Consider the following 229299-nt stretch of genomic DNA (forward strand, 5'->3'; position numbering starts at 1 on the left):
TAGCATACACTAACCAAGCCAAAGTCCATAAAGCTCTGCCAACTATTTTCAAGGCTCAAGCTCAAGCTGTCACTCTCAGTTTGCTTAGCTATTCGCCCAAGGGTATACAATAATCGTTGCTGTTGCGCCTGTGCTCTGTCTCATTTTGTATGTTTTTGGCAACTTAATCAGCAGGCGAAACAAACGTTAACGGATGCCTTTTAGAATTCACAAAGTCAGCGAATGGCCAAAGGCATGGAAACACGACGCTCAACGCTTGCGGTCCATGCACACGACCCAGCCACAAAAAACCAAAAACCAAAAAACAAAAAAAAAACAGAAAAGCAGAAAAGAACCAACAAGCAAGCCAGCAGGCTGGCAAGCAGGCCGGCTTAGTCAGCCTGTGCAACAGTTTGGGGCAACAATTCACAAGCTGAAGAGTCAAAGAGTTATTGGCAGCGTCAGTTTTGGGGTTACAGCTAAACGTTAATTGCAAGCGAACATAAGTATGCTCCACAATTAAAGCCATTTCGCACTAATTAATTTTGGTTTCAGGCGAAACAACAAAACAAAAGACTTAGGCAACAAACTAACATGAAAATTATTGCATTATTGCTGACATGCGCAGCTGCTAACGAAAGCAACGCAGCTTTTGACCGTTTCACCCGTGGTAGCTGAAACGAAAGTGGCCAACGATTCTTTTTTGGCAAGACAACAAGCTAATAACAAATATTCGTAATGCACCTGCGCTGGCAAATCGTTCGTCAGCTATGAAATCTTTTGTAGAGTCTCATCATCAGCAACAGCTACAGCAACAGCTGCCAGCTGGCAGCAACTGCCTTTTGTCATTGTCACCAGCAGACGCAAGCAGTGAAATGCAAATGGCCTTTCCCAAAATACACAACTGGACAGGCAAATACTTTTCGCACTTTAAATTTCCGTTTGGCATTTTTGGACGCTTGATTGAGACGCCATGGTTGCCATGTTGTAGAGATTAACATTAGCATAAGCATTAACAGTAACATTAACATTAACATTAACATTAAAGCATTAGCATTTAAGTTAAAAGCTAAAACATTGTTTGTTTGTTTAGCTAAGCGCGACAATTTCCACTTTGATTCGATTAAACAATTCTCGGTTAGGCCAATGCGCGCTGCTTTCTCCAGTTCATGCTGCGCCATGTTCATCTTGTGCTAAGCTCATCAGTATGCGGCGCTGATGTCGCGCTCATTCATTGAAAGCGAAAGGTCTTGGAATTTTGAGAGCGAGATCTCGCATCAAATGCAAATTGATTCACTTTAACATTATGGGCTTTTCTTTTATTTACACTCTGCTTTTTAGATTTGGTTTGTTTTCTTAATTGTCGATTTGATGCGCATGCGGCTGAGCTTGAAGTTTGTTTACATTTACGGAATTTACGGCTTTAGCCTGCGTAGATCATTAAACTTATGAGCTTCACATGCAAATGCCACTAAATTGAAATGTTGCCGAACGCGCTAATACAATTGAGTTTACTTTCGTTTTCCTTGGCAGCCGTATCAACTTTCTTTGGCATGCACGTATCGGCAAATAAATCTATGTATGAATTGAACTAATTTAGTTAAAATGCAAAGCTGGCTGGCTTGGCTACCTTTCTCTTGCAGGCTGCGTTTGACTTCGTTTTGGGCTCCTAATTCAGTTAAACACAGAATCTATTCTATACCATAATTATGTGGAGCATAAAACGCACGACAATGAGCGCTGACCACAGCACAAGAAATACCTATGTGCAAAAATTATGGAAAACACAAAAAAGCTCTAGACAGCAACAACAAACATAATTATAATTTTCATGTACCAATAACTCAACTAAGTATATCTGTTGGGAAATTGATTTCTTTCTAGGTTCTAGCAGCTTAAGCCAAGCATGCACTGATTTCAATTTAATTAATGATTTCGAACGTCGTGTGCCCGTTTTGAACTTTTCAAAGTGGATTTTGTAATCACTTTATGGCCAATAAAAATTATGAATGAAATCAGTCAGCCAAACGCGCATATGTTGCCAAGCGGCCCAGCAAGTGAGCGAGCTAGGCAGACTTGAGTGAAAAGCAGCGCAAAGTAAAAGCCTGTCCATCGCACTCAAGCGCAGCAAAGACAAAAGCAAACGCAAAAGACAAAAGCCAAAAGCCAAACACAAGGCACAAGCAAACAAAAACACGAGCAGAACTCACTCCAAGCACGCCAGCAACAGTTTGAGTGGCTTGCGTGTGCGCGCTCATTTCTTTGGCTTTCTTTGTTTGGTTTGCTTTGCGGCTTTCTTTCGCTGCGACCAAAAGCAGCGCTCGGCGCTCAGCAGCAGCTCACAACCATTGCCATTGTCAAGGCGAGCGCACGGTCAGACGGAGCAACCACTTTACAGCAGCAGCAGCAGCAACAACAACAACAACAGCAATCGTTGTCGTCGCAGCAGCAGCAGCACAGCAACTGCAACAAACTCTTCAAACTTATATAACGAGCGATTAGCTTGACGTCTACTTTAGTTATACGATCAGCTCTCGACGGTCAAGTTCGCAGCGCGACTCGACTGCAACACCACAAAATAAATAAATATACATTAGTTGAATATTAAGCGCGCTTAAAAAAATATAAAACAAAATAAAGGAAGTGCGTTCTTAACTCAAGTGGAATAAAGAGTGAGCTCAAGTGACGTATACGTAATAAACAAACAGTGTGCATATGAAACAAAATTAAAGTTGCAACAAGTGCAGTGCAACACCGAATTTTTTTAAACGAATATCTGTCAGGATATTCAACTCTTGTGACTTGGAAGCCAATTTGCTAGCATACAAGCTACAACAAAAATAAAGTGAGTGTTTTATTAAATTTACAAAAAATAAACATTTTGAATATCCTTTGCAATAGCAAATAGAATAAGCAAACTTCAGCTGAGTCTAGCTAAAAATAAAACCCTACTGACAGCCGCATTTAAAGGCAACTCGCATTAAAATGCCAGGCAGCTTGACTTGCAACTATTTTAATGCCAATTATCAGCTCAAGTTGAAGTTATCTTTTAATGGCGCACAGTTCCTTTTAGTGCCATTTGCTGCTGCACTACGCAGCGCGATAACCTTTGCGCAATTAAAAGTCAACAGCCACAGTCAACAATTTGAGTGCAATTAATATAATCAAGAGCCAGCCAGGCAGCCACTCTTGATGTAGTGTGAAATCCACAATGCAACGTGTCAAAATGCGTACCTTGGGCCCCAAGCACACCGCACACAGAACAGACGGAGCAGACAGAGACCACCAGCCGAAATGATGCATTGACTGTCAGTGCGGCAAGCAGCTACTGTGCTGGCTCTAGGGTTAGGCTAGCATTACCCATTGCCATTTGCTTGGTGCCATGAAGATGCCACCATAACACTGTGAGTTGGTATTTAAATTTGCTCACATAATTGCACTGTCCATGACTCGAGCTACAGCTGGAGCTGGAGCTAGAGCTGGGCAAGTGCAGTTGCAAGTGGCATCATCATGATGATGATGGTGATGATGATGACATGACAGTTACAACACAACAAAAAATACATGTGTAATCTTATCTGGCTTGGGCTGCTCGCTTGCTCGCCAGCTCATCTGCTCGCCTGCCTGGCAGCTATTAATTTACGCAACCTGCCAGTCGCTGTTGATTAGACGAAGCGTGCGCTTTAATTGCCGCCAAATGGGCAAATCTGCAACACGCTCTTCAAGGCCCTCTATGGCAATTTGTCATGTGCATTTAATATTTGCCTTAGCTGAAAGCTATCTACTGCTACTCTGCTCTGCTCTGCTCTGCTCTGTTGTTCTTGCTGTGGTAAAACAATTTGCGTTTGTTTGTCCAGCTTGTTTGTTGCAGTTAGCGTTGATTAGTGTGTAGAGAGGCTCAATCGCAGTGCAGGTTTTATTGCAATTACAGCAGCAGCAGCAGCAGTAGCAGCCGCAGCAGCAACAGTTGCAGCTGGGCGCTGGTGACGCCCACTTTGGGCAACGTTTAACGCAGCAGCTGCCAGTCAGCAAAACAATTTCAAATGTCCACACAGACAGACAAACAGACAAATAGACAGAGAGACAATGAGACAAACCAGCTGAGCAGACCCACCGCGCATTTGGGCGTTCTGCTGTGAAATTGAATTGATTTGACACTTGGTGCAAGACTGACTTGACTGAGTGACTCTCTCCTCCTCGCTCGCTCGCTCTTCCTCTGTGCTTTTAACCGCTTTTTAATAATAATTCTACAATTTGCAATTTACTGCCGCTGCCAACTAATAGTGCTCAGCCTAGCCTCTAATCGAAGCTGTCGTCAAAGAAATCGCCAGCCAGCGAATTCTCGCCGTAAAAGTTTGCGCAAATAGTCGAGCGTCGAGCGTGCGGTGTGCGGCAATTGTCATGATTGGTTGAATTATGTTGCAAAAACCGCTTCCGTTTTAGTTTATCAAAGAAAATTGATTGCCCAGCCGGCCAAGCTCAGCAACAAGCTTAGCTCAATCTCAAGCTGCCCCCGGCCTTAGGGCTAACTTTTCACCGCAAGTTGTAATAAATCTTCAGCTCATTTTATACATCTGAGTATTCTTCTTTTTTTTTTCGTAGAGTTTACAGTTTTGTGTTGCTTGCGGCGCTGCCAAATTTCCGTTTCGTTGCTTTTTTAAATACTTGCGTTAGCTTTTGGGTCAGTTGGCAATTAGCCAAGTTTTGTCAACAATAGCTTCAGATCGACGGCGAGGCAGGCACACGCAATCTGTCGTCAAATGGGTTAATGCTAATTTCACCCGCAAGGCAATGGCCTCTACCCAGTGGCAACATTTTTGCGACGATTTTCTTTTTGGCAGATGCTAATTTATGGCAGACAGTAGCTGGCACAAGCATTTGATAGAAAATTGACTGACAAAACCAAATTGTAGTTCATTTATATGCAAAACTTTCGTTTCGTGAAGGAAGCCGACAACAATTACACTTAGCCAGTGAGAGAGAAAGCCGAAAACAAAAAAGCAGAAATAGGAAAAGCAACACTATTGATCGAGTCGAACTACAAATATTTGCAAATCCACTTGCACATGACCTTTTGCACAGTGGTTCTAACACAGTTGGCTGGCAGTTCAAGCGAGTTCATTGGCGCCGCTGCAGGCTCCACTGCAAGTGGAGCTGAGTGCCAACCCACATTTCATCTGTCAATCAGCAGCGGAGCCTGCAGCAGAGCTGAGCTTCTCTGGTTTGCCAGTTGATTGGTTAGCTTCGCTTTCATTGCCCAAATGTCTGGCCTGAACGCTTGCACTTGCAACCGCTGGCCTGGCTGGCTGGCTGGCTTGACATGCAGTTTGGCTAATTCGTTCAGAAGTGCTGCCCGAAATAATTTGCAATGCTCTGTGTGAAAGTATTTTGCTTTGGCAAATTGGCTTTCGTTTGCAATTGCAATTGTGTGTGTGAGTGTGTGTTTTGATTTTAATTGCATATTAATTGAAAAATAAAAGTTTTGCAGCATGCACATCTGCACAGCTGGCGGCGCTGCTGGCCAAGATATAAAGTTTACATTGTCTTGGCGAATTTCACTTTTCAAAATATCAAATTTCAATGAACTCTCCAGCTGAACTTCTCACCGGGCACACACTCAGGCACACTACAATGGCAGGAGCTGTGCCCGCCCAGGACAGCAGAGGACAGACAGGCAGGCAGGCAGGCAGTCGGTTGTGGCAATGACACAAAATTTCCACACCAACATCACGACTGTGATGCAGCAGCAGCAGCACTCAATATAATCGCTGAAGAATTTAAACTTTCGCTTGCTTGGCGCTTCTGCGCACCACACTCAAGCCGCAGCCATAAATAAAAAGCTTTGGCCTGCGCTTGCTAAAAGATTTGTGATTGTCGGCATCACTATATACGCCATATGCGCCTTGGGTGCAACACGACCAACGCCAAGCCAATGCCAATGCCAGTGCCAATGATGCCCAGCCGTTTATATTTGCTTAAACTTTGACATTTGCCAGCTGCTGCAGCTGAAAGTAAAAGCATCAGCGATTGAGCTGCCAGATATTGTCAAGCGCAAGCCTGAAGTTAAAGTTAAATTCTATTGAACCTTATGCATTTTATTTGGAAAACAAGTAGCAGCTAATTTAGTTTAACCTCTGACTCATAACTGGCGCTTTCAATGGGTTTCACCTTTAGCTTGAGCGATATTCAATTTCGCTTTCAAAACGTTCGCTCGCTCGCCCGCTTTGCTTGTTACACTATAATGACAATAATCCAATAAGCCCGAAATCGTGACAAAAACCAACATTTTTGTGTGAAAGCAGCAAGAGTGAGTGAGCGAGCTAGACAGCAATAGCAATAGCAATGGAAAGCAATCAAAAGCAGAGCACAGGCAGCTGAAACGTCTCAGACCTTTTGTAGTCATAACTGCTAAGTGTAGACAGCGTCCAGCGTTGATTTTTTCTTCACAATTTTTTTATAGGCAGTAAACGCAGTTAACGTTCTCGGACGTCAGACACTGCAAGCGATTCTTGCGGCCCGCTTTGCCCGCCTGCGTTGTCGGCCCAGGCACTTTAATAAGCTCAATTTTGGCGCTGCAATTAAGGCAGCTGCCTTGGCTGCTTGCTGGCTAAGCCGGCTGCTTGGAATTCACCTGACGTTGCATGCTCGCTTGGGCAACAAGGTGTCTTGGCTTCACTATTTGTGGTCTCAGCCAGTCCCAGTCCCATGTGCATGTTGGCACTTGGCCGCCTTTGTAGCCGGCTAAGCCAAACGTAGACGTTGACGCAGGTTCCACACGCCCATTCAATGGCATTTTTAAGTATCTCTTGTCTTTTCCATTTTTTATTTTATTCTTTCGTTGTATTTCATTTTATTTATTTATTTTTGTGGCCTCATTAGAAAGTGTTACAGTTCAATGTCTGGCGGCTTCCGTTCTACGAAAATGAGCTCAAATCTCTTTGTAGTTTGTTATCAACTTTATGGCTTGGCTTGGCTTGGCTTGGGTGTCCGCGCATTAATAAACAACGAAAAACAACCAAAAGTTGCGACGTTTAGAATGCTTGACCATTTTTGCATGGGAAGCAGCACAAAAGAAAGTTGCCAAAAATACACAAAAATCATGGAAGTCAAGTGTCTGCAACTGCGCCAGCGACTGAGGCTTTAGGCAGGCGCGTGCATTGCATCTTTAATTGTATACATTGCTTGATAAGCTAGAGAGTTGCTGGCGATCCGAGTGAAAAGAAGTCAATGAGTCAACTGCAGCAAGAGCAGCGAGAGCAGTCCTCGCAAATGTGTTAAAATTGGCAGCCTTTTAAAGGCAAGTGCCTGCCACTGTCGCCGACGTCGTCGTCGTCGTCGTTGCTGCTTTGGCTTCAGCTGTTAGCTTGTTGGCTGTTGGCCATATTTAATTTCGTTATTTATAAGCAAATTTGCAGCGCTGAGAGTTATGCCCCCAACCAAGGCCTAGCGACACCGTCGACTAGGTCAACTTTCGCTAGCATGGAATGCGAAATGCAGCAACAGCAACAACAACCGAACAGCAACAGCACAGCGACTGCAACTGCAACATTGCAGCGACATTGCCAGCCAATAATAAAGCAGAAAGAAGTGCTCTCTGTGCTGACTGACATTGTCTGACTTGGGTTGACTTGGCTGACTTGCTTGACTTGGCTGCGAAGCTGCCACAGGGAGCTAATAATACTTTAGCCGGGCCTTTTTTGTCCGGCACGAAACTAAAAAGCCTGGCCTGGTAGTTACGGTTTGGTTTCGGATTTTTGGTTTTTGGTTTCTACTTCTGTTGCTGCTGCTGCTGCTGCTGCTGTTGCTGTTGCTTCGTTTAAATAGTTGCAAATAAATTGTGTGGGTAGCGATGAGTAAGAGCGAAGGGGAGAGAGAGAGATTTGCAGCATCAGCAACAGCAGTCAGCAGCAAGTAAATTACTTCAATGTCACCTGCTGATGATTCAAACTCGAGATAAGCGGCTCCAAAGCAGAACTTCAACATTGTCGTCGTCGACGACGTCGTCGTTGTTGTTATTGTTGTTGTTGCTGTGCCTTTTGCTGTTACTGTTGCTGTTGCTGTTGCAATTGCTGTTGTTGTCATGACGGATATTTCCAACATTGCTTATTGCCTTAAGTTTTCTCTTATAATGAAATTATCGCTGCATCTCATTGTTTGCCGTTGTTGCTGCTCTTGTAGCCTGGCGTTGCGCTATCTGAGATTTTTGTCTGCTGGCAAGCCGTGGTAAAATTATTTATTTAGTTCTCGTTTTCACGTTAAACGTTGTCACACTAAACTCAATTGCCAAGCTGCAGATGACTATCACCCAAGACCCAGAGCGAGGCCAACTGATAACAAAGTCGACACCAGTTAGAGCCAGCAAGCCAGCCAGCTAGCTGTATCTGTATCTGTAGTGTTGGCTTTCATTCAGCTGACTTTTCGTGCAGCTGAAGTGCACTCAAGTGGGTTTCTGGCTCAGGCAACGACGAATGCAGTTGCTGCTGCCTCAGGCCCAAGTCCATGCTGTAAGCTAATATTTACACAATTTTACATTTGTTTGCCGACAGATCATACACAGGCTGTACCTTAAGTAGGTACTATAAATGAATGCGCTGTGTGTAAACAGACAACAAACACTGTTTGTCCAACAACAACAACATCAATAGTTTAGCTATGCAACAAACAAACAAACAAACAGAGATACAGCCTATGTGATGATATAATGTCTGTCTATAAGCGTAGGCACAATCAATTACTGCAACAGGGCTGGTGTCAAAAGCTCTAAGCCCACATGCTGCAAAAAGTTGCAAGTTCCAAGCTGCCACACACACACACACACACACACACACACACACACACACACACCTTTGGCTCGTTAATGCCAACTGGCTAAAGATTGGAGACAAGCTGGTAATTCAAGCTCAGGCTTGGGCAATCTGCAGGCCATCGATAATGTTTATTAAATGCAAACAAAGTGAAATTCGTTTGCCCAACTTTGCGCGCTCTCTATCTCTTTCACTCTTGTTGCACTGACAGGAAATGTGGCGGCGTTGCCACTGTAGCTGCTGCAGCATTCCAAGCGTTTGTGCCCCATTGCCGTGCATATCATCGACCCAGTTTACTTTTGGCCAGATACAGCGCTGAGAGCGTGCTAACGCTAACTGGGCGCTCAGCACTGTGTTTAGCTAAATAGAAAATAATTTAGCGTGGGCTGCGCGTACGAGCAGAAAACCAGAACCAGGCTTTCTTTTAGTTTAGTTCTTTTCACACAATTCACACACAATGGTAACAACAACAACAACAACAAGAATAAGCACACTCGACACTGCATAAATTAGCGTGCTTTATAAACAATATGTATATTGTTTATGTATATATAAGGCCAGACGTAATTGTGCAATGGATATCAGTCCAAGCAGCTCTAAGCTTAGGCTCAGAGTCTCTCTCTCAGGCCATTGCATGCCGGCAAAAGCCCGTTGCCTGTCCCAGTTGCAAGCGGCCTTCAATGGTGCTGCTGCTGCGGCTGCTTCACGTCTCGTATGCCACAATAAACAGCACGCAGCACAGTGACTTTAATATTTATTGCGTTTTAAAGACGCAACGTTCACATTGCCCACAAATGGGCAAACCTGGCCTTTTGCCTGCCCATAAATCTGCAGCAATAGCGTTTTATGTGCAAATTATATAATGAGTGCCTGCACTTATCGGACGAAGCTACGATTGCTGCTGCTTCCAATTGGGCTACTGTCCATTTTTGGGGGCGCCTGATTTATGTGCGCAGCAAGTGTCGCCGCCGCAAGAAAACGCTGTGGAGCTCACCGTGGCTGTGGCAGCTTCCGTTGCTAAGCCGCGCGCTTAAAACGGAAGCGTAAAAATAGCTTAGCTAAGAGACGGAGCAAAACAATCAAAGCCTCAGCCTCAGCCTCAGCTGTGTGTATTGATTTTGATCGCTGTAATTCAGCAATAGTCGTCGTCGAGTGTGTGTAATGATGGCTAATAAATCAACAGAGATTGCCTGGCATCTACAAATATCTATGTCGGCTTCGTTTGTCTGAGCTTTAGCTGCCAGCGCCTGCATTTCCTGCCCAATGCCAATTGGTATTGGCCAATGCCAATGCCAACAAATTAGCGAAGCGGCGGCAAGGCAAAATCATAAGGCAATGCCTTACACACACACACATACACACACGTACAGTCTATCAATCAGACAGTCAGTCAGTCAGTCAGTCAGCCAACAAGCAAGCAAACAAACAAATGCAATTGGTTTTTATACACTTGGACATTTTTCATAAAAATTGGAAAAGGTATCACAAATTCGATTAGGCTATGTCTCTCTGTCCGTCTATCTGTCCAAGATCTGAAAGTCTTTAATAGCTAAATAAGCCAAATTTGATATCTTAGTACACCTGCAAATCGACTTTATTTTGAAGCTTTAATTTGCTCCCCCTCACCAGGAAATCAAAAATAAACGATTTACATTCATCATTTTGATTGGAATTCATTTTAATGTCATCTCATTAGCATTGATGCATTCCCGATCGAATAAATAACTTCAAGTATATTCAATTTTTAACTTTCGTAGTCAAAGTGTATGCCAAAGTTGACTGCACCGAAGTTTAATGCGTGCTTGTTTTTCTCTTTTTTTTTTGCTTTATGTTTGTGCAGCCAAGTGGACACAAGCCAAGGCATAAAAGAAAAAATACCTTAAATAAATAAATAAAAACTTGTTGCTTTGGTTGTTTGAGCTGCCGCAACAAGTTGCTTAACCCCACAGGTGCCCAACAGACATAAGCCGGCAATAAAATTTTACAAAAATCTCAAAAAAATACACACGAAAAAAGGCTCGTAAATTGCGCGGACTTTTATTAGTCAAAACTAAGTTGTTGTGCAAATAAAACGCGCCCGCTGTGGCCGCAGACGATGCTTGAAAGTTTTGTCGCCTGTTTCGGCGTTGCACAGACGCCGATACAGACACACAAGTGCAGCACGCAGAAATGGGTTAATGGCACATTCTAATGGCTCGGCCGCGAAAAGTAGGCAGGCCATCATTTGAGCCAACAAATTTATTAGTCAGCCCCAACGCTTTTTCGGCCGCTGCTGCTGCTGCCGCCGCTGCCTGCTGCATATTGTGTGCTGCAAATTGGCTTAAATGCCGCAGCAATGATGCACTTGGCAATTAGCTTGCTGCACTCGTTGGGTGGGTGTATGGTTTACAGTTAGGCTGCTGCTTTTGCAGCTGCTGTTGTTGACAGTTACGTGCCTGGTGCAACAGCAAGAGCAACAGCGCTGCATAAATTAGCCAACAATGTAGAGCAGTTAGGTAGTCTTTGTTGCTGCGACTGCTGCGGCTCTGCCTGTGCTGGTGGTTGCCACAATTCACAGGCTTTTGTACTTGCGTAATGCATTTTCACGCAATTTATAACAGTTTTGGCGCGCGAAAGAAAGCATAATGCATAAATGGGTCAGGCAGCAGGTGGGCCAGCGGCATGCCACAGCAACATTTGTATTTGCATTTGATTGAGTCGTAAATTGGCAACGCACTTGCAACTTGCAGCACACACACTCTCAACTCGACTCGACTCGACTCCAGTTGCTGGCAACAGTTAGACATAAATCTTTTTGACTGTGGGAGTTGCCAAGCGGCAGCTTTTGCCGCCGCGACCTGATTTTCAAGCGCAGCATAAACGGCGATGCCTGCAACTGTGGCAACAACTGTTGCTCTCGCTACGCTGATGATGATGCGGCTTTGGCGTGTGCTTTTCAATTTGTTGCCTCGACATTTCCTTCTTTTCTGTGTGTGTCTTAAAAATATTTGGATTTATGTGTGCTGCCAGCAATAACTGGCTTAGTTCTCGGCCTCTCAACTTTATGCATTTTACTTTTAGGCCAACTTTGCACAAGCCCGCCAGCCAGCCAGACAGACGTGGAGACGGACAGACGCAGAGCTAGCGCCAGCAACAGTTGTTAATGGCAAAACAATTAAAACACAAATGGCAAATCGAATACGCTCTAACAGTTTGCCATTTAGATTGCCGCCAGCGGACGCTTTCTAAGTCTAATTCTTCTTGAGTTGTGGCTGCGCCAGTTTTCTAGCAAATAGCGAGCGTTAAGCGTTTTTTTATTGGCTCGCATTAGAGCTCAACTAGAATTCGATGCCATGTGCTGTGCACAGAGTCCAAGTCCAACAAACGAAAGTGTCAACTCATGCTTTACATTAAATGCATATATCTAGGCCTGCAACTTTCCTTTGCGACGACCCTCACAGCGCGCAGCTCGTATGGCACATGCTCAAGCTTCAAAGCCAGCAGAGAATGCAGGCCAAAGAGCATAGAACCCAACAGCAACAACAACAACAACAACAATGACAGTTATCATAAAAGTTCTTCTTTGTCACGTATATCAAATAAAATGTGTTTTTATGACGCGATTAGTGCTGGGCTTTTATGGTGCCTAAAGCATATCATAAAGAACAGCAACAGCAACAACAAAAGCAGCAACAGCAACAGCAATGTTGGTTAAACAAAAAGTGAAAAGAATGTCAAGTGTTAATTGCCTTGCCATGGAGCGTGTGTCTCTCTGTCTAAGCATCTGGCTATGTGCATGACTTTCGTGGCATTGGCTGATGAAGATTAAGTTGTAGCTTGTGTCTTTTATGGATATATAAGTGTTATGCTTATGGTCATGCCACTTGCCACATAGCGCAGCATCAGCGCGACTGTCACAGCCTTACAAATGGGCACCATGATCTCCAACAATTGACAATTATAAAAGCATAAAGCTCAGCTCAACTCGGCTCGGCTCAGCTGTGCATGAATTTGCGTTAAGCGTTAAGCGTTTTCAATACCAAATTGCTTTTCAGCCTTGCAGTTAGCCATAAAGCGCCGAGTTCAGGTTCAGAGATGCAGGCAAATCAGTTTGCCCCAGGGCTGCTAATGCTCAACAAATTAATGCCAAATTGCGCATGCCAAGCAAATGTTAATTGAGTTTTGCTGATCCCTAAAAAGAAAACACTTTCTCATGGGCAACACTAACGGATCGGCCTGACGTGTTGCGCATGCATAATAAATATGCTGAGCATTGCAAGCTTTTGTGCCAGAGGAAGCAGCATATTAGAGACGTCCAGTCCAGTCCAGTCCAGTCCCGTTCAGTTCAGCAGTCTCATCGTCCAGTCAGTAAGGCGGCATTATCATAAACTAAATATAGCAGCAAATATCAATTTGATTGTGCGGCAGCAGCAGCAGCAGCAGCAGCAGCGGCGGCAGCCAGCAGCCAGCAGCAAATTGAGTGCAGCTTGGCTGCGGCTTAAGCATTGTTTCGCAAGTACCGTTGCGCATTGCGCGTTGCACGTTGCACGTTGCGGATTGCGCACGGCTGCATGCAGTTGAGTCTGAGATTCATGTCCGGCTGCTGGCCAGTGATAAATTATCACTGTTGGCTGGCCATTAGTTTTTGGCCAGAAATGTGTGCGAATTGCAACATTGTTCAGCCCCGACCGCGGACTCGCTGCCAGGGCCTATGTTACCATTTCACTTGCCGCCTTAACTTATTGCCGGCAATGAGCATGCGCTTTGGCCAGGCCATAAAAACCATGCCCCGAGTCGAGTGGAGTCGCGGCCGAGGCGTTGGCGTTTATTATGCAAATATTTTAGCTTTAACTTTGCGCTAGGGTAAATTAATATGCTGGGTCCGCTTGGCGTTTGTTTGGCTTCCCGCTTCTCGATTCTCGCCTGGGTTGGCTTGGCTTGAGTGCCTGCGCACAATGTCGCATTCATTTAACGGCACTTGGCTGATTGTTATTTAAAGTTCAGTTCATAACAATTGTGCAGTGCAGTGCAGTGTAGTGTAGTTATAGTTGCTGTTGTGCTGTTGCTGTTGCAATTTATTGCTTTGCATAGTTAACAACTTGATTGGTAGCGCTGGGCACTTGGCTGACATTGAAATGTAGGCCTGGCATTGATGCCCGCCAATGATTGTCCACAATGTAATGTCGTCGTTGTTGCGCTTGCTCTTGCTCTTGCTCTTGCTCTTGTTGTTGTTGTCTTCGGCGATGTTGCAGTTGTCATGCTGCATAAGTGGACTCCAGCTGTTCGCTGCTGTTGTTGCATAACTAACAATGTTTGTAGCGCATAAATACATAGCGCGACACAGCGACAAGCACAAGCTCAAACGCTATGCACAGAGTCTAACGGTAGCCCCACACAAATGCGCCTGACATGCAAAAGAATTCCAACAATGTGGCCAGCTTAGAAAGAGAGACGGAGACAGCGACTCGCCGACTCGCCGACTCGCCAACTGCAGCCATTTAGCAATGCAAATTGTGCTGTTTAGCTTATAGATAATGTCATTCACAATAGTAGAAACTATGGCAAAAATGGCCAAGTAACTCGAGACAGCGCAACATGCTGCCAATTTGGGATGCAGCAGCTATTGATAAAAGCAGGAAAAACTAAAGCAGGCGGACAGTTGACACACAAAAACAATTAGTTGCTTAACTGGCAACTAAAAGGCTTTGATTAAAACCAGTTGCACTCAATTGGAAATGGGTTAATGCTGGCGCCAACAGCAACAGCAAGTTCGCTGCCTAAGTCTTTTGTTTTTTTGCGCTGCCAATTGCCTACCCTTCACTAGCACTAGCTGAGTAGTCAGCACTCAACTCGCCTGGCTCAAGCCGCACCCCCCAAGCGCTTTAGACCAGTTTACATGATTGATAGATGCGTCGATCAGCGAACTCGCTTCGGCTCTCCCAAGGCGCTGCGGCTTGTTAACGTTCAATTAGTGAAATTGATAGACATATCTATGAAAATACATCAACGGAAACCATAAAAAAATAAGCAGCTACCAAGCAACCAAGAAGAAGAAGAAGCAGAGGCAGAAGAACAATATATTAAAACTAAACCGAAATTACTTACATGTTAATTAAAATCTTTCGGTTTTTTAAAACTTTGATATGCTCAGTCGCATGGAAATGCTAAATGCAACCGCAGTTCACCACATGCCACACACACACACGAATATAATTGTACCGTTAGCTTCGAACTTTTTTTTTTTGGTGGAATTGCCCGCTTTAGTGGCTTTCGGTCAATGCCTCATTATATTTATGGGTTAGCAGGTGAGCCTACGAAACAAAGAAACCTTTGGTAATGCTTTGAGTAGTCTGCTGTCCAAAATACAAGTACACACACACACACACACGCACACAGACACACACGAAGTATTGCCAGTGGCCTATTACAAGCGTGTCGGCTGCTGTTAGTAACAAACGCCTGAACTACTACACGCCCCCTTTGGACGTAGCCTATAATTAGCATAAATTCATTCATAGAACTAATTGCACATGGAAATTCGTGTGCTCGTGTGAGTGTGTGTGTGTGTGTGTCTCTGTGTGTGTGCGCGGTAATGAACCCAAGTGTCAGTTGAGTTTATCCGCATTATTTTTCAGCGTTTTTTGATTTTCCTTTCAGATTTTGTACTTGTTTCTGTCTTTTTTTTGTGTTTTTGGTGCAGCAGCGCTTTAAACATGTTATTAACTATAACGGCACATGCTGTTTTTTCCACTGTGTTGGTCTTTTCATAATTTATGTGTGAGCCGCGGCAGGCGGTGCACTTGTTTTGCATGCCGCTGCCGCCAGATGGCGCACCGAACGCACCCCCATAATTAATTATGTAACCAACAAGCGTCTTGGCTACATAATCGTGCCTCATCTCTGGGCAAAAATCTTTCACACGCCACCCCTTATTAGCAGCAGCAAAAAACAAAAAAAAAACAAAATAAAATACTTGTTGCCTGTTGCCGGCTGTTGCTGCTGCTGCTGCTGCCGCCGCGCTTGTCTATGCCGTTGTCTATTGTAAATAATGAGCAGAGATTATCTCACCGATACTGATGCCGTTGTAAATGCCTGCAAAAGAATGTTTACAGTCTGCGCCATTCATATGCACACAGGCCACAAAGCCAAGCACTTAAGATGGCATAGCAGCTTCAATAGTTGAAGCTGTCCACAGCTTATCCATCAGCTCAATGGATTGAAAGCAGCAGTTATATTTGTAATCGATATATTTATAATCAGCAAATAAAAGAGAGTTGGGTAAACAAGCTGCAGCTTGTTTTGAGTGAAATTTCGAGCCGGTCTTAGCGCTCGTAAGGAAGTGTGCCTCATTTGCTGGCGCTCAGCATGATATCACATTTCCTGACGCCTACTCCAAGTGGTGCCGTTGCTCTAGACAAGTTTGTTGCCCCAAAAACAACTCACCTTTCCCAGGCGTCAATGCTTTTCACACATTCCATGCCAGCCCCAGCCCCAGCTCCAGCTCCAGTCGCAGTCCATGCTCGGGACTTAACATGTTTAGGCATTTGCTTTTTATTGTTGTTCAGGCAAATGTACAGCAACAATAACAATAACAATAAGAAACAAAACATTGCCGGCTTAGCTTTAGCTGTTGCTTTAATTAAACTTTGAAAGACCTTACAAGCCAAGCAATTAAAGCCTGCACTTTCCAAGCTGCTGCTGCTGATGCTGGTGCTGGTGGGTGGTGTGTGAGTGATGGGGGGAGGCGCATGTTTGCGCAGCAGGAATTACATGCATACATAAATTATGCGTAACGTGAAATTAGTTGCCCTAATTAACATTTTATTAACTCGCTGCTCTCTTTCGCTTATTTTAATTCTAGGCAAGATGTTTCTACGCCGTTGCACTTTGCTGCTATTGCTCTGTCTAATTGCGAGTGACGCCAACGCCGCACGTAAAACAAAGCGTCCTGTCAAGCCGGCCAAGCAAACAATTTCACGCACCAACGTAACGCCAGCGCCTGCAGCAGCCGCGCCAGCTCTACCAGCAGCAGCAGCATCGGCCGCAGTTGTGGGCGCTACCAGCAGCAGCAGCAGCAGCAGCTCCACGTTAGCCACAACCACAAGCGGCAGTGAGCAAAGCGTGGAGGCCGCACCGCTGACCGCTGCGGTAAGCAACAGTGAACTGCCCAAGCCGCTGGCGGCACTAAACGATGCTCCAGCTGAGCCCAAGACAGACAAGTCGCCGGACATGGAAGAGGAGTGCGATCCAGATATGATTGGCTTCGAGATAATTACAGGGTGAGTGACACACAGCTTTCTGGGTCAGGGGGGAGAGGAGGTACAACTATTGCTTATGCAACGCCAGTCAAAATTTCTGTCTTCTTCATTTTCGTTTTCACTTTTACTTGAGTTTCTAAAAATGCTGTGCACATAAATTTGAAAGCCACACAATGCGAGTTCAGTTAATGAAATGCAGCAGCGACTCTCATTTTTGGCCAATTAAGAATCGACCAAGTGCTAACGGTAAACAGTTCGCATGCAAATGCGTGTGTGTGTGTGTGTGTGTGTGGGCTAACGGTGTGGGCGTGTCTAGTAGGCGGCACAAGGCTTGTCTAATTTTATGGTTTGTTTTGATACTCGCGCTAGCGCCAACAGCAGCTTCTTAAGAGCTTAACTCAAGTTTGGTGCCTAAGTCTTTTGTTTATTGAGCCAAGTTCGTTGCCGGAGTCTTTTGTTAGGCCGGCTTATAAGCAATGAGGGGGCGCTTACATTTGAGTGTTATTTATGTGTGCTGAGAAGCTTAAAGTAATCTCCATTATCTGTCCATAGAAATTGGGGCAATTATTTGAATGAGTAGAAGAAAGTAAAAACTGTAACTTGAGCTAATTTATTTACATTTTGTATTCTCCGCAGTTATGTATTGTCGGCACCCTCGAAAATGCTGGACACCCTGCCTGGCACCTTGATGCTCACAGACTGTTTGGAGGCATGTCAGAGCAATGAATCCTGCAGTGCTGTCAACTATGAAACCGGCTTATGTGTGCTTTTCAAGACGACTGCCGATAAATTGCCAGGTGAGTTAGAAAGTGTGAGAATCTTAAGACGCAGCTAGACAACTATTGCAGCTGCTGTTGCCGCCGCTTTTCTATGCCAAAGAAAGTTCAATAATTCAGCTGGCCGTTTTATACGTTCATTCAATTATTGAGTTCTAGTGCAGCCTCAGCCTCAGCCTCAGTATCAGCGTCAGCTGCGCTATGGCGCATAAATCACCAGGCCGACAGCCGGTCAGCCGGTGCGAAACACGCCTTTGATTTTACGCATGATTTGGCAGACAGACGGACAGACGGACGGACAGACAGCGCGACGACAACAGCGACAACGACAACGACAACGACATCGACAGTGTTTGGCTTGGGCCTAGGCAAACTAGATTTTGCCAATTCTGTAAACTGGCTTTTGGCATTGGCGCTGTTTGATTTTTTTTGCGTTTGGCGTAACGCATAATTTGAGCCTAACTTGTCGTTGTCGTTACCTGTTGCACTGGCTGCTGCAACTGCAACTGCTGCTGCGACTGCTGCTGCTGCGTTTCTTAACGCCTGTTACTTTGCAGTGAAGGGGCGTGTGCGTAAAACGCAATCCACGCACTTTACGCACCGTCCACACTTCTGTTACTCAGCTTGCAACATTTTTGTTAATGCGTTGTGTGTGCATTTGATTTGGCTCTCGTTGCAGGTTCACTTTCGCGCTCACAATTTCCGGTTTTCACCATTTACGCACAGAAATCGTGTTTGGGCGTACGGCCTTGCTCCAAGGCCTGGTGCATTGATCGCGTTCAAGGTTACCGCCTGCCCGAACATGTCAAATCTAGTCAGACCGTCCTCTCCCGTCGCGACTGCCTGGAACTCTGCCTGGGCGAAACCGAGTTTACATGCCGGTAAGTAAAAACACGCATCGCATCAACTTGGCCAAAACTGTCACCTGCCTTACATAATCGCCACGCAGTTGATCCAGTTAACGCTTCAATGAAAATTAAAAGTGTTGCATGAGTAGCTCAACTGGTTTAATTGAGTTTGTTTTTAAAGTGCATTAATACGATAACGAGGGTGTGATATCGACACCGCCTCGACGCAAAAAAAAATAAGTAGGATCAGCCTCAAGAAAAGGATAGGAAATAAATGAATCAAAAGACACGACAGACAACATTACACGCACTTAATGCTTACATTGCATTTTCTGCATAATTATTTTTGTAGATTTAGTCTTTATATAGAATCTTATATAATTAATGCAGCTGGCTCATTCTAGATCTCAAAGTGCTATTTTATGTTTGAACAGACACTTTTGTAATGGAAATTGTAACTAAATAATATGATTGTTAAATTATAAAATAATTGTGGAGCTATACTGAGCCACAACCATCGAAACATATGAATTTTTACCAGGGACCGTACTCTCTTATAATTTATACTTATCATTATTTATTTTGGATAACAACTATTGGTGCAAAAGTATCAAAGTTTGTATTAGATTAAAAGAAAAGTAAATATGAGTAGTTTTGACTTCTCCAAATAGAACAGTTACAATTTGTTTTAAAAGTCTTTTTAGTGTTTAGCAAATGCTATCAATTCTACTCTAACTACTTACAAATTCTGTTACTCTCAATTCTCTGATCTTCCCACTTTGCTTAATGTTATTATAACCTTTTCTCTCTCTTTTCACCTCTTGCTTGCTCTGCCTATGCTTCGATTCTCTCTCTCTCTTGCTGCTCATAACTCTCGCCTTGCGCAGATCGGCCAATTTCTATCGCCACTCCGGTCTCTGCGAGCTGTCGGACATGGATCGCATAACTCTATCGGCGGGCAACAGCGTCGAGGCCTATGAGGGCGCCGACTATTTGGAGAACAACTGCGCCGAGGAGCCCAGCAAGCTTTGCGAGTTCAAGCGCATCTCGGGCAAGATACTCAAGACAGTGGATTCAGTTTATCAGGATATTAACACCATTGATGAGTGTCGCGATCTGTGCCTCAACTCACCTTACAGGTAAGGTTCTCATAGTTTGTGGCATACTCTTGCTAACTTGCAATGTTGCAACTTTGACAGATGCCACTCGTATGACTATAATGATACTGGCGACATGGTCTGCCGACTGTCGCATCACAGTCGCGCCACACTGACGGACGTCATGGATCCCTATCTGGATGTGCCCGAGGCAGCCACCTACGAGTTGTCCGCCTGCTACAATGTGTCGATTGAATGCCGCGCCGGCGAGATGATCACCAAGATACGCACCTCTAAACTGTTCGACGGAAAGGTCTATGCCAAGGGAGCGCCCAAGTCCTGCGCTGTGAATGTGAACAACTCGCTGGAGTTTGACTTCCGCATGGGCTACAACGATCTCGAGTGCAATGTGCGCCAGAGCGCCTATGGACGCTATATGAACGACATTGTCATACAGCATCACGACATGATTGTGACCTCCTCTGACTTGGGTCTGGCTGTCAGCTGTCAGTATGATTTGACCAACAAGACGGTGCTGAACGATGTGGACTTGGGTGTTACAGGCGAAATTGAGTCTTCGCTGAGCGAGGAGATCACCATTGATTCGCCCAATGTGATAATGAAGATCACCTCACGCGATGGCAGCGACATGAAGCGCATTGCTGAGGTCGGTGATCCGCTGGCGCTGCGCTTCGAAATCGTGGAGCCCAACAGTCCGTATGAGATCTTTGTGCGCGAACTGGTTGCCATGGACGGCTCGGACAGCGCCGAGATAACACTGATCGATGCTAATGGCTGCCCCACCGATCAATACATCATGGGCACCATACAGAAGCTCTCGCACAATCGCAAGGTGCTGCTCTCGCAGTTCGATGCCTTCAAGTTCCCGTCCAGCGAGGTGGTGCAGTTCCGCGCCCTGGTCACGCCCTGCATTCCTCGCTGCGAGCCCGTCATCTGCGACAGCGAGGATGGCGCCAGCGGCGAGCTCAAGTCTTTGGTTTCCTATGGCCGCAAGAAGCGTTCGATTGCCAACGGTACCGACGCCGGTAAGTGTTGGGGGGGGCTAACTAACTAATTTGGGGGCGCTCATTACGGTTGCTAACTGCTTGCAAATTTACACACAGCCGAGTTCATGGTCAGCAGCACACGCCAGCGACGCGACGTAGCGTCAGCTCCAGTGGATGATAACATACTCCTCGTGCAGTCCATACAAATCACAGACAAGTTTGGCTTCCAGCCGGAGGATGGTAGCAACGGCAGCGATGGCAGCTCTGGCGCTGCTGGCGAGCCCCACGAGACGGCCTATGCGGGCGTGGCCCAGGACAAGCTCACTTGCCTTAATGGCTATGGTAAGTCAATGGTTCATACTCGAACATAGTCTGTGAAAATGCCCAATCAAGAGCGAATCAAATCGGCAGCGGCAACGGCAGCGGCAGCCGCTTGCTGATTTGCATAGACAAGTCGTAGAGCATCGTGCTGTGTCAGCGGGTGGCAGCAGCAGCAGGCAATGCAACAATGCAGCGCATTGAGGATGCGTTGGCAGCTGCTCGCTGCGGCAGCAATCGTGAGCCAGCGGCTTGTTCCAGCCTCCATTGTTGCTCTGCTCGCTAATTTTGATAATGAATCAATTTTTCATCATTGCCACTGCCACTGCAATAGCAAGAAGAACAGCCGCTTGCAACTGCAACATCAACTGTAGCGAGTGCAACCGCATGAGAAATAAATTGGCTGATTCTAGCAGTTGGCAGTTGGCAGTGCATGTTGTTGCAAGTTGCAAGTTATGATGCTGCCACGTTGCAATGTCTCCAGCTCACGACCAGGTCAGTGGTTCAATTTTTGCCAGCTGTGGCAGGATGATGCCGCACTGCCGCATTGCCGCATGCCCCAGCCTCATTTTCGTGCGCCGCAGAACAGTTTTGCACAGTTAGCGGCAGCAGCAAGAGGCGTGTGTCATTGCTTTGTGGAGCAATTGCTATGGCGCATTAAAAAGCGAATGCAGCGCTGAAGCGTTAAATTTACAGCTTGTTAGACGATCCACCTGTTGATGTCCATGCTGCAGTGGCAGCAGTGGCAGCAACAGCAGCGCACCACATCAATTTCAGTTGCAATTACGCGCGCGTACAAAGTGCGGCGCGTTGAGCTCATTGGTTGCAATTAGAGCAACGGTTTTTTCTTTCTTTCTACTCAGTTCAGTTAATGCTCATTTGCCACACACATTGTGGCAGCCGCAATGTTTCGGTGGCTCTTTAATATGCGAGTGTGTGTGGCAAGCTTAGCTATTATTTATAACAGCAACAAATATGCATAGCAGACTTGAACGCGCAGCTGCCACAAATACCATAATTTCAAAAAAAAAAAAAAAAAGAAGTCCATTAGACTTAAATGCGCAATTTATCAACGAAGAGCGAAGAAAAAAATTAAATTTTTGTAAATTTACAAATTTGATTTAACAGCAAGCAATTAATTTGATCGCTACCAGCTGTGCGGCAATGTAAATTGTTATTGATTTATGACAAAAGCTTCCTGCAATTTCCGTTTTGTGCTTTGGCTTTTTCCCACAAGCTACGCGAACAATTGTTCTGATTTGTTGTTGTTTTGACATGAATTTTCAAATTGTTTAACATGTGATTGGGTTTGCTGATGCCCCAAAAAAAAATAAAACAAGAGCCGTCTTAACGTTTATTGTAATTGTAATAATTTGATATACTCGTTGCTGTTGCTACGCACACAAAAAAAAAAAGAAAAGAAAAGAATAAAACCGAAAATAACGTCCAAGTGCGTCCGCTTTGTTATTGAAACTCGTTAAAGTCATTGCCAGCAGAGCACGACAGCAATGACGACAACAACAACAGCAGCAGCAGCAACAACAACACCAGCAATTGTTGCTGCTGTTGCAGCTTGCTTTACTCTTGTGATGTGAGTTTCGGTTTGTTGTGGCCGTCGGCGCTTACTTTTTATGGGCATTTGATGTACAACTGCAACAGCAACAACAACAACAACAACAGCAGCAGCAACAGCAACAGCAACAACAACAGCAGCAACATGCATATGTACGCTGTAATCTGTGATAGTCATCAGCAAGCGGGCAAACTCGTTGGCTTGTTGCTCTTAAATTCTGAATCTTTTCGTTGTTGCTGTGGCTGTTGCTTCTTTTTGTTGCTTTTGTTGTTTTCGTGCAACGACAACGCATGTGCACTTTTGGCGGCACTTTCACCCGATTTCTACCATTGGCATTGGCATTTCAAATTTCCTCTGACCATCTCCGGTTCTGCAGGCTTAGATGCTGCGGCTTATTTATGTGGCATGTTGCAGATACATAAAAACCAACAAAACAAAAAAAGTGAAGTTCCAGCTTTATTTTAGGTGCATTGGCATTGGCCGCACACAAATATGCAACTCATGCTTTAAATTGTCGCTCTTTTATATCTCATTGTTTCTTTATTGTTTTGCTTTGTTGTATTTTGTTTATCTACAACTTGTTGCTGTCAAAAGTTGGTCAGTTGGTGGCCTAACTAGGTCAAGTGCTGGACACTCTTGTTTTCTTTTATAGCTAAGCTTGACTACCTACTAAACTTGTTGTGTTTACGCTTTTGCATCTTTGCAGGTCTAATCTTTGCCGGCTCGCTGTTCCTGCTGGCCCAGCTGAGCATCTTCGGCATTTGGAAGACTGTGCAGCGTCGCACGCGCAAGGAGCGCTATCTCTATCAGCAGGAGCCCACACCCACCATTAGCTATGGAGCGCCCACTATGCTATACGGCCCACCACCCAGCTCAGCGTCCGCAGCCAGCGCTGCGCATATGAACAGCGGCAAGGATACGCTGAGCAAGCTCTACGACAGCGGCATCAATGGACGCTACGGGCCACAGTACTAGGCAGTAGCTTCTGACTGACTGGCCAGGCGCAGTGTGCTCCACTTTTAGCTGGGAACAAACGCAATATGCCTCGAAAGCTTCAAAAGATTCGATGAGACTTGAAACACGCAAGGCAGCGCTTGCCTGCAAAAACAAAAACAGAAACAATCAATGTTTTGCAAAATGTAGTTTAATTAAGCTTAAGTTAATTTATAACAAAATACACAGAACCCAAGCAAAACACTCAACACACACACACACACACACTAACAAATGCGCGCTTTTAAATGCTTTGGATTTGAGATTAATCCAGCATTCTAAAACTGCGCATTGCCAGCAGAAAATAATTCGCTACACATTTAGTTAATTGACTTTAGCAAAAGAGCCTTAGCATAATTTTTGTCTTTAGTTTTAAGCGCTTACTTAAATTAACTAAGTCTTGAACTGCCGTGCAAGTGAAGTGCATTTATAACTTTTATCTACTATATTCGATTCGATTTATTTATGTGCGTTTTATTTATTTTATGTACGAAGCGCAGCGTCTGCAGAATTTGCCAAATACTTTTGTATCAAAATGTTTGGCGACAAATATTTTGCGCTCTGCTGCACTTCCTATAACTCAAGCCAACTACAATTATATACTTATTTATTCTACTTGTACTTACTCCCCCCACTATTTATTGCTAATTTATTTATTCGCCAACCCAATTGCTAGAGTGAGAGAGGTGCTAAGTGTTAGGTGCTTAGAACCCACGGGCAACACATGCAAAAGCAATTCAGCATAAAAAGGCTAAAATTTAAGATATTCGTTAATAATAACTGACACTCGATCACAAACACACACACACAAAGGCATTGCATTAAACAATAATATTATTTTGCTAAACAAATTGTACTGATTAAGTAAAGCAATATAAACAACCCTACACTTAATAAACACTACAAATATATATACAAAAAAAAATACATTAAAATAAAGTGTTTTCATTTCGTTGGAATAGATTCAAATACCAAAAAAGTTTTAGGTTTTAATCTATGTGGGAAGTTGGATAATACGAATTATTTAAAATTCACATGAATGTTCTATATCCAAAAATATGAAGCACCCCGTTTCTGTAAATACAGAAGTGGCAAAGATTGATCCACAAAAACTATCAGTGCTGTCCGTTAGATTTCATCTGAAAATGAAATATAAAGTTAATTTAGTTGATTTTTTATCTGCTGCTGTGGAGTATAATAAAAGAAAATATTATACATACATATATACATATATATTATTGCATTATTTAAGCTCTATAAAAGCACTGTAAAATAAGAATTAAGATCTAAGAAGATCGTGAAACCTACTACTACCAAATTACTGCGAATATCTATTCAATGAATTTGGTGTAATACATTTTTGTCATTGTCAAAATTTGGAGTATTGTTAAATTGAATGAACGTAGTTCGAAATTCGAAGCTAAATCTCAAGTGCTCTTTAACATAAAATCGAAATTAAGTTAACGCTAATTACATTCACATATGTTGTTAACGCATTTTAATTTGACAATGACAACAAATTTGAGACTGAAGCTAAGCTCAACTTAGGCGCCATAGTCGCTACTCAAATAGTTATTTGCTGTATTTACTTTAAGCAGCGCTTAAGCTGACGTTAGCTTTAGCTACTGATTGATTGACATGGCAGACAGCACAAGCTACGAGCAAGTCTCTAGGGTGCCTAAGCTTAGCTTTAGCAGTCTGGTAAGCTGGTAAGTTGGTAAGTTGTTATGAGGTGCTGGAAATATTGTTTGTCAAAGCACTTAAGCCCTGATGTATGACAAAGTATGTGCGCAGTTTTAAGTGAATGGCTAAAATGGCAAGAAATTATAATAATTTCACGCTGCTATAAGCAGGGGCACACTTCGAGCTTGCCACACACACATACACACACACAGACATACACATGCTTACATATGTGTGAGGTAACAGGCTGGCAGACAAAAGTGTTAATCAAATTATGAGGCAGAGCAATAAGTTTACCCAGGCGTTTTATGATCTCTTTAACGCTTCAAGTACGCACGCCATTAGTCTCAGAGATCTGGAGTGATCAAAATTCATAAGGCGGCATCTATTAATCATGCCTTATATAAATAGCAGCTGAGCGCGAAAAAAAAAAATAAATAAAACACGCGTGCCGTCAAGCTAAATGAAGATGTTTTGCCAGCCAAACACCTCAGAGTGTCTCAGTCGGCGGCAGCTCAACAATGATGCTGTGGCAAGCGGCAACTGGCTGGTGGCAAGTGGCAAATGCGTCGTGCGTTGCCTTGAATAAAACGCCCCTATTAAAAAAGCATCAACGCGCCGCCGCGTGTTGACAATTTTTATGGCCAACTACAGTGCGTATTTGGTGTTGGCCTCAAACGCGCCACGCCGCGTCGCTTCGCTTCGCACCACATGGAGAGGCAGGCAGCGTCTTGGCCTGCACGATATTGTGGCCAAGTGTGGGCATTAGCGTTGACAGCTATGCAAATACCTGACCATTAAGTCTTTGTCATTTAGCAATGTCTTTTAATTAGCGGCAAGACACAGGACAACAGCTGGAGCTGGAGCTGGAGCTGGAGCTGGAGCTAGCTTTCTAAACAGACAATGCTTGGCATTGACATTGGCCTGGGCAACACCCACGCTCCTTTTGACACTCTGACCATTTGACAAAAGGCAAGAGAAGAAAATCTTGAAGCGTTTCTGCTCGCATTTGGGCCACAACGCTGCATAAAGTAAAGCTCACCCTCACGCTGGCTGCATGGCCATTTGCATTTGCATTTAAATGCTTTTGGCGGAGCTGATTTCGTTTGAGCGCTTCCTTAGCATTTGCCATGTTGGCTGCATCACGATTTTCAAAAAGGTTCCACCAACCAACCAACCATCGTCCGACTGTTCGTTTGTCCGTTTTGTTTGTTTACAGCTGCTCGCATTGATTGAAAAATTATGCACTTGCCATGACGCTGGGCAATGCCAAACGCCAAACGCCAAACGGCAAATGGTAAACTCTATAGAAGACCAAGGCGAGTGTGAGAGAAATCCTACACAAATAAAAATAGAGAAGAAAAAAATTAAATAAACAGCACACCGCACCTTATATGCCCAAACTGACATACATACTAACTATAAGTTCAAGCTAAAATATGGCTAACCTGAAAAATAGAAAATTCTTTAACCACTAATACAACTTAGTTCCAAGCAATTAAATTTAAACACAACTCAATAAAGATAACAAAACTACGACTAAAATATGGTTTAATAAATTAGTTATTTTTTTTTTTTATGAACAGTTTTTATATTAAATCAATTTAGTTTTTTTATAATATCTTGTACAATTAAATAAAGCAAAGCAATTGCAATTTTGTTTTTTTTTTTTTTTTAACCTATATATACATTTTTATATATTAAATTGTTTTTCAATTTATCGTTAAAATTTATTAGATTTCAAATTTAATTTTTAAGCTAAAAATTAAAATCTTTGATTTTTAGAAAATTTTTAAAATTAACATATTCTCATTTCTTATATTATTTAATTTTAGGAACTTTTTTTTTATTTTTAAAAGCTTAGTTTTTAAATAAAAATAAAAAGCAGCTTAATTAAGATGTAAATTCTGATAAAAAAAAAATTCCAAATACTTGACCATGTTAGCCAAAGTACTTCAAAGCTTTAGAGTATGCGGCTGGGGCCGTTAGCTGCTGGAATTTTTGGCACTTTAAATGTAAAATGCTTTTGCATTTTGTCAGCGCGATTACTTTTCTTTTCGCCAGCTTGTTCAGCTCATTAGCCAAAGCAGCTGTTTGGGCCGTTTTCACCTAATTAAGCAAACAAACGTGTGGGAAATCGAATACGTGGTCGCAAGTCTTCAATGGGTTCTGATAACTTTCGCCTGCCCACAAGCGAAGTACTCGGAGAGACGAGGGGACGAGGGGGTGACTGTGGCTGCCCAAACTAATTGCCTTGAACATGAAGCTTAAGACTGGGAATGCCAGCCCCAAAACATTTGTCTCTAATTGCAGCATTGCCCAATTGGGCAGGCCAAATTAAATTAAATGCAGCTACAGTGCAACAAACAAGGCAGCAGTAAGAACAAGAGGCAGCAACAACAATTTGTGCAAAAATACAAATTGGAACATTTGTAGATGCAGCAGGAGCAGCAGCAGTAACAGAGGCGCAATGGCAGCGGCAGCGGCAGCACGCTGTGAGAATTTATGGCCCTGCCGGGGTCACTGGCTAGTGGGATAACATCTGTTGACGCGTCGTGCGCGCAATAAGCCAACCGCCAACCGCCAAGCCGCATGCAAGTCCAAAGGACATTGACCAGGCCCAGACCCAGACTCAGACACAGACCAGTTAAGCAGGCTGGCTAGTAGACAGACAGACGGCAGACAACCGTTGTTTCAAGCCAAGTGCTTTGCTTTATAAGCACACACACACACACACACAGACAGACACACACCCCCAATAAACAATAAACAGTTAGCAATTGCAGGATATGCTTAATTAAAGCTAAGAGCCCTTGCCAGTAAACAGCTGAAGCTTTCCACTGCAAGCTCCTCTGCCTAGACCAGTTTATCATGCCCATTTCCTGCGTATTCAATTTTTGTTGCAGCTAGCGGCTTAAGCATCTTCTGCTGCTGTTGCCGCTGTTGAGGGCGTGCGTGAAAATTGTTTGGCTGCACAACGAAGGCCGCTGGGGCCTCTGGTGGGTCTCTCACGAACGGAGCGCAGTGCAGGCTTGGGCAGGACAACAATCGCAGTAAGTGATTATGTAACCCAGGCGCATTGTTCTGCTTCGGGTTTGGGTTTTGTTTTGTTTATTTCATTGAACAACGCAATGGAGGAGTATCGAGGCTTATCAGCATATCAATATTGTGGTGCGCGCCAAGGAAGCTGCTGCAGAACTTTTGAAAATAATTTATTCACAGCCATTATGCGCTGCGAATTTATGCCACTTCCTGGTGGAACCACTTCAAATAGCCATTTAAAATGCGATAAAAAATAGCGCCAAAGGGGCTTGAGAAGATGCAACCACAATGCACCTAGTGGGAAGGGGCGTGGCCACCACCACCAACAACAACAACAACAACGAGAGAAACAAAATAAAGACGGGCGGGTACTTGCCGCACAATGACTGCCAAGCATGAAACCGTAAAATGGTTTTTCAATAAACAGGCTGAGTTTGAAGCTGCTGCTGCTGCTGCTGCTAGTGCCACTGCCACTGCGGCTGCCACAAGTTGATACACGAGCAAAAACAATGCGACAAATATTTGAATATGTTAATTAGTTTGGCAATGCTGCAATGTTGCACAAACAGTTGCAGCGGCAGCACGATCAGTTCTATCGTTGTACGTGCATCGTACGTTGCAGTCTAATTTCATGTGTTGCCATCTTGTTAGGACAGTTAGGCGCAGTTTGAAGTCCAGCCCAAAATCGTTTTGCATCTTCGCACCAGCAAAAGCTAACGAGCTGCCCCGCCCGCCAGCCCACCAGCCCACCAGCCTGCCTGGCTGCGTTACATACATAACTAATAGATCTGTACGTATTTATGTATGTATAGGTATTTATGATTGGTATGCAATGCTTTGGCTAGTTTGTTGCCATGGCCAGCGGCCAGTTGGCCACACACATTCAAGAGAGCAACACTGCCAAGCAAAGCGGGCCAATAAAGCTGCCAATGAGCCGACTAAAAACAACTGACAACCTGACAGCAGCAGGCAGCCTTATAAAGTCACACAGGCCAGACCAAGACCATGAGCAAGGCGCAGCATTTTCGCCATTTGCACGCAAGCTAAACAGAGATGCAAGAGCATCCGAACTCACAACATTCACCTGCTAACGTTGGCATTCCTTGCGTGTGGCAACTTTAGCTAGCTGAAGGTGTTGCCCGGCACCAGCTGATGCCTTTGACAGCTACTAAATTCGACTTTACAATCGCGGCACAAGCGAAAACGCCAAGCGCGCGCACAACGCACGTTCCTTGTCCAATTTTGGGCAACGCCAACCACCACAACAAGAACAACAACCAACAACGATCGTTTGCTGCCGGCCGGCGCTTATCGTTAGCCCATAAATTCATGTTAGCCACTCGCTCTTGAGCTAGGCGTTTTTCGCTTCCAAATATTGCCAACTTGGAGGTCCTAGGCCAATAACTTCCCACATGACACGCAATGAAGTTGTTTGCCTTTGCTTGTTTCCACAAATTCCGAATTTGCCTGGCATAAAATGCAATTAACGGCACTTGTTGTAAACAAATACTTTTAAATTGGCATTGCCAAGAGCCATGTTCTCTTTTGTTAAATGTATAATGATTTAAAGAAACATAAATGCCTTAGTGAATTACTTTCTTGGGCAAATTCTAAGGACTTCATACCACGATTGTCACTCCAAAAAATATTTTTGTACCAAATTTTTAAAAACATGTACCATTTTCAAAAAAAAAAATGTACAAAAAATTGTTTTTGTATTTTTTTATATTAAATAATACTAAACTTAGCTAACGGTTTCTTAAAATTCATTTTTATTATTTCATATTTATATATTTGTTTTAAAACAATAAGAAAAAAAGCTTTTATTTAACCATTAAAAAAGAAAAGCTGACATTTGATTGATTTTTTTTCAATAAGATACGTTTCGTTTGACAATTTTCTTTCATCTCTATTTGTACATTGTCATTTATCTGCACTAACACTGGAATCGCATACAGTCGATTTGCGAAGATTCAAATAAAAAAATATGTATGGGCAACAAAACACTAAATTTTTAAAAATTAATTAAGCTGGACGAGTTTAAACTTTTCTTCGTTTATGCTAATTAATATACTTAAGATATAAAATAATAATAATTTATTTTAAAAAACTGTTTGCTTGCTGCCAAGTTTAGTAATATCTAATATTGAAAAATACCAACTAATTTTTGGTACATTTTTTTGAAGCAAAAATTTTTGGAGTGGCATCCGTGGCCACAATTCACTTAAGAAAAAATTATTTGAATAAATTTCTTCCATTATTCTGGAAAGTAGGCTTAGAAAGTGTTGCCAACCACATCAATTTTAGATAGTTAGCCAAGTTGATTGTTTACAGTTTTAGGGTCACAACAGTGTGAAATATTTACGTTTGAGAGTCACAACGGCAAAAAAACTATATTTCGTTCTGTTTACCCATAGGTGGTGCTAGTAGTAACAACAACAATCATTATCAGACATTAATAACAAACATATGCAAAAAGCAGCTAGATAATAAAACAAGTGACATTTTTCTATAAAATATGTATAATCATCTGTGTTCAGCTGCGTTTATTAAATTTATCAGACTAGTTCTCTATTGTTATTATTATTATAAAAATGAATTATTATCTTATGACCTGAAACGGAAAAAATGTGCAACGCCACAATATTTAAAATGTGGCGCGCACAGAATTCAGTAAGCCAGATAAAATTATCGCTTCAAAAAAGCAAGAACTAAATTGTGATAAATTGTCGATATATGATTATCGATTCAACGTGTTCGAGTTGGACTCAAACGGCGATAGCGCCTGACGATAACAATAGCAATACGAGACGATAGCAAAATCTTATCAGTAGGGCTGGAAAACATCGATGTTTACTCACATCGAATTTTTTTCTATGGGGAATTTTAAAATATGTATAAGTAACACTGAAAGTATTTCTAGTTTTCATAACTAATTTATTGACTACTATTAATTAACAAAAAATTGAAAAATCAAAAATAAAAAGGAATTCATAAAATTAAAACTATAAAAAACAAAAGATAAATTTATTAAACAAATAAAAAAAATTTGTAACATTTCTGTTCCAGCCAGAAGTTTAACTAAAAAAGTATTATATCCAGTAATTTTTGTTAATAAAAACAAGCATGTCAACATGCTTGTTTTTCAAGGCACTTCTTTTTTGTTCACCATGAAGCCTGCTTTGCTGAACATACGTTCGCTTTCAGTGGATGTTGCCGGAACGCAGAAATATTGCAGTATACATTTTTTTAATGATTTACCATTTGAGATCTATGAATATAATATATTATTATTGATATCAAAGTTCAGCAATGTTATGTTATAGTTACCTTCCAGTAATCTAAGCTAGACTCCAAGTTTTCTTCATTGAAGTATTGACGAAGAGTCAAAATGGAGTGAACTCGGCTGTTCCAAGTCCGTTGCGATATGTTTTTTTTAAGCGATATGTTTTTTTTTTAAATTTAAGTGATCACTTACCTACCTATTGCGCGGCTTTTTTCACAGTGATGGGAAAATTAAAAAACATCGAACATCGGAAAAACATCGATATTTAAAATCTATTTAAAAACATCGATGTATCGATATTACATCGATGTTTGTTCCAGCTCTATTAGGAAACAAAAACAAAAAACTGTTTGGCTTGGAACTTAATGTCAGACGAAAGAAGGTGCTATTGCAGATAGTACGTGCGCGGTCGTTGTTGTGAGAAAATTATGTGTTGAACAAAAACATTGGATTGTTGAAGATGCGCGAGCACCTATGCTTAGTTTAATTACAGTAAATTTAGTTGTGTAAAGTTGAGTGAGTGAGAGCACAACACAAGTAAATAAACGAATGACAACGCGACTATTTAATTCCAATTGTCAAATTTGTGACTAAAAACAAGCAACAAATAAACTACCCTGTGACTGTGAAATAATTATACACACCACCAGAATAGTACGCCCCCTCCCCCGCCCGCAGTGTATGGCGCCAATCCAAATAAATACGTGCATGTAAAAGAAAACAACAAAAACAATAATTATTGTAAGTACATTCTTATGCTGTTGTTTTTATCGTATGATAAAGTATTGATTTTATGCTAGTGTCGCTTGGCCATCAACTTTGAGTCTTTGCCTTTGTTATTCTTTTTTGTTTTTGTTTTGAGCTGCGTGCTCCACTTATGTTAGCTTGTGTGCAAGTGTGTGAGTGTAAGGCTGATTTTTTGTTGTTTTTGTCATTCCACTTGGTCGCTTTGTTTTTCTTTTTTTAGTATGTACTGCCTGCTGATTTCTTTCACGACTTTTGGGGGCCTCCAACTGATTCACCTGCTGCTTGAATCACGGGCAGCTGCAAAATCTCAGCTGCTGCTGCTATTAAAGCTAAAAAAAATACAACTTTTGTTTGCTTTTGTTGCAATAACCGGTTTGCATGTTTCGTTATGTGAAAAAGTATGTTAACTTTTGCCATTGTTTATGTGTATGTACAAATTGCGCTAAGTAATAGTAGCGCTAGTGTCAATTGGCGTTAATTTCATGACAAATGAAATTTATTTCCGTTACCTGGCGCCAACAAGCTGCCACAAGTAGCAAATATAAGCCAACGCAGACAGTTTTGCAATAAAAGAAAGAACAAACTTTTGACACTTGCACATTGCACAGAGCACAGAGCTCGCCCCCACCAAGGTTTTTGCCTAAATAAAAGTTTGCTGCAGTGCCCCGCCTCTGCACTCTGTCCGCCTCTACTGAAGTTATATTTCTGCTGCGCATTTGGCAATTTCCCAATGCAGGCATATTTTGCAACCACCAGAGCCAGTGCCAGAGCATAACCACCCAAATACCTGGGCGAAACGCCCCCCATTCGTATGTCTCCGGCACTTAGAGTTGTAAGCACACACGCGTCCTGGATAGAGGACACGAGCTGCGTCAACTTTCGAGTGGAAAATGTGTGGAAATGAATTGCGAATTAAATGACCTTACGAGCTGCCACAGCCTGTTTGACAATTTGTGGGCGTCGAGTCAAGGGTTAGGCTCGAAAAACAAATTAAAAGTATCAAATTTATGCAATTTAAACTTTAACTTGATAAAGAATTTCACTGGCGCCACATTGCTGCAGCTTGCCACAAAATTCAATCACTTTCCATTGCTAGCCAACAATGTTGGTAGCTCTTGTTGCTTTACAAAAATATTTCTTCGCTTTTGGTGGTTGCCCATACAAAAGCAAACAGACGCCAGCCAGTCAGCCAGCCAGCCAGCCAGCATGTGCCGTCATCTGTTCCAGACATTGAGGGGGTGGGGGTGGTTGGCTTTGGCTGCATATAAAGTTGTTTTCTCTGTCCAACTCAAACTACCAGCTGGCAAAGCTCTCATGCCAGTCATCCTGCCAGTCAGGCCGACATGGCATCCTTTCGTTCTCTTCTTTGTTGTCTCATTGGCATTTGGCGAGAGTATGTTGTAGTTTTTTCTGCACGCCGAACTCTCTGCGGGGTCTGAGTTTATTTGCTTTGGGCTATGAACTTCGTTCGCAAAGCATTAGCTGCGCTTTCAACGTTATTTTTATAGAGTTTTGCATTTAATTGTTTGCGTATTAAATTTCTTTATTTGCTCAAGTTCCAAGCAAACAGAATGCTTATTTATATAGCAACGTTTCTAGCTAGTAGTTGAGCTAATATTTCAGATTAGGTAAAAATAATAAATAAAAAGCGACTACTCTATTAAAGCTTTTAGTAATACAAGTATACATTTTTATAGAAATTGGAATTGTTTTTAAGAAGCTTGTTTTATATTCTATTAAAGCTTTAACGTTCAAGTTTTGATAATCTTCTTGATTACGCAAAGAATAATTTATTACTAATGTGCAAAAAGTATGAATCATTATTTCGTAGAGCTGCTTTGCATAAATATAATTTTTTTATCGAATTCTATTTAATCCCCATAATTATAACGCGAAAAGTTCTTTAGCTGTGCGCTTATTAAAAAATTCATTTACCCAAAATAAAGAAAGAAATTCATTTATGAAGTTTGGGTGTCCAATTCATGGTTTGCTGACCCTGTGGTCACAATAAAGATTTGCCAATTTAAAGTTGACTGAACGGCGAGCACAAGACTACGACAGAGTTGAGTTGAAACAAAAGCTCTGGCCTGGCGGTCAGCAAGAGTTCAATGCGCCTCTGGCAAGAATTAGCTTAGAGTGGAGTGGAGTTGGTGTGAGTTAGGGGAGGCGGGCAGCTGCCAGCACGCGCCGTCTCCAATGATTAGTCAGCCAAGTGACACCGATGACTAAGCTGGCCAATGAAGCTCAAATTAAAGCTAGACAAGCAAACAGCAAGAGAAGAGAGAGAGGGAGGGAGACAACATGCATTCGTCTGCTTGTCCATTTGTTTGTAGACCACAGCACCTGGCGTCAGTGGGCAGGCATTTGATACCAGCCGACTGGCCAGCTCAGTGCTGGAGCTAAAAGAAGGCGGTGGTGGGGTTAAGGGGAGACTTTATACAATTGCAGCAGCAGCTGCTTGGAGTCTTTGTTTGCTGGGCGAGGGCCTTGACTTGTTTGCATTTGATACGCCTGCTGCCATTAAAAAAATTATTTGCGTATTTATTTTCACATGGCAGTGCTCTTTTTATTTTGTATGCGCCCACTCTCTATAGTTCTGGCAAGTTATTAGACTTATTAGTATGCTTGACAAGCCCAGACATGTTGCCAAACCCAAGCCGCAACCATAAGCCTGCCTTGGCTAATGTATGCATGTGGGGATTGTCGCGCATATGTTTCTATATACATATGAATATAAAAATGACTCCTTAGACTTTAGCGACGAAGCCTACAAACTGCCTTGAATAAACTTAAAGCTTTTGATATGCCTAAATTGCGAAGTACTACTAATCGATACTAATGTTGTATACCAACTAAAATTCGTGACTCTGCCTATTATTTATAGTGGGCATATAGCGTGCTGCTAACCCTAATCCCCAATGCCGTGCTGCCCCATATACAATGGTGTAGTTATACAAGTATTTACAGCACTTGGCAAGTTCTATTATTTTTTTGGAGCTCTCTCGCTCTTAAGAAATGGGGGTTAAGAGGCGTGACCCCAAAGCGCACATATAATGTACATATATATGTGTGTAAACGGAAATGGGGCTGCAACTGCGATAAGAACACACACACACACACTCAGACATCAAAGGGGTGGCAAGCATATTGCTGCTTGGAACAAAAGCGCGACGAATTGACGTCTTCGTGGCGCGCATTGCATGTGAAAGTGCACTTTTGGCACAGTTAAGTCTCCAGTAGCCCAGTCCCCAGTCGTCAGTGTAGAGTGCGTCAATCCAAATCCATAACTCCCAGCTCGGCCCCCAAGTAAAACCGCCTCACAAATCAACAATGCTGCGCATTATATGTTGCTGCCAGTCAACTTTTGTTTTATGCACTTTCAGTTTCGGCACGTACAATTGATAGACTGCCAGAGCAAGTGCGACAAGTGTTGCATGTTTAGATAGGGAAGAAACACAAAATTGGAATTGCTGCATTGCATTGACTATGAGCTCTGCCTACTTTGCCATTAATGCAAATTGTTTTTACTGCGTGTAACAGGAAGTTGCACGCAGCTGAAACTGCAACTGCAACTGCAACAAGCATTGAAAAGTCAATTAGCTAGCAATTTAAGCAACGCCTCACACCACACTCACGCAGCAAACGAGAGACGCCCCCACTTAAGGAAGGTGAAGGAACTTTCAAATATACGCATGTGTTGGTGTTTGTTGTTGGTGTCGGTGTTCGTTGTTTGCATGTAGCCGGCAATTCAATGAAATTTTAATTAGTCAGATTTTAATGAGCCCCTAAGCAGTCTAGGCTTTAAGCAACAAACCAACAACAACAACAGTCTGACAAACGACAAATGTTGGTTTGTGGTCAGCTAACAGCTTTGCTCTCTGGACTCTACACCTGTTTACATATTTACTTTGTCGCTGTTCAAACCTCTGCTATAAATACTTGAAAGAGTTGGCTTTAAAAATAGATTAATAAGAACAAGTGTGTGTATTCATATTTATAAACTCAATACATACGTCGCTATATACATATACCTATGTGTGGGTACGTATACTTAATATATACATATGCATGCAGGAAATGTAACGCAAGCATACATACATTAATTTTGATTAAAAGTTGAGTAAGCAGCATTAAGGGATAAAAATAAGTTCTATAAAAAACTAGAAATGACATTTATGTGCTATCGATAGTATCGATATATATGTGCATTCTTTCTAATATGTGTATATATTGCTAAGTGAAATAATTAATTCTGCTACAATAATCAAAATGTGAATCCGACAACGTTACTTAATACCGATCACAAGCTCCAGCCACACTCAGCGCTCGCTTGAAAACACTCCACAGTTGGCCAAACACATAACTGAATGACTATCTATATTCACTTTTCTTCCAATCACAAATATCTAATAATTTGCGAATCAGAAACTGGCGGTGGGCAATGCAAATTACTAAAACTATCGTACCGCAGACTAAGCGATATCAATCGAATGACGTCCATTGACACAATTATTTACTGAAAATAGCTCTTGTATTTTTATGGTTTTTATTTAATATTTTTAAAAATATTTTTCTCTTGCCCTAAATACCAAAATTAACATTTTTATCTAAAATTAGTTTCTTTTTCGTAATATTGACACCAACTTTTGCTGCGTATTGCTGGTTTTATTTGTTGTCAACTTTAGCTGCATTTGTTGGCCTTCAACTTGCGTCTAGCTTAAGCGTAAAGTCTGACAATGATTCAAAGAAAATTTCAATTTCTTTCACTTTCTCAACTTTGTGTGTGTGTTTTACGGCTTTTGTGCTCGCAATGGCTTTGAGCTGCACTTGACTTGACTTGCCAGCCACCTTGAGATACAACTGCGCACGCAACGTCATAATCCGAGGCATACAGCAAGTGCAGAAATGTGCCACAACGCCAAACGCCAAGCGATTAACTGCCATATGTATGTGTCTGCCAGCACAGCCCCCGCCCCCCACTAAATGTGAGTTTTCTATGGCAGCTTGTTTGTTTACTTTGCTGCAGCACGTGAAAGAGATGGAGAGAGACTGACACTAAATCAACAGCTATTTAATATGCAGCAAAGCTAAAAGAACTTGTCTGCCACAAGGCTGACGAGTCTTTGGAATATGATATATGTCTATGGACCTGAGTTAGCCTCTGGCTGCTGTTAGTAAACACAGTGTGTACCATTGATGCAACTAGTTGCCCGTTGCAACATTTAATTGCAAATTTACTCACTGCTAATTAGCTTAAAGTCAAACAATTAACGAGGCTAAAGCGTAAAAATCTTTCAATGAGCAAACTTAATTAATTATTTATACGCTTTTAGCGATAAAAACCAAATAAATCTTTCAAACGCATTTGCAAATTAAATGCAAATTGAATACAACAACAAGCGTGTGGGGGCTCTTTCCGCCTTCATAGCATTTGTGCCACCGAGCAGCTATAAATAAGAATTGTAAACATTTATAGTTTGTGGATGAGTGCAAAGGGGAGGGAGAGGGAGAGCAAACCAATTTCCTTTCATTATTATACACTTTGAAATATAACAAGAGCGCATTGAAGTTGAGCGCAGCCAACTAAATCGATTAATTGTAATTAAACTCAAAATTTTAAAAATTCAAATAGTGTTCGGCTACTATTTATCAGAATTGGGAATCTGAAAAAAATCCTTCAAATAGGTTAAGTAGTTTCGACCGTTTGTGACAATAAAAATTCAATTATACAAATAATTTTTAGCGTAAACATGCTCTTTTATTTAAATGTGAGATACAATCAATAATATACTTAGTTATGTACAGTTTCGTTTGGCCATACGACTTTCTCAATCCAATCTAAATAATATGAAACATTTGTCAATAGAATAAAAAATCCATCCGCATTACAACTCACTCCCTCTGAAATAATCCCAGCTATATGAGAGAGGGAATTGATTGCTTTGGGATGTGTTTGAAATACAGCGTTACCAGCATTCCCACTACAAATCTTTGATTTTATTGGGAGCGCACAAATTTGCTTACGACGATTAAAATCGTCAGGACACGGGCTGCCGTCCGCCAGGTTTACCTGTATCGAATGCACTTGATTTATATCGGTACCATATTCCCTAATCCAAGAGGTTGCTAAATTCGTAAATCTCAAATTATTTTCAAAAGGGAGACAAGCCGGCCTAATGTTGTCAACAAAATCAATCTTCCGGTCAAGCTTTAATAATGCAAGGTCAGCGTAGTCATCGTCTGTACCATACCCAGGATGTATAATTACTTGTGTTGCATTAATTAGAGAAGCTTTTCTGTCAGTCTTGTCAAAAATTTCCAAAAGAAAAGAAGTATTGCTGTGAATAAATCGTGGAAATATTAAAAAAAAAAATTATAATCTTTTATAAGTTACTTACCGATTTAAAGCATCAAAGCAATGGCCTGCCGTTATTACATATTCATCACTAATAAGAGTTCCACCACAAATGTGCTGTCCTTTTTCATTTTTGAGAGAAACTATGGATGACATTTTGTTGTCAACATGTAATCCAACTCCAGTCGGTTTATGTAAATATGGCAAATGGCTATATTCGTTGCATTCTGTGAAATGAATACTCAAGATTTAAAAAGGATACATTTGATGATCAATACATACTTTTTTCGGCAATGGTTTTAGGTTTTGGGGATTCTTCACAACACACCAAAGTACCAATAGTATTGCAAAATTTCACGGGAGCACCCATTAATATTTGTTCACGTGCAGAAGGACAATTCCTAATTGTTCTACATTTGTACTGACAGTCTTTGTCCAGTTCGTCGCTTTGTGAACTTTGGGGAAAGGATATGAGAGCTATTAATGTCACAATTAATAAAACTCTGAGGATGTCACTTTGAGAACAAAACATTTTCAGACAACTAAATGTAAATTATTAATTTGCAAAGCATTGAAAGAAATTTAAACTGACTTAAGCCGTCGAACGTTCTTAGCTTTATATACTTTTATAATTCTCTGTTTTATGGCAGATGCCTGATGCTTATCGCAAATTTAAGCATTTCCAATGAATTTTTAGCATGATACACTTTGGGCATAGGGGCATAGCCACAAACACCCGCGCGACCTCACAATACATCCACACATAAAAACTTGTACTCACATTTTCGCTGTAGCGTCGGCAGCGACGTTTGCTTGGCGCATTAGCAAACGCACATAAGGAAAATGGGTATATTTCCGAAACTATTTTGATGTTTTTGACATCGCTTGAGAACATGATAAAGCTCGCTTGTGCCATTTGCCACGCCTCTTTCTGCTTGTTAAATACATTTTCTCAACTTCATGATACCCTTTTTCATTTATTATATAACTTATATACTGACCGACTGTCAATCAAAGTGTATATCAGAGTTGACTTTAGCTTAGTTTTTGTTTGAGATTTTGTACAAACAAATGTTCAATGTGCTCTGTTTTAAATGCTATTGCTATATTCAAGTAGAATAATATTTATGTACATTTGTTTCAACACGTTCCAAAGCACCACAGCTGGTTGCACCATTGTTGCTGGCATTTATCCCATTTTCACGCTTGATTAGACGAAAGTGTTGAAAATACTGATTACTCACAATATGAACCAAGTCCAAAAAGTGTCGATTGATTGGGGCGCACGCCTTGGAAATCCAATTGAAGCAATGTCTAGATTTCAAAAGAGGGGAGTGTCAACGATCTCATATATTATGTTTGTTTGTTATTTTAGTGGGGCACGTTGTCAAATTGTCAAATAAACTTCATTAGCTCTGGTTCTCCTATGATAATGCATCAACAATATCAGTGAGCATTCAGTTAATTTTCAATGCAATCAGTATCAATTGATCTTCAACGCGGAACTTGCTTTGAGCTCTCGGCTGCATTTACTCAATGACAGCAAACAGCATTGAAGGCAAACGTTAAAGTCTTCGATCACGCACAAATCAATGCCAGGAAAAGTAATTCAATTATATGTACTATAGTTCAAGAGAATGCTCTCTGACAAAGACCGCAATAGCAATACAATTATTCATGGCCACAATTGGAAGGTGAGCTGCGGTTAATAGCGTTCAACTTGCCTCCACTCCCACACAGGTCTAGCGTAAAGTTTCTTTATTAAAATCAAATTAACCTAAATTGTCCAGCACTTGAAGCAATCCCCTCACGTGCTCGAATGAAAATAAAAGAAAAACTGTGTCTGGTGCATTGGCGCGTAGCCAAAGCGAGTGCTTTTCATAGTTGCAATCAATCAGACTGATTGAATTGCAGCACTCTGGCTCTGCCTGTGGCGTCACACAATTCAATTCAATTTAGTTGGCAACAATCTGCGATCAAAAGAAGATTGCAACCACAAAAGGTTGACCCAAGCCCAGGCCCACCCACTATTTAATTTCTTGTGCCAGCTACACTGGCAAACAAAAAAACAATTCAACACAACAACATTGCCAACACTTGACATACAAACATTGATTGCAGTGCCACTCAAATGTTTATTCAAATTATTGTTCTGAGTTCAGGGCCGCCATTGTAGGTGTTAATCTCAGCTGAAGCGTGCGCTATTATATCACGAAACAACAATTGTGCTGCTGCGACACGTGCCGCTATAGTGACCCTGGAGAAATTTATAATATGTCAACTATCTTTGCATCGCTTGCACAACAATCGTAAACACTACAGAGACTTCTGTCATATCATATTAATACTTGATGCTTGTATAGCTGTGTTTACGTCACGAGTAGCAGCGCCAAGACAGAAAGCGAATGCAACTGACTCGGATACACACTTTGCAACAGAACAGAAAATCATATAATGAAGAATGCGCGGCTAAGTTAATGAGCTCCTTCAAGGCCTCTTCGTAGGTAGCGCCGGCTCAGTGACATTGCTTTTGTGCTGATCGCTGCTTTGGTTAAGCATGTCGAGAAACCAACCATGACCAGCTACTTCTTAATTCAAAACTGTTGCTCGTGATTTCTTCCTTCGGAACAACGTGTGCAATACTGATGGTTTTCTGTACAATCATATCCATCGATGTCCTGCACAGTGGAGCCAATGCTGATTCCATGCTAGGAAAACACTTCTCACACAAACATACGCAGACAGTCTTATTTTATTAGCAAAGATTATAATGCATATGATCCTAATCTTCAGCAACCGTCTTGGTCGGACAGAACACTTTCATCTGTTTAAGTAGACAGTAAATCAAAGAATCGATTTTTCGATTTGCGTAAAGTCATATAATTTTGATAAAACAAATGTTTTATTTCATTTAGTCTGCAGTTGGGTATATGTACATTTGTAAACAAATTAAAGTGTTTCGTTGGGCCATACTACTTTCTCAATCCAGTCCAAATAATATGAAATGTTTGTTAATAAACTGTGCATTTCAATACCAAAATAACAAGGCACTCCCTGTGAAATAATCCCAACTATTTGATAAGATCTGTCGATTGATTTAGAATGTGTTTGAAATACAGGATTTCCCGAATTCCCAGCACAAATCTTTGACTTAATTGGAATTGCACAAATTTGCGCACTACGATTAAAATCATCAGGACACGGCCTGCCGTCCGTCAGGTTTACCTGTATTGAATGAACTTGACTTAAATCGGAACCATTATTCCAAATCCAAGCGGTTGCTAAATTAGTAAATCTCAAATGATTTTCAAAAGGAAGACAAGCCGGTCTAATGTTGTGAACAAAATTAATCTTCTGGTCCAGCTTTAATAATGCGAGGTCAGCGTAAACATCTTCGTCACCATACTTAGGATGTCTAATTGGTGTTGCATTAATTAGAAATGCATTTTTATCAGCCTTGTCATAACTTTCCAAGAGTACAGATATATTACTGTGAATAAATCATGGCCACATTAAAAACAAAGTAATAGTTATTTATAAGCTACTAACCCATTGAAATTATCAAAGCAATGTTCTGCCGTCATTACATATTCATCACTTATAAGAGTTCCGCCACACATGTGTCGTCCTTTTTCATTTTGTACAGAAACAAGAAATGAAACTTCGTTGGCTACGTGTGTTCCGAGTTCAGTCGGTTTGTGTAAATATGCCAAATGGCTATATTCGTTACATTCTGTAAAATTCATACTTAAGGTTTGTAAAGAAAACACATGTAAATTTTATGATCTATTTATACTTTTTTCGGCAATGGTTTTAGGTTTTGGGGATTCTTCACAACACACCAAAGTATCAATAGTATTACATAATTTCACGGGAGCACCCAATAATGTTTTTTGACGTGCAGATGGACAATTTGCTATTGTTGTACATTTGTACTGACAGTTTTTGTCCAGCTCGTCAGCTTGAGAACTTTGGGGAAAAGATATGAGAGCTATTAACGACACAATTAATAATGTCCTAAGCAACATTTTCACACAGAAAAATAAATTTAAAACTGACCTAAGCCGTCTAACATTCACACCTTTATATACTTTTATAATTCAGATGGCTGATGCTTATCGCAAATTTTTAGCACGCCTTAAACTATAAATGGCAATTTATTGATACACTTTGACTAGGGCGTCAGCAGCGACGCTGCTTGCTACGTCGGCAGCGACGTTTGATTGGCGCGTCAGAAAGCGCACTCTGCTGTTTGTATAAAAAATATAGGTATATTTTCGAAATCATTAATCCGATCGTTTGACATAGGTCGAGAACATGAAAAGCCTTGTGGGAGCTCTATTGGAAAATTTAAATATGGTGAGAGTAAATCAGTATTTTTTGATTTTCAAACCAGTTTTTTTCGATTTACGGAATAGGGGCACAAAATTAATAATAAATAAAATAAATGCGTACTGCTTTCGGATTACGAGTACCAACATACCCAATTTGGTTGCTCTAGATCTTATAGTCTCTGAGTTCTTTTTGCTCATACAGACGGGCATGGCTCTATATTGTTTGTTGACTAGTTGGTATCTACCATTCCTCCGTCTTATATACATCTACCAACTTGTTCATACCCTTAACCATTTAAAATAAAAAAGTCAAAGTGTATAAAAAGAACAAGTACATACATACAGACTTGAGGTATTTGATCTTAAAAAGCTTTTTGAAACTCACACAAAGAGCCACTTGAGAATCGCATAGAAAGACGCACCCACGTTGCTCATTCGACTGTCATAAATGAAAGCAGTTGAATGCTGACAGGCAGCAGTAGCAAATAATTGCCATAATTGTCAACAATTGTTGTGGCTCTGCAGTTAATTATTATTATTTTTATTGTTTATTTGTGTAAATCGTTTTGTGCGCAGCGCTTTTATTGTCAGATAAGTTAAGATTAGCGCTATTTAATTGTTGTTTTAGTCAGACATTTGCGTTTATCTTAATTTAAGGAGTGAGATAAAAAGAGCGACTATAGAAATCAGAAATTTTACTTTAATAATGGAAAAGCTAAAATGTATTAAGCTATTATTGTTGTTAATAATTTTTATTAAGCTGAGCTATCTAAATTAGCTTCTTCCAAAGCGTGATATCATTTTTCAGCTGAAACTTACACTTTAAGCTGTCAAAACTTAACTGAGCTACAGCAGATGCCACTCACTTTGTTCTATATGTTAAGCCTGTATGTTTATACTTACTTTGTGTACATTTATCATAAAGAAACCCTCTCAGCTCAGAGGCTGCGTCATTTGAAACTTGAAACCCTGCTGGAGTTGCTCTTCTGCGCTTCTCTCCCAACCTTTGCATGCTTAATGAGCGCTCACTGAAAGCCCATTCACGATTTGCTTTTGCTTTACTTTTGCCTGGCGGCAAGCTAAATGCACATCCTGGCCATTAGCCGAGCCTCATTTAATTGCATAATTTATTGATAATTAAATGTGAAATTCTCTGCTGCAGATATAAAAGAAAAGACACAACTCCCTGGCGAGCTCCCACAACAATTGTTAGCGACTCCATGAGGTGAATGCACTACGAGCTCGAACTTAATTTTAGCGCTAATTGTAGAGTTCAAGCGGCAAGATGCCGTCGCTGCGCCAAAAGGTCACCACGTACTTTCGTCAATTGAGCTTTATAGCTGAACCACGCGATGGGCGACGTCGCGTCAATGGCAATGTGGAGGAGGATGATGGCAGCTTTATAACCAAATACTTAGAAGGGTAAGACATGTGCATTGACATAAACAGCAGCGTCCAAGCTTAACTTTCATAATCATTGCAGTCGCATGCAGCGCGAGTTCTTGGCTGGCGGGCCAGAGATCTACAGCGGGCAGCATCCGACAGACATGCCCGTGCTTAAGCTGGGGCAGTATGACACTGGTCCGGATAGCATTATAGCCGCCTGCACAGGCCCGGATGAGGGACTGACAGGCATTAAGCGCTCCAAGCTGCACTTAAGCGCCAGCTATGCGGATGATATAGATTTTATAGACACGCAGCAGGAGAACGAGGACGCCTACAATGTGCGCAAGAGCACTTGCACGCCAGCAGTGCCAGCCCTGAGCTCTGCGACACGTCTGAGCAACAAATTTGCGCGTCCCACTGGCTCCAGGCGACAAAGTAATGCAGATCAATCCACAACAGTCTCATCCACTGCAGGCACTGCTGGCATGCGCTCACGCAAGAACTCCAAGAGCAGTATAAGTGCCACCACAGCCACCACAGAAAAGAGCAGCAGTGGCAGTGGCGGAGACGGCAAGGCCACCACCATAGTGGTGAGCATGGTTAGCAGCAGCACTGCTCAAGATCAGAACAATAAGAATCTCTTGAATGGAAAGACTGAATCTGCCTCGGCAGCAGCTGGTGACGTCACCTCCGAGCGTGAGCGTCTGCTGCGCGAGGCTGTGAGCAATCAAAGCGGCAATCCCGTCAGCAGCAGCAGCGGCAATGATGCCACAACTCTCACATTGAGCACGCCCGTGGCTGGCGTGCAAAACTGGCAAATGGACTGCGACTTTGCTTATGGCATTTCCGTCTCGCTTTACGAGAACAACATGCTGACCAAGGAGCCCATGGGTAGTCCCATTGCCGATTGCTTTGGCTGTGTAGTGCGCGGCGATGCGTCCGCCATGGCCATGGCCGATGGCGTTAATTGGGGTGAGTGCCCAGTGTACAGTTGGACACAGAATGTTTAGCGAAGTTTATCTTATTAACACACACACACACAGGTGATGGTGCACGCTTGGCTGCTCGCTCCGCCGTACACGGGTGTTTGGACTATCTGGATCGGGCAGTGTTTGGTCAGGCGCACGAGTGTCGTGCCACCACCACGCAGGAGGTGTTTGTCAGCTTGCTGCGCAGTCTCTGGGAGGGACATGGCTGCATTTTGGAAGTGGGTGGTGCTTTATCGACGCTCACAATTGCTGTGGTGCTGCCGCTGGATGGTGCACCGGGCAAGTATGTGGTGTGCGCCTGCAATGTGGGTGATTCGCTGGGCTATGTGTACTCCAAGAAGCATGGCGTGCGTGAGTTGACGCAAGCATCGCATGACATTAGCTCCATGCGTGATATGCGCGATGCCTTGGGCGCCTTGGGTCCTGCGGATGGCAACAAACCCGAGCTGAGCAATCTTACCTTCTCCATGAGCTGCGTTGAACGCGGCGATATAGTTTTCCTCACCTCGGACGGCATCAGCGATAATTTCGATCCAGTTGTAGGCAAGTTTGCGGAAGCCTGGACGCCGGATGTTAAGCTGCAGCAGGCAACGAAGCTAGCGCCCAAGCGTCAAAACAAAAGTGCGTCTGCCATCTATGCACGCTTGCATCCAGCCTCGGCTACGCCGCCCACGCGCACACGTCAGCCCAAGGCTGGCAGTCCGCCCAGCAGCGTGCCCAGTCGTCCCAAATATATGCGCTCCCAGACTTTAATCGAAGCGCGACAAGGCTCTGTTGCATCACCAACTCCAACTCCAGCGCTGCAACGCATACCCAAGTCAGTCATGGGCTTGCCACTGGTCACCGGACCCCAGCGACATGCGCTCACACTCTATCGCTTGGAGGATCTGCTTAGTTACGGCATCAACGGCACCTTCTCGCCATGCGCATCTGCGCGTCGTCTCTGCCATTTGCTCATTGATTTTGTGCGCATGATTACCTCAGCTCGTCGCAAGACGCTCGAGCAGCGTGAACTCTTCTTTAAGCTCTCAACGGGACCGGATGGGGTGAAGCGTGAGGTGGAGCTGAATCGCATGCAGCATAGAGCTGCACGCAAGCGCATTGTAGACAGCAGCACCTTTAGCGCATTGCCCGGCAAACTGGATCATGCCACTGTGCTGGCTTATACAGTGGGTGGCATAGAGTCAGATGCCACTGAAGCTGACGGCGGTGGTGGCAATGGAAATGTAGCGCCTTTCTTGCAGTCCAAGGAGTTTAAGGAAACCAATTTCTAAACTGCCTACATACTTATAAACTTTTGCACCACATTTATACATCATATACCATATAGATTATCTACATATGTACGTAATTTTATCGAGAGCTGCTTATTTGTTTAATTTTAATATTATTGTTTTCGTTTAAGTTGTTGCTTGTTTACATTTAATTCTCATTGCATGTCAGCCATAGTCTTTAGCCATTTCAATATGCACATGCTGCAATTGCAACGTGACCAAATGCCTCAAATGTTTTAAACTACCAAATTGTAATTAATATTTTTACACCTTAAACTCGAACTAAGCATAAGCATAATATATGTATGTATGTATGTATGTACGTGTCGTAAACGCACAGTGTAAATGCCTTAAGATCTGTGCAAAAACGGGCCTCAAGCAATTACAAGTCTAAATAAAATGCATACAACAAAAGCGCTTTTACACTAAACAAATACGCTCTTTTACTTAAGGCCATGACTCAGTCAAAACTTAGCATTACTATAAATATCAAAAGTCTTAATTGAGTTTAAAAATTGCACAACAAATATAAATAATTTCAGTGGGCAAACAGCTTCAACTGTCGCGTAGGCGCAATAAGAGTTTGGCAATGGTTTGAGCGCGTGCCGGCGAATTATCCTTGACTAGGCGATAGAAATGCTCAACGCTGCAAAGTGTCTGCGGAATAGTTTCGCTATCTAACTGCGCTTGCGCCTTGTTAGCCAGCAACCATAGTTTAACTGCCAATTGGCACAGTGGCTCCTTCTCTAGATCTGCATAGCGTACTATGCGCATAAACAGTTCCATGGCCAGTTGAGCTTGATCGCGCGTTTGCTGACTAGCTCCAAGAGTTTTAAGCTGTACCAATATGGCCTCCACAACCTGAGCACACAAGCTATTCACCTCAACTAGGAACTTCGGATCATGACCATACAAGGCATCATTTGAAACCACTGCAAAATTACAATCAAAGTTAAAGTACAAATCGATTAATGCGACTACAATTATGTGCCACTTACCACCCGTTATATGATAGGGAAACTGTTTAAGACTTTGCACATAGAGCATATCCAAGGCATGCAAATAGATTATCGTGGGCGCAGTGCTGTTGGGCTTAAAGCTACGTCTACCCACCACATCAAGTAGCAGGCGAGGAAAGTATAAGACACCCTGTTCAGGACTATCAGGCACTATTATAAGCGTAGCCAGCATATTGCAAAAGTATGTAACCAAATAGCGTTCCAAGCTGCGTGATTTGCCCTCAAAATCCACAATAGCAACAGGCAGTTCTTCAACTATCTGCAGTGCAGCTTCAAAGCAAGCATCAGCTAAAGGAAATTAACAAATTATTGAATAATTTAAATATTTAAGCATATAAAGCGCATACCCTGCCCCAGACAAACATGTCGTAACGCCAACTGCCCACAAAGCAAATATAAATCCATTTGTTGCTGCACAGAGCTAATGCTGGGTATGGTTATATAACAATAAGCAATGCAGGCTTTTACAAAGCCCATAGATTTGGTTGCCTGCATGGCCAGCTTGCAGGTGGCATGTACTAGGGTCACGTAAACCGCATCCAGATTACTAAATGTGCCGCGCGCTTCCACGTAGAAGCTTAATTGCTGCTCCAAATCCTTTCCAAAGTGTACTTTACGTATAAAGCTATTGATGAGCTCTGATATCTGACGACGTTCGTCTTCAACAGTAAGTGCGCTGTATGCATAAAAAATGTAGTAAGACTTATAATAGTTTGTCTTTAAAACAGGCACTCACTTCACCGAATCGTTGAGTATTTTGCCGACAAACATGAGTGCGTTGGTGACCACTGCATCATAGGTGCGCTCCTCACTATTCTGCTTGTAGTAGTTTAAGATAATCTTGCATATCTCCACACGCGCCGTTTCTTTGTGAAACAAATCCAAATACGGCAGAAAATTCGGCTGTATGAGCAGCAGCTCAATGCTGCGATAATTTTGCATTACACGCGTTAAAATGCTTTGCAATTGAGCATAATGCTTCTCATAAGCCTTGCCCAGGCACATACGAGTGTTTAACTCGCCCAATAGTTGATTTACTTCGTGTATCTAAAGTGGCATTGTAAGTAATTTCAAGCCTAAACCATATTTCCAACACACTCACTGTAAAATATTGTGCCACAAATGGAGCCCAGGTCTCCACGCAATTGATGTATTCGTTGGGATCGGTCAACGTGTTGATAGTCTTGAAGGCAGCATGAAGAAAAGTCAGTCGTTGCTCATGCAGCGGTGCACAGCTGCTGACGCAACTGCCAAGTGGGCGTAGTAACTGTGTTTTGGTAACGCCCGGTGTATCGCAGTTGTTGATAAGCTCTAAAAATTCCATAGCGTTTGTAGCGATAAACTCGCGCTTGAATGAGTTAAGTATGGATAAGAGCACAGCACCACTGTAATTGAATGTAAATAATTATAGAACATTTAAGCTATAAGGTTATTTGCTCACTTATTCTTCAATTGCTTGCATTCCGATAGCATTTCCTGTGCGTACTGCTCACCTTTATACACCAGACACTCTAGCATATAGTCTAGGGCAGGCGCATACAGCTGCAAGTAGGCACTCGCGGTTATAATCTCTGGATGCAGATTAAATCGAGCCACTAAGCGAAAGATCTAAAAATAAAGCTCTTTAATAAAGTTTAATGTATGAGCCTATAACCGTTTACCTGCGGATACAATATAAACAAGTCGTTAAAATTAGCACGTATATATTGCTTGGTAGGAGTAACTGGAACCCCCACGCGCACCAAATAGCAACGAGCATAGCTAGACACCAGTGGATCTGCAATGCCACGCAGTTGACTTGTTAGGCGCAGCAACAATTGCTCAGTTTCATGTTGTGAATTTGCCAAGAACTCGTAGCTCTTAAATATGGCCATTTCCAGATAAACCCGCGGCAGTAGTTCACGTATTGATGCAATTTTGTAGAACCAATTTTGGCATGTATCACGAGCAGTCTCTCGCTCACGATGCAGTGCTGTGGCCGAAGCTCCAGGCACACCTGCTGCCTTACTACGCAGACGTTCATAGACCAGCTTGCCAAAGACATCTAGTATATCCGTAATAAGCACATATTGACTTGGGTAGAACTGCAGCACGCTGGCATCAGATAACATCTTGGCACACTGTATGGCTATTTTTAAAGCCTTGACGCGTTGATCGTTATGCCACGATTGTGTAAGCTCTTGCTTAAGCTGATCGAAACGTAGTATATACTCCTGTTGTGTGAGATTCATGTGTCGCATGCTGCCATCGTCAAAATGATCCAACTGCTCTAGTCTATACTTCACCTTGTCCGCCACTACAGTTTGTGCTTTAACTGCAAGTAGTTCATAATTGCATTAAATTTCTAGTTTTGAAACGCAATACTTACAATTTTCGCCACCGCCTTCTGCACTACCGGTGCATAGGAAACTGGTGGATAATGACAATTTCTCATTGGTGTTGAAGCGATTCAAAATTCCCAAACGGCGAGTACTCCAATTAAGCGTATTGTCATCTAATTCGCTTTTGTCACTTAGTTTGGATTTGTATGTCTGAATTTTGGGTATTATAAGCTTAATATTTCGATAACGCCTCTTTTGTTTACTCACAAACTGATTGGCCATTTGCGTTAGTGGGTCGTTCAGCTCCTCATCTTGACGTGCAAACTTTGACAACGGGTCCGTACCCTCTAGTGCCAATGCCAAGCTCAGTGGATTGCTTTCCGCCACCTACAAAATAATAAATAAAAGATTATAGAAAAATGCAAATTTTGTTTCGTACTTACGCTGACACTGGCGTTCAGCTGCTTAAGTGGGTGTTCATGCGTCACATGACTTTTGAGATAGTTTTTGCTGACTTGATAGCAGCGTGGCGCGCAAACCCTGAAATCGAATCAATTGAGTTTGTTATAAACAAACAATTTGTTTATTTTCGCAGTAACCTACCATTCTACTGTCGCCATTGCGTTGCTTTACAACTCTATTTTGTTATCGGAGGCCAAAGATTGTAGTGTGGCGGTCGCTCGATAAGTACATCCGCGCATCTTTTTTTAGTGAGAAATCAACAAAAATTGAGTTATCTTGGAAACAATGTCAAAAGTTGGTCATAAAGTGCAAAAAAACACTTGTAGGATATGCGGGAAATATGCAAGCTTCAAAAAATCATATAATATATTCCAAAAGGCCAATCAGAAGCTGCTTGACAATGTTCAAATGCTCACAGGCCTGCGTGTAAGTGTATTGTAAGCTGTGTTTGTGATTGGCCCATTGTTAATAAGTGCACTGATCTTTACAGCTGGAGAACTATGAGTGTATGCCGGAACTGATGTGCGAATGCTGCCACATTGAGTTGACAAGTGCAATCAGACTTCGCGAGAGATGCATCAACGCTCAGCGCGAACTCTTGGCTGCGCTGACAGGCAAACAATTAGAGGAAGTCTCCTCGGGTTATAAAGACCTTCTTATGGGCATTGAAGCGCCACTGGAAACAGTAGAAACAGACAATCAAGAGTACGTTACAGATGCTGAAACTGGAGCAGAAGCCGAACCCACAACTGAAGTTGATATATATCAGACGGAGGATGAGTTTGTCCAGAGCTTGGAGCCGCAAAGTAGTGGAAGCGTTGTAAAATTGAAATATACTGATGCCAATGAACTAGAGGAGTATATTGAGGAGGAGGAGGAAGATGAAGAAGAGGCTTCACTGGTTGAGGAAACCGAGTTTGAATGCCTTATGGCAGATGCTGATGGAAATATTGTGCAAGTAGAAGACGTATCCAATCAATTGGTAATCACCGATCCCAATGAAGTATACATGTATGATTCTGATGACGAAGTTGCCGTACTGGATAATGTGCTGGACGATGAATATGAGAGTGAAAATGTTGTAAAGAAATCTAGCTTGCAACCAAAACCGAAAAATAAAACAAATAATACCCAACGAAGAGGTACTGGCGGAACATTCATTTGTGATCAATGTGGGAATCATATAAAGGGCCGAATGGCCTTCGAATTACACTGCCGACGCCACCGTGGGGAAAAAGATTTCCAGTGCGAGTAAGTAATTTTTAATCGTACAAAAGATAATTTTATTTAATCTAATTTTTATTTCACTCCTCCATGTAGAATCTGTGACAAATGCTTCTGCACCACATCGGAGCTCAAACGTCATATGCGTAAGCACACCGGTGAACGTCCTTTTGCCTGCCAGTACTGTGGCCGTTGTTTCTCCGACTACACTACACGCGTTAAGCACGAGCGTACCCACACAAATGAGAGGCCCTATGCGTGCGGCACCTGCGGAAAAGCGTTTACCACAGGCTACATTCTTAAAAACCACATGCTTACTCATTCTGGGTTGCGGTCCTATCGGTAAGCAGAAGCACTTTTAATTTATATACTCCAAGCTAACAACATTTATATTTCAGCTGCGAGCTCTGCGACAAGTCCTTTATGCTCCCAACGCATCTTAGCACTCATATGCGTACTGGGATACATAAGCGCACCGCCGAAAAGTATCAGATGAAACAGCAAATGCAGAATGAACAAGATGTTCAGTTCAAAATAGAAATGGAAGAGGATAGTTTGCACATTCAGGATTAAATAAAACTTATTTTTATATTTATCTTTACCATAGGCGGCAGTTTACTGCTGTGCACTTGATATACTTGATAATTTTAATTTACACTAAAAATTTTAATTGCAAATAATGGTTTGAAATTCTGTGTTAGATTAAAAATAAAATATTTGATTGTTCGCACTCATCAAACACAACTGCATTTATACGATAAGTATATTAGTCTCGTAATTTAAAGCAACAATATCCGCATTACAAATTTCAGAGCGTCGCCGATAGATTGTGTTTCGATAAGCTCTATCGAAACAAAATTTGAGCAATTTTCAACACTAAATGATACCAGCACTGCGCACTTACATGTGAATGGCCAAATTATTTGTTTACAAAATATACAAGCTAGCAATTATTGACAAATTCTTGGAAGCAAAATTAAATTTGAAATGCTTAAAAACATGTGTAGAACTTGCGGCCGAGATGCCGTGTACAGAAAATCATTAAAAATATTTGATGATCTAACTATATTATGGAATCTTCAGCAATTGACAGGTCTTATGGTTAGTACATTGTTTTAACATGTCAACATACAATAAATTTGTTGATTTTTTCTACAGTTGGAAGAAGTGGACTGCCTACCGCATCTTATATGTATATGCTGTGAGACCGAGTTGCGGGAGGCCATTCGTTTTCGTGACAGAATCCTCGAAGCACAGCAAGAATTTCTCGCGGGATTAACTGAGCAACAAATACAGGAAATACCCGAGGAGTATAAAACAGCATTAACAGTGCTGATTGAAAATAAACACCAAATATTAGAAAATTCGAATACAAGTTGTATGAAAGCGGATTCAGGTGAAGCTGCTTTAATAGAGACCATCAGTGAAGATCTACCAGAAACAGAAGAGACTGCTCCAAATGCTGAAGAGCTTATGGAATATGATATTATTATAAATGAGGAGATACTTGACGAACATGACGAGGTAGAAAGCCAAGAGACTAAAGAATTTAGTACTGATCATCCATCAAGGGATGATGATGAGGAAGTCCAAACAGCGTTGATAGCTGCAATTGATACGGACGAAGATATAGAAACCCTAGACAAGGTGTTGAGTGATGAGTTGCCGATAAATAATAATACGAACAAAAAGAAATCTCAGAAGAAACGAGCTTCGAGTCTTATGTATATATGTGAAGAATGTGGTAATCATATATCTGGTCGATTGGCCTTTGAACTGCACTGTCGACGGCATCGTGGAGACAAGCAGTTTGAATGCGAGTAAGTTATTGATACTAAAATATAATGTAATACAAGATGATAATGGTCTTTTCGCTACATAGTATCTGCCAGGACCGATTTTGCACTAGCTCTGAACTCAAGCGCCATATGCGTCGTCATACAGGAGAGCGTCCGTTTGCATGCCAGTATTGTAATCGCTGCTTTACAGATTACAGTACAAGAGTAAAGCACGAGCGTACACATACTAATGAAAGACCTTATGTATGTAAGAATTGCGGCAAGGCCTTTACTACGGCATATATTCTTAAAAATCATATGCTTATACATTCTGGAGAGCGCGCCTTTAGGTAGACAACAGTAAGAGAATTATTGAGACAATACTTATGAGAAATATGTCTATTACAGATGCGAGCCTTGCGACAAATCCTTTATAAGGCAAACACATTTGGATACTCACTATCGGTCCAGCGCACATAAGCGTAACATTGGCCGACAAAGTCAGGAACAAAAAAGCTGAAATGAAACGTGTTTATTATTTGTATTACTTTCATTATATAAGTGCAACAAATTTTCGAAAATACCCAAGTTAAGCAATAGGATTACTTGTTTAAATAATTGTTTCTTACATTTAAATAATGTATGCTTATGACATTATGATTTGAATATTTTAATATAATTAACACCTATTATGATTTGTATAATTTTATTTGAATTATAATTAACCCCTACCAAATAAAGCGCACCAAACTTTCGCATCTTTTCAATCTATTTTAAAAATATGCTCTAACTTAAATTAATTAAATGAAACTGCATCTCAAAATTATTAATGTACTATTTAAATTTTAATTAATCCATTAATATTATATTATATAAATATATATTGTCACAATTTATTTTTGCATAATGTGTGATCTAAAGACAACTATTTATTAATCGATTGAATATTTTTCTGCACTTAAGCACAAATATGAAGAATAAAATATAAATTCACATTATTCAAATTCTAATTTTCAATATAGACAGCGGGGTGCGCTGGGGTATATAAAAGTTGGTTGCGCCCAACTTTAATTTGTGTACTTGTTTTATTTGAACTCCCGAACTCTGATGACGAGTAGATGCAAATGAAATTATACATACATGTAAATACATGTATCAGGTTTCAAATAAAAAAAGTTTCATAAAAGTCAATAATTTTGAATACCATATTTCAGAATGCATATAAACAATATCAAGCATCTACTAAAAAACAGAGCTATAAAATAAAAATATGAACGTTCGAAGGCTTAAGGCAGTTACACATTTGTTTGAAAACTTCAAATTAATAATTTAAATTTTTCTGTGTTTCAATGACAATATTTCGTCTTAAAAGTGATGTTTATGATTTAATAAATTAACGTTAACATTAATAGCTCTCCTATTATTTCACCAAATTCCCCAAAGCGACGCACTGGACAAAAATTGTTAGTACAAATGTACAAGATTAAAAGTTTTTCCTTCAGCACTTCCTTAGTTGGTGCTTCCGTGAAGTATTGCAATACTGATAAAACTTTGGTATGTTGAGGAGAAACCCTAATAACAAATCGGAAAGGAGCAAGTATTGATCATAAAACATACAAAACATGTGTGCCGCAACTCTTATAAGTGCTGAATATGTAATGACCAGATTGTCTTTCTTTTAGAAATGATTTGAGCTTTTTAAATTTAGATACCGATTGGCTTCAGGACTCGGGTGTCTTTTAAATATTCAACATTACTGGTAAGCCTGACGGATGTCTCCTGTACTTTTGATCTTATTAAGTAAATTTGTGCATCATGTCACAGATTCTTCAACAAATTCCAAAATAATCAATAGTTCCTCTCAAATAGTTGGGATTACTTCAGATGCAGAGGGTTGTGATTATAATCATGAATTATAATCTATTAACACATGTTTCATATTATTAAGATTGAATTGAGAAAGTAGTATGGCCAAAAGAAACGAGACAATTTCATCAAATCTTTAATACTCAATTCAAGTTTATGTATGTATGCATATACCCAACGGCCAAGTTAATTAATTAAAACTGTTAAAAGATATTTTTATGTTTAATGAAAGACTTTATCAAAAATATATGATTGTCCTAATTTACGTTGTTCTTAGCAGAATTTGTAAAGGAAATCTTTGTAAACTATAAAAAGTATTGTTTTGTCTCAATGTGCTGCTCTGCTGTGTCTAACGGGAAAACAAGCTATAGTTACCTACGAGGAGACCGTTAAAGAGCTCATATATATTATTTATATAAAAACTGTAGTATCTATGTCTATAAGCTGTTGCAGCTGCTGGCTTTCCAAAGGCACTTCAATACCACCTACAACTATGGATTGTGAATCAGTAATAGACGGTTGCATTGCAGATTCGGAGACTATTTGTAATTGCTGTTCCTGTTCTTGTAGGCACACATTTTGCTTGTGCGTTCTTGACCGGTAATGTGTCTGCAAGTGGGTTATACGCAAGAAGGATCGTTCACATGTTTCACATCTATCATTTAAACAAAAATTATTGAGTCTTTTGCAGCTTTTAAAGATACGATAGCTACTTACTTAAACATGCGTTTGCCAGTGTGGACCAGCATATGATTTTTTAGTATATACGAGTTGGTAAAAGCTTTGCCGCAGGTGTTACACGCATAGGGACGTTCGTTTGTATGCGTGCGTTCATGTCGACTACAACATATAAGCGTTATTAGTTATTTGTAAGTATGCACAAAAAGCTTTATGCATACTTACAGTCGTCCACTATAGTTAACGTAGGTGCGATCGCAATAGCGACATGGAAAATATAGACGATTGCTAGAGTGCATCTCCTGATGGCTCTTTAGCTCACCCGTAGATAGAAAGCGTGCCGGGCATTCGCTAAAGTAAAGAAATTTAAAAGGTTTTCCCATTGTCTTTGACCGTAAACTCACTTGCACACATAGGGCCTTATGCCGCTATGCTTGCGTAGATGACGCTCAAAGGCTGCACGGCCACAGAAATGTCTACCGCATTGGTCGCATATAAAAGTATTTCGCTTGGCACATTTTGGTTTTGTCCCTTTGGCACAGCGTCGTTTTCCCTCCGTATTTTTACTAGGCGGCTCGTAGAGCTCATCTTCAGTGTCTGAAAAGTCTAGCGCATCGCTATAAGTGGCCATATCCAAGTGATCAATGCCATCATCATCTTCTGATGCAGTATTTGGCTGCTCTACCTCGATAAGCACTTCTATGGGATGCCTTGCTTTGCTGGGAGACTGCTCGCGACTAATGCGTGCACTACGACGCACACAGAGCACATGTGTGCCCGTAGCATTTAACTTTGTCTTTGGCTGCGTCCATCTTTTGTGGTTGCGCAAGCAACGTCTGCGAAATTCCATGGCACAGTCTAGATCACTTTTGCATATGACACATATGACCTCAGGTAGCTGCTGCTTGGATTCTAACTGCAAAACAAAACGTCGGGAACAGTGCATAGCGTAAAAGTAATGGTTAACTTACGAGTAGGCCAGTTAATAATTGAATTTGTCGCAATAGTTTACGCGCACTCTTTTCAAAAAGGTATGTTGGCACTTCTTTAACAGCAATGGTATCCGCATCAATGCCACAAACGCGACAAATATTTGGTAACATAGTCTTATATTTACAAAACGTTAAGGTAACTAGCTTCGGTTTTATTTTTGAATTCGTGCTTATGTAACTGCTGGCGGAGCTATTTGCTGCTTCTCCACGTTTTGCTTGTGAGTGTTCGAGCGATAGTGAGTTTTCAGATGAGTCTTACGTAGAAACGAGCGCTTGCAGAGCTCACAGCTGCAAAGTTTGAATAGCATTAGTTAAAATAATTGACTAACAATGGCAGCCTTTACCTAAATGAACGCTCTCCCGTATGCACGAGCCTATGGTTCTTTAGTATATAGTTATTGGTGAAGGCCTTGCCGCATTCTTCGCATACAAAAGGCCGGACATTTGCATGCATTCGCTCGTGCTTGAGGCGACCCGTATAGTTGGTGTATCGATTGGAACAATAGCGACATGGAAATGGTCGCTGGCCTGTGTGTGTGACAGTATGAGCGCGCAGTTCAGAAGCGGACAGGAAACGTCCCGGGCACGCGCTACAAAAAGTTACATATTGTGTAATGTATATATTACAATGTAATTTACATATGTGCATAAATGCATAAAGTGTATGTTTTTAGCTTACTCGCATGCAAAGGGACGATCTCCTGTGTGCTTACGCATGTGCCGCTCAAATAACTGTTTAGTTTTTACATGTGCACCACACTGCTCGCAAATATAGACGGTCACTTCTTTTCGGATTTTGAGTTTCTTCTTATCCGTTTTAAGCGTCTGATTGGCGGGCTTGTAATCGTCATCATGTGGCATACTTTCCAAGCTGGCGCATGAGGTTGAGTCCATGTCAACAACAAGTTCCGCCTTCATAACAAAATCGGGATCCAAATGATCACGTTCCCTGGCATCCTCAATTGACGTTGCATTAAACTCTTCTTTAATCATAACTTCAACTGTTTGCTGTGGCTTCTCCTCCTCTGTATCGCTCTCTCTATATGTATTGACAACAGTACAGCTACGAGGCTCTCTTAGCTTCGGACTAGCATTTGGACTGGCACTGGCAGTATCGGCCTCGCTCTGCGAAGAATCATCTTTTTCTTCCACGTACGGCAACCACGTTCTTTGCGCCCTTAGACAAAGTCTGCGAAATGTCATTGCCATCTTGAGATCTGACTGACAACAGAAACATATAAGTACAGGTGCATCTTGCGAAAGGCGCAGCTAAAATGAATCAAAAAAATGTAATGCAAACTGTCGGTAAAGTTAACACTCGTTGGATTACCCGCAATCCTGTTAGCATTTGTATGTGTCGTACTAATTTCCGGTTGCCCGCCTCAAAGAGATTGAGGCTTCTCTCGCATATGTTGCTGCCGCCGCAGACTCTGCATCTTTTGGCATCCATAAGACAGCATTGACTTCGTTTCAGGTTAAATAAAAATGTAAATAAACACAAAATGCCATTCACGCGGAAACGTCGACATTACACAGCAAACGTCACACGAATAGAACTTCAGATGATAAAATTTATCATTCTATCAGATTCTATCAGATAAAGCTGTAAATGTTGTTACAATTTTAAATTGTCGTTGTAGTTGCTGTTGCTCTTGCATATTTATACATAGCTCGAAGCATTGAACTCTGAGAGGCCATTGAGAAAATTTCGAATGAAAATCGAATCGCTGGGAGTAGTAGATTTAGAATTTTTGAGCAAACTGCATATTGACAATAAAGATAAGAAACAAAATTGTACTTTGGTTATAAAAATATGAAATTTTATATTGATTCTATTGTGTAAGAGTACTGTTGTATTAATTTATTACTTAATGATTTTGTTTGTGCCCAGACTGTGACTCCGTAAACTAGGCCTGTGAGCTGTTGGCGTCCTCCAATGACTGAATTTGATTGTGCTTCAGCTGCAAGTCCTTATGGAAGAGCACATCTTGGCGCACTGCCTCAGCACGCTCGCGTGTTATCTTCAAATCGAGAAGCTCCAAACGGCGTTTCTCAATTAACAAGCGATAGCGATGTAGCTCCAACTGGCGTTGCCGTAAAGTGGGCAATGGGTTAACGGCAGAACTGGAGGTTGACTTCGCACCGCTGCCAGTGGCATCAGTGGGATTAGCTGGTTGCTTGGTGAAGCGACGTTTGCTCTTTGGGTTATCATTCTTAGCTGGTGGATTAATAACTGGCATAAGTGTGACCTTTGCTAGCTCAGCATGTAATGATTGCTTCAAGGGCATGCACAAGTCGCAAAACTCCGATCCGCAAGAGTCGGTATCATCTGGTATACGTCTACGCCTGGCAAACTTAGGTGGCATCTCGCGTATCACTACCGTCTGTAATGGCGGAAAGATGCACTGCTCCACTCTAAGATCAGCAGTGATCACCTTGGGCTTGGGCGTGGGCGTGGGCGTGGGCATGGGCGCATTTGTTACTTGCTCCTTGCTAGCCTGATGCTTAAGAGACTCATGCGATGGCTTATAGCGTGCACCCAGAGTGGCGGAAGTCTTATTACTGCGTATGAGCTCAAACAAATGCTGCCAATGCTCAATGCTGCGAGCTCTTTTGTTTGTGAACTGCGCTGGCGCTGGCGCTGGCACCGACTCATGTGAAGGCTTGTAGCGCAGGGCCAAATTGGGTGACTCTTCAACCGCTTGTGGCTTCAGGAGCAGTCGCCACTTGCTGCTGCTGGTACTGGCATCGGCAGCAGTAGCAGCAGCAGTGTCTGATGCACTGGAACTGGCTGAGTTTGCGGTCTTATCCGTCGTTGGTAGGCGTCGATAGTTAACAACAGAGTCGTAGACTTCTTCCTCCTCATTGTCTTGCAGCTGCCACAACACGCGCCGGCTGCTGCACGTGTGTAACTTGCCAATTTCCTCTATAAGAAGGCAGCAATTAGCTAAAAAGAAAATTAGAAATTCGAGTGGCTTACCAGAACTTTGAGCTTTATCCATGGTTTATGGAAGCGTACAGCACTTTTCAGTTAAAGATGGTTAAAAAACGTGAGTCACAGTAAATTTGAAACAACAAAATTGTGTGTATCTGTGTGGGATTGGAGTTTTTGGAAATTAACTGAAAAATCACGTGGGAGCTCAGGAGATGCTCAAATTTGCTTGGCCTACTTAAAAATGTTGAAACGCTTTAAGTTTTTGTTGACTTTCATTTTCTTTAATTGTATATTTTGTCATAAAATCTTTTTTTTTTTTCTTTTTAGACTAAATTAACTGTGTTACATTTTTTGGGTTTCTTAATTTCAATTAATGTTCGACTAGCGCATTTTAAAAATGTATGTTAACGTTATGCATTTGAACAGAAGTTTGTTTTTTATATACTACATATATAAATATTATACAGTTTAAATTTGCCAACAAAGGATTAGTAAATGTTTATATTTATATCTCTCTCTCTCTCATTAAGTGTTAATGTATTTATATATTAATGTTCATTCAATTGGTTGCACTAATTGTAGCTGGTTTAAGAAGCATGAGATTTTTGTATGTTGACTAGAGAGTGGGGATGAAATGCGTTAATTGGCTATGAAACCACAAAGGACATACATACTTCGGCAACCTTGAGAGTAACGTTCTGACTAGCATTCGGCTTAATGAGATGTGAAGAGTTCAAAAGTGTTGTGTTTCTTGTAGATTCTACTCGAAGGACGGGGTAGGGATAGCAAGTTTGCTTGTATAGTAAAGGCTTCTACTAGTTGTATTTGGTTTAAATATTGATTTAGAGGGCGTCTTGAAAGTCTTACATTTAACATACGTTTAGTAGAAGCTAAGTACATAGTTTTTGTTTAAAGTATTTCATGTAAAGTACACACATTGCCTGTTGAATTGTTTTTGTTTTAAGTTTACACGTGGGTCGGTTTTAAAGTGAAGTTTGCAACTATTGTTAACAATTACGGCTCGAAACGCTAAGTAGCTTACATGACATGTATTTGTTTAAAATTATGAAATTATAGTTGTGCTTGATACATGTTTTATAATTTATACACAAGAATATGCGCTTTGTTTATATATAATATACATATATAAAAAAAATTTGTCTTACAAATTGTTTTGTTCAAGTTCAAGTTTCTGGTTGTCTTGTCGTATTGGTTCCAATTGATGCTTAAATTTTAACAATAATTTCTTTATAAAACCGTTACAAGTGTATATATGTACATAAACGCTTGCTATATAACACTAGTTATATACTAGTGTGTATATATGTTTCAGGGACATTTAATATCTCATGTCTCATAATTCAATTCTTTCGGTTTCTTTATGTTAAATTTGTTTGTGTTTGTGTTTAATTAATGTTATAGCTATATTGCTAATCTCTGGTTTTTTTTGCTTTGGTTTTGATTTCTTTATATACTTGGCTTTTAAACTACAATATAAATGTCTCGACTTGCTGTAGTTATTATGTTACTAATCATAAGTTACTGGACGACACAGTGAGAATACAAAGACGATGGCGTACCACACCTCGGTGAAGTAGAGCGCTATCTGCAGCGTGCATAGACAATACTCCAGACGCAGCCTGTAGGTTTGCAGGAGCAGCAGATACGAGACGCCCACAAAGCAGGGTAGAGTCAGAAAGACAGACATTATGGCAGTCCAACCTGTGAATAGACAGAGAGCGTGAGAAATCAACGTGAGCAACAAAGAGAAATTGATAACGTGCTATAAATAGACGTAACATCGACTGTGCCAATTAATTCTGAACACTCAGTTCATGTCACTCTACCTCGCTCGGCCAGCGTTCCCTTGCGTCCCATTATCAGGCGCATCGTCTCTAGCACGATGAAGCTTATCATCACCGCCGAGTCCTGCGCGAGCGTGTGCCCTGTGTAGCTTAAATTGATCGCCTTTAGCAAGCCCATGGCCATTTCACAGCAGGCAAACATGCCAAAGTAAAAGCTATTCAAATAGATTAGCACCTCGTAGTTCATGCTAGGATTTGGCTTCTTGGGCACTAACGGTGGCGGTCGCTTTGGCGGCATTTTAACTGTTTAATGCAACTAACGCTACAGAAATTCACTATTTATTGGCCTAATCCCGGCACAGTTTGGCAATGCGCGCTGCGCTGTTGGCGCTGCTTACGTTGGGCGCTATATTTTTAGACTGACCATAATAATAATGCGAACCTGCTGTGTTGGCCATTGGCTCTGTCACTCTGGTTGTTGTTGTTGTTGTTGCTGCTGTTTGTGGTTGTCGCAGCGCATTCTGTTGTTTTTATTTATTTGAATTATATGTTGGTCGTTGTCGCCTTTCGCGTGTTCAAAATCTGTTGTGTCTCTTATTAAGGCCAGGTTAGCTAGGATTGGCGAATAACCTACCCTTACAATTGTTAAACTTAAAACAAAATATTTCCACATACTTTAGATATTGAGTTCTGCTTCGAATACTAAAATAGTTTCGAGTTTGTTGCTACTAAATCGAGATTCAAGACATGTTTTTAGTTATTAAAATACAATTGTCGTTTTAATTGCTTGATAGCAAACATTTTCCTCGTCTGTAGTTCCTTTCAGTCTAGCTGGCCTAAACCCACCCAAACAGCTAGAGCTCTCTGCTGTTGGCGTATATACTATTACACTTGAATTAGAAGTGTACGTTGCAGTTGTATCATGAGCAGCGACAACGATGCCAACTGCTGCGCTCTGATGCTAATGCACATAGACTACTTATGTGTGGTTTGTCTGTCTGTGCGAGTGTTTGTATATAATTATAGATCATTATAAGCGTATAAAAATACACCAACAAAGCAACAACGAGCGAGTCCGAGCCCCGAGCCAGGCGACAAAGGCCGGACAAAAGAATGCGCTCTGAATTTAAATCAAATGGCGCTTTTGATCGAAACGGACGCGACGCGGCGTATATCGTTATCCGTGCTACTGCGAGTGCGTTTTACACATAACACATAACACTACTATATCTTATATAAGAATGCAAAGTTTTAGTACGAACCTCTTTGCTTCCATTTTGGTGGCTGTTAACTGGTTTTTTAAAGTGGCGTGAGCAGACTACGGATAGCAACTTCTTTGTCTGGGGTTAGTATATCCTTAGAGGTTTGTGCGTGTGTGTGAGTTTATGGTTGCGGTTCGTGATTCGCTCTTTATACACCAATATCGCTCAACTTAAACGTAAAGAGTTTGATGTAATTATGCCAAAGGATGCGTTGTCGTCGTCGTATCAATGCAGCTTCATTTACTTGCATTGCTGCAGTTGTTTTTGCTGTTGCTGTTGTTTCTGTTGTTGTTGCTGTTGCTGACATCGGCATCGACGTGGCAACGTTAACCAACTGCTAGGTATATGTAACGGGTCGACACATTGTACAAATGAATATGCTGGCGTAGACTAGTTCAGCACCTTGTAGAATGATCATTAAGGCACTCAGAATAATTTCGAGCTTAAGAACAAAGGTTTGAAAACAACATAAATAAATAACAATAGCTAGACTGGGCAGTGTTAATATTACGGACGCGGTTGCTTGCCAGCCTGCAAAGAGAAAACAATATAGAATACTAGTTAGAACATATAGGCATTCAGTATAAAATAGTTTTCATTTTGGTGTGCGGTGTGCTGTTTCTTTTTTTAATTTTTCCTCATCGTCCCTTTTTTCATAGTATTTAGTTAAGTATGCATAATTTGTATATAATTAACTACCTGAATTGTTTACTGAACTTTGTAACTAGTAACCAAATTTAAAATATGGGTCATGGCATTTTGGGCATTAATTAAATATGCAGAGCTAAAAATTACGCATACGCCGTGTTGATTATGAAAACATTTACAAACCAAAGCTGATATGGAGTGTGTGTGTGTATTAGTGTGTGCGTACCAAACAATGATGACGCTTTTGTGGCATTGAGAACACAGCAAATTATTTGAGCATGTCATCATAGCAGAAACTCTTCATACCAACCCCAGCAGCTTCCTCCAACTCACTCCGAGACTGCCATAACTGTTGAGTTGAGTCCATGCGGCACAGCTCATTAAGTAAACAAATACGAGTATTAAACATAAAATGGGCGCACAGCATATGGAGTGGATAGCTGCGTGCGATTGTGTGCGTCTGTCTGCGTGCGTGTGTGTGTGTGTGTGTCTGTGTTTCGATACATGCTTGTAAGTGTGTAATAAATGGCACACTTAGTGCTTTTGTTATTTCTTTTGTTTGGAACTACTCACCACGATCACTGAGGCTGCTCTTGCGACCAAAGACGATGCGCAGCGTTTCGATGATGAACAACGAGAGCAAGATGGTCGCCTCACGTGACAAAATGTTTTCTCCATATTCTAGATTGATTGCCTTTAGAACGCCCACGCCCACCTCGAATGCGGCGTACATGCCAAAATAGAACGAATTTAGATACATGAGTATCTCGTATATTAGGCTGGCGTTCATGTTCTTATTGTAGCTGTTGTTGTTGCTGCTGCTGCCGCCGCAGCTTCTTTTGCTGCTCGCGCTACTTTCGTTGGAGTGTGGCGGGGACTGGGACTGGTGCTGCCGACGCTGGTCACTTTAGAGTTGTTGTACACTGGGACTGGCCCAGGGCAGCAGCAGCAGCAGGTGGCTCACACGCACACATACACGCACATTCATGCATATACATATACATATGTGTACATGTGCTTTGTCTGGGGCTGGGCGCGCTCGTTGGGGGACTCGGTGCGCGGAACACAAGCTGATTTGCCCTTCTTGGTGTATTTTTAATTGTGTCTGCCCATATGCATATTTACTTTATCGCACACTTGCCGTTGCTAGTGTTGTTGTTGTCGTTTATTATTCAGCGTTGTCATGGGAGTTTTTCCTTGTTGCGTTGGTAGCACAGTCACAAGCACAAGCACGAATGTGTGTGTATTTTCGAGTGTATAAAAATTGATAAATTTATTATGCGTGTGGTAATTGTTTAAAAGCATCCACGGCGCTTATATAAAAACCAATTTAGAATTTGCTTCTCCACTCACGCACACAAAAACAATACCGCAATGCTTTGGCACGCATCTGTCAGATACGGTATTTATTTAGATACGTAAAGCTCTGTTATTGCTCTGCTATATGCAAATCGAGAATGTTAGGGCGCTGTTGCTGGAAGTATCGATAAGTTTTTGTTATGTTGTACTTGTAAGCACAGAATTCTTGGCAAAACTTCCTAGCTTTTTAAAAGCCTTGCAACGGCTACGTAATCGACTTGTCTGTCTTACGAATAACAATCAGCATATATTTGTTTTTGTTTTGGCACAGACAGCCTTAAATACACGATTTCTCCACATAAGCTGTCGTTTTGTTGTCACTCTTGGTTTCGTTAAATGCAGTTTCGTTAAATATATAATATGTGTTAACCAACACTTAACTTCTATCATTGCAGTTATCGTTCCGCCGCCACTATATTATTTTGTAAATAAAGGAAAATAATTGTAAACATGCCGGCGGATCAGATTCAATACTCTGAGAAGTATTTTGACGACAAATTTGAATACAGGTGAGCTAGAGTTGCGAGAATCACTTTTCAATGTAAGCGACGCTGCTAAATTAATGTTGAAATCAAAGCAATTGAGTGTAATACAACATATATGTTGAAAGTCACAAATGGCGCACATTCTTGACGTTGACCTACATATTTACCTTTGCTTTCTCTCTCAATATGGCAGGCACGTCATATTGCCTCCCGATCTGGCCAAACATGTGCCCAAATCGCATCTTATGACTGAAACAGAGTGGCGAAATCTGGGCGTACAACAGAGTCCAGGTAAGTGCACACAATTGATTGACGCGCCTTATAGTTTATTATTTCTGATTACATTCCAGGTTGGGTGCACTACATGATGCACACGCCGGAGCCGCACGTTATACTGTTCCGACGCAAACGCGTTGAGGAGGATGCGCCTGCAACACAGCCTACTGCCGGCGCCACCAACAATGTTAATGTGTGCGCCTAAAATGGGAGGGAATCTTTCCCACTTTGTTACACAGTATTCTGAAGATTGAAGAGCTTTCATCAGTGTTTACGTTGATATAAAACCTAATTAAGCCTTAGTTTGATGCATTTGATACATTTGTAGAAACTGATTACGCTATAACCACTTTGGAAGACATTTAAATGATTTTTTGTTAATTTAATTTAGCTATAAATACAAAACGTACGCCATGTGTACAAATTACAATAACTTAGCCTAAAAACTCATTTATAACAGAATAAGTCTGCAACTAGTGATAGCAGCGCCACAGGGCCGGAGTTACATAGTCCGTCCAGTGCTTGTAGCTTAGCTCACAATTGCGTTTTGCATAGTATTCCATAGCATAAAGCGAGATGAGCATACCGTTGCCTAGGATAAGTGAGAACCACAAAAATATGTTCCCAAGTGTTTTGGGTGCTCTGCGCATGAGGAAGACCAGTGCTACGCCAACAACACCAAAGAACACAAACATGACGGGAAAGAACATTTGCAGCGCAAATCCCAAGACTTGCTCATGCACCAGCGCAGAGATCATGAAGACTAGCAGCGACGAAGCCGTTTTTGATCCCTTACATATATACTTGTAGCAATCCTTGTAGACATATTCGTATAGCCAATCATGCACCACCACATTCCAGTTACGATAGTAGGTGTCATAGGTATGCGATGTCCACCAATCTTTGTAGAACATCCGGTCGCCAAATCGCAACAGCTCCGAGGTAAAATTCAGCCAAGAGTGTAAAATCATATAGAAACCACACAAAAATATAATCGCACTAGGCAGCATCATGCCAAAGAGTTTGACTATCAGCTGTGAAGCGCCCATTGGCTCTTTTCCAAATAAGTGGAAATGCTCGTGTATATGCCGCTCATGAATGAAGGCGTACAGAAAGGCGACAGCCACCATTTCCAACAGTCTGCATAGTGCAAACTTCCAGCGTATGTGTGTAGTGCGAGGATAGCTATCCCGATAAATGAGCGTGGGAGCAAACAAAAAGTACACATAGCTCTGGAGTGAGGGCATGGGCGCAGGACACGGCTCATTATCGGTCTTCAATTTGCCGGCCAATACTCTCGCTGCATTGTATCTGACAAAGGCGTGCATTTTCATAAGTAGACGTGTACTTTCCAAGAGAAGTACACACGCGCTCACAAACGGTAAGTTGAGCTTAAGACACAACGAGGTGGATACATAACCAAATACGAGCTGCGCGCTAATGTACATGATAAGGCTGCTATGTGACCAGAAGCGCTGCAGTGAGTCTAAAACAGAAAAGAAAATCAGGAAATTGTATAGTTGTGCACATAATTTGCGTACTCACTGTGCGTTTGTAACTTAGCGCGCATAATTGCCCAGCCCCGAAAGGCGTAGAAGAGCAGTAGGACAAAGATATGCTCCAGCAGCCAGATGCCCATGACATAATGCAAGCGTTTGAGACCGCCATTAAATGTATCAAAAGCGAAATTGATGTGACCCTCGACAAAGTAGTCATAGCAAATGACGTTGAGGAAAAACAAGACCAGTATAGTATAGAATATGTTATAAATGGTGCGCATGTGCTCAACCTGGAGCAGAGCGGTCAGGTACGATTCGCGAAACGCAAACACTTTATCTGGCAGACCACGACGCTGTTGTTTTTGCTGCTGCTGTTGTTTCTCTTTCTCATTGTTGTGTTGCTTTGACGCTGGCGTCGTCTCATTTTGGGCAGCCGCATCCGACTGCAAATTTGGACTATCGCTGATGTCAGACTCAGCTGATTTGCCGTTTGCCGTTTGAGGCTGGCGATTGTGCCAAATGTTGCCATTGCCCGCACTAGTTCTGTCTGTGCTATTATCAAACTGCTGCCGTAGCTGCTGCTGCTGTATATCCAGCATAACGTCCTGTATGAGGCAGGACATGCGCTGCTCCACATCTCCAATCATTTTTTTCTGAAACGCCAGCAGCTTTTCGCGCACAAACTGAAGTTGTTGGCTTTCCTCCATCCTTTTCGCTTGCGACTCGGCAGCCATAGCTTAAACGAAGACCGTCTAGTAAGACGTTTAATTTAACAATGTACCGAGAGCTGCGCTGCCGACTTTGCTGTTTGTTTTTATTAAATGCCCGAGATGATAACGGCGCTTTTAGCCGAAAAGGGCAGCGGCGCAGTTGCTGGGGGCCATAGCATTCGTTTATCCCATTGCCTAGACGCTACGTCACTTGCTAAAGCTCTCTCTCGCGTGCGACTCTCTCTTAATTCTGTTATCAAGCTCTCGCTCGCACCGCGGGTTTGTTCAAAGTGCGTCTGCTACTGTTGTTTTTGTTGTTGCAATAGTTTAGCTGTTAAGTGCATTACAATTGAGACACAATTTAGATTACCCGCGCCTTAAGCGGACCGATTAGCTGTCAACGCCACTTGAAAGTTAATCAATAGCGTTTTACAAGGCAGACACGCAGTCAAACACATGTGGAAATCTCTTTATGGGTCTATGTTACTGATAACAACAGTTGTTCATTGGCCTCTGTGCAATTGAGTGCACTTGCACTCGGTTTTTTTACATGTGTGACACACATATGAATAATATGCATGAGTGTGCATTACAGAGCGCATTTAACATTATAATCTGTATCTTTACGTTGAAGTAACAGTCAACAGCCATGGTACATTAATCGAGTAAATTATTTGTTATATAATCATTTAACAGTGAAGTACTCAAGTGTATGTAAGTCTATCAAAGCTCTTCTTTAAATTTTTTACTATTACAATTAGTTATATATGTTTGAATTCACAACGTACCCTAATATGGTACATAACATAATAACAACAGAATCATGCACAACTTTTCATTATTTCCATTTCTATCAAAGCAAGGCCTTTAAGTTCTATCGACGGTGCCCAGAATTCTCAAAGAATCAGTAGAGCGACCTTAACCGCAATATGTTTACCAAAGGAACTTCTCATTATGAATCTAAAGCCTTAAGGGTAATTCATACACTTTGTAGGAAATAAATATTCTCAAAATTAAATTATAGCTTTAAACGAATTTAATCTGCAAACTGCATGATTTAGTTTTTATCTTAATACAAATTATTTCTAGCTGTGAGATAAAATTCTCTCTTTGAAAATTATTATAACTGTCATTTAAATTTCTCAATTGCATACGCATATCGCATTTTTAATTATTATTGAAAAAGAAAATACTAATTTGAATTTTTTAAGGCCAAAAATGTGCGCTAGAAATTCTAAGCAGAGTGCGTGCTGTTTGATTTTCATGAATGTGTGTGTGTGTATGTGTGTGTGTGTGCATGCATGCGATTGTGTATTTTGGCATATTTAATTGCAAATGCTTATGTCAGTGTGTGTGTGTGTGTGTGTGTGTGCGAGTAACAAAAACAAATACATGCACACAAACATAATGTTTTGATAACGAAAAATGAGCCGAAATTAAAGCTCACGGCCATACGTTGCTGCCTAACTGTGTGTGTGGAAAATAATATTAATGTTGTGCAGACGCAATAACCAAAATTATTTATTATTTATGCGGAATAAACAGCAGCGGCAGCACATACACAAAATATGAAATTAATGCAAAAATGACAAAAGCAGAGCATCGCCAAAAGCTAGAGAAAAATATATACGATATATATGTACGTACGTATGGTATACTTACTTATGTATATGCATATATAAGTACTATATAGAAATAATGAGTGCCACATGCCTAGTACCAGTGAAATATAAAAGTCAAACTCTGACCCAGCTAAATATTCATAAACAGCAGCAAAAACTAGCTAAGGCATTATGCAGGCAGATCTGCCAGATAGCAAGAACATATAAAAAGAAATTTTTATTATGCTCATAGACAACAGAAAAAAACGAAAAGAAAGTAAGAAACAAATGCATGGCCATAGCTGGAACAAGAAGTAAACAGAACAGCAAAGCAAAAAAAAGGAGCAAATAGCAACAAAAATAATATGCGACCGCATAAAAATCTATATAATTCATAAGCGCACACACAAACACACACAAGTTGAGATGAAAACAAACACGTACGAAGCGTTTGGCGGCCATATTGGGTCATAAAAAGTACACACACACACACATGGACAGCGCTAACATAAAAGCCTGACCACAAGAACAAAAGTGACAGCCACAGAGTGCAAAAAAAATTTTTACGACACAAAACTTTGTGAAGCAGAAACATATAAAAAATGTTGCATATTTTCGGGAGCGAGCGCATTGAAAATATTCTCCGTTGCCTTTCTGTCTGTCTGTCTGTCTGCCTCTCCGCTCAGTGTATTGTATATTTTTCGGTTTGTGTGTGTGTGCCAATTGCGTAGCGTTGTAATCTTATAGGCACACTGGGCAGAGTAGAAAAGCAACAACAAAATTGCAAATGGCGCAGTTTTGTAATTTGGTAAAAAGACCCATAAAAAGCAGTCAGAAAATCAACGAAATTTGAACTACAAATAATAAGAAGGTACACTTAAAAAAACTATGTTCCAAAAATTCCAGCTTAAGTTAGGGAGCTTGCACTGTAAATTTCTTACAAGGACTGTTTGAAAATAAATAATTTAAAGCTCAAACGCAAGGTTCCAGCTAATTAAAATACGTTTCCCAGTTTGATTTTTTCAATAAAATTGTGTAATAATATTTGTTTATTAATATACAAATTTTTAAAATAAAATGTACTTTCATCAAATGTAATTTTAGAACTTTAATTTCAAATACTATTACTGGTGAATTCTTATCTGAGAGTAACAACTTTAAAAAATTTGTTCAATTGAATATCAACACTAGTATTTATGGCATATAAGCCCAGCACTTACTTGAAGATATATTGGCCACGTTCTCAATTCCAATTTCAATTCGATATTATTGAAAAGAGTTAAGAAATTCTCACAGCGTAAACTACTCCACACTTTGCGCACTCGGCCAAACACATTCTAAGCAGATATTGAATGAGCAGCAGCAGGACCTGCCGCTTTTCCATTTTTGGCAAACGTTATTAGCTTCTAGCACATGGCCAACTGGCTGAATTGGAGGAGGGAAGTGCGTGGAGGCGTGGCCTGCTACACGTTTACAAAATAAAATAAAGCTGCTGTGCCTGCCAAGCAGCTTGGCTCACAATGCTCGCCGCACCGTCTTTCGACAAGTTCGCAATGCCACACAGTGGACTCGTAAAAATATGCTTGAAATTGGTTTGCCATGCGAAAGGAAAACAAAACGAATAAGCAACAACAAAAAATGCTGCCAAAAAATTAGCAAGGCTTGCTCAACGCAAAAGTTATCCTGGACTGCAACTAGCGATGGTTGCAAGTCGAGCTTTGGCTACTATATACCTGCTGTTCTCCTTCAGCATAGGGTAGAGCTAAACAAAAACTCTTAGCAACATTAAATGTCGCCAAAGATATCAACAACGGGAAATGTCGCGGCAGGCGCAGGCCATGTGCGCCATGGACCACGCTCCACCAAGCAGCCGTAAAGGAAAGAAACCAGCAAACATATGTGGGACTGGGACTGGGAGTGGGAGTGGGAGAGGGGTTGTGTGGGAGTCAGGGAAGACTCAGTTGGCGACAACTAAAGCAACGACTCGTTCGGTTTTTGATTGTTTTGCAAACAAAGCGAAAGCGAAACAACCCAACAACCACCCACACATACACACAAGCACACGCACACCCACACACACTGTCAGCGTAACAAAATGCTTTTTGCGTTTTTCTTTTTTGCCCAACCCTCCTCTCAAAAAGAGAGAGCGAAAAAATAGTAGAAAAAAACCGTAGCAACTTTTTTCGAGGGTGGATTTTCATTTTGTATGCTTCATGATTTGGAAGTTTATTCGCTGCCAGTTGCCTGGCCCATGCTTACATATGTATCTATATACATAGCGTATATATATGTATACACATACATGGGAGTTGTTTTTTTTTATTTAGCCCTGCATTATTTGCAAATTTATGCGGGGAGGTTGGCATTTTTTCAGACTCAATCGGCCACTCGCATTACGCTCATCGATTTTTTTTGCCTTTCTTGGCGGGCAATTTTTTTCTTTTTTATGTAGATTGGCCATTATGTGAAATTACTTTTTCTGCTGAGTTCTTTTTTCTCTTTCTCTCTCACTTTTTTATATACATATGCATGTGTGTGTGTGTGCGTGTTTAGAAATGGTGTTTGCCATAAAATGTTATTGGCTACCGCCAGCAAATGTGCGCTGTATTCTAAAATTCTGACTTTATAGCGTTTGTATATTTTTTATTTGTCTTGATTAAAAATTTTCCATATGCTGCTCTAAAATTTTCCATACTAAGAAATAAAGTACAATGACCGCTTGGCAAGCAAACTTTTCAATATTTTTATCAGTTCAAGCAAATATTTTTTAATAAATCTCAATCGGTTTCTATTTACTTGACTTAAACATTAGCAAATTCGAGCTGCGTTGAAATTTAAAAACAAGTGCTGATAAGCAAGTCAATAATGATCAAGCTACTTTCTTTGTTTAGACAAGAGATCAACGACATTTTCAGAAAAATGTACAAAATAGCAATAAATTAAAAACAGGCAACGCTCTAACGTTTATTTTATAAAGTATCCAAAAGTAACGTATCTAAACGAGAGCTGTCAGCTTATGTGTGTGTGTGTGTAGGTGAATATGTGTGGGTGGTGTTAGTTGGCTGCATAAATAGCAAGCAAAGACCCCAATAGAGGGTGCTTTTGGTCTTGGGTGATAATTTAACAACAAACGAATGCGAATGCGAACTGTTTTTGCAGTTTACTTTTATTTTTGCTGGCTTTCTTTTTACACACACACACACACTCGCGTGGGTGGTAGTGTGACACATATATGAGGCGTGGCAAGGGGCTTGCGTTTGCTTGAATGCTTTTGGTTGCAAAAAGCAAGAAATACACATAAAAATATACGAGTACTCATTATGATAATACGAAAATAAATGACAGTGGTGTTTATAGTGTAACGTGTAGCTGTCCAAGTATGTGTGAGTGTGTGTGTTGGAGAGCTTATGAGACTATCTATGTTATAAAAAGCGTGCTTGTCTTGAAAAAGAGAAAACTATTAAAACATTAATTAATTGCACACACTTATGCGCAGCTAAGTGCTGTTCGTCATTTGAGTGTAGCGTATGCAGCAGTCGTTGCTGCCTCGAGTTGCTCGTAAGCATCTTAAATCTGTCATTTCAGTGCGTACATTAGAAAATAAAATATGCCAGCGCTAACGTTTTATGCCTTTTGTTCTTGCTACAAACATCCTGAATACGAAATTACTTATAACTTAACTTTTGGCACACACTGCGTCTAATAGGCTCGCATATTTCTCCTAAGCAGTTCAATTTTTTATACGCTCTTCCGGGGCTTAGTAAGCGCCAGCGCCATTAGTGCCATATTGTCATGCAGCAAGCTTTCCATATTTAGTTAGTTCACTTAGCTCAGGTGGGCACAGTCAATGTCGGGCTGGAGAGCTGGAGTGACTTTAAGCTGGCGGCAAATGTAGCACATTTAACAGCAGCTGCAACTATTTAACAATTTTTATTATACGCCAGCGAATCCGTTACAGTTTCTGCTCATAAAATCTCAACTATTCAAATAGAGCGGGGTCAACAATTAAATGCAGCAGCCGTTGACCATTGTGGGCTATGAAAAATTATTTAAATGTTGTGTCAAGACGACGAAAAAAGGTCAAGCCTAGGGGTGGAGGGGTCAGGCTGGCCAAATGGTCGATCAATTAAAGTTGCAATTGTGAGATCCTGTGTGCCATGCAAAACAATACACAGCAGAAATCCTTTTTTAGATTTGCATTGTTTGCAAAATTGAAATCGTTACAATTTTCGAGCATTCGATCTGTTTGTGCAGCAATAAATTTTAAAAATTGCCAACTCCCAGCTACCCCTAACCCCTATTGTGGACTCCTTGAGGCTGCGTCTTATGCGTGACCCCGAATTCACGCAATTTCCGTGACATATTCACAGTTTTCGCATTAATTTTAACCTCGATCCCAAAATTGCTGACAAGGGGTCAGCGGCGCTCTTGATTTTGACCAATGGCAGTTGCCCAACCCCTGGCTATGGGTCAGCAAATGCCTCTAATGTGTTGGCGGCAGCGCACCGCAGGGGTCACGAAAGTGTGAAAATGTGTAACTGCCTGGCAGCAGGATTGCTGATTAGACTAGAGGACACACGCACTCGGGGTGGACATACATAGTTGTTGTATTCTTTCTTTTTTTGGCGCTTAATTCAAAATTACCAATTGCCTAAGCTTGGGATTTACTGCGACCATTGTACAACGGATACAGTTTGAGTCTGAGTTTCTACAATTGTCGTTGACCATTGTTAAAACGCATTTCGATATCAATGTAACGGCGTCGACTTAGTGGCGTTCATTTCAAGCGCATTACAAATGTAACTCAACGGTCAGCTGAAAGGGAAAGAGAACGAGGGTCTACTACATACAGTAAAAATGATTTGTGTTTCAAAAATGCATAGCGTTCAAGATTTTATATACCAGAGAGCTGCGCTAGCAGCCGCTGGTCATGCACATATGTATTGGCGGGATATGTTTTTAAAATTATAAATTTAATGCTATTTTTTTTTCAAACAGAAAAGAAACATTAAAATTGAAGCAAATTCATGTATGCCAACAAAACTTATTAAAATAATAATTTATTGAATTTCAAAAATATAAAATATTTGTTAGTAAGTTACTAAAAATTACTAAAATTAGTTTTAGTATATAAGCCATAGCTGTTAAATTATTGTAAATAATTATTAGATTAGAATTATTAACCAATTCAATTATTTTTGGAAAGTAATCATAGTGAATATACACAAAACTGTGCTGTGAAAAAATGTGTGATAATTTATAATGAGCGATTTTAGGATTATTCTCATTTTTGGAAACGTAATCATTAAAAAAAACCTTAAATTGATAGCAGCATAATCATTAGTTAACCTTTTAAATGAATAAGCTTATTAATAACGACTCTGGTTAATGATAAACATTACTTAGCATGTAAGCCCAATAAAAAAGCAGCATACAATTTTTTGATATAGAAAATAATAAAATATTATATAAATACAAATATGCAGATGTATATATAATAGATAAAACAATAAAAACTTAAATAAAGTAAGAAAGAAGTACTGTTTCTTTACTTAATAATTTTAATATATATAAAATAAAAAATAGAAAAAAATTAAAATTAGTATATGAATTGTTTTTCTTAAAAAAAATCCAACCAAATTTTAAAGTGTGTATACTTTGTCAAGCAACTGTCATAAATTCATATTTGCATCCTCCCTTTAACCCTTTCTCGTGTCCTTTTTACTGCTGACTGTCTAGAAATGCAAAACGCATTGAACTCAACCCTTTTGGCTGGGCTAATGACCAAAGTGCAGCTTTCTAGGAAACGAGCACAACAACATTTGCATCCATAAAAAGTGCACAGCATTTAACCCGTTCGCCCAAACGCAGCGCTCTGCAGCAACTTTCACCCAAAAGAGTTAAGGAAGTGCACCAAGTATCGCTCGTGTGTGCGTGTGTGTGTGTGCAACAATGGAGCAGCCATAAAAAACACAACCGATAGATCATAAAGTGTACAATGTGTGCAACAACATTATAGTTGGAAACACAAAAAAGGTAATTTCGCTAGAAATGCGCAAGGACAACAACGCGACAGCGAATATTTGTTTTTTCTTAATGGTGAAAGGGTTAAGGTGGTGTGGGTACAAAAAACAGCAGCCACAGTGCTGGAACTAACCCAGGCTACCTGCAGTGATGTGAGCTGTGTGACCATAAAAAATTAAATGTTTTATGATTTTTGCGCGGCTCTAAAAAAATAGTTTACGCGGAAGTGAGTTTTTTGCGCCTTGCCTTGCTCTACAGCGCGCAGTTTGAGTCCTTGGGTACAATCGTAACTAGAGCAGCCTAATGAGCAGAAAGCAGCGAGCACACGCATACGTCTGACCGCTGAGGAACTTTCTCGTGATTTTCCAGTGATTTTCATTGTTAAGGCCACCTCATTACCTGGTCCATGCAAATGTATACGGAGCTATGCACTGAGCTGCTACAGCGTGGTCGAGCCGACTCATAAACAGTTTCGGTACAGGCTAGAAAGCCACTGAGCCACCGAGACGTGCACGGCAATTGTGTTGCCGTAATGCGTGTTGGCCTTCACGCTTTTGTTGCTTTTCAGCTACTTTTACTGCGTAACCATTAAGGCAAACAATCAAAATTAGAGCAACTATTTCGCACAGATCCTAACTGTATCTCTATGCACATAACTTGTGTTTGTCCCAGTACTGTTTTTCGCTGCTCTAGTTTCCTTTTTTAATCCTTCGGTTTTTCGTGCTAAAAAAGGATTTACGGATGTGCGCGTCCAACATAATATTTCTGCGAAACTAGAAGCATACCTCACGCTCAAAGTGGGCGTAACCCCGCGACGACTTTGTCATTTGATTTATGTCACTGTTGTTTTTCTATACTAATCCCGTTGCTCTCTGCCGTAAACTGTCGCTGGCTATGTAAATTATTTTTTTTGCCTTGTTTAGCATACCAGACTTCTGTTTTATAAATACGCTCTATCATAACTCAATTAGGCTTTGCGGTAGCCCAAACATAGTTTTCAAAACTACTGGAAAATCAATTTGCTCTCGGAGTTTAAAGAACATACAAAAAGAAAAGAACCACAGCCTTGGAAAAAAAACAAGTAAAAAGCAAAGAAAATAGCAAATCATCCTTAGCATGAAATCAGCTTAAAAACTCAAGGTGATATCTTGGGTCAGAGGTCAGCGCAGCATTGCGCCAAATGCCAACAAAACTAATGAGGTCTCAAGTAAGCCTCTTGGCTCGAAGAGGGGGTATTCAAATAAAAATTCAGTCAACCACAAAATTCGCATTTGCATATATCTATGAAATCTTCAGTTCTATTGTTTAGACAGCTCTTGACATAAGGTCGCACATATACAGAGTTTAAAATTAAGAAGGACTTGGAATTTGGTCATATAAGGACTCGTGTCAATTAGACGCTCTTCATTATCGCGTTCATCAATTAAAAGGTCAAGCGTGACGAGGATTCTTCTGGGCCTGAACATGTGCAAACTTGTAGTTAGTCCGGGAATATCACACTGCAGGGATTAAGGAACATTTGGCTTGGCTTTGCGACAACTTTACATAACTTCTGTTGCGGATCAGCAGCTCCACACCCACACCCGCGCCTGTCTTAAGCTACGCTAATCACATGATCAGCACTAGGATCAACTGTTGATCCTGATCCGCATGCATGCCGCAGGCGACATACTGCGTAATGTTGGATTAGAGCAAAATCACTTTTAAATCTTAATCTAGCACCACTGCTCTAGTTTCAGCCGTAGCTGCTTTGGCTGATTTCTCCGCGAAACAGCGGGATTAATGAACCGCCGCGCGACTTCAGTCAGTGTACATATGTCCAGGTAGTCGGACCTTTAATCCTTTCTGCGGCGCACTCAAATCCGCTGCTAAGTCCGGTTGCATTTCTAATCCGGTTGACGACGTCAATGATGCCCGCCTGCCTGCCTGTCGCCCTCTCTACTAGATGCATAATTTTACAGCTACCTGTTCTATGCTTAACACAGCGTGTGTCCATGTCCTGTCAAGTCCTTGCTGCATATTTGCATTTTGTGCGGCGTTTTGTTTGCATTCTAAACCAAAGTTTGTTTTGTAAATATTACTTTAATATGCATGTTGGCCAAACCGCGCGTAAGCTCAACAACAAAATACTAAGCCTGCTAACTTTAATAGTTGCCAAATATAACCTCAAATGCTCTTGAGTGATTTAAGTTATTCAATTGCGCTCTTTCTCACATTACAGGCGAAAGTGAAAGCATTGTTGCAACTACGAGTAGTATAAATCAAGCAGAGCTTTGCAACTTTTGTCAATTTACTACACATGTTTCTTACTTAGCTAAATGCTGTTTGCCTCCTTCTATGTCCAGAGTTGCCGACGCCCCCCTACTAGTCAATGCTGACCAGCGAAGAGTTTGCAGACAGAGTCAGACGCACGCTGCCAAAAATCAATAATCAATATTAAAGTGAATTGCGCCTAAAAAGAGCTCTGCATGAACATTAGCAAGAGCAAGAGCAGATGCAATTGAAAAACGAAGGATTCAATGCACATTAGAAAGTCCATGCACACAGCCAACAGAACAGAGTGAGTGGACTTCTACGAGCGTAGGTGTATGTGTGAGGGGAGTCTGTCGGCCGAACTCTCTTCGTATTGGGGGATGGGATGCATTTATGCTCAATGCGCTCAAACTGTTTTGAGTTGAATTGCCCGCATGAGCAAGCGAGAGCAAACAGAGAGCGCCGCCTGCTGCTGTGAGTTGAGTTGCATTCTGTATAGTCCACGTCCATTACAACTACATACAGACAACCACCATGTAACTGCAAAGCATTTGCGCTCACTCACTCTGAGCAGAGCATCTTGTGAGAGAGAGAGCGAAAAATAGGCTAGCATGGCAGCACTGATTTTTTCAATTTTTGGCTATGACTACCGCTAGTTGAACCCGAGTTCGTGTCATTCGTACTCAGTGCCTCACATAAGTCAAACGTTGTTCAGCAGCCGCCAGCAAGTCACAGCAACAGGACGACGAATGTCTGTAGCGAAACTAACAAAACGATAACAAAACACACTATAAACAAAGCTTCGTACTAAAAAGCGATTACGACAAAAAAAAAAAAAATAACTCTAGCTTCGTAAAAAAGCAAGCTGACAGTGCATGTGTTTATAAAAAATTCTAAAAAAAATTTTATTTTGAAAAAGATTACAAAAAAAACACGACGAGCGAAGTTTTTTTTCGCACATGCGCGAACTCCGCACAAAAAAACTAAAAAGCACACGCCAAAAAATAGACAAAAAAGACTAAAAAGGAGCAACAACAACAACAACAACAACAGCATCAACACACACACAAATTCCCGCCCTACGCGTGTGTGTGCGTGTAGGTGCATGAGTGTGCAAGTGTAATACGCGTTTTTGTTTCGCACGCACATTTATCGCCGTTTTGTTTGATTTAACGGTGCCGCCGCCGCGGTCAAGTGTAGAGAGAACGCGAGAGCCGCCAACGCTGTCAATTCCAGATTACCGTCTCCCCACTAATTCGGTGCCAAATTTTTGGAGATTTGCTTAAATCGCCTAAGGTATGTACACACAAACACACACACACAGACATTTAGTATGTAAATAATAATTATAGTTTATGCAATTTGCGTGCAATGATAAACACAACTTTTGTGGCGCATTTAACCTTCACTGTGTGTGCGCTGCTCTTTTTTTTGCAAACAAACCAACAAAAAAGAAAGAATACTAAAATGCATTTGAATTTACGGTTAGTTTTGATTGGAAAGTACTATGCGGTACTTTGGCCAGCTGTGCTTGCTCTATAAACAAGTAAACAAAACAAAAACTATGGAAAGCTTTAGATTAGTGGATGGAGCGCAAATAATAAAATGTTGAGGCACAACGGCAACAATATAAATCCCTATGTAGTTTATTATAAACATTTATAAAATGAATTTATATATGTAGTCAAATTCTATAATAGATTTTGGGTTAACTTATCACTGAAGGATCTGCATCAGTTTAAAAGTTTGCTTGCATCTCTGTGACATTTGTTATTCATTTTTTGCTGTCTAACCTTAGAAACACACTCATGCACACACACTCACACACAAACAAACACACACCATTACACATTTGCTAAAAATGCAACAGCTAAAAGTCTAAAACAATATTTCAAATATCCGTCTGGCTTTATAGCCGATCTTGTGAAAAATCTTGTTTTTTGCAAACAAAAACTGACAAACTGTACCAACAACAACAACAGTCAGCAGTCCCCCCGTCCGTCCGACCACACTCCCTGCGCCCCACTCCTCCTCCTCCTGTGCCAACTGCTTTAGTTCGTTTCGTTGCCTGGCAGCTAATTTTATTTGTTTACATGTCCGACTGCATGTTGTAGTTTTGATTTTTTGCGCCTTGCTTTCGCCGCATCTCTTGTCTTTATAGCAAACATTTTTCTTTTGAATTGCATTCTATTTTTTTTCGCTTTTAATAATTTAATTTTAGACACTCTCCGACTATAATTCAAAGTCAACATGGCAATTTTTTAATGGCCATTTTGTTGGCGGCTGCCAAAAGTGCATTTCGAAAACAAAAAATCTAAATTATTATTAAAGACATGCATACAGCCATAGCCGAGACATATTTCAATTTCTTTTTAACAATTGCACACTTTTTTCTTTTCTTTGCTTTGCTTTGCTTTGGCAACTGACGTTGGCTAAATGCAAAAATGATTGTCAGCTGGCTATGACTATTTAATGCCTGTCGGCAAAAACAGAACACTATGGCATATAGTAGAGCACAAATCGGGCATATCCTATATGGCAAGTTGACCATGAAAGCTCCCTAATAAATTCCATGGCAATTTCTTTGCTATTTTGCTAATTTTGCATTTCTTTCTTCGTTGCTGTAAACAATAAATTGCATATAAATAAAAATGCATTTTTTTTACAATGCGCTGCAGTTGTACAACAAAAACATTACTTTTTTTTTTGTATGAGTGGCGCATTTTCTGCGTTTGAATTTTCCATTTTTGCCATTTTCATTATTTTGCGGCAAACTGGGGGCACAGTGGGGCGGCAGGGAACTGTGAGGTTGGTTGGCCAAACGACTAGCACATGTTTAGTTTACTTTGCAGTTTCGGTTGCGTTGCATTCACACTTGCCCCCCGGTGGCTGCCTCCTAGCTAGCTGCTCCTCTATACGCACACACACACGCATACTATAGTCTCCCCCAGATGTAGTATAGCCGGCGTAATATTAATTTTACACTTGGCCTTTAGTTTTTGCCTTTGTTGTTGTTGTGGTTGTTGTTGTTGTTGTTGTTGTTAGTGCAAAAAAGTAGACATGCTGCAAGTTTTGCGTTCTTTGTTTTTGCACTGACAAGCCAATTAATTTGGGGTTCTTAAAAATATCACTAGCTAAATTAAATAAATACGTATACTACTAAACGCAAACTGCACAATTTGTTATTATTATTGTTGTTGCTGTAACTCGGCGCAAATATTTCCTATACCATCAATTATGCTTATGTATTAAGTATAGCTGTATATATCTGTATTTAAGGTAGCAATTCCCCAATATATGGCTACAGTATATATTAGAACCGTTTTGCTGATGCTGACGTTTTTGCATTTTTAATAATATTTACTTAAATGCACAAACAATTGCACAAAAATGCGCCAATTGCACTGCAAATCAAATGGAAAATATATGAAAAAAAAACAGAAAAATGTAGAAAAATTAATAGCTAAAACTACGCAAATCAATGTGTGTGAGTGTGTGTGTGTGAGCTGGAAATAGCCTTTTAACAAATTTAAATGTAATTAAAGACATAATTGAATGAAGACGATTTAGAAACCAATTGTTTTTAGAAATAATTTCAAATCACTTATACTAATTTGCTTTATAATTATTTAGTTTACACACGCTGCAAGCATTTAAAAGTATATTTTTTGTTTTGTTTATAATATATGCTATTTGTTAACAATTTTTGGCACATCTATTTGCGTTCTATGAACGCTTTTGTGTGGCTTTTTATAGCTAAATGCAGCGCGGCTGCTGTTTCATTTGTATAACGAACAGCAGCAGCAACAACAATTTATTTACTATTAAATGTAAATTTATTTGCTATGAAAGATAACAATTTGCCAATTTGGCCTGCACACTTTACATAAGAAGTTCGACTCGTGCGCTCTCGCTCTAACAACGGCCTGTCTCTGTCTCTGTCTCTGTCTGTCTGTCCTTAAGTTAAATCCTTTTGCTTTTTATTATTAAACGCGAAATCTGCGCATGCGCAGTGCGATTAACTTTAATCCCGAAGAAAAACGGGAAAACTCGCTGCGTTTTGTGTTCTAATCTGCATAGCTTAAGCTTCTTGGCCCGGATCATCCAAATCCCGATGCAAATGCGCGTAATTTTTGTTCGCTGCCGCTGTTTTGTATTTTGTGCTCTAATCCAGTTTGAATGGATCAACTAAGTGCTCGCGACGCGCGAGTCGCGACTCCTGCGCTCATACCTGACTTCTAGTCACCTTTTCGTAATCCCTTGACGCGTCCAGGCGCTCTGTCTACCTGTGTGGCATATAAACCAAAAGCATTTGCATCTCCTCAGTCAGTCACACGCTTCAACGTACCGCGAGCAGTCGCAGCTTCTAACATTCAGCACTTCAGCAATTCATTTTGGAATACAACAAATCGAAAACAACGAACAATTAGAGCAAACAGAGCAGAAGGTGAGCAAGCATAGCCCGGATAGCCCACACCCAAACAGCCATTTTGTATAGAAACTCACTCAGCAGCAGCAGCAGCAGCAGCCCACACTCGCTTTTAAGGGTGGCGCACGCTTAGCGCTTAGGGGTGGCAAAAATAAAAATACAAAAAAGCAAAAGCAACATAAAAAAACGCAAAGCAAAAAAAAAAGAAACAAAACAAAAACCTGACGCAGGCGCACTTCCCACTTTAACTTATCAAGCGTATTTGTCTTTTTAGCCGCAGCCAGCAACAGCAGCAGCCGCCAACATGCAGAACTGGGAGACGAGCACAGCGTCCGCCAACTACGAGCAGCACAATGCCTGGTACAGCAGCATGTTTGCCGCCAACATTAAGCAGGAGCCGCTTTCATCGCACCATCATCAGCTGCAGCACGAGCACAGCAGCAACAGCAACAACAGCAACAGCAACGGCAGCAGTCCGCATCAGTCGCCGCTGCCTTCGCCCAATGCGCACACCACGCAGTTGGAGCAATATTTGAAGCAACAGCAGCAACAACAACAACAACAGCAGCAACAGCCCATGGATACGCTGTGTGCTGCCGCCATGACGCCTTCGCCCAGCAACAATGACCAAAACAGCCTGCAACATTTTGATGCCACGCTGCAACAGCAATTGTTGCAGCAGCAGCAATACCAGCAGCACTTTCAAGCCGCACAACACCAACAGCAGCAGCAGCAGCAGCAACATCATCACCTAGGACTGGGCGGCTTCAATCCACTAACGCCACCTGGTCTGCCCAATCCCATGCAACATTTTTACGCCGCCAACATGCGTCCCAGTCCACAGCCCACGCCCACTGCAACAGCAGTAACAGCAACAGCAGTTGCTGCCCTGCAAACCAGCGACAAGTTGCAGGCGCTGACGCCACCCATGGACGTGACGCCGCCCAAGTCGCCCGCCAAGTCGCAACAGTCCAGCGCCGAGCTGGAGAAGGAGCACGATCTCATCTCGAACTCCAGCGAGGATATGAAGTACATGGCCGAGTCCGAGGACGACGACAGCAACATACGCATGCCCATCTACAATTCGCATGGCAAAATGAAGAACTACAAGTGCAAGAGCTGCGGCGTCGTCTCCATCACCAAGTTGGACTTCTGGGCCCACTCGCGCAGCCACATGAAGCCCGACAAGATGCTGCAGTGCGCCAAGTGTCCGTTTGTCACCGAGTTCAAGCATCACCTCGAGTACCACATACGCAAGCACAAGAACCAGAAGCCCTTCCAGTGCGACAAGTGCAGCTACACCTGCGTCAACAAGTCCATGCTCAACTCGCATCGCAAGTCGCACAGCTCGGTGTATCAATATCGCTGCGCCGACTGCGATTACGCCACCAAATACTGCCACAGCTTCAAGCTGCATCTGCGTAAATATGGACACAAGCCCGGCATGGTGCTGGACGAGGATGGCACACCCAATCCTTCGTTGGTCATTGATGTCTATGGCACACGCCGTGGACCCAAGAGCAAGGGCGGCTCAGGCGGCGGCGGCGGCAGCAGCTGCGGCAGTAACAATAGACGCAGCAGCAGCAGCCACCACCACCACCAGCAACAACAACAACAGCAGACACAGTCCGTGGTAACCCCAGTGCCCACATCTCAGCTCTCTGCTGCGCTGCAAGGTTTTCCTGCTGCGCCTGCCAATGCGGCACCTGCTCCTGCTGCCGTCTCACCGCCCTCGCCAGCCAAGAGTGTGGCCAGCGCCGAGCAGGCCCCTTCACTGCCCAGCGCCTTGCTGCCACCTTTGGCCAGCTTGCTGCAGCAGAACCGCAACATGGCCTTCTTTCCCTACTGGAATCTCAATCTTCAAATGCTGGCCGCGCAGCAACAGGCCGCTGTCTTGGCTCAATTGTCGCCGGGCATGCGTGAACAGATGCAACAGCAACAACAACAACAGCAGCAGCAGCAGCAACAGCAACAGCTGCACAGCGACAACGAAGAAGAGGATCTGGAGGATGACTTTGATCGCAAGTCTGTGGACTCAGCCATGGATCTTTCGCAAGGCACCCCCATCAAGCAGGAGCCAGTGCAACAGCAGCAGCAGCAGCAGCAGTTGTCGCACAGCAGCAACATGGCTATGAATCTCAAGCTCAAGGATGAGGATACACCCATTATCAGCAGCAGCAGTGCATCGCGTCGTAAGGGACGCGTGCTCAAGTTGGACACGCTGCTGTCACTCAAATCCGCCGCCATGTCAACGCCAGAGCAAACACTCAAGCTGCCAGCCAGTGTGCTGCCCACCGCCTCGTCGCCCATTGCCGGCAGCAGCGCCAACAAGCAGCTGGCCGATGATGCCTGCTCTGGTGCCAGCTCCGCTGATGAGTCCATGGAAACGGCGCATGTGCCGCCAGTCAACACCAGCGCCAGCTCCACCGCCTCCAGCTCCGGCAACAGCTCCAATGCCAGCAACAGCAGCAGCAATGCTGCCGCCCCGCCTGTTGCCGCTGCCAACAACAGCATCAGCAGCAACAACAACAACTCTGCCTCTGTGTCCAGCTCCAGCTCGAGCACGGGCAGCGGCAACAACACGCCTGCCATTTACGAGTGCAAGTATTGTGATATCTACTTTAAGGACGCCGTGCTGTACACCATCCACATGGGCTACCACAGCTGCGACGATGTCTTCAAGTGCAACATGTGTGGCGAGAAGTGCGACGGTCCCGTCGGTCTCTTCGTGCACATGGCTCGCAATGCGCACTCCTAAACTCAACTGTTATCTTATCTATTATTATTAACATTTTATCGTTGTCCAGAATTGTAAATACTCGTAGCTTAAGTTTAAATTTCGTTGTCGACAATTGTACATAAGCCAAAAAACGCACAAACCCCCAATCCCCCAACTAACTCTTAGTTCTAAGCCAACACACAAACTATTTCTAACTCACTCGCTCTCTCTCTCTCTCTCACTCTCACTGTCACTCTTTTTTCTCTATAGCTATCGCTATGTTTGCCTAAGTCGTTAAATAAGTCTGCAAAGTAACGAACGAAGAAACCCTGAAAAAGGTTTAAAACCCTCTCAATTCTTAGTAAAGTAACTTAAGTAATTATAACAACTATCTATATATATTATTATTTTTAATACATAAGTCAAGTCAGCAAACAGTCCAAAGTCGCATTAGCATAACAATAATTAGTGTCATATTAATTTTTATTAAACAACAAAGCAAACAAAATAAATGTTTAGTCTTAAAGAATTTTATGCATAGTTTTTTCTTTGGCATCTCAGTATTTTGTTAGTCTTATATCTTTAAGTTGAACATTAAAACAAAAATAAATGCAATTTATCACAATATATGATTTGTTTTTAAATTAAAAAAAAAAAGAAGCTATTTGGCATAAACTAAAAACAGTACAAATCTAGAGATTTTAAATGAAATAATGCAATACATTTTTAAATCAAATTATTTATATAAAAATCGAACGCAATCTGAGCTAACTGATCAAAATTAATTAGTTAACTAAGTCGAAAGTCAAATAAATGTTTTTATGCAAGATATTTAATAAAGTATTACAAATTATATACTGAAATTGAAGAATGATATATGGCTTTTTAAAAACTGCTCCATCATCGCATTAAAAACTGTGTACAGCAAATTGCTTGAGGTTGGCTCGAAGAATTTCCATTGATGGATCGCTGACAGGCTGCGTGAAAACGCACAATTCGCATTGCTTACGAGGGGTACGCGGGGGGCAGAGCGACCTTAGGGGATGCAAAGAAATTGTATAATAATAAGCAATTCATGAGAGCGCACGCTTTGCGGGCAACGCCTTGTGAAAGGGACGCAGCAAGGGATCGGATCGGGTCGGATTGTTAAGAGGCTAAAGATCGTTTGGGGACTTCGATTTGCTGCGTTCGTTGCGCATGCGCCGCACACGCTTTGAATGTCGCGTGCGTTGTAGGAAAATTTGTTTTTCATTTTCGTGCGTTTTATAAATAGTTTGTTCCAGCTGCATTTTGATTGGTGCACCAGAGTGTGGGTGCATTTTTCAAAATTTTCATGCATTTTACAATTAGTATAGCTTCTTCAGCTTAAATGGCGTTTTTCCTTATTAAAATTATGCGCCCAGAAATATTAAATTGATATTTATGATCAGTGCTCCCCCATCCGCCACACATTTAAATGAACTGAACTGCAAATTGATTTACGACGAGCGTGTTTGATGGTGGTCTGACTTGTTAGATCTAATCTGAAATACGATTTTGCATATATCCCTTTAGGCGCCCGAGTTAAAAGATATATCTGTGCATTGAAACGCAACTAAATTGCTAATAGCCTCATAGACTTGCAACGTTTTGGCTTGTGGCAGACACAAGCGAGACACAAAAAGATATTTATCATAAGAACCTTTTTTGTTGTTTGCCGTTTCTTATCTCGGCTTGTGGTATTGTTACATCCTTGCAGTCCTTTGTTAACGCAAAAACAGAAAAGAAAAGCAAAGCATATACAAAAGATCTTTGTTAAGTGGAAGTGGAACTCGAACTAGTCGGGGTCATTTTAGGCTACCCAACTGACCATTTGAAAGGTGTAATTTTTGGTTTTTATAGGTTTTCCATTTGTTTTTCTTCTGTTTTTTTTTGTGCTTGTTGCGCTTGCGCATTTTTTCTGCTTAGTTTCTTTTTTTTTTTGCTGTTGCAGCTGTTGCTCATTTTGCACCTTTTCTTTCAATAGTATTTTTAGCAAAGTGTGTTCCCTGCTAATTAACTTAAGTAAAAAAGTATTTTATTCGATTTATTTATATGCTTTTGGTCTGTTAGCTGCCCTCTCTTATGCGAGCCACCATTTTGTAGTTACCCTTGCCATACTAAAACGTCTGGATTAATCTACAATCTACATAAGAACCGCAGCCCAAGCACACACAATGGTAAACATGAAAGTATTATTAATGCCACGGTAGAGGAAAAAAATCTCCCACAGGGCTGAACATAAAATAGGTATTTACAGCTCAAACCACCCCCAGTATCAACAACTACCATAAAGGCTAGAGAGAAAAAAATAAAACGATAAAGTGTTCGCCATATTGAATATATTGAGTTTGGCTCGACAGACTGGGCTCAGCATCCATTTTTAGCGCAGCTAAAAATAAGCTCAGCCACAATTCCAAAATAATTCAATGGGAGTTGTTGTTGCTGTAAGTGTTACAAGGTTTTTCACTAAAACCATGGGTTATATTTTTGGTCGCTGGCCATAGGGGAAAGCCTTAGAGCCATGGGGCGTTGTGTGGGTGTTTAGTTGATTAGCACACGCAAGGGTGCACACACACACACTCACTCACACACGTATACATAACTAAATAATTATTCTTGACCAGGAGCACGCTGCTCACCCTTCGCTTTAAGAGCCCTTATCAAACAGCCGTTGCCTCGTTGAGCTGTTGATTGCCATTTTTTTGTAAAGACGGCGCCCACATAGTGTCCAAAAAAATTGTTTTCAGTTTCCACTCACACACACACGCGAACTCACTTTCATTACCAGCATCTGTGGCCAATTATGAGCTCGCCTCTAAGCCTAAGCGTGACGTCATGTGCTGTCGGCAATCGGCACCTAACAATATCTCACACACACGTTGAAGGATTCTCTTTTTGCTGAATAGCCGATAATTTATGTCTGTAAACAATTTTCACTGGAATTGCGCACGCTTCGATTGCATTTCTTTATTTCAATCAGCCTCAGTCCAACAGCTGACCAAAGGTCCTTTAATGATTCCTTATGTGGTAAGTGAAACGAATTTTTAAGTGGCCGCTGCTAACAGCCAAACAAGAACAAGACAAACCGAGGGGTTAAGAAAAAGAGAAGCTTACCCAGGTGAGTGTTGGGGCTTTAAATTATGAGATAATTTGAATGATCAAAATATCCCAAACAATAAACAGTTTAACAAGAAAGCCTTTTCGTATGTACATTGTAATAATATAACGCTATATTTGTTTCATCAAGTAAAAAACTTACCTTAGGACTTTCTTATATACGAATATAGTGCAAGCTGTGAAATAGTTTGTTGTGTTTGAATTGAAAATGATACGAAACAAAATGTATTTAGGATTTGAATGTTCTTTGAAAGAAAGAGACTCAACATTGTTGCAAGGCCTGAGAAAAACTCAGTTAGATCTGGGTTAGTGTTAGTTATAAGTAGATATGTAAGTGAGTAAGTAAAAGACACTGCGTTTAAATTAATTAAATTAATTAATTAATTAATTAAATTATTAAATCAGAGACCTTAGAATACTCGGAGAGTGCAGGAAAAATTTGAAAATTTTATTTATTATTATAATAATTTAATTAATTATTTACCCATGCCGAGGGCTTATAATCAAAGCACTTATGGCTCTAAATAGAGTCAACTTTCTTTGAATTATATAGGAGTAATAAAGTCTATCACATCTAATATGAAAAGTTGTTTTGTTAAGTCTATTCGTATTTAATTAGATTATTCATCAACACGAAAACACTTTATTAATAGGAAAGTGTTGTGAGTTATTTGTATGCTATTTCTTTTTTGTTAATGCAATAAATGCTTAAAATTTAATAACTAATTTATCCATGCAGTTAAAATTTTAAGGCAACACAATTATGTTTTCAATTTTTAAAAGTGAAATTTTGATTTTTTCAAGTATAAACTTAATTCAGTATTACAAATCTAATTTTCAAAAACCTTAATGGAAGTAAAGAAATTGACAAACACACAATAACTAAAAATATAACAACAATTAAAATTTATATTTCTAGTTACGGATAATACTAATTCGCAACCATTATAAAACTGTTGTGAACTTTATCCATCCCGTATACCGAACCAACTCCCATTTCAAGTATTAATCAAAGTTCATGCGTAGTTTTATCCTAAACACCCTGCTATTCAAAATCTATGTATATTCAATTCAATTGCAGTGACCAAAGCAAATTGCGCTACATCGAATGATAAATATGCAAAAACTGTATAAAATTGACAGCGCAAGGACTAGCGACCCACTAATCCATAAAGCGGCTAAAAAAGAGAACAATCGATAGTTGCGAGTGCCAGCCAAGAGAATTTTTACAGTTCCAGCATGTCCAGGCGTATGTAAATAAAAATCATTTCAGAGAGAGGGAGTCAGTCAACTACAAAGCAGCGCCTACATAGCGAACATAGAAATAGACAAAAAAAATATATATATGCGGTACATATATATAAAAACATCTGCCCCTGATGGCACTTTAGTTAACGAAAAATAACAATGGTTAAAAATATATATATATGGTATGTATATACATGCGGCCTGAAAATAACGAAAAAAATCACATTGTTGTTGTTTTTGTTGCTGCTGACTGGCTGTGCCATCGATAATGTCCAGCATCCGTTATGGAGAAAAAGGAAGTCGAAACGACAGCAGCGTGTGCCTCAGTGTGGGGGTTGCACACGCGTTCTTCTTTTGCTGCCTCGACTCGACTATTTGCACTGGACAGACAGAAGGACATGCAGACAGACAGTGAGTGTCCTGCGTGAACTGGACAGCCGTTTATGCCTTTCGTTTGGACAGTTTGTTACATTTGCCGCTCGCAAACAATAAAAACTGTCGATGTGTTTGTGTCTATGTATGGGTTACTCGATTGAATTCCCAATTTTCCTACTTTTTGCGCTATGCTTGAATTTTTTTTATTTCTATATATATTTAGGCTGGACCACAGCTGTCCTTTGTGTAAATAGCGTAATCAAAGCTGCCTGGGAGTGCGTATCCTAACCAAATGAACCCTTTACCATTACCCACTCCTGAGCTCACAAAAACCAATCAAAATATATAAAAAGTCAAAGCCGCCCATTACACAATTAGCAAAAACCGAACAATTTAACGCCTTGCCACATAAAAAATTCATTTACAGCCAATGAAATTGGCAGTGGGAAAAAATTGTGCAAAAAACGCTCAAAAAACAACCCAAAAATGCAGGCAAAAAATTATTGATCAGCCATGGGGTGAGTTAGCGCAACCACCCCTCAGCGGAGGGTTGTAATTCTCATGTCAGTTTAACAATTGTTTGCCAAAAATTCTCAATGAATCGATATTATTTTTTGCGCTGTATTTTTTCTCTCTCTTATTTTTTTTTTGGCATGTGAATAAAAAACAGGTAGTTGGCATTGTTTTTTTTTATCTTTTGGGTAGTGATACTTTTTTAGAAAGCAACATGTGTGCTGCTTTGTTTGGATTTTGTTATTTGGTATCTGGTTCCAAGATCGACTTATTGGTCTTTGTTAGTTTCGAAGTGCAAATGTCAGCTGGAAAATGTCTGGTAATGTGAGCAATTAGAGCTGCTGCCATCATTATCGTTTACAGGTGTTAAATGATGCTAAAAAATATTTGAAATCCAAGCAAGTTGTCAATGCACATATCAAAACGTTAAGCGTACCATTTGATGAGCGGATGTGGGTTTCAAGTTGCCGTTAGCTATCGTATACTAGTACGAGTCCATACACAGCTGGTCACAAGCCTTTCGTTGTCAAGCAGGTGAGGCATCCATCAAAGTTGTCGTCTCATTTGTTCTGTTTTGAAGTGCATCCATTATGTTTTTGCATCTTTTTTTGGACACAATTGTTTAGCTCTAAGCGCATTTTTCCATTTCCAGCTGGTTACTGTTTCAATTGAATTTTCGCTGGTTGGGTTAACGCTCAGCTTGCCACATTTCCATGTGGCATTTACGTATACATATTTTGCCGTATCAGCAGCGCAACAAAACTACAATTTATTTTCGCTGCTTTTCATGCAGAAATTTTTCGTGCTGCTGAAATAAAAACCCTCAAAATAAAGGTGATTTTTAACCCCTTTCACTGATTTTATGTTTTGTTTAGATGTCATTATTGGTGGTGAGTTCGATAAATCGTGTAAATTGTAACAGCTGCAGTTGATAATGCATATGACAGCTTGCCTTTGGGCTAGAGATTAATTATTCACTTTATTAAAAATAATTTTTAGCAAAAACTCTTTGCTAAAACAAAACATATAGCTTCATTTTGTTTGGAAAAATTTCCGTTGCATTCAAAGTACGCAACGATCAATATATGCCGCCATTTTGTTTTGGCTCTTACTCAACCCTCGACTTCACCATTTTTTGGCCCACACATCATAAGCGTTTGTTATTTTTAAAAGTGCTGCACACTCCCCCTTTCATAGCCCCCTCTCAACACACATTGAGAGAAGGGTAAGAAAAACTCCGAATTAACAGCACACAATAAAACAAAATGAAATGAAATGAAACGAGCGCCCAAAAAGAGTTTAAATTATTTGATTTTATTTATAGACAGATCCCATTGTCTTGCTTAACACCACCTACGTAAGCAGGGGCCAATCAATGCCTCGGGCTGACATCTTAAGGCGCGTGGCACCACAAAATCCCAGGCATTGAACTTGAAAAGTGCTCAAGAACAACAACAACAACAAGAACAAGAGTATCTTAGCTACTTATAGCCTTCAACACATTGGGCAATCAACGAGAACAACCCTTTGCTTTGTTACGCGTCTTTATAAATAACACGAGCCTAGCGAGGAACCCTTCTTATTTTTTATTGTGTGTGTTTTACTTGTTGCGTCATCATCATTATCAACGACATCGGGTTACCCTCGTCATATCGAGTGCACACTCAAATTAACCACCAATAAAAAGGCCGCACTTCATAAAAAAAAAAACAACTTCCGTTTTTTTTTCGTTGCCCCTACCTTTTTGCTTTGTGCTCTGCCTGTTGCTCTCTTTGACTGTTTGTAGTTTTTTAAATTATGCCGTAATCGAAAAGTCATGTAAACACCCCTAATGTGATTTTTAGCGCCACTTATCGCGCATTTTTTTTTTTTTTGTAGGGTGTGTTTTTTATTCCGAGTTTTGGGGTAGCACACACAACGAAAAAAACTTGACATGGTAATTGCAGTCAATATCATGTTCCACATAAGGTATTTATTATGTGATTAACCTCTTGAATTGCCGAGGGGAATTTGCTTTTTAGCTGTCAAGGGTGTTGCATGCGGGGCGTGGTTTGGTATGATCACTTTTTTTACGTGCTTGAGTGTTTTTTATGGGGTGGTAGGCTTATGAAGTTAAGGGCAATTGAGTAATACAGATTATTATTTAACAAAATGGTGCGCATACGTATATGATTCAATTTTATTTTAACGTATTTTAGTTTTGTGCATTTAAGCCTCTAGTATTTTTTTCAATATTGTTCTTTTGTCTGCAATATCATCTGCTTGCGCATAATGAACTCATCATCATATGAAGAGTGCTGAGCTGGCAGCCTGCTCGATCGTTCCTCATAACAAATTGCCGCCCATGCATCTCATGAGCGAACAATGCTGGCTACGAATTTCGTTTTGCAGTTTCCACAAATTCAAATGTCATTCAAATAACGGTCGCGCCAGCAGCACCAGCAGTACAATGACAGTGCCAAATGGTCGAGCATGCGGCCACGGGACACAGGACACGGGACACGGCACTACCTTGAATGGTGGGGGGTAACCAACAACCAACAAGAACGCCTGCATTTTAATTTTCTTTTTGCAAATCTCTTGGTTGTTGTAGTCATGAAAATACGATTTCAATGTGCCAGCGCGCCAATATCCTGGCACAGGATACGCACACATATTGTTATTATTTTCGTGTTTCATCCGGTTTCGTTTTCATGTGCTGCGTCGGCGTCGGCAACAACAAGAACAACAGCAAACGCAAAGAGCTAGAACTGCAACTGAGTTCTGGGCGAGGCAGCAGCGGTCTCAACTTCCTTTTTGCTGTTAAACCACAACAGTTAGGCCAAAGGCAACTGTCGGCCTGCTGTCCGTTCTGAGTTTCTGCATCGATAAGCGTGACATTTCCATATTGTTGGCGATCTCAATTCAAGTCTTTTATATACATGGCGATTAAAATCTTGCATCTTACTTTGAGCTCACCTCGCAACACGCCAATCACACGCTGACGGGATTAGTTGAACGTAAAGTTTTTTATCCACAGACAATCTGTCAATTGTCCTGTGCTAATTGGACCGATCGTCATAAGCAGACAGCCGTGAAATCAAAATACCCTCTTGATGGGGCAGTGCTGATATGACGAAAAATATCAAAAACGCTCGGAATTTATGAATGAGCGTGCAATTGGCGTTAAATTTGAGCATTTTTTATATAGATTCTTGCATTGTGAATAGCTCTACAGTGGAATTAGAGTAGACCTAAGGAACATATGTTAAATAAGACTACAAAGAGGACGTACCTAGAAAAAAGTTACATAATATATATATTAAAATTAAAGTCTTATATTCTAGTTAACAGCACTTAACAGTTCGATTACATTGAATAATAGGTTTTTTATCTCTCAAGCCTACAACTCTCATAAGAAAAACCCACACACATAGCAAGTACATAGTAATTGTAACAGCTAGGAGCTCTGAAAAGTCAAGCATACAAATTCCCATGCTTGAAAAATTACAACAGAAAAATGAACTATCAAAAATTAGTGCATAACTCCATAACTTAGGTCTGGACAGATGGCAAGCTGTTAAGCAGCACGCTAAACATCCAGATCAAGGGTGAGACTTAACCTCGCGCTCATTTGAATGCCACTTCTCTTGAAATACACACACAAGAAAACAAAACAACAAAAAAATCCCAAAGGACCCGGCATAAGAAAATCATTTGTGCAGGAATTTTGTTATTCCAAGACAACCCCAAGTGCACGCGTATTGAACTTTAGCTTAGGTTTGGCGTCGAGTCGGGGTCAGGCTAGGGATCTTAAGGCACTGTGTGTGCCGCGTGTGCCAAGAGGGCAGCATACAGCAGCCAAATGTCATCAAGGGTCGCGACATTGGCGCGCTAGAATTGAGTATTTCCGTTAGAGAATCTCTCTACCTATTTGCTTGACTGCCTATTTGGGTCCTTTTTCCAAGCGTAATAGCGTAAACATTTAATGGGAGCGTGCGCTGCGCACGCGCAACATTGCCTCACCCTTAACCTCAGTTTTGAATCGCTGCTAAGTTCCTTGCGCATTGTTTAATTTCCTTAAGGATTTTCCCGTCTGCCTTTGAATCCTATGATTGATCGTTTGCTTTATATGTTTTGTATTTATTGTGTGCTGACGATTATTCATGTTGCTGATCATAATCTTGTGGCATTCTTTATGATCCATGCCAAGCTTGTGGGTCTAACGGTTTTGTGGCTGCAATTGGAAAGATGAAAAATTCACAAGTTTGCGATAAAGCAGGGATTTCATTTTCAACAGTATGCGACTCTAGAAAGATTTACATAAAATAACCCCAAGTTCCATCGCATAAATCTTGGCATAAGCTACACATATGTCGCACTTAACACCTCCAATTCATAATGAATGAGTTAAGAGCATCAACAAACTAAACATTTACATGTCGTGCGACTACTGGCGATGAGCTGAAGAATTACATGTACAAGGACACACCCGCATCTCTGTACGGCAAGTCGCCCATGCAGCAGGACATGTGTTAATCAAGTAGCAACCTCAGCAACGCATAACTCAACATAGGTCTGTGTGCCTGCAGATGTAAGAAGGAGTAAGAGTCAGCAGCTGCAGCTCCAATTCCCTGGCTAAAAATAGTTGCCGGCAAGGTGCAGTCTAGTGACTGCTCCTTTGGGATTTATGTGACAGAATTCTCATGTTTACGCTTAATTTTCGTTTAATTTTTATGGGCGCCAAGAAATGGCGGCAGCAGCTCATTGTTGTTTTTTTTTTTAGTGAGAGAAATAGTATTGTTCGTGTTAATGGCTGGCCAATTTGGACATTTGTCCTGATACTGAGAGATGACTCCTTGTTTGAGTTGGCCAAACAAAAACTGTAACATGAGCTAAAAAACCAATAGACATTGAAATAAATAACAAAAAATATAAAGAATAGGTGACAGGCAATCGGAGGAAACAAACAGCATGGCAAAAGCGCAATTGTTGCAATTGAACCGGAAATGTCCTGTGTGGACAAGATCGATCGCCCAAGTGGATATCCAAAGAACTCATCTCAACTGCACGTAAACTGCAATTGAGGAAAAGAGAGTTTGAGCTAAACTCAAAAAACTCCCTTAATTTGTGTTACTACTCAATAAAGTGACATATATTTTTGCTCAAGATCGAACCGTCCTTTTTTGCATCCCTTATACCGTCTTGACCTCTAAGACGACCTCAAATTCTCGGCGCGCGCGCGCCGTAACTGCCCTTTTGTGTATCCGACTATCAGTGTTTGACCTTTTTTCTTCTACTTCTTTTTTTTTTTTTCCTTGGCTCCCGCTGCCCTTTGTCTTGGGCGAAGTTGTCAATGCCAAAGGGCATTGCAATAAATGTGATAAAGATTGCTTATTGTTTTTTCTTCTTTGCTTTTGCTAGCAGTCTGCGCCATAAATTGCCCGTAGCCGGCTGATCGGTGACCGTTGTCCTTTCCAATGATGTCGCATAGCGCGGAAAAATACATTGAATGATGCCTTAATTGTGGCGCATATGAAGAAACAGCATCGGCAGCTGAAACAGGCAATTTCTATTGAACTCGCCAGCAATTGTGGGTGTTTAGTCTGTGTTTATACTTCTCGATTTTTATAGGGGAAATATTAATGGTATTACATATGTAATGCACGAAAATCAATTCAAATGCTTTGTGTAATATGCCTTTGCTTGAATATAAAAATACTAAAAATACCGAGGAAACTTGAAATTTATTCATGTCTACAAATTTAATTATTAAGATACATAAAGAATTTAAAATATTGAATTCAAGTTGATTTTACATTTAAGTGCATAGGCAAGACCAGGATGTAATTTACAAAGCAGTTTGAAAATCTGGTTATTATCACTTATTTTTGTATTCAAGAATTTTAATCCCATGGTTATACATAGCTTAATAAAGTCTAACAAATCGGCAGCAGTCTAACAATTATTTAGCTAAGTTATGAACAAAATAACAAACAAATAAGTAAATTTGAGAGGAAATTTCAAATTCTTAAAAGCTTTATGATAGCGAAATGACATCCGATAATAAACAGCCATTGGTTGTTGATGAAACACAACCTTTGGTTTTTGATGCAACACAACCTTTGGTTGTTGATGCAACATAGGCTGTGGTTAAGATATGAACCTTTTAAATCCAAACCGTCGTTTTGATTTATTTTTTGATGTTTGGTCACACTGATAACTTTTTCATCGATACCTTGATGAGTGAGTAGTGTACATCGATACTTTTTGACTCCACTCTAGATAACCTATAATCAGCTGTTTATGCAGACAAGAAAGATGCAAAAAGTTTACGTTTACAATATTTAGTTTTTAAATCCACGAAAATGAGTCAATATAGTCACGTCAAGTATTCGACATCGCCGACGCCCTCTGTGGTGTCAGGCTATTCGAGCGCATCGCGGATAAACTCCCCTTTGCCTCCTCCTGTGGGCTATCGCAAGGATTGTCTCTCGGCAACATCAAAAAGCTACAAATATCTGAGACGTCTGCTAAAATTCAACCAAATGGACTTTGAGTTTGCTCTCTGGCAAATGATCTACTTATTTATAGCGCCCCAGAAGGTATATAGAAACTTTAACTACAGGAAACAAACCAAATCTCAATTTGCGCGCGACGATCCCGCATTTCTAGTGCTCTTGGTCATTTGTCTATGTGGTAAGTCATGTTAAAATAGAGATCCATTCAAATCTTACAAATATCTGTGTTTCAGTAACCTCACTGGGCTTTGCATATGTGCTGGGTCTGACTTTCTGGCAAAGCATATCCTTCATATTTTACGTGGTTTTCGTTGATTGCATATTTGTTGGCATTATAATTGCATCATTCTTTTGGGCTGTGACAAACCGCTTCTTGCGCACCAACAGTCTGGAGCCAGACATTGAATGGGGATACGCTTTTGATGTGCATCTCAATGCCTTTTTTCCGCCTCTGATGCTGCTGCATTTTATTCAGCTATTCTTCTACAATTGGCTAATAAGTCAGACTTGGTTTATATCGCGGTTTCTGGGAAACTCTTTTTGGCTAATGGGCATGAGTTATTACGTGTACATCACGTTCCTGGGCTATAACTGTGAGTACAAACTATCATTTATACAGAAAACCAATAGATTATAACAAATTTTGTTCACTACAGGCATTCCACATCTGAAGAATACGCGCATCATACTCATCGCTTTGCCTATAATTTTTCTGCTGTACCTAGTCGTCACAATCATAGGCTGGAATGCAACAATTTCATTTATAAACTTTTATAAATATCGTGTATATTGATGAGCGTGTGACATAAATTGTAAATTATTTTTGCTTATAAGCTACTAGGCACACCCCCTACCATATGATTAACTTATAAAATATAGTAGCATTTTGAGTCTTAACATATATGCATAAGTTTGAATTTTCTCACGGCAAAAGATCAACAGTAAGTTGGTTTTATTAAACTACAAGTTGGTATAACAATTTTCGTACATGCGTAAATGATAAATCTACGCCAAATGCTTGGGTTTGACAAAAGAGCGTTTTCGTTTGTTGCGCTTCCGCTGGAGCTCCAGACTATGGAGCTCGGTATGCATCTCGGCAAATATCTCTTTCTGTTCCTCTTCGGGAATGGTAGCACGGTACTGCTTCATTAGATCGTACTTCTCCCATGGCTTTTGCACTTTCTCTGCCGACTTGCGATGCTTGTCTTTAAGATATTGATCCATATTTGCCACGCCAAGCAAATTTTGACGCTCCCATCGCTCTAGCCAGGGTCGTGGACGCAGTACTACTTTTATATCATTTACAGGCACAAGGGCTCCCTCCTCCAGATGCTCCGCTTCCATATTCTCATCAAATGTACTGTACTCTGGCAGTGCGTCACGTAGGTAGAAAAGGCTATCATCGAGACGCTTTTCCAGTCGAAGCACTTCCATTTTTTGTATGGTAGGATCATAAAGCTCATAAGCAACTTCAATTCCCTGGTGATCGATAACATTACGTAGTATGAATCTAGCACGCAGACCGCAGCGCTCGCGATGTATACAAATCCCTACAAACCGACTAGTTTTGCCAGCTGCATGAGGATCAGCACTTGTCACAGCTAGAATTGAGCCCACATAAAATTCGGGCAGATCTATTTGTCGCCTACGGTCAAGCATGTCTAGACGTTCTAGTTTCTCGCGCACAGCATTGCGCCACTCTATTTTGGGATCGGGTAGAAACTCCGGATACACAAAGCGATAATGTGCAGGCACTATGGGCTTACGGACAACAGGAGCGGCTACCTCATGCTGCTGCTGTTGTTGTTGGGGCACAGCTGCGGCTGCCTGTTGTGTCGGCTTTGTGGAAAATGTAACTGAAAATACACAATTGTGAGAGCTAGCTACATAAAATGTGGGAAATATTCACCTATCTGTTTGACAGCACACCGTTGGAGTAATCTATTAGTTAAAATTACACCGTTAATATTCATTTTCACAAATAAAATGTTTAGATAATCAACACCAAATGTGCCACACGAATATCGATACCTCTGTTGTATGGCATCGATACCATCGGTAACATTGTAATTAAGCGGTTTAATTTAAATCAAGATGCAAACATTCGTTAAGTTTCATAAAAATATTATGAGCTTATGCTTGGGTGTCTGTCAGTAACAGCAAAAGTTTTCTTTGTTATTATTTCAGTATTATTTTTGTTTAACGAAGTTTGTGAATAAAATTTTATGCTTTCGATTTGCATTGCCGATAGCCGACTTCGATATTACTGCGATTATAAATCAGCTGATTGACAACTTGGTTTACCTTTATAAAGCACGTATTTATTGAAATGTTAGCAGTTATGTGAGTAGACGAGATAATTACATACGAACTATTGGCTATGGTTAATTGACAGCTGTATCAGGAAATTGGCAAGCACAGTAACTGAAGGTAAAGTTATACCAAGAAATTCAATAGCCAGCAATTGCATTTCATTATTAAACCGCAAAGAGTCGAGTACAAAGTCCTACAAACAGAGCATTCATAATATGATCAACCAACTGCCCATATATGCCTGCGGCGAAATCGTTCGAGGATTCGGTCGAGGCTCCAAGGAGCTTGGGATTCCAACAGGTTCGCAGAGACGACTGCAGCTGCAGCAAATTTATCAGTAACATTTATTTGCATTGCTTTTCAGCCAACCTGTCCCGGGAAGTGGTGAAGACGTTGCCCGATTGCCTGCAAACTGGAATCTACTACGGCTGGGGAAATGTGGACAATGGCGATGTACACAAAATGGTCGTAAGTGTAGGCTGGAATCCATTCTATAGCAACAAGGAAAAGAGCGTTGAGACACATATGATGCATAATTTTGACTGCGATTTATATGGTAGAATTCTGAAAGTCTGTATTATTGGATATTTGCGCCCCGAGAAGGACTTTGTTTCCCTGGACGCTCTGATTACCACTATAAAATCTGATATAGAAACAGCAAAAGCGCTGTTGGATAGTCCAGAAAACCAAAAGTTGCAAAGCGCAGAATTTTTCAAGGGTGAAATTAAGAAATGCTGAAGCTTTAATGTATATTATCAAAATACGTTGAAGATTCACGTATGTATGATAATTACTCGAGTACTTAAGAAATATCTTGATCTAGCAATTAAATGTAATTACTTTCCTCACGTAAGCTGATCGATTGATTGCCACAAGAGCCCTGAAGTGGTTTCCCCACTGATATTGTATACCCTACAGTTAATGTACAAACATTTTATATTGATCTATTAATAAATTAGCAAACTTAACGTTGAAAGTGTAAAACAAATTACCTCACAATCATTAAAGGCGCTCGTTTATAGATTTTTACTGACAACATTTTAAGAATTTGATTTTATGAATTATTTTAAGCCATATTTTTGTCGTTACATGATCGTATGTATCGATAGATGTAAGCCTAATGGCATCGATACCTTTGCATCGATACTCTAATGATCGCGGAAAGATTTTTGCGCATATAAGATTTGTGTATATAAAACCGTTGCATAAATCAACAGGTAAATCAGATCAAATCGTTGCCTATAATAAGCTGGTTATTAACAACACCAATTAATTTAGCTATACAACTGTAGCAACATGTCGTGCAGCAGCAGCAACGAAACTTCGTCGCTAAACGCTCAGGCGGAACATGTGCGCACTGCAAGGCACGATCAACAGCAACAAGTGGAGGCCGAGGCGCCCACGTCAGTGTCACCGTCGCAATCTGGAACGCTGTCCATAAGTGAGAGCAAAGAGCTAACCGGTTTGACGCATGAATGTGGTGTCTTTGGTGCCATTGCCTGCGGCGATTGGCCTACTCAGATCGACATTGCACACGTGATTTGCTTGGGACTAGTTGCCCTTCAGCATCGTGGTCAGGAATCTGCGGGTATTGCTACCAGTGAGGGCAAGTGCTCCAAAAACTTTAATGTCCACAAGGGTATGGGCATGATCAGCACGCTCTTCAATGACGATTCTATGAAGAACCTTCGTGGAAATCTAGGAATTGGACATACGCGCTACTCAACGGCTGGTGGTTCGGGGGTAGTAAACTGTCAGCCATTTGTGGTGCACACAGCACACGGCGCGCTGGCACTGGCTCATAATGGCGAGCTGGTCAATAATGAATCTCTGCGTCGTGAGGTGCTGGGTCGAGGTGTCGGCCTGTCAACGCATAGCGATAGCGAACTTATAGCGCAATCTCTTTGCTGTGCTCCAGAGGACGTCTCGGAGCACGATGGTCCCAACTGGCCAGCGCGCATTAGACACTTTATGATGCTCGCACCGTTGTCATATTCGCTGGTCATTATGCTAAAGGACAAGATCTATGCCGTGCGTGATACTTACGGCAATCGGCCACTGTGCATCGGCAAAATTGTGCCTATCAACTCTGGTCCAGCAGCAAACAACAGCGAGACTCCCGCTGAAGGCTGGGTAGTATCTAGCGAAAGCTGCGGATTTCTTTCCATTGGCGCACGTTATGTGCGCGAGGTTGAGCCTGGCGAAATTGTGGAGCTAACGCGCCGAGGCTTTCGCACCGTGGACATCGTGGAGCGCCCAGATTTTAAGCGCATGGCTTTCTGTATTTTCGAGTACGTGTATTTTGCACGTGGCGACAGCATCTTCGAAGGTCAAATGGTGTACTCTGTGCGTCTAGAGTGTGGACGTCAATTATGGCGCGAGGCGCCCGTTGAGGCGGATATTGTAAGCTCGGTGCCGGAGTCGGGCACAGCTGCAGCTCATGGTTACGCCAGAGAATCAGGTTTGGAATTCGCCGAGGTCCTTTGCCGTAATCGCTATGTGGGTCGTACCTTCATTCAGCCTTCAACACGTTTGCGACAACTAGGCGTTGCAAAGAAGTTTGGCGCGTTGTCCGGAAATGTGGCTGGTAAGCGACTAGTGCTTATCGATGACTCCATTGTGCGTGGCAACACAATTGGCCCCATAATAAAGCTGCTGCGTGATGCTGGCGCTAGGGAGGTGCACATTCGCATTGCCAGCCCACCGCTGCAGTATCCCTGTTACATGGGCATCAATATACCCACGCGCGAGGAGCTTATCGCCAACAAGTTGAACCCCATGCAGTTGGCCCGCCATGTGGGCGCCGACAGTCTGGTTTATTTGAGTGTTGCCGGTTTGGTGCAAACAGTGCAGCGCAAGCAACTGGGAACTGCTAAGGCACCCGGTCACTGTACTGCTTGCCTCACAGGTGAATATCCCGGCGGACTGCCGGACGAATTAAGCTGGTGAGCAATTCCATTGCCCTCCGCAAAAATAACTACAGTATGAAGCCAATGAGTGCTCTGAATTACTGTCACAAATTATGTAGCTACTCTATTGCATTTATAATGGCTTTTAGCCATGCCCATTCCATTTTGTATACGCCTACCTATTAATTAATAAGAACAAACAATCGAGAACAAGTTACTTTTTAGAAAGAAGCTCTCTATTCCTCTGTATTTGGTACAAACAAAGCCTTGAAATATGCAAACGATCTTCCAATATTTTGCCATTGTTATCATATATCTGTTAGCCAATAAAAGCATGACGTTAGCAAATTATAGTGTCTCATATTTAATTCAAGGTATTCATCAATACACAAGCTTCAGCTAACATTGAGATCAGAACACTAGCATAACTAGTTATGTATGTAATTCAAACTTTTGACACAGAAAACATACATTTTAAGTACAATTCTCTTGAACGATACTACGCTTTTAGCGCCATTGTCAAGTTTTTTGAACCGATTAATTTTTACGATATATAAATTATCGGCACACGATTAATCGAACGAATTGGGGTTGCTGCCCTGCTCCCACAATATCATTGCAGATAATACTCGCTTATTTGTTACGTTATTTGCATCTCACTCGCATTTACTCAATTCTGTTGTTGTACTGCTCACACTTATGAATTGTAAAAAAGCGGAAAAAAAACTAAGTGTCACAAATTACTGACGTTTTCTTAATTTATAACATAAAAACGTGTCGGTTACTAAATAATTCGTGCCTAAGCTAGTTCAAAGGGTGACCAATAGTGAACTATACAAAATGCGCTGTCCACTGCCCACAGCCGGTGCGCTAATCTCGTTATCATTATCACTATTGCTAATAATTAACACCTGCTCAGCCCTTTACGAGGACCAGATTAAGAAATTTGACTGGCAAGTGACACAACACAATTTATCATGAACATTGAACATTGACTAAAAAAACCCTTTTGAAACAGGCGTAGTGTGCATGTCGGGGCTCTTAAGCAAGCGCACATCGATTTAAACAATTTTCAGCCTCGTGTACTAGTCAGTACACACGAGCAAGTGGTTGCCTCAATATGCCCCAAGAGCGGCGAGATTATCTGGCGACAAGTGCTGGAAGGTAATGAACGTGGAGACATAAAGCTGATGCAAGCAAGCGGTTTCTCTGATGATAGCAGCGATACTGCTGCGGCACCAATGGGCTCACATCTAGGATTCGACCTGCTGACTGTGCAGGGCAGTGCACCGGCTTTGGTACGCGGCTGGAACACTAACATCGGTGCCATTGAGTGGGAATGGTCTATTATGCCATTAAACGTGGAGCGGGCACAGGATGCACTTTGGTTCTATAGCAATTCCGCGCTGTACCATGTCTTGCCTGCTTGGGGCAGTCATCTTGAAGTAACCGCATACTTTGCCACTTCGGGACATACAACTGGCGGAACTAGTAAGATTATGGCTGCCTGGATCAAGCCCGATAGCTGCTTGCTCAGTGGTACATATTTCGTGTGCCAGGAGGGCAAACAACTTATCAGCATAGATTTGGTGGCAAAGAGTACTCAGGTTATTTCGACAACGCTCGAGTCAGAACCTACCACTAAAATCCAAGCATTGTCGGTAAGTTATTCTATGTGAATTTTTCATATGATATTATAATTTAGATTTATCATTACAGGGCTTAAAAGGCGTGCTTATAGTCAACAAGAAATTAATTAGCGTCAACAAAGCACAGTCTGTATGTCCGGACCTAAAGAGTGACACCTATGTGGTTGGCAGCTTTAACTATCGAAAAATTGTGGTCTATGCAGATCTTGTTAAAGACGTAAGTGACAATTTACTTGTGGTGCAACAAACTAATTACTATTATTATTATATTCTTATAGTTGCTTAAAATCAACGCTGTGTACCTGGACAACTGTTCGCCAGTACCTGAGCTGGAACAGAGCGTAAACTTTTCTGAAGACTATGGCACACCCACCTTCCGTGCCTTCGACTGCAAGCTAAAGCGCAATAATGATGGCAAGAGTTGTATGTTTTTGTTTGCTACCAGTGCAGAGTCTATAGTGGGGGTGCAGCAAGGACGCATACGTTGGACACGCGAGGAATCGTTGGCTAATGTTATTGATTCACAGTTTATTGATTTGCCACTCGCTGATACAGAAGGCACATTGGAGAACGAAATGAAGGGAAAATCAGGTAAGCAACTCTTATAAATAAACTTACAACATAAAACAATCTTTTGCCATACTTTAAAAATTGCTTACAAAAGAGGATTTCAGCAGTTTGCAGAGTAAGTTGTTTGTAAAATGAGATGAATTTCTTTATTTATTTGTATTGTTTTGCCTTTTGGATTAAGTACGTCTATTTTTTTATATTCTAAATTATTATTGAACTTTACAGGTGACATTGCTAGTGCCTTTTTGCGTCGTATTACCACGCAAGCTTTGCAGATTAAGAGCCTATTTCTGCATGTTATTGGCTTGGGACCACCACCAACGGATACGCAACGCGCTGGACTAGTCCGTGATTCCTTTGGCCTGCACAAGATGCTGGTGTTGTTGACACGCTCTGGCAAAATCTTTGGCGTCGATAACGTTGCTGGTAAACATCATTGGAAGCTCTATTTGCCCAATGTGGCTAGCTTCGAGAATTCCGAGCAAATGCGTCTGATTGTGCAACGCACCTCCAAACATTTTCCACTGCAACCACTGTGCACCATTGTAGCCAAGGCTGCGGTAAGCTCAAAACTGTTTGAAACACATATATATATATGTGCATGATCTAACTCTTTGCTACTATTAGTCCACTGGCAATGGCATTTTGTTCCGCTTCAATCCTATAACTGGACGTGCGGCTGAGGGTGGACTACTTGAATTGGATTACAAAATTAAGCAACTATCGCTGCTGCCGGAAACACCTCAGGACTATGTTAAAGCCATACTTATTCTAGATGCTGCAAATCAGGCGCATGTGCATCCCAAACATGCAACGCCCTTGGTAAATATTAAAAAGTTTTGCGTTCGTTCAAATATTTACTCAACCCGCATTTATAACTATTACAGGCCCATGGAATGTATTTATATACCGCTGATGTGAAGACTTCTGAACTGCAGGGCTACTTTGTGAAAAATGTGGGCAGTGTAAGTAACGCAGAGTTAATTTTAAATTGCAGCAGCTAACCCCATACTATTTGTTGTAGAGCTTAACATGCTTGCCCATTTGGAATGTGCGTTTGGGCGGTCACAATTCGGAGCAACAAATTATAGCTGTTGCTGGCAAAAATCCCATTGAGCATGTGCACTCGCAGGGTCGTGTTCTGGGCGATCGCTCAGTGCTGTACAAGTATATCAATCCAAACCTGGTTGCCTTTGTTACTCAAGCCCCAGATGCAACCCATAAATGTAAGATTGTGTTATATGTACATGTAGAACTTATATATCAAGTCCTCTATTATTGCAGCTGTGCTACATTTATACCTAATCGACGTGGTGTCCGGCTCCGTTATCTTTTCAATGACGCATCGCAAGGTGCGTGCTCCTCTGCACATTGTGCACTCTGAAAACTGGCTGGCCTACTCGTTTTTCAATGAAAAAGTGCGCCGCACTGAGATTAGTAAGTAGAATAAACTCGAGTCAAATATGTTTAGCTAAGTTTTGCTTATTTATTGCAGCAACTCTGGAATTATACGAGGGTAGTGCGCAGGGCAATAACAGCGTTTGGAGCTCTTTGCAGGCCCCGTTCATGCCACTCGTAGAGCGCCAATCTTATATCATACCCACTATTGTGGAAGCCATGCGTGAGACCATCACAGAACGTGGCATTACGAACAAGCACGTGTTGAGTATGTATAGCAATTGCTTATACTAATATATATGGCCATAGATCCTTAACATTGTTTAATTCTAGTTGGTACTGCCAGTGGCTCTATTGTTGAAATGCCGTGGCATTTGTTGGATCCACGTCGTCCCATTGCATCGACGACGCAAGGACGTGAAGAGGGTGCCATACCTTATATACCGGAGTTGCCTTTGCCCACAGAGAATCATATAAACTATAATCAAACTGTTGCACGCTTGCGTCATATTTATACCGCACCCAGCGGTCTAGAGAGTACCTGTCTAGTCGTCGCCACTGGCTTAGGCGAGTGCATATTGTTGTGCATATCGTTTTTCATAATTAATCTTTTATTTTATTGCAGATGTGTTTGTTACGCGTGTTGCGCCGTCTAAGACGTTCGATTTGTTAAAGGAGGACTTTGATTATATATTAATTTCCATAGTACTAGTCGTGCTCACTTCGGGCTCTTTGATTGTTAGGCATTTATCGTCGCGTAAATTGCTCAAGCAGGCGTGGAAGTAATTATTAAATATCTAACTGCTTTAAACTAATTGTACTACGACCAAAAAATGAACAGAGGAAGCGTAATAAGTGGAGTAGAAGTGAGAGAAAGATTTTTAGTAGCTGCATTAACACTAGTGATGCAATAGATGCCAATTTTTTTCTCATCGCTAAGCTTAGGCAATTATTTATAATTAAATATATAGCATAAAAAGGAGTAATTAGCTGTTGAACAAGTTTTCATTGCATTTTTTGTTTCGTTTACTTTGTGTTTACTTTCCATACTTGAAAATATCAGCATTCAAATTGTATGTTTCACATTTAGTCAATAAAAACAGTTGTAAAGAGGATTATGGTAAATAAACCAAGAGTTTTCATGAAATATATTAAAATTTATAAAAACAAAACTCAAGCATGTTGGTTTATTTCATTTTAATACAACTTACAATCCAACTTTAATTCAATAACTTGTAGCCATGTATCTTGAAAATTATGCATGCTACAGTTCTTCTTGCTTTAATTTAATAAGCGATGTGCATAGGATACGACCTAATCAAGAATATATATCCTTTATGAGGTCTCGTATGCCTTCTTCAGCCGGTTACGCACAAATCGTATACAACGAACTTATAAGAGCCTTCTCTACATTTTTATGTACATGGTCTGAAAGAATCTTATTTTAAATTTGTCTAATTGGCGCGCAGTTTAGTGGCGTTGCCACATGTTTCAAGCAACAGCTGTCTTTCGTCTTCCTCTTGCTCGTCGTGCTCCAACATACAAAAACGATGGCACTGCGTGTTTTTGGATTAAATATAATAAAAAATAACAGAAATATATTACAAAATGTAGGCAAAACCAATGGAGTGCCCACTAATCAAGGGGTAAGTAAATTGTATATTTTGAAACAGCTTCCATACTGTTTAATTACTATCAGCGGCTACTTACACATGCGTTTGCATAACATTTCAGGCGGCAGCGGCTTTATACGCTACCCAGGTGACCGTGGAGGCTGCACCGGCAGCGGTGCAAAAGCAGAAAGTAAGCAAAGCCATGAAGTCCTATCTAAAGCGAGCAAATGAGCACGACGAGTTCATGAAAACGCAACACTTGGAGTTTCAAATTGGCAAACGACACTTGGCCAACATGATGGGCGCCGACGCCGAGACCTTTACACAAGAAGATATTAATGTGAGTCTAATAAACATGTAAAGAATATTATATTAATTGACTTGAAAACATTGCAGGAAGCCATTTCGTATCTGTTCCCCTCCGGTTTGTATGATAAGAAAGCGCGTCCTACTATGAGAACACCCGATGAAGTATTTCCAGCACGCAAGGCAGCTGAGTTCGATGAAACGGGTCGTCCGTTTCACAGCATGTTCTATACGGCAAAGCCTAACTTCTTTCAACTGCTGCATGTATGTCTAAACGCGAAGCCTAATGCGGCAAATATTTCTATAACTCTTTGCTTTATAGGACATTGTAGAGGAAACCAACAAGCTGAATGATCTGGAAGAGCGTATGCTGCGGCGTGGCAACAAACCCGATGAGAACCAAAAGCTGTAAGACACGCATTGCTGATGTCATGCTTAGTTTATATATTTATTACTCACTTTACTTCCAGTGAGACAGCTGGCTTTCAGCTCTTGCCGAAGGAGCACCTGGAACGAGTGCTGGTGGAGCAAATTGCCGACATTGAGTATCAGAACTTTAGCAATAGCATGGAGCGTTTAATTGCCTCACCTTATGCCTATAAAAGCAAAGCGTTTATTGAACGCTTTTTAAAGCCACTCATCGATCAGTCCAAGCAATTGGAAGTACCCAAACCCAAGATTGATGAGCAGGGGCGTCAGTATATAACAACATACGAGTGTTTGCGCAAAACAGCGCGTGCCGATGTTACTGTGCGTCTGCCAGGTACTGGCAAGATAACCATCAATGGCCAGGACATCTCATACTTTAGTGTGGAGCAGAGTAAAGAGCAGGTAAGTGTCGAAAACTGTTCTTTACGATATTTAGCGGGATACAAACCATTTAGCCTTTGAAGGATTCAGTGCACCCGATTAATGAAACAATTGGTTAGTTTTTGGCATAGTAAAGTACTAGCTATATAGGTACATGAATAGTTTATTTTAAAACATAAAGCACTCGTAGGTAAATTATTATTTAAACGCTTCTCGATTGACAACGCCAAAAAAAGACACAGCCTAAAAAACCAAACACAGACGCAAAAACAAACCTATCAACTGTTGCTTACAAATTTAGTCTAACAGCTAGTTATGCATATAGTATAGTATAGTATAGTATATAGTATATATATATATATATATTGGTATAGATATGGTATGGCTATCGATAATTGCCTAACTAACAAATACATAATATCAACAATGTTTTCGGGGCTTTGGGGTCGCTATGCACAAACACCAGAAGCATAAGGGTTAAGGTCTAAGAAATTCGAACTAAGTGTGTAGCAAATGGTGTGTTCTATATATATGTATATGAATATGTATGTGTGTATAGTATATGTATGCATGTAGATAATAACTGACTGTAGAGGGCGCTATTTGCGCAGCTGCTGCTTCTGTTGATTGGAGATAACAATGAGCAGCTTGTCAATCACTTTGCTTGCCTGCTGCTGCTGCGATATGAGCGCCTGCTTCAGCTCTTGTATCTCCTGAGTGAGGAACTCAATGCGATCAGCATTGTCATCAATCTTACTGGTCAGCGTATTAAACTGTGTAGCTTCCGGATCGGGATCGGGCAATACATACGTGGCACTCACGCAGCCATTGTTGTGATTATATTTATTCTTGTACGACAAGTAGTTCTCGGCTGGATTCTTCGAGGAGATGGTGTGGCCAAATTGCTTGCGCATCTTGCCCACCTCATAGGCTTTCATTAGTATATCACGCGGCAGGCGTTTCTCGCTCGGATTCAGCGGCTTGACGCAGAGCACCACGCGATAGGCCTGCGGCGAAACTAACGCCGTATAATGCAGCAGATTACGCAGCCACGTGGGCAAGTAACCATTGAACAGCGCCGACTCAATGTAGCTGATTAGCTTGGTCTGGCGCACCAGCTTGGACAGCCCCGCCGTCTTCTTGAGTCCTTGTATATCGTGCACTGCTATGCCCACCAATAGATTCATCAAAATAATGGTGACGAAGAGCAGAAAGAGCACAAAGGTGATTTGTGCGCTCACTTCGAGCAGAAAGGGTGGATCCTTGCCGTCGGGATCGTTGATCAGCAGCGACAAATCCTGCTCGCCTATCATCATTACCAACACCGTGATGAAACCCATAAAGGGATTGGCAAACGACGACGAGGAGGGGAATATAACGCAAAAGCTGATGGTGAAGCCAATTAGCATGCAGGAATAGGCCATAAAGAGCTTTGCGAACTCGCCCTGCACGCGCGTATACATGGCCACATAGACATCGAAGACGGGCAGCTGGCCAATCATTAGCATCAGATTGGTCCAGCCCAGCAGCACGGCAAAGGCGCCTATGTGATTCTGGAACGTGTACGTCTGCTTCGTATAGATGTACGAGATGACAAACACGCTGGTGATGACAAACCATTCCATAATGTTCTCCACCTGCGTCACATAATGTCGAAACGAACTGTAGCCCGTGATGCCGTAGAGCTTGCGAAATATTTCCACTATGGTAATGGCCACCAGCACCCACCACTGCATCTCCATAACGAAGGGATTGTTGCGCAGCATATCGCCCAGTATGGACTGCTTCTGGCACAGCTCCTGCGCCTGAATGGTCGTGTTGTCGTCCTTGCTGCCATTGTAACAGTTGTGGGCCAACGCCGTGAGCACGTAGAGCGTGAGGAAGAGCACAAAGCTGAAGCAGAAGATCAGGCGTCCAATGTAGTATTTGCGTATCTTGCCCCACTTGATGTAGAGAAACGAGGAGCAGAGCGGATGCTCCAGTATCTCCTTCTGCCCTTCGTCCACAAACGTGTTCAGGTAGCTGATTTCGCGTGGATGGCAATGCTGCAACAGCTGACGAAAGTCCAGCTCCAGCTCCACCTCACGATTTACGGGATCCTGCAAAGAGAAGAAGAAACCAGCCACGCATTATTAGCAATCTCTGCGGAACTCGTATCCCTCTGACTCACCTGTGAGTGATGCAGCGTGATTGCTGCGTCCAGCTTCTGCCTGATCATGGCCACCGACGCTGGCGTCTTGCGAGTGATGACATTCAGCGCAGAGGTGCCCTTTTTGGACTTGGTGGTCACATCGGCGCCATGGAAAATAAGCATCTCCACGCACTGCACCAGTCCGTCCAGCGCGGCCAAGTGCAGCGCAGTAAAGCCATAGATATCCTTGTGGTTCACATTGGCGCCCCACTGAATGAGTGTCTCCATTATGTCGTAGGCATTCTCTGATTTGCCCACCGCCGCGTGCAGCGGCGTGCGATGATCAAAGTCCTCAGCATTGGCATCCGCATTGCCGTTCCGCAGCAGCGACTCCACCACCTCCAGGCTGGAGGTGCGCGCTGCCAGATGCAATGGCGTAAAGCCGCGATGATTCTTCAACTTGGCATCGGCGCCCTTGGCCAGCAACAAGTCCACGCACTCCACATTGCCCTCGTCGGCGGCCAAATGCAGCGCCGTGGACTCCTTTTCGCGTATGCAGATGCGCACATTGGCGTCCGCATTGGGCGCGTTCAGCAGCGCCTCCAGGCACTGCAGATGCCCCAAATCCGCCGCCAGGTGTATGGCATTGGTGCCATTGGGCTTCAGCGAGTTGACATCGACGCCCTCGCTGATGAACAGCTGCAGGCATTCCAGCGCATTGGCGCGCACGGCGCAGTGCAGCAGACTCTCCTCGCAATTGGGCTTGTTGGTGTCCTTGGTGACCAGCGCACCGCTGTTGATGAGAAACTTGGCCGCCTCGGCGGCATTGCCAAAGGCTGCGCAATGCAGCGGCGTATAGCACTTGGGCTGGAGATTGACGTTGATGCCCTTGGCCACCAGCAGGCCCAGCGTGGCCAGGCAGCCGCTGAAGGCGCCCAGATGCAAGGCCGAGATGCCGTTCTGATCGCAAAAGTGCAGATCGGCGCCCGCCTCGAGCAGCGCCTCGAGCAGATCCCAGCGCTTGAGGAAGGCTGCCCATAGGTAGCAGAGATTCTTCTCCAGCTTCGAGGCGCTCTCAAAGTGGGCGGCAATGCTCTCGACGACGACATTGCTATGCTCAATATCCTCCAGCAGTCGCACTCTGCCCGCTGCGCTCTTCATCTGATCGATCAGACTAATCCGCAGCGTGTCGTTGCAGATCTGCACGCTCAGCTCGCTGGTTGGCTCCTCAAAGCTGTCGTACATGCTCGGCGCGCTCTCCGCCGGCGGCGACGGTCCACACTCCATGTATTCGAATTCACCAGCTGTCGGGTACTGAGCTTCGACCATGGCATCAGTGTTGTTGCGCCATCGCACCATCAGATTGGGTGGAATCGATTTGAAGCTGTGGCAATTACACAATTCGAGTTACAAATGTCGGCTAAGATATTCGATTCGGGTTATTTGTTAAGCGTGTGATATGGTTCGATTTGTTGAAATTGTAATTTTAAACGCTGCAGCGAATGGAATTCTGAACACATTTTCGCTGCAGTTTGGATGAGATTTGATTTTATTCTTTAGCAGCTATTTAAAGGTTTTTTATAATATGCAAGAATTGTTTTTATTAGCACACAACTAACTAATTCGAATAACCAGTTTGCGTTGTCTGCTCTGCTCATATTGAAAACCGATACTTGAGAGTTGCGTTCGAAATTGATTGAAAGAACTTGTTGCACATTGCTTGAGTTAGCATTTAGTTTATGCATTTTATTAATTATTTATGTACATTTTATCAATGACACTGAGCACTCGCACTCAGCGTTTGCCGCTGACTTTGAAAACATGCATATGATTGAGCAGACAAAGCCAAAGACTTGGCGCAAGGGGTGGAGTTGAGTCTAAAGAATATAAAATTGCTATTTATCAGCATAAATCGTAGGTTGAGTTGTTAAGCCAACTTGTAACTGTTTTTCGGTCTTTGCATTAGTAGTGTGTGGTGTTGTGCTGTAGACTTTTACATTCGCCAGCTGAATATGCCAGCGTAGCTTTTATGCTTTTAGTACCTGCCGCTGATGAGATTCGATTGATATTGCTTAAATCAAGTGCAGTCTGAGACTTTGACTCTGACTCTGGCCTGGCTGAGTCTGTTTTCTAATCTTGGCTTTTGTTCTGCACTTAGTCAGTTCTTGATTTGTTTGTTTGTTTATTTACTTATGCATGTTTGTGTATTGTGTATTGTATCTTTGTTTGTATTTGTATTGTACGTACACCGTTTGCAGCCATATCCACGGATGATGCCAATTCGCTAATGAGACATTTTCAATTTCTAATTTCATTTCCAAAACACAACAATGCTCTCACACATTTACATAAACGTAGCTGAGCCAATCGCCGGCCGACCAACTGGCCAACTGACTGCCCGACTGACTGACTGACTGACTAACTGACTGACTGACTGACAGTTTGACCCAACTACATGTCTAATCCCGCGAGCTGAGATAGAGACAGCGGCAGAGACAGAGGCGCGCACCTTTTGTGGTGCTCAGACAATTGCGAGCCTAACGGACGGAAAATGCAAAAATGTTGTGTGAAAATTGCGAATTTTTTTCACTTCCGTTTCGTGTTTTTGTTGCTGTAATCTTTGTTGTCGAACTACGAACTGCGAGCGCGCTTTTAAACGTAGTTTTAGCTACCGACTAGCGACTAACGCGTCCGCCTGCATTGTTGTTTCAAAACCGACTGCTAGACAAAACCGTAAGCGCGGCTCGTTCAAGCTGCCAAGCCAGCTGCCAGCTAGCCGAAATTATAAAAGAGGCAGAGACAGAGAGAGAGAGAGAGAGAGCGAGATCGCTTGCCAAAATATGTCGACTGACTGGCTAGTGGGAGTTTATGAGTTTATGGAGTCTAGACCAAAGTGAGAGTCGCAGACTGCAGGCGAAAAACGCTTGGCGTGCAGCTTTACTATTCAGAGTCAGATTTAGTTATAGCTACACTTTTTACACACTACAATTATACAAATTATTTGCGCTCTAAAGCTGTTTGCTTAAATAATATTAAATATTGTTGTCGTTAGCGGTCCGTGCAGTTGTTAAAAAGCTGTTAAAATCTATACGAAGTATTGCCAAACGTGGGAATAATCATGCTCATCTATTTGTCTATTAGCCGCAGCTTCAGCTGTGGGCAGTTTATAGTTAAGCGACCTTTACACCTGCAAATCTGCAAAGCAGCAAACCAGTTCCCGCTCCCGTTCCCGTTCCCACCCGCTTACATTTCTCTTTTTTCGGCTATTTCGATGTGTTGTTGTTGCGCTTTTTGGGTGCATTGCATGCATGGCCGGCCTTAGGGGACAACTGGCACTTACCGGTTATTCGCACTATTCTCATTGAGTGGCTGCTCCACTTCGGTCTTGGTAACAACGCTGATGGAACGTGTCATGCGGCGCGGCTTTGTGCTGCCCTCCTTGTAGCCAAGATTCTCCATGGTGCTGTCTACCGTAGACCTTGCTTACTAACACTTGCTATACGTGTTGTTGTTGTTGTTGCTGTTGCTGTTGTTGTTGTTTGTTTGTTTGGAAAAACGCGCAAATATGCGCTTAAGCTCAAGCCCCAATTGAGTGCAGTTCAGCAAAAACTTTCCAATATCAGCAAATGCAAATTCCTAGGCCAGTTTTATTCACGACTTCTACTTTTACTAACTGGCTCGCATTTTTATCGCATTGATGGCCCCAGCCAGCTGAAAATATATATAGAGAGCAGTCTTAGTGCAAAGAAGTCTGGTACGCAACTGAATTGGTTTACTTTCCCTAAGATCTTGGATCTATTTTCCTGGACGCTACGCACGCCGTATGCGACAAACTGTGATAGGATAAGGCAAACTTATCTAAGCGAATTTGTTGACGCAGCCGCGATAAGACAAGATCATTTTATAAACAGTAGCAGCAGCAGCAACAGCAGCTTGTTGTTTGTTGCTGGATTTATATGATCAAATTTATATATGAACTTCAACTTGACAGTGGCATAGGCTGTGTGCCATAGGGGGCAAAAAATAGCTTTGAACTCAGTTCTCTAACTGAGCGTATACGTAATTTCTACACATAACTCTCAAGTTTAATGATTAGTTTGTATGCCACACGTCTAAAGCATTTGGCTACACTGATTATCACCCTGTTTGCACGCATTATTTACAATTTATGTCAACGTCAACATCAACAATAGCTAGACTACGCGATTCATTCATTTGTTGAGCAAATTCCATTTTTTTTTGGTAACAACTGGCACCAGGTGCGGTTATCACAGTTGGTCAACAACAAACTCCAGCCGCGAGTTTACAAGCTAAAACTCTGCTCAGCCTTTTCTTTTATCGCATTACACAATTATTATTGCACTTGTTTGCACATTTATTATAAATTTGTATTTTGATTAATTACCGTGTGCAAATCTCCATTGAACATTGTTGTCAATTACTCAACAGAATTTGATATCATTAAATATTTCAGCGCTTATATTTTAATGATCATCTTATTAATTTGGGAGGGTTTATGGGGAATTCTGAAACCAGTTTTTAGCGCATCGTTTATAAACAATTCATAAACAACAAACAGAGCTTGGAAACAAAGCGAAAACGGAAAAGAAAAAGAAACATGCATATTGTGAACTTTGTAGCCAATTTTAGTTTTCAAAGACAAAATCCCAGCGAGGCTTTTTAACTTATGCGCAAACATTAATCAAATTCTTCTTTCCAATCGCCAAAAACCAGTTTCAGTTTGCCAAGCGTTAGTTGCAAGTTTCTAACACAACAAACAAATATTTGCTTTCAACGCCCCCGTGGCCTTAAGCACTTCACTCAGAGCACTATCTATCTATCTCTTTCTCTTTCTGTCGCGCCTTTGGCATTACTTAAAATTACAAGATGTGCTTTTTATGCGATAAGCTGCGACTGAAAGCCGACAACTTATGGCAGCGCTCAGACTACAGAACTGGCAACTGCGACTGGGCGTAGAATGCGTTTATTAGAAATAAACCGAAGCGGAAGCGCCATTTGCAATTTACCGTTTGCGACGTCATTTTGAAAAAATACAACAGCAATAGCAAGAGCAATGTTGCCACCCACCTGCTGCCGCCACCCCCTCAAGAGCAACGTCAGTCAGCCAGCTGCAGTTTGCTTCGTTTCGTTTCGATCGCTGTCGCTATCGCTATCGTTGTCGTCGTTGTTTGTCGCCATTTCGGCTCGTTTCTTCGTTGATTTTTGTTGTTGTTACTTCGGCTTGCGTTGATTCAATTATAATTGAAACTAATTTGAACTTCTACAGACATCGCGCTGATGCTGAGCTGCTGCCTGCTGCCTGCAGAAAGGGGGAGGGCCTGGTATTATGCGAGTACTGTAAGGGGCAACGTTAAGTCGCATGCCCTTGAACCTGAGGCTGCCGCTGACCTACACACTTGTACGCCTACTGCTGTGCGTAACTGTGGTTACCAGAAACTCTAATCGAAATCAAAACAAACTGCATTCCAAGTATTGCTCACACTATATATGTGTCTATTATGTCTAGAAAGCCGATCCTAATTTCTTTGTATACTTTAGTTTTATTTGCAACATCTTTGTCGCTGCTGTTGTGATTTACGCGTCATTTTCCACGAAAAGCACAATAGTTATATAGTATAGTATATAGTGAAAAATTAAAACGTTATGGATTAGGCTGGGCGTTCATGTGCGGTGTGAATTTTAGCGCGACTTGAGGCACGACAACGATTGTGGAACGACTGATAAAAAGAACTGAAACTGCGCTGAAAATAATAATAATAATATACCATAAGATCCCAATGTGGATGCCAATGTCTGTGGGACAGACAGACACACACTTAGTATATATACTACATGACATCCACTTGCTAGCAACAATAGCAACAGTATCATCTACATCTACTATCGAGACTGTCGTTTGGCTTTGGGGATAAACGCGCAGAGTGTGTGTAGCTGCTTAGAGAATGCTCCAGAGCTTTGGCGATCAGCTATCAAATTCACTTAAATCATAATCAAATGTGACGCGTACACTTGCTAAGGCGCCGCCTCGACAATTTCCAGCATCATCAAGGTGCCGGCCATACAGTTTTATGAACCTGAGCCTGAGCTTGAGTCTGAGCCATGCCTTACATATCACACCTGCCATCAGCCCTTTATTGTTGATTTGTTGTTGTGGCTGTTTTGTTTATTTTTAGTCAGCTGCCTTAATTGCGTGTACATTAATTTGAAACTCTTGTTAGGCTAACGCTCGTTTGTTATTGTTATTGTTGCTGTTGCTGTTGTTGTTGCGTGAAGTCATCTGTCAATTTGTTTAAACAAATTGAACGTACAAACAAATCAAAATTATTTTGTCAAATCTCTGCCATGATTTATTGTTCTTGTCGATATTTGTTTAGTCATTCTACTATGTTGTTGTTGTTGTTGTTGTTTCATACCCCCAAATTTGCTGTTGTTGGCGCTTTGTGCTATTTTGGCTCTACTATGTATTTTTTATTGTTTATTGTTTTTTAATAATAACGTTTATTGTGTGTTTGCGCCGTAGACCATATAGCTTAGCCGTACGCTCCGTTTCCCACGCATTAGCCAAATTGTCAAATTCTCTGGCGCTTTTTTGGCAATACCCTACATAGCAATAAATCTATTTGCATATATTATTTGAATTTAAGTAATTTTTTTATAGCTTGTAAGCCACGTAACTTTAGCCTCAAGCGGCTACCAGTAATAACAAGTTGTAAGACAAATTCGCCTTCCTTGTCTGTAAATTATCACCGGTTTAAGCTAGTGCCAATGAATCGTACAACTTTTTTAGGTGAAAATATTTTATAATTATTTTTGTTGTTGGCCCGAAAATCAATTTCCCCGCCTGCAACTGTTTAGAACCAGTTTAACGCCGCGTATACTTAATATTTATATTATGCATTCGCCTGCAGCTTATAATTATCACACTGTAAAAGCTTAAATGTAAATTCTAAAATGCATTTTGTAATTGCATCACACCCAGAGACAGAGCGAGTATTGCGTGAATTTAATTAGGCGGTAGGCGCAGGGGTATGCAACAATTTGTTGCACTATCAGACATGCAGGCAATTTGCCTAACAATTTGCTTATTATCTATTTCAAAGCGCGCATTGTTGGTATTGTGGCTCAGGAAATGATCGCAGATACAATGCATTCTTTCTAAATATCTATGTTTGTGTGTGTGTGTGTGTGTATGTTATAAACAATAGGCCGCCTCGAGCGGTCTGAACTTGACTAACGGGCTAACGTATTCGTTTTGTAATTTATTTTGTTTGCAGCTGCTCTTCCCGCTGCACTTTTGCGACATGCTGGGCAAAGTCGATGTGGAGGCCAACGTGGAGGGCGGCGGTACATCCGGTCAGGCGGGCGCAATACGCTGGGGCATCGCCATGAGCTTGCGCAGCTTTGTTGATCAAGAGATGATTGAGTCAATGCGTTTGGGTAAGTGCCCATAGACCGGCTACACAATTTCGTTATTGTCGCTAATTGCTGTTTATGCATTTCTTTCTTTATGCAGCCGGCCTGCTGACACGTGACTATCGCCGGCGGGAGCGCAAGAAGTTTGGACAGGAGGGCGCACGTCGCAAATACACATGGAAGAAGCGTTAGAGGATACTGCATTCGTCAATTTGTTTGCATTTGTTTCTTAAATCCAATACAAAAACTAATTGTTTAAAACAACTTTTTTTTACTTTACAATCTACTACAAACTACATTTGGTTTAGTGGCTTAAGGCCCAGCAGCTGCATTCCTTGTTGCAATGTGCGCTTGGCTGCATGGAAAAGCAGCAGCCGTTGCATTTGCTTCGCTGCACTTGTCTCCTGCTTCACGGGCAGTCGCTTCAAGGCTCGACTTGTGGCATTGCTGTAAGCAAACATTATACATTAGGTTAAAGCTTACAATTAGATAATTTCAGAGAGCTACGCACCACAAGCCAAAGAGATAGTTGACAAGCACACAGGCCTCGAGCTGCTGTTGGGATTGCCAAACGCATTGCTCAAATCGCGCCAGTTCATAGAACACATCCAGCGCATCCGCTGGCTCTTGCGCTAATTGCTGCCAGCTAGGCTCTATATCCGCCAGCGACACGTGAGTAAAGTTTTCCAATAAACTGTGCAAACGGCAGTGTGTGTACTGCAGCTTGATGCCCGTATCGCCGTTGACCTGCAACGCCTGCTGCCAGCTAAACTCGTGATCTCGCTGTCGTCGTTGCTTCAGCACATTTACAATAACTGCAGACACGCCGAGAATATCGCAAACATGCTCGTCATCCAGGCAGCTATTGCTTCTCGTGGCTATAAAAATAAGATATAAAAATAAACTTGTTTGATAAAAACAACTACAGTGAAAGATCTCGAATTAGCTGTTCTAGGCTCCAAATGAAATTCTAATTCACGTATATTTCTAATCTTTGTGCACTTCGTCTACTCACTTGCGCTTTGACTGCGTTTCTCGCGCATTACGTCACGTGCCTCATCTAAAACATCGCGTAGAAAGATGGCTTTGCCGTGGCGTGTGCTCATTCCGTGTATGCGTCCAAACTTGACATGCTCCAATTTGTTACTCAGACTCTGATCGAGGCCCACTGCTGTATGAAACAGCGCATTAAAATGATCCGCTTGGCCATTGTCCACCACATATAGCATGCGCGAGAACTTTAAACGCCTTTGGCGTTCCAGAACTGCCGCAATGTCGCGTGCCAGATACAAAGTGGAACCATCGCTTTTAATCACGGGCACACGTCGCTCATTCATCACAACAATCTCGCGGCCATCCTGTTCGCGCTGTAGCAGACCAGCAGTACGCAGACTTTGTAGCACCTCACTGATATCACGCTGGGAATACTGTGACTCCCATTCGTAGCTATCGAAATGCACGCCCAAACGCTCATAGACATTAGTAAGTTCAGCTATGGTGTACTCGCGATACAACTGCCACTGTTTGGCCATAGTTGCATCAGAACCCGCTTCCAAGGCACTAAATAAATCACGTGCTTTCTGAGCAAGTTCCGCATTCTCAGCAGCTGCCTTGTTGGCGTCCACATAGGCCTTGTACAGTGTCTCAATGGGTGCATCTCGCATTTGACTGTCAGTCACATTGCCTAGCTGTACTCCCAAGGCCAGTAGGCCAAACTGTGTGCCCCAATCGCCCAAATAATTAAGACGCGTTGTGCGATATCCCAGATACTGATGCAAATTGGCCAGCACATTGCCTATGATAGTGGAGCGCAGGTGGCCCACGTGAAAGGGCTTGGCTATGTTAGGCGAGCTATACTCAACAACAATATGCTCAGCAGAGCTAACTGCTGTTGGCGTAGCTCTCAGCTCTTCGTGCAACACATGTTTAACAAACGCATCTGGCTGTAAATGAAATTCCACTTTGGCTGCGGTGCGACCAACACTGGGCAACACTTGAACCTTCTCTATGTATGTGGCATCAAACTGTTGATTTTTTACTAACTCCAGCAACTCGTTCTCATGTTGTGCAATCGTAGCCGGCAAAATCCATTGCAACATCGGTTGCTGCTGTTTCTTAGATGGCACCTCCAGCGCATGGTATATATTTTTCAATTGTGGCAGCTGCGGTAACTATTAATCAAGCCATTATTAAGAATATTAATTAGTACTTGTTTATATACTTGCTCACTAATCGCAAGCCGTATTCGGCTTAAAGGCAGTTTTAACATTTTAACTAACGTGCAGTGTTGTAAAGTATTAGAACATCTGGGGGAACACAAAACAGCTGATTTTGTTGTGATACGCTTGTTAAGCAGAATTTTTCATCGTAAATCAATTGAATGATTCAGTTCAGCCGTTTAGTTTTGGTGAATAAGCTCTCATTTGATCATTTAATTAGTAGTTACGTTGTTTTATTAAAAATCGAAAAAAAAAACAAGCTTGATAACTTATTATAAGATACACTAATTTTGTAATTTAGTGATTCTAAAAATTGACTTAGCAATTCTTAAAAATTACAATCTGTACTGTCCATCTTATATTTGCTATTATTAATTATTTTGTTAACCAAAAAGTAAACGACTGAGTTTATGCATTAATTGAACTCTGATAAGCATATCTAATTGAACTAAAGTTCAGTGCTGTAAAGTACCAATATTATTTGCATATAACGTGTGTGGGCCACTAAGCAGCTGATTTTGTTGTGATACGCTAGTTGCTAAATACATTGTTTTTAATATTGTTGCAGTTTCTGTGGTTAGTGATAACATTACCGGTGCTAATTTAAAGGCTCTCAAGATGCATCAAGCATACAGTGTGCAGTCTATATTAAAGCAAGGCGTCCAAATTGAAGCAATTGCTGCTTTTGGTGAGTTAATTAAAACAATTGTTGAAGTAAATAATATTTATCGTTTGTTACAGGTAATCATGTTATCTTGGGCACAAGAAGCGGTCAGCTTATCATGTATTCTGTGGATGAAGCCAAGGGAGTGGATATGCGCATGTTTAACAAAAACTTTAGCAAAAAGCCTATAACACAAATGGAGGTGGTGCCCGCAGAAAAATTACTGTTTGTGCTGACAGACAATATGATTCATGTTTGTGATATCAGCAGAATTGAAAGCAATTTCGAGTTTATGCATAGCTCTATAGAAACAAAGGGCTGCACCATGTTTACTATGGATGTGGATAGGCATAGGTCAACTACAGGGGAGGTGGCGACAGTTATACGCATTGGCTGTGTCATCAAGCGCAGATTATCTTTCTTTTTTTGGAAAAAGGATAAGCTAGCTTCGTTAGAGCTGGTCATTGAGCTAAATGATGTGCCGAAAGCCTTGTCCTGGGTAAAGCAAACTGTCTGCGTGGGCTACAAGGATGAATATGTTATTTACGACGTGAGTTAATCTCACACGTTCATTACACATGTCAATTTACTTAATTTTACTTTTATTACTTGACAGATATCATGTAATCCACCAAAGACTCATCCACTCATTTGGGCCACGCCCAGCGTTAGTCATGAGCCCAGCACTTGCCTTATTCGCGACAGCATGCTGGCCATTTGCAAAGAAAACTATCTTATGCTTATTGATCTTAATCAATTAAAATCGAAAGATGCCATTAACAATAAGCCAGAGCTGATGCAAACCTGGACAAGCCCACTCTTGGGGCTAGGTACGTTTCTAACTCTAAAAACATATCGTGAATATAAATTTTAACCTAAAACAGTTTGGGATGAACCTTTTGTTGTGGGACGCATAAAGAACAACATTGAGGTGCGTTGCTTGTCTGGCAAGGACACATTGGTGCAGTTTCTGCCAGAGCTGAAGAATACAAAATTTTTAGTGCGTTCAGATAAGGGCACAATCTTTGCTGCCGCCTCCTCTGAACTATGGTGTCTTCGCTTAGTCAACATTCCCACACAGCGTGAGCAATTGCAGCAAGACAAAAAGTTTCAGCTGGCAATTGAGCTAACGGTAAACCGATTACAATTAAAAGGCTTAACTGCTTAATATGATTTATATAAATTTAAGGAAATATCTGATGAGGATGCTGAACATAAAGCACAAATAATACGTTCGATTCACATGGCTTATGCCAAGGAGCTCTTCGTCAATAAAGAGTTCTCAGCGGCTATGAAAGAGTTTGAAAAAGCCGACATTGACCCATATGATGTAATACGCCTCTTTCCCAGTCTTGTACCAGAACCAAAGATCGGCGTGGATGCTCCAATACCCACAGCTAATGTACCACGACTGGAAGATCATGATCTTGAGAACGCCTATTTAGCGCTTATTGAATTTCTGGCGCAGGCACGTCAGCGCGAAGTTGTTAAACTGCTTGATACCAAGAGCAGCTCGAAATCTTTACTAGAGATTATTGATACTACACTGCTTAAGTGTTATCTACAGACAAATGACGCATTGGTTGGACCGCTGTTACGACTGAACAAATGTCATTTGGAAGAGTCTGAGAAAATGCTAAAGAAATACAACAAACTCTCAGAACTAATTATTCTTTACGATGGCAAAGGCAAGCACAAGAAGGCTCTAAACCTGCTGCAGGAGCAGGCCACCGTAGAGGGATCTGTGCTATATGGCATAAAGCGTACTATAAGCTACCTGCAATCGCTGGGCGCGGACAATTTGCCTCTGATATTTGAATTTGCCAGCTGGGTATTAACAGAGGATCCAATAGAAGGACTAAAGATTTTTACAGAGGAGTTGATTGCAGTGGAGGCGCTACCACGCGCAAAAGTTCTTGACTTTTTGGTAAGCAAACACAAAGGGTTGGTTATTCCCTATTTGGAGCACATAATTGAAGTCTGGGGCGACACCAATACATTGCTCCATAATGTGTTGATTAAACAGTATCGTGGTCAAGTGGAACGGCTATTGACCCAACAAAATAACGGGTAATGCAATGTAATAATATTTCTAAAATCATTATTAATATTTACACTACTCCGCAGAGAGGAAACTCCTGAGCTGCTGCCATTGCGCGCTAAGCTGTATAAAATGCTAGAGAATACGCAATACTATTCTCCAGATCGCGTATTGGAGGACTTTCCTACCACATTGCTGCTGGAAGAGCGTGCTCTTATTTTGGGACGACTCAAAAAGCATGAAAAAGTTCTAGCCATATACATACAAGTGTTGGGAGATGTGGCCAAGGCCAAGACCTATGCCGAAGCAAACTATGAGGAGGACAATGAGCTGTTTAATCTGCTACTCAAAACTGTACTGAAACCAAACCGACAGCCACCCTATGAGGGCGTTACGCTACATCCAGACTTTCTAAGGCCCAACACAGAGGTGGCACTTGAGCTGCTGAATACGTACACTGTAAAAATTGAGCCTACACTGGCACTAGAAGTGAGTTTAATGATTCTATAACTGAGCTACTTATTTATGTTTCTTGATTTCGCAGTATTTGCCAGATGATGTTCCTTTGTATGAGCTAAAGAACTACATGGAGACTGTGGCGCGCAAGCAGTTGGCCGACAGCCATCAACGCCAAATAATGCGTGGACTGTTGCAAGCTGAGGTGGCACATCAAGAAGAGCAAATTGAGAAACTCAAGAAGCAAAGCTTTGAGCTAAACGAATTCAGCGTTTGTCCGGAGTGTAAAAAGAGGTTTGCAAATCAAACCGCCTTTGTACGCTATCCCACTGGGAAAGTGGTGCATCTATCCTGCTACGACAGAGCATTGGAAGCATCACAGCATTAAACAGGATGTGATAAGAGTTTTAAAATAATCTTAATCTTATTTAGATTTACGCATTAAGCTTTCACTCTAATATTTAGTTTTAAACATACAGATTTAATTTTAAGTTCATTTAAATTGTATGTGGCTAAAAATTATAATTAATATATAACCACACAAGATACAATAATAATTGCAAGATTTCTGTAAGTTCAAATTTTAAAATCATTACGATATGTAAGGGGTACACATTTATTTGGCTATATTTACAGGTTTTTTTTTGTGGGTGGGAAAATTGCTTAAGCCTCTTCGCTGCCGTCCATAAGACTGTCACCGTCCATATCAAGCGAATCATTGCATATGGACAAATCAGATTCAGAGGCAACACGACTTAATGGCTGCAGTGCAACCGATAACGAATGCTTGCTATCCTCATTGTCATCCTCTAGCAAACTGGGCGAGCCCGTGCTGCAGTTCATGGTCAGCTGCAGCTCATTGTTGGTGCTGGTTGTGGTCGAACTAGTTGCAGTGGTTGTTGCTGCAGCGCCAGGCAGCTGCGTCTGTCTAATCATGGCCAGACGCTGTTGTGTTAACTCCAAATGATGTTTGCGCCATTTGATGCGTCGGTTTTGAAACCACACCTTTACCTGTGCCTCTGTCAGCTTAAGCGTATGCGCCAGATACAGACGTTCCGGTCCAACCATATACTGCTGTCGCTCAAACTCTGCCTCCAAGCACTCAAGCTGCTCCGGCGTGAAAATCGTACGCACACGTTTATTTTTCAACGCATTTTTCTTATGCGACTCTATAGAAGACTTAATTTAACATACGTCAATGGCTTTAAGGTTCATTAACTTACCCGATTTAAGCTTATCGCGCTGAAAGCTAAGCGTTGCCTGCTGTGCGTGATGTTGATGCAGTTGTTGCAGGCTCTGCAATGCGGAGGGTCCACCAGCAGCGGCGGCAGCAGCTACAGCAGCGGCAGCAGCGAAATTTGCACGCTGATGGGAATGACTTAAGACGTGCGAATGCGAATGCTGCACGGTGGACAGATAACGACTGCCGGTGCTATCACAATTGAAGTTATTTACACTTTGGCTGTTGCTGTTGCTATTGTTGTTGTTGCTGTAGCACTTGCTGCTGTTGTTGTTGTCCTGGTCAAGCAGGTCTGCTGCAGCGCCCCCGCCGCCGCCGCCACCATTGAGAGACAAATTAATGGCATTATTATACTCCTTACTCTGCTGCAGACCCAAAATGGCGGCTATTGTGAATGACTTGCCCACATCGAGGGAGGTATGCGCCGCGGCTGCCTCAATGAGCTGCGCGTGCGACGTCGCAGTCGCAAGTTGCTCCCTTTGCTGCTGCTGCTGTAGCTGCTGTTGGTGTTGGTGGTGGGTCTGTGTTTGTGTGGGTGGTGGGAGGCCAATAGAAAGCGACTGTTGCTGTTGTTGCTGTTGCTGCTGCTGCTGCTGACCTGCCGTGGGCAGTGTATGATGCGGTTGCAGCTGTCCATGTCCATGTCCGTGTCCATGTGCGTGTGCGTGTGCATGTGCATGCGCCACACTGTTGGCTTGTGTGTTATGCAACGCAAGGAAGTGTGACAGTGGGTTGGCGTGATATTTCGAAGGATTCTGCAACATGCTTAGTATTTGTCACTCCAAGACTGTGCCACCAGCTCTAACTATGTCCGTCCGCCTTGTTGGTCAGCTGCGAAATGTAAGAGAAATGCTTAATGTGAAAATGTCTCTGTTTGTCTTGGCACCTTGGCCATGCATAAGTGTCAATGTACTGCAATTGTCTTTAGCTCTCATTATTGCACGCAATTAACTAAGCTACCAGCAACAATAACAACAAAATGTAATCCGATCTATGGGAGGCCCAAACAGAGCTTAGAATCCCTACCAAACAATTGACCCTGCTATAAATGGTGGGGGGACAACAACAGGTTAAGGCTAGCAACTGCAACTGCAAATGACCGCAGCTTGCATTTACACACATACACACACACACACACATTCAGTCTCGCAGTGAGTGCACTTAATTGCATTGCTTTTCTCATTCTCTTCGCGCACTCTCATGTTCTCTCTCCCTTTCCCTCGCTTGTTGACGTTGTCTGCAATTTGATAGCCTAATTGAGACTTTGTCACAGATTGCTGCTTCATTGTTGCAAGCACAGGCTGCAGCAGCTTGTTTGCTTCTGTTGTTATTGTTGCTGCTTCAGGTGCGTAAAATATTCAGCTTGCAACCACACAATGCCGGATATTCATACGACTGTTTATATATACTAATTTAAGTGAATGTCGTTGGACAGCTGTGTGGTCTGCATTAAATAAATAAGGTTCATTAAATTTAGTTACTCCACAGCATAAAATTAATTACCAACTAATACACACTACAATATTTGTGGTGATTTATGCTTAAGCAATTGTTCCAAATTACACTAAATGTGTATTCAAGCGAAACGTACATTTCTTTCAATTGAAATTCATATCATATTTAGCCCTTCAATTATAAATCAAAGTCAAGTTCTCTGTCACAAATGAGCAATAAATTTAATTTATAGGGTAGTTAAACTAAAACGAATAAACAATTAAAATTAATAGCCATACCAAAGAAGTACGTATCAAAACTCAAGTTTATTTTTTTAGAAAATGTAATGGTTGCCTTTTTGATGGAATTTTTCATTTTTTTTAATTTTAGATGTTCATAGAAACATTTTTAAATGTATAGTATTATAAACTTCTCAAATATTATATTGCTTATTTTATTTCAGCATTTCAGTAGTAAGCTAAAAATAAAATAAAATAAATAAATACTCAAAAAGCTAAAAATTATAATGAATAAACATAATAACTTAAATAATGTGCTAAAATAAATAACATACGTATAAATGCAAGTTGCAGCCACAAAGCTTTTATTCTTGAAATTTATAAAAGTCATTTAAAAGAAAATAAAATAGTATAAAATACATCTGAAAACTTATACTTGAATTACTTTGGTACTTGGTATTTTTAAAATGCCATAAACATCGATGAATCAACAAAATGCATAATTTGCAATATAAAATATATTTATAAATGCAGGATGAAGAAACAAACCTTTTAATGTTGGAATTTATAAAATTCCTTTAAAAGTTGTTTATTGTAAACGCGTAATCCAAAAAAGTACGTGGAGTGGAATGTTAATTATGCACAGAGTTCATTCAAAGTTCATTTCTATAATATTCACTTTAATACACTAAATTTATAATTGAACATTGCCGTCGGCAAAAATGTGTTGCCTACATAAGAGCGCGTTTCGGCATTTTTCACTTGGTATAGGAAGAACGGAAAATTTGAAATTGCCTTGCCTTACTGCTTGCCACATGCGTACGCGAACTGGTTGCAGACTCAACTGAATTCAAAAGTTGAAAGCTATACAATTTTTACAATGTCTGCCGCAGTAGCAGCGGCAGCGACGCTGACGCCGACAGCAACTTCGACAGAGCCACTTGGTAATGTGTGCGAGTCGGCGTTTTGATTTTTCTCATCTCCGAGTGGAATGCGGTGTTCATCCTGCTCTCGCTTGCCTTTTTTCCCGGATTTACACAGCAGCAGAGGCCGCAGCAGCAGCAACAGCAGCAGCAGCGTAACATCATCATCATTCAGATTGTCAGTAAACAACCACCGGCAGTTACATAAAAACACAATCAACCAACCACCCAAGCCAAGCCACCCACATAACAATGCCACCGCCCGCCTAGTGCAACCAGCAGCCCACTGACGCTCATTTGTGCCGTACACGCGAGTGTATGAAAAGTTATTGAAATTATGAAATAAATGGATAATTGGCTGCTGGCTGGGTGGTGGGCGTTGCTGCGAGCTTAACGAGAAAAAACAATATGGCGTCACGGTAATAATAATATTTGATGCCTAAGCAGCAACTTGAGCAGGGTTTACTTAGGATCAGGAATGCAATACTTGCTCTGAAGAAGCGCGCGTATAAGTTCTGGGCTTAATCTGGTGTAATTTGAGTTTGACATTCACATAAATAATACATAATTTAATACAATTAATAAATATATAATTTTAACAGAAACTAAACAGATCATTGCAGTTAATTAATGTGAATCTTTTAGACATTTAATGATTTATGTGTAGTTCTAATCATATTTTAGTTATTTAATTGGTGCATTGTAATTATTTTTGCTAAGGTTATCCACCGAAAAAATGTCACCAAATTTTTAACTGCATACATATGTACATCAGCAGTAAGAATAACCTTCAATTCTTCGCTGCCAAGATAATTTAGAATTGTTAAATTGAGTACCAGATAAAAACAAGACAGCATTAGACTCTTTAATTATTATAAATCTTAAAGCTTATTCTGGTTTAATTGTAAGTCAAGTAAGTTCATTAGGTCCGTCAGACTGCAGACTTCAACTTTAAATTCAATTGTTGATTTTCACATGAACAATCCTCAAGTGTAATGTAAAGATATTAAGTAAATTCTTGGCTGGGAAAAAAATAGAATTTTGTAAGATAGTCTATTTTTTTCTTTACTCTCTACTCTACTCTTCTCTTAAATTTACCCCTTCATGGACTCGGATAAAATACCAACGATCATTACAGCCACAGAGCACGCAATTAACGTCCATCAAAGTGAATCAATGCCAAAAAGAGAAGAAAACGGTGAACATGAAATCTGAAGCGAACTTTCCGCCTTAAATCTCCGACAACGCAACAAATTTAAAATCAAAGCCAGGAATTCGGCGAGCTAAACGAACTCTCACCGCCATTTGCTACTGAAATTGCGGCGGGTATGTAGGTAGTGATGGGATCGGGTGCTGAGGCGCAAGCTGGCAGCGTCACGTTTGTCGTTTCAATCATCATTAGTGCTAATGTACCCACAAGAATTGGGCAGCCACTTTTGGGCAATAGGAACGAGTAAGAGTTGTAGCAGCAATGGCGCCCAGAGCAAGAGCGGAAAAGAGAGCGCACTCAACTTGGGTTAGCGTTAGCGCGAACGAGAGAGCGCACACTGACTCGAGAGCGTAACTACACATACGCTCAGCTGCAGAGCTTTTAGCTTATGCTCTGGCTATGTGTGTGTATGTGTATTTATAATATACAAAAATATCTATAAATGTATGTAAACGTGTTTTATATCAAAATTTGTTTATTTACCGCAATTTTTATATTCTTATTTTTACAATGCTGTTGCACCGACGTCAAACGAATTAAGGGTAAAAATTCCATACATACGAGCGCGTGTGTGTGTGTGTGTGTGTTGGCTTCTGCGCATGTGTCCGTGTGTCTGTGTAAGCGTGTGGGTGGAGGTATCGTCGCTGCCGCAGTCGCTGTCGTCGCCATTGTTGCTTGGCCTTTTGATAAACTTCGTCGTTTGCGGATGCTGCTCGCCATAATGATGATAATGATAATTATCATCATGTTGTTATTCTTGTTTGTTGCTTGTTGACTGCTCCGTTTTCATAGCCGTAATATTTATGTATTTATTTTTAAATAAAAATATGTAATAAAAAGCGCAAGAAAAACAGGCAAACAAATTTGCTGTTGCTGTTGCTGTTGGCTAGCAGAAAGTTTTTTCATTATGAATTATTATGCAAAGAAAGCGGAGCACGGGGGCCAAGCAATGTAGCTAAATGAAATTGCCGTTGGGTATAGTAAACAGAAACAGGACAAGCTTTCATTAGTAACAGCACATTAAGCAATAATTTCAAAAATGTTGCCTACTTTCTGGGGTCATGTTGAATATGAACTCTTTAAGGCTTTAAGTGAGACAAGTGACTAAGTTAAATAAAATAAAATGCGATTAGCTGCAATTTTAATTTTAAATACTTCCATTACGCCCGTTAACTTATTTGATATAAATATATGTTTTATTATTGTTAAGCATCAAGAGCTCACACACACTCTGACAGCAATTCACTCGTGTTTCATTTCATTTTACTTCCTTACTCTTGACAGCGCTTAATTTTATTAGCCAGACTTAAAGTGGAAGTGAGATAGCTATATTCATTTACTAACTGAACATCATGATGAGCTTACTGCAAGCAGCGCAGCTTTCGCCGCCTTAAGCACCCTGACAACAAAATGGACTCAAAAATTTGAGCGCAGTAAAACATTTGCGGCATGTTTTTAATAATGTTGTTTATAATGTTGATTTTTTTTATTTCCGACTGCTGCTGCTGCTCTTGCTTTAACTTTGTTGTTTTGCTGCCTTTTTGATGAAATTTTTTATAGAATGCCTTTTATGGCTTTTTGTAGCCCTTGCTACAAATAAATGCTGTTTAATCTGTTTTCTTTTTGGTATCCATTTTTGGTTTTCTATTGTTGCAGCACATTTTTATGGCCGTAAAAGCTTTATGTGCACATTTTTCAATAAATGCCTGGCCAATGAAATTAATTAGAAGCGTATCTGGCACTCAAAAATCAAAACCCATAATGAGCGCAATTTAGAAATTTTCCGATTTTCCAATGCAGACACACTCGCTCACACAAACAAACAAACACAAACAAGGTACAAAGCTGCACGCCCAATTTTCGTTTTTAATTAAATCGTGCTTTTGACCAAATGCAACTACTGTTATTGTAATTCATGTTGTTGCTTTTACTGCCACTCCAAAATTTGAACAAGAGCCGCGGCAATTGACGAAATGAGTTTTTGCTGCCTTGGCCACTTTACCAGTGATGCTGTTATCAGAGTACTAAAAATTAATTTCACCCAAATTACCAAAAATTTTCGTAATGTTTACTATTTGCCAGCAGCGTTTGTTGTGCAAGGTAATTAGAAATTTATTTGGCTTTGCAGGCCACTCATAACTGCATTTTTAATTGCATATTGCGTGGTGTATTTAATTACAATTTTGCAATGCTTTTTGTGGTTATATTTTTTCGTAGAAAAACAATGCAATCACTTAAACACACACATATAAATTAAAATGCATTAATAGCTACTTATAGTTTATATAATGGGACAATTTTATTCAAAAAAAGGTTTGTTAATAAGCTTACTGCAATCAATTAATTGGAAGCATATGTCTAGATTTCTGCTTTCTTTTTTAATTTTTATAATTTAAATGCATAAAAATATATTTCTTACGGTCTGATGCTGGCCCAATGCTTTTCAAAGTTTCTTTAGGCTTACACCTAATTTAATTTTCATACTTAACAGGTAGTCATCTCTCTCTTTCGCTCTCTTCTATGAAAACAATATACACAGCTAAGCTAGAGACATTAACATTTCCTAGCCGACAACAGCTCATTGTCGAGTCAACAAAGAGCAATAGCAAAAGCAGCAACAAAAATAAAACACCCTCGTAATCGCAGCGCGTTTGCTTCGCTTCTGTTCGTTCATAAAGCGTTGGAAATTATGGAAATTAATTGAAATTCCAAGGATGCCATTTGCTCTTTTGGCCAAACCAACAAATTACCATCATTATGCGTGTGCGGCAACGTCGAAACCCAAAGTGTACCCTCAAACCCCCCACAAGCACAAATGAGCCTGCTTTGAGTTGCCTAATTTTAGGCGCTGTGGTTTGCTGCCCCTCTGTGTGTGTGTGTAAGTTTGCCTGTGTGCCTGTGTGTATGTGTGTGTGTGTGTCTGTGTAAGCTTTTATGTTTGACTTGAGCTGCAGTAAACTACATTATGTGCAACGTTTTAATAAAGCTTATTAATTGCCTGATGCAATCAATACGTAAGATTTACTAAAGTAAGCTTAGGCTTGAGCTGATTGACTCCACATGCACTTGGCATATAAATTGCATTTACAAAATAAAAATATATACATATATATTTTCTAAATTCTTTATGATGTTACAGCCAGCAGCAGCAGCAGCATCGACAAAAAAGTCATATTAAAAATCATTCGCTTGTGAAGATCAAAAGCATTCTTTTTTACCGAAATGCCAGGAAGAGAATGATGTCGGCATGCCAGGCGGGCGAGGCGTAAAATGGGTGGGGAGGCTCGTTATGGCTGCTGGGGGATGGTAAAGTTAGCTGCCGCTGCCGATGCCGCTACCGCTGCCGCTGCCTCGCCTGCTTTCCTTACTTCAAGCATTCAACCAAAAAATGCATGGCACACACACACACATGTATGTAAGTATGTGTATGTGTATGTGAAAAGTCGTCTACCAAGCTACCTATACACAGGAGATGCCAACACGCTTTAATCTTTTCATGTATGTATATATGTTATTTATTTATGGTTTTTTCCCATTCAACCACCAAAAATATTATGCTCAGTCTCTTTCTCTCGCTTTGTAAGTGTGTGTGTATGTGTGTGTGTGGGGGTTTGCACATTTATTAAATATTATTGCTTTATTTTTTCTTGCTGTTATTGTTGTTGTTGTTGATGCTGCTGCGGTTGCTGGTGTATATAATTGGCAATCGTTTGTATTGTTGTTGCTTGTGCACTGGCAACGTTTATTAATTTTAATGCCGATGTCATGAATAACGGTTAATCAATAAGTCAAATGCGCCGCCATTTTACTTGCTGAAGGTAAAAATATAAATACAGCTTAAAGCTTCTTGCCAATATTAACACACTTTTTTAAAATGAAGCAAGCAAATCATATAACGTCAGTATCAAAACTCATTATGTTGCAATTGTTAATAAAATACAAACGAATTGGTGTTTATCGTCTTATCGTCTACTTAAATCTATGCACGAGCATAAGTTTACTGCCGACGTTATTAGATACGCGTAATTGCCGTTTTAGAGTCATTTTCAAGGCTTGTTACCGAGGGGTTGACAACAAACAATTTCAATAAGGCAAGTGGGTGACCCAATGCTAGCGACAATATTTGAGTTTGCAAGATTTTTTATTAGAAAACAAACACGTGTTCGTAGATCATCGAAAGTGCCAACGCTTGCCTGAGCAAAAACAAATTAAGTCACCCTTTTATTACGCTATTTAATTTCAGCGTAATATTGTCAACGTTCTTGACAAATGGTCACACGGCCTGTTTGTCAGCAACGCCGCCGCCACCACCACCACCCCAAACCAACAACAAGCTATCTACAGTGTTTGAACTGTAATTTGTGCCACTTGACGATGGCTTAAGCGCTAAATCCAACTCTAAACGTCGGGGTGGTTTATTTATGCATCAAGTTGTGACAATAGCAAATGCGATTACGCCGTGAATCGCTAAACACTTGCCACGTATCAAATGTGATTATGCAGGTGCAGTATCTTTGGCTCTGGCTGCAGCTAATTAAGCGTGATGAGCAACCGTAACGGAAAACTAACAATGCATGTGCAGCATTTAATTATTTGTTGATTTATGAAGTCTATGAATCTAAGAAGAATACATATTTAAGCTGATTTGCAGCTGTGTGGTTAACTGACAGACCTCAAATAAAAAGAACATTATATTTGTTGCTGAGTCTTAATCCATATCTTGAATTTTGTATTTCAAATTTTTCAGTTCACTGCTGTTGTAAGCGACTAGTTCCTGTTCATCTTGTTTGTTTTGGTTTTTTACGCCGCAACAATAACATTATTAATTGTTATAGTTTTTAAATACATATTTAACATTACCAAATATGTCTGATGACATCAACAAATATTTCAATGTACTGCTGCACATACAGATAACAGACCGAGATGGTAGCCCCTTGTTGCGAGTTTACCACAATCAGGAGAAGAATGTGGATTTTGCGCTTATGGATTCATTTATACCCACTTTTCGGCTGCCTGTGATCAGGCAAGCAAATTTTGGCTGGGACGCAATAATACAAATATGTCCATATATTCACAGTATCAGTTTGGGCAAATGAACAAACTGACGCTGATCTTAGCCTTTGTGGGCGCCGAGGATTGCAATACGGGACACATACTGGCTCTGGAGAGTCGCTACCTGGAGGATATAATTTTAGCACTGCAGGAGCCATAAAACAAGTCAACTTTTCTTGAATTCTATTTTTTTCCATATGAATATAGTCTAATAATATGTATATTTAAGGCTTTCGAAGTTCCTCAGTTTTCTATTGCCAGCGCGATAATTTATACAAAACCAAACAACCCTAAAAGACTTAAGGAAGCTATTTAGCTGCACTAATAAGTTAATCAAACTAATTAGACAGCCAGGTTGAAAAACTCCAAAGCTTGTTTTAACCAACTAATAGCAAATACTTTTGTAAGTCGGCAGAGCTATAAATTCCATGAATGTGCCCCCACTTCGTTTAAAGGTAGACTAAGTATGTTGTTGACAGCAAAAAGGGTTGTTGGCTTGATGCTGTTATCACGTCTACGTTGGAATTTACGGGTAGCTTTTGTGACGTGAACATGTTAATTGTCCGTACGGTTACCAGGCTTAGAGTTGTTTTTACCAAAAGTTCTTAAAAATTGACGCACGTTTTGTTTCGTTTACTTTTTAATTAAAAGTCGCAAAGCGAACAAATCGTTTGACCAGCGACTGAGAGAGAGAGAGAACGAATAGATGAATACAGGGATTAGTTATGACCACTAGCCCATTGGTCAGTGTCCCACCCACCGCACCGCACCGCACTGCAATGCACAAGCTGCAACAAACATTGTAAGCTGTCTAAATTGGATAAAGTACTTGAAGCTTTGCCGTGTTACTTGGCAACTTTTGTTCGTGGAAACGCAGCTAAATTTAACATAACATAAAGAGACAACTTTATTTCATTAGTCTAGTCTTTGATATCAAAGTGGTTACAGTGTGAACTTATGCTTAATCTTATGCTGAGAGCATAAATAAAATGCCAAAATAGTACATAATAATCAATTAGAAACTAGTTTCACCGTAAACATGAGTTAAGCAGTCCTTAATTTTACTTTTTTACAAAATGCATATGATACAAGCATAAAAAGAATGTAAAGCAACTAAGCAATTAGACTAGACTAAAAATAAGTAAAAGATACCTAATTGTGAAGGAGACCATAATAAATCGAGGTCTATTTCGTTTAAGAATCTGAATCTGCGGCTGTGGAATCTTGTTGTATCAAATATCCATAATATGATGTTATGGCAACCAAGCGCGTATCCAAATAATTGTACTCCACCTCGCATTGTTGTCCCACGCCAGCCAGCGCAATCACCTGGGGTGAAAGTGAGTTACGCGGCAGAAAAAATCCAATGTTATCTGTTAGGCGTCGCGCATGTTGCATAAGCTCTGAGGCGCCAACAGGCAATAGACTTGTCTCAATATTAAAATTGCTACGCTTTTTGTAATTTGGTCCACCCCACGGTGGACTAAGAAATACAACATCAGGACGTAAGTTTGTGCTGCTGGCAAATTGCAGAAAATCTGCATGTATAAATTCGATTTTGTGCGCTACTCCATAAATAGTAGCATTGTGCTTGGCCATTTCCAACTTATCGGCATCAATGTCAATGGCAATGACGCGGCTGCATGTCATGGCAAATTGTATGGCATTGCCGCCGCAGCCGCAAAAAGCATCGACAATTATATCGCAGGCTAAGCGACGTGCCGTCTGTACGGCAATTTTTTCGGGTGTCACTGAGAACCAGCTCTCGCGATCTAAGCGTACGCCTTCATCAAATCGTGAGAACAGTGAGAAGCGCTTAACCCAATATCTGTGCATCATGCCGTCGTCTCGCATAAACTCAGGTATAATATCTAAATTAGGGCGCTTCTTCTTTTTCTTAATGACACGGCTTTGCACTCCGTGCAGTGCGTCATCTGTGTGATTGGCCATGTTTTCGCTATCACTCTCAGATTCACTTATATGTTGAGCTTTTGACCGGCGTCGCCTTTTAGCTAGAGATCCAAACGATGTAGGCAAGCCAAGATCCATTAACTGCTGCCTCTCGTCCAATTTGTCCGAATTTTCGTTGGTAGTCAAGGAATTTTGGCTAATTTCTGCATTAATATTTAACTCAGCGAGCTGTTTATCCACATTCGATATATTTATATCTGCTCCTAGGCCTTGACGGAAATCATTTTCGTAGTTTTCAAAGGCGCATTTGAATATACGCCAGAAATGTGCGTTTATATCGAGTGAGTGCTGTTCCCATAGCTCTTGCCAGTACGTGGACTCTTCTGGTGTAGCTTTTCCAATTTGATCCTCATAGCTGGGGTGCAATTTATGCCACTTTTGTTCAAGTAATACGTAGCCCTCACGAGACCAAAACTCAACCCAAGCTGATATCTGCACTTTCTCCTGCCAATTCGGCTTCAATTCAAAAATATTATCAGTGCGCTCCACACACTCAAAAACCTGAGAAAATATAAAAAAACGTGGGTTGCTACGTGATGTAGTCATGTAATGAACGTTCATATCACTGTGTGACCAGCGCACGTATCTCGAGACGATGTTGAATTAATTCCTCAGGCTGATCGATGCGTCTTGAATGCCACACATTAATGGCTGGCTTGTATGTCTTTAGAACCTGTTGCAACAACTGAGCACGTGCCTCTTCTTTGTCACCAAATAGATTTAGCTTGTGATGCAGGTCCAATGAGGTTATAGGCAACTGATTTGGTTTCTGTACGTTGTAGAGTACCACCTCGCCACGAACAATGCAATAACAGCCGGGAGATAAGGCGTCGTCTGCTGAGTTCTCGTACGAGAAGTTTAATAGAAGCAACGACACGACTCCAATGGGAAGCTTGCACTCACTATGAAGCAAACACAAATGTATTTAATTTGTTACAGAAACAGGCAATGTATCATACCTAGGGAAATGTGGCACAGTGACGTTCTCTAGCTTGATGTAATCCGAAATCGCGCTCAGGCGTCCAATAACAGCGCACTTTCCGTAATGCAGGTGGGTATAATCCGGTTCGAGCGCAAGTTCTTCAACTAACAAATTCTTAAAATAGTTGCAGTATTTCGGCAAGTTTTCAGAAGAAACCGCGGTTTCTTCAACTTCTCCGTCGCACATTACAAATAAACTTCATTTCATTCAATAATTACACCAACTTGTTTGATCAAAAGTTCAGATTTAACACGCGGGAAATTCTTATATGGAATGCAAACAAAAATACAAATTTTAATCGCTGATATCGTATCAAATGTTACGAATCATTTTGTACTAAATGGTTATAAATTTAAGATGATTTGTGCCAAAAAAAAATAGGTATTTTAATTAATTGCAACTAGTTTAAGTCCCTTTTTAGCAAATAAAAAATATACAATGTTGCATAACGGCGAAATTGCTCCTGGCTATCAGCTGTTGATAGATTGTTTTTCAACACTACTTTAACAGTCCTAACAATTCGAAAATCACAATTCAATGAAATCCATTATTTTTATCAGTTTAAGCTGTATATAATATACAATAACTATACAATCAAGACGTTGCTTAAATTTTGCAACTTCGACTCGGCTTCGCTGGACAGCCAACCACACCTCCACTGCGCAAAAATTTAAATAAATGTAAATATGTAAATATCTTCGTCAGTTTTAAGCAATTCAAAATAAACTTTTACAAAATAAAATAATTATTTTCTAAATTAAATTTTATTAGTTCTTATTTACTTGGAAAGCAACTTTAAACAGTGGATTGAGGTTTAGATATAACATAAATACCAATATATTGCATCCCCGTTGCTCAAAGTATCGATACTAAACGTTGCATAGCCCATTCGCTCACTTTATTTAGTAGTTCAATCGAACTGATGCGGAACGATTACGACTCGGTACAAATCTATCGAAAACCACCGCAAGAAGAAAATATTGAAGCAGATACAAAGCCAATTCTTATATTTTTTAATTAAAGATTAGTTTAAAAAGAGGACAACATGTCTTTTATGAATCCAGTGGACATGGTTGATGAGGACGCAGCAGACTTGCAGTTTCCCAAAGGTAATAACGACATAAAAATATTTCAATTATAAACACTACTTGCAAGTCAAAAGTGAAGCATAAAGAACAACAAGAGCTGGCCTAGAGCGCCACATGTTTTCCATAACAAACTTTATTAACTATTTGCAGTAAAGCTGAAGCTTAGCCACGACCAACTGAAAGATCAGCAGCTTGCAGTGAAATTGTGTCGGGCACGCAGCGATGAACAGACCAAGCATCTAACAGTGCTTTACAATATTGAAGACTTTCACAAGCAGCTCGAGAAGTGTGAGCCATCTGTAAACGATTTTGTTAATGGAGATTCAGCAGAGAGTAGTTGTGCCACATGTCATTGCAACGTTACAGAGCCATATATCAAGTGCTCCGAGTGCCTGGAGGTACTGCTCTGCTTGCAGTGCTTTGCGAAAGGACGCGAGATTGGTTGTCATCGAAACAATCATGCGTATATTATAGTACGTGATGATATTCAGGTTTTCGCTAGCGAAACAGGCTGGACAGCGCGTGATGAAAGAGATTTGTTAAAGGCTCTGCGCATAAACGGCTACGGAAACTGGGATGATATTGCAAGTTCCATGTCACAACGCCATACGCCAGTTGAAATAAGGCGGCACTATCTAGATAATTACTTTGGTGGAATATTTGAGAGGTTATTGGGTCTGCAACATGCACGCAACTGTTATCTACCAGAACGAATGCCGTATGTGTTTAAAATGAGATCGCTGGAGCCACCGCGTCATGATGATATTGCGTCCATGCAATTTAAAATGAATGCGGGCTATCGCTGCGCCCGTGGCGACTTTGACACGCCCTATGACGCCTCCGCCGAGGGACTCTTGTCCATTATGTTGCATAAACAAGGTGATGATGTCGATGAAGAGTTGGACACGCTGGAAAAACCCATAACTGAAGATCTGCAGTGCGCTCTAGTGCGTGCGTACAACAATCGGCTGAGGTAATTGAATTATTTGATCTTAGCGAAATTTCGCATGCAATAATATTATTTATATTTTAAGAGAACGAAATCGTCGTTATGACATTATGCGTCGACATGGTCTTATTATGCCCAATCGTACAGTCAGCTGGATAACCAAGTATATAAATGCCTTCCGCAGCGATGCTAGCTGCATGCGTTTTCTAGCTCTAATGCAAATATGTAAGCCTCTACAATTTGACATGATTGTCGAGTCGTTGCACTACTATCATCAGCTACAAAATCGTTTACAATGGCTTTATGAGTTACGCCAAAATGGCGTGCGCACGTTCCATGGTGGAGCGCTGTATACTCGACTACATAAGCAAAGACAGAAGGCGCAACGAGAATACTTGCGGCAGCGTCAGAACAACTGTAACGACTGGCAACATATAGTGCATCATTATGAGCAGAATCCAAAAGCGGAGCAAGTGCCACAAGGCAGTAGCTCCAGAGTCTATATGGTGTATCCCAGACGTAAGGCCAGTCCAATGGAGATTACAGGTAACTGCATAGTATTTCATATTTATTTAAATCATTAGCTGATTAAAATTATTTACAGACATGCCTGGATTTTCCAAGCTTGATGCTGGCGAGCGCACGCTATGCAGCATTGTGCGTCTAATGCCACAAGCCTATTTAGAGTACAAAAACCAGCTGATTGCAGAGCAGGCCAAACTGGGACATTTAAGACTTAGTGATGCACGGCGACTCATCAAGATTGATGTGAACAAAACTCGTCAAATTTACGATTTTCTACTGGAAAATGGGCATATTCAAATGCCGTCTTACAGCTAAGATCTTATCTTTACTTTATGTTTCACTTGTAAATTGCAAAAAAAAAAAAACTACAAACTATTTAATGTTACTCTAAAGCTCTTCAACTGTTTAACTTCCAGAGTTTGAGAATGCCGAAACTCTGCTGATATCTGAAGTTCACATGCTGCTTGATCATCGCAAACGACAAAACGAATCCGCCGATGAAGAGCAGGAGTTTTCAGAGGTCTTTATGAAAACCTACGCTTACACAGACAGTTTTCGCAAATTTAAGAACAAGGAGACCATCATGTCTGTGCGCAGGTATATAAATTATAAATTATGTAACTTAATCAGCTTAGAAAATATTTATACTTTTAGTTTGCTCATGCAAAAGAAGTTGCACAAGTTTGAGCTAGCTGCCTTGGGTAATCTGTGCCCAGAGGCGCCAGAAGAAGCTAAGGCACTCATACCATCCCTGGAGGGTCGTTTTGAAGATGAGGAGCTGCGTCAAATTCTTGATGACATCGGCACAAAGCGTAGTTTGCAGTACTAGTATCTACATTTAGGTAAAATATAAGCATTAAGTACAAAACTTCTCTGAATAAATTTTATTGAAAATCGAACTGCCCGGCTTGAATATTAAATCTGTTCGATAAATTATCGAGCACATATCGATTTCAATGAGCGGTCACATTGTTTACCACGGGCCAGCTTTAAAAACAAATAAACGTTTAAAATGAATAAAGACAACTCCAGCATGCAAATGGACCCGGACTTGGCGTTGCGGCTCCTAGCCGATGGCGCCGTTCTAGCCATAGCTGGTGTGCCAGTGGGCACAGAGTTTGGCATAGATTTATGTGCCTATGTCATAGGTCCAGATTTTCGGGGCGTCAAGATGATACCGCCAGGCGTGCACTATGTGTGGTGCGCTTCACGTGGACCATATGGCGAGTCTGCCCCACGAGTTGGGTTTGTGCACTACTTCCATCCAAATGAGATTCTTGTACGTGAATGGGATAACGATCTGGAGGAGTTGCGTCCGCGGCAGACAGCAGAGCCAGAGCTGGAACGCGAGCGCATACGCAAGAATCTGGCGCAGTTAGAACGTGTGCTGGCAGCTTATGACTACCGTTATGTATGTAAATGGAAAGATTTGACAGGCAGCGTAACTGAAGCTTGTGTGGCACGCTGTCGACCAGAACTGGGCACCATACGCACCAACATAGAGCTGCAATCTTGCACAGATGCGGACCGACCACGTGGAGGAGCAAGTTCCAGCAATAGCAAACGCCAAACAGCCGTTAGACTGCTGTTGTCCGAAAGCGAGCTGCTGCCTGATTTGAAGCCAATAGACGGTACAGCGCCGCGTTTCTGTGTCGTGCCTCCTCGTGTGCCACAGAATGCGCAGCCTGCAGAGATATCTCTACATGCTTTGGACTGTATAGCAGCTGTGGACGAATTACACAACAGCTTTGAAAGTTCGGATGCACTCATTGAGGAGCTGCAGCTGGCGTTTATATTTTTTCTCGTTGGTCATTCCGTGGAGTCATTGGAGCACTGGCGCAAGCTTCTCGGGTTATTGGCGCACTCCGAAATGGCGGTCGCCAAGCACAATCTTACCTATATGAAATATAGCGAGGTACTAGCCCATCAGCTACCGCATTTGCCCGAGGAGTTAATGACACCCAGCGAACACAATACGGTCTACAAGGATGTGCGTCAGCTGCTGGTGAATCTGCATGGTGGCGGCAAAAGTGTTAGTGCAGAGCGGCTGAGCAAGCAACTACAGAAGAAGCTCAGCTGGTACTTTGACAATCTGCTCGATGAGGATCCCGAGGACCAACCAGTGGTTTTAGAGTTGCCAGAATAAAAGTATGCTTAACAATTTCTGATATTGTTGATTTATTTGATGTCTCAATTGTTTTACACCTGGCCTTAACGTAACGAGTGCTGAGTGCGCAAATAGTTCCAAAGATCTCGAGCTGTGCGTATGCTTACCATAAACTGGCAAAGCTTCGTCTCAATCAAACAGAGTATTAGAAACTTGGCACGCTTATCCTTCAGCAGCGACTGCAAGATGTAAACTGACAGTAACAAAATGCCAAAAATATAAAACATTTTCACAGCAGCTACCTCTTCGCTGTTCTCTGGTCCATTTTCCACCACGCTCCAGAGATCTTCAGACTCCAAATACGCGCGCACTGTCATTGACCAAGCCTTGTAATTATCCAAACCTTTTAGCTTCTCAATTTGCAGCTGCAGCGCCATGGCACAACGGTCGTCGGTCGTCTCTGGGCCAGCAATGTTACACAAATAAATCGTTAGGCCTTTTTGTCTCGTGCACTTTGTGCAACTGTCAATATGTGGCTAGATTTTCAAATATAGATATGAAGGCATTTGTATATAGCATACGACAGCCAGCCACTCTAGCAGGGGTGGGGTGGGGCACTTTCCAAACAATGGCCACTAGACCCAGTTCTCTCTGCTGCTGTAAAATGTATGTAAACTTTGGCATTGAACTTAAGTGACTGCAGCCACTATTGCACCTAAGATATTTAATAAAGCGCAATGCAATATTTTAATGAATGCAAGCTTATTCTCCATTGAAAAAAATATTTGGATTTTCGAAAAAACCTTAAGGGCTTCCCCCAGTTGCAAGCTGTACAACAGAAAATTCAAATAATTGACGCGCATTTTCTTGTTTTTATTAATTTTTATTTGAAATGAATACGAATGTCAGTTTGCTGCTGTTGTTGTTTCAATTTGAGAACGTTGTTTTCGTTATTTAATTACATATGTTTGTTTGTTTGTCTGTATGTAAGTGCTGCGGCCACTGGCCCAATGCCTTTAAATGCGCTTTCCGCTTGTTTTTCTCGTGCCAAGCGCTTCCATTACCACACTAGCCCCACAATTGCCGAACAACAAAAGAAATACAAGCTGAAAGTGTTGAAAAGCATGTGCGAAAAACTATTTGGATTTCCCGATTGATTGTTTCACAGCACGCAGCAATAACATACTAACAATACACACATGCATACTAATACTATAAAAAAAGAAAACAAACACTTGAAAACGCTTTAAAGTTTTTGCATTTGTTTTTCTTGATTTTTCCTTTAACTAAACTAAATGATATTTTTACTGCTTTCTGGTTTGTTGTTGTTGTTGAGGTTGAGTAATAAATGCAAACTTTGTCGCCGGTTTGTTATTACTTGGTTGGGGTTTGGTGGAAGGGGGCGGGGTGGTTAGGTTACGGGGTCTTAGGGAGAAGGATATTCAGTTGAAAAATTCGAAATTTCTACATATTACATAAGTGGTAGGCATAGAAAATATACAAGTATATACGTATTTATATATACTAAGAGATGTATACAATATATTTGTATATATGTATGTGTACCATTTGTTTTTAGCAACTACAAATACTTTTTCTTTAATATTTATATTTAAATATATATATTTATATATATGTATTGTATATATATGACGTGTCTATGGCAAAAAGGAATTTCAAGTATGTCGATACAATGTACTTGCATGCAAATACTGTTTTCAACATAAACAATGTAATTAGCGGTCGATTTTGATTTGCATGCGAGAGAGATTAAAATATAGAGCGGTTTATATGTGCGTCTGCATATGAGTCAAAGGAGAGTGAATGCGAGTGTGTGTGTGTGTGTGTGTGTGTGTGTTTGAGGGCGTGAACAATACACTTACATACAAATTTAAGCTTAAGAATTCGTTTACGTTTACTCATTGAATTATGCTATTACTAACACTCCTTCCTTTTTGTTATAGTTTCTATAGCTTGACTTGACTTTGTTTTTGTTTGCTCATTACATTCTTACTTCACAATTGCTCTTTTTAAATATTATTTTATGTGTTGTTTTTGTATTTTTTTCAAACTTTTTTTTATTAAATTTAAATTAATTTCTGTATTTTTGCTTCTTACATATTTTCGGGTTTGTTGCATTATTGTTTAATTTGCGCTTATTAAATGTTCATTTCTCTCTTGTAACCTTCCGTTTACGACTTGCTTAAAAATAAAGTTGAAGTTGTGTTCGTTTGTTTAAACTTAATGCGTGTTTTTCACTGCTGCTGATTTTTAAATTGTTGCGAAAAATGAATTTTCCAAGCCGCCAAATGCAGTGCCTGTGTGTGTTTGTTTGTATGTTTGCATGCATGTGTTTGTGAATAGTATGTGTTAGTTAGTTTGTTGTCGTTTCTTTGTTTGTTGTTATTGAAATGAAGTTTATTTTGTTTTTGCTTCTCAGAATTAAATATAATATTTATTTAAATATAATATAATGCTTTCTTGAATGCAAAAAATTTCAAATGTAGTATTTTTATTTGTTGTAGCTTTGTTTTGTTTCAAGGGTGCGACATTGACGGCGACAACGACAACCTTGCTGGCGGCGCGTCGGCGGCGCATTCGTGATCTTCTATGCCACAAAAACGCATCACACGATCAACACCCTTGGAGTTTGTGCCGCTTGTTCTGCTTTCTATCGTGTATCAATTTCATTTTTGTTGCAAGTGTTATTTTCTACTTCTTCTGTTTATATGCTTGCCTAAATTTGCTGCTAAGCTGTTGATGTTGTTGCCGCGCTCTGATCGTTGCTCTTGATTGATTGACTGACTGGTGCTGCTGTTGCTCCTGTTTGTTATTATTATTGGAGTTGGTGTTGTTGTTGCTGCTGCTGCTTACTACCCGGTTGCTTGATTTTGTTATTATTTTTATCTTTATCTTTTTCGTTTTTTGTTGTTGTATGCATATATATTATATGTATTATATTTACTTTAGAAGGTATATGTTTTTTTTTTGTTTTGTGTGTGGTTTTAAATGGAAGGGCGGGGGTTTACTTAAATTACGACACATCCTGATCCTCAACATCCTGAATCTCCTGTTTGGTCTCGCCATCACCTGTTGTGGAGTCTACAATTTAGAGAAAACAAATGCAAGATACATATATTTTTGATTATTATTGTGTTCTGGCTTTTGTCTTTCTGTGGAAAATGGATTTCGCTACTCACCGTCTGCCTGCATATCGGACGTCCATAATGTGAGGTTGTCTCGCAGCAGCTGCATGATGAGTGTAGAGTCTTTGTAGCTCTCTTCGCTAAGCGTATCCAGCTCAGCGATGGCATCATCGAAAGCAGCTTTCGCCAAGCGGCAAGCACGATCCGGCGAGTTAAGGATCTCATAGTAGAAGACCTGAAATGTACAAAGTTCGATTAATGACAAACAGTACTATTGAAAATGATTAATATATATATTACCGAGAAGTTCAATGCCAGACCCAAACGAATGGGATGTGTTGGTGGCAGATCGTTCATGGCAATATCACTTGCTGCCTTATAGGCAATCAATGAATTTTCTGCGGCATCCTTACGATCCGAACCGGTAGCGAATTCGGCCAAGTAGCGATGGTAATCGCCCTTCATCTTATAGTAGAATACTTTACTTTCGCCGGATGTGGCGCATGGAATGAGATGTTTCTCGAGCACATTCAATATATCCGAACAGATGTCGCGCAGCTCCTTTTCCACCTGACCACGATAGGTCTTGATCATATCCAATTTCTCCTCAGCACCCTTGTTCTCCTCCTTCTGTTCGATGGAAGTGATGATGCGCCATGAGGCACGACGGGCACCAATCACATTCTTGTAGGCAACCGACAGCAAGTTACGCTCCTCAACGGTCAGCTCAACGTCCATCGAGGCGACCTTCTTCATGGCCTCGACCATTTCTGCAAAATTACAAATTATACGAGAGAAATGTAAGCAAAACGTTTAAGGACTTGACCTAAGCATAAATTCTATGATAAGCTGAAATTACCCCACACATTTCATTACTGCATATGTAATATGACCATAAACAGTCATCGTAGTCATGGTTGTCATATCACTGATAATCATGTCATATTCCACAACGGAAGAGAACGAACAATGTGTTCTAGCTACACGTTACCGCTAGGCGACATCGTCACCAATATTTTAAACCGTGTCATGAATCACATGTATTTGCAATGACAGTACAGGCGGCGAGTTGCAGTAGCCGCCACTGAACTTTTTAGTTTGCTAGCTGCTAGCTGATAACACACGCACACATTGAGACATACACTGAGGCGAATCAGCGTCAAGTTATGTGTAGTGTAAGTGTAATTTTTGACATTGCTTGCATTTCAATTTGTGCTCTCACCATGAGCATGGCAGCTGACGTACGTGCTGTGTACCCCAGCAGCCACCCACCTCCCTCTCCTCCCTTCCTAACACTTGCACACAGTAGGAATTTTGTTGTTCATGTTTAGTGTGACTGTGAAAATTGGAATAAAGTTGTGTGTGCGTGATTCATGCAGCTCGATTTAGCAGCAACCTCTCATAGCTATTGCTGCTCCTCTCCACTGAACTTCAAATTGTTGTTTGGCAATGGCACACTAAACTTTAATGCTACATATATATACACATATATATGTATATTACATTTAACATTTAGTGTGTGAATGATTGAGCCTAGGCATAATTAAAGCAAATGACAAAACACTGCAAAATGATTAGGCACATGCCCAAAAATAAAACGTTAACCAAATAGAAATTACTAAGACACGACAAAGAAAAACGCCACCCACAAAATGCGACGCAAAGCCAAAGTCAACAGCGAACCCGGCACGACGCCCAATCAAATCAAATACTCAACCCCTACGACCACCCACCTACACACTCACAAACACTCATGCATAAGTACAGGCAAATTTATGTATGTATGTATGCCTCAATACTAATACTATATTTTCTAAGGCGCGCCACGCCAAAATACTCGAAAAAGAGGCGAATGTAAATGACAAAGGAATAACTGACACAAAAGGAGCGCAGCTTATGCTTTTTATGCGTGGGCTGTGGGTGTGTCTGCTCCCACACTCACAATACATACATACACCAACCAGCATATGAGTGTTTGTTTTTATGCTGAGCAATATAAAAGAAAAAAATCGTGCGTGATTACTGTTATAAAATTGTAATTAAACATAGGAAAAACTAAAACCGTCAAATGTACTTGTGCAAGTACTTTTACGACTCTACTAGTTTTTCTCTTTCTCTTTTTTGTTTTCATTGACGACATTGAGGTGAACGTCAACTGCGCGTCGGCGACCTCGAAAAAAAGCATCTAGAACATGCGGGAGCAGCAGCAGTTAGCACCTGAAATCTAGCAGCACACTTAAGGCTAGTAAAAAGTTCTGCTATTGTTGCTGCTGCCCCTGCTAACATTAACGTACTTTGAAGGGTGAAGAAGACGCTATAGAGTTGGTAATATGGGGGCAGCGTAAAATTATACTAGAAGTGAGCGGCAGAAAGAGGGGTGGTGCTTGGTGGGGCTAAACGAGCCAGGCAGGGCAGACCGTTGCCGGCTGCCGCCACCGTAATCGTTGCTGCCTGGAGAAATGCGTCTGTATTTGTGTGCCAAAGCAGTCGCAAGTGCGACAAGGCCAACGCCAAGTGCTTATTTCAGCGCCACACAGGCGAAAATAAGAAGAAAAACATGTGATACAGACACAATTGTTCACGTGTATGTGTGCGTGCGTGCATGTGTGTGTGTAGTAGTTGTTGCTAATAGTTGATTGACTTCTTTGTCTAGCTGAGGCGCTACAGCAATAGCATAACATTGCCATAAAGATAATGTTGCCGGCAGTTACAGTTGTAAGTTGTAATTATTTTACTCTTGTGTGCATGTGCAAACATAATGCAACAAACATTAGCAAACTCTTATGGCCGTCACTGTGTTGGGAATTGCGGCAGAGACACAGCGCTTCGCCCGTCATCGGCAACACGGCACACTACACTAGTTATCTCGTTTTAACGCACACGGCAACGCATTGCAAGGCAATTTTGCTGGATGCGCGCGCTTTTTTCTTTTTTGGTTGTGCCTGTTTCAAAACGCGTTGCTTTGCTGTGCTGTCTAGTGCTTTGCATTGCGAGCATTTTAATTAATTGAAGTATTTTTAATTAAATAAGCAGCAAGCAACAATAAAGGCGCCGACTGCGATGTGGGTAGAGCATGTAGATGTGTGCGTGCTGCGTGTGTCTTTCTCTTTGGACTCGCTCTCTCTTTTTCTCTCTCTCGCGCTCTCAGGCATAGACACACACATACACACATGCGCACACAGCACAGAAGCATGAGTAATGCTAATGCAAATCGTTTCATTTTTGTTTTTTTCGCACTAACAAAGTAGAGTTGCCAAATGACTGCGAATTATTTGCGCGATTTACAAATCAGTTACATATTTACATTGAGCTGGAGCATAAGATAAATGTATGCATTAAGGTTAAGGGACAGCAGCCGGTCTTGCCGCAAATGTACCACGACAGACACAATCGATTCATTCATTGATTTTTCGCATGATGACGAAGTCTCGTCGTCGCCTTGCTGCTGCGCAACAAAAGCACATTTTGAGCGGCGTTGAATGTGAGCGAAAAAGAGAAACCAAGAGAAAAGAGAATGACGAAAGTTCGGCCTCCCATCGATTTAGCTGCTTTTGGGGGAAACTCCAGCCGCAAGTTTATTATAATATGTAACAAAACTATGCTGCAACTAAATATACAGTCAGGTTACTAATTCCAAAATTTTCATGCATACAAAGTTTGCCTTGGCAACAAAAAATTAATACAAAAGCAGCCCTTAGCAACCAACTCAGTTTGACTGTCGCGCAGCCCTCGCGCGCGCCTATCAGCTCCCAACGCTAAATACACAAAATTTCAATTTGAAAATTGTCCCCACCCCTCTCCCTATACTATTGCCTTTCTTTTTTCAAGCAACTATCGCTCTAGCAGATTTAAAATGCAAAATAAAGTTGCTTAGCTATTGCAAAAAGCCAACGCAAAACGAAAACCACGCGAATTTTGCCGGTAAAAAATCAGGTTTGTTTTACATTTTTTCTTTTCCGCAGTCTTCTTTCATTTGCCGTTTTCTACAGCGCTGCGCTACCCTGCCTCCTTGTAATCTTCTTCTTCACTTTGCTATTCTGTCTTTTCGAAGAAGCACTACTCATCAACGACGCCGCGACGCTTCTCTGCTGTCGCATTTCACCTACACACAAGTCCACAAAATTATAAATTCCTAGTTTTTGTTTTTGTTAACTGTATAAAGTGCAGACTTTTTCAGCAAAAAATTTTCAACGTAGCGAACCACGCGACGTCGACGTTTGCTGGACCCGGGACCCCTCCCCAAAGTTGGCGCTCCGCTAACAAAAAATTTTTCTTGCTGCTTTTTCGACCATTAACTTTGTACTTACCATCGTAGCGCTCGGCCTGTTCGGCCAATTTTGCCTTGTAGACGTTGTTTTCACGTTCAGTCATTGTGTATAAATCCTTTTTAGTTAAATTAATCCACAGAAAAAATTATTTAAATGCTCCCGGTACGTGCGGCGTCGATTTCTGCTGCTGCTGTCTTCGTCGCCTTCTTTTTCTCTACTGCTTTTTGACTTGACAAGCGTTCGGTTTCGGTTGCCGTTTTCAATGTCGTCGTGGACGCTAACACGAATCTGCGAGTACAGTAAAGAACGTTTGGGGGATAAAATTAATAAATTTACGCACTGTGAGCGAGCGTGCGCTCTTTAAGTTTTTATTTCACTTTGTAAAATTATAGGTTTATTACAGTATTTTTCTAGCACTATAGCACTGGGCTTAGTTTTAAATGTTCGATTACAAATTTTATGATTTACAAATGCTTACTTTGCTTAAACTTCGCTCGAAATTCGGTCTCTCTGAGAATGAGAGAGCTAGAGGCGCGGCAAAAAAAAGATGGTGCTTACGTAGTTAATAGTTGCTTTACGTTATTTTTCTATCGGCTAGCCACCACACAGTCGAACATCGCAAGAGCAACACTTTATTTTCAGCAATTTGAGTGCGGCACAGTGTCATCTATGCGGTGCCTAAAAGAGGAAGACAAGTTAATATTTATTTTGAAAATTTTCGCTGGCTTTCATCCTAACAGCTGTTAGGATGAATCTGGGCGGCTGGATACATAGTTTTACGGTGACAGACACGCAACAACATAAAGGCGGCTATACAATTTATAAGATAACGTCAATTGTAAGTAAAATGTAGTCTTAACTGCCTAAAATTCACATGTGCTGACAACCAGAGCTTATAATAAGGCAGCTGTGTTAAAAACTAGCTATAAATAGCTAAAACGGTCATATGAATGCATTTACAAGGCTGTATTTAATTTCTGTTTATATTTCTAGGTTTTCCCTCGCTCTGTTCCACAAGCGTTAACCTGTCTGGTAGTATGGAAACGGTTTCATGAGATTAAGCGACTACATCGGGAGCTGAGTCGCCGGCACAGGAGCATGCAACTGCCGGGTAATCTCCCCGTGCCAACAGATAGCAGCTATTTCAAGCGTTTCGATGCAGAGGTGATACAGCGCCGCAAGGACTACATACTTCAGCTGCTAGACTTTGCCGCACAGCATCCGGCGCTGTATAAATGCAATTCATTCACACAATTCTTTAGCGAGGCGCAGTCACCAAATGCTTCACCACTGCGCAAATTGTATGTAGAGCGTACGTTGAAGCCGCCTGGCAGTGGGGCCATAGCTGAAATATGCGATAAACTCGACTTGCCCTACGATCCACACGACGCGGGAGGCATTACGCCCCTGGACCCACGATGCGACAAAAAAAGCGGCGATAACGAAGAGCAGCAGCAGCAGCAGCTAAACAATGATAAGCAAGCAGTTAAATTGGATGCAAATAAGTCTAAGCAACAATATGCTCGCCTGCTTACGCCAATGGCCTCTGTCGAGAGCGAGGACAGCGACTACATTTACGAGGCTGCCTTGGAGTTTAGTCATGCTGTGCAGGCGGAGGTCAATTTGGAGTATGAGCAGGCGCACAAGCTTTATAAGCATGGGGTCGAGCTGTTATTAAATGGTTCTAAGCATGACGGCAACGACGATCGCAAATTTATAGCCAAGGCCAAGATAGCTAAGTATCTGGCGCGCGCTGAGGAAATCCATTCCAACTTTTTGCGTAATGGCACAACGAATGGCTCGAGTACACGTAAGCTGCAGTTTCAGCTTTCACTGGATGAGGTGGACAATGTGGCGCAGCTGGAGTGCCCCTGGAATCAGCTGGCCAAGTACAAGGTGTTGCAGGTGCTAGGTCAGCGTGTTATGTTGGTGCAGTGCATCACACAGTCGCATACTATAGCGGTCATGAAGGGCATTGAAAAGCCCGCCAGTAATACTCCAACGCAAAGCATATTTCTGCCGCAGCATGTGCCATATATGACGCAATTGCTGGCATATTTTCAGTCGGAGCAAAAGATCTTTCTGTTGCTCAAATATGCGGAGGGCGGTCGTCTGTATGACTATATACAAAGCTATGAGCCACAGGTTAATAGAAGCAGTAATTATGCAGAGCTTTTCCCAGCGGAACAGCCACTTACAGCAGATAGTGATATAAGCGACTTGTTACGCAATTCGCAGCAGCTGCTCAAGTCAGTGACGCATACATTGAGCACCTTCCAAGCGGGTGCCCTAGCTCCCAAGCGAGAGCCTGCAATGGTGCAACATTTGCCAGAGGCTTGCCTACGTCAGTGGGCGTGTGCCCTGGCCATAGCTATACATAGTCTGCACGGCAAGGGCGTTATATTGCGGGATCTGCATATGGAGAATTTGCTGCTTGGCAGCAATGGTCAGCTATTGCTTACGTATTTCTATCAACATGAAGGACTCAACTCGGATGACAACTATGTGCACAAGGCGTTGAGCCTGGTGGCGCTTAATGCGCACTTTGTGGCACCAGAGCGACCGCTTACTTTTCGCTCCGACTGGTGGAGTTACGGCGTAGTGTTGTATGAGCTTCTTTTGGGTGTGGTAAGATACAATGATCCCAAATTCACTCTCAAGGCTTTTAATAATCTATCAATTTTGTTGGCAGTCCTTCAGCTCAACGCATCCTGGCCGCCTGGAGCTCTACGGCTGTGTGCAGTATCCTTCACATGCTATGGAGATATCGGATAATGCGCGCGATCTGCTGGAGCAGCTGCTGCAGTTGGCACCAGAGCAACGCTTGGATTATGAACAGCTACAGACGCATGCCTTTTTCGAGGGCATAGATTGGCAGCAAGTTTTTGCACAAGGCAAAGCGGGCTTTTAGCCCAAGAGCTGAAGAACAAACACATGGCTTCAATTATTTATAGCAACTAAAGTTCAATTAGTATTATAAGCTATTCCACTGTATTATTGTGCGGTTTTCTGTTATTGGTTTTTGTTTATTTTTTTTTTTTTGGTACAAAATAGTTTCTTTATTTATATATGTATGTATTTTTGTAACTGTACATTAAAAGATGGCATGTTTAGTACTAAGATTAGTGAAGCAGCTATAGATTTAGAATTTACAACATAACTAAGTATTAACATTTATACCAAATTATGAATATATATTAACATTTTATTGTCTACTTACACAACAGTTTTATTTGTAAGGCAAATATACAACAGTTAACTAGAACTGCTATACACCTGTCATTAAGGCACATTTGGAATGCAAACGGGTAGGGGAGACCCAAACTAAAAACTAACAATACGATAGAGACATTATGAACTTAAGTTTTGGCAAGACCTGTTGATTTTGTTGTTCGATCCTTAGCACTAAGACTACTTAATGTTTAAAGAAAAGGAACCTAAAGAGCAATTTGCTCAGCGCTCTATAATTTATGTACACATTAACAAAAATACTAAAGAAATACTAAGAAATGCTACACACTGAACAACAACAATCAAAATGGCCGCTTGAACTGCGCTGCAACTGCGCAGCTGGCGTTAATAGGGCGTCGACGCATTTGCTGTTGCTGTGGCTGATGCTGCTGATGTCGCCGGTGTGTGAGCATTTCTCTTAGTGCAAAAAAGGCGGCAGCACATAACTCTGCGCCTGCTGCTGCTGTTGCTGATGTGTAGCATCTTCGCTTTTGATTACAGCTTGCATGCCACTGTCGTTGTCATCGCTGTTGCCGCCCCCGGCAGCAACGGCTGCTGCGGCTGCAGCTGTTGCTGCGCTAACATAATGATGTGCGTCCATGTGGCAAGAGGCCGCATTGTTGTTGTCCAGGCCTGTGGGCGGCTGGCACTGCACTTGCACATACTTGGCCTCCTCGGCACTGAGATATTTGCCATTGAGCTGGGAATGCACTGTGACCAGTGTTCCATCGGCGAGTTGCTGTTGTGTGGTATTGTTGGCATCAAGTTGCTGCTGCTGTTGCTGGAGATCTGCCGTTTGATAGCCATTGGCTGACTCGCTAGCATCAACTTGGCCATTTACATTGCCTGTGCCATTGGCTGCACCATTGGCTCCACCATTCATCTCTAGACGTGGCGGACTGCCGTACTCAAAGTGTCGCATGGGAAAGAGCTGAGTGTCGTGCACATAAGTGCCATACTGGCCGGAGTAAGTGCCATACGGACTAGCCGCCGGCGAAAGCAAGCTAAACTGCGGACTCAGCTCGTACGGCGTCTGGTAGCTGGTCCAGCTATCCATGCTGCCGGGTGGCGTCACCGTCGTCGTCTGTGGGAATGTGGCAAACGGCGGAGCCAATGTGCTATTCAATGCTGCAGTTGGCGGAGTATTTGTCTTAATGTAACCCGTTTTACGTGGAGGCTCATGCTTGCGCCATTTGGCGCGACGATTCTGGAACCAGACCTGTACACGAGATTCGCTAAGATTCAGTTTAATAGCCAGTTCCTCACGCGCAAATACATCGGGATAAGGTGCACGCTCGAAGGCGCGTTCCAGCTCTTCCAGCTGATAGGCCGTAAAGGTAGTTCTGTAATAAATACAAAATTTAACGAATTAGTTAAGGTTAAGGTTGCAATGAATAATATTAAATGAACATATGTCTTAAAAAACATTTCTTCAAAAATTCATATTTGTTCTTGTTTGTTTTCAAAAAGGGTTTCGCAATTTAAGCTTAGACAATAAACATTTTCCAAATGTGATAAATATTATAATAGAATTTATTATTCATCGAAATAGTTTTTTTTTGTGCAAGTACAGTTATATTTTCTACTAATTTTATCCTTATTTCATGCGCTCTCCCGTGGCTTTAATATGCGCCCCCACAACAAATGTTACTCATACGCCCCGTAGCGCGGATATAAATTATCAAATAATTTCATTGATTTCCCGTCGTTAAGTTAATTACTCACCTCGTTTTCTTCTTTTTGATGCCATTCGGATCGCCTTTCTTCTTATTATTTCCGTCCTTCTTCACAGGCTGTCCAGCAGCATTGCCACCGACAGCAGTGGCGCCTCCCCCAGTAGCAGAAGCAGCAACACCCCCACCATTTGCTGCTGCAACAGCACCAGGAGTGGAACTGTTGTTGGCAGTATTGTTGTTGACACCATTCCCGTTGGGCAGGCCATTGCTGTTTGCCGTCGCATTATCCATTTGAGCGCACAGCTCATCCGGTTTTTTATGCTTGTTGTTTGCAACATTGCCGCCGCCATTGCTGAGCATAAGCGGCGATGGCTCGAGCAGGCCATTGCCATTGCTAACATCCTCATGGGAATGTCCATGGGAATGGGCATGCGCATGACTGTGATGTGGACTGCTGGCGTACATTTGCTGCAGCTGCTGCTGCTGTTCGTACTGATCCTTTGGCGAATATTCCAACTTTCCATTCAGTGGCTGATAGTGCTGCAGCATGCCGTTGTGGCCGTGAGGATGCGTATGCGAAGGCTGATGATGTTGCTGCTGCTGCTCCTGTTCGATCAATTTTTGGGGCGCGCTGATGTACTCGTATTTCTGACTGGGCGAGTAGCAGCCCATCTTGTTGCCAAAGTCTAGTTTTTGTGCATAGCCAGGCGATCCGCCCCCGTTGGGCAATATGGTGTTGCAGTCGGGTAAGCGCTGCAACTGTTGCTGGCTGCACAGCTCATGAACCACACTGCCCAACATGACAGGATGCAAGCTGCTGTGAGTAACTGTTGCCGTTGAGGTGGGCATTAAGGGCTTGTTGGCGCCCAAGGGACTCAGCGGTCCGCTGCCAAAGTCGCCAAAGATTTGATCATCGAAGTTGGCGTGCTCCATTTTTGAATTTATGCACTCACTGACTCACTCGCTGGCAAACAAACACACACAACTATTATTGTTTTGATTTTAATCCATTTAGTTGTTAATCAAAGTGCGCGCAAAATCACAATCAATTGGCACTGCACACTAATTGTTGTAAATGAATTAATTGCATTTACTTTTTGGCGCACGCGCTAAACATTTATAGCTCCTATTCAATACGATCTCTCAGTAACACTCTCACTCACACAGGCACATACACTAAATGCCGCTGCGATCACTCTGAACCGTTCTAGTCTGCGCCTGTGGCCTTAATTGAGCCCACAAGTCGCGATGATTGCCCTTTTATATCAATTCGCTGGCAGCGACGCCCGCATCAGTCAGCTGCAACCAATCAGAATCGAGCTAGTGAGTTGCTTCAGCACAACTCTGCATCAAAAAGTCGGTTTCGTACAGAATTTCCCATACTCATTGAATATGATGAATGGTACGTGAAAATTTCCCACTTGGACTTTGTTTGCGGACGTTTCATTGGCCCTCTATAGAGGCTGCGAGCGAGTCAACACTAGCAGGGCGGACCAACTGCTCTCGGTTGAAAAGAGAGAAGTTAAGAGCAAGAACAATTTGACAATCTCTGCAGTTGCTGTTGTTTCAGAGTTGAATTTCTGCATTATAATTTATTTTTTTAAAATGTGTTGCCAAACTTTTTTTTTGTTAACGGTCTATCACAATATTTAATTCTAAACAACGCTGATTTTGTTCTATTTTTGTAAAATATTACTACGTTTAACATCAAGAAATCAATAACACTGACAATGAGATAGAGATAAATAAATAAAAATGTCGACTAAGCCTAGACGAAAAAAGAAAATATATAATTATTTTAATTAATTACTCATTGCTCAGACTCAACATTTGTTGCAGGGATTATTATCCACCAAAAATCCCAATGAGGCATCGTTTTGGTTTTTGATCGTTAATTATGATAAAAAAATGGAAAATGTGCTATTCATATGTTCTAATACTTTTTTTTTTATCGAAGTTATTGCAACATTGATACAAATCCATTGAAAACCAATTAACTGCTTAAGAGAACATGTCAAAGGGAATATTTTAGCATTCAGCCGCCCCTGAGAATCTGCTCGCGTCCAGTTCTAGCGGGTTCAAGGAATTATAATAATACCAGCATGTTAGCAAACAGCAACACGTCCTGGGAAAGTTTTTACCCGAATTGTTTTATTTTTGTAATTTTTTCTCTATTTATTTATTAAATGGACTCTCGTAAAATAATAATTATTACCTAAAAAATTAATAAAATCTAAGTATGAATGTTTCATTAATGATTTATATAATAGAAATGTTACACACACAGGCTTTACATTTGATGCAAGGTTTGAGATTGTTGCACAACATTGAGATTGCTACCTAATTTGGTAAATTTCATGTTATTTAAGTATTATATTTGCTTATAATAGTTAAACTGATATGTAAGCAAACTGATACTGCACGAACTATTCTATAATCCTCGAATAATCATAATGTACCAACACCTGCCTGCATTTGCACAAATGTTTTGCTTTTGACTGCCTTTGCAACATAAAATTCCCACAGAACAATTCCTATTGGAATGTCCCGTTTGGCAGACGATCTCATGTGGGTCTCATTGAAAATTCCCACCACCAAGTTACAAGCATCACACGGCACGCTTTACCTTCTTTAAAAACGATATCGGTAAACTCTCTAGCTGCGCGTGTCACCCTTACTCAAGGCCTGAAGCGAGTCCTGAACCCTCGCAGAATTGGCGTGCGTTCAGTTTTTGTTTTTGGTTGCGCGTGTGACCTTTTGGTCAAATGCTGGTACCGATTGCTTAGGACACTTAGTCAATGCAAAGCTATGGGTCAGTTCGGTTGGATTTGAAGATTTTGCATAACGTATTTAAATAGTGAAAGTGGAAGAGGGTGGTGCATCGAATGCCACAATATGTGGGTAGAAAAACTTAAAAATAATTTCTAATCGGAATTGCATATTTTTTATATAGCTGACAAAATATAAATGTTTGTTAAATAATTTCCTTTTTGACTATTCTTATACGATCAACTTACAAAGCCACCACCCAGTTATGACTTTAGCCCGCATTGATATTGTAAGAAAAACTTTGCAACTAAACTTCCCAGGATACTTGCCCAATGCTAAAGGATCAATAAAATATTTCCCACCGCTTAAGCCTCAAAGAGCGCACATTAAATTCCACACAAACAGCGGAAAATCTCACAGCCAACAATTCGATACTTTTGGGCGCGCTATGTGGCAATGTCTATGGGATGTTGTCTTTGCAGGTTTCAACATGCGGGCAGCGGAAACATAGTCAATGTCGAATATGGGAACCGTATATGGAAAATGCGCACGCGATCGTCGTAGTATACTAGGCATGAACTCACCCCACATGCTTTTAAGGAGTTTACTGTGACTCCAGTGCGTGTGAATAATCTGACAATAATTTTGCATTGCGATTACGGCAATTATGTGGGCACTCTTAGCACTCGGAGTGCGGGAATATACCGTGGCAGATCCTGCGACCTCAAGGCTGCTGTGGGTTAAAGCGTAAGTCAATGAAGATAGCATCTGTGTAAGATCAGAAGTCAATTAAAGAGATGAGGAGACCTTAAGAGCTTCAAAGGTTAATGGGCAGAGGACTTGAAGTTTATTTCAAATGTATCTGCTACTTGATGAGCTCTAAGGGTTGCATTAGAGCTGTCTTCTTGCAGTAAACGTTCTCTTTATTCATCCTAATTTTGGTACAGTTAGCTCATGCAAAGCAAAGTACGCTTGCCTAAGCTTTTGTCAAGTGTCAGCATTTTTCATATTTTTTCCATAACCATTAACTTATATACTGACATATGTATATACGACAATAGAACCATCATCATCAACATCATCACACTTGCTCGCATTTGTTTTGAGCCCAGTGACAGTCACTCCTCACAAAAATTTCTGTATTCAGCATTCTCATCCTCTAGTTGAATATTATCACATTGTATTACGATATACACACAGACTATATATACATATATATATATATCTGACGACTTGTTGTTATGCATTTCTATATGTACGTATGCTCTTCTTAAGCGTATACAGTATTTTTTTATTTTTTTTGTTAAATACATATTTTTTTGAAGCCCGTTCGCCGCTCGGCGATTGTGATCTGTAGCAACAAAATTCCAATATGGCGTACTCACATATGTATGTATGTGTGGACACATGTACACATGACACGTATGCATGTTGTGCCAGAGTCCAGCGTTGGATGGAGAGCTCTTTACACATACAGTTGCATTCAATTAAGCTTCGTTAAGATCAATTTAAAATCCCGCATAAAATATCAAATAGTTTTTGTACTTTAGTTCCATTTCTGCTGTCTATTTGTTCTCCGACTCTGAGGCTGTACGCTTTGCTGAGCCCCGCCAGCAACAGCAACAGCAACAGCTATAGCAACAGCAATGGCAAACGGGGCAACAACAATGGCAACACATTTCGAAACTCACTGCCCACGGAATGAGACAAAGTCTCCAAGTCGCTCAGACAGTCGTTCGCTCGTACGGTCTGTCGATCGCTAGCTAGCAGACCCAGACCCCACCAGACCCCAGGCCCCGTTATGACAAAGATGTATAGTTTTCACATTTCGTTAATTCTCTATGGCACTTTGGGGTTCCAGGTTGCCCGTTGCCCACTTGTTGCCCACAGCTGTGCTTCTCCATCTTACCCCATTCAGCACTTTGTATGATGCGACACTTGTAGTGCTTGATAAACAGCGGATGTGCGGACATTTTTGACATCTGACCCAGACGATCACGAGCTGTACCAGTCACGACAGCTTGTCTCTTTTGGCCTTACTGTACTTATGTCTAATCATTTTGCAATTATTTTTCATTTCTTTTTAAAGTCAAGCACTTTTAAGTTAAAAGTTTTAACTAAATTTAAATATACAAAACTTAAAATTTAAACTTAAAAAACCATAGCTGAGCTGCAAAAGATGTTCATAAATGACATCCTATGCTCCTATACAAGATAAATCCTCTGTAACTTACATTTATAAGCCGAAGGAGGCGTAATAGACCCCACAATATATATATTTTTGATCAGAGAGACAAACTGAGTCGAAGTCTGTCCGTCTGTGTGAGCAACAAGAGCTCAGAGCCTAAAAGAGCTAGAGCAACAAAAATGAGTATGTAGTTGCGCTCCTATTTCCATGGAGATAGGCTTTCTTGTTAGTATTACTTTTGGTATCCGTTTTATACTTTTCGCTATATCCTATCTTAATAGCTTACAAATGTTAGTAATAAGTTTTTGAAGAAATCTCCAGTTCAAGCAACAAGATCTCAAAATCTATAATTACTTGAAAAACAAATGTATGCGCTTTCAATATCTGGTCAAGCTATATTGAGTATCCTTTTTTTTTTTTTTAACAATTATTATATTCTATTCTTATGTTGATATCTGTTAATTCATTTTCTAGACCTTACCATAGAACTTCCAACAAACTTTATTTATATTCTACTTCATTGTACTAAGTTTCACATCTTCATAATACTAAAGGCTTAAAATAAATTGTGAATTCTATTTTAATTCAAGCCCACGCATAAGTGGGAGCACTAACAAAAAGTAACCGAACAGCTAAAACTTAATGCAATCAAAGTGAAAGTGAGAACACGCCAATAAATTAAAGGCAATCAGAATCGCTTCCATTTAGCCTACACGGAGACAGAGAGAGAGAGAGAGAGAGAGAACCACATATGGAAGACGACGAGCGCTTGGATTCACTTTGGGGCTTGGCCCTTGTAATTGGCTCTGGGTCGGGAATTCTTGTCGATTTGCAACGTACAAAAAAAATCCGTACATAGCGCGTAATTCAAATTAATTGCCGACAATTGTGACTTATTTAAGGCAAAGGCGCCATTTAATGTGGCCTGGCCCAACGAGAGCACAGAGCTTGAGTAGTTTGCTGATGACTTAAACAGTCCGATCAGTGTCTCCCAGAGCCAACTGTGGTAGTTGCGATAATTGCAATCGATATACATATACGAAACTGTAAGCAAATGTAATTTTTGTATTAAGTAAAGATTTCAAGCAAGTGTGTCGCAAAGTGCTTGCTCTTAATTCTTAAATTAAATTTGTCAGCTTTTCAGTTAGGGTTTTTGACAGTGTGCATGTGTGTGAGTGGCGGCGTTAATTGTTTGTAATTAAATAAAATTGTACAAGGCCGGCACGTTTACAAAAACGCTCGCTGACATTGAGGCGCTTGGGCGCTGCGCTGGAAAATCCATGGATACCAATTTGTTTTAATATGCTCGTAGTAAGTTGTGAAAACGCCGGCCGGCCGGCAAATTTGTTATTTATTTTTTTTATAGCATGCGGTCTGAAAATTGATTCCTGCTTATTATTTCATTAAAAACGCTGCAAACAATTGGCCAACTGCTCACTAAATTGAAGATGGAGGCATGGCTCTTGTTGTCGCTCATCATATTGTCGTCTGTGATTTTGGCTTGCAGTTTGATTTGATTTTATGAATGAAATTGTATCAATTGATTGTTTTGGTTCTGTTATCGTTGCCTTTTGATCATCGATAATTAAGCGCGGCTTGTGGGTGGGTGTGCCACAACTGCCACTTGCCACTTGCTGCTTGTGTCTTTATGCTGCACTAAATAGAAACGAGTTATTGAGCGAGTTGGCGGATTGCGGCTTAATGAATAAATCAAATTGTCTAATAGTAATCTAATTGATTTCATTTGAGAAGACACCAAGCAATTTCATTCAAGTATTTAATGTAATATTATAGCGCCTTTGCCAGATTATGTTTTATCTAATAATTCGTCTTTTATCAAGTTGTTGGCGATTAAAAGCTTATTCTTAATAATCTTATCATAACGTATACGTAATATATTAACGTCTAGGTGTAAATGCTTACACTTGCTTAAAAATATCTATATACAAGCATAGAACTCAAATTTTTTAAGTGACTGCGAAAGGTTAAATTTTATATTTATATACTATTATATTTCTACTACTTTTACAACAAATGCATTCTACAGGATTTTTGTTGCTTTCTCCGAACTAGAAATACATTTCCGAACTAGAAATATGTACGCTCTAAGCACAGACGATGTAAACGTGTGTATTTATAATATACTATAGCTATGTAGACCAGAAGGAGCCGCAGCAGGGGTATAGAGACGACGACGACGACATGCATGACATGCGGGCAAGTTTTTCAATTGATCTTAATGAATCTTAATTGATTGCGCATGTATTAGTGTGTATGTGAACGTCAGATAAAAAACAACACACACATACACTAACAGAACGTAAGCGCAAGCCCCATGACTGTGTAGCGCCTGCAGAGCGAAAGTTTTTCAATCCCATTCTATTTTCTCTTTTTTTTAACTGAGCAAAAGAGCGTATTAAAATTGAGAGTGTCTCTCAACTATATACACTAAAAAGAACACGATATATATTGTTTTATAACAACCACTATAAAGTCGCTATTTATTTGAATTTTAAGTATCAATGGGCTGCGTATATGGCTTTGGGGGTACATGAATGGAAATTTGAATAGGTAAAATAATAGCGCCGAAAATTTTCTAGTAAAACAATATATATAGAATGTATGAACTGCTAATGGTAAATATGAGTAACGGGTTGACTGGTTTAGATCTGAACTGGTCCAGCTTAGGCTTTGGCAAAGTCAATGCCCTTTTGGATGTTCTTCTTCAGCTCGGGAATAGCGGCTTCCAGCAGCTTCTTCTCATAGTCGTTCAGCTTAGGCAGACCCATGTTCTCCTGAATACCGTTCTTGCCCAACAGCAATGGGGTGGCAAAGTATGTAGCTTCAGTAACAGTCGACTGCACGTAAGAGCACTCGACTACGTTCTTGTCGCCGTTCAGAGCCTTGAGCAGAGAACCAGCAAAGCGTGCACCTGCATATGCCATCGATAGTGTGGCAGATCCAGCACCAGCCTTTGCCTTGACGACCTCAGTACCGGCCTCTTGGATGCGCACGGTCAGCTTCTCAATGGCGTCCTGGTTTCCCTTATATTGAGGCTGAGTCTGGGACAGCACTGGCAAAATAGTGACACCAGAATGACCGCCAATCACGGGTATCTGAACGGTTTGAGGGTCAACACCGAGGGCGTGGCCAATAAAGGCACGTGCACGCACCACATCCAAAGTGGAGACGCCAAACAGACGCTTGGGATCATGCACTCCAGCCTATGTGTAAGAAGTACATCGTCCATTAGTGAATGTTTTATAAGCATTTGATTTGTAATTACCTTCTTGAGAATCTCAGCTGCAATGGGCACGCAGGTGTTGACTGGATTTGTAATGATGGCAATCATTGCCTTGGGGCAGTTCTTGGCAATTGAGTTGGCAATGTCCTTAATAATGCCAGCATTTACATTGAACAAATCATCACGAGTCATGCCAGGTTTACGAGGAACACCAGCGGGTATGACAACCACATCGGAACCTTAAAGATACATATGTACATATATGTTAACAATTACTTATGCAAACACATATTTTAAACTTTGTGCTACAAAGCAAATCAGTTTAAGCAATTTCAACTTTTATTTTTAGCTACTGGAAAAGCTGATAAGAACTTATTGCTTTGATTGCAAGTCGTTAACTACCTTCCTTATCTTGCGCACTGAGCCTATGCTTATCAACTGTTATACATATTACATATGTATGTACATCGGTATAACAGTTGTTTGTTGCCTTTGATCTGTTAAGCAAAGTCTCATGTTTTGCATATGTATGAAGCCTTTCATGTGTGGTAATTTTCCATTGGGAGTTGGAACATAACCTCACTTACTACCCTCACCCCCGTGACTTACATTTTAGAGCATCGCCCAGCTGGTCAGCTCCCATGTAACCAGTAGTCTTGCTCTTGGTATCAATGTGGGACAAATCAGCGGCCACGCCGGGCGTGTGGACAATGTCATACAAAGCCAGATCTGTAACCAGGGGATTTTGCTTGAGCAACAGCGACAACGGCTGGCCAATTCCTCCAGAGGCACCGCATACGGTAACCCTGTAGTTATTCTGCAAAATATAACATTTATATAAATTTAAATTGCAAAATGCATTCAAAAGTTATTTTTGTTTAATGGGTCAACTGCGAGCAGTCGTTTGTTTTTGTTTTTATATTCATTCTGTATTACGTAAACATTTGCAGTCACTATAAATGTCAGTATAAGGTAAAAGAATATAAAGTTTCCTTACCTGCTGGCTAACCGAGAAGCTGCGCACTCCTTGCAGCGCCAATTGTTTAGTTACTTGCTTCAACATTATGATTTAGTTAATTGTTTAAAAATTTTGAGTAGAAAACAATTAGCAGCCGCGTACTTTGCAAAATCCCAACAGATATTAGCAAAAAGCTCTGACAAGGCAAGGTTAAATGTATAACATAGTTGTTGTTGTGAAACAGATGTTTTTACAAGTTGTGGGACTGCCAACTCGTTTGCGGATGTCATATTTGAAAAGCGCGCTTGAGAGCTTTTGCTTTTATAACTTAGATTGTTGAATACAAATATGTTTGTGCTCGATTGCATTAGATTCTTTTAGTTTTAGTTAATTTCTTTAGTTTTTTGTTCGTTTGACAGACAATAAGTAAAAATACCATTATTTAAATTGATGCATACGCAGCTCCACCTGCAATGCAATACATGCGCGCCGTTCCTCTTTGAGGTCCATGGCAAGCATAAGCTTCTTATGCTCTAAGAGCTCATTTTCTCGCGCATAATGCTCTATAATACGTTCGTAATCTCCCTCGTTTGGAGTCTGGTCGCTATGGGACGCCTCTGCTTGCGGCTTTAGCATTTGTTGCTCATACAATTGTTTCAAGCGAAAGACTTCATTGCGTTCGGCTAGAATTCGCGTCTTTAGCTCAGTTTGCCAATTGTTGAGCTCATCAAATTCGAGTTGCAGACGTAGCAACTCGTCTCGATTTGGATTCGATTTCGGCAGCACCACAAAGCCAGTTTGCTTATCAATTGTGAATTCTGGGGAGGATGGCGCTGGAGCTGGCGATTTTGCGACATTCGGCTCTTCTGGGGCAACAACAGGTGCCGAGTCGGTGGTATCTTCTGCAATAATATCTGCACCTGTACCTGCTGGTAAATTTGTTTGGGCTGGTGGTGCTGTCAATGAGCTATTGCTTTCTAGTTCATCAACGGACTTTTCTTGTTTTTTCTCAAAGCTGCGCAATTTGCGTTTCAACTGCGTGATAATGCGCTGCACCTCCCACAATTGCTCCTCGCGCTTCTTGGTAATAAAGCCTGCATTCATTTCACTGTGTATTTGGGATAACAAACTGTCCTGTTTACGCAGCTCATTTTGTATGTCCTCCGGTTGCTCTGGTAGTCGCGGACTGGTGCTAGTCAGGGGCGGCACATATCTATAAGTAGAATAGCTTTGCTTTAGTATATACTTTATATTTTTAATACGTTTAAGGACAGTGCCTGAATAGTAGCCTAACAAAACGCTGGAAACGAGTGCTTTTACGCGGTGCTACACTCATGCTCGACCAAAGTGATCTAGAGATCTACGTGCGTGCTACCTGTGTCTAACATAATCTTATCTGTTAATATTAACTTACTTTATCAGCTTAACGTCCGGAAAGAGATTCGCGCAGTGGCACAATAGCGCAACCATCAGTCGATGCGACATTTGCAGTGTTGGACTGAGCAGCATTGCCAGCGATTGTGCGTTTAGTTTGTTGTAACGTTCTTGCTGTATGACCGAATCAAAATGTAGCAACACCCAGCCCAATAGAGTTCGATTACATTTGGGCAACTGCTCCACTAACTGTTGCAGTTCCTGCTGTTGCTCTGTCACCTTAGGATGAGAGGCTACCTCCTCGAAACATGCCATCAAATCTGTGGTCAACATTGGTTCGGGCAGCTCCCGTAGAAATAGCTTTAGCAAACTGCAGGCTGTGGGGATGTTGAGCTCGTCTATAGTTGCGTCATACTCGCGATTGTTGTACAGGCGCTTATAGTGCATTAGGCGTGTTTTTATGGGTTCCACTTTGTAAATTTGTTCGCACTTCAGCGACTGTTCCTGTTGCAGATAATCAATACAGTCGCGCACTACCAATGGCAGATCAATGCCATCATGGCAGCGCGAGCGTTCTGTAGCCAAGCTAATGGATACGCCAAAGATTGGATAGCCTAAGGCTAGGATTTCATCAACAGGGTTTACGCTATCTTGTTGAGCTTGTTTGCTCTTCTTATCCTTTTTATCTTTCTTATCTTTGTCCTTTTTATCCTTCTCTTTGCGTTCCTTGTCTTTCTTTTTATGTTCTTTTTCGTCATGGTGTCGCTCTTTCTCGGGCTCCTCCTCAGCTACCTTGTGCTCCTTATCCTTTTCCTTTGACTTGTCTTTTTCACGCTTCTCCTTACTCTTTGAGCTGACAAACTTGAATGCCTTTGACTTCTTCGACTTCGACGGGCTTTAAGTGATTTAATGAATAGTCAAGAATTTATCATTTCCAGTATTACTTACTTGCTATCAGGTTCTAGTTCTTCAGGAGAGCTTTCACCTTCTAGCGCTGCATAGCCCCGATCCTTGCTCTTATCTTTTTTATCTTTACGCCGGCCAATAAGATCCTTTTTGCTGTGTTTCTCCTCGCCTTCACTAACTATACGCAGAAAAAAGTCAATATTCCTGTTGCTTCGTTTGGCAGCAGCTACTTACAGTCGCTTTCCTCCTTGCTCTTCCTGGACTTGGCATCGGTAGCTTCAGACGCATACAGGCCTGGAAACTCTTTCTCCTCCGGACTATCAAAATCCATATTGGCCCGGCTTGGTTTATTAAATATCAATACACAAATTTGTTTACGCCCCGCAATCAATAAACAAAGCAATACAGATTAAAAAGAAAATCGGATATTATCGGATAGTCGATAGATAGCACGATACTTTTGTTGAGCAAAACAAAGTTGATGGGAAAAGATTGTTTACGTTCTAAATGGAAAGAATACTGTTAAAGTAATTGCTGCATTATTCAGATAATTTAAAATGTCATCGTTGCGCCTAAGCCAGCTGGAGCGTGACCATCTGACGCTACTGCAGCGTCCGGCTAACCAAGTCCTGGAATTATGTAAGGCTGCGTTTGATTACCTTCTTAATGGCCCGAGTCCGGAGTGCTATGAATTACTGGCCAAAAAATACGGTAATGATGTCAAAGGAGAAGCTGTGCAACGTGGCATCGAGGCCCTAATCTCACTGCTTATTCATGTGACGACCAAGGCGGGCGTAAATGGAGAGCGTGTCGATATGCAGCAAACATTCCCAAATCTTAATGAGGACGTACTGGAGGTGCTTCAACAGTTTGTGACCAGTAAGTGCAATTTTGTGGAGGGATCCATTAAGTCGGCCAACATACGCGCCTATCGGCTGGTTAATCTGGATTGGAGGCTGGAGGTGCGCACCGCAGCTCGCTCCTTGCTGAAACAGTCAAATATCGTGATAACAATGAAGCTGTACCTGCACACAGAGCCTAAAAATGAAAATCGCGAGCTGCTCGAAATCGACACAACGGGGCGCAGCGACCAGGAGCTATGCGCCTTGCATGCAGATGAGCGAAAGCATCGCAAGGATATGCTGGTACAGACAGATATCAGCAGCTTAGTGCACTTAATCAAATCGCTGGAGGATGCGTTGACAGAGTCGAAGACCCGTCGCATTAAAAATATTGTAAATGCCATACATTAGCTTCTAAGTCAAGTTAATAACTATATTTTAAGCTGGACCAATTTATTACACTATTACTATCTAGAATTCTAAAATGCCATGAAATCATTCCGCAGCTGCCAATGCCTCGGCTGCGGCGGCCTTGAGCGCCACCTTCTTTTTCTGACGGTCGGTGCGTTTCTCCTCTGGTGACTTTTTGAGCGCCTTGACGCGACGTGTTTGTATAGAGCCTGTTTGTTGCTTGCCCAAGTGAATGCGACCCTTCGTATTGCCCAGAATATCTGTGCTGATGTTCTTCTTTTTGGTCACCTTCAGCTGTTTGGGTTGCTTTCTGGCCAGCTTGTACAAATCCTCAGAGGCAATCTTGGTGCGACGAATGGAAAAATCAGCAGATGGTCCAATCTCTTCCAGTTCAATGCGTGGCGTTTTTTGGCCAGACTTTTTCAAGAGTATTTTATAAGAACGCATCAACACATTCATGTCATCTGTCACTGTAAAGCTGAGTACATGCTCAATGCCTTGCAGGCGTATGGATTCAACCTTTTCTCGTTGGAACATGTCAATAAACATGCTGCGCAGCCGACGCAACTCCTCCGATTGTGCCCACTTTGGGCCATTAAACACCAAACAGGGCTTAACGCAGGCACCAATCTTTTCATTTTTGAACTCGGCAATGGCCTGATACCGCCTAATGCCCAGCTCGAACATATCCAGCACTTCGTTTTCGAAAATACGTCCGATTATGATATTATCAGGACGCTTCTTTGATGTAGAACCAAATGAAAACATAGCTGTGTCATTTTTCATGGTTAAACTGTAAGGCACTTGGTCAATATTGTATAATGAGCAGTTTTAAAATAAGCACTTACAATTCCAAGGAGGAGGGATCATCAAACGGAGTTATATCATTTTTGCGATTAAGTACCTTCACCAGTGGTTTCTTTAGCTGATGCAGATCCTTCATGTACTGTTTCACATTGCCACCACACTTGCGTCCGTCCACAAACAACATGCTGCGTGCCGGCTCTATGAGCTGAGGCTCGCGAGCCATCAAAACCTTCTTACCCTTGCGGGTTTTGGGTTTCCTGTAACGCAAGATCATCATGATATAATTAAATAAGCTACCTTGAGCAATTCCTGGTACAAACCTTATGCGTAATAGCGACATATTCAACTATTTATTTATTCCGCAAAATAATAACTAAAAATGCACGTGTAGCGTCCGTCTTGGTGCTGCCAACTTGTTACAGCTGATAGTGTTGGTAAATTGTCTTAGCTGTTGATTACCGTCTATCGTTATCGTATTAGTACTGCGGTTTGTTTAATAACATTTGTGTAATAATGCATTAAATATGCTGCGAAGTAGCCAAATTCAAACGACATTGCTGGCTCGAAGCTTTGTCTACATTACACATCGGCATGCCGCAACAAAGAAGTCTAGTAACAAACAGGAGAAATTAAAAGCATCAAAGAATCCTTCCGGACAGTTTGAGTTGTCAACGGAGGAATCGTTGAATGCAGGTTACTTAGCCCGCACGTTAGGTAAGCAATGCATACCTAACCCCTGGCACTGCTAACGGTTAATTTCACAGGTAGCAATTATCGTTCTTGGGCAGCAGCCTTAGAGAAACACCCAGAGTTGAAAACCGTCAAGCGTAAGGATTTACTTAGCTCTTATGACACTCTGAAGTCGCTAAAATACAGTGTAGACGAGATTGTTACCAAACCTATGATTATTTACTATGGTGCATCTACCTTATCTAATCGGCATAGTGTGCTGGTCGAGTGTGGCTTCCAGAACATCACCATTCAAACATTGTCCAAGTTCGTTACAGTCATCAACAAGCCCATAAACTTGCTCAAGGCTTACAACTACATACCCTATGATGTGAATGTGCGTAACCGGCTTATAGAATGTTTCACGGACGTAATGCTGCAGGGCGTAACTCAATTGGCGGAAGATGAGAGTATTACCATGAAGGCGTTGCGTCAAGGAATGCTTAACCTATACTTGCGGCAACGTCTACGAATGGACGATGCCGATCTACAGAAGCTGTGGCGTGTGTATTCACGTGTGCGCCACAAAAGCTTTCGTTCCGTGCAGGATATTATAGAGCTATTGCTCACTGAATTCAAATTTACTGCTGAGCGGTTGCGTAAAAATAGTTTTCTGCTGTACGGCGATGCGGACAATGTGCGTCGCATTCTCAATGAAATACCCACTATCAATGGCATTAATATACGTGACATTGGCTATCGTAGACCTAAAATATTAATGTCCACATGCGACTCCTTGAAGCAAACACTGCAACATGTACGAACTTTTGGTATTAGTGAGGATGCAGTGCTGCGCTGTCTCGAAGTTCTAACTCTCGGGCCAGATACAGTGTTGGAGCGTCTCCGTGAACTTCATGAAATCGAGCAGCTACAGGTGCTAGGGAGCAATCCGCGCGTGCTACGTTTGGTGCATTATCAAAACAAAGCACGACTGAGGCTCGATTACCTAAATCAACTAAAGGTTCGCTGTGCCTCATTGCATATACTATCCTGTGGCTCTGAAGCTTTTGCGAAGTAAGTAACGCTAAGTTAATTTCTATCGCTTACTCGTACTTTCTTTTTGGCTCTATCTATCTGTCTAGATTTGCTCGTGATGGCTCAGATCGCACCAAGGGTCGCGACATTGTTGTTTATCTTAGCAATATTTTGGATAAGGATGAACAGCTGCTGCGGAATCGCCTCTTACGACATCCAAACTGGTGTCATATACCCGTCTTGCATATCAAACAATGTCTGGAATACTTGCAAAGCAAAAAATTCAAGCTCGAAGAAATCTTTGAAAACATACACCTGTTGTTATATCCAATGTAAGTTTATAAATCGTTATCTCCAGTGTAAGCGCTATAAACTTTGTCTTATAATTATTGCAGCAAACGTATTGAGGAGAAATTGCATTTGCTGCAGGTACCTGATGCCTTGGAAGAGCTACAACTTCCCTTAACTGATATTCACCAACTAAGCAACAATGAGACTCTTACAATTATTTTGTATCTTATCGAATCAGAGTTTCATTTCACTGGTGATGGCATTTGGACCGAGCAGCATACGCATCATGTAGAAAACTTCAATAATTTGTTGCCAGATTTTCCGGAGAGTCTCAACAAAGTGTATAAATATGGCGTGAAGCCGTCCGAGAAGATAATCATGCAACATTTATAGCCAACAATAGAGAAAGCTTTGTTTTGTAAATAAAAAAATTATTTTTCAAACAGTAAACATTTATTTACAGTATTTACAGATGGGGATGTCATGTCATTTTGTGGACTACAAGAAATTCATTTTACTACGTCCAGGCGCTCTACTCGTCGTCGTGTCTTACGGTTACTGCATCGTATTTGATGGACATTGTCTTTGTTTTCTCCAACACATCTTGGTAGGCGGCGGTTAAGGGCTGCTGAACGGCATCAATTTGGTTGTAATCGTCGCCCTAATAATAAACATGTATCTAAATTGCCTACAACCATTTTTCTGGCAACTTACCAAGTCATATGTCATATCGGCGTCATAAATACCATTGTGAGCCACAAAAGGCAGATGGACTACAGGATCGGGTTCAACGCCTCTTATGTCTCTTATCCACTCATTCGTTTGTGTGTGCCACTCAGTAGTAAGATTGCAAGGTACGTAATCTGTGGGCATGGTGAACTGTCGGGCTACGACAAATGCCTCGATGCTAGAGTTACGACAAGCGGATGGCTTAAATACACAGACATCCTTAAAGAAGCGTTGCAACTGCAGATATACACTGCTTGTATTATCTGCACGATATACTTTGCCCATAAAGGAGCCGCCTTCCTCTAGTATGTGGGTGGCAATACTCAGTGCGGATAAGAGCAACTGTGCTTGCATATAGACATCAAACTCGTGCTGGCCAGTGACATCGGGAGCACCATCGCTGACCACCAGTTGCGCCTTTTGGCCGCCAAAGAAGTCAATAATAGTTTGTGCTGTCGACTCCTTCGTAATGTCGGCCCGCAACTGTGTAACACCATCAATTGGCGCCATGCCTTGCATGTCTACCGCAATGATCTTAACATTTTTGCGCTCCTCTTCTGTTTTAGGCTCATACATATGCTTGGCCAGAACCTGCGACCAACTGCCTGGTGCCGCACATAAATCAACAGCTCGAGTAACACCTACAAATCCAAGTATTAGCTTGCTATGTATGATTTAATTGAAGCTTTGATAAATCAATAGCTCTCTATATGTGATTTAATAAAATCATAATAAATAATAATCGAACCGATAAATCAATAAGCTAACCTTCCATTAAATGAAATGTTTCCTCAGCTTGGAGCAGTTTAAAAGCACTACGTGCACGCCAACCTTGTTCCTTGGCCAAACGGTAAAAAATATCGCGCTTGTCCTTTGCTGTTTTACCCATAATCTATATTTATTGATTTGTTGTACTTGTAATTAGAACTAGAGATGTAACACAATCGATAGTTAGCGCCACCAATAGTTTCCTCAAATCATCGGTAGTGTTTTATAGTTTATTAGTGACGTACTTTAACGATGCCGCCAAGTATAAATTTTAAATACACATAGAGGGAAACATACCACTAGGTGGCGTTGTAACGAGAACGTACAAAGTTGCTATTGCCATTCACAGAGCTGCCATACTTGGCGATTTTTATTTCTTGGTGCTCTGGTGATTTATAAATTACCACTGTACGTCATGGATACTTTTAATGTAGATTGATAAATTTTCATGTATGTATATAGTACAACATAAAATAATAATTTCACTGAACATAATAATTCATCTATTTAGTTCTGATGATACTTCTATACTTGAGCGTTCTCGTTGTTATCAGTAAAAGCTAGAGTCTGCCACAAATTGAGAGGTCCTGCAGGCTGAGGTTGCAGCACAGTCTTATCAGTTGCCGTCTCAGCCTGTTCATCTTCGCAGCGGTATTTATGTCTACTTATATGCGTTATGAACTTGTCCAGCTCTTTTGCATCTACAGCCGCAAAGCAATCTGATTTAAGCTTACGGAGCAAGTCAGCGCTGTAATCATTTAAAATGCAGTAATAATTAAGAAATCAGAGAAAAACTTAAGGGACATACATATTCTTAAAGTGACACTCTTCTAGGCACAGCCTTTCTACTAATGGCATGAAGTGTACCAGGGGTCGTAAATTACGTTGACGCTGTGCGGCTGAATCCATGCGTCGCGCTTTTAGATTTCTGACCATGACTGAGAGAGATTTCTTAAAAATGAGAACGCGCAGCAGCCATGCATCCTTGAGGCTGGCATGCTGATCAATCGGCTGCAGATACCCTCGCAAAACAACAGCCACACGATTTGTGGGCGTGCTGTCATTGAAGACCTTTAGGTGGATAACGGCAAGACAGTGGACATAAAGCTCAACACGATGCTCGATAAGCACGCCAATAAAACGGCTCAGTTCACGTTGCATGGGTGGCTGTAAATAAATAGTCTCAGTATACAGATTGTTCACGGGATAGACCAGCTTACCATCTTAAACAGCAGAAGCATTCTCCATAGTCGTTTGTGAGGCAGAGGAATAAGGGAGGCATGCAACTGGCTAAAATGCACAAACATCTCTAGCATGCAGTTGCGTTGTAAATTGCCTATATGCGTACCAACAGACATTATGATTAGCTGATTTTGCAGTGCATCATAGGTTGGCTCATCCAGCTCAATGCAATGTGGCAGACCCATTAGCAAAATGGTTATGGCACAAAACAGGCTACTGGTCTGTGGCATGTCATCCACCGTATTGGACAGCTTGAGCACGCAGATGGGATACAATTCCTGAGACAAGTCCTTCAGCTTTGCGTTGTGCTCATTAACATTGGGCAGTTGCTGTCGTTCACGAAACAAAAGCGCTAGCATAAACGCCAAGCATTCGTACCCATATTGAACTGCAAGTACACTGTGTTTAGTTTGAGTCTGCAGTGGAGCTAGGACCTACCTGCAAACATATCTCGCATCAGCAGCTCTGCTAACGACTCGTACATATTGCATGCATGAAAAGCACTTAGCTTATTTTCTCGAAGCAATGCAAGCAGACGACACACACAGTGTGCATACGCCTCAAGTTTATGCTGTGGGCTTGGCTGCTCGAAATTGATTATCTCCATGGATATTTCAATGTATTCATATTGTAAACTCTGCGCAGTATCAAGCAGTATCTGCTCATTGCCTGTGACATCCACAGAGCGGCAAATGTTTGAAAAGAGTGCCAAATACTCTACGCCGCTGAGTGTCTTGTCATCAAGGAAGATGTGTACACAAAAGTTCTCCAGGTCGATGAGAAGCTGAAGCACAATTACATATTCAAAAAATTCATATGTACATATATTATAAGAGTCACCTGCAAGTCGTTTTCAGATACTGCATTAAAATCCACGGCGCTGTATAGGCTAAGAAGCACTGTTCTATTTCTAGGTTGATTGGCGGTCAGATCAACGAGCTTTGGCCAGTCCCGTAGTAGCTGGCGAATCTCACGCTTAGCAGCCTCTGAGGAGGCATACTCCATTGTGTAGTGTTGGAAAAGCGCACATATTGCTTGAATAATCACAATGCCCATCTCATCCCGAATGTTTTGCGATTGTAGGACTTGAGTATAGAATTTAAATTTACCCAATGGGCCAAATTGCGGCAACAATTTAGTTAGATAGCGACTTAAGTTGGACATGAGCAGTTCATAGGTAGAGCATTTGTTTGTGCCGTGCACCGACTTGTAAAAGGTCTCTAGAATATGCACAAATATTTCCGTCTCCTGATATTGACGTTGGGCCAGCGTAATATAGAGTTTTGCGGCCAGTTTGCAAACGGGATCGGAGGCACGCGGTGAAAATATCAGCACTTGTAATATTTGCATCAGAAAACGTCCTGGAAACACCTCGGCGCTGACAATATGACTAAAAGTATGATGTAATTAGTGCTGGGTTATGTCAGGGTAGAGTACGTCTTACCGCTGGAGCGTGTGCAAATAATGCAGTGTTGCCAACAACAGAGCATTGTGGTTGCGTATTTTGAGTGCATCAAATGGTATGGCCAGATATTTGGTAGTTATCAGATCGTTGGTGAACAGACGCAGATAAAGATGACCGTTGGAGTCGCGTTGCTGTTCCCTGGCAAACTTTTCCATCATAGTTTCCAAGAACTTATATACCTCGATATACCACATTTTGTGCGGCATCTAAGAAAGAAAATTAAAGTTAATTGCATATGGTAAATAAATTTAAAGTTTACCTCAACATTGCAGACATGGTAGATGAAGGACAAGGCGCAATCTACGCCACAGAACAGCTTATTGTGCTCTTTGAAAATTTCCAGGATGCATGGCAGCATAAACTTGCATGTGGCTTCATAGCTAAAAGTATATAATTAAATAATAGAAGCCAGGAGTTTAGGGCAGCGCTTACAAAATGCCATAGCGCGCGGCGACAGTCAGCGATAGGCAAATTCCCTTAAGCTGAGGGAACTGCTCGACATAATCAGGGAGTAGTTGCACTAAACCGCGCAGTATGCTGAATGAGAGACGTGCAACCGGCTCGCAGATATACTTTACAACAGCATCGGGCAATTTACTCGTAATGGCGTGCACCACTTCTATCCAAATGCTAACAACCCGAAAATAGCAGGGCAATGGTTGCGTCTTATCATACAGCTCCTTTAGAGAGTCAGAGCTTGGTTCATTAGCTGCTAAAGTGCGTCCATACTCCGCCAACACTGCAGGCAGCTCTCTTAGAAACGCCTCTACGCCCTCAAGCACAAAAGGATCAGCATCGAAGATATAGTTGACATTATCAATGTGGTACGGCTGATCTTGGGATTGGCTAAACGCTTCCAAGCTCACATTGAATGTCAAGCCCAATGCTGCAAAGCATTCGCCCACAAAATGATGCGCCTCTTGGTACAGCCAATTCTCTGGATCTGCCACAACTGCTTCTAGAAACTTTTCGGCATATTCCTCTGCAGTAAACTAATATAAACTCCTTACGTTAGTATATTAAGCACGACTACAGCAACTATTACTCACTCGCACAGAAGCTCCACCGAAAATTGCAGTAACAAAATTCATTTTTAATTTGTAATTGACCAAAGCGTGCTCTTTTACCGTTACATTTGAAAATTTTGTGTCATTATCAACTATTATCCACTACAATAATGTGCGAGCAGTACAGCCAGCACATTTTTTAGTTGGCGCAAGCGAGAGATCGATAAGACCGATGTCCCTGCTCAAAGTACTCTCAACATTTATCGTTAATCACTGATCAAAACGTGTTCTAATTGGAAATTAAATGAATATTAACGATATAAATACCCTCAATAAAATGCGCAAATATATTTGTATTGTGTTGATCTTCAAAAATATAAAACACAATAAAAAACCCGTATGTCTTTATTAGCTGGATTTTTGCAACTTAATTTAATTGTATAATATACATACATAAATATGCATAATAATTTAACTTAATAAAGAAATTTCATAAATTGCCAGACAATCAAAAATGAATTTTAGAAAAATAAATAAAAACAAGATTTGTTTCATTTGTATTTTTCAAATATTGTTCAGCTGTAATAAAAATTGTAATTTGGTGAATTGCATATAAAAGCATTTAATTTTTTTTTTAGTTTTTATAGATTTATTTACATTCACATTGTTATGCTTCGTGCGATAAATTTTTATGTTTCTAGCAATGGCTACAACAACCTAATTTAGAAGCAGCTAAAAATGTTTCAATATCCTAAGTACTGACCATTAAAACTATCCGACTTGGTCAAGTATTAAAGTTGACAGGCATTACTCAATGTTATGGCCGAAACTTATCAGGCGTGATAAATAAAACTAATGGCGCTTCCAGCATTTTGGTTTCTCTTTTCGCCGTGTGTGTGTGTGTATGTGTGTGTGTGTGTGTGTGGGTTTGTGTAAGGCAAAGTTACAACGGCCAATCAAGATGACAATTTTCGATGTGGAGCGAGTATTTTAATGCTTTGAATGGTCTCCATAAAAATGATTCAATTGCCGTTTCGACTGAAATAAAAGCCGTCAACGTTTGTTGTTGGTGGATGCTGGATGCTGAACACTGGGCGTATCCGAAAAAAGAAAACCAAAAACAAGTTTCAGCTTGCAGTTCTCTTTAAACGCCGACTTATAAGTTTAATGCGCCTTCGATAAAGACAGCGATGCGAAATGTTAAAATAAAACAAATTTATGTTGCAATTAATAGCTACGATAAAATCGAGCCTACGACATGTTGTGGTCCATAAAATACCTTACAGCTGACCCCGCCAGAGCCCCCTCTGTCGAGTTTTGAAACCGAGCGCCAATGAGATTAACACATAATCAAGCTAACATGCGCGACATTTGCATATGGAATTGAATTAAATTTAATTCGAACTGAATACTAAATAAGTCGACTCTTCTCTGCTCTGTTCTGGCAAGAACAGTTACAGACACGATTTAAAATTTTAATTAATACGAGTGACGTGTGCGCAGGAAAAGTTTTCAACAGAATTTCAAGTAAGAACATTTTCAACTTGGGCAAAGCCAAGACAAATTGTGGTTGCTTCCTTAGCCTGGCCCAGACCCGCATACTCAAACCGAAAAGGGGTAAATGCTAAAGTAATCTGAAACCGCAAAGCACGGCATGTTAGCAGCAGGACAGCGCCAGTGCGTGCAAGAGAGACCGAGAGAGACAGGGAGAAAGAGAGAGTATAAAGGCAAAAGTTTTTGTGGTAATAGCAGCCAGCACACACACACACACACACTTTTACATTTATACACGAACACCAAGCCCCTGAGCCAGACCTCAGACATCCAGACAACAGTGACACAAAGTTGAGTTCGAGTTTCAGCTGTGTTGCAAGTTTTTGGTTTGGTTTTGGGTTTTTGGTTTTGGTTTTGGGCTGTGTGGCCATAAATTATCACAGACAAAGTCATTCGTTCCATTTCGAGTGAAACGCGCTGTGCTCTGGAGCGAGGAGCTCCAAAGCCGCAGGCTGCCTGGGCTTAGTTGACGGTCTCGTATCTTTGGCATCACAATTCCATTTTAAATTAAAATCCAAAGGCAAATACGCATAACCAGAAACAGAAACAGAAAGAGAAACAGAAACAGAAACCGTAGTAGAAACAAAATGAGCGCAACAAGGAAATCGAATACCCGTCACTGATGATGACGATGCTCCAGCTAATGTTGTTGTTGTTGTTTTAGTTGTTTGTTGGCCATTAAATAATCGTACAAAGGGCCCAAAGCAGCTAATAAGCTGAACACAAAGCGCACGTTGGCCCACAAAAAAGATAAATTGCCTCTTGGTTGAGCAGGTAAGAAATTCCAGCTCCAGCTCCAAGTCAAACTGAAAGATACATAAAAATATGCACATAATGGCCGTTAAGGTAATGGCGGGTCCCACAGCTTCAGCTTCAAATTGCAATCGATCTCATTGCCAATAAAGTAATCTGAGCTATTCTAATTTTCAATTTTCTCTTGAAAAATATAATAATATATCGTTTATCTTTTAGGCTTAATTGCTTTGATAACTTTGGCTATTGTTTTTAGCTGGAAAGCTTTTCGTTGTTCACGCTTAATTGAGACATAGATTGTAAAACAGGTTGACGTTTTCAGATTTTCATAGACCACGGATGAAAACTAGAAAGTAAATTTACTAAATTATTTTCTCTCTGAATGTTGGGTCAACTTTTGTTACATCATGCATAAAATTAGTTTTTTTTTTTGGCGCAAAAGAATTTCAAGTTCCAACAGCTGTGAAAGTAATTTAGCAACTGCTTGAGTATGAGTTTGTGTGTGTGTGTTTTTCACATTTTCCCAATGAGTGAGAGACAACACGCGCTATGCGCATGTGGTTGCAACTTTTTTTTATATTTTTGTTTTATTTTATGAACTGTTTACTGCCGGTTAAAGTCATTTTTATGTGCAGTTCGCAGTCATAACTGTCATAGGCGCTGAGTCTAGCGGAAATTATCGAAGGTGCTGAGAGAGATCATTGCGCACAGAAGCTGCGACAGGATCAAATTTAAAGTGTTCGATGTAGTGTGCCCCGGAAAGGAGACAGTTTTATGTCTGTTTACAGTCGTAAATGTTTGTTCAATTGCAAAACCCAAAAAATAGACTCGAACTTCAACCCAAGCTGAAAACATAAGCAGTTATATTAATAGATATGGCTGAGCTATCTGCAGATCTCAACAAATGAAAAGTGCCCACAGTCAAACGATTAAAATTATAACCAGCACAGTAAGAGAGCATAAAAAAGAGAAAGGTAACAGCGGCGGCAAAGGGGGGAGAGCACAACTGCCATGTTTGCATGAGGCAGAGAAGAGAGGAGAGGAGAACAATGGCTGCGTGTATATCTCAACGTGTCATCCTTGCTCACCACATTTTACGACCTTTCCTTAATCTGACAGATACGTCACGGCTCTGCTTGCTCACTGGCATTCTCAGGCACACACACACACACACTCGCACACGCACACTGTTACAGCTCAAGAAGAAATACCTTATTAAATATGATTGTATTGAGCGAAAGTAAGAATTTGCGCCCAGCGTTGACATCTGTTCAAGTGCACCCGGCGGCTGTTCAAAGTTATGTTTAGTTGGCATAACAAGCCAATGGCTATCGCACATCTCGGCGATTAGAAGCGGCTCCTTGCCACTGCTCGCATTTCCTAAGAAATCCAATGCCACATCCCATAAATTGTTGCAGATCAAAACAATTGGCACTCGTAGTCGTAGTAGTCGCAGTCGGTGCCTGCAATCATGTTTATTGGCTGCCAAATATTGGTGACCCAACTAGCTCACATGGCGCTACTCTCACCTAGTCGCTCGTACGCTAAAATGGCGTTAGCATCGCAGTTGTGGCAATTTGCTGCTCGGCAATATTATGCAATATAAATCAGCAAATGGGCTTAGAGGCAGGCAGCTTCGGCAGGTTGGGGGTTGTTTGCCCTTTGGGTGGTAGCTGCCGTCGCCTTGAAGCGCCCCTGTTTGCAAAGGTAACTGTTTGTGCTTGCGTTACGAGTGTAGTTGCCAAAATTTAATTCGAAATGATAACAGAAGTTACACAGAACAAAAAAAAAAAAATGTAACTGCCAACCGTGAAAATGCCAGCAACAAGCAAAAATGTTTTTTACAAGCATTTGTTCTTGGGTTTCTCTGCTAGCAGGCACAGTGGTAAATTTATATTCAATATATTACTTATTTAAAAAATAAATGTATAAAATTCATACAAATATGAAATAGTAACAAAAAAAATATATACAAAAATGATATGTAATCTGAACTTAACTTTGCTCCACTGTGCATTAAGTATACCTGAAAACTGATACAAATACAGCGTCTTCTTCGACTACCAACATTCCATATAAATTAGTCTCATGGGTGCAATTTTATTAAATCAACAAAAAATTTGCAATGTTGGCAACGTATTACAGCCCCTTTTGGCTTCTTGACTGGTCGGACTGGCTGGGTGGGGGGGTGTGTGTGTGTAAGTCCTAAGTAGCCATGCTGAAGCGAATGCGAATGCCTTTTAGTATTCAAAAGGAGCCATAAGGGTGGTGCATATATATTATAAAGATTGTATAGCACGGCTGCTGGCGGATTATGTTAATATATTGAAGATCGCTTAGCTAAAATTTAGTGTTAATGTCAAAGGCAGTTGTAGCTGCTTATTGGGCTTATTCGCTTTAAAGTGGAAGCTACTTTTCAATTTCCATTATCAGCAGCATGTTTGCTGGTAAAAGGTAAAAAATGCTGTGCCATGGGCTTTAAATGAGCGCGACAAGTGTGCACATAAAACTAAAAAAAAAAAACCAAAAACACAAACAACAAAACAGAAAAGGAAAAACTCATTTCATGCTGTTAATAAATTATGATGTAGCAGCGTGGCATGTGCAATTTTTGCAAAAAATAACAACAACAACAGAGATAAAAGCCTATACACACTCACACATACAAACTGATACATACATATATGCGCCAATATATATGAGCATTTTGGATGAAACATGAAAAAGTGCCAGGGGGATAAAATCAACCTGTGCATTCGCAATGAGCTGTGAGCTACAGTTATACCCTGGACGCAGCATCAGCAGCAACAACAACAACAAGAATAACAACAAAAGCAAGAACAATGGGCACAGGTTGTCATTTGTTGCAAATGGGCAATGGCAATGGCAATGGCAAGGGCCATACCTTTATTCGCACATATTGGCTCGAACAAAAGGAGTGACAGAGCTGGCGCGAGAGTTTGCATTTTTTTTAATACACCCTCTGGGCATTAATGGCTGCCTAAAGCAGGGTTGGCGGGGTTGGGTTGACTGTTGGGAGGGGGAAGGTATAGCCATTGAACAGGGTGTTTTATGCCTTGTTTTATTTATGCAAAATTATGTTTCAATTAAACACAACGCGCGCTGTAATTGCTACGAATTACAATTTGTGCGCTGGCTGCGGCGGCCATTCTGCGTTATAACATTGAAAGCTGAAGGATGCACAGAGCTGAACGAAAAACGAAAAAAAGCTGGGAACAACAACATCTGCGACAACGTTGGTAATTAGGGCGCGCATATGCCGCATCAGTCGCCACGAGCTGAATTTAAAGTAGGATCAACTTTAGCGGCTTTTGTTTGCCATGTCACAATATTTAAGCATTCAAATGTCATAAATTCTTCAATTTTATGTGCACTGCAGCATTAGAATTACATGCTTGACTAGCTGAAAGGACGAAAGTCTATGCATAATTTGCGAGAAGAAATTATTTTTAGCATAAATTTAGTTAGAAGAGCATCAATTTATGAATGTGATTCACTCAAGTAAAGATTAAGAAATTGTTTTAATATATCTAAAGACTCCTAATACGCTTGCATATCACTTTACACATGCTCAAGTGAGGTCCTTAGGAGGTGCGCTGCATCCTTTTATTTTGTATTGCCATTGGCATTGCCATTGGAATAAAATATTTGGCCATGCTGCTGCTACTGCTGGCTTGATCGCCTATGGGGGCCAGTTTATCGTTGAAACTTTTCTAATAACAGCATCCAAATGTGAACTTATGCTGGGCTACGTGCCACGCATAGCGATGTCCGCACACGCCCAAAATCTAAGGCATGCCCCCGCCCTCCCCGTACCCTACGCTATACGCTCATCAATGGAGCAATCTTTGGAACGCCATTTTGACGTTTTCGAAAGTTTCTTTTATTGCATACATGAGACATTTGCGTGCTTGTGTTTCCGCTTCCGTTGCCGTTGCCATTGCCGCTTTGACTGCCAGTCCGGAGCTCGTTGACGCAGCCATTATGCTGTCAGTGCTCGAGGAATAAAGGGCAAGCCTTCATAGCCAGCAATTGCTAGTCCTTGGAGTGCGTCTTGGTGCACATGTGTGCGCCATAAAGGGCATCGTTATGTGTGGGTGCTCTTATTATCATAATCCGTTGAGTTGTTGCCGCATTAATTAAATTTAATTAAAGGCGTTTTGCAACATTTCTCGGCTACGTGGCAAGCACTGCAAATTGCAAATGCCCAAACGCTAACACACATGCTGTCACACAGACATGCCCCTTGTGTGTGTGTGTGTGTGTGGCATGAAATCAATTTTCGTTAGCCGCACTGCCTTAATTAATATTGCAACCGAGAATTTATGCTTCATTCTATTGAGGGTATTGAGGATTTGACGCGTTGCTTCATTTGAATAATGAATGAAACTCAGCTAAGTCAATGGCCAATAAATTCATAAAGATTAGCTGCTGAATTGGCTAATGGGATGCGCTAAGAACTAATTATAAGGCAGCTTATTAAAGTTGTGAAAATCACCCTAGAAAGAAGAAGAGCTTGCTTTGTTCTTTGTAATTTTTAATATATTTATTTATTCTTCACTGTTACTGTGGGCTTAAACTTTAGTTTTTCATACAGCGCCTTTTTGAGTATTTTTTTTTTTCATTTTCATTTTCATTTCCATTTCCACTTGCAAACTTGTTGCAGCGTGAAGCAAATTAGAATCGCATACTACATACATACACATACATATATAATTGGGTGTGTTTGCTATTATAATAGTTGCTTATATTTACATAATCTATATCTTTATGTGGCAAGACTCTGTGGCCTGCACTTGAACTAGGTATGCATTGCGTTCTGTATGTGTGTGTAAGTCCTTCATAAATTGTTGAATATCATTCAATTACGTATATGTCGGTGTTTAAACTTCGATTTGAAATTGTTTGATTCGTTGAGTTTTAATAAAATTAGTTTTTCGTTTACTTTAGTTATTACTTTACTTTAATTTGTTTGTCTTCTACGTATATATGTTGTTAGTTATATTTTGTGACGCTGGCTCGACCAGGTCAATAAATGTATATTGGATGGGCTTTTGTTATAGTTTCTTTTGTATCTTTCTTGTGTGTGTGTGTGTGTGTACAAATAAAACAATGAGTGTGTGTGTGTTTTTTGTTTTTTTTTTTAATTACGTTTGCATTCATTTGAAAATCGCATAAAATTATATAATACACAATTCGTCACAACTAAACTTAAACTAAGTAAAATTAACAGAATTTATTTGAAAACAATAAACTAATTAGCATAAGTATGTTAAACAAAAAAATGCGCAAAAATTTTGCTAGGCCATTAACAAATTCATTCACAATGGCAACCGAAAGAGTCGAAAGCAAAACACAACAAAATGTTATAAACACAATTCAAAACAATTAACGCAGCAGGCAAAGTATCACTTGAATAAAAACTGATGTTTAAAGATTGAGCTGCAAGGATTTCGCAGACACTACACAGATACAAGTTCATATATATATATACGATATATATTTGAAATATATGCATGCGTTTTGTATAATAAATAAATATATACTGGTATTTGTTTACTTGTTGCTTTTACTTGTAAGTTTATTCGGTGTTTTAATGCTAAGTGAATTTCGTTATCGTTATCGTTATTCATTTTGTTTAGTTAAAATTCTACGTATATGGGTTTCTTCTGGCCGCGTTCTTGCAACTTGGCCTGCTCTCAGTGTTATGCTTATTGTTGTTCTTGCTCTTCTTCTTATTTTTTGTTGTTGTTGTTGCAACCTTAGACTAATACGTATTTCTGTCGAGTTTACTATTTGTAATACTTTGCGCCTTAGTATATAACGCCTATTACAGTTAGCACACTGAATTGTGTTCTTTATCATTTTTCAATTATTTTAAAATTGTAGTCACTGGCAAAACGACACATTAAACTGTTAATATTATTATTATTATTACATATGGTTTTTGTTATTATTATTATATTACGTATTTGAAATCGTGATTATGCTTTTGGGTATGTTTCATACCGTTTTTGTAACTCATTACAAATATATATATATATACTTATTACTGTAGTTAGGGAAATGTTTTTGCGCTGTTTTTCATACATATATATTCTTTTTTTTTTTTTTGTTTTTTTTTTGTGTTCTTTTTCATAGTTTAGCTTATTAGGTTTTGTTTTATGCATAGTTAGCTATAGAATTAATAATAATATGGCATTTGACAAAATGTTTTTTGCATTTAAGCTTTTGTCTAAGCGAACAAAAATATTTAAGCATTGGCGTACAACAAATTACAAACACAATAAACAAAAAACTATTGGAAGATTTTGCTTTTCATACAATATCGAAAAATAAACATAAATAGTATGAGAACTACTTTTAACGTTTTACATATATAATTGTATAGTTATCATAATTGTATATGTATATATAAGTTTATGTTTATGTAAACATAGTTAAACGCGTACATATAGGTATAAGTATAAATCTACAGCAGTCGCAAATAATTTTACAGTTGAACTCGCCACTCGCTACTCGCTACACGTTACTTGTACTCAGACTAATTTCGTAACGAGTGCAGCATATTCGCTTATCTTTTGACTATCTGACTATTTGACTATCAAATATCGCTCATTTCACATTATCAATTCAAGCAGAGTACCCCTACTACTTAAGCATTTACCGCTAGACTGTATAGATCAAGTGTTTTCTCATTCTCGTTAACATTAGCATAGCGTGCACAGTGCTGCAGGCAAGTCTATGGCCAAGACGCCCCCTCAGCTAAAACGGAAGTAGCTTAGTTTTGAAAGAGTCGTCACTATGCTCGGCATAGCAAGTAAGTAAATCAGCATCAGTATTTCAGTAGCAATGTATGTGTGGGATTGAAATGATTGAAATGTTGTAAACATAATTAAAGCTTTTGCTAGTTTAGCGCTCAGCCAATTGCCTGCTAACCACTGTGCACAGTCGTTTGATCTGTTTGTTATATGGTAAATATATATGTATATATATATTTCTATTCTCTTCTTGTGTATATTGTTATAGTATTTTATGTATTCCGATTAGACATAGGCTTAAACTATTTACTATGTAAAAACGTTACGTATTTAAGTTATCAACTTTTGTTTTAATTTTCCTTTTCGCTCTACGCTCTACGCCGCTTCACGTAGTGCAAGCATGTCAAAACTCAATGATGCTGAGACGGTGTGTGGATGGTGGTATTCGTATTGCAGTGTGGAGTGCACGGCTTAGGAGTTGACCTTACTGACCGCCTTGAGCAGATCGTGATTGCTCTTGTCCAGGGCGCTCATCATGCCCAGATTGCCGCCGAGGCCGGCGCCCAGGCCGGGGCCAATGCCAGCGCCGAGGCCGGCGCCAACGCCCATGCCCAGGCCAAGCTTGAGATCGTTTTGGCCGACAACGGAGTGATGCAAGTGGCCCGGATTGTGTGCAATGATCGAGTGATGATCCTGCTGCTGCTGATGCTGTTGCTGCTGCTGCTGCTGTTGTTGCTGCTGCTGTTGCTGCTGCTGTTGTTGTTGTTGCTGTTGCTGCTGCTGCACTTGCTTGTTCTGCTGGGCGGATTTCATGGTCTCCTGTGCCTTCATTTTCTCCTGCTCCTCACGATCTCGACGCGCCTGAAGAATCAAGAGCCACATAGAAGGCACAATTAGTCAAGAAATCTTGTGTCGAGTTTTGTTTTTTGTATCGCACTCACCTGTTCATTTATTTCTTTGACTGCGCGCAGTTCCTTCTTCAATTTCATGCGACGATTTTGGAACCAAATCTTAATTTGACGCTCGGTCAGGCAGAGAGCGTGTGCAATCTCGATGCGTCGCCGCCGCGTCAAGTAGTGATTGAAATGGAACTCCTTCTCCAGCTCGAGCGTCTGGAAGCGGGTGTAGGTCTGGCGGCCGCGTCGACGCGGACAACCGTTGGGGCCTGCGATTGGAGAAAGAACAAAGCAGAGGGAAGAGCTTGCGTTAGTCACGTTCGGTTCATGTCGAGTGCTGTTTTTGGCAGCACTTAATGAGCTGCGAAGATGCTGTCAGACCCCAAATGGAATATCGCAACGAGTTGCGAGTGCTGCGGGTCGTTAAGGCGCTTGATTTGTGTCCAGCGCCATTAGCCGGAGAGACAACAGGCCACACAATTGTTTAATTGCGCCTTGCGCCAAAAAGGGCGTGGGGGTGGGGGCTAGCAGGCAAGTGAATGCACTGCAAATGTCTGCGGCAAATTACGAGCAACACATAGAGCTCTGACGTCAGCGCCGCGCAGCCAGCAACACGGCAGGACATCAGACGCCACGGGGCAGCTACGCTGTTTGCTTTGATTCGCACAAGGCACGGCATGTAAAGGGTGAAAGCGAAGAACAAACGAAAAGTGAAAAAAAAAGAAAAAAGTATAGACAGACAGCAAACAGCAGCGCATTTTACCCAGCGGCAGCTCTCGCTGCGCTGCGGGCAGAGCAGCAACAAATTCCAAGCATTTTTAGTCTGACTAGTTTTTTTCCACACTTTTCTGCTTTTTAGCAATTTTCCATGCTACCTGTGCGAATTTTTTGCGCGACGGTGCGTGCCTGATGATAGCAGCAGCTAGGACGGGAGTCAGACCGAGCAGTTGGTTGGCAAGTTGGTAATGGATATGGGCATGTACTTTGTGTTTATGTTTAGGAAATCAAAATTTCGCTATCTGCAAATTGCAGGCCTCAAGTCTTGCTTTTCCCGCTTGCTGTTTTATGACAACAGTTTTTTCTCTCTTTACTTTCTTTACATATTTGTAGTTGTTGCGAAAGGTAAAAGGTTTTCACGTCAGCGTTAATTTTTTATGGTTTGTAGAGTTTGCGTTTGGCCGAAGAAGACAAAGCGGAGGGACAAGTTTTGCGTAATATTTTGAAAGGTGCATTTGTGCCGGAATTCCAATGCAGTCGTAAATCATTTTTGTGCCCACACGTGAGTCAACAGTTTTTTAACTTTTTTTTTATTATTTATTTTGGGCTTGCTAATGAGTCAAAAAATGCAACTATTTGTAGTATCTATCAATTAAATAAATGCCACAAGCTATCGCTATAAAAAAAAGGCGACTCTAGCACGCCAATAAAGGGGACAGCTTCAACTTCAATTCTAATCAACCACCTTACCCCCCTGGCCCCAAGCAGCACAAGCTGCAGGATTCGGCGGGGGGGGAGCAATGCCAAACTAATCTAAATTATTTACACGCTACAATGAGCAGCTACAATTCGTCCCATAAATCACGACTCTCCCAGGACACACGCGCCCCTAAAAGAGATTTACGACTGCCAATGGCAGTTGCGCGCAGGTGCGAGCGAGACGGCTGCATTGTGCTAAGGAGTGCTGGAATCCAATATGGCTGCCGCAGCGTCTGTAACAGACAGGTAGACACACACACGCACGCACACACACACATACAGATATCAAACGGCAGCGTCGTCATGGCAACAGCATGGCTCTCATAGAGAGAGAGAGAGAGAGAGAGAGAGGGAGAGTTGAGTGAGTATGGCGAGTGGTGAGTCGGCGCAGAGCTCAAACCGGAATTTCAACGTGAGCGCATTTTGAGTTAAAATACCAAATGCGATGAGCCAGTATCAGAGCCAAAAAACAAAATAAAGTTGAGGGACTGAAAAGAAATCTATTCTGACTGCAAGCGAGACATATTGATTTTTCATTTCAAGTCGTTCGACCGACAGATTTTGATAATGGCCGGCAATCGACAATGGATGATGCTGTGGTGCTGCAATCGGCTCTGTCCCCAAGGAATGCACTCGCTGCAATTCCCCAACAAAAGCAGCGTTTAACTTTCAGTTGATAAAGCATAGTTTTCAATAAATTGAAAATAATCACACAGAGTTCAATAACCCCCAGGAGCTATTGATAGCATAGTGTAAACATTCAATTAAATATAAAATGCGTTTTGTTTACAGCTTGAGCTTAGCTCTGACTAGATTGTAATTCAAATTTATTTGATTTAATTTTTTGTGTTGAAAATATTCAAATAATTAATTTAAAATTCCGCGAATTGGTTGCTTAATTTCGTACCTAGGGCTGCCACTTCCGCTTCACATGCCGTTTACAAATCCGTTAGGATTACAACACTCAACAAAGCCATAAATAATTTACGTTCGATTCATTTAATTTTCCTATATGGCTTGGATGGGTCTTTAGCGCGACGACTGTTGTACAGATAAAATTCAATGAATTTATTGCGCATTGAAAACGTCGCTAAAACTAGGAATCAAACCGGTTCATTGCACAATGCTGTGCAAAATCAATTTTCAATTTTTTTCCAATTAAAAATCAATTAGCGCACCATAAACTGCGGCCGCAATTGACTGAAGCGATTGACTACTGCTGCTATTGCTAGTGGCATGTGATTCATGATTCAAATCATTTAGTATAAGTGGACTGCGTCCAATGAGCCCCAAGCAGCGAGCAGCAGCTCAAGTGATTAAACAAAGGCGGCCGGCCGGCCAGACGCCATGGCGTTGGCCAAAAAGGTAAGCAGAGCACCCAATGAAAATATTTATTTATATTTTCGTACTGCGGATGGGCTGGGATCCCAAGACGGCGCCTCCAATGGGTCGCTCGCTCTATAACAATGACATTAACAATTAAAAGTATTCATAATAATAAACGTAATTGTTCAATAAACAGCGGCAGACGAAAAAAGAGCTTACTGAAACTTATGATGACATTAAAATCATAAAAACAATTCAAAGCGTACAATAAAGCGCGCACACACACACACTAATACATATGCACAGTGGCACACACGTGCACAGTGGCTAGTCGAGCGGGTTGTGGAGGGCGTACACTTATAAAAAAAGCGCCATAGTTTACGTGTTAGTAAATGTATCTATAGCTCTATCTAGCTGTATCTATGCATACACTTGTGTTTGTATTCTGGGTGTGTGTGTTTGTGTGTGTGTGAGTTCGAATGATTCAAATGCCGTGGGGACGGCGACATCAACGGGTTCGTTTGTTTATCAAGCGACACAAAATTGTTGTACAATAAACAAACATTTAGCTTGTGTGTGTGTGTGTGTGTGTGTGTGTGTGTGTGTGTGCATTTATTTCAGCGCTTCGCTTTTTTCATCCATTCGTTTCGATAAATAATAAACAAATTTACATATCGTTTGACACAGACTTTGAAACATTGTAGCGAGTGTTTATTGTTAACGTTATTGTCGTCTCAATTGTTGTTGTTGTTGGTAATTAATTTGAAACGTTTGCATGTTTGTTGCCATATATAAAAATTTCTTGATTTGTTTTTCTTTTTTTTTTTGTGCGCTTTCTATGGTGCGTATGCGAGAATTGAAAAGTATTTGCCAGCAAATTTGAACTCTTGGCGGAATTCAAAAATTCTGTGGACTGTTGTCGAGTTGGCAAAAACTTGCTGAATATGAATAATGCAATTTAGCAATGGGAATTTTTGGCATTTGTTTAATGAGTTATATGCTATAGCTAATGGCGTTAAAAAAAATGCTCATAATCATAAACAGATCATTAACATAATATAGACACGAGTTGTGCTAAAATAAATGATTCTACTTTTAATAAAGTTTTTAAATAAACGCTGAAAAATTTTAAGTGTTTCTCATTTTATGCTTGATGCGCTCGCCGATTAAGAGACAAACATAAACTTAATTCAGTTCTTTGTATTCTGGAAAATAATCGGGCAACTTACTTAATATACGAGCGTTTTAATTGAAATATTTTATAAACTTTCTTTCACAAACACAAAGAAAAAAAACAAACTTAAGTTGAAACATATTTTAGCAGTTATCTGATCTGAAATGTGAGTTCAGCTAATGACTTTGTTTGGTAAATTTATGTTATCATTCAATTATTTTCTGGATTTAAATTAATTCATAAAATATTCTATAGAAAATGTTGTCTACGTTGGCTTCTAAGAATTGCCGGGCCGCTCTACCTGTCGTCGTTTCTTTTCCATGTTAACAGCGTTTAATTATTCACATTATCTTACATTTGTTGAAGGGTTTCTCAGCTCTCTCGCTCTCCCTCTCGCATTCCTGATTTGCTTGGGGAGCTTCGCTTCTTTTCCAAAAATGTATTTGAGGTTTTGTTTTATGCTGATTTGTTTATATGTACATTTCTTTTCGAAACGAACTTCCCCCGGATGGCATGTTGAAAGATATATAAACAAACGGCAGACATTTAACATGCCTCAACACACACACGCACACACACACACATACTTAGTTAGACAGACAGCCATAGAAAATACAAAATGAACATTGCTCTCCCCAAAAATTTGATGCTTCAACAATTTTGCTTTTTGGCTCCTACTTGGCTGCCTCTGGCTCTGGCTCTGGCTCTGGCTCTGCTCATTGCTTTCCAAAGTTCGTCGACGATCTGCAATGTTTCCTGCTCAATGCATGACACAAAATGGCATCCCCAGGGAGCAGCCCAGGCCCAAAGTATATGCAAATGCGCGCCAGGACTAATTAAACTTTCAAAGAAAAGCCGCTTAAAGGCTCCAGCTCCAGCTCCAGCTTCAGATACAGACGCTGCTGCTCGCGGGCAACATCTGGCGTCTTTGTGCTGCTTTTAGCAGGGGCAGGTAAACGCCGCCATTAACATAGAGGGTGGCACTAACAGCAAAAGCAACAACAGAGGGCGGAAAGTGGAGTCAGGTTGCTGTCTGTTGTTGTTGTTGTTGCTACTGCAAATAATTTATGTTTATTAAATTTATTTAAATTTAATCAGACGCACAATATTCTGTGCTCACTGCTTGGCTACAAATGCTAAATGTGCGCCCGAGGGGTGGCAAATCCTTAGACGGGGATGCTCAACGTGCCTCACCGTGCAATTTATGTGCAATGCGTTGCCAATGTGCCCCTTGCCTCTCTGTCTGTCTGGCTGGCTGCCTGCCACGCCCCCACCTACAACTTGAACATGCCAGAAACAGCAGCAGCAGTAGAATAAATTGCTAATTGTGTGCTTAATCTTGTCAAATATATGGCAGGGTGTCGCTATCTCTCTTCTGCCCTGGCATGGTCTGGCCTGGCCTGGCCACATTGCGAATATTCAACGCTGGCTCCTTGGGGATTAATATATTCTCATCAAATATTTCGCGCCATTATTGGAATCGCTGCTGCTGCTGCTGCTGCTCTTTTCAAATTTTGGGGGGGGTACGAGCACGAAGATTGAGCCAGCGGAAGCAGCGGCGGCTCATTGGATTATGTTTGTGCCTTGCGAATTGAAGCAAACACAAATTAAGCTCAAACTTTAGTCACGAACAATGGCGGCAAAATGAAAATGACGCTTTTCAATGGCAGCTAAGCGCTAAAACTTTAGTTGACAAACAAAGTAGACTTACGGTAATTCAAACTTAGTTAATGGCTCAACATTTCAAAAGCATACGCATGCAATCAAATTTAAGCAAACAGTTTAAAGAGCGACGAAACACTTAAAGTCACATTATTATCGATAAGCGATAGATAGCTATAGATCATACAGCATGTAGATCATGGAATAAAAATAAGTATAAAAAGTAGTTGTAACAAAAATACAAAATAAACTTTTTAAACACATAAAGTGAGAAAATAATTAATATAAAAATATAATTTGAATTGACTTTTTATGTGTATATTTTATTTTAGAATATTTAACTGAACGCGCTGGTGTCATAAATTGAACAGAGCAGTCAGCTTTTGTCAGTCTAGCTAATTTGCTTTAAATTAAATCAAAGCAGAGCAAATATGGCAATGAATTCATGATCTTAAACGCAATTTAACAAATATTTATTATAATTAATATATTTGCTATATTTTTAAAGCATATTTTGTTATATTTTTACAACTTATATTAAAGTGTTGTGTATGCTCATTAAAGTAATTATTGCAGCATTGGTTTGAGATATAGTCGGAATATGTTTTGGCGCATATATCTAAATGCATCTGCTACACGATATTAAAGATACGGCGATACCTTCGTACGCCTCGATTAACGGTAGCAGCTATTGCTGGCGAAAATAACTACGACTGAAAATGCCATTTCCATTTCCCGGGGACACAGACACAGACACATTCGCCGCTTCTATGTGTGTGTGTGTGTGTGTGAGCACACATGGCAACGAGACTAACGGCGCAGGGGTGAAAAAGAGACAACAACAACAAAAACAACGAAACGGCAGCCATTAGAGCCATTCACCCTTACTGTCTTTATGGCATTTTTAATCTTGTGGGTGGCTTGGGAGGCACCACGCCTCATGTTTTCAGCTTCAGCAATGAGCCACAGACGTTGCACGAGTAGCTTGGCATTTATTTTTTTTGTTCTGTTTTCTTTTTCGTTTTTTTTTTTTGCACGCACTGCAAACATTGGGGTGTGATAAGACAAAATACTCGCCATAAATGTGAAAAATATATGGCCAGAAGTTAAAAGGGAAAACGGAAGAGACGCACGCAAAAAATAGAAAGAGAGAGAGAGAGAGCAGAAGCGGAGAATGAAAAAATCTTTCTCGCTCGCGCTGCTAAAAGTTTCTATAAATTTGTTTGTCCTGGCCAAAAGTGCCGAAGCTGCTTTCATACGGTGCGAACTAATTTCGTGCAAGAGAGAGAGAGAGAAAGAGAGAGTGGGAGACAGGGCTGGGTAGCTGGGTAGCTAGAACATTTGTAACGATGGCCCATAAATGGCATTAGGCGTCTAGAATTGGTAATCCGCAAGATTTTTGGGCCAGCGTTGGGCCCTGAAGTACAAAACTGTATTTGACAGCTGTCGTTACGATTGTAGTTGCTTCCGCACACGCGTCGCCAACTGACCGCAACTTGACAACCCCCACCCCCCCACATAAGTCTGTGTTTGTCTGTCTGCCTGTGTGTTTGTTGGGGGGAGGGGGGCCTCAATTTAATTGCAAATGAAAGGCGTTTAATGCGCGCACAGTTGGCGATTAAAATCGCTGCGAAACGATGCGACAATCAACGGCCGTTCAATGATCACAATGAAGTGACGTTCAATATGCGACTGTATGAATACATATTAGAGTGACTGTGAGTACGTGTGTGTGTGTGTGTGTGCGAGTTTGTTGCTTAGCCGGGTCATCAACATTTTTTTGTTGCTGCCTTTGTCTGGCACAAGAACAAAAACAAAGTAAAATAAAAAAACAAAAATAAAGAAAAAGGTTCAACAACAAACTGCAATTGGCCTCGTCTTGCCCTTTAGACGCCTCATTGGCTTTTCGGGGTAAGAATTGGGCAAAGACAGCGACAAAGAGCAGAGAAATTGAAATTGATTGCCTTCATTGGGTCGATTGGGGCTCTCAGTTCTGTTCTATTCTCTTGCCGTTGGCGTTGCCATTGCCGTCAAGTTCATTTGTGCGTTCTATGAACCTTGGCAACATTATAACGACTTTTATTGAAAACAAACACACACACACACACACGCATAGAAATTGCGCGCAACCTCGAGTGGGGCAAGCGAGTGCGTTTACGGCCGAGTGCACAGCGTACTCCACTCCACTCCACTCCACGCCAGTTGTCGCCACAATTTTTTTTTTGGTAAAAACAAAAACGCGACACACAGAATTTCGGAATTTGTATTTGGTTTGGCGTTGGCGCAACTTAAACAGATGTCAGCCATAACTTAAGTTGCGTGGGTCGACACACAAGACGGCGGCTTGAAACGATGACGTATTAAAATGCTATTCACTTACTCCACCTCTCGCTCCCCCCCTGCTTCCCTCTCCTGCCATCATGTTAGCTTTGTGGCAACGTGACATTTAAATAGGTATAAAAAGCATCGATCGATCGACGCATTTGCTGCGGGTTCTATATTTACCTAGCCATGCACATAACTCATGCTTAGTGCTGTCGCTCCCCCCTCACTCCACTCGCCCCTCATACGCTTCCCCCTTGCATTGTATAAAGCGCGACGCGCTGTCCCGCAGCGCACAATGCTCGTAATTTCATTTTGGCTCAGTCTGCGTTCCTGTCTCCCATGCAAGGTGTGGTCCTGCTAGCTCCTGACACCCACACACATACACAGACACACATAGAGGCATACGCAAACAATTGATTGGCTGCAACGACCGCAGACTCGCTTTGACTTAACTATTTTCTCATTTTCTTAAGCATTCAATGTTAGTTGACAGCAAGTGATTAATGACTCACCAATACGCAGGCAATTCATTGTGCGTGCGTGTGTGTGTGAGTGCATTCATACCTTCGGTTAATGGCTGCCGCCTAAAATGGTGGCAAAACCTGAACTGAACTGAACTGAACCACTGAACCTTTTTGTTATTGATGTGCGCTTATTGTTTGTTTTCCTCCTCCCCCCCTACTCCAAACTAACCCCGCTCTGCCTTAAGCTCAGGTTACACTTAGAAGTTACCTGAATGACTTCATTAAAGTTGCACTACCACTTCTTGCTTCTTCTTCTACCTCCACTACTTCTTGGTATTTGCAGTGACAAAAGATGCTACAAAAGTTGAAAGACGAGTTTTTATGGCGTCGCCCAAGGGAGGATTACAACAGTGGAACTGGTTACAACTACAAACAAATGCATTTAAATGTGTTGTAATTGTAATGAAATGTGAAAGCAAATGAAATTATTACAATGGACATAATGAAGTAGGAAGAAATAAAAAAATATCAATATGGAATATGACGTTTTGGATTTCAATTGGAAGACATAATAAATCCGTTGAAAGTAGTCTACAAATTTAATCGAAATCATCAGTTTATATATAGAAGAGAAAACGGAAGATCTTTAAATAGTTTCAGTAAAATATGGACATCACACTAGAGATGAGAATGGGCATGGGAGTATTCGGAATTTGTGTTCCTCGGTCGCCTTTGTTGGATAAACATTGGAATCGGACTTATTTTCGTGTGGATTTAAGTTCAAGCAAAAAGACAATTCAAATCGATTAATAAATCGATGATAAAGTAGTAATCAATTCAAATAAGGATTTCATATAGTAGTAGGAACTTTTTGATTTGATACATTTATTTCGGGATCTGGCCGAGTCGTGCTTTACTTTCTTACACTTTTCTGGCTATGGGTCTTCCCTTCTTGCCTGTTGCAATCAATTACAATATAATTCGCATTATCCATTAGCCGAGTTGTTACAATTATTTATATGGCGCATATTCTTAACGATAATGGCAACAATTTGCGACGTCATAAAAGTATATCTTGCAACAGCAACTAAAAACAATTGCAGAAAGAGATGGAGAGAGCGAGAGAGCGAGAGAGGGGGGGAGAGCTTGAAGAGTTAAGAGTGTGTGGCAAGTGCATTAACCGACGTGTATAATTTCGCAATGAAATTAATATTAACGACGTTCTTGCACTAATTAATGTTGATGGCGGCCCAGCAAACAAACAAACCAACAAACAACAACAAATAATGTTGCCCGTCACGCACTGAACGCGCCACACGGCAAATGGAAAATCTGTCTGGGAAATGCAATGGAGCCACGCATGGCCTGGCAAGACGTACGGATCTCAGTGCTCTAAGCAGTGAATGGGAAATGGTAAATGGTTGGGCTAAATTAAAATTAAAACTAATATATAAATTGAAATTAATGAAAGCAACAAAAGTTGGCGACATAACGAGAGGAATAAACTCGCCGAGTTGAAAGATATGTGGAACGTGTGCGCTTTTAATTTGATTTTGTCTACAAAATTTACATGTCTGCTCTGGTGCTGCTGGTGATGGTGACAAAAGCAAATGTCGACGGGGGCGGGTAACGGGTAACGAACGATATTCTGGTTGCCTGTCTGGCTTCCATCTGACATCCATGCTGGTAACCCCGCAGTCAATGTCCTGACTACTCGTTCGTTGTGTGTGTGTGTGTGTAATTCAAACCCTTTCGCCAATTTGCGCCACTTGGGCATTAAAACCACAGATTAACAGCCACACGGGGTAGTTAAAATTGCCAAGGAGGTTAGTCGTAACGAGTGGTAAGGGGTAAGGGGTAAGGGGGTTACATATATTTTTTTGCCCGTCGCACTCGAAAACGTGTCATTTTGAATTTTCCGCTGGCGCGGAGTAGGAATACAAAAAAAAATGCTATGAAACGTGCCGATAACACGGTGTCGCACATTTACTCCGCTTACACCCGCCCCCTGCTCCACTGCCAGCAACGGACGCCTCACATTTAAAAATATGTATGTATAAAAAAAACGCAACAAGAGAGAAAATCGGAAATTAAACAAAACCGAAACGAAATGGAATTCGCTTATCGCGCCTCATAAATTAACCCTTTGCAGCGTCCGGACATTTGGACGGCCCAGTGACAGTGCCACAGCATATACACACACATGTGTGTGTGTATGTGTGTGTGAGTGAGTGAAAGATGGCCACATAGCGAGACTGAGACCGTAGATAGACTGCAGACCCAGACCCAGCTAGAGGCGTTAAGTGGTTGCCCGGGGGTTAGCTCGGCTGCCTTGGGGTCGCCACTGCAGACCCGGAGACGCGTTCAATGATCTCGCATTGTGCAATTGATTTGGCGCTCTTTGACAGTGACAGTCCACTGAGATTTCAATTGAATACGAAATGGAATCGCTTATCACGACTGTAAGTTATAGCATGTTAAATTAATAAAAAATAATGAATATGATTGTTTAGCGCGCGCTGCCTTATCGGCCCCAAGCTCAAAAGAAAATAAGGTAAACTAAAGTCGATTGTCGAGTGGAACTTTGTAGCAAGTGGAATGGAATGGAATGTTGCTAAATATAATTAGAGGCTTGTTTACGAAAATAGTTCGCGTAGTTTGATAAGCCGCCATAGCGCTCGTGATCATTTAATTGCTTGTCAAACGGCGTTGCTAAGTGTTGTTCTGCCTAAATAGTCAAGCGGCAAAAGCAAATAAACTGAACTGAGCAGCGCTTTAGGGGCAACTCCATAGTCATAGTCTGGTGTGTGTGCATATCAAACGATCTGTGACGTTGAAAGCAAAGCCGGAGCACGTACAAAGCAAAAAGTTGGCTCCCTAGGAGCTGACTACGATTTCAACAGAGTCCCAGTCCCAGTCCCAGTCCCAGTCGCAGACTGTTTGCAACGCCGAGATTTGTTTATGCAGCGCCAATTAAACGACTCACAATGTTTGTCTCTGTGTGTGTGTGTAACAGTGCGTATGCGCAATGTGGGCGTCAAGTGAAGCCGCCGTAAGCCGTCGCATGTGCTCAAGTCGCATTTAATGCCAATTAATGGCACCACTGAGCAAAACAGTTGACAGACAGACAGTCAGTCGCACAGTGGTGCAAATGCAATGAAAACGAGCAACAAAAGAATTTTTATTGATTTTTTACGTTCATCAAATTAGGTTTATGGCGCATTTAAATTATTGTTAAGCATTGTCATTCGGTCAATTAACATTTTTTAATGTCGTTAACTAACGACAAATTGTAACAATCGAAGCGCACAAAATTGTTACGTGTTGCACATAAAAACGAAACGTAACGTAACGAAAAGTCGTTAATCTTTTAATGACGCCCATTGTGAGCTCGATCGCAAGCCAGTAACTGCTACTCGTCTTCACACACACACACACAGATGCACTAATTAAGGCGAATTGCCAGCAGCTAGCCACATGCCACACCAAAAGTTGATGTGCTGGCATTTGGCTTAACAAACAATCGAAGCAACGCCATAAAAAGCAGCAGCAACCACGTTTTGGTCGCTCGATCACTGGTTAGAGTAGCAGTGATAGTCACAGTCACAGTCACAGTTCACAGTGTGTGTATCGTTATGCGTGCCGCAAGTTCATGCGTTAAATCGTAAATAGATCATAAAACGATCGTTAAAGCAATTTAACGACAACAACAATTGCCACACACTAAACTTTGTGGCCTTTAAGCAATACGCACTGTAGCGTTGGCGCCTTTTGGGCTTGGCTAGCAATTTTGTTATGTTTATCACACACACACACAGATGATCGTTGATCTTTTTAGACTATCAAAGTGATTTATGAGCTTGGCCAACACTTGACTTGCATGGCTTATGGCCGCATTATAAACTGATTTCGTTTCGTTTCGACTGCAACTTTCACATAACCAATTCCAGCCAGCTGAATGTTGTTGCTGTTACGTACAGTAAACACACGCTGACACTGCCAGAGACATTGAATGGCTAGAATTTATGACAGGACATTGGTGAAAGTCCGACTCGGCGCTGTGACGCGCTATGACGAATGCCCGAACCCTTCAGCTGCGTGCGCAGCAGGTAAAGGACATGCGGCAAGGACATCAAGGGCGTGCAAAATGAATTTATTGTAAAGGCTAAACGCTAATTCATATTTTCTGCGTATAACCCTATTGCTCAATGCCATGGGCCACATTAAGCTGAAGCGTTTTTTAAGGTACTTACCATTGAAATCGCCACAAACGACGCGCTCAAAGGGACTGCCCATCCAATCTGCAAAAAAAAAAAAATATGGAAAATTGTTATTAGTTTTATAGTTTTCATGTGTCGAGAAGCGAAGAGTTGGCCTTCAGCATTGGCAGCCACATGTGGCAGCCTTTCTAGCCAAGCAGCACACAAATTATGTGACATGGTCGGGCTACTGGCCACTCCGACTGGCATTCCAAAATACTCTAGTAAACCACTCAATCAGTTGTCAGCGACAGTAAAAAAGGCAGTTGAAGTCATTACGAATTCCAATACACAAGCCCCAAGCGCAGACCACCAGCGTGGTGGTCGGCCAAGTGGACACTTGGGTCCATTTGGGACCGGCTCTGGTCAGCCAGTCCAGACCACAGCGACAACGCGACGCCTAATTAATAAGCAGATGAAGCTGCTGCTCGGCTTCTAGAATGGCGCGCTTTTAATTAAAATACACAAATTTGTGTGCAAGTTGTTGGGCTTTGTCGTTTGTCGCTTGTCGCTGTTGCTGCCATTTTAATGGCGCAGACAGTCGGACAATCTCTAATATGCACAGCACAAATAGCACATCGCATATATATGTATATATATATATATAGTGTGTTTGTATGATTGCAGAATTTATATCTAGCGCTGGCTGGCTGGTTGGTTGCACGTGCTACGCTTGCAAATGCCTGCAACATTTGCTCGTTGCTCTTTCATTTCATCATGTTGCTTGCTTTTGCGCATAATTAAGAAAAGTTCAACTTTTTGCGCTGTTATCAGCATAATCAGGCAAGTGCAGCAGCAGCAGCAGCAGCAAGTTGCAACATTGTTGGTGCAACGATGTGAAAATGAAAATTCATTCAGACGCCTTGGCGTAAAATATTAAAATTCATTAGTTAAATTGCATTTGGCAAGCATTCAGCTGTGTAAAGCCAAAGCTGTGTGCCATGCCCATGCCGCCCATCCCGCCCCAAGTGCAACCAACTGCTGCTGCTGCTTGTGTCCGGGTTTGCCACAAAGAGGGAAAGCCGCAGCTAAAGCGACGGCAGTTTGGACTGCGGGGGCAGCAGCAAGCAGGCAAAAGCATTTGACGTTGACTTGCTGCAGTCGATTCTGGCGCGACGTTTAACTATGAGTAGCTCTCGCTCTTTCGCTGCAACTGCAACACATGCATGCATGTGTGTGTATCTGTGTGTGGCGACGTGCCGCGCGCACTTGGCTGCCGTAATGGCGTCATGCTCATATTTACTTTCATCGCAGCCAGTCGCCGTCGCCATCGCCATCGCCATCGCCGTCGCCGTCGCCGTCGCCGTCGCCGTCGCCGTCGCCGTCGCCGTCGCCGTTGTCGTCTATGATCTCGTTGACAATTTTATCGCATTGATGCTGTGCCATGCCATTCAAGCTGTAGATACTTTACTCGTATGCAAAATATTTCATTGTGCGAAATACCGTTTGTCTTGCTGCTGCTTGTCGAGCGACTTTTTACAAATAATTCTTATTTTGCTTTTAACATAATATTAACTAAAAACGTGGCATGCATATGGATGAGCATAGTCTATATATATTAGAAAGGCCATTGGCTAAGCCAAGCCAAATTATCATAATACGAAATAGATTATCCCTTTTTGCTATTTTTATAATAGAAATAACTTTTTTATAGAGCACAATTTTATAGCTCTATCGATTCTTTATCTTTTGTCGAGCGGCACTAAGCTATAACTTCGGCACGATATTTAAAATCCATTATAAGCAAATGCAAATATCTGTGTGTTCTATATGTGGCCATAAATTTTATTTCACCACAGTCTCTTTATGGAGAGTCCTAGAGTTCATAACTCATGCTAATTGGTGGTCCATTCAAATTATTCAAATCGCGCCATGGGTTGAATACCCATTGGAAAAGCCGCGTCTATGCAAAGAAAATCGTGATCCGCCATATACTTAATGTGTATATAGCGAATAAAATAAATAAATCAGCTGGCAACGAAATACAAAAAAAAAACTGAATGCGCTTCGCGTAAATTAAACTGACCCACATAAATTTGCGCTACTACGTTAAATGCATAAAGAGATCAACAGCAGCAGCAGCAACAGCAGCAACACCAACAACAGCAACAATGTTGTAGCTCAGAATACATAAGGCAAGCGCTCAAAATGTATCTGTATCTGTATCTTTGGACTTGTAGCTAAGCTGACTGATTGCCAGTTTTGTATGCACGCTGGCAAACATATCTATGTATAAGTACAGTAAGCATTCAATATAACAACAAGCTGCACGCTTTTATTAATAATATTATGCAGTATAAATTTTAAGATAAATCAGTTCTCATTTATGTGCAAGTTTTTGCTTCTGACTTCATTTTGTCTTCAATAAAATTGATACTCAACTTTAGCGGAAGTATAAAATATAGAAATTTTGGAATCAAAAGAATTGCTTATATGCAGTGTTTACTGTATATGCACAAGTCTGTGCATGTGTGTGGCAACCTTGAAGCTATTTAAATTACAAATCGACGCGCCACTTCAAGACAAAAATACAAAACATGAACAAAAAAATGAGCCAAACATATTTCAACTATTTTCATTTTTATTTACTGCCGCTACTTTTTCTTTTTAGCTGCTTCTTTCTTTGCTGTGTGTGTGTGTGTGTGTGTGTGTGTTGCTTGGCTGGCCAAAAGACTTATGCGAATCTAACGACTTGGAAATGCCCCGCAAAGTGTTCATTATGAATTTGAAATTGGCCCAGAACGAGCGCGTTTATCTATTGTTTATACGCCTCGAATGGCCATAAAGGTATAAATTTAATTGCCGGCAGCCCCCGCAGCGCTGATTGGCCCCAAACAGTTTTTTGGACTTTTGATTTATGCAAGCATTTAATAGAGTTTTTATGATCGCAGCACAATATTAAAATTAAAAAAAAAACAAAAAAATGCCAACTCACCGGTGAGCGTCATCCACGGATAGCGCGGCAGATCCGCAATACCTTGGCCGGCACCACCGGCTCCGGGCACGCCCGAAGTTGGCTGTGTGCAGGCATTGCCCAAAGAGTCGACTCCAATGGCGCCCGCGCTGGCGGCGGAGACGGCCGAGGCGGCCGCTGCATGTTGATAGAACTGTGCGAAGCTGGCGGACGCCGAGGCAGGTACGCTCATCGACTGGTAACTGTTCATCACGCTGTCTGTGTACCTGCTGATAGATCAAAAGATATAGATAGAGTCACGGTTAGAGCGAGATGGGGAGAGAGAGAGGGAGAGAGAGACCGAACTGTTGCACAATTTGCATAAAGTGAAAAGTGTGTGAGAAACTGTGCGCGCTCCGCCTTAACGACCACAAGTCAAATGCTAATGAGCCACACACGGTGTGCGTCTTGACCAGAGGTCCCGGTCCCGGTCTCGGTCTCGGTCCGGCTGTGGTTGCCACTAATTGCACACTAATTTTATACACGTTACGCCCGCTGCGTGGGCGCACTCACACTCACACCTATTGTGTGTGTGTGTGTATGCAAATGTGCTCGGGTGTAAGGTCAGAGTGCGTGCGAATCTTGTGGCCAGCGCTTAACTGCACCACCGGCAGCGCTCGCCCTAATTTGCTCACAATGCGACCCTTAATGGCCGCTCGATGAATGAATGGCCGAGAACTCGAGGCGAGGACCACAGTCAATAATTAGAGCAAATTCGAAATGGATTTGTGGTCGAGCAGTGGCCAATGCGGTGGCTCGGCTCGGCTCATTTGTGGCTTGACCTGCAAATTGCTATTGGACACTCACCTGCAGGATTTGTCCTCGAGGCCCGAGAAGCCCGGCATGCCGGAGAGGCCGCCATGACTGCTGGGATGATTTGACACATATGGATACATCTTGCTGGTGGGTATGGCAAACGAGGAGCTGGTCGCTGGCGATGGGGACGAGCTGCTGTCGCCGGTCTGTGAGTTTCCCGCCGAGGGCGGTGTTAGCAGCAACTGCTGATGGGCGTGCCCCAGCGACTGATGACCACCAAGGCCGGAAACAGATCCTTGCGAGCTGACGGCGGCTGCGGCGGCAGCGAGCTTGTTAATATGCTGCTGCTGCTGTAGCTGAAGCGCTGCCGAGAGCGAGGAGTACTGATGATGCTGTTGTTGCTGCTGCTGCTGGTGCTGCTGCTGGGCCGTCGAGGAGGGCGACGAGGAGGACACCGGCGAGTTGGAAGACTGACTGAGATGCTGCTGACTGAGCTGCAGGCCACTGGAGCTGGGCGAGAGCTGCGACGACTGCAGATGGCTGCTGCTGCTGTGATTGTTGCTGCTGCTGCTGCTGATGCCCGGATGGAGCACAGGCGAGTTGGCGCTGGTTGCGGAGGCGGCGGCTGCGGCAAGGGCGGCGGCAACTGCTGCTGATGACGAATTTGTGGGGGTTGTGGTTAAGTGCGAACTGATAAATGGCTGGAACTGTGGATACTTTGGCAGCATACTATCGAAAACAAATTTTGACATTGCACATATTTTTCTCTGGCCGAATAGCGTCGGGAGTTGATGCGAGATTTGACTTTTCTTGGTTATGAAAGTTATAATAAGTTTTTAGTTTGGTTTTAGTGGTGGAGATGCAGATGAACGATGATCAATCGAATCTTTGCTGTTGCTGTTCGCCTATCTGAATCAATAGATAAAAACTTTATGTTCTTATTTTTTGCGTACAAATATATTTTATTTTCTGTGGTGTGTGTGTTTTTATGAAGTGTGCGTGAATTTTGTATCAACTTGAACTTTAAATAAATTTGAGTGTCTGTTGTGGATTTGGATAATAAAATTTAGAATAAGTAGTTTGCCTAAACAAATCACTTCTCATTAGAAAACTAATTGAAATTCCAGTCTCAGTTAATTATATTCAAATTAATCAAATTAAAACACACTAAAACCAAACGATTTTAAACAAGTAAACAATCTCTGACAATATAAGCTCTATAGATATGTTGCAAAAGATTTATAATCTGGTAGCAAGAGCAACAGAAGGGAAGAAAGAAAGAATCGGCTGTATATACAGTGCGTATTTTGATAATAAAAAAAGCACATAAAAAACACATTAAATAAATTGAATATATGCGAAATGTACATAAATCTTATTTCAGCTTAAGCGAACATGTAGATATATTTTTATTTATATCTAGATTCATTACTCACGATCCAAAGCAATTTAATTCTGCACAATGCCAAATGGTTAGTAAGACTCTCTAGCTATCGATCGGCTGCCTGCTAACTAATGTTAGTAATAATTTATAATGTAAATTAATGAGGTAGAGCGTGTGTTAGTGTTAGTGAGAGATAGCATGCCAAGTGTGGAATTGAGAAAACATTGCTGTTGTTTTTACCTTTGTTTAGATTTTTAGTCAAACTTTGAATTCACAAATTTGTTGCACTTGCAATTGCAGCTGCTGTTATTGTTTATGTTTTTATTACTTTGCTCTGTACGCGTGTGTGTGTGTGTGTGTGTGGGCGTGTGTGTACGTGTGTGTGTGCGACGTTTATTTGTTGTAAAAGTAATTAAACAGCAACCATCAATTACACGGCAAGTGGACGAGTCGCGGCCTGTGTGGAGTCTGCCGTCGGCTTGATTTATAGGCCCGCAATTTTTAATGGCTGGTGCGACGGCACTTGGCACTTGTCGAATTTTGTTTTTGGTGGTAGTATCGGCCACGAGGGTATCGGGGTATTGGTTATGTTTTTATGGCTTTTTCACAGTCAGCGAGTCACAGTTCACTGTGTGGGCGTTCAGCTAGAAAGTCGCGTCGCGTTTTCAAAATTTTACGACCTTTCTCGAGAGAGAGAGAAAGAGAAGTGCGTGCGTGCGTGCGGCAAGTTGCGTGGAGTTGAAAAATTGTTTTTAATTACTTTGTTTTAAATGCCATAAAACGACACCGAAGAGAAACACACACACACTACTTATATTTTGTGAGGCACACAACAAACTATTGAACTTTATGACTTTTTAATTTGTTGTGATCGTAGACAGTTTTGTTTCGCTTTTTAACTGATTGGAGTTTTATTTGATTTGAGATTTGCTGGAGTAACAACAGTTGGAGTATCGGTGTGAAATACGCGTTTATGCTTTTTTGTATGTTTGTTGGTTTTATTTTTTATGATTTTTATGCACACTTCGTGGCACTATAAACCGCACTATAAAGCTCGTAATAAGCGGCAAACAGTTAAACGACAATAGGAATGGCCACAAAATAATAAACAGAGCGCCAAACGGCAAACGACAAACGGCAACGGCAAACGCGACGCTACGCAATGGATCGCCTCGTATTCAGAGATCGTCCAAGTCAGTTGGACCAAGTCGAGTTGAATTGAATTGAGCTTGAGAGCTGAGTTGAGCGAGCGCTTGTTCCGAAGACACTACTGCGCGCCACGATAATAAATATTATAATAAAACGAAATTTTTAAAAGAGTATAAAAATTTCGTGTAATTGGTAATTTCGCTGCTGGCGCTGGCCGCGACGCAACGGCGCTGCTACTGCTGCTGCTGCTGCTGTTGTTGGCGACTGCTGCTGCGACTGTGAGTGTTTGGAGAGTTTTCGGGTTTGAGTGCTTATCTGTCTGTTTGACTGTTGGGGAACGGCGGGCGGGCTGGGCTGTTGGCGGTCTGTCGTGTTGTCAGACTGGGGGAAAAGCGCGCGCTCGTTCGCGTTGCGTTCTGTTTTGGATCGCAGTCTCTTGGTATCGTTGCGGGTGCGGGTGCTGGTCTTTGGCGCTGGGCGTTGGTGTCCGCGTCGGCCGTTGTGGCGTTACGAGCAGCGAAACGTTTATGGCCGCAATACAAAAGCCATGCGAGGCTGAGGCTGCAGCTTTGGACACGCAGAGACAGTGAAACGACAGTCAGCCAGCCAGCAATTCATTTCAAGCGCTGCGTTTAGGTCTCTCATATACACGTTCATATGTTTGTTTGGCTGAGTGCTTGGCTGTGTATGTGCAGCCAATAGTCTTGCTTCACGACGTCGACGTCGACGGCGCAGCAATGGCAATAAGAACAGCTATTTGTCTCGCCTGCACACACTCAGTTGTCGTGTGCAGCGCTCTCGCTTGCACTCGCTCAGTCGGCGTGAGCAGCGCTCACTTGCGCTTGTGTGCGTGCAATGGCTGAGTGTGTGTGCGAGAGTTAAAGCAAGATGGCCGTTCGTTGGAGGTCGCATAGGCGTAGTCAAACATCAGAAACAGGGCTTCAGCAAATTATTTGCAAATTACAATTTAATCGTTATCACCATTAATAATATTTTTAATTCGCAACATCATATAATTGGATTGCTTTGTAGATCCCCGCTGTGCACGCCACTGATCGGAGAGCAACTTTTGAGTGCGAGAGCGTTTGAGTGCATTTCTCTGAGTCGTTTTGTGTGGCATTTCTTATACGATTTCTGGTTTTTAGTGCTCGCCCAATGGATGCTTAATTTTGATGTTTATAACGTGAGAATGTGAATGCGAATGCGTATGCGCCAAGCGCCCACACCGAGCACACAGACTGCAGCAACAACAACAAGCACATCAACTAATGAGCGAAACTATTGCTTTGAGTGTCTTTTCGGATTTCGTCTGTGAGCGCAAACGAGCGAGTGAAACGCCTTTTTAAGTGTTTTATGCTTTCTTTGGCAAAATGTTATTGTTGCTTAAATTATTTTGTATTATTCATGTTGTTTATACCATGTTATCCACCATACACAGGTCGTGCCATGTGTGTGTGTGTGTGTATTGCTCTCCAGAGAGACTTTGGAGACTTTTGAGCGACACATGCCTGCCACTACTTTGCATCTATGCATTTCCAATACGAATTAGTGCAAAATTTAGTCACAACTAATTTTTTTGCATGGCAGCATATTACATATATTTTTATTGCAACCATAAAAAATTGGCAAGTCCAAACAGCGCCGCTCTCTCTTTCTCTTCCATTTTTTATGCTCGCTCTCCCTTAACAATTGCGAATGTGTGTATGTGTGTGTTGTTTTTACCCTTAAGCGAAATTACAAAAAATCCATAAATTCGAGAGATGAAAAACGCCGACACAGTCAAAGTCACTTCATATGTATGTTGTTCTTGTTGTAGTTGTTGTTGTTGCTGCTATTGTTGTAGTCGTCTCTGTTGTTGTTGTTGTTGTTTGCCCCGTTGTCGCTGAAATTGCTGTTATGACATTTTTATGAAAAATTTGAAATTTACGATTGGACAACGAGAAGACATTTTTCCTTGAGAATTTCTTGTTTTCGCATGGAATTTATGCGGAAATGTAACGAATTCGCAAATTTCTTAACTTTGCGGCCCGTTGACTGCATGCAGCAGCATTTCTCAATTCTTCTTCCAATGGTTGTTGGCCCGACCAGCACGCTCAAGTGCCCAGGCCCAGGCCCAGGCCCTGGCCTTTGATTTTGATTATCTGCCACAAAATATGCTGACTTAAATAAATAAATTTTACTCGAAATAAATGCTATTTCATTTGAATTTATAAGAAGCTAAATTCGTTGCGTTAAAATCCATGGGAGCAGAATTCCATACTAGATATTCATTCATGAGAATTTTAAAAGTTTAAAAAAAAATACAGCATATTGCAATTATAATTTCTGCTTTATTTATTTTCTATATATTTACCTTTATAATATTTAAAATAATGTGTATACTATGACTTAAATTATAAAATATAACATAATTATGTATTAAAATCCTCACATTAAGTTTGCTATTAATCACACTCTAGTTAATTAATCTACAGCTTAATATGTACATATGTGTACCTAAGAAAGTTGTTAAATCATTGTTCGTGTGGCCTTAACAATTGAATAATTGAACAATCAGCAGGCAATAAACATTAAAGCTTGACGCCCTGGCGAGTCAAAGTTAATTTTATGTTTACGCACATCTTAACCAATGGATATGCCAGGAGGGGAGAGGAGAGAGGACGCTGGGTAGTGCGCTGGTGGGCGGGGGGTCAGCAAGTGTTTAAAATTAATTGGTCATAAATTTCAAATTAAGCATTCTGCCACACATTGGTTCACGTTTATGGGTCATACGAGAGCCGCCGTGAGCTGCAGTTGTATGAGTGGTGGCCAGTTTGCCACAGTTTGGAGCACTCCCGCCGCGGCGTGCTGTGATTTACGGCACCTGCTCGCAACGGTAGCTTGACGAGTGTCTTGGGGTTAGGGGGACGAGTGGGAGGTGCTCGTCCAACGAGCGGAAAATGCAAACCGGCCATTTTGATAATCAAAACAAATAATAAAACAACTTCACACGTTATTGCTGAACAACTGAGCGTGAGCCAACAACAGCAACAACAACAACAATAATAATAAACGCAACTACTCGAGTGTGATATAAAAACAACAAGCGTAACAGCAACAACAATGCGACGAACGCTCGCGAGCGTCATTAAAAGATAATAATCGTAATAAACTAATAAAATTGAAACTGGGTGAGCGCAGCCAGCAGCAAATGATAATAAAAGTGAACAAAATCACAATAAAACACTATTCGGTGCCTTCGGCATTGCCGTCGGTTGCCGTTGCCCGCTAGGAGTCTCCAGGATCGTAAACTCTGCCCGCCGCTTGTGCTGCTCATTCATAGATTGAGTGTGTATGAGTGTGTGAGTGAGTTTGAGTGAGTGGGTGCAGCATTGTAACCGCTTATCAGAAGCGGAACAAACCGTAAAACGACAGCTCCCCATGGCTTGTAAAGAATCCTCAGGTTGCAGCTAAAACGAAACAAGCATAAAAAAGAGAACATGCAATCAAAATGAGATTTGTACATAAAATAAAAATAGTAGCTCAGGCAAACCAAAGCAAACTGCCTAAAGATAAAACTGAAAATGAATGAATCGAATCGCTTTGGCAGTGCTTATAAAAATAAATTTCCAATTAAAATCATATACATATGAAAATGCATGTTTACGGCAATTGAACTTGTTTCTCCAGCATCCATTATCATCACCACACCAAAGTAACTCAAATTTTGAGTGCAGTACACTCAGTGAGCCATTGCAACCACTCGCGAAGCGAAGGCTGTTAAAAAAGTCTACAGCAAGGAGTGGCTTAGCAAGGACACTGCATACACATCCCCTCTTCAAATTCATTCCTTAATTTGATACACTTTTATTGCGTCAGTTTATGGCTTGTTTGGCCCTTGCGGTATGCCTAAGCCCAATTCGGATCACACCACGAGTGGAACAGGAACGGTGACGCAGTGACGCGGCGATGAATGTCTTTTTAAGTGATTCAGATGACGATTATAAAATGCCTTGTCACGCAATCATTTTTTAATCCTTCGACGTTGCTCTGCACATGGCCCGTGTTTTACGATTCGCGTTTTCTGTTCTCCGCTTTTTTTTATTTTTTCGGGCTTGAGTGTTTATATGGGTTTGTGTGTCGATGTGGCAGAGTCGAGCGCATTTCTTTTCAAAATGACTCAATAAAATTTATACGAGTAGTAGCGTTGCCAAGTGTCTTGTTCGCTGTTTTATTTAGCCACGTTTAATGCATTTTAATTGCACTAATGATGTAGACTCTTGTTAATTACGCAAATGAACATTATAAATCACAAATCTAATTAAAAATGTGTACAAACAGCAACATTATCTGCTGAGTACTTCAGTAATATAAATTGCTTGCACTTTGCGGCTTATTACGCAGAATTTTAAATATTAAATCATTTTTAATTAGTATATAACACTAAAGTGCTTTTTGGCTGCTTCTCCGAATTAGCAAATTAATAAATATCTACTGAATATATTTTTGACTGCCAAACCTCTGTATGTTTATAATTCAGCTCATAAATATTCTGAATATTAATAAATTTTAGCTTCAGCTAAAAATAAATTAATTTACATTGAAACTTGCGGCAGTTATTAACTTTTTACTAATTTTTGCAGCATTAGTTTCGCCTAAAAAAGAAGAAAAATACGTCAACCAAATTTAGATTCCATATATTTTATTTTCTGGATTCAGAACAAATGTATTCGAATAGCTACTGACAGTTTATATATATTTTACTACTGTTGGCTGGCAGATTCAAATGCCTGCCTGTATCTATTGATTGATCCAAAATTAAATTGTTGTAAAAATGGAAAATATTTGTCTAATTGGTGAATCGTAAAAGAATACCCCAGATAAGGTCACTAGCGCTACAACTGTTAAGCTCTTCCAAACAATTTCGTTAACAAAAGGTCGCCTGGGCGCTGGGCAGGCGGCAATTTGGGGACGGCTTTGACATCAACATCAGCAGAAGCAGCCACATCAGCATCATTTGGGCAACGCAGTGACGAGCTTGTTTTATTGGCCTCGACAAGACATTAAAATACGCACACGCCCCTTTTTTTGTTGTTGTTGTTGTTGGTGCTAACAACGGCGTGGGGACTGCGGCCATACCTGGAGCGGTTTTTCAGTCTAGCAGTGGCAGCTGGAAAACCAAATTTGAGCAAAGTGCAAGGCAACTTGGGCAAAAGCCCCAAAAGCTATTGGGGCCTCAGATGTTTGGCTGGCTGGCTGGCTGAGATGCGTTGCGTTGCTCAAGATGCTGATGGGCTGGCAGCGAAAGGAGATTTCAATATCATAAAAAATCGTATTAAGAGAATCTCATATTGAGAATCGTAAAGTTTTTACGAGCGTTTAATGGACTCTTGCAGTAAGCGTGAGTATTTACGCGCTGCTTAAAAGCGGTAAAATATGGCCAAGTGGTGTCGAGGGACACACACGCACACACAAGCACAAACACATGGACACAAGCAAACTGTTAGCTAACACGTTTCCTGCCAATACCAATGGCCAAACTGAGGCTGGGCCGCATAAGTGCAGTAGATAGCATTTTAAAATAAAACGCAAATTTTCTTTATATATCTAAATATTTTTTGTTGTGTGCTTCTTCTTCGGTGCTGACAGGCAACCCTTAGTTTCAATTACCAAGCGGTGTTAGTTTTCAAATGCACAAGTAGCGCCATCTAGCCACGATATGCAGAAGCTGCTAGCTAACCTGTTTGTGAAGTCGTTAAAGCAGTGTAGGCAAAGCAGTGCAAATGCGTCCTGTCTAGGGCTTGGAATTTATTTTAAATAAACTGAATTAATGCTTAAACTGTTTTGTCATAAATGTAAAATAAAATTAATAGTTTGCTCAAGCTTCTTGTTTTTTTTTCCCATAATTTACAGCAATTTTCAGGTTTCACTCGAATTTCGTAGCTGCTCTAGTAAGAAATTCTAACTCAACATTGGGCACACCTTTAAAAGAAGAATTATAGATGCAAGTCCAACTAGAATATATAAATGCTAATAAATAGAAATAGAATATTTTTAAATTAAATTAAACTTAATGTGAACAAAATAGTTGATGAAATTAGAATATATAAAAAAAGTATTCAAACAAATTAAAAGTCGCTTTGAAATAATTTAAATATTCTTTAAGTTATCGATGTTTGTATGCGAATCGATACTAAAATAAAAGATATGCAAACTGCCTATTTCTAAATAAGTATTTAAATACCACGCGCTAATATTGATTCTCAGAAGAAGAAAGCTTTAAAGTCTCATTAGAATAATAACAACAATTCCCAACGTAATAATTTTATTATCCACATGCGTATGTCTAGCGTTATAAGTAAGGCCCCGTTCAATTAACACCTTTCCCAAATTACAGTCCCAGCCCAAGGGACTTGCATTCACGTGGGGGCTGCATGGGGCCGGCCGTGCTCATTGGGTGCAATTCGTAGGTGTAGTCACGTAGAAAGACGATTCTCGGCCTGAACAAATGGCATATGTCTGGTGACAACGACCTGACGACTTCATTAGACGCGGGCATACATCAGCCCAAGTGTCCGACTAATGACAGACTAGAAATATGTGACTCGCTGAAAGGATTTCCTATAATTTCCAGCACTTCCCAATGGCCGGCCGTCCAAGCCGTCTAAATCATTGCTGCAACTGGTAACTGGCAACTGGTAGACGTGCCTTAGCCAGCTTGGAACCGCTCAGCTTAGCCGAGCTTAGCTAACATGCTGGCTGCCCATGGGCAAATAAATCAAAGTCAGTGTCGAGTGTTGAGCACGCTAACATGTCGTTAAACGAATTTCACCCGATTCGCCGAATAGTCGGTTAATTATGGTTTTGCGTAATATACTCGTGTGGCCAGAACCTGAATGTGGCAGCAGTATTTGAACTCGTTAAAGTGTCGAACAATTTAATGGGCAAAATGCCCACTCAGATAGTTATGCCCCCACACTGAAACTAAATGTATGGGCTGCCTACAAGATTTGTATCTTAGTTTCGGGTTAGCCCATTAGCTCAGCAGCGAGCGCGCGCGCATCTTCGACAAAAGCACGTTCGGCGAAAGCGCCTGGCAATCAAATACAATTTGCAACAATTTAAAGATTTGCTTATTTGTTGTTGTTGGCGTGTTCTGCCGCCCCATTGAAGCCAAACGCCAGCTCGGATAGCTGAGACTAGTGCGCCCAATCCGCGAGATTTGCACGAAATCGCTTTAGATGCAAACTTGAATTGTTGCTGTGCGCTATTTGATGGGCTCGTAAAGAATCGTGGCCACAACTATGCGGCATGACTGGCGTCTGCTCTCGCCCTACAATCTCCGGAAATGCTAGCTTAATGGGCTAAACGATATTCGCGTACGCCGGCGCTTGCAGCGGCATCAAATTCGCTTGGGGTGCGCATAAGAATTTCAGTTTTAGTTTACGATTTGATAACGTAGTCGCAGAACTTTACAAATTATTCAGATTTATAATTAATTGCAGCTCTGTTGCTACTTGTAGCTATGTAAATGCACTTGAGCAACAATTATTTGAATTAATTTGCAGCTAATGGGCCTACTCGATTGAGTTTGACAAATTAATGATATCAATTCGAGTCGAGTCGAGTCGAGTTGAGCTAACCGCGCATGCATAATCAACGGCCCGTCCAGCGGGACAATTCCAATCAATTTCATTTATTATGCAGTGAACGTTTGGGCTGTGGGCAAAACAGGTGTTAGGCTTGGAGTGGGGACAAGCACTGACCTTTCATGCTGGGAGTGCTCGAAGGAGCCCCAAATGCGCACTTTTCAAGTGGCAAGAGACTCGAGCAGCAGCCGCAGCAGCAGCAGCATGGTAAACAAGTTGGCGTACGGGAACGTAAACCGGATCAACCACTTTGAATGCGACGGCATGGCGGCAACAATGGCAGCACTGAACATTTAATGGCTGTGATAACAAAAACCACACACACACACACACACGCACATACAGATGGAGAGGTAGAGAGCTGACCGCCATGCTCTGGTTTTGGCACTTTGAATGCTCATAAATAGATTCCCAACTAGCGCTGGCTCAAAGACAATTTTCATCCCCTTTTGCATTTGCGCAACTCTCGGCGCAGATTCCTCGGCGCATTCTTTTGGGTCAGGGGTGAGCGGCGTGTGCAAGGTACACTCGAAGGCATGGCGTTAAACTCGTTTCGAGCCATTGACTCATCGTGTGGTCATTCCAGGGGCAAACTCTTTGAGCTGGCATTCAAACTTAATGCATTGTTATTATTGTTCTCAGTGCCATTTGGGGCCATCGGATACGGCGACTGCATGCAACGCTTGGCTTACCAGCAATCCATTTATTGATTGACCAACTTATTGTTTGTTGGTGCAACTTTAAGAAATTCAGTAATACAATAGCAAGATTAAAGCCAGATTAAGGCATTTCCTTTGGGTATGGAAGCTTTCATTTTCTCTTGAAATTCTTTCAAGATCTCGCAACGATATCAAGTCCGTGGTCAAGCTCACGCCCTGTTTTGGCCACTGCCCAGAGTCTGAGCCAAGGCAGAGAGTCTGAATTAACGAATTAACGTGACACTGACACTTGCTATCTGGAGCCATAAACTCGTTGGGCTTATCATTGGCGTAGGCTATTAAAAGTGAGTTTTAATGCTGCCATAGACGTTCCGCTCGCATTTGAGTCTCGAATGCGAACACACGCCAATTATGCGCACAGTCGGACATTGCGTATCCGTCCGTCCATTCGTCCGTCCGTTCGAAACTATGGTCGCGGCCATTGGCCATTGGCTCGCTCGGACTGGACCTGAGCGATATTTACGAGTTCTGCGAAGCCAACTGTGGGCAACAAACGTTGCACCAATTCTTTCTATGCAGCAGCAAATAATTATGCGGGGGATTTGCATTAACATAGCAAAATATATTTCTGCACAATGTTGGCGGAAAATTGCTGAGCCGCCTCTGTTGCGTGTTGGCGAGCGCGTCAGTCATGCAACAAAGATCTTTGGAGTGATTAGACCAAATAATGGAAGTGCTCATTAACTAAGTATATAGTCATAAAATTAACAAAGTGCGCTAAAGATGAAAAGAATTTCATTTGCAATTTAATTTCAAACATAATTCAGCTGCTTAACTGATTTTTCCGGTATTTTTGCATTGAATATTAAGCACATTTAATATTGAGCAATGCTAAATTAATTCACAATCAGATAAATGTTTAACTAACTAATCAGTTAAATGGTTAACTCATTCCCTTACTTTAAAAATGCTCAGCCGCAAAATATTTGAGATTTTTATAGTTTTATTTGCAGTTTATTATTTGCAGATAAATATTTAGCAGATCTGCAGATATTTTTGCATCAAGCTCTTAGATGAAAAAAGCTCAAAATAATTTATATATTTGTCATTGAATATTAAGCAAATTAAATATTGAACAAATGTCAAATCTTCATCAGATAAATGTTTAACTGATTTAGAGTTAAATGAATTTTCAAGGAATTTTTGCATTAATAAACAAATATGAACTGATATTTGTGCTTCAAACATCAAAGATAATTTGTTTTTTGAATTTTATATTGAGGGAAATTTATTGAGATAAATGTCTTAACAGTCATTTATGTATCAAAACATTATTGAAAAACTCATTTATGAAAATCGAAATAAAATTAATTTATCTACCAATATGAAATGAAATGAAATGAAATGTGACTGATTTTTATAGTTGAATGTTAAACGTACACACAGCTGATCAAGGAATTTTTTCATTAAATGTTTTGTTGAAAAATTCGTATATAAAACGCAAAAAAAATATAAATTTTTGTACTTGAGATTTTCTCACCATTTTATTTGTTGTACCGGTTAGACGTGTTCTCTTTGTTTTGGTATCATAAATCACAAACACACAAAACATAACAAAGCGAAAATAAAAAGAAAAATATGTTACGCCTTTAACTTTAACCGGTCAAATCAGCAGATGGACTCGAAGATGGGCAACACACGTTGCGTTGTTAGTTTCCCGCCTTGCAGCAGGAGGTGATGCGATGGCTGCTGTTAGTGCCATTGCCATTGAGGCAAGGGTTAAGCTGTCCAATTGCCAGGCGAGCCAAGAGCAGCAGGCCATAAAATACAGGATTCGCTGCTCTGCTCCGCTCTGGTCGCTTTTGAAATGTCGCTTTGGAAATCCTTTGGCGTAACAATAAAATGGCAAACAAAAGTTGCGACTGCGGCGCATAGTTTGAGTTCAGTTTGAGTTTGCTGTTCATGCTCGAGTCGCGACTCACACCCTTTGACCAACGACTGTTCAAAATATGGAAACGTGGGCTTCTTGTACGATATGTATGAGCGGCATGAATATCTGGAAAATGTCACACCATGTTGTCGCGTTTTACGACCGCCGCGCACCTTTTGTTTGGTGAGTTTATGGCCAAGCTGCTCTGTCGCTTCTGTGCGCCTTTTTTTATGTTCTTAACTGCTTCACTTTCGTTGACAAACTGGCAACGGGCAACAGGCAAGCTGGCTGGCAATGCCAAATGGCCAAATGGCCAACAGGGACGCTTAAAAATCGCTACGGCAAGTTAAGAGTTTTTTAATTTATCGATTTCAGCTGCGACAAGTTCACCTTGGCCGCCTGCTCCGCCTGCCATTAACTCCTTGCAACATTGCCTAATAGTTTGCTAGATTGGCCTCAAGGACACAAGGTGTGCCATGCTAAAAAAAGGATGTTCGGCGAAAGGCTAACAGGTAGTTGTAAAAAAACACATTTCGCTGTCTAATTGCGTAATTCAAGGACTCATAAACCACGCCACAGGACCTGACGCTAATGCCAAGCCAGTCAGTTAGGTTGCTTATAACCCTTGAGTAAATGCAGCACGTAAATGTCCTTCAAATGCTGCGCCTAGTTGCTCGAGCTGCTTCTGCGAATTTCGGATTTCATTATTAAGTTTACGCTTTAATAAATTAGCAGCGAATCAGTGCCAGACATGCCAATTTATTTATACAAAAAGAAATTATTAATTTGCTTGCTTTTTTCGGCTGCTCGCCGTTATAAACATTATAATAGTTTGTTGTACATTAGTGTGTATATTTTTTATTTATACAATTAATGTCAAGTGTCGTTTTTATGGTGCGCTACATACACATACATATGCATATATGTGTTTGTATATTCGTAGCGCGGTGGCAGGCCCGGTATAATAACAATAAAAACAACAATGTGGATTATGTGAAGCGTCTCTGGCTGAGCCCGCGCGTCTACTCATGCCAATTCATTCATAATTCATTTTGTATGTGGCATAAAACGCTTTTACTAGCACATAAAAAATACAATTAAATTAACATTAAATTTTTAGTATGCTTGACGCCGCTGCACTAGTTGGTTAAAATAAAATACAAGCAATTACTTAAAAATAAAGCGAATGCTTACAAATTAGGATTAGAATTTTAATTTAATTAAACGATCTGAATTTTGAATACTTAATTGCAATTATTGGCAATTAATGCGTTATTTATGTCAACTCGACCACAAGCTTTTCGAACTGAATAGCTCGAAATGGTTTAGAGATTAAAGATAAAGTTGTTTTTGAATTTACCAAATGAAATCAGATATGTTCAAACACAAAACTGTCTCTTGAACGAATGGCAGCCATAAATATTTTGTACTTTCGAAATGTATATAACAAATTAATGCCAATGAATGCTTCCGATATTTGCTGGACTGTTGTTAATTAATAATTGTGCATAAATAATAAATAGTTTCATTTTTATGCACGACACATCGCTGCCAAAGCTAATGAGCTTTGTTCAACGTACAAATAGCTTTACTTTAATTATAAATTTTTGAAATGTTTCACAATTCAATTTGGTAATGTTCTCTCGTGTTCACTCAATTTTCAATTAAAAGCAAATGAAAAACTGCATCTGCAGGTAATTGAATTAGAGAGCTATTACTACAATACATAGTATGTGGTTCGTTGCCGCTGGGGCATCTGCCGCTGGTGGAGGTAAGCAGCAACCACTTGATCCAGTTGCTCATTACACTCGCTTGAATAATTATTTCAATAAACAACAAGCGAGTTTGAGAAACTTGGCTGGCTCTCGATTATCGAACTGTATTGGAACGACGCGCACATAATACCATATTTCAAATTTCAATTAAGTCCAAGTGCTGAGAGAGCAACCCCAACCCCAACCCCAACCCTACCCTGTTTGCCCCACAAGGCAACCCTTTGCTTTGCTCCCACAGCCAATTGCAGCGCCGCCATTCGCTGTATGTGAGTGTGTTGTTGAACTTTAGCGTTGTGTATTTAACATTTTGACTTTTCGAAATGTACTACACAATGTGTATATACATTTTAGTTTTATGGCACTCGATGGTTTTTTACCTAAAAGTAACTCAAGTGCAGCTCTGGCAAATGTGCTGCAAAAGATTGAAGCGCCTGAACTCTTAGCCCGAGTTACAAAATGTTTGTATATATTCAATTTTAGTAGTTCGGCAACTGGACAGTTGCTTGTAGATTAACAATCTGGTTTGGTTTTTGAATTTTAAAGCAGCACTCAAAATACTGTTGAAGAACAATAAGAAATCAATAAATAAATGCGCAAGCAAGCAACAAAATCAAATTCAACGCTGCCCAGCGCATCGCATATTCGATTCATAAAGTATAGAAAACATTTTAAAGTGTCACAGTCTGAGTTTGGCTTGTCAAATAAATGTACATGGCCGCAACGAATGCCAGCGATTAAAATCTGTCAAGAAGCAGCCAGAAATTAAAGAGTCTCGTTCATTGGCTGGCTCATGGGTCTTTTGGCTGCTGAGTGCTTAGAGCGCTCGAAAGTATCTTTGAGATACGTTTAGATAGCTGGCCAGCGTTGGAAAAACAAAAGCCTTGCGACTTGTAGAATTTGTTTGGGCAAACAATGCAGACAAAGAAAAAGTTAACAACATATTAACATTTTAGCTACCAAAGAGTTTCCCTTGCCCTTTTTTTAGGGCTGACTGACTGGCTGTTGACTTAGGCTGTAACTGAAAATGTGACTAAGTCTATACCAAACAATATTTTGCATATTCCATCGAATATTTCTTTTTGTCGACTACAAAATGAGTTCGCGCATAATGAGGCAGAGCTCTGAGCTTCAGAGAGAGAGTGAGAGAGAGAGGGGGAGGCAGCGGGAGAAAGCGCTTGCTTCACTGGGTGTGTCTGCCACAGACACTGGCGGAGGAAATGTGTCGCCAAAGAGGCTAATTTATTATCGATTTGCTATCATGTTCAAGCGCTCCAATGTCACTGCTTACCAATTCGCCTCCTACGCTGGCGTTTACCAACCCACATAGTCGAGCATGGGCATGGCGCGTTTTTCTAGCGAATCTAAGCTCAGCCTGTCGCATAAATCTCGTTTATTTATGTAGGATGCGTGCAAAATGCTAACAAACAAAGTTGCCAGCGCCCTCGCCACAGCGACTCCTTGTACTCTATCTGCTGCCCCTGCCCCTCCCCCCCCGTCTGCTTCTTCTTCTGCTGCACGTTCGCGCTGGCTGGCTGGCTCCCATCCAAGCCAAATGCTCTGCATATCAACGCGAAATGGAAAATGCGAAACTTCAAATACGATATGCAAATTGCGAATGCATCTTCCAACTCTTTCAACAACATTTAAAGTTGCTGGCGTACCCACCAACAGTTGCTGTTGTCGTTGTCGTTGTCGTTGTCGTTGTCATTGTGACATCTTTCGATTTATTTAATTGTCAATTTGAGTCGCACTTTAACTAACAATTTTCTAGCCAAGTTTGTGTTTTGCGCGAAATTTATTAGACTTGCCTGCCATTCCACAGTAATCATCATCATCATCATCATCTTCATCGTCGTTGTCGGCGTCGTCGTTAGTTAACCCAGCGGATTGGTACGACTCCGGCTTATGGCGGGGAAATGTTAATTTTATGCCTTTTGTAATGGAAACGATGGCAATCGCCACTTGACGTTTATAATTGTCTATTGTGCAGCGTACTTAACGCTAACTAATTTATTTCGCATGGAATGGATCCTAACTGATTATTCAAGTGGGCATAAACACGAAGCAGCCCCAGGTTGACACTTGCCAGTTGATTTATAGCATATACAATTTTAATTAAATTAAAATTTTAATACATTTAACTCTTAAGGCATTTAATTACATTTTTAATGGCCTATCGACACATCAGTTTCAAAGTATGTCAAATCATAAAAAATTTAAATTTTTTTAAAAGCCTGCATTAAGCTTCAATTAGCAATTGATTGAAATTTAGGCTCCATGCACTTATCATTAAGGCAGCGTAATGAGCGATCGTATTGTAATTACTGAGTGCTGATAGCATATTAAAAACATTTCTTATATTTATGGGCCTCAGCATAGAGCGGGAGAGAGCGGGAGCGGGTCGGGTGCAAAAGCTAGAGCAAAGCTGTGCCCCATAGGTGCCCAGTCAAGCTGCCGTAGTCGCTGTTCCACAATAAATGAAGTCATAAAATTATTTAAATCTACATTTAAGTGACAATAAAGCACATTATATTGGACGATAAGCGGCCATTGCGAATACAGTCAGATTACTCGAGTTGAAAGATGTCAACAACAAAAGTTATTATTAGTACAACAACACTGGCTCACAATCAGCGCTCGATGCTCCTCCATGGGCATTCATATATGACAAGAGGCAGTTTACAATTGCTTGGATCGTTTGGAAAAATACATAAACATGAATTATCGCTGCTTGCTTGAACTGTTTTTCTTGCGAAATGTATTTTAATTGAATTTTGTATTAACAAGTGATCAAACGAGACTAGGGGTACTCAAGCTAAAAACATTCAGAGGTTTTCTCACTCAGATGTATATTTAACATTGGATTAAGAATAGGTTTCAACTTCTGCTTCAAATGACATTCAGCTTAACTTTTATTATAGATTTTATACCAAAATAACTCTTAGATTTTATTTTTATCGAAAGCTTTTAAGATAAGTGTTATTTTGTTACGAATTGAGACTCAAATGTTATTTTTGATTTTGTTTTTAGTATAAATAGAATTTGAGACTTCTTCCTTAAATAAAAATTGATAAGTAATGCTTTCATCGTAATTTATTATTCAAAAACTTATAAATTTCACTGTTTTTAATTTTTGTATTCTAAATTTCTGTTAATTTTTAACGTGTTACCCTAATGTTCGATCATTGTTTTTGGTGCGCAGCCATAATAAAAATACCTGCTTATGAGTACTTAATGCAATATTTTAATTACGCCTTCTCTGTTGCCCCGCCCCACTGTAAAAACGATCAGATTAAAAACTGGAATAACGTCTCTGTCAGCGTCTTCTTGGTCAAGAGATGACTTGAACTTTGTGCATGGCCAACGGACAGGCCTGGGCCTGGGCAAACAGCGCAAATTCGAGACACATACATTTCAGAATTTACGAGCGACTAATGGCCATAATGAATGCATTTTATAGGCTCATTCATAATGTTTTGCGACAATCGCAGCACAACACAGACAAAAAAAAATTGCAATTTCTTGGCGGCATTTGAGCTAAGCTGTATTTATTAATAACAGCCCACTGTGCCAACAAAATGTGTCCATAGTACAGGGCAAAATGAAGCTGTAGCCACCATTTTAGCACAGAAGGAAACATGAGCTACAAGCGCAGCTTTGGCTCATAAATTTCCAGACCCCAGCATTCTGGAAACAAGACTTGAAAATCAAAACTCTTGCCGTGCCGTCGGCCATTGCACGTAAAATTTTTACGCTCATGTTAATCGGTTTTTAAAGCGATTAAGCGTGCTATACATAATTCGCAGATTGGGCAAATATGATACTGGAACACATAAAGCTAAACCGATGATCGATTCATGCGCGAAAGCCGTCGGTTGGGATTAAATCATTATGCAATTATATTTTATGCTGATTTTAATTCGATTGAGCACGATTGAGCGCATTTTATGGCTTTATAGGGAAGCTTGAGGTCGTAAGCCGAATTTATTTTGAGTGCGTCTTGATTTATGCGCGCTCCTATTGTTCAGATCACAAAACATAACATTAAAGCTAATAAAGAATACATTTTCAGCTTTTATACTAACCATTTTTTTAGCCGTTGTATAGTGTAGTTTTTTATGGGCCTAATCCACAAAACGTTTATAATAAAATGTAAAGCAAAGAAAAAATAAACATAAAGCTGCAACGAAAAGAGTGTGTATGGCTTTTATTAGATTTTTTAGTGTTTCAAGTGTTATTTCAAGAGCAGAAACTTATGTTTTAAAAGATTTAAAATTCAAATGACGCTAGTAACAGTTGCCCAATTAACTTTTAAGGGTAAACTCTCTGTATATATGAATATGTGGGCCTGGTGATTTAATTTAATTTTACTTTTACCGCAAATGGTGCAACCCGCACGCCACACTCCGCACCCCGCACCCCTGAAAATGTCATTTGCTGGGTCGTCAGGTGCTGCTAACGACAATATTGCACAATTTGCCTGTTGACATTTTTAATATTAAGCCCAACATTTTTTTTAGCTAAGCAAAATCAATTTTGCCGTCAAAACGAATTTGACTGAAAGTTCAGAGCGAGCGAGCGAGCGGAACTTGAAAACTCACTCAAAGCATTTTCGCTCAAGTTGCGCGTACTTTTCTCTGGACTGCTCGACATTCTCTAGAGACGCAGCCGCCAAATTCCAAAGCACACACACGCACACACTCAAACAAACTTACTTGGGGCTCCCGGAACAGTCAAAGTCTCCAACGGCTCAACGGCTGGGCCGCTGACCAGCTGCAGTTGCTGTTAGCGTTGCTGCTTCTGCCGACGTCAGCGTTGACTGCGCCGTTGACTATGTCGCACTCGCTCCCACCAAAATGGCCGCTCCTGTGTCTCGCTTGCGCACACGCTGCGGCGCATCACTTCGACTCGCTCTGCTCTGGGCTATGGATTTTCAGTGCGGTGCGACTAGTTTCATGTTGGCAGCAGCTCCAGCGTTAGCGCAACAGGGCGCACTATAGACAATGCCAGATGCCACGCCCACTCTTGGAGCTCTCAGCCCCACCGGCGGCTCCAGCTCCAGCTCCACAGCTGTGCCCTGAGTGTCACAGTCTAGAGTCGCGAGGCCGCGGGCCGCTTGCGCCGCTTATCGCCCGTCGCGATTGCTGTTGCATGCTTTAGTTGCTGCTGCTGCTGCTGTTGTTGTTGTTGTTGCTGTTGCTGCATTGTACTCTCGTCGTATCTGTTATCAATACAGCTGTGAGCGCTGGGAGTTGATGCTGCTACTGCCACTGGTGGGCACTTAAGACTCAACGCTTGGCAATTTCCAGTTGATTGGCTGCAGTTCTCGAGATTCTCGATATCTCGATGTGCTAGAAATTTGCATCCAGACACGGTACGCATGCAACTAAATGGCAACAGTCAGTGGCAGCAACATCTGCTGCTGCTGCTGCTCTTGCACTTTTTCCCAGCTCCATAACCAGCCAACCATACATATATATATGCTATATATATATTCCTTATTCCGTATGGTGTAAATCGCTTCAGTCTCTCGATTCCAAAAGTGAAAATGCAGTTTCGCATAATTTGATGCTGGCCAACTGCTGCTGTCTGTTGCCAACTGCTCTCCCTGCGCTCTGGGATAATGACAATGTCCTTACCAAGTAACTCTCATCTTAGCCTCTCTTCTCTTACCCCTGCACCCTTTGCCCGCTGCCGACTGCCGACTGCAGCGGCTGTCCTTCGCTTGAATTGCAGTTTTTTATGGCATTGCAATTAGGGGTAAGCGCAACGAGGTACGCACACACACATCGACAAGTAGATAATGCTAACACACACACACACACACACACACACACTCGCAATTGCAGTTGCAGTTGCGCTGCTTAATGGCCTGAGTGGCAAGGGTAGTGCAAAAGTAGCGCTAAGGGTGGCTCATCATCTCATCTCATCTCATCTCAGCAACCAGGTGAGGGGTTGCATCACTCAATGGCAAAAGCATCTACCAATACATGCATGCACTAAGTGCAGTGGTATTGGTTAGAAACAATTATCTCGAGTAGGAAAAGATTGTTTGAATGGCAAAGAATTTAAAATCTTGTTTACAGCACATAAAAACATTATTTACATTGAAAAATTTGTATTATTAATATAACAATAATTTCTACTATTGGCTTAAAATAATTATCTTGAGCAAATAATTAAAATTATTTTTGAGGTCATATAAAAAATCTATTTACATTAAAATAATTGAATAAATAATCTAACAGAAATTCTACAGTCCAAATTGATTATTAATTGTCTAAAATGTAGTTTGTTTTATTAAAAACTCGTATAAAATGAAAAATCACATTTAAAATGGATTCCAACCTATTTTTTCATTAGCCTATACTGATTGTTAAGTTTGTTTTATTATTTATATTATTTCTCGTCAATTGCAAATTGCGCTAATATCAGCGAAGGCTGACTTAATATTTCAATCTTACTAATTTTAGAATGCTCTCCGTCCATGCCTGTTAAAAATAGTCTGGATTTTAATAAAACATTTATTTATAGCTATTTTTTGAATTGCTTTGACTTGCACTGAATTTTATGTACATGTCGCAATGATAATATCCAATATGTACTGTATGTAAAACCTTTAAACATATCTTAAAATATAAATATCTTTCTAGATTTCAAAAATTAATTTTAGCTGAACTTCACTTTACCACATTTAGGCCAGACCAAGACTCCCACCGCCTCCAACACTAATTTGTAGTTCTACTTAAGCTATTCTTAAAATTTTTAATAAAAGTCGAGCGCATAATTTATTATCAGCTAACGATTTATTAAATGAACAAAAACCTACAATAAAATGGCCAATGTGGGTAACGGTAAATGGTTCCACGTCCTGCCAAGAGCGAGCGGTACGGGTCCGCTTTGGGTTTGGAATGCGGCGGCGACCGGCGATTGGGTTGGGGGGAGGGGGGTTTTTGAGCATTGGGACGTTGGTCCATTGTCGTTGTGTGTTTTGCGCATTGTGCAGAAAAGTCGTAAACATTTTTGCTGTCTACGTACGGAAAATGAATGGGAAAACTGGATTTTTTTCGCCTTTGCCAGCAAGCAAACAATTCTTGTAAATTTTACGAGCGCAAATATAATTCAAATGGCCATTAATTGCAACAACAACAACAGCGACTATACATAAAATGAGAAAAACAAGAGAATCCAAACGCAAAATGGGTCGCAGACAGCCCTGAAAGTGCCTCATAAACGAATCGGAATTGAAAGACGCGCCGGCAATTGCCGCAACAAAAATAAAAACAACAACAATGCTTATATACTGCTTATAGCAGTCGCAGCAGCTGCAAACGCACAAAGCTAAAAAGCTTTAGAAAAAGCACAAACAAAAACACTGAGCTACAAAGTCAGAGGCAGAGGCAGAGGCAGAGGCAAAGGCAAAGCAAAACAAAGTCAAAGGCGCAGCGAGCACGTGGTTGGGAAATTATTTTCAAGCTGAGCCGGCACTGTAGCTACAAAATGTCCCAAAAGTATTTCGAACTTGCCAACGTAACTGTAAACTGATAAATTGTTGTTAGCTAGCAGCAACAGCAATAACAAAAAAGTACCTAGGCAATGGGACATTTGTTAAGTCGGCGTGGGGATGTTTTGTGTGTGCGCATGAACAGCAACAAAAACTTAAATAGCGTAGATACTCACACACACACACACGCTTCGACTGTATAGGCACACAGATACGCGGCTAATACACACAGATACAGACGGCCGTGCCATGGGGCAATATCTATGAGATACACAGATGCGAATACGGCCGAGGCGTGTGTGCGACGTCGCTGCCGGCGTCGACTGCGGCAGCGAGCAAGCGGCGCACAAGAAATCGTCCGGCGACGGCTTCAAATGAACGCAAAACGTTGAAAAGCAAACATCCGCCAAAAAATAAACGCCCAAAAATATAACTATAGCGGCTACTGAGCTAAAAATAGAACTACACAAGTATTAATAACTGTTTTAAATGAAACAATTAACTTATTTATGAACAATTTGATTTATGTTTATTTCTATTTGAAATGTGTGTTTTTAATGTGCTAAATTGCTTGTGAACAATAATTTTTGTGAAATCTGCGCGCTGATTTGTTTACCGTAAAAGATAAGAAGAAAAAAAGTAAAAATAAAATGAAACTGGTTTGTGTGTGCCGCTGTCTGTGTGTGTGTGTGTGTGTGAGTTGCATGTGTGTGTAAACTTGTTTTTGTATAAAAACTAGTGATAAGCGCTTGTATTAAGACACGTTGCCTAAAAATGATTATTATAAACAATTTCTCTTTCTCTCTCTAGCTTTCTTTCTCTCTCTTTTGCAGCTGCAATTGCCGAAAATGCCGCTCATAAACACCAAATAACAAATTTAATGCTCGTTTGCAGTTTGTCAGACGAATATCGCATGTCAAGGTCTTATTAAACATGGAAACACTTTCAAAAAGCACAGCCCCAAAATAAAGTTGCGTGCTTATGTGTGTGAGTGTGTGTGTGTGCGAGTGTGTGTGTGTGTCTATCTCGTTTGTCTGTCTGCGTGCCATTGACATTGACTTATGGGCTCTTGTGGTTAGGCTAGGCACATGCTGTGGGGGTTGAGGGGAAGACGGGCAGCGGGGGTGTGTGCGTAGGTCGACCCTTTAACAGAAACGCGCTGGCTGACTTTTTGCTTTCTGCTTTTATTTGTCGTTACGTTTCGTTTCGTTGTTTTCGTTTTCATTTTCGTCTTTTGCGCTTGCTACGCACATTTATGGTTTGTTTTGCTTTTGCGCGTCAATTCGCTGCGACGAAGTCCCCCCCAATTCGCTCACACACACACACACACACAGAGTCAGTCAGTCAGCCCCATCAAAAAAAGAAAAGCAGCAGCCTACGTGAGAGCGAGAGCGAGCGAGCGAGCAAGCAAGCAAGTCAATCATCTGTCTGGTTTGATAAGTGTGCGAGGCTTGAGGCACTTTGTCGAGCCCACATTGAATGACAGATTGAGTGACGAACGGCCAGTTTGGGGCGTGTGCCGCCAACAATAAACACTTACAACAATGTGCGAGTCTAGCGCTGAGCTTTACTACTAGATGATGTCAAATGATGGCGGCAATTATTTGCGTTTCTGTTTTGTGCCCGTTCTTTTGATTTGCGGCAAGCCTAGACTCGCTTGGGGCAGGTTATTTTTTCGACATATGAAAATAATTATTAATTGTAGTCGTAGCCTATCTCTCTCTCTCTCTCTCTCTGTCTCTCTCTTTGCAGCAGCTGAGGCTTTCGATTCATTGATGAGCTTGGCTACAGTGGGTGAGTAATGCATATTTCTGTTTAAATATTATAGTTAGCAAGTTGTGGCTTGGCTTCACTTTATTTTAGCCAATGGGGCGTATGCGCATTAGAACGCTGCGCACCAGCTGTGTGCACTTAGTAGAGACGCTAAATCAAAATTCATTCCAAGCTGCACACTCGATTTGTTCACATGCACATAAATCAATCAAATGGCAGCAGCTCTAGGCACATGGGGGGTGGGGTGCTCAATCACGAGGCGACTGCTCGTAAAGTTAAGTTTTACGACTCTGAACGCATAATTACGCATTCGCGCACCTACAAATGCAAACGTGAGCGCATGAGCACAGGGGCGGATTTCAGTTACATATAGAGATATAGAGTGTGTGCTTCCCCCCCCCCCTAGTAACAAATATTATATATATGCGATTCCTTTGCCAAATTGTACATGATAAGATATAAAGCGGCAGATGCAGGCGTGAAGTTACACACACACTCATGTGTGCGTGTGCGTTTGTGTGTGTGTGTGAGACTTCAATATGGCGATGCTCGTTTCGTTTTTTCGCAAATTATCAAATTGCAATTTGAGTCAGGGTGGTTTTAGATTCATAATGAAGCTGTAGCTGTCTGCGGCTGCCACACACTGAATTTACATTTATATGCACACATATGTCTGCATGCCTATCACACACACACACACACACATACAGAGAAAGAATTAAATTTAATGTCATGTGCTCGACGTAGCACAAAGAGCGAATGCCTTGGGTATTATCAAATTGTCAGTGAACCTTGCTGGCTTTTAAATGCGAAAATTGTGCGGCAGACAGACATATGTGGGTGGGTGGGTGGTGGTGCCGGCGACAAAGGCGTGGCATCTAATTCGGTCATTAGAAATGCAGCAAACGACGAAAGATACGAGAAGACAGTGGCGCAGGACATTGTCTGCCACTGCTGTGCCATGGCGCATAAATTGCACACTAATTGTGTCCATTCGAGTCTCTCGCCTTCGCCTTCGCCTTCTCCTTTGGCACTTGAAGTTGTGAGCTGTGCAGCTGTCGCTCATACGCCACCGATGCCGATGCCGATGCCAATGCCAAGGCACATTAAACTAAAACACAGTGGCTGGCAGACTATCTTTCTCACTTGACTGCCACTGCCGCCACCGCCTTGTCTGTGTATGTGTGTGTGTGTTTAGTTTTGGGTGTGAAAATCTAATTTGAAAAGTTTGCGTAGCCATTTTGATACCAAGCGCGCACTCAGCAGCATATGCTACCCAACGCGTTGGGTTTACTTTTCTAATTTTGTTTGCAAGTCGTTTACGCAATATTGCCCACCCACCCACTGTCATCAGCTTGCAGCTGTTATGAGAACCACAAGCACAACTACGGCTTGGAAATTTAAATTACGTTTCCAACCGTATAGTTGTGATTGCCTTGCATACAAATATCAGCTTATATATACACACATATATATATATATATATATATATATGATATGCCAGACAGCTGATAAATTAGCTGATAGCTGTGTGACCTTTGCAGACTCAAGACTGCGAGTGCGACTGCACTCAAAGTCAGCGCGAGGTGAAACTAATTTAAAAAAAAACTAAATTAAACTTCAATTTTCAAAACATAATCCCCAATGCACAATAAAGAGAATTCTCTGCTCTACGCGCTGTCTCGCAAGCCAAAATCTAAATGCAAGAAAATAATTGAGCAGCGCAAAGAGCGAAACAACAAAAAATATATGTACTTATATATATAAAACTCATTTGGAAACTACGCCCCAAAGACGGAGGTAGCACCAAGCTCGAGCTAAAGGAAACTTTACAATTGCTTTGAGGGTTTTCTTTTGCTTAAGGCGGGGACATGGGGGACGTGGGCTGTGGTTTGGCTGCTCCACAGCGTGGAAACAATCAACTGAAAGCGCTGATGGCCTTGATGGCTTGGCTTGTGGTCCAGGTACCAAGTGTGAGTCCGCAAGGGGGGGTTAGCCATGTTGGCTATGCGTCTGCTGCTGCTGCTGCTGCTGCTGCCAACAATAGCGCAATGGCGTCTGTAATTTCGTGCAATTGTTTCCCTTCGTTTATGACGCTGCTGTCTGTCTGTCTGACTGCTGGTCTTTGTCCAAATTCCCAATCCCAAGCCCCGTTTCAGTTTCACGAAACGTGCAAAATATTGAACGTGGCTGCAAAGCTTTGACGCTGCTCATGAGTAGCATTTAGCACCTTGGGCCGAGGCTATGGCTACGATTTGCCATAAAGTCACGTACGTACAGTGTAGTGCGATTACTGGAAACTGTGCAGATTTTCACCGTACAATGGCCAAAACGGACTTTACTGACTGCTCCACACGGCTCGTTGCGTTCGCAAATTGTCGCACATTCTTAAAGGTGGGCGAACGCCCACTACTATTCCCATCTCCCAGCTCGAATGCCCAATTCAATTCGTCGCATGAAACCCGCCCTGGGCGCTCGTTATGTGGGCGCTTCTGTCTATGTGTATATCCTGTCCATTTTGTCAGTCCGTTGGCTCTTCTTCTCGAGAAGGAGCAGAGGTTGGCTTGGGGTTGGGGCACTGGCGCTTTGCATTGGAATTTGTTTTGGCCAAATGCCGCCATTTAGGGTTGTGCCAATAAAAAAATGATATTTATGGTTGTAACGGCCGTTTTGTGTGTACGCCTTCCCAAACCATCCCCTACCCTTAAAAAAAAAAAAACATTGCAACCACGTGCCGGTGGTGGTGGTGGTGGTCTTTGCTATACAAAATCACACACACACACATACAAGTAAAGAAAGATAGAACTTCTTCGTTGTAGGCCTCTGTGTACAATGGGTATTTTGTCTAAAACTTAAATTGTTTACTTCAAATGCATATAAAATATAGAAAAAAACCTTAGGGCATGAGCTAAGTTTAATAAAGAAAAAGAAGAAAGAAGAAAAAGTAAATTTGTCTACTGGTTGTCAATAATTCAATATTTAAAAGAAATTTAATTTTATTTCGTATATATTATATTTCGTATATATATAGGTAATAAGTAATTAATAATTTTCATAATAAAATAAATGAATATACATTTAACTTAGGTATAAATTAACAAGTCTTAACACTTGTTTTCTCTAAACTTTGCATGTATTTAAAAATATATTTTTAGTTTTATAATCTCTTTAAGAATATATTATGGAATAGTTGATTATTTTTATACATTTTATTTGTTAATTTATTGCAGCAACATAAGTATTCCTCTAAATTTGCCTATTGTTCTCGGAGGGTTGAGTCGCTTTCTAGGTTTGCACACAAATGAAATCTCGCAAGCATAACGAGCTCTTTACTCTGCCAAGCTGGCAAGGGTTGGGCACAACCTGAGACTCACACACACACACACAGACAGACATACACACGCATACACTCATAGAAGTGGCTGGGAGTTGCTTGCACATATACATAGAAAAATATGGCACGTACTCCTCGAGAGCCATAAGTTTACGTTTTATATCGGGCAAACTGTGTAATATTATAAATTTTGAATTTTATCTTAGGCATTAGATTGCCAGAGAGTTTGGCTGGTTGGCTGCCTGCCTGCCTCAGTCTGTGTGTGTGTGTGCCTGTTTGGATTAAATGAAAGGACGTGCTCTTGAGCCTGAGCTTGCCATTGCCAGCAACAACTTTTACGTCCATAGAGAGCGTAAGAGAGGGAGAGGCAGACGCTGCTCTGTAGCTCGACAAAGGGTGATTATCGCGATTGGCGAAATAGTTGGGTTATTAGTTTGAGTCTGGCCCACAAGCCTGCAACACGGTGGCAGTAACTTGCTTAACTTATTGCACTTAATTTTATACGCTCTCTTTCTCTTTTGCCTGCTTACAGCTGTTTACGGACTTTGGACTTGAGGTAAGGTTGCGCAGTCTGGCAGCGACAAGTGTTTGAATTTGAATCATTTGCTGGGCGAGCAACCACCACCACCGCTGGCACCACAACCACCGTAGCGGACGCATCAACTGCATAATGTTGAAGGACAGGCCGCAAGGCGCAGGCCGGAAACGCTTGCCGCTTGTCTGTTGGTCCTGCCGTCAACGCAACGCAACGCACCGCATACGACACGGACACGAGCTGGCACGAAGTGGAAGGAAACGACCATTGCAGGCAACTCGCCGATACAATTTTTTCCTGCCGGCATTTCAGTAGCCTCCGTGCAATCGTCGACTCAACAACGGTAGCTGTCCTGGTAGCGCTGCTCAAAGGTTCACAAGGATATGTTTAACGTTAAATCGCGAACTTTACTTGTAGAATCCGTGCAACTTCGTATACGTATACTGAATGTATCCTGAGTGTATCCTATCCGGTATACCTTCAGTATACGTAACACGAGGAAACACAAACAACGTGGGATGTGTAAAGTATTTTGTCGTATCACTCACTAATTATCACAGCACTTTGTTAGTAATAAATAATTATTGTAATTAGTTCACTTGTTGTTCACTTAATAAATAAAATTCTCTCTTAATAAATGTCACTTTGTTTATGCATCTAACTCAAACATGTTTTCATTAATTGATACGCATTGGGGGCCCGATAGGCAGTTTCAGCAGCAGAGACAGCACCTGTTGCTTTGATGTATCACATTGGAGCGGAGGCTACTAGAACAGCTGGCAAAATGGCGAGATGACATTGGCTTTGTTATCAATCTGATGTATATTTGAATAGTCGAGTTTTTATGGATTTATTATAGCTATAAATCATTCTACATGTTAATCGTGGAATTGACTAACCGGAAATGCTTTGGATAATTTATGTAGTGTCATTTGATAGTTTTATAAAATGATATTTACGGCTATTCTTTAAGACAATAAAAATACTTTTAAACTATGAGTTCCAGTTTATTTATTGATAAAATCTAAAAATATCAAATTAGCATAGATTCAACGCATAAAACTTTTGCATACAAAGCAATTTCGGCTTAGAGTTGCATTTAAGCCATAAAAATTGGCTTATGGCTATATATATATATA

The 229299-nt window shown here is 41.2% G+C and overlaps 41 protein-coding genes and 2 long non-coding RNA genes across 52 annotated transcripts; 18 read left to right on the forward strand and 25 right to left on the reverse strand.

The window, feature by feature from the left end:
• The first annotated feature begins 2630 nt into the window (after positions 1-2630).
• LOC108604757 lies at positions 2631-24526 on the forward strand. The gene is made up of 8 exons (XM_017994345.1): positions 2631-2824; positions 16624-17041; positions 17657-17817; positions 18476-18677; positions 19532-19783; positions 19844-20787; positions 20866-21090; positions 23346-24526. Exons 2-8 carry the CDS (start codon positions 16629-16631, stop codon positions 23612-23614), a joined length of 2466 nt encoding a protein of 821 aa, XP_017849834.1. The 5' UTR covers positions 2631-2824; positions 16624-16628; the 3' UTR covers positions 23615-24526.
• Positions 24527-31428: 6902 nt separating this feature from the next.
• LOC108603564 lies at positions 31429-31906 on the reverse strand. Its single transcript, XR_001915307.1, has 3 exons — positions 31836-31906; positions 31688-31763; positions 31429-31628 (listed from the first exon to the last, which is right to left on the reverse strand). It is a non-coding gene; the product is annotated as an uncharacterized LOC108603564 (long non-coding RNA).
• A 102-nt stretch (positions 31907-32008) lies between these two features.
• On the forward strand, positions 32009-47174 carry LOC108603559 (PP2C-like domain-containing protein CG9801). The gene is made up of 4 exons (XM_017992478.2): positions 32009-32384; positions 44242-44501; positions 44563-45437; positions 45509-47174. Exons 2-4 carry the CDS (start codon positions 44365-44367, stop codon positions 46726-46728), a joined length of 2232 nt encoding a protein of 743 aa, XP_017847967.1. The 5' UTR covers positions 32009-32384; positions 44242-44364; the 3' UTR covers positions 46729-47174.
• LOC108603562 (CLIP domain-containing serine protease 14D-like) lies at positions 41367-42773 on the reverse strand. Its single transcript, XM_017992480.1, has 3 exons — positions 42542-42773; positions 42295-42478; positions 41367-42235 (listed from the first exon to the last, which is right to left on the reverse strand). Exons 1-3 carry the CDS (start codon positions 42771-42773, stop codon positions 41695-41697), a joined length of 957 nt encoding a protein of 318 aa, XP_017847969.1. The 3' UTR covers positions 41367-41694.
• On the reverse strand, positions 46853-50764 carry LOC108603558 (VPS35 endosomal protein sorting factor-like). The gene is made up of 11 exons (XM_017992477.1): positions 50672-50764; positions 50512-50608; positions 50336-50455; positions 50116-50278; positions 49409-50061; positions 49189-49355; positions 48850-49132; positions 48484-48794; positions 48095-48423; positions 47727-48035; positions 46853-47660 (listed from the first exon to the last, which is right to left on the reverse strand). The coding sequence occupies exons 1-11, from the start codon at positions 50686-50688 to the stop codon at positions 47284-47286; spliced, it is 2826 nt and encodes a 941-aa protein (XP_017847966.1). The 5' UTR covers positions 50689-50764; the 3' UTR covers positions 46853-47283.
• On the forward strand, positions 50729-52349 carry LOC108603561 (transcription factor Ouib). Its single transcript, XM_017992479.1, has 4 exons — positions 50729-50956; positions 51021-51781; positions 51851-52096; positions 52153-52349. Exons 1-4 carry the CDS (start codon positions 50816-50818, stop codon positions 52325-52327), a joined length of 1323 nt encoding a protein of 440 aa, XP_017847968.1. The 5' UTR covers positions 50729-50815; the 3' UTR covers positions 52328-52349.
• LOC108603563 lies at positions 51931-52443 on the reverse strand. The gene is made up of 3 exons (XR_001915306.2): positions 52357-52443; positions 52073-52211; positions 51931-52021 (listed from the first exon to the last, which is right to left on the reverse strand). It is a non-coding gene; the product is annotated as an uncharacterized LOC108603563 (long non-coding RNA).
• Positions 52444-52675: 232 nt separating this feature from the next.
• Positions 52676-54127, forward strand: LOC108603085 (transcription factor Ouib). The gene is made up of 4 exons (XM_017991575.1): positions 52676-52855; positions 52913-53574; positions 53637-53882; positions 53941-54127. Exons 1-4 carry the CDS (start codon positions 52742-52744, stop codon positions 54050-54052), a joined length of 1134 nt encoding a protein of 377 aa, XP_017847064.1. The 5' UTR covers positions 52676-52741; the 3' UTR covers positions 54053-54127.
• A 1531-nt stretch (positions 54128-55658) lies between these two features.
• On the reverse strand, positions 55659-57195 carry LOC108603084 (transcription factor Ouib). Its single transcript, XM_017991574.1, has 5 exons — positions 57048-57195; positions 56481-56992; positions 56302-56427; positions 56116-56238; positions 55659-56053 (listed from the first exon to the last, which is right to left on the reverse strand). Exons 1-5 carry the CDS (start codon positions 57177-57179, stop codon positions 55810-55812), a joined length of 1137 nt encoding a protein of 378 aa, XP_017847063.1. The 5' UTR covers positions 57180-57195; the 3' UTR covers positions 55659-55809.
• A 22-nt stretch (positions 57196-57217) lies between these two features.
• On the reverse strand, positions 57218-58589 carry LOC108603086 (transcription factor Ouib). The gene is made up of 4 exons (XM_017991576.1): positions 58399-58589; positions 57748-58337; positions 57413-57658; positions 57218-57356 (listed from the first exon to the last, which is right to left on the reverse strand). The coding sequence occupies exons 1-4, from the start codon at positions 58516-58518 to the stop codon at positions 57239-57241; spliced, it is 1074 nt and encodes a 357-aa protein (XP_017847065.1). The 5' UTR covers positions 58519-58589; the 3' UTR covers positions 57218-57238.
• A 284-nt stretch (positions 58590-58873) lies between these two features.
• On the reverse strand, positions 58874-60200 carry LOC108603087. The gene is made up of 2 exons (XM_017991577.2): positions 60049-60200; positions 58874-59994 (listed from the first exon to the last, which is right to left on the reverse strand). Exons 1-2 carry the CDS (start codon positions 60068-60070, stop codon positions 58976-58978), a joined length of 1041 nt encoding a protein of 346 aa, XP_017847066.1. The 5' UTR covers positions 60071-60200; the 3' UTR covers positions 58874-58975.
• A 1159-nt stretch (positions 60201-61359) lies between these two features.
• Positions 61360-62234, reverse strand: LOC108603088 (transmembrane protein 216). Its single transcript, XM_017991578.1, has 2 exons — positions 61851-62234; positions 61360-61725 (listed from the first exon to the last, which is right to left on the reverse strand). Exons 1-2 carry the CDS (start codon positions 62104-62106, stop codon positions 61532-61534), a joined length of 450 nt encoding a protein of 149 aa, XP_017847067.1. The 5' UTR covers positions 62107-62234; the 3' UTR covers positions 61360-61531.
• A 638-nt stretch (positions 62235-62872) lies between these two features.
• LOC108603090 (cyclin-dependent kinases regulatory subunit) lies at positions 62873-66233 on the forward strand. Of its 2 annotated transcripts, none has more exons than XM_017991582.2 (4): positions 62873-63003; positions 65473-65586; positions 65756-65853; positions 65913-66233. In XM_017991582.2, the coding sequence occupies exons 2-4, from the start codon at positions 65528-65530 to the stop codon at positions 66041-66043; spliced, it is 288 nt and encodes a 95-aa protein (XP_017847071.1). In that variant the 5' UTR covers positions 62873-63003; positions 65473-65527; the 3' UTR covers positions 66044-66233. The 2 variants fall into 2 exon arrangements, with proteins under 2 accessions (XP_017847071.1, XP_017847070.1); XM_017991581.2 differs by having other exon boundaries at positions 62874-63153; positions 65913-66232.
• Positions 63147-65437, reverse strand: LOC108603089. 2 transcript variants are annotated; one of them, XR_001915283.1, is made up of 3 exons: positions 64292-65437; positions 63945-64094; positions 63556-63601 (listed from the first exon to the last, which is right to left on the reverse strand). XR_001915283.1 is itself a non-coding variant. In XM_017991579.1 (2 exons), the coding sequence occupies exons 1-2, from the start codon at positions 64506-64508 to the stop codon at positions 63408-63410; spliced, it is 411 nt and encodes a 136-aa protein (XP_017847068.1). In that variant the 5' UTR covers positions 64509-65432; the 3' UTR covers positions 63147-63407. The 2 variants fall into 2 exon arrangements, 1 of the variants encoding a protein (XP_017847068.1); XM_017991579.1 differs by lacking the exon at positions 63945-64094 and having other exon boundaries at positions 63147-63601; positions 64292-65432.
• Positions 66234-66263: 30 nt separating the features above from the next.
• On the reverse strand, positions 66264-68134 carry LOC108603083 (sterol O-acyltransferase 1). The gene is made up of 2 exons (XM_017991573.1): positions 67384-68134; positions 66264-67324 (listed from the first exon to the last, which is right to left on the reverse strand). The coding sequence occupies exons 1-2, from the start codon at positions 68069-68071 to the stop codon at positions 66312-66314; spliced, it is 1701 nt and encodes a 566-aa protein (XP_017847062.1). The 5' UTR covers positions 68072-68134; the 3' UTR covers positions 66264-66311.
• Positions 68135-78521: 10387 nt separating this feature from the next.
• LOC108603082 (protein hunchback) lies at positions 78522-85602 on the forward strand. Its single transcript, XM_017991571.1, has 2 exons — positions 78522-79221; positions 82629-85602. The coding sequence occupies exon 2, from the start codon at positions 82659-82661 to the stop codon at positions 85110-85112; it is 2454 nt and encodes an 817-aa protein (XP_017847060.1). The 5' UTR covers positions 78522-79221; positions 82629-82658; the 3' UTR covers positions 85113-85602.
• Positions 85603-96640: 11038 nt separating this feature from the next.
• On the forward strand, positions 96641-97732 carry LOC108604569 (protein unc-50 homolog). The gene is made up of 3 exons (XM_017994099.1): positions 96641-97025; positions 97081-97440; positions 97504-97732. Exons 1-3 carry the CDS (start codon positions 96695-96697, stop codon positions 97638-97640), a joined length of 828 nt encoding a protein of 275 aa, XP_017849588.1. The 5' UTR covers positions 96641-96694; the 3' UTR covers positions 97641-97732.
• A 27-nt stretch (positions 97733-97759) lies between these two features.
• On the reverse strand, positions 97760-98924 carry LOC108604568 (39S ribosomal protein L19, mitochondrial). Its single transcript, XM_017994098.1, has 2 exons — positions 98757-98924; positions 97760-98703 (listed from the first exon to the last, which is right to left on the reverse strand). The coding sequence occupies exons 1-2, from the start codon at positions 98818-98820 to the stop codon at positions 97853-97855; spliced, it is 915 nt and encodes a 304-aa protein (XP_017849587.1). The 5' UTR covers positions 98821-98924; the 3' UTR covers positions 97760-97852.
• Positions 98925-99085: 161 nt separating this feature from the next.
• Positions 99086-100204, forward strand: LOC108604570 (putative riboflavin kinase). Its single transcript, XM_017994100.2, has 3 exons — positions 99086-99277; positions 99338-99460; positions 99525-100204. Exons 2-3 carry the CDS (start codon positions 99376-99378, stop codon positions 99896-99898), a joined length of 459 nt encoding a protein of 152 aa, XP_017849589.1. The 5' UTR covers positions 99086-99277; positions 99338-99375; the 3' UTR covers positions 99899-100204.
• Positions 100205-100290: 86 nt separating this feature from the next.
• LOC108601988 (amidophosphoribosyltransferase) lies at positions 100291-102409 on the forward strand. The gene is made up of 2 exons (XM_017989982.1): positions 100291-100377; positions 100439-102409. Exon 2 carries the CDS (start codon positions 100457-100459, stop codon positions 102107-102109), a length of 1653 nt encoding a protein of 550 aa, XP_017845471.1. The 5' UTR covers positions 100291-100377; positions 100439-100456; the 3' UTR covers positions 102110-102409.
• Positions 102410-102776: 367 nt separating this feature from the next.
• On the forward strand, positions 102777-106843 carry LOC108604690 (ER membrane protein complex subunit 1). Of its 2 annotated transcripts, XM_017994246.1 has the most exons (13): positions 102777-103022; positions 103088-103730; positions 103789-103935; positions 103997-104309; positions 104383-104403; positions 104514-104848; positions 104916-105110; positions 105176-105253; positions 105313-105514; positions 105573-105725; positions 105784-105954; positions 106020-106253; positions 106312-106843. In XM_017994246.1, the coding sequence occupies exons 1-13, from the start codon at positions 102910-102912 to the stop codon at positions 106470-106472; spliced, it is 2766 nt and encodes a 921-aa protein (XP_017849735.1). In that variant the 5' UTR covers positions 102777-102909; the 3' UTR covers positions 106473-106843. The 2 variants fall into 2 exon arrangements, with proteins under 2 accessions (XP_017849735.1, XP_017849736.1); XM_017994247.1 differs by lacking the exon at positions 104383-104403 and having other exon boundaries at positions 102779-103022; positions 106312-106842.
• A 316-nt stretch (positions 106844-107159) lies between these two features.
• Positions 107160-118231, forward strand: LOC108603623 (28S ribosomal protein S9, mitochondrial). The gene is made up of 7 exons (XM_017992580.1): positions 107160-107332; positions 107421-107639; positions 107696-107869; positions 107928-108013; positions 108076-108436; positions 117842-118004; positions 118081-118231. Exons 1-7 carry the CDS (start codon positions 107237-107239, stop codon positions 118170-118172), a joined length of 1191 nt encoding a protein of 396 aa, XP_017848069.1. The 5' UTR covers positions 107160-107236; the 3' UTR covers positions 118173-118231.
• LOC108603620 (transient receptor potential channel pyrexia) lies at positions 108527-114437 on the reverse strand. Of its 2 annotated transcripts, none has more exons than XM_017992575.1 (3): positions 113887-114437; positions 110586-111930; positions 108527-110514 (listed from the first exon to the last, which is right to left on the reverse strand). In XM_017992575.1, the coding sequence occupies exons 1-3, from the start codon at positions 114003-114005 to the stop codon at positions 109015-109017; spliced, it is 2964 nt and encodes a 987-aa protein (XP_017848064.1). In that variant the 5' UTR covers positions 114006-114437; the 3' UTR covers positions 108527-109014. The 2 variants fall into 2 exon arrangements, with proteins under 2 accessions (XP_017848064.1, XP_017848065.1); XM_017992576.1 differs by lacking the exon at positions 113887-114437 and adding an exon at positions 112794-113587.
• LOC108603621 (probable arginine--tRNA ligase, mitochondrial) lies at positions 118225-120290 on the reverse strand. Of its 3 annotated transcripts, none has more exons than XM_017992578.1 (4): positions 120202-120259; positions 118996-120142; positions 118492-118858; positions 118225-118427 (listed from the first exon to the last, which is right to left on the reverse strand). In XM_017992578.1, exons 1-4 carry the CDS (start codon positions 120247-120249, stop codon positions 118274-118276), a joined length of 1716 nt encoding a protein of 571 aa, XP_017848067.1. In that variant the 5' UTR covers positions 120250-120259; the 3' UTR covers positions 118225-118273. The 3 variants fall into 3 exon arrangements, with proteins under 3 accessions (XP_017848067.1, XP_017848066.1, XP_017848068.1); XM_017992577.1 differs by having other exon boundaries at positions 118996-120151; XM_017992579.1 differs by lacking the exon at positions 120202-120259 and adding an exon at positions 120260-120290 and having other exon boundaries at positions 118227-118427; positions 118996-120151.
• A 308-nt stretch (positions 120291-120598) lies between these two features.
• On the forward strand, positions 120599-123828 carry LOC108601957 (vam6/Vps39-like protein). Its single transcript, XM_017989943.1, has 8 exons — positions 120599-120662; positions 120768-120887; positions 120941-121413; positions 121480-121693; positions 121748-121995; positions 122053-122933; positions 122991-123393; positions 123449-123828. The coding sequence occupies exons 2-8, from the start codon at positions 120818-120820 to the stop codon at positions 123746-123748; spliced, it is 2589 nt and encodes an 862-aa protein (XP_017845432.1). The 5' UTR covers positions 120599-120662; positions 120768-120817; the 3' UTR covers positions 123749-123828.
• Positions 123829-124018: 190 nt separating this feature from the next.
• LOC108601609 (homeobox protein Dlx2a) lies at positions 124019-125400 on the reverse strand. Its single transcript, XM_017989509.2, is given in 4 exon segments — positions 124019-124529; positions 124584-125081; positions 125084-125135; positions 125173-125400. Coding segments are annotated over 4 exon segments (1248 nt in total). The 5' UTR covers positions 125365-125400; the 3' UTR covers positions 124019-124023.
• Positions 125401-133271: 7871 nt separating this feature from the next.
• LOC108601610 (ragulator complex protein LAMTOR3 homolog) lies at positions 133272-133621 on the forward strand. The gene is given in 2 exon segments (XM_033293902.1): positions 133272-133413; positions 133416-133621. Coding segments are annotated over 2 exon segments (348 nt in total).
• Positions 133622-134385: 764 nt separating this feature from the next.
• On the reverse strand, positions 134386-136016 carry LOC108601906 (trimethylguanosine synthase). The gene has a single exon (XM_017989882.1). The coding sequence runs from the start codon at positions 135991-135993 to the stop codon at positions 134656-134658; it is 1338 nt and encodes a 445-aa protein (XP_017845371.1). The 5' UTR covers positions 135994-136016; the 3' UTR covers positions 134386-134655.
• Positions 135974-136731, reverse strand: LOC108601907. The gene is made up of 2 exons (XM_017989884.1): positions 136392-136731; positions 135974-136334 (listed from the first exon to the last, which is right to left on the reverse strand). Exons 1-2 carry the CDS (start codon positions 136598-136600, stop codon positions 135995-135997), a joined length of 549 nt encoding a protein of 182 aa, XP_017845373.1. The 5' UTR covers positions 136601-136731; the 3' UTR covers positions 135974-135994.
• Positions 136732-137346: 615 nt separating this feature from the next.
• On the forward strand, positions 137347-139869 carry LOC108601855 (DNA-directed RNA polymerase II subunit Rpb4). 2 transcript variants are annotated; one of them, XM_017989806.2, is made up of 5 exons: positions 137347-137523; positions 137653-138475; positions 138537-138997; positions 139056-139319; positions 139393-139458. In XM_017989806.2, exons 1-4 carry the CDS (start codon positions 137460-137462, stop codon positions 139289-139291), a joined length of 1584 nt encoding a protein of 527 aa, XP_017845295.1. In that variant the 5' UTR covers positions 137347-137459; the 3' UTR covers positions 139292-139319; positions 139393-139458. The 2 variants fall into 2 exon arrangements, with proteins under 2 accessions (XP_017845295.1, XP_017845296.1); XM_017989807.1 differs by lacking the exons at positions 137653-138475; positions 138537-138997; positions 139056-139319 and adding an exon at positions 139631-139869 and having other exon boundaries at positions 137369-137523; positions 139393-139573.
• A 119-nt stretch (positions 139870-139988) lies between these two features.
• Positions 139989-141122, forward strand: LOC108602239 (protein AAR2 homolog). Its single transcript, XM_017990286.1, has one exon. The coding sequence runs from the start codon at positions 139989-139991 to the stop codon at positions 141120-141122; it is 1134 nt and encodes a 377-aa protein (XP_017845775.1).
• Positions 141123-141144: 22 nt separating this feature from the next.
• On the reverse strand, positions 141145-141607 carry LOC108602240. Its single transcript, XM_017990289.1, has 2 exons — positions 141386-141607; positions 141145-141322 (listed from the first exon to the last, which is right to left on the reverse strand). Exons 1-2 carry the CDS (start codon positions 141518-141520, stop codon positions 141188-141190), a joined length of 270 nt encoding a protein of 89 aa, XP_017845778.1. The 5' UTR covers positions 141521-141607; the 3' UTR covers positions 141145-141187.
• Positions 141608-144063: 2456 nt separating this feature from the next.
• On the reverse strand, positions 144064-149067 carry LOC108603592 (14-3-3 protein epsilon). The gene is made up of 5 exons (XM_017992533.1): positions 148976-149067; positions 148537-148785; positions 144530-144999; positions 144284-144464; positions 144064-144185 (listed from the first exon to the last, which is right to left on the reverse strand). Exons 2-5 carry the CDS (start codon positions 148598-148600, stop codon positions 144118-144120), a joined length of 783 nt encoding a protein of 260 aa, XP_017848022.1. The 5' UTR covers positions 148601-148785; positions 148976-149067; the 3' UTR covers positions 144064-144117.
• A 92-nt stretch (positions 149068-149159) lies between these two features.
• LOC108603590 (ribosomal protein S6 kinase delta-1) lies at positions 149160-151509 on the forward strand. The gene is made up of 3 exons (XM_017992531.1): positions 149160-149335; positions 149491-151125; positions 151190-151509. The coding sequence occupies exons 1-3, from the start codon at positions 149246-149248 to the stop codon at positions 151406-151408; spliced, it is 1944 nt and encodes a 647-aa protein (XP_017848020.1). The 5' UTR covers positions 149160-149245; the 3' UTR covers positions 151409-151509.
• Positions 151510-151519: 10 nt separating this feature from the next.
• LOC108603591 (segmentation protein paired) lies at positions 151520-154938 on the reverse strand. Its single transcript, XM_017992532.2, has 2 exons — positions 153454-154938; positions 151520-153071 (listed from the first exon to the last, which is right to left on the reverse strand). The coding sequence occupies exons 1-2, from the start codon at positions 154335-154337 to the stop codon at positions 152147-152149; spliced, it is 1809 nt and encodes a 602-aa protein (XP_017848021.1). The 5' UTR covers positions 154338-154938; the 3' UTR covers positions 151520-152146.
• Positions 154939-160828: 5890 nt separating this feature from the next.
• LOC108604363 (malate dehydrogenase, mitochondrial) lies at positions 160829-162741 on the reverse strand. Its single transcript, XM_017993804.1, has 4 exons — positions 162603-162741; positions 162215-162422; positions 161648-161844; positions 160829-161585 (listed from the first exon to the last, which is right to left on the reverse strand). The coding sequence occupies exons 1-4, from the start codon at positions 162666-162668 to the stop codon at positions 161046-161048; spliced, it is 1011 nt and encodes a 336-aa protein (XP_017849293.1). The 5' UTR covers positions 162669-162741; the 3' UTR covers positions 160829-161045.
• A 95-nt stretch (positions 162742-162836) lies between these two features.
• On the reverse strand, positions 162837-165227 carry LOC108604362 (ralA-binding protein 1). Its single transcript, XM_017993803.1, has 4 exons — positions 165078-165227; positions 164886-165021; positions 163978-164832; positions 162837-163776 (listed from the first exon to the last, which is right to left on the reverse strand). Exons 1-4 carry the CDS (start codon positions 165172-165174, stop codon positions 163002-163004), a joined length of 1863 nt encoding a protein of 620 aa, XP_017849292.1. The 5' UTR covers positions 165175-165227; the 3' UTR covers positions 162837-163001.
• Positions 165228-165322: 95 nt separating this feature from the next.
• LOC108601948 lies at positions 165323-166143 on the forward strand. Its single transcript, XM_017989932.1, has one exon. The coding sequence runs from the start codon at positions 165401-165403 to the stop codon at positions 166094-166096; it is 696 nt and encodes a 231-aa protein (XP_017845421.1). The 5' UTR covers positions 165323-165400; the 3' UTR covers positions 166097-166143.
• LOC108601947 (ribosome production factor 2 homolog) lies at positions 166100-167313 on the reverse strand. Of its 2 annotated transcripts, XM_017989930.1 has the most exons (3): positions 167224-167313; positions 166945-167160; positions 166100-166889 (listed from the first exon to the last, which is right to left on the reverse strand). In XM_017989930.1, the coding sequence occupies exons 1-3, from the start codon at positions 167241-167243 to the stop codon at positions 166181-166183; spliced, it is 945 nt and encodes a 314-aa protein (XP_017845419.1). In that variant the 5' UTR covers positions 167244-167313; the 3' UTR covers positions 166100-166180. The 2 variants fall into 2 exon arrangements, with proteins under 2 accessions (XP_017845419.1, XP_017845420.1); XM_017989931.1 differs by lacking the exon at positions 167224-167313 and having other exon boundaries at positions 166945-167180.
• Positions 167314-167384: 71 nt separating this feature from the next.
• LOC108604802 (transcription termination factor 5, mitochondrial) lies at positions 167385-169348 on the forward strand. The gene is made up of 4 exons (XM_017994404.1): positions 167385-167617; positions 167668-168646; positions 168715-168939; positions 169003-169348. The coding sequence occupies exons 1-4, from the start codon at positions 167428-167430 to the stop codon at positions 169289-169291; spliced, it is 1683 nt and encodes a 560-aa protein (XP_017849893.1). The 5' UTR covers positions 167385-167427; the 3' UTR covers positions 169292-169348.
• LOC108604803 (putative tRNA (cytidine(32)/guanosine(34)-2'-O)-methyltransferase 2) lies at positions 169333-170554 on the reverse strand. The gene is made up of 3 exons (XM_017994405.1): positions 170396-170554; positions 169613-170268; positions 169333-169559 (listed from the first exon to the last, which is right to left on the reverse strand). Exons 1-3 carry the CDS (start codon positions 170514-170516, stop codon positions 169431-169433), a joined length of 906 nt encoding a protein of 301 aa, XP_017849894.1. The 5' UTR covers positions 170517-170554; the 3' UTR covers positions 169333-169430.
• Positions 170555-170913: 359 nt separating this feature from the next.
• On the reverse strand, positions 170914-174193 carry LOC108601612. The gene is made up of 9 exons (XM_017989510.1): positions 174152-174193; positions 173535-174094; positions 173362-173482; positions 173082-173308; positions 172478-173027; positions 172184-172421; positions 171616-172025; positions 171204-171562; positions 170914-171143 (listed from the first exon to the last, which is right to left on the reverse strand). The coding sequence occupies exons 1-9, from the start codon at positions 174191-174193 to the stop codon at positions 170921-170923; spliced, it is 2730 nt and encodes a 909-aa protein (XP_017844999.1). The 3' UTR covers positions 170914-170920.
• An 8646-nt stretch (positions 174194-182839) lies between these two features.
• LOC108604376 (homeobox protein abdominal-A) lies at positions 182840-202165 on the reverse strand. 2 transcript variants are annotated; one of them, XM_017993831.1, is made up of 6 exons: positions 202114-202165; positions 200541-201398; positions 199716-199960; positions 196775-196822; positions 184140-184363; positions 182840-184059 (listed from the first exon to the last, which is right to left on the reverse strand). In XM_017993831.1, exons 2-6 carry the CDS (start codon positions 201239-201241, stop codon positions 183670-183672), a joined length of 1608 nt encoding a protein of 535 aa, XP_017849320.1. In that variant the 5' UTR covers positions 201242-201398; positions 202114-202165; the 3' UTR covers positions 182840-183669. The 2 variants fall into 2 exon arrangements, with proteins under 2 accessions (XP_017849320.1, XP_017849319.1); XM_017993830.1 differs by having other exon boundaries at positions 199716-199963; positions 202114-202164.
• Positions 202166-229299: the final 27134 nt, after the last annotated feature.

This window comes from Drosophila busckii, chromosome 3R, assembly GCF_011750605.1.
Source record: "Drosophila busckii strain San Diego stock center, stock number 13000-0081.31 chromosome 3R, ASM1175060v1, whole genome shotgun sequence".
In the NCBI taxonomy this organism is placed as follows: Eukaryota; Metazoa; Arthropoda; class Insecta; order Diptera; family Drosophilidae; genus Drosophila; species Drosophila busckii.

Coding starts and splice junctions, on each gene's coding strand:
- LOC108603085 (XM_017991575.1), top strand. CDS start 52,742: ATGCTTAAAAACATGTGTAGAACTTGCGGCCGAGATGCCGTGTACAGA. Junction 52,856..52,912: donor AGCAATTGACAGGTCTTATG/GTTAGTACATTG, acceptor TTTTTTCTACAG/TTGGAAGAAGTGGACTGCCT. Junction 53,575..53,636: donor GACAAGCAGTTTGAATGCGA/GTAAGTTATTGA, acceptor TTCGCTACATAG/TATCTGCCAGGACCGATTTT.
- LOC108603089 (XM_017991579.1), bottom strand. CDS start 64,508: ATGAACGCCAGCCTAATATACGAGATACTCATGTATCTAAATTCGTTC. Junction 63,602..64,291: donor GAGCAGCCTCAGTGATCGTG/GTGAGTAGTTCC, acceptor TTCTCTTTGCAG/GCTGGCAAGCAACCGCGTCC.
- LOC108603623 (XM_017992580.1), top strand. CDS start 107,237: ATGGCACTGCGTGTTTTTGGATTAAATATAATAAAAAATAACAGAAAT. Junction 107,333..107,420: donor GAGTGCCCACTAATCAAGGG/GTAAGTAAATTG, acceptor ATAACATTTCAG/GCGGCAGCGGCTTTATACGC. Junction 108,437..117,841: donor TGGAGCAGAGTAAAGAGCAG/GTAAGTGTCGAA, acceptor TTTTGTTTGCAG/CTGCTCTTCCCGCTGCACTT.
- LOC108603620 (XM_017992575.1), bottom strand. CDS start 114,005: ATGGAGAATCTTGGCTACAAGGAGGGCAGCACAAAGCCGCGCCGCATG. Junction 111,931..113,886: donor GAGAATAGTGCGAATAACCG/GTAAGTGCCAGT, acceptor TAATTGCCACAG/CTTCAAATCGATTCCACCCA. Junction 110,515..110,585: donor TCACGCTGCATCACTCACAG/GTGAGTCAGAGG, acceptor TTCTCTTTGCAG/GATCCCGTAAATCGTGAGGT.
- LOC108603087 (XM_017991577.2), bottom strand. CDS start 60,070: ATGGATAAAGCTCAAAGTTCTG. Junction 59,995..60,048: donor GGATAAAGCTCAAAGTTCTG/GTAAGCCACTCG, acceptor GCCTTCTTATAG/AGGAAATTGGCAAGTTACAC.
- LOC108604690 (XM_017994246.1), top strand. CDS start 102,910: ATGCGCTGTCCACTGCCCACAGCCGGTGCGCTAATCTCGTTATCATTA. Junction 105,726..105,783: donor AGTGCGCCGCACTGAGATTA/GTAAGTAGAATA, acceptor TATTTATTGCAG/CAACTCTGGAATTATACGAG. Junction 105,955..106,019: donor TACGAACAAGCACGTGTTGA/GTATGTATAGCA, acceptor GTTTAATTCTAG/TTGGTACTGCCAGTGGCTCT.
- LOC108603558 (XM_017992477.1), bottom strand. Junction 50,062..50,115: donor AGAAGGCGGTGGCGAAAATT/GTAAGTATTGCG, acceptor AACTACTTGCAG/TTAAAGCACAAACTGTAGTG. Junction 48,424..48,483: donor ATACTCAACGATTCGGTGAA/GTGAGTGCCTGT, acceptor TTATGCATACAG/CGCACTTACTGTTGAAGACG.
- LOC108604803 (XM_017994405.1), bottom strand. CDS start 170,516: ATGGGTAAAACAGCAAAGGACAAGCGCGATATTTTTTACCGTTTGGCC. Junction 170,269..170,395: donor AACATTTCATTTAATGGAAG/GTTAGCTTATTG, acceptor TTGGATTTGTAG/GTGTTACTCGAGCTGTTGAT. Junction 169,560..169,612: donor CCGATATGACATATGACTTG/GTAAGTTGCCAG, acceptor GTTTATTATTAG/GGCGACGATTACAACCAAAT.
- LOC108601988 (XM_017989982.1), top strand. CDS start 100,457: ATGTCGTGCAGCAGCAGCAACGAAACTTCGTCGCTAAACGCTCAGGCG.
- LOC108604569 (XM_017994099.1), top strand. CDS start 96,695: ATGAGTCAATATAGTCACGTCAAGTATTCGACATCGCCGACGCCCTCT. Junction 97,026..97,080: donor CTTGGTCATTTGTCTATGTG/GTAAGTCATGTT, acceptor TCTGTGTTTCAG/TAACCTCACTGGGCTTTGCA. Junction 97,441..97,503: donor CACGTTCCTGGGCTATAACT/GTGAGTACAAAC, acceptor TGTTCACTACAG/GCATTCCACATCTGAAGAAT.
- LOC108601948 (XM_017989932.1), top strand. CDS start 165,401: ATGTCATCGTTGCGCCTAAGCCAGCTGGAGCGTGACCATCTGACGCTA.
- LOC108601947 (XM_017989930.1), bottom strand. CDS start 167,243: ATGTCGCTATTACGCATAAG. Junction 167,161..167,223: donor ATGTCGCTATTACGCATAAG/GTTTGTACCAGG, acceptor CTTGCGTTACAG/GAAACCCAAAACCCGCAAGG. Junction 166,890..166,944: donor GATCCCTCCTCCTTGGAATT/GTAAGTGCTTAT, acceptor AGTGCCTTACAG/TTTAACCATGAAAAATGACA.
- LOC108603562 (XM_017992480.1), bottom strand. CDS start 42,773: ATGTTGCTTAGGACATTATTAATTGTGTCGTTAATAGCTCTCATATCT. Junction 42,479..42,541: donor TAAAACCATTGCCGAAAAAA/GTATAAATAGAT, acceptor TGAATTTTACAG/AATGTAACGAATATAGCCAT. Junction 42,236..42,294: donor TGCTTTGATAATTTCAATGG/GTTAGTAGCTTA, acceptor ATTTATTCACAG/TAATATATCTGTACTCTTGG.
- LOC108603090 (XM_017991582.2), top strand. CDS start 65,528: ATGCCGGCGGATCAGATTCAATACTCTGAGAAGTATTTTGACGACAAA. Junction 65,587..65,755: donor GACGACAAATTTGAATACAG/GTGAGCTAGAGT, acceptor TCAATATGGCAG/GCACGTCATATTGCCTCCCG. Junction 65,854..65,912: donor GGGCGTACAACAGAGTCCAG/GTAAGTGCACAC, acceptor ATTACATTCCAG/GTTGGGTGCACTACATGATG.
- LOC108603591 (XM_017992532.2), bottom strand. CDS start 154,337: ATGGAGCACGCCAACTTCGATGATCAAATCTTTGGCGACTTTGGCAGC. Junction 153,072..153,453: donor ATCAAAAAGAAGAAAACGAG/GTGAGTAATTAA, acceptor TATTTATTACAG/AACTACCTTTACGGCCTATC.
- LOC108604568 (XM_017994098.1), bottom strand. CDS start 98,820: ATGAATATTAACGGTGTAATTTTAACTAATAGATTACTCCAACGGTGT. Junction 98,704..98,756: donor GTGTGCTGTCAAACAGATAG/GTGAATATTTCC, acceptor GTGTATTTTCAG/TTACATTTTCCACAAAGCCG.
- LOC108602239 (XM_017990286.1), top strand. CDS start 139,989: ATGAATAAAGACAACTCCAGCATGCAAATGGACCCGGACTTGGCGTTG.
- LOC108603088 (XM_017991578.1), bottom strand. CDS start 62,106: ATGCCGCCAAAGCGACCGCCACCGTTAGTGCCCAAGAAGCCAAATCCT. Junction 61,726..61,850: donor GGGAACGCTGGCCGAGCGAG/GTAGAGTGACAT, acceptor GTCTATTCACAG/GTTGGACTGCCATAATGTCT.
- LOC108601957 (XM_017989943.1), top strand. CDS start 120,818: ATGCATCAAGCATACAGTGTGCAGTCTATATTAAAGCAAGGCGTCCAA. Junction 121,694..121,747: donor AAGCCCACTCTTGGGGCTAG/GTACGTTTCTAA, acceptor AACCTAAAACAG/TTTGGGATGAACCTTTTGTT. Junction 121,996..122,052: donor AGCTGGCAATTGAGCTAACG/GTAAACCGATTA, acceptor TATAAATTTAAG/GAAATATCTGATGAGGATGC.
- LOC108603086 (XM_017991576.1), bottom strand. CDS start 58,518: ATGGATGCCAAAAGATGCAGAGTCTGCGGCGGCAGCAACATATGCGAG. Junction 58,338..58,398: donor AAATGCTAACAGGATTGCGG/GTAATCCAACGA, acceptor GATTCATTTTAG/CTGCGCCTTTCGCAAGATGC. Junction 57,659..57,747: donor GATCGTCCCTTTGCATGCGA/GTAAGCTAAAAA, acceptor AACTTTTTGTAG/CGCGTGCCCGGGACGTTTCC.
- LOC108604757 (XM_017994345.1), top strand. CDS start 16,629: ATGTTTCTACGCCGTTGCACTTTGCTGCTATTGCTCTGTCTAATTGCG. Junction 17,042..17,656: donor GGCTTCGAGATAATTACAGG/GTGAGTGACACA, acceptor TATTCTCCGCAG/TTATGTATTGTCGGCACCCT. Junction 19,784..19,843: donor TGCCTCAACTCACCTTACAG/GTAAGGTTCTCA, acceptor CAACTTTGACAG/ATGCCACTCGTATGACTATA.
- LOC108601906 (XM_017989882.1), bottom strand. CDS start 135,993: ATGAACGTTCATTACATGACTACATCACGTAGCAACCCACGTTTTTTT.
- LOC108604570 (XM_017994100.2), top strand. CDS start 99,376: ATGATCAACCAACTGCCCATATATGCCTGCGGCGAAATCGTTCGAGGA. Junction 99,461..99,524: donor GGAGCTTGGGATTCCAACAG/GTTCGCAGAGAC, acceptor ATTGCTTTTCAG/CCAACCTGTCCCGGGAAGTG.
- LOC108604376 (XM_017993830.1), bottom strand. CDS start 201,241: ATGTCAAAATTTGTTTTCGATAGTATGCTGCCAAAGTATCCACAGTTC. Junction 199,964..200,540: donor CTCGAGGACAAATCCTGCAG/GTGAGTGTCCAA, acceptor TTGATCTATCAG/CAGGTACACAGACAGCGTGA. Junction 184,364..196,774: donor CGTTTGTGGCGATTTCAATG/GTAAGTACCTTA, acceptor CTCCAATCGCAG/GCCCCAACGGTTGTCCGCGT.
- LOC108603592 (XM_017992533.1), bottom strand. CDS start 148,600: ATGACTGAACGTGAAAACAACGTCTACAAGGCAAAATTGGCCGAACAG. Junction 145,000..148,536: donor ACAGGCCGAGCGCTACGATG/GTAAGTACAAAG, acceptor GTAATTTTGCAG/AAATGGTCGAGGCCATGAAG. Junction 144,465..144,529: donor GTCTGGCATTGAACTTCTCG/GTAATATATATA, acceptor TGTACATTTCAG/GTCTTCTACTATGAGATCCT.
- LOC108603082 (XM_017991571.1), top strand. CDS start 82,659: ATGCAGAACTGGGAGACGAGCACAGCGTCCGCCAACTACGAGCAGCAC.
- LOC108603559 (XM_017992478.2), top strand. CDS start 44,365: ATGCCGTCGCTGCGCCAAAAGGTCACCACGTACTTTCGTCAATTGAGC. Junction 44,502..44,562: donor ATAACCAAATACTTAGAAGG/GTAAGACATGTG, acceptor TAATCATTGCAG/TCGCATGCAGCGCGAGTTCT. Junction 45,438..45,508: donor GGCCGATGGCGTTAATTGGG/GTGAGTGCCCAG, acceptor ACACACACACAG/GTGATGGTGCACGCTTGGCT.
- LOC108603621 (XM_017992577.1), bottom strand. CDS start 120,249: ATGTTAAAACTGCCTTTAAGCCGAATACGGCTTGCGATTAGTGAGCAA. Junction 120,152..120,201: donor GGCTTGCGATTAGTGAGCAA/GTATATAAACAA, acceptor CTTGATTAATAG/TTACCGCAGCTGCCACAATT. Junction 118,428..118,491: donor AACTATCTCTTTGGCTTGTG/GTGCGTAGCTCT, acceptor GTTTGCTTACAG/CAATGCCACAAGTCGAGCCT.
- LOC108601612 (XM_017989510.1), bottom strand. CDS start 174,193: ATGAATTTTGTTACTGCAATTTTCGGTGGAGCTTCTGTGCGA. Junction 174,095..174,151: donor TCGGTGGAGCTTCTGTGCGA/GTGAGTAATAGT, acceptor AGTTTATATTAG/TTTACTGCAGAGGAATATGC. Junction 171,144..171,203: donor GAGTGTCACTTTAAGAATAT/GTATGTCCCTTA, acceptor AAATGATTACAG/CGCTGACTTGCTCCGTAAGC.
- LOC108603561 (XM_017992479.1), top strand. CDS start 50,816: ATGTCAAAAGTTGGTCATAAAGTGCAAAAAAACACTTGTAGGATATGC. Junction 50,957..51,020: donor AAATGCTCACAGGCCTGCGT/GTAAGTGTATTG, acceptor TGATCTTTACAG/CTGGAGAACTATGAGTGTAT. Junction 52,097..52,152: donor TCTGGGTTGCGGTCCTATCG/GTAAGCAGAAGC, acceptor TTTATATTTCAG/CTGCGAGCTCTGCGACAAGT.
- LOC108603084 (XM_017991574.1), bottom strand. CDS start 57,179: ATGTTACCAAATATTTGTCGCGTTTGTGGCATTGATGCGGATACCATT. Junction 56,993..57,047: donor AATTATTAACTGGCCTACTC/GTAAGTTAACCA, acceptor TTTGTTTTGCAG/TTAGAATCCAAGCAGCAGCT. Junction 56,239..56,301: donor GTTAACTATAGTGGACGACT/GTAAGTATGCAT, acceptor TATATGTTGTAG/TCGACATGAACGCACGCATA.
- LOC108601907 (XM_017989884.1), bottom strand. CDS start 136,600: ATGTGCGACGGAGAAGTTGAAGAAACCGCGGTTTCTTCTGAAAACTTG. Junction 136,335..136,391: donor ACTGTGCCACATTTCCCTAG/GTATGATACATT, acceptor TTTGCTTCATAG/TGAGTGCAAGCTTCCCATTG.
- LOC108602240 (XM_017990289.1), bottom strand. CDS start 141,520: ATGGCGCTGCAGCTGCAAATTGAGAAGCTAAAAGGTTTGGATAATTAC. Junction 141,323..141,385: donor GACCAGAGAACAGCGAAGAG/GTAGCTGCTGTG, acceptor TACATCTTGCAG/TCGCTGCTGAAGGATAAGCG.
- LOC108603590 (XM_017992531.1), top strand. CDS start 149,246: ATGAATCTGGGCGGCTGGATACATAGTTTTACGGTGACAGACACGCAA. Junction 149,336..149,490: donor TTTATAAGATAACGTCAATT/GTAAGTAAAATG, acceptor TTATATTTCTAG/GTTTTCCCTCGCTCTGTTCC. Junction 151,126..151,189: donor ATGAGCTTCTTTTGGGTGTG/GTAAGATACAAT, acceptor TTTTGTTGGCAG/TCCTTCAGCTCAACGCATCC.
- LOC108604802 (XM_017994404.1), top strand. CDS start 167,428: ATGCTGCGAAGTAGCCAAATTCAAACGACATTGCTGGCTCGAAGCTTT. Junction 167,618..167,667: donor TTACTTAGCCCGCACGTTAG/GTAAGCAATGCA, acceptor TTAATTTCACAG/GTAGCAATTATCGTTCTTGG. Junction 168,940..169,002: donor CACCTGTTGTTATATCCAAT/GTAAGTTTATAA, acceptor TAATTATTGCAG/CAAACGTATTGAGGAGAAAT.
- LOC108603083 (XM_017991573.1), bottom strand. CDS start 68,071: ATGGCTGCCGAGTCGCAAGCGAAAAGGATGGAGGAAAGCCAACAACTT. Junction 67,325..67,383: donor CGCTAAGTTACAAACGCACA/GTGAGTACGCAA, acceptor TTTCTGTTTTAG/ACTCACTGCAGCGCTTCTGG.
- LOC108604362 (XM_017993803.1), bottom strand. CDS start 165,174: ATGGATTTTGATAGTCCGGAGGAGAAAGAGTTTCCAGGCCTGTATGCG. Junction 165,022..165,077: donor GAGCAAGGAGGAAAGCGACT/GTAAGTAGCTGC, acceptor TTCTGCGTATAG/TTAGTGAAGGCGAGGAGAAA. Junction 164,833..164,885: donor GAACTAGAACCTGATAGCAA/GTAAGTAATACT, acceptor AATCACTTAAAG/CCCGTCGAAGTCGAAGAAGT.
- LOC108604363 (XM_017993804.1), bottom strand. CDS start 162,668: ATGTTGAAGCAAGTAACTAAACAATTGGCGCTGCAAGGAGTGCGCAGC. Junction 162,423..162,602: donor GCTTCTCGGTTAGCCAGCAG/GTAAGGAAACTT, acceptor TATATTTTGCAG/AATAACTACAGGGTTACCGT. Junction 161,845..162,214: donor GCTGGGCGATGCTCTAAAAT/GTAAGTCACGGG, acceptor TGTATCTTTAAG/GTTCCGATGTGGTTGTCATA.
- LOC108601855 (XM_017989806.2), top strand. CDS start 137,460: ATGTCTTTTATGAATCCAGTGGACATGGTTGATGAGGACGCAGCAGAC. Junction 138,476..138,536: donor GCGTACAACAATCGGCTGAG/GTAATTGAATTA, acceptor TTATATTTTAAG/AGAACGAAATCGTCGTTATG. Junction 138,998..139,055: donor CAGTCCAATGGAGATTACAG/GTAACTGCATAG, acceptor AATTATTTACAG/ACATGCCTGGATTTTCCAAG.